This window comes from Arvicola amphibius, chromosome 10 (assembly GCF_903992535.2).
Source record: "Arvicola amphibius chromosome 10, mArvAmp1.2, whole genome shotgun sequence".
NCBI lineage: Eukaryota > Metazoa > Chordata > Mammalia > Rodentia > Cricetidae > Arvicola > Arvicola amphibius.
The window spans coordinates 81959717-82217176 of NC_052056.1; the positions used below are offsets into that span (position 1 = coordinate 81959717).

The following is a 257460-nucleotide window of genomic DNA, read 5'->3' on the forward strand; positions in this document are numbered from 1 at the left end:
CTGAGCCATCTCTCCAGCCCCATGCCCAGCTTTTTAGGTGAACCAAACTTGGGTCCTCATACTTGCTAGCCTGGCAAGCGTTTTACCAACCATCCCTTCTTTGTCCCAAGTTCATTAAGCAATATGTAACAACAAAGCCCTTCATTCTCCAGGAAGGTTTTCTCTGGGCTCTTGACCCCATGCCTAGACGCTCACGGGTGAATGGGTCTGGGCTGGCACAGTGCACCTTGCTCCTGGAGGTTGGGGGATGTGATTGGTAGAAACAGTCTGTAGCATAGCTGACGCAGCAGGATTTTTACAGCAGATTGCGATGGGCTTGGCTGAAAGCCCAGCCGTGAGGGAGAACTGGAGCATTCCCTTTATTAACCTGACCAGAGGAACACCAGCAGAGAGCATGTCCGTGTATGAACTAGTCGTAAAATGCCATTCGTGCTGTGGCTGAAATCAAGATGGCCTGGAGACGCTTCACTCTCCTAAGAATGCTGGGCCAGTGGGTCAAAGCAGATGGTGTCCTTTAGTATCTGGGGCCTCTCTACTATTCTGGCACCACGCAGCCTCTAAACTAGGGATCCTCAGGTGCCACCCACCAGGCCCACCCACCACTGCCAGTACCCCTTCCAGATTATAGAACCTTTTCCTGCATGACCAGCACCTGTCACGACCCTCAGGACTCCGACTTGGAATAGCCAAAGCTGTGACTCCCTCTGCTGGCAGGGTGGAGGTGTCTCCCCTATAGTACCTGACGAAAATGTAAAACTCAGAACCAGGAATGTACAGTGGTAGAACCCTTGCCTTGCACTCCTGACCCACTAGGCTGGATCTCCTGAACAACAATAAATAAGCATACAAGCAAAAATGCACATGTGCACACCACACACACACACACACACACACACACATGCGTGCGCGCGCATGCACACACACGCACACCTCTGCACGGGCAGCGCTGTTGTCTTTGTAAATTTTTTCTTTTAGCTTTTAAAGTAATTATTGTTTTGTATGCTGTGAGTGTGCATGTGGGTGTGTGAGTGTGATAAAACACTTTTATGCACAAGAACAGCTTAGGGAGACAGTTCTCTCCTTCCGCCAAAGTTGAAGAAGTCTCTCTCTTGTTTCTAATATGCTTCTTGCTCCAGGCTAGCTGGCCCATGAGCTCCCCTGCCTCCCATTTCTTTGCAGGAGTGTTGCTACTGCAGATGCACACCACCATAGCCAGCTCTTTCTTGGGGCTCCGGGGGAGCGCTGGCCATCAGGCTGGCACAACAAGTCTTTTTACCCGCTGAACCATCTCACCGGCCCCTTCACACTGTTTCCTAGACAGTGATTTGGAATCAATGGTTTCTCCTATGTGAAAATTTGATGACTATTATGGCTAAGAGTTAGGTGAAGCATCCTGTCCTGGCCCAGAGCTGCCCAAATCTAGATCATATTTCTTTATTTTTATTTTATGGGCATCGGTGCTTTACCGTGAGTGTCAGGTCCCCTGGAACTGGATCAGACAGGTGTGAGCTGCCACGAGGGTGCTGGGAATTGAACTCGAGACCTTCGGAAGAGTAGTCAGTGCTCTCAACCTCTGAGCCATCTATCTGTCCAGGCCCTAGTTTATATTTCTTTAACTGGAGACTCGCCGTGTGGTCCTAAGCACACTGCAGTCCAGGCAGACCTGGCACTCACGACCCTTCCAAGTGCTGGAGCTGCAGACGCCTGCTCCCCATCCTGCCTGGTTTATTTTCTGTTTCCTCTCAAGTGTCCTTCCTCCCTGCTCTTAATCTCTTGGGCAACCTAATCTCAAGTTGCATTAATTTCCTGACACTGTATAAAGAAATGTCTGCTTACCTTAGATAAAGCACTTTGGGCCTACAGCCAAACGCTTCTGATTCTGCTCAAGTCCAGTTCGGTGAAGCAGTGAGATCACTGAGATCACAAAGGCAGCTGCCTTCCTGTAAAGCCCACCTCAGCATGGGTGACAACTCACAAAAATTCTTTGGAGCGCCAACCACACCTTGCAGGCAGTTCCACTGAAGAGTCAGTCGCCCCTCCCCAGCAAGTATTTACTGTTTATATATAGACCCCCAGAGAAGGTCGTTTTCTTGTGAGTCCCATGAGCGCCCCCAATCCCTCTCAAGGTAACGCTTCAAACTGGAGGACACAGCTGCACAGCAGGAATATGTTGCAGTTATTGGTAGCATATGATTAAATTATTATAACAAACACTACTTTCCTATTACTGTAAGAAGAAATAAATGTAATTTCTTCTCAGGAAGTCTGGCTGTCTAACACGAACAGCTCCAGACTCAGTCACCAAAGAATTTTACAAAAAAAAAAAAAGAGTCTAAACTGGGTAGTGATGGCGCACACCTTTAATCCCAGCACTCAGGAGGCAGAAGCAGGTGGATCTCTGTGAATGGTCTTTAGAGAGAGTTCCAGGACATCCAGGGCTACACAGAGAAAGCAAACAAAAAACAAAAACACCACCACCACCAACAACAACAAAAGTTTGTTCTCTGTTCCAGGGCAGCAGGGCTAGCTCAGGCAGGGGTAAGGACACTTACTGCCCAGTCCAATGATCTGTGTTTGATCCCTGGGCCCCACATGGTGTAAGGGGAGAACCAACTCTTTCGAGTTGTCCTCTGACCTGTACGTGTGCATCAGGGCACACACACACACACACACACACACACACACTAAAATATATAAGCATAAACTTGTGAACTGTCTGTTCTAATTTGTAGGGGCTTTTATGGCTGTGTGTGTGTTTGCACAGATGTGCGCACGTGTGGGTGCATGTTAGGCCAGGGGTGGATGGAAGGTGCGCTTCCTCAACAGCCTTCTTATTTTTTTTTTTTTTTTTTGGTTTTTCGAGACAGGGTTTCTCTGTAGCTTTGGAGCCTGTCCTGGAACTAGCTCTTGTAGACCAGGCTGGCCTCGAACTCAGAGATCCGCCTGCCTCTGCCTCCCGAGTGCTGGGATTAAAGGCGTGTACCACTACCGCCCGGCCCTTCTTATTTTTTTTAATAGTTTGTTTGTTTGTTTGTTTATTTATTATGTATGCAATATTCTGTGTGTATGCCTGCAGGCCAGAAGAGGGCACCAGACCCCATTACAGATGGTTGTGAGCCACCGTGTGGTTGCTGGGAATTGAACTCAGGACCTTTGGAAGAGCGGGAAGTGCTCTTAACCTCTGAGCCATCTCTCCAGGCCCCCAGCCTTCTTATTTTTGATACAAAATCTGTCACTGAACTGGGAGCCCTCGGCTCTGCTTGGCCAGGTGGCCAGTGAGCTCTAGTGACCCCATGTTTCTGCTGTCCCTGCCTAGGATTATAAATGTGTGCTGCTGGGCCTGGCTTTTGGTTCATTTGTTTTTAGTTTTATTTGGTTTGGTTTGATTTGAGTTTTTTGTTTTGCTTTGTTTTGTTTTTTGAGGTAGGGTCTCACTGCGAGCAGTGTTGGCTGCCCTGGAACTCACCACGTAGACCAGGCTGGCCTCGGAGTCCTAGAGATTCACCTGCCTCTGCCCCCCAATTGCTGACAGTAAAGATGTGCACCGCCAACCCTAGCTCTCAGGCATCTTACCAACTGAGCCATTTTCCCAGCCACCTTGTTTGATTTGTTTTTCTGTTTGTTTTGATACAAGGTCTTCCTGTATTGATCAAATTGACCCTGATCCACAGGCTCAAGACCTCCTCCTAGCTCCGCCTCCCAAGCACACCTCAGGCCTACTTTACAGGTAAAGCCTGTTCCAATGTGAAGACATCATCAACCAAAAGCTGGGCATGCCGGAGACGACCCAGATCCCTTGCTGCTGGTAAGTGGTACAGTTTGAGACTTCGCCAAACACTTTCGCTGTCTGAGGCACCTGAAAGAACTGTTTCCTTAGCTAAATCACAGACTACAGAAGCACAGTCAAGGGCAGGGGATGAGGCCAGAGGCCTCTGGACAGGTCCTGTGTGTGGACAGCTGAGGCTTGTCAACAGTGAAGCCAGCACGGCCCCGGACCACACCCAGGAAGTGTTTTGAATATTAAACTGAGCCACAGTTGAGGGCCAGGGTGTGTTGCCATTAGAATACTGGACACTGTCCAGAGTCCCACACACTGCATAAGGTTCCAGAGCGGGGTTGGGGGTAACTTGTCTAATTAATCTGGAAGGGAGGAGAGTTCCTGACATCAGAAATGGGCATGGTCTTGAACCCCTGGTTTCTGGTTCTAGATTTAGGGGGTGATCTGTCCATGTTTGGAAGAGGTTATTGGGGACAGCTAAAAGGAAGTCCCTTTTTACAAAGTTCAGAGTATTTGGAATGTGTAGTCCCTAGAACCGCCACACCCCCAAACTCAAGAAAGCAGCTGTAAGATAGATTTAGAGGGCATAAAGAAAATACATGCACAAGTTATTGTTTCCGAAGTAACCAGGGACCAGTGGGGTGGTTCAGAGGAGGACTTGACTGCAAACTGAGCTGGGCTTGATTCCCAGAACCCGAACGAAGATAGAAGGGGAGAGCTGGCTCCACAGAGTTATCCTCTGACCTCTGTGTGTGAACATTGGCACAGTACACACATCATATACACAACAACAGCAGTAATACATAAAAACCTAAAGTTCAAAGAAATTATTATAACTGCCTTTCCAGTTGGCACCTACTTGAACATACATTCATACACTGGGTTCCAGGACACTCAGGGTGCCAAAATGCAAGGATTCTCAAATCCCTTGCATAAAGTAGCACCATGTTTGTACCCATGGCCTCAGTGGGCAAAGTGCTTATCTAGCATATAGGAAGCCCTGGATTTGATCCCCAGCACCACACGGTAGAACATAACATGCCTGTAATCACAGCAGGCAGGGATTAGAGTATTGTTTCTGCAAGCCAAATAACAGAAGAATTGCTGGCAACTGCAGAGTGAGGCATGGAGCTGATCCTCCTGCAGAGCTGATGCAAGGAGCCAAACCCGGCCAACATCTTGATTTTGGATTTCTGTCCTCCCAAAAAGGACAGATTAAATTTGTATTGTTTTAAGCCACTCAGTTTGTGGTTCTAACTCACACCAGTCAGATTCACGGTCACCTCAGGACCTTTGCACGCACTTACTCACCCCACTGCCTGAGCCCATACTTTTTCGTAGTTTGCTCCATCTTGTTAACCTGGCTCAGCTCAATGTCACTTCCTCCAGGAGGCCTTCCCAGCCACCCCACCCCAGTCATTTCCACCGTGCCCACTGCCAGGCTTGTTAACACCAATAGCTTTGCGGTCGTGCCTTTCCTTCCTTCCTCCCTGCCTTGACTCTGAGTCCAACGAGAAGAGGAGACCACCTATCTACCTTGCTACTGGCTGTATTGCCACCACCTAGAGAGTGTCTGGTGCACAGTTATTGTTTAGTACAGGAAAACCAGAGGAAAGAATGTTGGCTGTTGACTTCAGCCGCTGAAGGACTGGGCGTTTCACCCCGGGGTTCCCTGTGAGTCACGTATCTGAACGGGGGAAATCCCTGCTCAGCTCTGCGCTCCTGTCTGCCATCTTTCCGAAGAAGGCAATCCCTGCTTTTAAATTCCTACCCATGGGAGCTGAAGGGAATAGAGACAATAAACTTTAAGCAAGCCCATGAACTCAAGACTGTCCATCTGTCCCTTGTCTCTTGCCATCAGCCCTAGGGCTGGGAAATCTGAATATTCAAATTCTTATCTGCATCCAGCTCAGGAGGAAAAAGTTAAGCCTCATCTTGACAAAGGATCAAGGAGGGACAGAAACTGGAAATGAAAGTACAGCAGAAACTTGGACCCATGGCAGGCTCAAACCAGTACATCTCCTTTCCATCTCTGAACTGGGAACCGAAACCATTCCATAGGAAGCTCTCCCTTCCTCTTCCTGGGGGCAGAAAAAAATCCCACTGTGGTCTGATTCTTTTTTTAATGTACAGCTATTAATAGCAACGCTCGCCAAACTGTAAAGGGGGAAACTGCAATGCAAACTTTACTATACAGCCTTCCCAAATGCAACAGCCTTACGTCCTTCCCACCCACCCCTTAGCTGTCTCATGACAGAGCTCTGCGCCCTTCTGTGCTTTGCAACACACTGGACCTTTCTGCTAGGATACAGGTCATAACCCACACGGGCCTGAAGTAGGGAGCCCATCTCTGTGAACTCTTACCCAAACAGATGGCACAGCAGACTGTGTCTCCTGTTGGAATTTATTGAAATGGCAGAAGGAAGTACAGAAACACAAGCGTATGACCCAGGAGGATTCCACCCACCCCGTTTAACCATGGACACACGTAAACCCCTTTTACAAAGAAAGGTAGACAGAAGAGGGGGCAGCTGTCTTCCCTGAAGCCTTTTAACTCCTCTGCTGAATTTCTTGCTGATGGTTTTATTCCCTCCAACAGATAGTTCAGTCTCTCCTGGAGTTAGCCCCTTCTTATCACCATCGGACACTCCCGGAACAATTAAAGCTTTGGAATCTCCTCCCGCTTCTCCATTTCTGCTAAAGTTTGGCTGAAAAGCGAATTGGTTCCACAGAACCCAAGTGACCTGCTGGCTCGTTCAATGATACCTGGGCAGAGATCCTCTCCCGCTCCTTGGCTCTCTTTGTCCCCCACTGGGGCCCACAGACAGGCTAGGTAGGACCATCCGAGGCTTTGAGATGGCTGAGGAAAGAAGCCAAGAAGCCATAGGTACAAATGGGTGTGTCTGGAGCTCAAACTGCAGGATGCTGTCCTGCAGCCCCGCAGGCTTGGGAGACTAAGAAGTTTCAACCTTCTGGAAACTGTGCTTGCCGATCCTCTGAGACGGCTACGGCAGCACCTTGACGCCAAGCCACAGCCGACTCCACCATGGTGTTTCTCCAAATCAGATTCTCTGAATCTAGAAGTTCCGAGAAACTGTGAGCCAAGTCTCATGATGTTACTCTGTGCAACGGCCAGATTGTTTCTCCAGAGAGCTCTGGCTGAGTGGCAACCTTCCTTCTTGGCACAGAGGCTTAACGAGATGTTGTGGCCAGATAAGAGGGTTTGCCTGGCTCACTGGGGTCAGCCATTAATGCCTCTGGAATACCTCTGACTGTGCTGAGGTCCCCTGTGAGCTCCACGCTTGTGCTCCGGTTATTATCTGTCTCACCCAGTGAGTTCCGCCGAAGGCAGCGGTTGATACACGTAGAGAAGAAGTTGGGGAAGGATGGGCTGGAGAAATAGTAGACCACTGGGTCCAGCATGCTGTTCATGTAGGTGAAGCTGAGGGTGGTGAAGAAGGCCAGGTCCGCAGAGGAGTAGATCTCACAGTTCCACACGTTGTTTCTGTAGAGGAGCCAGAAGATGCGGATCCGCACAGCCACGCTGGGCAGGAAGCAGATTACGAACACGATGGTCACCACCATGATGAAGTTGATGGCCCTCTTGATCTTGGCGTGTCTGTCCATTTGTCTCTGCCTCAGGCTCCAGATGATCCTGGCTGAGCAGAACAGGATGATGCTCAGCGGCAGGAAGAACTCCAGGAGGAACATGGCGTCATGCCACCTGAAGGCGTAACAGATGCTGAAGCTGCTGCACAGCTTCGCGTCGCCGTTGCGGGTCATCATGTTCGTGTAGAGGAGATGGACCGTCAGACCGATGGTGACACCCCACAAGAAGCAAGAGATGATGGTCGCCGTCCGGTTGGACATCTTGTTCAGGAAATGGTGGGGATGAACCACCCGGAAGTACCGGTCCACAGCCACCACCGTGAGGAAGATGATGCTGCCTTGCCGGTTCATGGCCAGCATGAAGAGCATCAGACGGCAGGGGATGTCTCCAAACCTCCAGTCCCACTTTTTGACATAGTTGTCCATCAGGAAGGGCAAGCAGATGATCAGGAGAAAGTCGGCCACGGCCAAGTTGAACAGGAAAATCCGGCTGGATTTCCAGGACTTGAGATGGAAACAGAAAATCCACAGGGCAAGGCCATTGCCCAGAAGCCCGAACACAAACTCCAGCCCCAACACCGGTGGCAAGACTCTGGCAATGTTTTCATCTCGGAACACACAGCAGTTCTTGCCATTTATCACCAGAAAATGGTTCTGTTTGATCATGAGTAGATCTGGTCAGTCCACCCCAGAGCGCCTCACCTAGCAAAGGCTCAAGGCAAGTGTGTGTCTGTGTGGTGAACGTGTGGTCCAGCCCTCAGCTTTATGTCATGTCAGGGTGTTGTAAGAGATGACTGAATGGTTACCAGGAAACTACGAAATCGTTTAAAAAAAAAAAGCTAGCAAGGCTCTTATGCAATTTGCTGTTTGCATAAACAAGTAATGAAAAATCCCTTAGGCAGGCGGCGGGAACCACAACTTTTTCTAAATGTAAAGGATAAGTTTGGGCAAGCAGACTGTGAATGAGTGAAATCTGGGGGCATTCCTTCTGAAGGCTGCATGCATGCACACTGGTGCGTTAACTGGCAGGAGAATTCATTCACTGCCGTTTGCTTGGTTCACATAATTAACAAATTAACAATGTCATTGTGCTAAATGAACAGCAAGGCTTTCAGAAACAATAAGAATTCATGTGAAATTTTGCCGTGCATTAGTAATGTGTATACAGTTTCTTCTCTCTCTCTCTCTCTCTCTCTCTCTCTCTCTCTCTCTCTCTCTTCTTCTTCTTCTTCTTCTTCTCTGTCTCTCTCCCTTTTCTTCTTTTTAGGATTGACTTTTATTTTTAATTATATATATGCATGCATGTGCGTCTGTGTGGGTAGGAGCCCCCAGAGGCTGCTGGGCACCGTGGAGCTGGAGTTAGAGGCAGTTAGGGCACTGAACTCAGGTTCTCCGCAGGAGCAGTGTGTTGTTGACAGCTGAGTCAGCCCCTTAACACCCCTTTCTTTGCCTTCTTGCTTGTTATGTCGCCCCAGGGGGCTTTAAATTCTCCATCCTCCTGCTTCTGTTCCCCAAGTTCTGGGATTTGCAGGCATGTAGCGCCGTGCCTGGCTGTGTGGTATTTGTAAAGTTAGATTTGAATTCCAAGTCTCAAGAGGATGTGGAGCTCTGCCTTGCAGAAAGACAGCATTTCCTTTCCTCCCACCCCCTTTGTGGGGAGCATGATTGCCATCCTATAGAGTATTTACCACTGAGTATTTTGACATATATACATGCCTATATATATATATGTGTGTGTGTGTGTGTGTGTGTAAGGTTTATAAATTTTTTTGTTCTACTTTGAATTAGAAATTGGAAATTTACCCCTTTAGTTGCATACCAAGACCCATTAATGGCATTTGATAGACCTTTGTAGACTAGACTCAGGGTGGCCTAACCTTGGACTCGTATGGAATTATCGATGCTATGGAAACGGTGACAATGAAGACGGGATGGACGGTGCTTGCATTGCAGCCTCCAGTGTGCCAGACTCCAGGCCGTAAAGAACCACTTGTTCTCTAAAGTGTAGAGTGTCTGTGTCAGATGTTATGCACACCACAGTATGTGGTGTGGCCAACGAGATCATAAAGGCATCAGATCCTCTGGAACGAGGGCCACAGACAGTTGTGGGACACCATGTGGGTGCTGGGAACAGAACCTGGGTCCTCTGCAAAAGCAGCCAGTGCTTTTAGCAGCTGGGCCGTTGTTTCTCCAGCCCATACTTTAAATCTGTCATCTTGTTATATCCTCCGTAGCCCATGGACCAAAAACTCTTGTTAATTATGACTTCCAAATGAGGCAAGGGGAGTTCAAAGAGGCAACGTGCCCAGGATTACCCAGCGGGACTTGGATTTGAATCTGGAAGGTCTCCTAACCTCTGCTGCCATCATTGTGGTATACCTCTTTTTATTTATTTATTATTCATTAGATTTTTTTAAATTGCTTTCATTTATTTGGAAAGGGAGGAGATAAATGCTATGACACAGGCATAGAGGTCAGAGGAGAACCTAAAATGATCAGTTTCCTCCTACCTGGGTGTCTAACTCAGGTGTCACACCTGGCAGCAGCACCTTTCCTCAACAGACCATCTTGCCAAATGATAATGTATTTTTAAAAAGATTTTTTGAAACATTTACTTAAAAAATGTGTGTGTGTGTGTGTGTGTGTGTGTGTGTGTGTGTGTAGGTATGTACATGTGAGTGCCCTCAGAGACCAGAAGAAGGTCAGGTTCCCTGAAGCAGTGAACACGAGTCACCTGATGTGGGTACTGGGAATTGAACTCAAATCCTCTGCAAGAGCGGGTGCTCTTAACTGAGCCATCTCACCAGCCCCTTAAACAGGTTTTGAGACAGCATCTCCCTGTGTAGCCCAGACTGGTCTCAAGCACCACGCCTGACCACTGCCTCTTCTGCGATCGCCTTGAGCGGTAGCTGGCATTAACGCTTGCTTGCCTTGCGGCCTGTGTATGCTGGTAGCGCTCCCTCCCTGAATAAATGTGGACTTATTGATGGCGTGTGTTGTGGTTTGAATGTAAAGGGTCTCTCTGCACTTGGTCCCCAGCTGCTGGTGCTGTTTCGGGAGACTGGAGATCTTTGGCAATGGTAGCTGGTAGACAGATCGCTAGGGACAGGGCCTGGAAGGTTATATTGACTTTTGGGTGAGTCCTCCTGGCCCAGCCACCATGTGAGGATCTCCACCACACATTCCTGAGCTGCTCCTGACATCACGCTCCTCTATGTCACAATGGACTGTGACACTTAAGCCAAAACAGACCTCTCTGCTCTAAGTCGTTTCTGCCCGATGTTTGGTCTCAACATCGTGAAAGTAGCTCACACAATACCCATGACCTAATCCTATGGGGCTGTGGACTAAGTATCAGAGAAACTACTGGCACTAATTATTTCTGGCATCCAGAATCTGCACAGGAGTCTCCTTCCTAAGTTTTTGAGTTTTATTAATGTGTGTGCGCATACATGTTCGTGCAGGGGCGCTTGCCTATATGTGTGAGTGCCGTGACTGAACGCAACTTTGAATGGCATCTTGAGCTGCCACCAGGGTCTCTCACTAACCCCAGAACCCACTGTCTAGCCCACAAACCCCTCGGAGGCACGTATTTTGACCACACTGGGGTTACAGGCGTGTGCCACATGTATGTGCTATCTTCACAAGTGGGTGCTGTGGATCTGAACTCAGAGCCTTGTGTGTGCACCACAAGCTCTTTACCCAATGAGCCATCTGGACAGCCATCCTATAATCCCAGTATTTCAAAGAAAGAGGTGGAAAGAGCAGGAATTCAAGGCCATTCTCAGCTCCAGAGGAGATCAAGGCAAGCCTGAGATGGGAAGAGCCAGGACTTTGCCTCAAGACAGGAAAGACAAATCAACAGAGGAGGAGGAGGAGGAGGAGGAGGAGGAGGAGGAGGAGGAGGAGGAGGAGGAGGAGGAGGAGGAGGAGGAGGAGGAGGAGGAGGAGAGGGAACAGGAGCAGTCATTATAATGGTTGTCTTTAACTTTTAACCTAGAATCATTTGGAAGGAGCGTTTCAGTGAGGGGTTGTCTCACTGGGTTTGCCTGAGGGTCTCTCTGTGGGGGATTGCTCTAATTAAGTTCACTGATAGGGAAGAGCCCGTCCACTGTGGGTGGCACCATTCCCTGAACTGGGGGTCCTCAACTGTATTCGGGTGGAGAAGCTGAACTGAGGGTAGCACAGGCTAGTGAGCCTGCAAACATTCCTCCATCTGTGCTCTTGAGTGTGGACATAATGTAACCAGCTACCTCAACTTCCTGCCTTCACTTCCCCACAAAAGGGGACTGGAATGAAAAACTGAAATAAACCTTTTTCTTCCTCACACTGCTTTATGCCAGGGTATTTTCTCACAGCAAACAGAAATGAAACCAGACAGGCAAGAATAAATCTTTCTTTTTTGAGGGGGAGGGTTCTTTTTAGAGACAGGGTTTCTCTGTATAGCTCTGGCTGTCCTGGAACCCACTCTGTAAATTAGGCTGGCATCGAACTCAGAGGTCAACCTGGCTCTGCTGGGTTTAAAGGCATGTGCCACCATCCCCCAACCTATCACAGCCAAAATAAGAAAAACAACAAATAGTTAAGTTTGGAAAAGGAGAAAAGCTGGTAGCTGATTCTGAGTCCATCCTTAGTGGGCGGTGAAGCCCCTCAATTCCCCCTCAGCTTCCTCTGGTGGAAACTGAGGAACTAGGAGACACCTCTCCTCCCCCCCCCCCCCCCCCCACTTTCCTACAAAGCTCACATTCAAGGCTTCTAAACAGGAAGTTTAGGGAATGTAAATTGAGGCCTCTGGGTGCCAGGGCCTGGTACGGAATTTCCAGTCTTCCCACCTCGGGAGGGCACGCCTTGTCTTGTGCTGGTCTTTCTTTTCTGTGTTTTTTTTTTTTTTTCTTACTGAGGCATGAGCTGTACAGAAACCTGTTAGAACGAATCATTTAGAGAGGCAGGCAATGAGTCTTCTGTCTGGTGGAAAGGAAATGACCCTCACAGGTATGACTCTCAAAACCAACGTGAGCCCCTGCACTGGGTGGGACAACTGAAGGCGTGCCGCGGTACACAGAGGCGTTATCATTAATCAGTTAATTAATCAACCATTGGGGGAGGGTCTCAATTTGTTGCCCAAGCTGACCTCAAGCTCCGGGGTCAAGGGACTCTCCTTCTTCAGCCCTCTGGGTAATTGAGACTACAGATGTTAACCGCTGCACCCAGCAAGCAGTTTTTAGAAGTTTGACACAGTGTGGTGGTATATGCCTGTGAGCCCAGGAAGAAAGCAGAGGCAGGAGGATCACTACAAGTTCATGGTCAGCCTGGTCTACATGGTAAGTTCCAGGCCAGCCAGGAGGACTACACAGACCCTGTCTCAAAAAACAACAACAAAATTTAACTAACTAAAAATAACTAAATAAAGCTGAGGGTTGGTAGCACAGGCTTTTAATCCCAGCATTGGGAAGACAGAGGCAGGCAGATCTCTTTGAGTTTGAGGCCAGCCTGGTCTACATATTGAGTTCTGGGTCAGTCATAGCTATATATGGAGACCTTGTCTCAAAACAAATGAAACAAAATAAAAAAAATTAAGTAAATAAATGTAATAGGGCCGGGGCTATCGCTCAGTGATAAACTATTAGCTAGCTAGCATGCCTCACCCCCTGAGTTTGGTCCCCAACTCTACAAAAGCAAAATAAGAATACCAGCTATCCTCTGTAGACTGCTTGCTGTACATCAGGCCTTGTATTGAGAGATTTCTGAAGGAAACCTCCGAACAATGGGAGCTTTCTCCTGAACCCCAGATTAGGCACAAACCACACCCAAACACCAGAGATCCTTTATTAATCGGGGAAGAAATGTTAAAGTGGCTGCTCTCTCATTCAGGCAGAAAAACAGCAGCAAGAGACCTTGCGGGTGTCATTTTAAGGGGAGGTCTGTGTTAGATGGGGCTACGGTGTAGTAGCTCCAAAAGCTATAAAAACCCTGTCTCAAACAAACAAACAAACAAACAAACAGGTAAAGGGGGAACCCCGTGTTAGGATGAAGTGTTTAATTTTAATTGGGCATGTTGAGTAGGTAAACCAAAGGGGGCTTTTGATAGCTGGGCCTTGGTAGTCAGCCTCAGGAAGAGGAAGTGGTCAAATAAGGGAACTTTGGTGGTCAGTTTCAGGACTGTAATCTAATGATTTTTAGTAAGGTAGAGGGAATGGGGAGAAGGGCAAGGTGTGCCAGAGCCACACGCCTGAATAGGTTAGTGGCCATCAGTTTTCCATGTGTGACCTCGCTTTATCGTCACACAAGGCCAGGGAGGGAGGTGTCGTTATTATCTCTGTCTCAAGACTGGAAAAACAGTGCTTAGAGCAGTGGTCCTCAACTTTCAGCCTTCTTAACGCTGTGACCCCTTTTTTGTTTTGTTTTATTTTGTTTTGTTTTGTTTTGCTTTTCGAGACAGGGTTTCTCTGTGGCTTTGGATCCTGTCCTGACACTAGCTCTTGTAGACCAGGCTGGCCTCGAACTCACAGAGATCCGCCTGCCTCTGCTTCCCGAGTGCTGGAATTAAAGGTGTGTGCCACCACCACGGGCTGCTGTGACCCTTTAATATAGTTCCTCATGCTGTGGTGACCCCCAATCATAAAATTATTTTTGTTTGTACTTCATAACTGTAATTCTGCTACTGTTATGAATCGTAAATATCTGATAAACAGGATATCTGGTATGTGACCCAGGCAAAAACATCATTTGATGCCCATAAAGGGGCACAACCCACTCACTGGCTTAAAAACTTTAAGTAGGGCCGGGCGGTGGTGGCGCACGCCTTTAATCCCAGCACTCGGGAGGCAGAGGCAGGCGGATCTCTGTGAGTTCGAGACCAGCCTGGTCTACAAGAGCTAGTTCCAGGACAGGCTCCAAAGCCACAGAGAAACCCTGTCTCGAAAAACCAAAAAAAAAAAAAAAAACTTTAAGTAGGAAGCTGTCTCATGTCTGCTCCTAACCTGGGTTTCTGTTTTAGGTATCTGCTAACGAGTCACCACCAAACCCCGAAAACATTTGCTGCTCCCATTTTCCTTCCCTGGTCTTTGGATTGACTGGACTCAGCCAGACTGGTCCCCTGCGGGCTTTCAGCTAGGGCCTAGGCTAGACTTACACACAAGAGGTGTGGGTTCCATTTCTTCTTGCTGCGCCAAAACACATGACAAAAGCATTTTAAGGCTTCGGTTTGGTTTTGGCTCACAGTGTTGGGGCTGGTAGTCACCACCGGCCTGTGGTCGGGAAGCAGAGCCAGATGAATTTGAGAAGACCCACACTTCGGGTGGGTCTTCTCTTCTCACTTACCCTCCCTAGGACCTTCCCCGACACACCCAGAAGTGTGTCCCCAGTAGACACGAGGACAAATCCTGACAGATGGTCAAGGACGAGCTGAGACACTTGGGTTCCTTGCCCTATTTATATGGCTGTCTGCTTCTTGGGGTGGCTTCTTCATGTGGCCCTGTCATGTGTTTTCTGTACGTGGTGTAGGCTGGGCTGTGCTTCGCTGGGTTTCCAGAAGTCCACAAGCCAACCTTCTTAAAACTGGGCTTGGGAATCTCCGGATACCACTCTTACCACATCACAGCAAGGCTTCACGTTCCACGGAGACAGCAGACACTCATAGTGTCAAGCGGCAGGAAGCCCAGATTCTTGGAGGACATTTTGGAAGATCTCCCACTGCAGACAGTAAATGACTCTGAAGGCTCTTGTGGTTGGTAGGAGACACAACAGCCCTGGGGCTCTAATAAAGGAGATCTAGCAGGGGAAATAAAGTGGGGGAAATAAAGTGGCAAAGAGGGCATTAGTTGCACTGACCGGTGTGTGTATGAACATATCTATGGTATAAATCCATGTATAAGCATATACGTATTCATGAATATGAATAATAAATACAGTGAGGAAGGGAAGTGAGAAAAAAGAATTATTTCTGTCTTCATTTTCTGAGATAGGCTCTCGACCTTGAACTTCTTATATAGCTAAGAATGACTTTGAACTTCTAATCCTCCTGCCTCCACCTCCTGAGTGATGGAAATCCGACACAAGTTTCCACTCCCAGTTTATGCCAGGGTGGGGATCTAATCCAGAGTTTGGTGCAGACTTCTGCTCTCCAATCTGGGGGTTGTAAGCGTGTACCCTATGCCTAGTGCTGTCTTCAGACTCTTCAATGCTTTTTAAAAGGGGGGGAGCTAAAATTTCCATTTTGCATTAGATCCTGCAGACTGCAGAGCCAGCTCTGCAGCCTTGGATGTGCCCATTGTGAGAGCGGGGTCTTGCATCACTCCATGCGGAGCTGGAGCTGAAGGCACAGAGGCCAGCAAGGCCAGACTTTGCAACACAGCCCTGCTTCACTTACAAAAGCTTTAACAACTGGTTTAACTCTTCATGCGCCAGATGTCTAATCCCTCCAGGCACTATGCATGCATTACTTCAAACCTCGTCACAACCATTTTTCATTTAATAAAAGGGTAAGGCATGGTGGTGAAGATTTTTCAAAAAAAAAATATAGCCGGGCGGTGGTGGCGCACGCCTTTAATCCCAGCACTCAGGAGGCAGAGGCAGACAGATCTCTGTGAGTTCGAGACCAGCCTGGTCTACAAGAGCTAGTTCCAGGACAGGCTCCAAAGCCACAGAGAAACTCTGTCTCGAAAAACCAAAATATATATATATATATATATATATATATATATATATATATATATATGTTTATTTTAAATTCACCTGTTTGTTGTATATTGGTGTTTTGCTTTTATTTAAAGGTATCATGTTCATGTAGTACCTGTGGGGGCATGGGGTGGATGTTGGATCCCTCAGAACTAGAGTTATAAGTTGTTCTGAGTGGTGGGTGCTCGGAATTGAACCTAGATTTTAGACAGAAGTTTCTGTCCCGCAGCCATTCAGTCCCAAAGAAAAACACAGAGTCTTATATTAATTATAAACTGTTTGGCCTATTAGCTCAGGCCTATTATTAACTAGCTCTTACAACTTAAATTAACCCACCAGTCTTGTCTATGTTTAGCCACGTGGATTGGTACCTTTTATCAGTGAGACAGTCTCATCTTGCTTCCTCTGTGCCAGAATTCTCTTAGTCTGGTCACCCCGCCTATACTTCCTGCCAGGCTACTGGCTATCAGCATTTTATTAAACCAGTATGAGTGACAAATCTTTACAGTGTACAAAAGCATTATCCCCCCAGCACTAGAACCTCTACAAGTATAGATAGGTTTTTTTTAAAGATTTATTTATTTATTTATTTATTTATTTATTTATTATGTATACAGTGTTCTGCCTGTAGGCTGGAAGAGGGCACCAGATCTCATTACAGAGGATTGTGAGCCACCCTGTGGTTGCTGGGAATTGAACACAGGACTTCTGGAAGAACACTCAGTGCTCTTAAACTCTGAGCCATCTCTCCAGCCCCAAAGTCAATGTTTTTAACCACAGAGCTCATCTCACAGCCCTAGCAAACACCTTTAATCCCAACCTTCAAGAGGCAAAGGTGCTGAGCACTTGGGAGGCAGAGGCAGGCAGATCTCTGTGAGTTCGAGGTCAGCCTGGTCTATAAGAGCTACTTCCAGGACAGGCTCCAAAGCTACAGAGAAACTCTATCTTGTGGGGAAAAAAAAGAGGCAAAGGCAAGTGGATCTCCGAGTCCAAGGCTAGCCTAGTCAGTATAAAGAGTTTTCACCCAGTCAGGGCTACATAGTGGCACCCTGTTTCAAAAATAAAATAAAATAAATTAAGAACATCTATTCTAAAGGTGTTCCAGAACCCATATATTTTCCATTGTCAAGGTCAATTAAAGACAACTGTCATTTTCTTTTTATATATTATCCGTATAGGTTTTTGCTTTCCTGGGGAGGGGAATCATTTCCTCTAAACCCATTGTTTTCCTGTTTCAGACAGCACCCCCCCACCTTCTGCCCCCGCCCCAGTTCTCAAGAGCACTTTCTGGTAAGACAGACTTTGTGTCACACTTGCCAGCTTCAAAGAGGAAGTGCATGGAGAGTCAAGGATATCCTTGAGGTCTTGTTTCATTTTCCTGGCTTCCAGTTTGCTCTGGCTGTTTTGCGGTGAGAACCTCTGTCCACAGGCCTGCCGTGGGCTTCTGGGGATTGGGCCTTTAGTTCCTTCCCTTGGAAGGCCACTTCAGAGAAGTTTCTGAGCGAGAGTCACAGTTAAGAGACACACTTTCTTTAAAACTCCATTTTTATTAGGATCAAGCAACAAAGGAGCGGAACATTGCGCCAAGGATAGAGTTAAGAGCGGGGTTTTCACAGGTTTCTGCTTATCTTTGCATGTAGGATAAGCGTGTATACTCACTCTCATGCGAGTGGATGTGGAGTCCAGAGACCAACCTCTGGGGTCATTCCTCAGGAGGGACGTTAAAAAAATGTTTGTTTAGTGTGCTTGTATGTGTATGCTCTTGTGCTCACACGCACGGTAGGGGTCAGCTCTCTCCTTCCACTGCCCAAGTTCCTGGCTAGCTAAAGCTCAGGCAGTTGGCCTTGGTGGTGAGGGCCTTCACCCATTGAACGATCACGTCAGCCCCTACCATGTTTGCCTGTTTGTTTTTGTTGTTGTTTTATTTTGGAGACAGTCTTTCACTGAGTTCTTGGGCTTACCCATGCAGCTAGGCTGGCCAGTGAGCCTCTCCTGTCTTCCGTCTCTGCCTCCCCAGCTCTGGGATTATAAGCTTGTGCTGCCCTATGAGTTCTATGACTGAACTCAGGTCCTCAGGACTGTGTGGTAGGCTTTTCACTTACTGAAATAGCTCCCTAGCCAGTTTCCACAGATTTCTATCATGTGGCAGAGGCCAGCAGATCTCAAGTTCAAGACCAGCAAGTTAGCTGGGTGGTGGCGGCGCACACCTTTAATTCTAGCATTCAGAAGGCCGAGGCAGGCAGATCTCTGAGTTCAAGCATAGCCTGGTCTACATAGTGAGTTCCAGGATAGTCAGGGTTACACAGAGAAACTCTGTCTCAAAAATAAAACAAAACCCCCCAAAAGACCAGCAAGTTCCAGGCTAGAGCTATTCAGTGAACTCTTGTTTCAAAAACAAAATAATAATAATAATATTAATAATAATAATAATAATGTGAAGAAAATAAAAGAAAAGACAAAGAGGATATGTGGTCCTTGATTTGATGCTGGCAGGACTTCCTGGCTTGACTCCTTCTTAGGAAGCAGAAGTCAGGCAGTAACAACGGAGTAGCTGCTTAGGGACACTTGACGCTCGTGTGTCTGCTTCTTCCTACGGACTCTGTGTGCTGTGTGCTGATGTGTCAGGCACTGCAGGGTCACCATGAGGTTCTGAGTCCCATCTTACACAAAGTTCCCTTTTCTTTTCCTGTCTCGTTCTTTCGACCTCTCTAGAGCCCAAGCATCCTGTCGCTGGCACACCGGGCTTTTCCATTCTTTATCTGAAACCCTCCTCCCCACTGTGGGCCGCTCATGCTCTCTGTGACTACTGAGAAAAGCCAACGGCTTTCTCTCTTCCCCCTCTCTGTCTCCCTTCTCCATCTGCTGAGATTTACAGCTTGCCTGCCCTGGAGTTTTTCTTTTAAACTTGAATTAAAAACTACCCTCCGAGCTTAAAAACAACCACAAACCACATGTGATGTCGTTAAGTCATCTTTGAAAACTCGTAGCCAGATGTAGGGTCTCATACTTTATGTGCACGTAGTCATTCAACAAGCATTTATTTACGTCTGCTATAAGCAGGTAGTCTCCTTCTAGGCACTTGGGACGAAAGAGTAAAACAAAGTCCTTATGCGTCAAGATTATATACTCATTGACTTTACCCTAACCCTTTGGAGGCAGTATTACTTCTCTTGGACAATGGAGAAACCAAAACTGAATGTGGTTACATAAACTCTTCCCTAAGAGCTCATGTCTAGTAAGTGTTTGAGCTAGAAATCAAACTGAGACCCACTTCACTGTGCAGCCAACACAATTGTTATCACATTAATTAATTAGTTAGCTAATTAATTAATTGTGTGTGTGTGTGTGGCGTAGGCCAGAGAACAACCTTTGGGAGTCTTTCTTCTTTCACCAATGGGTCCCAGGGATACTCAGGTTGGCATCTTGGCAGCAGGCTCCTTAACCCGTTGAGCCATCTTGCCAGTCCTGTAGCCAGACCATGGTTTTGGCTACCAGGCTGTACACCGCTTCTGGCAAGGGAAACTGTGTGGAGAGCCTAGAGGAGTGTCTCAGGCTAAAGACATAAAAGTTGTCAAGGTCCCTGCCTGGGGGAGAATGCTCTGGGGATCTGAGAAAGTGCAAACAGAAGGAAGATTGATGACTGTCGCCCCTTTGGAAGAGGAGCTGAGCTCCACTCGGGATCTGTTTCCTTCCTCTGGGACAGGAGCAGCCTGCACTTCACAGAATCGTCTAGTGGTGAGAGTTCCGGGGGACACGTGAGAAGAGGGAAGCCACAACAGGAGGAGAACCTGATGACTGGCTAGACACTGTTCACCAAAAGGGAACCGAGATGAAATGTCTCTGGCCGCCCCCTACAACTTTACAGTCTCCCAAGAATTGGCAAACAAGGCTCCAGCTAAAAGGGGAGCAAGGGGTTGAGAATGGAGTTCAGTGGTGAGTGCTCGCCTAGGCCTTGGAAGGTCCCAAGTTCAACGCCCAGCACCAAAGACAAAACAGATGAGAATGCAGGATAGTGCTGGGCTGCACAATACGAATTCAACAAGGACTTGAGAATGGATGAATGAAGAATGAATGAACAAAGTGGAAGCTGGAGAAACTAGACTGGTTTGTCGAGTCCCCCAGCATCTTCTTTGAAAAGCAAACAAACAGGCAAAACCAAACCACCTAAAATGAGCAAACATGAAGCTGGAAGGTTAGGGTGGATTCTCTTTGCTGTCTTCCTGGGCTACCTGGAAGTTCAAACACTGGAAAGGAAACATACAGAGGCTCCCCAGGGAAGAGGAAGCACAGCCAGGACCCAGCATCCCTGTGTACAGGGTCTCACTCAGCTGGACGGAAGTGTATCCACCCAGTCCAGGTTCAATTTTTTTTCAGCCCAGGAAATACTGACAAGTTATCAAGTTCATTAACTTTCTCAGAGCAAGAACAAGATGTAAAGTGACAGAGGCTCTGAGCAGTTGCTAACCCAACACATGCTTTCCTTCACACATACACACACGTGCACACACGCACACACACGCACACATACACACACGCACACACGCATGTGCCATCCTCTTACCATAGCAATCAGAATATTTAAACACAACTAACTCACTTCAAGCAACTGGACCCTTCTAGAAAAGGTAGAATGATGTGGATTTCATTTCCACCTGAGTGAGAGAAAGATACAGCTGAGAAACAGTGGTGGCATTTTTTAAGTCCCCACCCATTTAACTCACAGTTGCCCATCCCTCTGCCTTGTGTTTGGGCTGTTTGCCTTAATGCCATTCAACACACTTGGAGATCCCACTGCCCCTCTGACGGCCTTTGGGAGCTATTTGCCCCATCGACGGAGCTCTTACGACAGAGGGTGGAAATTGGCATCTCTTCTGACCTCCGTGTCTTCAAGTGTCCTGGGCGTTTGGCTCTCAAACTGCAGATTTTGAGACTGGTATAGAACTTGGGGAACGAGGGGCTTGAGAAATAATAGATGAGAGGGTCCAGCGTGCTGTTGAGGTAGGTGAGACTGAGGGTGACGTGGAGGGCTGTGTGGACAGAGGGGTCACAGGCACTGGAGGGCACTGTCCAGAGGAAATAGAGCCTGGCCAACACGCTGGGCAGGTAACACGTGATGAACACAGCAGCCACCACCATGATGAAGCGGGTGGCCCTCTTCATCCGAGTCTGTCTGGCCAGCTGCTGCCTCTGTCTGAGGCTCCAGACAACTTTGAAGGAACAAAACACAATGATGGCTAGAGGCAGGAAGAACTCCAGCTGGAACATGAGATCATGCCACCCGTTGGCTGACTCCATGATGAAGCTCTCACAAGACGACCCTGTCTCCTGCACACACAGGTGACTCTCCATGAGAAGGTACATAGTCCCCAGGATGACCAAGGTCCAGAGCACACAGGCGGCGGCAGCTGCTGTCCGGTTGGATATGGCATTCACCGTGTGGTGGGGGTGGACCACTTTGAAGTACCTGTCGGCAGCCACCACGGTGAGGAAGACAATGCTCCCCGCCCTATTCATGCCCAGCATGAAGAGCACCAGGCGACAGGGAATATCCCCAAAGGCCCAGTGCCTCCGTCTGAGGTAGTAGTCTGTCCGCAAGGGTAGGGAGATCATGAGGAGAAAATCAGCCACGGCCAAGTTGAAAAGGTAAATAGTACTCGGTTTCCAGGTCTTCGTGTGAAAGCAGAAACCACACAGCGCTATCCCGTTGCCCAGGACGCCAAGCACGAAGGCCAGGATGAGTAGCGGTGGCATCACCTTGGAGATGGGGTCTCCCTCGATGAGACAGCACGACCCGTTGTCCATGGCAGTCGGAGAGAGGATGAATGTCCTCGGGTGACCGGAACAAGGGCTATCGGAATACTACCGCTTCCACCGCCACTGAGCCCTTAACCTCATCACCCTGGGATGCAGACACTGCACCCACAAGAGAAACTTCAGCCAGGAAACGAAAGCCTGGGAGCAGGCCCTTTCTCTTCCTCAGCCTGGATCACAAGTTCCATGTCCCCGGCAGGGTTGAAGCTTGTGGCTGGGCCAGGCTCTGAAGTGCAAGCAGTTTTCCACACACGAACATTTCTGGGATACAGCTCTGGGGTCCGATGGGATGTGTGCTGACCCGGAATTGCTGGATCCAGCCCTGAGAGGCTTTTTCTTTTCTGCTTCTTCCTCACAGTCTGTGCCGCAGAGTGCTCAGAGCTGCCCAGAAGGCTTGGGGGGAAAAAGTTTGTTTGCCCTCCCTCCTGGTGGAGAAATCTAAACATTTCCTGCAGTCATTCTGGGTCTCTGCCTAGTTCCTTTCCTCCCTAACCTTTGCCTGACTGCCCCGTCCTCCCCAATCCCCTGGGACACTCCCATGCAGTGCCAGAGAGGGGAGACTGTGTTTTGTAGCCTCTCAGGGCTACTTCCTGTGCCCACACCCAGAATTACAACCTTCAACACTAGGGAGGGTCTACAGAGAAACGAGCTTCTAAACATGACATTTGTCAGGTATCAGGAAAATCTGTGTGGTGTGAGGGTGTGGCTCAGAGATGACATGTGCTAAACTCTGGGCTCTATTTCTATTGCCAGTTCCTTCTAAAAGGGGTGGGTATATGAAGGTCCCACCTTCCCCTCCTGTCTCCATGAGGCAGCCTCTTCCAGAGAAGCCGGGTCACTGAACCTTGTTCTGCTGGGAAGCAGAACCTAGTTAGTTACTTTTGCAAAACTTTGACTCTGCTCCCCAACAGTGGCTCAGAAGAAGCAAACCCCAGGGTGAAGTGTACTAGTGAGGGTGTGTGAGGAAGCAAGTGGCTCCGTAAAGAGTTAATTTCTAACATAATTATGGGCAGAACAAGACTGCTTTAAAAAGCTGGAGTTTTTGCTAAAATGTCCTGTCCTTTGGCTTGAGAGAGTGTCCATCTGCCCTGTGCCTTTTCCCATTTAGGAAGGGAGGGGAGGGGGTGCACTGAAAGAACTTCCCAGGTTCATTCTTCTGCTTGCTGATTAAAGCCAGACTTGAGCTGGATGTGGTGGTGTAGGCCTGGAACACCACACACTTTTAAATAAAGATTTATTTGATTATTTTACTTCTGTGTAAGTGCCCATGGAGGCCAGACGAGGATGTTGGGTCCTCAGCTGGGCTTCTGGTGGTCGTGATGAACTGGGTCCTCTGGAAGGCAGGAGGAGCGCTCAACCGCTAAGCCACGTCCAGGCCACTGCTCGTTCTCTTTTTCTTTTTAAGAACCAATCTCAAGGGGCCCTGGTTGGTTTTGAACTTTGCTCCTTAGCTGAAGATGACCTTGAATTTCTCGTCCTCTACCCCCCAAATGCTAAGATTAAAGGGTGGGGTCACTAACCTGTGGGAATCCCCTTATCTCTACCACCTCTTTTTCGTCCCACTTTCCCCCACTCCCTCTTTCCCTGGCTTGTCCCCCCTCTCTCCCTCTTTCCTGCCCTCCCTCCATCCTGACTGTCAAATCAGGATCTCTCTGTATACCCCAGCTTCCCTTGAACTCTTCACCCTTGAGTGTCACCTTGCCAGGTGCTTACATTTCTCCAACTCCAAATCAGCATCATGGATCCCCCCACTGCCCTCATCACAGACACAGTGACCTTCCATGGATTCCCCCACTGCAGCTCCATCACAGCCAACAGTGTGACCTTCCATGACATCTCCCTTTGTCCCCCATCACTGTACACTGTTACCTTCCATGTGGCTGTAGAGACCATGTCTTACATGGTTTCCCTTCCTCTCTTCTGTCTTTGAAATTCAACTACCATGGAAAAATTAACATCGTTCTGCCCTGTGGATGGACTCAGGGCTTTATGTAGTCTAGTGCAGTGCTCCGGTTGAGCTGCAGAGAAGGGGGCACCCCATGCCTTTTTCTTCCCCTTTTCTCTTCACCGCCTCTTTCCCCTCTGTTTTTCTGTCTCAGCTGTTAGAATCTTTTTCTTTTTTCACCTAACTCCATCTAACCTCTGAAAATGCCAGAGTATGGGGCACACATGGTTAAAAAAAATCTGTTTAGTTTGATCCACTGTCCATTATATTGTGTTGGGGACTCAAACCCAACACCTTGCTCATGCTAGTAAGTAATCCATCCCAAGGGACATCCCCAGGCTAGATATCCTCTAGCTCAGGCTAGCCCCAGCCTCCTGAGTACTGGTATTGCAAACATGAGTCACCATACCTGGCTGTCCCACAGGTTTTAACGGCTTTGAATTGTCTTTAGAAATCACGTTTCTATCTTTTTGTATTTTATCTATTTGCTTCTTTATGTGGATTGTTTCGGTTTTTGAACCGTTTATTTAGTTATTCTTTATCAATAAAACTCGAGAGTCAGATATCGGAGTAAGAACCTGAATGATCAGAGAGGCAGTAGAGAAGTGACCAGTGACCACTTCTCGCTCATTTTCCTTGCTCCAAAAGTGCCAAGAATCTTTCTAAGCCCCACCCTCCTACTTCCTGTCTCTCTCTATGTCTTCAGTCCTCCAAAACCTCAATAGCTAATTTAGTAGCAAGCTCTGCCCTCTGATTCAAAATAAACTTTATTGTCAGTCACAGGAGTGTCAGAGTGCAAACAAAATATCCCACATTCCCCCTTTGTCTAAATAAAAAGGGAAGGTTTTAACTCCAACATGGTAAAACTATGTAGAATAAGAACAGTAAGATTACTTTCACAATGTTCAGTCCATTTGCATTTAGCCAATTCAGAGAAAGTACTCCATTTTCTATCCTATCTTGGTGAATCCAAAGTTTTATATCTAATTCACTTTCTATCATGACTTGTATTACTAACCTAAAAGTATCTTTTTAGACCTCAAAACATTTTCTTAGATAAACAATTTAAGCTTTGATGCCTCTCATCCTCATATACTTTACACCCTTTTGTGAGTTTTCTGAATTTGGTAACAAGAAACACTAACTCGACTATCTGGTCTAACTATCAGAGACCCGAGAAGGATATACTATTACCTGAGTAAACAGGAAGTACAGAGCAGACAAATTCTAAAACTATAGAAACAACAGAGACATTTGTCTGCTTGGGCAGTCACTATGCTTCCTCTGCGATGTTGGAGCATCCATCTTTGACCTACAGGCCTGGAATATCTGGCACACTTTGCTGTGAAGCAGGAATTTGAAGGACTGTCCTACCTTGTCTTGGCAAAGTTCAGCAGTCACTTTCTTTTGTGTCCTGCTCGGCTAGTTTAGACAGCACACTGTCAGCAGTTGAGGCAGTTGCTTAGTGGCTAACTTTGCCACAATGAAAGAAAACTCCATACAAAGATTCTTTGATGCCCATCATTCATTTTTAAAGTAAATCAGTGATGCCAGGAGCAGACATATCCAACTGTCATGAAAAACATATGTTATTAAAACATCTTAAATGCAATATTCTTTAGGTCTCTGAAGTGTTTGAAGACCTCCTGTTTATCTAAACTATATCTCTGTCTGACCTCGAAAATATACCTAACATGGCTGCAAATTAATTATTATACATGACTAACTACTGAACTACATTTCTTAATTATCATAAACAGCTTGTAATAATAACCTTTAAGGATTAGAACTTTACATTTTAAAATTAGCTACATAGGTCCAGTACCTTAAACAAGAGTAGAAACATATACATACATATATACAAGTTAAAACAAAAATAATCTTAAATTTGTATCAATATACAAAAATCTATATCAATGTAAAATATATAAGACTAGTAGTTGTTTTTTTAGTTTAAAAGTAGATTCAGTAATCTACCCTTTTACCTATCTTTCCTATATCCCCCTTTTGCTTTTCAGAACAAAATCCCTGAATCTAATCTCCTTTGCTCAGTTTCCTCCCTTGCTGTGACCAATAACAACTTGCAACTAAACCCCCTGAACAATGATAAACATTTATAATCCACTGAATTACCAAAACCCACCTGTCCCACATCTGGGAATATGGGTATCATGTTCTTAAAATTACTTCCTGTTGTCTGGGGGTAATATTATCTTTATGGGGCCCTGAGAAAATTGAGATAATGGTCCAGTCTTGAGGGAAAAATTGATGAACTTGCTTTTGGAGAAGATTAAAAGAAATTATTGAAAGGAAAAACTCATAATGTTTTCTTTTTTTTCTTTTTCTTTTTCCTTTCCTTTTTCAAGAAAAGACAGGGTTTCTCTGTAGCTTTGGAGCCTGTCCTGGAACTAGCCCTTGTAGACCAGGCTGGCCTCAAACTCACCTGTCTTTGCCTCCCGAGTGATGGGACTAAAGGCGTGCACCACTACCACCTGGATACTCACAATGCTTTCTAAAAACTGTTAATGGGTGATCAAAGAGGTGACACAGCAGATGGGCATTGTTTAGAATCACTCCCAACCTGCCCACTGAAGACATAAATAGCTGTTGTCCAGTCTCAGTGCGATGGGAAAGTGCAGGGCTTATTGTAGTCCTGACTGGAGAGTCTGTGAGGCTGGGCCATCTCAGCTAACCATCTTAATCTTGTTCTGAACAGTTTGTAGTCCAAAGCTGATCTTTCGGCAGTGTTTGTTGGCTTAATGGCTTTGCCACAATCCAGGCGGAATCATCATACTTTTGGAGACTTCACAGGACATTGTTTGGAATGGTCACAGTTCACTGCAAAAAACAAACATTTTCAATGTCATATGCTCAGATCTTGGGGAGGTTAAAGGGCCAAAATCTATTAAATACATCTGGGGTATACAAGTTTAGTCCCTAGTTACCTGATTCAGACTTAAGCCCAAAATCATGTACAGGAAGCTAGATGAAACCTATTTCTAGAATTAGTTAGTACTCTACATAACCATTAATGTCACAACAAAAAGTACAAACACACACATATATACTATATGTATTAATCTTATATATATTTTTTTGGTTTTTCGAGACAGGGTTTCCCTGTAGTTTCTAGAGCCTGTCCTGGAACTAGCTCTTGTAGACCAGGATGGCCTCGAACTCAGAGATCCGCCTGCCTCTGCCTCCCGAGTGCTGGGATTAAAGGCGTGCGTCACCACCGCCCAGCTAATCTTATAAATTTTGAGGTAATATTTATGCCTTAATAAAAATTTTAAAGAATCAAAATAAAGCCAAAGGATTATAAGATTAGTGGCAGTAAAAAATCCCTTAATTTTGGTTTTTCTTCTGTTCCATACTAGATGGTTCTTCTGACATGAGACAGAGATGTTGGATTTTCCTTTAATAAGCATGCCTTAGTTTAGAGAAGGAGAGAGCCATGCATGCTCCAATTCCAAAGCCAGCTTTAATTTTTAATTGAATTGGGACCCCCCCCAAAAGGTCATTTGCCTTATATGTCTGTAGAGAACAGTGGAAACAAACATTCTGGAAGATTTTTGTAATTATATCCTGTTGGAAATATGCTATACCATTAGATTAATTTACTCTTTTTCTTGGGACATTTTCTTTTTTTTTTTTTTTTTTGAAGATCTTCACTTTTTTTTATTCTTATGTACAAAGACTGGCATTGATCTTTTCCACTGGGTTGAGTCTTGAAGAATCCATTCAAGGTCGCTTAGTCCAACTTAATGAAGCCGATGTCCTTCGCGTACTGCCGGAAACACTGGCGGCACATGTTCAGCCCGTATTTGCGGATCAGACCGTGGCGGTTTGAGCAGACTCGGCAGGAGCGGGATCCCTGGCCGAACTTCCGCGGGTGACTCCAGTAGAGCTGCTGGTGACCCATGTTGCCTCACTGACGGCCGACGAGCCAAAAGGCTCTTGGGACATTTTCTATGGATGATTTGTTCTTCCACTTCCAATGTCTCAAATTGTCCAGTGGTCTTCAGATTACTTAGTTGGATGCTTCTATTCTCCTGGAAAGACAAAAACAAATCCCTGCCCTAAACCTAACTCTGGGGACTTTCCCTTTTTGGCAGGTTATATATGATCAAATGAAAGGTCTTTGTTAGTCTTATAAGTTAATTTAGATTGAATGGTCACACTGGTGAACTATCACCTCTCCTAATCAAGAGATCTCTCCTATTCAAATCTAATCTTTATCAATTTTGATGATATTGATAACTTTTCTTCTCCTGTGGAAGCAAAAGCAAAACCTCTTTCCCAATGTAGCACATATTCTGGTTTCCATTCTGTAGCCAATGCATCTTTTTTTTTTTTTTTTTTTTTTTTTTTTTTTTTTTTTTTTTTTTTTGGTTTTTCGAGACAGAGTTTCTCTGTGGCTTTGGAGCCTGAGCCAATGCATCTTTAAAGTATACAGGCTGATTTAGATTAGCAGATTTTCCTACTATATAATGTCTCTCTATAGCTCTCATTCCTTTCTCATTAACATTTAAAAATTTAAAGTTAATAAAGCATTGTGTAATCTATCTCTGGGGGTCTTTATTACCCCTTTATGTTTATTACACATATCTTTTTAAAGTGTGGTTATATCTTTCTATAACTGCTTGTCCTGTAGAAGTGTATGGTATATCAGTAATATGCTTTATGCTGTAATATGCAGAAAACGCCTCACTTTACTAGACATATATCGAAGCACTGTCAGTCCTAACTTGTACAGGTATCCCCATGATGACCGTAACTTCTAATAAATGTGTAATTACAGAATTAGCTTTTCAGAACTCAAGCAGTTTCCCATTGAAATCCTGAATCAGTATCAATGGTATGGTGCACATACTTTAATTTTCCAAACTCTGCAAAGTGAAACATATCCATTTGTCAATTTTGTTTATTTGAATACTCTTTGGGTTACTTCCTGCACATAATGGAGTTTGTTTATACTAAGAACAAGTAGGACATTTCCTTGGTTTGTTGCCAAATGATAGAAAAATCTTCCTTCAATCCTGTAAATGGAGACTGTTGATTCATTTCCCAGCCACCCAGACTCGAATAATCACACAAAACTATATTAATTCCAACACTGGCTTATTAGCTCAGGCTTCTTATTAACTAACTCTTACATCTTAAATTAACCCATTTCTATTAATGTGTGTATTGCCATGAGGTTGTGGACTATGAGTAAGATTCTGGCGTGTCTTTCTCCTTTGGCAGCTACATTGCATCTCCTTGACTCCACCTACTCTCTCTATATATCTCCTCCAGCCTGGCTATAATCTGCCCTGCTATAGGCCAAAGCACTTTTATTCATTAACTAGTAAAAGCAACACATATGCATTCCACATCACAAACCTTTGCTGTTAATATGATGTTTCTTATGAAATTATGAGGCTTCTAGCACATTTCCTACCAATAGATGATCAATTTCATTATTAGCTCATGCTAGAGGGCCTGGTAGGCCCATATGGGAGTGGAAATGTGTTATATATAAGAGATGATTTCTATATCTTAGATATAGGTATACTTATTCTATTATTATATAATATACAATCATATATTATATAATAATTATATAATATTATTAATAATAATAATCGATATATTTATTCTTGTAATTGAATAAGTAACAAAGTTAATTCTCAATCACCTGGAATATGTTCAATGGTTTCAATATGTAAAACAATTCTTTCTGCATATTGAGAGTCAGCAACTATATTAAGTGGTCCAGGAAAATCTAATAATACCATGAGAATAGCATATAATTCTGACTTTTGACAGAATCAGAAGGGCTCTGAGTATTTTACTTAAATTTCCTGACTTATACCCTGCCTTTCCTGCTGGGGGAAATTATTTTAGGGTGTGTGACTTTTGTTTGTGTTGCATTTGTTTAACTCTGTGAAGCTGTGTTACTATGCCTGTCTAAAACACCTATGGTCTAATGAAGAGCTGAAAGGCCATTAGCGAGGTAGGAGCAAGGATAAGCAGGGCTGGGAGGCAAAGGCTATAAATAGAAGGACAAATGAGGAAGGGGTGAGAAACAAAAGGACAGGAGAGGAGGACATCAGGGGCCGCCACTCAGCCTGCCAGGGACTAAGAGTGAAAGTAAGACATACAGAAGTAAGAAAAGGGAAAAGCCCAGAAGCAAAAGGTAGTCGGGATAAGTTAAGAAAAGCTGATAAGAAATAAGCCAATCTAAGGCCAGTGTCCTAACTAAGAATAAGCCTCCATGTGTGGTTTACTTGGGAGGTGGGTAGGAGGCCCCCCCAAAAGCCGAAAGATTAAAGAACAAAAACATGGTACAATACTTTCCTGACTTATTTTCATCGGTATAAAATGTAGAGGCTCCAGATTTGGTGTTTTCCCTACAATGTGAGGAATGATCCAATTAGGTTTTTTTTTTTTTTTGGTTTTTTCGAGACAGGGTTTCTCTGCAGCTTTTTTTTAGAGCCTGTCCTGGAACTAGCTCTTGTAGACCAGGCTGGCCTCGAACTCACAGAGATTCGCCTGCCTCTGCCTCCCGAGTGCTGGGATTAAAGGCGTGCGCCACCACCGCCCGGCCAATTAGTTCTTTTTATAAACTGAAGTCTCTTGCTTTGGGATATTTGTTGCTAATCTCTCCCAAGAAATTACTGCAAACTCTTTGCTAATCTTCATTCTGCCCATAATGAGGCAGTTTCAGCATTAGTAAAAGGTACCGCAGTTTCTGTTGGGTCCTATTCCTGTAAGTTGGTGAAGTATCAGTTTTCCTTTCAGAATCTATTCGGAAATCTTTCATATATAGGTCTTTAATTTTTATTCTGTTTGTGTGTTAAAAATATTCATTCTAGCCGGGCGGTGGTGGCGCACACCTTTAATCCCAGCACTCGGGAGGCAGAGGCAGGCAGATCTCTGTGAGTTCGAGGCCAGCCTGGTCTACAAGAGCTAGTTCCAGGACAGGCTCTAAAAAAGCTGCAGAGAAACCCTGTCTCAAAAAAAAAAAAAAAAAAAAAAAAAAAAAGAAAGAAAATATTCATTCTACTCCAAAGCTACAAAGAAACCCTGTCTCAAAAAACCACACAAAAAAAATTCATTCTGGGTTGGAGAGATGGCTAAGAGGTTAAGAGCACTGGCTCTTACAGAGGTCCTGAATTCAATTCCCAGCAACTACATGGTGGCTCACAACCATCTACAGTAAGAGCTGGGGCCCCCTTCTGGTGTGCAGGTATACATGCAGGCAGAACACTGTATACATAATAAATAAATAAATAAATAAATAAATAAATAAGTATCTTTAAAAAATATCCACGGGCAGTGGTGGTGCACACCTTTAATCCCAGCGCTTGGGAGGGAGAGGCAGGCAGAGCTCTGTGAGTTTGAGGCCAGGCTGGTCTACAGGCGCTAGTTCCAGGACAGACTCCAAAGCTACACAGAGAAATCCTGTCTTGAAAAACCAAAAAATAAAATAAGATAGAAAATATCCATTCTTATATATTACATTTTCTCTGCTTAAGAGTTCCTGCAGGAGAATGCACAGAAGGTGGTGCGACTAGGATACAACCCAGCTCCGAGCCCAAGCGATTCCACGTGTGTGTCCTGCCATTTCCTTTCTACCAAAGCCGCTTCTCTTTCAGCATCAGCTGATGCTTTTCTTGGGCTGTTTAGACCACATCACCTGGTAAGACTTGAAGTAAATTACTTATTCTTGAGTTGCCAACCAAATTGTGGACTGTAGTAAGTTAATAACTCTCAGAAAATCTGAACATCATCATTAAGAGTTCATAATTGATCTCTTCTGATTTGTCCTTTCTGTGTTTGATTTTTTACACCTATCTTTTACCCTAGGTAATTAATAGAATCTCTTTGTATTTTTTTTAGGCACAACAAGGTAAAATTTTCTTTACCTCTTCAAATATTTTTTTTCTAAGGTATCTGAGTTTGAATCAGCTAGTAAGATCTCATCCATAGAGTGGTAAATTATAGATTGAGGAAACTGTTTATGAATTATTTTCAATGGCTATTGTGCAAAATATTGACACAAGGTGGGTCTGTTTAACATCCCTTGTGGAAGAATTTTCCACTGATTCCTTTTAAGAGGCTGAAAAGGCATATTTTTCTCTATCCTGTTCTTGTAAAGATATAGTAAGAAAGCAGTTTTCAAAATCAATCATTATAATAGACCATCCTTTAAGTAATAAAGAAGCCAAAGGAATTCCAGGCTGTAAATAGCCCATTGGCTGGATAATCTCATTAATAACTATTAGATCTATTACTATTTTCCTTTTTCCAGATTTTTTTTTTTTTTGGTTTTTTTCGAGACAGGGTTTCCCTGTAGCTTTAGAGCCTGTCCTGGAACTAGCTCTTGTAGACCAGGCTGGCCTTGAACTCAGAGATCTGCCTGCCTCTGCCTCCTGAGTGCTGGGATTAAAGGTGTGAGCCACCACCGCCCGGCCCAGATTTCTTTTTAATTACAAATATAGGAGAATTCCAAAGAATGATCAATTCTTCAATGTGTTGGACATTTAGCTGCTCCTGCATCAACTGTTTTAATGCCTGTAATTTTTCTGATGTCAAAGACCATTGTTCCACCCAGACAGGTTTGTAAGTTAACCATTTTGAAGGTAGGGCTGTTGGTACCCTTCAAAGATCAGCAGCTGTTGTGCCTGCTTGTGTATAACCTGAACAGCCAGTGACTATTCTTGATAATACCGTTAATATTTCTCTTGGAAAGAAGCATATATTAGGTTATGGTTTGTTTCTGAGATTGGAGGAATGTTAATCTGGACTTTCCAATGTTGTAACAAACCACGTACTCATAAATTCATTGCTATGTTAGCCACATATGGCTTTAATTTTCCTATCTGTCCTTCTGGCTTTATACACTTAACCCATCTTGTCCTTTGTTTTACCCGAGATTAGGTTCCAACCCCTAGAAGCTGAATACTTACCTCCTGAAGAGGCCAATCTGGATGTCAAGATTTTGGTGAAAGCACTGTTACATATATGCCCACGTCTAGTAAACCTTCAATCACAATGACATTTATTTGTAATTTTAACTGTGGTCTTTGATCATTTATAGAAGCTTGCCAGAATTACTGGGGTTTTTTGATCTCTCCTGAGAACTTTGTTTTATCTTTTGAAGCTGTCCTGACATCCAGAGCAGTATGGTTTTTCACAACAGGCATTAACTCTTGTACTGGCTCTGTGGAGAAATTTTCTTAAGTTTTATTTATTTTATAAGTATGAGTACATGCCTGAGTGTATGTACACATGCCACATTTGTGCAGGAGCCAACAGAGTTCAGAAAAAAAGTATTGGAGTTAGTACTTATTGCTCGCACAGAGGGTCCAGGTTCAGTTCCCAGCTCACACACTTGGGTGGCTTCATGACCTCGTCTAACTCCAGCTTCGGGGGTTCCAACTCCTCTTGCCTCCTCAGGCACCTGCAGTCACACCCACACACAGACACAGACACACACAGTTGAAAATAGATTTTAAAATGAATATTTAGAACAGGGCGTTGTGGCACACTCCTTTAATCTCAGTATTCAGGAGGCAGACACATGTGGATCCCCGGGAATTCCAGGTCAGCCTCAGCTACATAATGAGACGGTGTCAAACCTTTTTCTTTTTTAGCATTTTGAATTATGTGTATGCGTGTCTGTGGGTGTGTGTACACAAATGCAGTGCCTACGGAAGCCAGAAGAGGGCGTCACATTCCCTGGAGCTGGATCTCGGAACCACCTTCCAGTCTTCAGCTTCCTTTGTTAGGAAAGAATTCCAGTGCTAATGCAAAATAGAAGCTTCAAAACTGCTTAGTGCGTGAGCTTGGCTCGGTCACATGCCCCTGTAAGCCCAGGGTTCAGGAAGCACAGCCGGAGAATCGCTGTGAGTTCAAGGCCAGCCAGGTTTACTGAGTTCTAGGCCAGCCAGGGCTCCACAGCAAGACCCTGCTCTTCCAGAGGTCCTGAGTTCAGTTCCCAGCAACCACATGGTGCCTTTCAGCCATCTGCAGTGAGATCTGGAGCCCTCTTCTGGAGGCAGAACATTGTATACATAATACATTTTTAAATATATATTTTGAGACAGGGTTTCTCTGTGTAGCTTTTCAAGCCTGTCCTGGAACTCGCTCTGTAGACCAGGCTGGCCTCAAACTCACAGAGATCTGCCTGCCTCTGCCTCCCAAGTGCTGGGATTAAAGGCGTGTGCCACCACTGCCCGGCAAATAAATATTTTTTAAAAACTGTTTAGTGAATGTATTCCTGAGGTATTTTTCTTGGCGCTTCAGGATATTTCAACAGTCAGAAGACGACTGGAGTAGAATATAGCTGGGGAAATAGTGCAGTGCTCACCTAAAGGTAATCAATAGTGCACGTGCTCACCTAAAGGTAATCAATAGTGCACGTGCTCACCTAAAGGTAATCAATAGTGCACGTGCTCACCTAAAGGTAATCAATAGTGCACGTGCTCACCTAAAGGTAATCAATAGTGCACGTGCTCACCTAAAGGTAATCAATAGTGCACGTGCTCACCTAAAGGTAATCAATAGTGCACGTGCTCACCTAAAGGTAATCAATAGTGCATGTGCTCACCTAAAGGTAATCAATAGTGCACATGCTCATCTAAAGGTAATCAATAGTGCGTGCGCTCACCTAAAGGAAATCAATAATGCACATGCTCATCTAAAGGTAATCAATAGTGCATGCGCTCACCTAAAGGTAATCAATAGTGCATGCGTTTACCTAAAGTAATAAAAAGCCAACAGGCACTGTGCATGGCGGCTCGCGCCTCTAATCCCAGCACGTGGAAGGCTGGGGTGGAGGATTGCTGTAAATTCAAGTCCAATTTAGGCTTTTCAGTGGGCTGAGTAGGAAGTTGTCTTAGCTACAGTTCTATTGCTATGAAAAGACACCATGACCAAGGCTACTTATGGAAGAAATCATTTAATTGAGGGCGTACCTACAGTACATTTAATTGAGGATGAGTCTGTGATCATCATGGCAGGGAGGGTGGCAGCAGGCAGGTGAGCATGGCGAAGGAGAAGCAGTTGAGAGCTCACATCTGACCTGCAAGTGACAGGCAGAGAGTCACTGGGCCTGGTGTGCGCTTTTGAAACCTCAAAGCCTCACCCAGAGTGACACATCTCCAGCAAGGCCACCCTCCTAATCCTTCCCAAACAGTTTAACCAGCTAGCAACCAAGCGTTTAATTTATTAGACTATGGAGGTTGTTCTTGTTCAAACCAGCGCCACAGTATCTAAGACAATATTTCCTAAATGGGATAGATACACCAGAGATAACAGGGAGAAAATGAGGCAAGGGGTCACAGAACAGCGGATACGTGTTTTCATTTTATTAGGTATGAATTTAATGGACATTAGGAAAATGAGGTTGGTACCTTGGGCCTCTGGGCCCTGGGTTACATGAAGAGTTTGGGGAGATGGAGAACTGTTAGAATCTCTGGGGGAAGAAAAGAGGGAACTAGTTTTTGTTTGTTTGTTTGTTTGTTTCTGAGACAGGGTCTCACTATGCAGCCCTGGCCTGACTTGAACTCACAGAGACTGCCCACCTCAGCCTCCCAAGTACTGGTAATAAAAGCATGTGCCACCATGTCTGGCTAAGAAAAGCCTAAGAAGCCTTCCTGTACAGGAAGCTAGTAGGTATCACTTCCCTCAACGCCAGAGTCTGCTGCGAATGGCCTTTAGGTTGGGCCTCTTCATGAACCTTTATACTACCCACATGCACACTCGCATGTGCACACCCCACAGGAATCGCATGTCCACACGTGTGTGCACACCCCGCAGGAATCGCACGTCCACACACGTGTGCATACCCCGCAGGAATTGCACGTCCACATGTGTGGCACACCCCGCAGGAATCGCACGTCCACATGTGTGCACACCCCGCAGGAATCGCACGTCCACATGTGTGCACATCCCGCAGGAATCGCACATCCACACATGTGTGCACACCCCTCAGGAATCGCACGTCCACACGTGTGTGCACACCCTGAAGGAATGTAATGAGCCTTGGCGCCCAGCACATGGGATGGAGAAAACACACAGCCAGTACATCCTCCGTGACTGAGAGCCACTGATTGCAGACCCAGCCGTCCACTTGTTGCCCTAGCTGAGAGGAGACCTGATGGTGGAGCAGGAAGAAAGCATGGAAAGGTCTTGAAACCTGCCAGGCTGGTCTGGCATCAGCTCGGGGCTCTCATGTCCTTGGTGCCGCCTACTCTGGTGCTTCTATAGGTTGGCCTTCCATTTTATTCATGACAAGGACAGGAAGTGTGATTCCCAGTGGGGTTACCTGGTAACAGGTGGTGGAAGGGGATGTATGAATTCAAGGAACCTACTTCCCTAAATCTTCTTCCCCGGCTATGGGTGGAGTGTGTGCTGTCTGAGCGTCCCGATTCTGGTGTAACAACGTGTCACATCTTGGCGACTGAAGCTAGGCTCTCACAGCGCTGGAGGCCAGAAGACTGAAATCGAGGTGTCAGCCACAGCTACACCGGCTCAAAGACAGGTTCTGGGGTTTGCCTCTTCCAACTTCCTTGGCTTGTAGCTCCATCTCTCTGCCCCCTGGCTTTCTCTCCCATATCCCTGTCTCTCTCTTTCTCTCTCTGTATGTGTGTGTGTGTGTGTGTGTGTGTATGTGTGTGTATGTGTATGTGTGTATGTGTGTGTGTATGTGTGTGTATGTGTGTGTATGTGTGTGTATGTGTGTGTGTATGTGTGTGTATGTGTATGTGTGTATGTGTGTGTGTATGTGTGTGTATGTGTATGTGTGTATGTGTGTGTATGTGTATGTGTGTGTATGTGTGTGTGTATGTGTGTGTATGTGTGTGTGTATGTGTGTGTATGTGTATGTGTGTATGTGTGTGTGTATGTGTGTGTATGTGTATGTGTGTATGTGTGTGTATGTGTGTGTGTGTGTATGTGTGTGTGTGTGTGTGTGTGTGTATATGTGTGTGTGTTGGAGACTAAACCTAGGGTCTCATACAAGCTACGCAATTGCCCCATCACTGAGCTATGACCTAGTCTCCATGTGTCTTTTGTAAGGATATTCACCATTGGATGTTAAGACCTAGTTAGTCCAAAAATATCTTATTTTAACATTTTGTTTTCATCTGTGTGTGTATTTGTGTGCCTGAGTGCCAACATCCTCCCTTTTCTGTACATGAAACAAGAGCTTTGTACACCAAGTTAGCTGGCCCGAGAGCTTCCTGGAATTCTCTTGTCTCCGCGTCTCATCTCGCCGGATGGAGGAGGCTGTGCTGGATATCCTGTGGGTGCTGGGGGTCTGACCTCAGTCCTCACACCGGGACAGAAGAGCCCTCTCTCAGCCTTTGTTTATCATTTTTAAAGATTTCTTTTTAAATCTTGTATATATTGTTGTTGGTGGTGATGGTGGTGGTGTGTGTGCGTGTGTGCATGCGCACATGAGTGCATATACTGTTGGAAACTAGAACGGGGTGTTGGATTCCCTGACATTTGTGAGTCCCCTGATCTGTGTGCTGGGAATCAAATTCAGCTTGGGTTCTCAAAGAGCAGTTTATATTCTTAACTGCTGAGCCATCTGTTCAGCCAAATGTTTCTTGCATACATATACACATACACATACACATACATATACATACTGAGTTTCTCTTTGTAGATAAGGCTGGCTCAACCCCCCATGTGCTGGGCAATTCTTTCCTTTTTTTTTTTTTTTTTTTGTTGTTGTTGTTGTTTTTCAAGACAGGGTTTCTCTGCAGCTTTTTTAGAGCCTGTCCTGGAAATAGCTCTTGTAGACCAGGCTGGCCTCGAACTCACAGAGATCTGCCTGCCTCTGCCTCCCGAGTGCTGGGATTAAAGGTGTGCCACCACCGCCTGGCTATGGGCAATTCTTAAGTAAAGCTAAAGCCATATTCACCAGAAATCAGGTTTTTAGAAATTAGGACAGGAAGCTGGAGAGATGGCTCAGTGGTTAAGAGCACTGGCTGTTCTTCCAAAGGACCCAGGTTCAATTCCCAGCACCCTCATGGCTGCTCATCACTGTCTGTAACTCCAGTTCCTGGGGACCCTACGCCTTTATCTGGCCTCCACCCAGAACCAGGAATACGCATTATATACTGACATACATTCAGACAAAACTCCCACCAAAATGTAAAAACAATCAGGGCATGGATGTATATTTTAAGAGATTATTATAGTGTAGTGGCTTTGCAACATCAGGATTTGAGTCCTAGGGCTCCTTTATACCAAAGTATTTCAAAATACCTCTCTGGAAGGGAAGAAGAATTACTGACCAAAATGAAGGTTTAAGCGTTTCATCATGTTTTTATTTGCTGGTTTCTTGCACAGGTGGCTTTGGCCCAGGGTGGAAAGCTGGAGAAAGCTCTCCTAAGGTGGAGAGCTAAGTGTGGCCATGTGTCACCTGACCTGTCACAGGTCCTGAAGGAAGTTCCCTGCCATTTCAAAATAAACTCTGAAAACTACAGAAACAAAACCCAAAAAACCCAAAACCCTACAACTGATGGATTTCTTTTTTTTTTCTTTCTTTCTTTTTTTTTTTTTTTTTTTTTTTTTGGTTTTTCGAGACAGGGTTTCTCTGTAGCTTTTTTTTTAGAGCCTGTCCTGGAACTAGCTCTTGTAGACCAGGCTGGCCTCGAACTCACAGAGATTCGCCTGCCTCTGCCTCCCGAGTGCTGGGATTAAAGGAGTGCACCACCACCGCCCGGCCTGATGGATTTCTTGAACATATGAAATGTAAAAAAATTTTACAGAAAGAGAGAAACCCTGGCTTTAAGGAGATTTAGAAAACAAATTGATTGAAATCTGATTCAAAGTCCCAAGTTGTTAAAAGTCAAAGACATTGGGCTGGAGAGATGGCTCAGCGGTTAAGAGCACTGACTGCTCTTCCAGAGGACCTGGGTTCAATGCCCAGCACCCACATGGCAGCTCACAACTGTCTGTAACTCCAGTTCCAGGAGATCTAACACCCTCACACCAATGCCCATAAAATAAAATTAAATAAATTGTTCTTTAAAAAAAGGTCAAAGACTTTGAGGGAAGTATCACTATTGATTGACAAATTGAGAATATCAAGGAATTATTACTAGTTTGGGTAATAATGATACTTTGGTTACTCTTAAAGAAAGAATCCTTGGCTGGACGGTGGTGGTGCACGCCTTTAATCCCAGCACTCGGGAGGCAGAGGCAGGCGGATCTCTGAGTTCGAGGCCATCCTGGTCTACAAGAGCTAGTTCCAGGACAGGCTCTAGAAACTACAGGGAAACCCTGTCTCGAAAAACAAAAACAAAAAAAAAAAAAAAAAGAAAAGAAAGAAAGAAAGAAAGAAAAGAATCCTTATTTTTTATTTTTATTTTTATTTTTTTTTTTTGGTTTTTCGAGACAGGGTTTCTCTGTAGCTTTGAAGCCTATCCTGGAACTAGCTCTTGTAGACCAGGCTGGTCTCGAACTCACAGAAATCCACCTGCCTCTGCCTCCCGAGTGCTGGGATTAAAGGCGTGCGCCACCACCGCCCGGCCTTATTTTTTATTTTTAACTTGTTATTTTTTGTGGAGGAGATGTGCATCATCGCTTGACACACTGTGGGGGTCAGAGGACAACGCGAGGGAGCCATTCTCTCCTTCTACCACGTGGGTCCCAAAGGCTGCGCTTGGGTCATCTATGAGGTTTGGCAGCATTACCACTGAACTGTCTTGCCAGACTAATACTTTACGAGTAAATGCTGGGATTGAGCAGGATGGGCCAAGCCTGCAGTTCTAGCTCAGCCGTAGAGAACTTGCTCGGCTCCAGTCTCAGCAGTGCAGTGATGGTAGAAATCAGGGAAGAAATGCTCCCCATGGTGGCTCAGAGGGCAAAGCCTGGAGGCATGGGCTTCATCTTCCTGGGACCCAAATGGTAGAAAGGGAGATCTGACTCCCGTGGGTTGTTCTTTGTTCTCTATACCCGGCTGGTGTACTGCTTCATGGGCATGGGCACAAGTGTGCACACGTGCACACACACAGTCATACTATCTCTCTCACACACACTACTTTCTTTCAAAAAGCCAATATTCACTTTATTCCTTGTACTAAGGGTTTTACCTAGGGCCTTGAGCCTGCCAGGCAAGTGTTCTAACTCTGAATTACATCTCTTTACCTTTTGAGATGAGGCATCTTTTGAAAAGTCAGTGTTCTCTTGCTGTGAAGAGACACCATGACCACGGTAACTCACAAAGTAAAGCATTTAAGTAAGGCTTGCTTAGAGCTTCATAGATTTAGTCCATCATTATCATGATGAGGGCTTGGCGGTATGCAGGCAGACATGGTGCTGGAAAAGCAGCTGAGAGTTCTATATCCTGACCTGCAGGCAGCAGGAAGAGAGAGCAACACTGGGCCTGGCTTGGTTGAAACCTCAAAGCCCTCTGGCAGTGACATACTTCCCCTAACAAGGCCATGCCTCCTAATCCTTCTCAAGTAGTGCCACTCGCTGCTGCCTGACTAAACATTCAAATATATGAGCCTATGGGGCCATTCTCATACAAACCACCACACAGGGTCTCCTTAAGTTGTCCAGACTGTTTGAACTCACTCTCTATAGCCCAAGTAGACCCTGAATTTGCAATCCTGTTACCTCGACCCCAGGCGGATAATACCAGATTACCCAAATGCTCATTTTTTTAAAAATTGCACGTTTGTTTCTAGACAGGGTCTCGCTATTTGTCATGGTTGGCCTAGAACTTGCTATATAGACCAGGCTGTCCTCAAACTTGTGATGAAACTCTGCCTTTGCCTCCCAGTCATGGGCCATCATGCTTGGCTCAGTACTCACTGCAAATGAACAATTTTACTTTATATAAATTTCAACTCCATGTTAAAAAATATGGATTTAGTGTCTAGGGCTGTATTACAGTTGTCTAGCACCCACAAAGCCCTGGGTTCAGTCTCTAATACTACATAAGCCACATGTGACAGTGTATGTTTGTGATTCTAGCACGTGGGAGGTAGAGGCAGGATGATCAGGTAGTTCAAGGTCATCCTAGCCTACGTAGCGAGTTTGAGGTCAGTCTCTGAAACATGAGATCTTGCCTCAAAAATGATGTATATGGGACTGGAGAGAAGGCCAGAGATTAAGAGCGCTTATCGCTTTTGCAGCAGACCTGGGTTCAGTTCCCAGCACCTGCATAGCTCACAACCGTCCATCATTCTAGCCCCAGAGGATTTTCTATCCTGACCTACACGCGCATAAGGTGCACACACATATAAGACAAATAAATCTGACTTTTAAAAGTAATATATGTTTCATATATGCAACTTAAAATATGAGATACCAGAATATGAATTCTGGGCCTGAGGTTTAGAGCTCAGGGGTAAAGGACTCGCCCATCACCAGGTGGGGGGTGGAGCAGGGAGCAGGGAAGACATTCTGAACTCTGACACATGGGTTTAAGGTTAATTGTCTCACAGGCTGTGAGATCTTTCTGTTGTTTTGTTTTGTATTTTGAGTTCTGTTTTTATTTTTCTTGAGACAGAGTCTTGATGTGTAGCCCAGGCTGGCCTTGAACTTTTAAACTTGAAGCTCTGGCTCAGCCTATTCAGGACTGAGAGTACAGGCACGTACCAACACGTACCAACACGTCCGGCTGTGAGTCCTAAACAAGCCAGGTCACCTCTTTCAGGTCCTCAACAAGAGCAGCCAGTGCTCATTCCAGTCCCACTCCGTTATCTTAAAAATTGTTGTCTATGTAGCCAAGGCTCAAACTCAAGATAGCCCTCTTGCCTCAGACTCTCAAATGCAGAAATTATAGTAATTTAACACCTTATTATTTATTTCTTTATTGCCGTGTTGTGGATTAAACCTAAGGCGATGACAGGTGCTTTGCCCCTCAGCTATACCACCAGCCTTCACTTAAATCATTTGGTTATTGGTGTATGTGTGTGTGTGCACATGAGCACGTGCGTGTACACCACTGTGTTTCTATGGAGGTCGGAGGCCTCTTTGGTCCTTGCCTGTGGATCTGGGGATTCAACTCTGGTCATTAGACTTGTAGGTGGACTTAACCTCCTGAAGCACCTCACTGACCCTTCAGCCTTCAACCTTTTAAAAAAAAAAATAAAACAAAAACAAAACAAAAAAAAAACCAAGTAGCTTGTGACATTTTTATAAGATTTTTTTTTTTTTTTTTGGTTTTTTTTGAGACAGGGTTTCTCTGCAGCTTTAGAGCCAGCCTGTCCTGGAGCTAGCTCTTGTAGGCCAGGCTGGTCTCGAACTCACAGAGATCCGCCTGCCTCTGCCTCCCGAGTGCTGGGATTAAAGGCGTGCGCCACCACCGCCCGGCATTTTTATAAGATTGTTATAGGAGGCTTTTATAAATTTTAGAAGGAATCTCAATAAAGACACCTGGGCTGACTAGGCAGAACTGGTTTCCTGGCCTGGCTTGCCGTCTCCTGATAACAGGGTATTATCTTCCTAAATTAATCTGCATTGAATACGCATGAGCCTCCCGTGGCGGAACTGGTTGAGTCCCTTGTCAGTCCCGTCCGGCGAGAATGGCAGATGACCTTATTAGATGTCTAATTTTGGGAGGAGCCAAACAGGTTGGTTGCCAGTAATCTCTGCGGAGCCTACTCCTTGCTCCCAGCCAGTGTTCTAATCCTGCTCCCTTGGCACAGGGTTCTGGGATCAGGAGCCGGGGAGATGTATGTTGTGTATGTTGTGTGTGCTCTGTATGTTGTGATTGCTCTGTATGTTGTATGTGCTCTGTAGTGTTTGCCACCTCAGCGTCCTACACCCTTCTTTTGGGATTTACATCCTAATGTTTTTTTGGCGACCTGTCTCTCCTCCCTCTTTATCTGTTTAAAAGTTTTCAAAGATGGGTCTCCATGAGTTGAGGATAGCCTGGTCTACATATTGAATTCCAGACCAGCCAGAGCTAGAGTGAGACCCTGTCTCAAAACAAACACAAACAAACAGACAAACTGCTCAAGTAAACGGACCTATTGAGAGGGGAATGGTGGGAGAGAGGTCAAAAGGCAACCAGCATACAGCCAGGCCCAGCAAATGGCTCCACAGGTAAAAGGAGCCTGCCACCAACCCTGATACCCTGAGCTTGGTCCCTGGAACCCAGGAAGGAGAGAAGTGACTTCTGCAAAATTGACCTCTGACCTCCATACCTGTGCCCTGACATGTATACCCACACCTGTCCCACCCGACACAAACAAAAAAGAAATGTAACAAAAACATTTTCAGCCGGGCGGTGGTGGCGCACGCCTTTAATCCCAGCACTCGGGAGGCAGAGGCAGGCGGATCTCTGTGAGTTCGAGACCAGCCTGGTCTACAAGAGCTAGTTCCAGGACAGGCTCTAAAAGCTGCAGAGAAACCCTGTCTCAAAAAACCAAAAAAAAAAAAAAAATTTCAAACGACATTTCCACTTCAGTATAGTCGGTCAGCCTGAAAATCTTGAGAGAGACTTCAGGGAAAGGAGATGTATGACTCAATGCTGGTAGAGCCCCAAGCGGGGAGAGTAAAGCCTACGATTTCTGGAGAATCTGGACCCTGTGATAAGAGCATCACATGTCAGCTACAAAGCCCAGAGCAAATGGTCTGGGTCTCATCAGTGGGCCGCTTCTCAGAAAGAGATGACATTGCCCCTTCCTGCCGGCTTCGGCTTAATGGCTGGACTTGCAACATCGCTTCCCCTTGTTCTGCACTGGGCCTTGATCTCCCGACTTTGGACATGCTTAGTAAGACCACAGATTCCTCCCCAACCTCATTTCTGAGTCAGGGTTTCTCTGTGTAGCCCTGGCTGTCCTGGAACTCCCTCTGTAGACCAGGCTGGCCTTGAACTCAGATCTGCCTGCCTCTGTCTCCTGAGTGCTAGGACTAAAGGCATACACCACCACCCGGCTCAGATTCCCCTCTTGTGGTAAAGGAAATGTCTGGTTTCCTGGTGGTATCACTCAAGTATGTATTCTAGTGTGAGAGAAAACCCTACTGTGATGGTTTGAACACATGAGGGGCTAGGGTTTTTCTTTGTGCCTGTGTAGAGGACAACCTTAGGGCCATCCCTCAGCTCTCAGCTGACACCCACCTTTTTTTTTTTTCTTAGACGGGGTTTGGCATTGTCCTGAAATCATCAAGTTGGCTGGGCTCCAGGACTGTGAGCCCGAGGAATCTGCCTGTTTCTGCCTCCATCCCTGGTGTTCCCAGTGTGCACGGACCCAGCTTAGTTCTGGGTGACAAACTCGGGCTCTCAGGCTTGTCCTGCAAGTACTTTACTGAGATGTCTCCCAGCCTCTGAGGGTGTGTCTGTCCAAATAAGAACCCAGACAGAGAAAGGTGAGAGTCCATAAGGCTGTCATTAGCATAATGGTCAGCATAAAATCATAATCATAAGTATAAAAACCTCTATTCTTAGACTTGGTCCTGTGGTTACAAGGTGGCACACACACACACACACACACACACACACACACACACACAAATATATATGATCCAGTAAAAAAGGGAGCAGCAGGGCGGTGGCAGCCACGCCTTTAATCCCATTACTTGGGAGGCAGAGGCAGGTAGATATCTGTGAGTTCAAGGCCAGCTTGGTCTCCAGAGAGAGTTCCAGGACAGCCAGGGCGATTACACAGAGAAAGCCTGCCTCGAAAAAAAAAACCAAAAGAAGCCGAGCGGTGGTGGCGCACGCCTTTAATCCCAGCACTCGGGAGGCAGAGGCAGGCAGATCTCTGTGAGTTCGAGGCCAGCCTGGTCTACAAGAGCTAGTTCCAGGACAGGCTCTAAAAAAAAGCTGCAGAGAAACCCTGTCTCGAAAAACAAAAAAAAGAAAAAAAAAAAAGAAAAATACCAAAAGAAGGGGCTGGAGAGATGGCTCAGAGGTTAAGAGCACTGACTACTCTTCCAGAGGACCGGGGTTCAATTCCCAGTACCCACATGGCAGCTCACAACTGTCTGTAACTCCAGTTCCAGGGGATCTGAGACCTTTACACCATTGTACCAATGTACATAAAATAAAGTTAAACAAATTTTCAAAAAATTGAGGGGTAGAGAGATCGCTTAGTGGGTAAAGGCCCTTACCACCAAGCCTGAGGACCTTCTTTCAATCCTCAGTACCCACAGAGTAAGGGAGTCCCAACTGCTGCAAGCTATACTCTGACCTCCATAGATGCCCTGTGGTATGAAGGTGTGTTTGCAGGCAAACACACACATACACATACATAAATTTAACTTTAACTTGTTTTTTGTCTTTTGAGTTTTGAGCCAAGGTTTCTCTGTGTAACAGCCCTGGTTGTTCTAGAACTTGCTCTGTAGACCAGGCTGGCTTTAAACTCAGAGATCTGCCTGCCTCTGCCCCTAGAGTGCTGAGATTAAAGGTGTGTGTCACCATTGTCCAGACGAAAATTATGCACTTTTTAAAAAGATAAAAACATGATTCTGGGGGCTGGAGAGATGGCTCAGTGGTTAAGAGCACTGGCTGCTCTTCCAGAGATCCTGAATTCAATTCCCAGCAACCACATGGTGGCTCACAACCATCTGGGATGAGATCTGGTGCCCTCTTCTGGCCTTCAGGCATACATTCAGGAGGAATACTGTATACATAATAATAAAATAAATAAATAAATAAGCAAATAAATAAATAAATCTTTTAAAAAAATTCATCCAAGTATAAAGTGTATATGACAAAAATTTTATTTCTCTTTTGTTTTAAACAAAGGAAGACGCTAAGGAGCAGTTCATATAGCTACAGAGCTGGGTGTAGCTCAGTGGACTAGGACCCAGTACTTGCCTGGAACTCCTAGCTTCTTAACCTCCAGCACGTAAAAACCATTAGATAAGATTAGATAAGACCACCAGTCCCTGAGCCCAGGACTCACCTATTCCCCTTTTACCAAGACCCCTAGACAAATGTCAGCCATCAGAGTCCTTGGCGTTAGGATTAAAGATATGCAACATGAACTGCGTGGACGATATATTTATTTATTTGTTTATTATTTATTTATTTATTTAAAAAACATTATTAGGGAAGAATCGGCTATAACTTGGCGGCAGACCACTTCCCTAACATTCACAAAGCCTTGGGTTCGATTCCCAGGACCAAAAGAACGTTGTGGGACGTCACGCTGGATTAGTCTCTGTTTTAGACAACTTAGTCCATGCAAAGTAAGCTGTAAACAGAAGAGCAAAGGGATGGTGGCACTGGAGGTGATGTAGAAGAGTAACTTCCTATCCAGCCCTTTCTTTCTGAGCTCTGAAAGTGCCCGGTATCACAAGTGGAACTTGGGCTGAGTATGCAGATGAAGGGGTTTCCCCAAAATAAAAACAAGGAAGCAAAACTAAAGCAAGGCTGTGTGTGGTTAAAACCAGAAACCGAGATGGGATCCATAAATTCCAGCGTAGGACATGTATAAGACGAGATATGGAAATAGCTGTCAGCCTGGTGAAGTAAACTAAAACAGTAATTAATACGATCTTTGCAAGAATAATTCCAGTTTAGGGAAGAGCAGTGGAAGGAAACCCAATGTCTCACCCAGCCGCCATCTCTGAGCAGAGAAACGACTTATCCATCAGGGACTTATCCATCATTAGTTGGGACTCTAGGATGCAGCCCAGACACTGGGGCTAGGTTGCCCACATCATTCATGGCGAGTCAACTGTGACTCAAGAGCCCCTCCTCCAGTCCAGTCCACGCCCCATGCGCAGGATCCTCCAAGCGCTGGCTCATCCTCGCCATAGGTAGCGAGCGCCTCCTACTGGCCGTCTGCCTCCACGCCACTCGATCCGACTTCCCTCCAGCCCAGCTCAGGGCGCATGTGCCTCCCTCTTCGCCCCGCCCACCCGCGGCCGTCAGGCTTCTCGCGACATCCGCCTAGCGGCTGCCGGGATCTCGCGATAAAGGCCTATTGTCTCGCGCGAGCGTGTCTCCAGACGGCTTTGGGGCTGCTGTGGCCGGGCAAGAGGACTTGCATGTGTCGCTTCAGCTGGCGGGAGCGGAGGCGGCGGGGGCTGTGCGACCGGCTGGGTAACGAGCGCTCGCGCCTCTGCGGCTTCCGAGAAGCTGGTCGAGCGTGTGGGGGCAGCCGCGGCGCTGCCTGGAGGAAGGGGGCCGGGCCGAGCGTCTCCACGCCCGCCCACATGGGGGCCTCCTGTGGCGTCCCCGGGCTCTCCCCTTAGCAGCCCTAAGGGCTGCCTGCTCTTTTCCTGGTTTTTCTGCCCCAGTTTTGTCTCCCCAGGCCGTGGCACTCCCATCCTCGTCCCTGGCTCGGTCTCTCTCCTTTGGTATTTTGCTGTCGCCGCACCTTGCATTCTGGTCACCTCGAGTGACTCGCCCTCCTCGTGCAGATGCTCTGGAGCCTTTCTTGCAGTTTGCATCCCTCCCGTTTGACTCTCAGACCTGCCCCGTCCCTGTTGAAGTCACCCACCCCATCTATTTCCTCAGCTGCTTCCTCTTTTCCTCTGGTGTCCCCTTTGCCCTCGCCCCAACCCTCAGCCTTCATGGCCCAATTATTCTTGCTTCCCTATAGATCCGTGGAGCAGGTGGATAAGTCATACTTTGTGACTCCAGTGAAACTTGTGTCCTTTTTAATAGAATCGAAACAGCTTCCCAGGGCAGGGATACATAGTGCAAGCCAAGACTGCACCCAAATGCTGCTTTTCAGGGGTCCAGCTCCAAAATAGTGAAGTTGTGTTATTTTGCTTACAGGTTTGTGAGATGGCTACTGACATTTCTGAATCCAGTGGGGCTGATTGCAAAGGCGATACGAGGAACAGTGCCAAGTTAGATTCGGATTACCCTCTTCGAGTCCTTTATTGCGGAGGCAAGTGTTGGAAGGGAAGAAATGGCTCTTGCTCACCGTCTTTATGCTTAACGTTGATAGTTTCACATTTGGTCTTGTTAACTCCTGCATCTGTCTTTGTGGTTTGGACGATTCTTAATTGAGGAGGGAACCTAGGGAGGACACATAACACATACTCCTTTTCCTGTGCCATTTGGGTCTTGCTTCCTGGCCTGGAGAAGTGACAGCCCGGTTGGAATCGAGATGTGCAATGGAGTATCCCAGCCAGATGTTGGATATATATGCTTTGTAGTGGAGAGCTTTTAGGACGATATGAAGTCTTAAAGGATGGGGAAGTATGGAAGAGGCAAGAAGGGCATCCTGAAGGAAGCGAACTGTCGGGAAGAAAAGGCAGGACCTGGAGATGTTGCTTAGCAGCAGAGCACTGATCCAGAGAGTTCCCAGCCTCTGGGTTCAGTCCCAGTACTGGGCTGAGTAGGGGCTGGGGGAGCTTGATGGCTGGCTGGACTCTTGAGCTTTTTTTTTTTTTTAATTTATTTTACTTTCATATGTGTGTGTGTGCGTCTGTGTCATGACCCATGTGTGGGTGTTGAGGACCATTTGTGAACCTTAGTTTCATCTACTTTGTGGATCCTGGGAATTGAACTCAGGCCCTCCGGCTGGCATCAGATGCCTTTACCCATGAACTTCCTGAGCAGCAACTTTGAATTATAGTAGTACAGGGAGGTGAGTAGAGGAGGTGAGGTCAGAGTGGTGTGTGGTAGGACAGACTTGGGAAAGTCTGGTTTGGATAATTACATTTTTTTTGTATGTGGATGTGTGATGTCAGAGGTCAGTGGGTGACTTCCTCAATCACAGTCCGCCATGTTTCTTTGAAAAGGGTCTCCCAGTGAATCTGACACTCATGAGCTAGACTGGGTGGCTAACAAGCACTAGGGATCCTCTGTCTCCCCATAATGGGATTGTAGTTCTCTGCTTTGCTGGCTTTAACATGGATGCTGGGTTGCTGGGGATCCTGACTCAGCCTTTAGGTTTATGTCGCAAGTACTTTATTGAATAAGGCTAAGGCATCTCCACAGCTTTAGACTTTGTTTTAAAGACAGGTCTCTCTGTGTGGCCCTGACTGGCCTGGAACTCACTCTGTAGACCAGGCTGGCCTCGATCTCAGAGCTCTGCCTGCCTCTCATTTCCTAGTGCTGGGATTAAAGGTGTGCACTATCATGCCCAGCTTTGCCTAGACTTTTTAATACAACAAAGTTGGAGTTGAGTAAGAAGCAGGTTTGTTTTATGTTGTTTGCCCCCCCCCCCATCACCAAGGAAAGCCTAAGCCCATTTTCCTCCAGTCTTCATCCGCTTGTTCTTCAGATTGTTTGTCTCTGAGGCAGTCTCACTTGGTAGCCTCGGCTAGCCTGGACCTTAGAGCTCCTCCTGCCTCTGTTCAGAGTGCTGGGATTAAAAGCGTATGCCACATGCATAACTACTTTTTTGTTTTAGATGGGTTTTGTATGTGCCCGAGTGTATATATGTGCACCACATGTATGCAGGAGCCCATGGAGGTCAGAAGAGAGCATTGGATATCTTGGAACTAGAGTTACAGGTAGTTCTGAGCAACCAGGTGGGTGCTGGGAATCAAATCTGGGTCTTCTGTAGGAACAGTCAGCTCTCTTAACCACTGAACTGTCTCTTCAACCCCCAACCTTTGGTTCTTTTTCTCTTTTTTATTATTATTACTATTTTTTTAAAGATAAGCTTCATTGACTTTTTGTAGAGAAGCTATATAGTAGCCATGGTTGAATCCTGGGTCATGTGCATGGGGGTTCTGGTCTGAGTTCTCACAAGATAGTTTTTAAGTTCCTGATAAGAAGACTTTAATGGACACAGTCTCTTTCCAGAGGGTCAGGTAGCTGTAGGTATTGGAGAGGGTATCAGAGGTGGCCTTGGTAGAAGTTGCCCAGGTGGCCATGCTGTCCCTGACTGAAATGCAGTGGTCTTCATCAATACTGGCCAGTGGTACCAGCTTCTTGTACCCAGAAGCCAACGGTGCCAATGTCTGCCAGTGGAGATGGGTTAGCCAGTACACGGCTACAGCAGCCTGTCACTCTGTGTGTTGTGTGCAGTTCTGCTCTCTGTAACCTCTCCCACAGGGGTGGTGGAAAGCTTGGCTCCTTGAATGGCAGTGACTACGTCCTTGGAGCACTTAGCCTGCAGATTAGTGCGGCTGTTGTAGTCCCCAGAGGCAGTAAATGCCTCGGATCTGGTCTGCAAACCAGTGTGAATTTGCTTCTGCCTCAGTACCTATATCCTTAAGGGATGTCCCCAGGAGAAAGTCAGTGTTCTGATTTCTGAAGGGGCTGGGAGAATGATCTTTTCTAGACACTTGGTCATGTGGCTCAACTTGGTGATAGGGATCCACTGTTGCCTTTGGTCTTTACCCTGTGGGCTTAGTCCTGGCTCCCATCGTGACCCTAGCGGATGTTCCTGTGGCCTCCCAGGCCGGGGCCTCCACTGCAGCAATGCCATTTTCCCAAGGAAGATGGTGAGAAGCAAGAAACAGTTTTAGTGTAAATCCTAAGCATAGGCTTTAAGGGAGGTAGGGGGAGGTACTTAGGAAAAGGACAGTACACAACCAAGACATGTTTGCAGGCTTCCTCAGAGGGGCCATCAGTGGGTAGTGTGCTTGCTGAGAGTCCTGACCTCTAAATTTGATGTGAAGGAATCCCCAAACTCAGCAGAGGTAGTCAGGGAGATTGCAGAATTCCAGCCAGTCTGGGCTGTGTTGAACCTGTCTTGAAACTTGAAAGGAAGGAAGGGACGTAGGAAAAAGCGGAAAAAATTATATAGAGTTGATTGTATTTTGTCTTGATATTGGTAATGAGAGTAATGGGCCAGAGTGTGCTTTCTGACTTAAATACTTCCTAGGTATGTGGCCCTGGGCAAGTTATCTCATTTCTGTGAGGTCGAGAGATTTGTGTCTTAACGTGTAAAGTGAGAAAAAGACGACATTGAGACAAATGAGCGCACGTCTAATCCCAGCACTCAGGATACAAGCAGGCAGATCTCCAGGATAGCCAGGGCTACACAGAAACCCTGTCTCAAAAAGAGAAAGACAGACAGACAGACAACAAAAAAGAAGACGCAAAACAATCATAGCATCTATGCTAATCCCAGCACTCAAGAGGCAGAGGCAGGCGGATCCCTTAGTTTGTGGCCAGCCTGGTCTACAAGAGCTAGGAGAGGGCATTGGATCCTTTGGGGTTATGGATGGTTGTGAGCCATCATAATCAGTTCTGAGACTAGAAACCCTGCCCTGGAAGAAGAGTCAGTTTTCTTAACCATGGAGCCATCTCTCTGGCCTGTGGGTTTTATTTTTGTTTATGTGTCTACGTTTGTGTCTATGTGGGTGCTATCCATACCCCTACACGATACTACCTTTCAAGCCTATTTGTATCAACTTAAAAGTGTTAGCCGGGCAGTGGTGGTACACGCCTTTGATCCCAGCACTGGGGAGGCAGAAACAGAAGGATTTCCAAGTTTGAGGACAGCCAGGGCTACACAGAGAAACCCTGTCTTGAAACAACAAAAAATTCAAAACAAGCAAAAAAAGGTGTTCTGTTGTTTTTGTTATTGTTGTTTGAGACGGGGTTTACTATGTAAACTTGTCTGGCCAGGAATGCACAATGCATGTAGGCTGGCCTCTGCACCCACCACTCCCTACTAGGTCTAAAACAAAACAAAACTGGGTTGCCTGTATCCCAGGCTGGCTTTGAACTTACTATGTAGACGAAGGTAATCATCCTCTTCTGCCTACTGAGTGCTAGTTTCGGCTGTGTACCACCATGCCCATTTTATGGGGATCTTAGGGATTGAGTTAGAGAAGCAATAAATTAATCTACAATCCTCGATCCCCATGTATGTCACTTCTGAGGTGGCTTTTGAAAGGGTGACAGTATTCAGTCTTTCCCATTGGTAAACAGTTACTAATCTTTTGTTTTTGTTTTAATTTTATTATATTGTGTATGCGTGAGAATAGAGCTCAGATCAGAGAACAGCTTTTGAGATTCTCCCTCTATCCAGGGTTCCAGTGATGGAACCCAGGTAATCAGGCTTAGACTGAACTGATGGCAAGTGTCTATCTGCCAGATCATTCTGTTCTGAGAACAGTTAACTTTCTCCAGTTCCCTCCTTGCTTTTGTACTGGGCATTGCAAATACTAGGGAAGAGGTGCTTCTAAGCCCCAAGGAGTTTAAGATGTATAAGAAACACTTGGGAGTCGGTGGATTCAATTGTAAAGGAGCTTGCTGCCATGCTTGATGGCCTGAGTTCAGTCCTTGAAATCCACATGGTAGGAGAGACTCACTTGGGGAATAGAAAGCACTGAAATAGCTATGAATTAGGAGGGTGTCTTTGTGAGGAATGAAGTAAGGACGCTGACAAGGAAATGTGCCCTTTGGGGACAGCTATTACAGGATGGCTCCTGGGAAACAGCTTTTGTGTTGATTGCTTGTGTGAGTCAAAGATAAGTTGTGTTTTCCGTTGCCTCAGGCTTCGTAAACCAGATGTGTAAGGCAGAGGCTACCAAAAGGTGCATTTAGAGTCCAACCTTAGCGTGTCATGATGATGATGGGCTTGGTGAGCAAGTGTGGCGACTGACCGAGTGCGTCTGGATAGGTGCTGGGCTAGATTGTGGGGGCTGTAAGACAGCAAGGCTCTGCCTGCTCTCTGCATGCAACTTAGACTGGGTAGCTGTTGTTGAGTGTTGGATGGGGAGAGGTGTAGCAGAGAGACAAGAAATATACTTCGGGAGCAGTCACGGTGGTGTGGAAAGGGAGAGGTTCTCCCAGTTGTAGAGCCTGGGGGAGACTGCATAGAGGCGAGCACAGTTGGTATTTGAAAGGCAGGTAGTGTTGCAGGCAGCTATGCCAGGCCAAAGAACAGGAAGAGAGGTAAGAAATGAGGGGAATGTAAATTTGCAGGTATTGCAGTGTGCTTGTTAATGGGGATTTTGGAAGTAGAAGCGGAAAATTGAAAGACAATTGAGTCTGGACCAGATTTTGGGGTCCTGTTTTGTAACTGCTTGTAGGTCACTGAAGGTTTTTTGAGCAAAGAAGCTATGTGAGAATGTATGTGGCACAGGACTAAAAGTTGGAGGAAGCAAGCATAGTGACCAGCCTATGGTATGATTTAGCGAAAGTTAAAGAGCGTTTGGAACAGTGGTTTTGTTTTCCAATGGTCTTAGGTGACCCATTTAGGGTCGTGACCCATAGTTGAGACCCACTGGTTTAGAATAGCATAGTGAGATTCAGTGTTATTTACCTTTAGTCCCAACTGTTCTTGGGGACTTTGAGGCAGGATCCTCTGAATCCAGGAGTCCCAGCCTAGCCTGGGCAATAGTGTTGTGTGACCCTGTCTCTGTCCATCTCTTTGTCTCTCTATTTTTATTTATGAGCCTGTGTATGTTTATGCCACATTGTGGGTGCCCACAGATGCCAGAAGAGTCAAATCCAGAGCTAAGGTTACAGATGGTTGTGAACCACTGATGTAGGTGCTGGGAGCCAAATTGCCATCTTTACAAGAGCAGCAGGTTTGCTAAACTGCTGAGCCACCTCTCCAGCCCCTAAACTCGAGAGGACTGGGCTCATCGCTTGGCTATAGACTTAGCAGGGATTCAGAGAACAACTTGAATTTATTTAGAAAACATGTTTTAGGCTCTGTTCTATGCCACATTGTGTTTCACTCAGAGAATGAGTAAGATATAATTGTCTTGAGGAATCTCAAGAAAGACAGACACTATAGATGAGTTATAAAATATGAAAGGTTTGTTGTTATATCAACTGACTATTGCCTTTAGATCAAAATGTCAGAGTACTGTCATCTGAAGTAATCATGCACCTTTGACCTCAGAAATCTCTGCAGAGTAGGATTTGATACTGGGTGCCACAGGAACATGTGAAGGCAGACAAGCTGGGGCATGACTAACCTCAGCACCCAAGAGGCTGAGGCAGCAAGACCATGAAGTTTGAAGCCAGTGTGTGCTTCCTGGTGGTTACTTAGTATTCTTGGGGTGTTAAGAGAGGGAAAACTCTCAAGTAGAATATCCGATTGAAAAGTAGTAGTGATGGCAGGTAAGGAGAAAGAAATGAAAAGCCAGAGGGGAAGTATCCATCGGATAGAGAGTGAGGCTACTGTGTTGTCATGGTTCTAACACTGCACATCTTTTTTTCTCTCCATTTCTCTAGTTTGTTCATTACCAACAGAGGTAAGTCCTACTTGTTAGTTTTTTTTTTTTTTTTCTGTTCTCTTTCTGTATGTGAGATCACTCTTGATTTTAGAGTTAATCTGAGAACTTCTATCTTTCATTTCCTATCAGCTGGTAGTATTTCAACCTTTTATTTAGAACTTTGGATCAGAATACTTACTTTTTAAATGTGTTTATGTGTGTGTGCAGTATGTTCCACGGTACACTTGTGGAGGCCAGAGGACAACTTGCAGAGGAGCAGGGGTCAGTTCTCTCCTACCATGTGGGTTCCTAGAATTGAGTTGAAGTTGTCAGGCTTGGTGACAGCACATGGACTCACCAAACCATCTTGTTGGCCCTGGATCAAAATACTTTTTTATCTTAGAAATTAGACATTTGAATTGTACATGTACTCTCTTACCTTACTGGCCTTTTTTTTTAAAAGTAGGGTTTTAGCCAGGTGTAGTGGTGGCCCACCCCTTTAATCCCAGCATTTAGGAGGCAAAGGCAGGCAGAACTCTGAATTCGAGACCAGCTTGGTCTACAGAGTGATTTCCAGGACAGCCAGGGCTACACAGAGAAACCCTGTTCAAAAAACCAAAAATGAGCCAGGCAGTGTTTATGCACGCCTTTAATTCCAGTAGTCGGAAGGCAGAGACAGACGGATCTCTGTGAGTTCAAGGCCAGCCTGTCTACAAATCGATTTCCAGGACAGCAAAGAGTACACAGAGAAACCCTGTCTGAAAAAAATATAATGAATGAATGAATGTAGGGTCTTACCACAGATTAGTCTTGGATTCAGTTGTGCTTCCTGAGTAGCTGTGATTATAAATGCTTTTTTTTTTTTCTTAAAAACGTTTGTTTATGTGTTTTTACTTATATTCCTACTTAAGTTGTATGCTCCACATACATACAGTGCCCTCCGGTCAGCGAAGGATTGGATCCCCTGGACCTGCAGTTGCAGGTGGTTGTGAGCCAACATGTGTATGCTTGGACCTGAATCTGGATTATCTGCAAGAGCAATAAACGCTCATAACTAATGCACATGTCTCCAGCCCCACCATCTCCCAGCCCCATGTGTACATCTTTTTTTGTACTTGGCTGTATGTTTTAGATTTTTGTATGAAATTTATGAGTAGTCAGATGGTGGAAGCAAAAGTAACCTGAAAGCCAAGACTGACATACCTGAGCAGAGGAAGAATGAGGAGTAGAAATTGTATATAAGACTTTTCTTCAGTCAAGCTACTAATAAAGACCCTTTGTGGCCAAAGCAAAAAATGTGTTTTTGGCCAGGTGGTGGTGGCACCTTTAATCCCAGCATTCGGGAGGCAGAGGCAGGGGGATCTCTGAGTGCCAGACCAGCCTGGTCTACAAGAGCTAGTTCCAAGATAGGCTCAGAAAAAAAGAAACATATTTTTGCTTGTGACTCCCTCCCTCATTTTTCTCAGACTAGGTGGTCTCTCCCTGTTTATGACCTTGACCTCAGTCTCTGGTCTGATCCTCTTGAGTGAGTGAGTGCTGGGATTTTTACAGGCATGTTCCTCTGTGCCTGGTTGTTACTCTATTTTTGGTTTGGTTTGGTTTTTTGAGACGGGGTTTCTCTGTGTAGCTTTAGAGCCTGTACTGGAACTCACGCTGTAGAACAGACAGGCCTCGAACTCACAGAGATCCGCCTGCCTCTGCCTCCCGAGTTCTGGAATTAAAGGTGTGCGCCACCACTGCCTGGCTGCTACACTCTTTCTAATGACTCTTTTGCTTTATGGAGAAATAAATAGCTGCGCTGAGGAGGCCCCGGGTTTTCATTTCCCCTCCCCTCAGGGTTTCTCTATGTAGCCCTAGCTGTCCAGGCAGGTCTCAGACTCACAGAGATCCACCTGCCTCTGTCTCCCCAGTGCTGGGGTTAAAGCCATGCACCGCCTGGTGAGTTTTCATTTCTTAAGGGACATTTCGTACTTGAATTACAGATTTCCTTTGGATGGTCAGGCGAGGCTGAGCATGGTGACCTGTAATTCTAGTACTCTGATTTAGATTTAAGAGACTTCCCTGACTACATAGTGAGATAGAAAGTGTGTGTGTGTGTAATTTATCATTCTTTATCAAGTATATGGGGATGTTTTAATTACATTGTTTGAAATGCATGATTTCTCACTCAATTGTTCTTTTCCTTCCCTTCTAGTACTGTGAATATATGCCTGATGTTGCTAAATGTAGACAATGGCTAGAGAAAAATTTTCCAAACGAATTTGCAAAACTGACTGTAGGTATGGACTTTTTCCTTTTTTTGAACATAGGTTTTTATTTTTATTAAAACTGTATTCACGAAACAAATACACACATGGCATTTTAAACAGGAAAGTTTGGCTGGACCTGGTGGCGAAGGCCTGTCCCGGCTGTGTGGCTGTCTGAGGTTGGATAGTGATGTCAAGGCCAGCCTGGGCAGCTGAGGAGACTCTGTCTCTTAGAGTTGTGGGTGTAGCCCAGTGGTAGGGTGCTTGCTTAGCATGCGCGGGGCCCTGGATCAGTTCCTAGTGCTAATAGAAAAGGATAGGAAAGTCCTTTCACCCATCTTGGTTAACTTTAAATTACTTAAGTTCAGAGGCAAGAGTGAGTTGAAGAGTAGCAGGGTAATCCAGTGAGACCTTGTCTCGAGGACGGCTACAGCAGCTTGGTTGAGATGGCAGTAGTGGGCGGAGGGCGGTGAGAGCTGCTTAGAGGGTGAGGCTGTGTTGAACAGAATGGTGAGTGTGAGGTATGAGGAAGAGGGGCATCTAGGGCTCAGAGAGTGGGATTGGTGGTGCTGGGGTGTCACAGACAGGGAACAGATCCCTTAGCTCTTGTTGATGGCTTCTCTTGCAAGGTTTGTAGAAAAAAGGCAGCAGGAACAAGGAAAAGATGACTTGAAACAGGCCTATTCCATCCCAGTACATCCCATGTTGTCCCTCTCTTTGCTGCTCCATTTTTATATTATTTACATGAGGCAGTACTCTTGTCTTTGGAGATAGTAACTACTTAGTTGCTCTTTGTTGGGAAAAGAACACTTAACGGCTGGCCTTGGAATCAGCGCTTCCATTTTGTTCCTGAACATGACCCACCTAGACACGATTGACTTGAGAGGGAGAGGAGAAGCGGGTCTCCTCCCGTGGAGTAAGTAGGGTTGGCCGGTTCTGGGAGCGCCTTCTCGTCTGATGAGTAAAAGTAAGGACATTGTGCAGAGCGGTCTCCTCCAGGGAGTAGGAAGATGCTGCTGGGGCGAGGGGACGGCTGAGCCTTCCCCAGCTGCATATTAATAACAAGTTGTTTGTGTTTTCTTTGGTTTCTGTCCTAAAGATACAGGTTCTTTTTGTTTAGTTTTTGAGACAATCACACCATTTAACTCTAGCTGACCAGAACTTGGTAAATTTCAAAAAACAAAAAACAAAAAAAAAAAAAAAGAAAAGAAAAGAAAACCAGATTTACATAAAGTTTCTTTTTTTCCTTTTATCATTTTTTTTTTCAGATTCGGTTTATTTTTACTTTATGTGTATGGGTGTTTTGCCTGCATGTATGTCTGTGCACCACATGCATGTCTGGTGGAGGTAGGATCCCCTGTAGCTGGAGTTACAGATCATTGTAAGCTGCCATGTGGATGGTGGGAATTGAACCCAGGTCCTCTGCAAGAGTAGCAAGTGCCCTTGCCTGCTAAGCCATCTCTACAGCCCCATAAGAAATTTTCTTGATCTGAGTGTTTTGCTCACATGGTAAAAACTCATAGTTTGTGAGCTGGGCATAGTGATGCATGGCTGAGGCAGGGGCTTGTGGGGTGTTTGTTTCATGTTTTGGTTTTGGTTTTTGAGACAAGGTCTCAGCATATAGCTCTGGCTGTTCTGGAACTCAAGAGATCTATCTGCCTGCCTCTGAGTGTTGGGATTAAAGGTTTGAACTGTTACACCTGGCTTCCCCTTTTGTTTTTTTGTTGTTGTTGTTGTTTTTGTTTTTAGCTATTATTTTTAAATTAGGTGTATGTACACTTGTGTGCAGGTGTCTGAGGAAGCCAGAGGTGTCATATCCCCTTGGAACTGAAATTAACAGTTAGGAGCCACTTCATGTGGGTGTTGGGAACCACACTCAGTTACTTTGCAAAAGCGGCAAATGCTGTTAATCTGAGCCATCTTTCTAGTCCCTGTTTTGTTATGAGACAGGGTTTCACTAGGTAGCCCAGGCTGGCCTGATCCTCCTACCAAAGTGCTGTTTTAAAAAACAAAATCCTTGCCGGGGTGGTGGCTCACACCTTTAATCCCAACACTCGGGAAGCAGAGGCAGATGGGTCTCTGTGAGTTCGAGGCCAGCCTGGTCTATAGAGTAAGTTCCAGTACAGCCAGAGCTATACACAGAGAAACCCTATCTGGGGGTGGGGTGGGGATCCTCAACCATGTGAAGTGGCACTCACCTTTAATTCTAGCACTTGGAGCCAAATGGATCTCTGTGATTGAAGCATAAATAAATTGGATGGATGGATGGAAAGATGGAAAGACAGACAGATAGATAGATGATAGATAGATAGATGATAGATAGATAGATAGATAGATAGATAGATAGATAGATAGAATAAAATCCTAAACATTTTGTTCTCTATTACCATCACTATAGCAGATACCTAAAATAATAAACTTAGAAAAGGCTAATTTGGCCCATAATTCTTTTTCAGCCCACTGAGCAGTGGTAGTGTATGCTTTTAAGGCTGGCACTCAGGAGGCAGAGGCAGATGGATCTCTGTGAGTTCAAACAGATCTTAGTCTATCACTGTGACTCTCTTGCTCTAGGCCTGTACTGACTGGGAAGTGAAAAAGAGGAAGGGTCTAGGTCCCATTGTCTCCAAATTGAGACCTCTAATGACTGTCTCCTTCTAGACCATGGCAACTCCTCACTTTAAGCCCTCCTCCTGTGCCTATCCTTTAAAACAGTGACACCTTCTTGGGGACTAAGTCTTTAACTCCTGAGTCTTTGGAGGATACATAGCCAGACTACAGACTTACTGTGGTACATTTAGAGTTCGATTTCATTAGAGTGCAGTATAGTTATTTGCTTTATAGATACTATATTCAGCTAGTATAGGTTGCTTTATTTACTTGCAAAATTGTGTGTGTTTCAGAGGACAACTTGTGGGAGCTGTGCTCACCACCGTTCCACAAACTCAGGTGGTTAAGCTTTGGAGCAATGCCTTACCCATTGAGTCACCTCAGCAGCCCTGGTTGTTTTGTTTGAGACAAATCTCAGGTGGCCCAGGCCAGCCTCAAACACTGTGCTAACTGAGGATGACCTTGAACCCCACCCTACCCCTTTGTTTTAAACAGTTGAAGAAAGGGGTTATGGGGAGGGAGGGAGGCCGTGAGGAAACCTACAAAATCAGTAGACACACAGGGAAAGAAAAAGACCTCAGCAAAGCAGAGGGGAACTCTTTCTGGTTTTAAAGCCTTTGAAGAATTTTCTTCCCCTAATTTAGGGTTAGTCAATTTGAAGAAAGCACGGATGGTTGGTTGGCCCAGAACTGCTGTATGACTCACCTTGAGCAGATCTGGAACTTGTCTGCTAGTCCATCCGCAGAGGCCTGCTGGTGGGAGACCAGGGCCTACAAAGCCTTGTTTTAAGCTTCTGGGCTTTTGTCTCAAGTGTGGAGGGTGAGGAGGAAACTGGCCATCTTAGGAATTCGCCACCTTTATTACCCAGCCATGGCCTCTCCTTTATCTGTCTGTCTACCATGAGTCTGCCTAACTCCTAATTTCTCATCCCTTCCTCTCAAAGGTCACCTAACTACTCTTAGGGGACTCAGGGAGGACGGTGGGGGCAGCAGCCAGAGGCCCTCATAGGGAAATCTGTCTGAGGAGCCACAAAACTTAACCAGTGGCAGTGATCTAGAGCATAAGACAGCCGTTTGTTGATGGTGTGTATCTTTGAGGCTTGGTATACTAATCAGGTAGCATCTGTAACAAAATGTGAGGCTGTTAGTGTTGTAATTCCCACAGAGAGTGTAGTTGGAAAAATAGCTGGGGCTTCTTAATAAAGGAAGAGAGCAGATAAAACCATGTAAGGAGCCCTTGACAGGCTCTGTTATAGGTGTTGATGAGACTGATGATTTCTCTGCCACCATTATCTACTGGTGTAGATGTGCACGGTCGAGGAGGCCTTATATCAGGGTTACGAGTTCAAGGAGTAAAAAAAGTAAATAAATAAAAATAGAAGCTAGGTGGTGGTGATGCAGGCCTTTAATCCCATCTCTATGAGTTCGAGGCCAGCCTGGCCTACAGAGTGAGTTCTAGGACAGCCAGGACTACACAGAGAAACCCTGCCTTAGAAAATAATAAACAAACAAATGGTTACAAAAGGAGTAAACTGGGCATGGTGGTGACACCTGTCATCCTACCTCTCGGGAGGTAGAAGTCCTGCCTCCAAAAGGCAAAACAAACAAAAGCCAGTTTTTAAGCTTATAAGTCAGTCTTTGAGTTTCTTTTCTGTACCTCACAGGGAACATTAAGACACAAGGTTAATGAGTAACAGGTTTTGGCATTGTGGTTAACATAAGTTTGTTTTTTTGGTTTTGTTTGTTTTGTTTTTTGAGGCAGGGTTTCTCTGTGTAGCTCTGGCTGTCTTAGATTTCACTTTGTAGACCTGGCTGGCCTTCAACACACAGAGATCCTCCTGCCTCTGTCTCTTGAGTGCTGGGATTAAAGGTGTGTGCCACCACTGCCTGGCAACATAAATTTTGTTTAATAAGACAAGGCATAGTTTTGTAGCTGGCTGGACTATGTACCAGAAACATTAAAATATTGTAGCAGGCTTATTGGCAGTGTCTTACCAGTAAGAAATACCACTGTCAGTGGTTCTCAAAATAAATATGAGACAAGCCCCCTCCCCCAAATGATAGTCTAGGGGGTTTTGATCAGGTATCTTTCTGTAGGTTAAATAATTAAAAGACAGGAAAAATCAGGTAGCAGCAGAGAAATCTTAAGCACCTCAGACAATCGGCAGTTGAAGAACAGTGTTTATTGGGGGTGAGGAAACACATCAGTGGACACACAGAGAAAGAAACCCTCTGCAAAGCTGAAAAATCCTGACCTTCCACTTCTGATCCCCCTGCCTTTACCTCACTACTGGAATTAAAGTGGAAACAACCCAGGGCTCTGTGCACTCAGGTAACACTCTTTAGCCTGAGCCACATCCTCAGCAGATGATTTCTCTTTACAATATTAATATAAAATGCTGTTCATGCTCTTGCATTTTATTTTTCTATTCAGAAAATTCACCCAAACAAGAAGCTGGCATTAGTGAAGGTCAAGGGACAGTAGGGGAAGAGGAGGAGAAGAAAAAACAAAAGAGAGGTAAGACCTAATCCACGTTTGATTTATATAGACACACCTTCCTTCCTGTGGAGGATAACTGGAGTGATGAGACTTCCGCCTGTTGATGTTTGCAATCTTAGTATTGAGAGATTAAAGCCAGGGAACTGCTGGGAATTCAAGGCCAGCCTGAGGTACATAATGAGGATCTTGTCTGAAACAGTCAAATCCAGCTGGTCGTGGTGGTGAGCACCTTTATTCCCAGCACTTGGGAGGCAGAAGCAGATGGATCTCTGTGAGTTCAGGATAGCCAGTGTACATAGAGAGACCCTGTCTCAAAAGGAAAAACAAACAAACGAAAAGGATTGAAAATATATGTGTGTTTATCTTATGTGCCTTTGAGACACAACCAGCCTGCTGAACATTCCTTTCTGTTGAAGTGGAGAATGAGCTGTTGCTTGCACTTAGTTCTTTCCTCTCTAAAACAGATTTTTTTTTTTAATGTTTTTGTTTTTGTTGTTTTGTTTTTTGAGACAGGTTTTCTCTGTGTAACAGCTCTGGCTGTCCTAGAACTCGCCTTGTAGACCAGACTGGCTTTGAACTCACAGAAATCTACTTGCCTCTGCCTCCTTGAGTGCTGGGATTACAGGCGTGCTCCATGACTGCCTGGCCAAAACAGATTCTTTATGCTATGGCATCTATCCCCTACCCATCTCTTCCTCATTGATTGTTTTGTTACTAAAATTATCTTATAATTTATTTTGATTATCTATGTATGGGTGTTTTGCCTGTATATATGCACTGTGTGCATTCATTGCCCATGGAAGATAGATGACAGGGGTTAGATCTCTGGAGCTGGAGTTATAGGTAGTTATTAGTAGGCATGTGGGTGCTGGGAATCAAACCCATGTCATCTTTAAAGACTGCAAATGTGCTTAACTGCTGAGCCATTTTTTCAGCTCCAGCTTTAAAGATTTTTGCCATGACCCCCAGTCCCACCACCGTTTTCCCCCAGTGGTGGACATTGAACCCAAGGCCTTACACAAGCTACTTAAGAGAGGTCTCTGCTGAGAGTCTGCTGCTGTCTTTTACTTATTTTTCTCACCAGTTCTTATCCAGATGCCTTTACTAAAGTGGACTCACCTCCCACCCTCCCATCTGTTACTGCTCACTCCAGCCTGTCTTAACCTGACTCTAACTTTACTGAAACTGTTCTAATAAAAGTCACCAGTTTTTTGGTATCTGCTAAGTGGAAAGAACATGTAAAAGTTGGGCGGTGGTGGCACACGCTTTTAATCCTAGCACTCAGGACGCAGAGGTCGACAGAGTCAGTTCCAGGACAGCCAGGGCTACAAGGAATAAACCCTGTCCTGAAAAACCAAAAGAAAAAAAACACCTGAACCTTTCTGAAGTGTGAATTTCCTTGATTTTCCTGTTTGTATAGACCCCTCTTCTTTCTGGTGTCCCTTTGAAGTAACTTCCCAGGCTCTGTTCATTCTCCTGGGATGTTTCTGTTGTATCTCTGCTACACTATTATATATCTGTAATTCCTAAATCTGTATGTCTATTCCTGGCCCATGGCAGGCTGAAAATGTGCATGGTCCCCACAGATACCACAAATGAAGCGCTTCCAAAGTTGAATTGACTGAGTCCTGAATCATCTTTCATTTCTCCCATTTTGGCAGAAGTTGCACAATTATCCTGTCACCTCAGCTGGAAACCTGAGAACTGTGTCAGGTTCTGCTCCCGTTAATAGTCCTAAAATCTGTCCTTTCTCTAACCCTGCACTTCTGTCTTCAGCTGGTTGCTGTTATCGATGCTACATTTTGGTTTATATTTTGACTAGTATTTGTTGGAGTAAACACAGGAACTTCATTTGCCTCTCTTTCCATCTTACTCTTCATAAATCCACCCTTCACCCTAGAGCTGACCCGAGCTTCGTAACCATGAATCTGTTCTTTCATTCTTTCTGTCTTTGGTGACTTCTCTTTGTCCAGTGTAGTCACACCTGAACTTGGATCTAGTTCTTACTGACTTCTGACTTCCTGTACTGCATATCCATTCTTATGCATATCTTATTCTTCAATAAGACAAGTGTGCTTCCCAGATTCAGTATATTTTCTCTTGAACTGAAGCCATTTGTCTTCCCCTGAATACTCTTCTGTTCTTTAAACTCACCCTAGAGATCACTTCATTTAGGAAACATTTTCTGTCATTCATTCATTCATTCATTCATTCATTCACTGTGCTAGGCAGTGGTGGCACACTTCTAATCTTAGCACTCAGAACGCAGAAGCAGGTAGATCTCTGAGTTCCAGAACAGGCTACACAGAGAAACCCTGTCTTGAAAAAAAAAATACTTGTTGCATATGGAAAGTAGTATACACATGTGTGGAGGTCAGAGGACAGTTTGCAGGAGCCAGTTCTTTCCTTGCATCATGTGGGTTCTGGGGATTGAATTCAGGTCGTCAGGCTTGGCAGCAAGCACCTGTCCTTGATGACACATCCCGGGCCCCTCAGACTTAGTCTTACTAAGTAGGCCAGGCTGGACTTTACCTCAAGATCTCGCACTGTGGGCCTGCACCCCCACATCTGCTTCAACACCTCTTCCACCACTCATCTTAGTGGGCTGTGAGTTCCTGGAGGGCGGGAACTGTGTCCTGCTGTCTTTGCACCTCAGGCCTTGTGCAGTCCGGGCACATAGTAATACTAATTGATAAGTGTTGCTGAGTAAATCGCCTCTGTGATTTTGTATTTAAAAAAGGAACTTGAACACAAAGTAAAAGACTCAGTATTGTATGATTTACGATTATGGAAAAGGAAGCAATTGATGTGAGCTCTTTCTTAATGAAGGGGGAAGAGGTCAGATAAAACAGAAGAAGAAGACAGCGCCACAGAAGGTCACGATAGCCAAAATTCCCAGAGCGAAGAAGAAGTACGTGACGAGAGTGTGTGGCCTTGCAACATTTGGTGAGCTGAGGTTTTAGTCTGTTTCTTTGTTTACAAAGAAAATGCATAAACCAGAGTCTGTTTATTTGTATCATGAAGTTCTGTTCGGGTGTTTTTATAAGGTGTTGGGGAACTTGCATCCCTGCTTCCATATATTTGTTTCTGCCAAGAATATACTAAAAGAGGTTTTTGCCTTTCTGTTTGTACTTATTTTTTTGAGGATTTATTTATTTACTATGTATACAGCATTCTGCCTGCATGTATCATGCAGGCTAGAAGAGGGAGCCAGTTCCCATTACAGATGAGTGTGAAACCACCATGTGGTTGCTGGAAATTGAACTCAGGACCTCTGGAAGACCAGCCAGTACTTACTTACTTACTTTGTTTGTTTTTAATTTTATGTGTATTGGGTGTTTTACCTGCATGTATGTCTATGTGCCATGTGTCTTCCTGGTTCCCACAGAAGAGAATGCTGGATTTCCTGGGGCTAGAGTCACCAGTTGTGAGCCATCATATGTGAGTGCTGGGAGTGAGGGGTAGAGGCACACTACAAGGTAATGCTCTCTAGCCTACGCTAGGCTGGAACTTCCTTTGTAGTTCAGGCCGTCCACCCACCTTATTTTTTAGATGTTGAGGTTACAGACATGTTCCATGTTCAACACACGATTCTTCCTTCCTTCTTTCTTTTTTCTTGCTGTTTTCCTTAAAGGCAAGGTTGCTTGCCAGATGGGATGGTATACCCTTTAATTCCAGCACTCAGGAGGCAGAAACAGGCATATGCCAGTCTGGTTTACATAGGTAGTTCTAGGTCAGCCAGGGGTACATAGGTTTTGAATTTCTAACTATAGTTTCAGAATTACCATCTAAAAGTCTTCTATAGAATAAACTAGCAGGGGCTGGAGAGATGGCTTAGAGGTTAAGAGCACTGGCTGCTCTTCCAGAGGTCCTGAGTTCAATTCCCAGCAACCACATGGTGGCTCACAACCATCTGTACTGAGATCTGGCGCCCTCCTCTGGCGTGCGGGCATACATCGAGGCAGAATGTTGTATACATAATAAATAAATCTTTTTAAAAAAAAGAATAAACTAGCACACTTTTTTTCCCTATCTGGTAATTTTGCTTGGTTTTGTTTGCTTGCTTTTTGTTTTTGGGAATGCTATCTTGCTGTGTAACCTTGGCTCTTCACAAACTACTGCTTCGCCTCCTAAGTAACTGGGGTTGCAGGTCTGTACCACTGCCAGCTCTTGAGGAATTGCTGTTGAATATATTTGTATAGAATGAAGAGGACTAGGTAGGACTTAAAAGTGGCTAAGGCTGCTCCTGTGTCTCCAAAATTCTGTTAAGATTTAACCTGTTAAGGTGGCACATATCTATAATCCTATAATATAAACATATAATATATACCTATAATCCTGACACTTGTGAAATGTCTTAGGTTTCTATTGTTATGAAGAGACACTATGACCACAGCAACTCTTATAAAAGGAAGCCTTTAATTGGGACTGGCTTACTTTTTTAGAGGTTCAGTCCATTATCATGATGAGGAGCATGGCAGTGTGCAGGCAGACATGGTACTAGAGAGGTAGCTGAGAGTTCTACATCTTGATCTGCAGGCAGCCAGAGACACTGTGTATCATCCGGCGTATAGCCTGAGCATATAAGACCTCCAGGCCCGCCTCCACAGTGACACATTTCCTCCAACAAGGTCATACATACTAACTGCAACTCCCTGTGGGCCAAACATTCAAACACATGAGTCTGTGGGTGCCATTCCTACTCAAACCACCACAGAAACTAAGACTAGAGGAATGCAAGTTCAAGGCCCTTGGGGCTCTGTAGCAACTCCCTGTCTCAATAAGCAAAAAAAAAAAAAAAAACCAAAACACAAAAAAGACTTAGGTATAAAGGTTTGGTTCTCTGTTCTGTTTTCTATTATATAGAGCTTAAGCATGGATAACTGATGCTTGGAAGTAATATGTTCCTGGATTCATTTTGGATTTTTTTGTTTTGTTCTGTTTTGTTAGACAGGGTCTCTGTTCGCCTTGCTGTCCTGGAACTCATGTTGTAGACCAGGCTGGCCTTGAACTAACAGATCTACCTGCCTCTGCCTTCTGAGTGCTGGGATTAAAAATTTGTGTTATCGCTCCAGCCATTTTAGTCTTACTGTGTGATGGAGTAGTGTGGAGGGTGCTGTTTTCTATATTGAGACTATATGACCTTGAAAATACATGATAAGAGCTCTGCCTATAATAGTTTTAGTCATTGTTCTGGAAAAAAAATTAATACCACTTGTTAAATGATTTTAAAATGCAGATGAAATTTCAAAATGAAGGAGTGTCTTTGTTATATAATTCCAATTATGGTCTTGCCTCCCCCCCCCTTTTTTTTTCTCCAAAAACAAACCAAAACAGAAATTGATCTCAAAGAAGCACAAAGATTTTTTGCTCAAAAATTCTCCTGCGGTGCCTCAGTAACAGGGGAGGATGAGATCATCATTCAGGGAGACTTCACAGATGACATAATTGATGTCATTCAGGAAAAGTGGCCAGAGGTAAGTGCACAGGATGCATACACCTGTAGAAACAAGTTTTTAAAGCAAATCACTTTCTTAATTTTTGCCACAATTCATAAACTTATCTGTGTCTTACAGGTGGATGATGACAGCATCGAAGACCTTGGAGAAGTGAAGAAGTGATTCTGGAGTCATGTGTGTCTGAGCTGACCTGAGAGTTGACACGGCCTTTCAGAAATATATACATATGTGTATATGTGTACATACGTGTCCTACAGTAAAACTGTAGACTCCTCATCTTTGGCGTTCTCATTGTTCTGTACAAGGCTGCTTGGTTTGTTTATGGTTTTTGTTTTTTGGGGTTTTTTGTTTTGTTTTTTAATTGCCAAAGTGATAAAAGAGAGAGAGAGACTGTCATGCTTATGCATGAATCTGAATTTAGTCAAATAAAACATTTGGTTATTTGGTACTGATTTTTCTTTTTTTAATTTTTTTATTTTAGAAAAACACTGTACACTGTAGCCTCTTCCCTTCTTCTTGGTGCTGTCAATGCCCCGGGCCTTGTGCATGCTGGGAAAGCATTACCATTGAACAGACTCTTGGCACCAAAACCTCTTTTTTTTCAGGAAGTGTTTCTGTTGGTTATCTTACTGGGAGAAAGCTGAGTGACTTTTCAAAAGAATCTGTTTTTCATTTACTTACTAGAAGTGTGCCCTTGGTTGGTGAGAATCCAATGGGGCTTTGGTTGGCTTAGTTCCTTCATTAACGACAAAGTCCACTGTGTTGATATAATGAGCAACAGAGTGGGTAGGTTTGCTCAAGTCATTCAGGAGATTACTTGCTAAAGTACATTAAAAGCCTTAAAACCATGTGCACTGTGACCCAGTAAGCCCCTTCGGCTCTGTCTTAAGGGACAAGTCTTGTATGCAACTCATGGATGAGGGTGCCATTCATAATGTTACTGATGACGTTAGAGAATACAGAACTGTTAAAGAAATGCTGGTGTATCTTGTGGTAGAATACTGGATATTTAAAAACGCTTTTCCCAGGAATATTAGAAATCTGCTCGGTAATGTTGAGTAGGGTCAGACCACAAATTTGTTGTAGACATTCGTTCTTGTTACGAGTGGAAGGATGCTCAGAGAGGATGGGAATTCTTGTTCTAGCTATATGCCACATGAGTAAAATTCTAACCAATTAAAAACGGAATGTATCTGTTCTCAGTCTACAGTTTTAGAAGTAGCAATTAAACTAACTTATGGAGAAACTGATGGTTTTAATGAATGCACTGGGTGAAATTAAACATTGGAAATCAGGTGTTACATGTGAAAAGGCTACAGGTGTGAGAATATATATGGCTGGGCGGTGCAAGTGCTTGCCCAGCATGCACAAGGCCCTTACATTCAACCCGTAGTGTCACAAACAAAAATTGTATAGATACTTTAAGAATTTAGAATTCATGAAATTGTCAATTATACAAATATATTCTTGAATGAAAGGGTGTTTTTTTTATTTTTCTTTATGTGCATTGGTGTTTTGCCTGCATGTATACCTGTATAAAGGTGTTGAGTACTCCAGAACTGGAGTTAGAGACAGTTGTTAGCTGCCATGTGGTTGCTGGAATTGAACCCAGATCCTTTGGAAGAACAGCCAGTGATTTTAACTGCTGAGCCATATCTTCAGTTCTGAAAAGGTATCTAGAAAAAAAGTTTTAGAAACAAATGCATAATTAAGATGTTAGCTTAAAAGCAAAATTCTTTACTAACTGAATTTTGCCAAGTACTCTTACTTGGCCAAGCGAATGTTACTGGTCATGGCTGTTTGGTGGATGTTCTGTTGGTGTTTTTCTTGGTGCTCTAAGATCCTCATGTATGTACACATAAAGTTCATGGAAAAGGCACTTTAATGTCCACAGTTCTAATTTTAAAAAGGGGGGAGATATGCCCCCCCCAAGGGTACAGTGCCCAAGAGGCCAGAAGAACCTGTAGGGGGTTCCTGGAATTGGAGTTATAGGTGGCTGTGAGCTGCTCATTTGCATGCTTGGAATGGAACTTGAGGCCTCTGCTAGATGAGCAAGCACTCTTAACCACTTGGGCCATCTTTCCAGCTCCCAAACGGTTTCTGAAAAATGCATTTTCGGTCCTTATATAGCTATCAGCAGATGTTACTGCCAGAAAATGAAGAATTAAAATGCCCTTACTGATAAAATGAATGTTTTCCTGTGACTTGAAATTCACTGTACCTCACCAGTTCAAAGATTGACTTTGTCACTTTTTTTTAATGTTACATTTTTATTTGGTGTGTATGTATGTAATAAAGTGTTTGCTTTACAATGATGAGGACAGGAATTTGATCCCCAGCACGCAGGTAATTTTTAACCTATTATTTGGATGCGTGAGTGTTCCAGTGTGCCAGAGAGATAAAAGGAACAACTATGGCCGGGTGAGGGTAGTGTGCGCCTTTAATCCCAGCACTCGGGAGACAGAGGCAGGCGGATCTCCGTGAGTTCGAGACCAGCCTGGTCTACAAGAGCTAGTTCCAGGACAGGCTCCAAAGCTACAGAGAGACCCAGTCTCAAAAAAAAAAACAAAAAATAAATAGAACAACTATGAATTCTCTTCTTTCACTGTGAGCTTCTAAGATGACACTCAGGTGGTCAGGCCTGCGTGGAAATCGCTTTTAGGGTCCAGGGCCATTCTGTTTTTCTTTCCTCCCATCCCCCACACTCTTAAAACGGGGGTGGGGGGTATCTGTTATGTGAATTTTTAATGCTGGGAGGCAGGCAGGAGGATGTGTCTGGTGAAATTAGTGGAGCTGCCTCAAAGGTTTGTTGAAGGCCTTCTGGAGGAGACTGACTAGAACTGTCCTCACCTCCGCACAGGTGCAGGGTGCACACACGTAAAATCCCAGGGTCTTCCTAGGTCTCCGATCTTTTTGCCTCAGACTCAGGACCCAGCAATAATGTGGGAAATGTTGACATAAAATGTCAGGGTTCTCATCAAGAGCAGATAATTGACAGATGCTTCTGTCCTGAGTGATCTTTCGTCCTGTTGCCGGAGGGATTATCTCTCTAGTTAAGCCAGAAACCGAGGGAACCAGGGCCACTGAGTTCACGACCTTTGGAGCCGGAACACTTCTCTGGGGCGCTTCGTGTGGCGCCGGAGCCTTCCAGTGTGGGAAAGCAGGTTCGCGTTCTCGCGAGACTTGAGGCGTCCACCTGCGCGACGCCTCAGGGCGAGCTGGCGGGGTTTGTGTGCGCATGCGTGGTCGCGAGGGCACAGCGTCCGGGGATGCGGGCTTGCCCGCGCCGGTGCGACCCGGCGCCTATGGCGTTTCCGAGGTGACGCGCTGCTGGCACCGACTCTCTCTGGGGGCGGGGGCATCGCCCATGAACCCTTCGGCGACCTTCTTCGTCCGGCGCCAGGTGAGCGCCGCTGCCCCTGGAGACGGTGCAAAGAGGGAACGGAGCGACAGTTTGCTCAGCTCGACAAAAGCTAGGACCGAGCGACGAAGCGCGAGCACCAGGCATTGCTGTTGAACGTTGACAGGGACGTTGCCCTCCCTCGTTTAACAATATCCTCCACTGAGCTCCATGCCCCTGGCCTACCATTCTTACAGACTGGAATTCAAGTATTGTGACCTGGAATTCCAAGTTCTTTTTTTTGTGTGTGTGTGTTTAGTCAGTAACTGTCAATGATTGTTATTTATAAGCCTTTTAACATGCTGTAATCGTATACGCGAGTCTCCGATGAACTTGCACTGCCCTTCACCCGGTGTAGGCCATGCTGGCATCACTCTTCCCGCCTCTGCCCCCCGAGTCCCAAGAATGTAGCTGTGAGCCACCGTATCCCAGCTTTAGCTCTTAGAACTCTTGGGGCGAGGCTCAGCTTTAGTGGTAGAATCCGTTTCCACTTTCCATACACAAAACCAGAACATAATTAAGCACCATATGGTTTACAGAACAACTTAGTGGGTAAAGGGTCAATAAACCAAGCTTTATGATTTGTGTTTGATCCCTAGAACTCATATGGTAGAAGGAGAGAACCAACTTCTGAAAGTTATCCTCTGACACCCCCCCCCACACACACACACACATGAATTAAGTCAGGTGTGGTGGGTGCACAACTTTAATCCCAGAAAGTACTTGGGAAGTAAAGGCATACTGATTCCTGTGAGTTCAAGGCCAGCCAGGTCTGCATAACAAGGCCCTGTCTAATCGTAATCAATAGTAATAACAGTGTTGAAGGATTGCTATATTCGAGGCACCTATAAAACCACAGGCCTGTAATCCCAACTACTTTGGAAGCTGGAAAGTTCAAAGCCATGGAGTGGGCCTAAGGGGAGGACAGTTTAGTGAGACTATATCTCAAAAAATAATTAAAAAAAAAAGCTGTGGGAACTGGAGAGATGGTTCAGCAGTTGGTTAAGAGCACTGGCTGTTCTTCCAAAAGACCTAGTTTTGATTCCCAGCACCTAAATGGTGGCTCACAGTGTCCGTCATTTCATTCCCAGCAGATCTGATATACACTTCTAACCTTCACAGGTACCAAGCGTGGAAGTGGTACATAGATATACATGCAGCAAAACACTCATACACAAAATTAATAAAAAATACTGTGGGTATTGCTCAGTGATAGAATACTTGCATGTGCAAGTCCCTTAGAAAGTACAGCTGTTACCAGTTTACAGGTAAAGAGGCTAAGGCTGAGAGATTAAGATTATATAACCACTAAGTGCCCAACTCTAGATTCAGATTGATAGGACCTGTCATATACTGGACTTTAAAACTGGGCTGGAGCCAGGCGTTAGTGGTGCACGCCTTTAATCCCAGCACTTGGGAGGCAGAGGCAGGCGGATCTTTGTGAGTTCGAGGCCAGCCTGGTCTACAGAGCTAGTTCCAGGACAGTCTCCAAAGCTACAGAGAAACCCTGTCTCGAAAAAACAAAACAAAACAAAAAAACACAAACAAAAAAAACTGGGCTGGAGAAAGAGATGGTGCAACAGTTAAGAGCACCGACTGCTTTTCCAGAGGTCCTGGGTTCAGTTCCCAGCACCCACATGGTGGCTCACAACCATCTGTAGTGGGATCTGGTGCCCTCTTCTGGCATAAAGTTGCATATGCAGACAGAACACTCATACATAAAATAAATAATAAATCTTAAAAAAAACCCAGCTATAGCCTGGTGGTGGCACACACTTTTAATCCCAGCACTCAGGAGGCAGAGGCAGGTGGATCTCTGAGTTCAAAGTCAGCCTGGTTGGCCCTGAATCAAGGCCATCAGTTTGCTGAAGCTGTTGGTTTCAAGCAGGTGCCTAAAAAAAATGTCTTTCTATGGTCTGTTGGCCATTTCAGAAATTTTAAAATGTTATGGTTGATTCATTAAAAAGAAACATCTGCCTGCATATGATACCCAGCTCTAAAATTGTAGCACTTGGCTTGCTACAGAGGCCAGTTAGGACAGAAGATTTGGAATTTGCAGCCACCCTGGGCCACAGCAAAATCCTGACTGGGGTGGGTGAAGTGGGGAGAGGAGAGCTGAAGAAAGGACTGAGTCCTTGGTAACAGATGTGGGTAGCTGCTAGTCTTAATGACATTCCAAGATTTTTCTATGGGCTGGAGAGATTGCTCAGCGGTTAAGAGTACTGCCTGCTGTTCCAGAGGTTCTGAGTTCAATTCCAGAAACCACATGATGGCTGACAAACCATCTGTAGTAAGATCTGGTGCCCTCTTCTGGCCTTCAGAACACTGTATATATAATGAATAAATAAATCCTTTTTTTAAAAAAAGATTTTTCTATACTCCTACATTATTAATTTAGCTTTTGTTCTTTTAAGTTATATATATGTTGCTGGGCAGTGGTGGCACGCCTTTAACCCCAGCACTCAGGAGGCAGAGGCAGGTGGATCTCTGTGAGTTCGAGGCCAGCCTAGTCTACAAGAGCTAATTCCAGGACAGGCTCTAAAACTACAGTAAAACCTGTCTCGAAAAAAAAAAAGTTATATGTTAAATCTAGGGGCTGGAGAGATGGCTCAGAGGTTAAGAGCACTGACTACTCTTCCTGAGGTCCTGAGTTCAATTCCCAGCAACCACATGGTGGATCTCAACCATCTGTAACGAGATCTGGTGCCCTCTCTGGCATGGAAATACACAGGCAGTAGGAACGTTGTATACACAATAAATCAATCTTAAAAAAAAAAATCTATTACCAAGAAAAAAAATTGCTGTGGGTTTTCTGCCCAGAACATTGTTCTGTACTGTGAACTCCTGTGCAATAATGTCCTGTGTGGTTAGTGCCCTGATGTATGTTTTTAAAGATTGTATTTATTTACTTATTTTATTTATTTATTATGTATACAGTATCTGACTGCATATATGCCTGCAGGCCCGAAGAGGGTACTAGATCTCATTACACATGGATGTGAGCCACCATGTGGTTGCTGGGAATTGAACTCAGAACTTTTGAAAGAGCAGCCAGTGCTCTTACCTTCTGAACATCTCTCCAGCTCCACTTGTGTGTTTTTAACTTACTCAAATTAGAAACTTTTTAAAAAATGGATTATTTCCCCTATTCTTTCTAATTTGTAAATATAAACTGTTATACAATGTGAAAAAAAAGAAAAAAAATGAGTCAGCCTGGACTATTGAGTGAGTTCCAAGATAGCGAAGGCTATACAAAGTGTAGATGGAACGGTGGAGGGCCGCTTCCTGCCACCAGGCTAGCTTTACCCAAAACAATTACACGGAAACTGTATTATTTTAAACACTGCCTGGCCCATTAGTTTCAGCCTCTTATTGGCTAATTCTCACATCTTGCTTTAACCCATATTTAGTAATCTGGTGTCTTACCAGGAGAGATCTTAGCCTGCGCCCGACTCAGGAGAGGCATGGCGACTGCCTGAAGTGTCTGCCTGACTCTGCTTTCTTTCTCCCACAATTCTGTTCTGTCTACTCCGCCTACCTAATTTTCTGTCCTATTAAAGGACCAAGGCAGTTTCTTTATTAACCAATGAAAGTAACACATAGAAAGATGACCCTCCTCCATCAACAAAGAAACCCTGTCTTGAAAAAAAAAAGCATTAGAAAAGGTAGTTATGCATTTTTTTAAAAATATAGGAGTTACTGGAGATAATATTGTTAGGAATGGGAATGGCATATGGCTGACAAGTGGGGAAAGTAGCTCAGTATTTTTTAAAATCAGTGCTATAGAAAGGAAACTTGAAGGAGCTGCAGCAAGAGCTTGATAACAGGAACCTCAGTTCTGGAGACACGAGACGTCACTGTACTTTTGTCTTTGGTGTACGAATGCAAATTTTCTCTTCAAAATTTTGTTTTTAAGATTTTTTTTCCATAATGAGATCTAGCTCTGTAGTCCAGGCTGGCCTCAAACTCAGAGATCTGCTTGCCTCTGCCTCCCAAGTGCTGAGATTAAAGGAGTGTACCACCACAACTCAACTAGCCTACTTTTTTTTCTTGGTTTTTTGAGACAGGGTCTCTCTGTAGCTTTGGAGCCTGTCCTGAAACTCACTCTATAGACCAGCTTGGCCTCGAACTCACAGAGATCCTCCTGCTTCTGCCTCTGAATGCTGGAGTTAAAGGTGTGTGCTACAGCCTGGCTATTTTCTTCCAGATTAAAATTCCCATTCTTTGATAAGAATTGTTTATAATATTGTTAAAAACAATTTCACATTTACCTTTTTTCTTTTTTTCTCTTTCTTTCTTTCTTTTTTTGAGACAGGGTTTTTCTCTGTAGCTTTGGAGCCTGTCCTGGAATTTGTTCTGTAGCTTGGCCTCGAACTCACAGAGATCTGCCTACTTCTGCCTCCGAATGCTGGGATTAAAGGTGCCAGTCTGATTTCTCCAAAATTTCTAGCCAAGGATTAGGACTGTAACTCAGATCATATGCTAATTAATGCTCTGGGTTTGAGCTCCAGCACCACACATACAGAAAGATGGCGGCAGGTGTGTGTGTCTCTCTCTCTCTCTCTCTCTCTCTCTCTCTCTCTCTCTCTCTCTCTCTCTCTGTGTGTGTGTGTGTGTGTGTGTGTGTGTGTGTGGGTGTGTGCTAGAGAGCACAGAAGGGCAGAGTAAGGAATAGCATTGGTGGCTAGAACAGGAAGATTGACAGCAAAGCGGGTGGGTGGGGGGAGCAGAAGCGGAGTGTATTGTGGCTAGCCAGAGGTTTTAGAGTGGTCCTACTCTCTAAGAACTGTGTGGTCCGATGAAGATGACAGAGGCAGACCGTGGGGTGTAACTTGCTGTATTGCTCTTAAAAGAGGATAAAACTCAATTTCACAATTTTAGTTGGCAGCAAAATAGTATAAGTATTTGGAAGACATATGTTGTGGCTGATGTGTGGTTTGGGTTTATCTTGATTTAAAACCACCCTCCATGTTTAGAACATCGGGTCAGAAGTTGAGAATTCCACCATTGAGAAACAGCGGAAGGAGCTGCAGCTGCTCATTGGAGAACTGAAAGATCGCGATAAAGAGCTCAATGACATGGTTGCGGTGCACCAGAGACAGCTGCTCTCATGGGAGGAGGATCGGCAGAAAGTGTTGACTTTGGAGGAACGTTGCAGCAAATTAGAAGGTCAGAAACACACGCAGCTCCATCTGCTGTGTACATCTGTGTGCTGACACACTGAAAGAATTCAGTCCTGTTGAAGATGGGCGGATTTTAAAAACATCAACGTAGGAAAAGTGCTGGCCAGAGCTAGAGTTAACATGGCGTGAAGGCTGTGGGTTAGCTCAGTGGTAGGGAATGCTCAAAGCCCTCGGTCACTGCGGTCGTCTTTTTTAAAACATAGAGAAACGGGTGACAAGATGGCTCAGCAGGTAAGGTACTCGCTGCTAAGGCTGAAGACCCTGAGTTCAGTCTCTAGGACCTAAACAGTGGAGAGAGTTGACTCCCTCAAGTTCTCCTTTGAATTTTACAACACACAAGCCTTGGCACACGTGTGTTCTTGTAAATATAAGTAACTAATTTTTTTAAAAAATTATGTATATGAGTGTATGTACGCCTTAACTACATGCATGCAGTACCAGAGGAAGTCAGAAAAGGGTGATGAATCTCCTGGGATTGGAGTTATAAGTGCTTATAAACCATTATGTGGGTGCTGGTAATCGAACCTGGATCCTCTAGAGCAGCAAGTGTTCTTAACTTGAGCCATTTCTCCATCCCCTAAATACAATTTCAAAAAACTCAAAATAGTGCTGGGAATTTAGTGTTAATCCCACCGGATGAGAATAAAGACCATTACTCACATTCTTTGGTCAAATATGCAAGCTTCCTTTTCTGTCGGACACGGCTATCTTCCTAAAGTGAGGTTTGAATAAATAACATCAAACATAGGAGACAGTGGGGTTATATAGTCCCCAAAATGGCAAGACCAGGAGTTTTTCAAGGGCTTGGGGATTTCCAGAGGATTTTGATTTGCATAGGAACTTGGCTTGGCAGAACATCTTACCAGGGTAGAGGTTAGGTATAAGGTATAAAACAGGTCAAATTATAGAAAATGGGTCAAGACTTGGTCATATCTGAGTTTTACAGAAAACAGGAATGAACTTAATTTGACCTTGTAACAAGATGACTTTTAATTTTAAGATAGAGTCAGGAAGGTCCATCAATATAGCTCAGTTGGTAGAGTGTTTGCTTATCATGAACAAAGCATTGTGCTCTGTCCCTAACATCATGTACATTGTGCTCTGTCCCTAACATCATGTACATTGTGCTCTGTCCCTAACATCATGTACATTGTGCTCTGTCCCTAACATCATGCACAGCCAGCATGGTCAGTCGAGTCAGATGCCCAGAAGCTCAACATGATCTTTGGCTACAGTAATTTTGAAGCCAGCCTGGGATTCATAAGACCTTGTCTCAAAAATTCCAAAAAGAAAAAGAAAAGAAGAAAAAAAGAAAAATATAAATATAAAAGATTGCTAATTGAAAGTAAAATAAATAAAGGCACTTGCTGCCAGACCTGGGGACCTTAGTTCAGTCCCCAAGAGCCTCATGGTGGAAGAAGAGAACCAACTCTCACAAGTTGATCTCTGATCTCTACACCCATTGTGACATATGTGAGTAAGCTTGTGCACACACAATAAATGTAAATTTAGAAAGAATTTAGGTGTATAAACAGTCAGGTGTGGTGGGTATACACCTTTAATCCTAGCACTAGAGAGGTAGAGGTAGGCAGATCTATATGAGTTCGAGGCCAGCCTGGTCTACATAGTTCTAGGACAGCCAGTGCTACAAAGAGACCCAGTCTCAAAAAAAAAAAGTGGTGTAGAATATCTCTTTAAGACTGATTTATTTATTGATTGATTGATTTATTGTATCTATAGTGTTCTGCTTGCATGTATGCCTGCTTGTCAGAAGAGGGCACCAGATCTCATTACAGATGGTTGTGAGCCACCATGTAGTTGCTGGGAATTGAACTCAAGACTTCTGGAAGAGCAGCCAGTGTTGTGCTCTTAATCTCTAAACCATCTCTCCGGCCTGTAAAAGTATTTGTTAATAACACATTTTGTATATAGTCACCAGCACCTAGATTTTGAAGTAATCAAGATTTGGGTTTAGATTTGCAGATTAATGGAGGTGCTTGCCTAAGATCCAAAGTACTCTGTTAATCTTCAGTACCACATACAAGAGCAAGATTTAATACGTTCTTCATGGAAAGAGGAAAATTTATTGACCAATAAACATATTAGTATGTTCTCATTAGTAATTAGGGACCATTTTATGTTTGTTAGGCTGGCTAAAGCTATCAGGCCTTGTTAGCCCATATATAGGAAGATAGAGAGCCACAGGAAGGTTGCACAGGGCTGATGGGAGTAAGCTGGCACAATTGCTTTGGGAAATCATTTCATAGTGCCTGGTAAAGGTGAGGACATATGAATCCTTTATATAAGGAAGGGTCTAAAGGCTGCGGTCCAGCCATTCCACCTCCAGGAATTTTCACTTCAGTTGCCTAGCGAACTTACTAATGCAGACTGTGGGCTGAGGAATATAACTCACTGGGAAAGTACTTGAGGCCCTGGGTTCCATGCCTAGCAACCTCCAGCCTCACCCCCAAAATAGTAGATTCTGATATAATAGGTTTGGGATTAAGAGTCTGCATTCTTTGTTTTTGGCTTCTTTTTTTTTTTAATGAAAAAAAAACTTTTTAAAAGTTTAATGTATATGGGTGTTTTTGCTTCCATGTTTGCCTGTGTACCACATGCATGCAGTGTGTTCAGAGGTCAAAAGAGGGTGTTGGATCCTCTGGGAGTGAAGTTAAAGTTATAAACTACCATATAGGTAATGGGAATTGAACCTGGGTCCTCTGAAGAACAACCAGTATTGTTAACCACTGAGCCGTCTTTTCTCTAACCTCTTCTTTTTTAATTTTTTGGGGGGGGGGAGATTTCAAGACAGGATTTTTCTGTGTAACAGTCCTAGCTGTCCTGGAACTCGCTCTGTAGACCAGACTGGCCTCAAACTCACAGAGATCCTCCTGCCTCTGCCTCCCAAGTGCTGGGATTAAAGGCATGTACCACCACCACCTAACAATCTCTTATTTATTAATAGATTCATTTATTTTTATTTTTTAAAGATTTATTTATTATGTATACAGTGTTCTGACTGCATGTATGCCTACATGCTAGAAGAGGGTACCAGACCCCATTACAGATGGTTGTGAGCTGCCATGTGGTTGCTGGGAATGGAACTCAAGGCCTCTGGAAGATCATCTGTGCTCTTAACCTCTGGGCCATCTCTCCAGCCCCTCATTTATTATTTTTATTTTATGTGTTTGGGTACTTTGTCTGGATGTATGTATGTGCATCATATATGTGCCTGGTGCCCTCCAAGACCAGGAGAAGGTGTTGGATCATCTGGAACTGGAAATAAGGGTAGTTGTGAGCTGCCGAGTGGGTAATGGGAACCAAATCCAGGTCTTCAAAAGCAACACCGAACCATCTCTCCAGCCTTTATTTATTCTTTATCATGCGGGATGTGTGTGTGGATACGTACACACAGGTAAGTGCTTTTGCCTGAGGTGCTAGTGAGAGTCTTATCCTCTAGAGCTGGCGTTACAGGCAGTAGTGAGCCACCCAGTATGGGGGCCAGGAGCCAAAACTGAGTCCTCAGCAAGAGCAGTTTTAGTACTTAACTTATACTCTGAGTCAGTCATCTCTTCAGCACATTGTTTTCCTTCCCTTCCTTCCTTCCTTCCTTCCTTCCTTCCTTCTTTCTTTCTTTCTTTCTTTCTTTTGTTCTTCCTTCCTTCCTTCCTTCCTTTTTTTTTTTTTTAATTTTGGAAAGGGTAGTTATTTGGAAAGGGTAGTTTAATTCTGTAGTTCAGGCTGGTTTTGAACTTGCTTTGTAGCAAAGGATGGTCTTGAACTCCTAATCTTACTGTCTTAACACTTGCCTGGTGCTCAGCTGCTGGGATTACGGATGCTGTGCCTGCTTTAGCAGTCTTCATTTCTAGCCATTTCCCTGATGATGCTGGCGCTCCAGGGTCAAGGACCACATTTTGAGTAGCAAAGCAAATATGCCCCAAGACACGTGTAGATGCACATTCAGAGCAACACCACTTGACAGCTGCAGAGTGGACACAACCTCGATAATCACCAGTGGTAGAGTAGATAAATACATGTTGGCATTATAATTTAATAGACTTTCATGTTGCAGTGTTAGCGATAAACACGTTACAGCATAGGTGGCTCTGAGGATCTTAATCTGCCGCAAACCACGTGAAGAGACAAACTCCTGAGTATAATTCTATCTGCATGTGGCTCACACTGTGCTCTGGGGTGCATACAGAGATAGATAGGAGAGCAGTAACAGTAAAAGGCAAGGTGTTGGGCTCAGCGGTGGGCAGATAGGTGCCTGGCATACTGTCCTCAGCATGAGGAGTGGGTGGCAGCAAGGAAGGGGACTCTTCTGAGATCAGGTCAGTGTCTCGGAAAGTGGGAATTAACAGTGATTATGTGTAGGAAGTGACTTCTTGGTTGCTGCCAATGTTTACTTTTGGGGTACAAGTTAGGTCTTGTGCATTTCAGAATAAGATGTCTTTAAAACGCATAACACACCCTTACTCTGTGATCTGATTTTGAAAACGCTGCCTGTTACATCTCGACACAGACACAGTGACTGAAATTTCCCTCAGGTGAGCTGCATAAAAGAACCGACATAATCAAGTCTCTCATGAAGAAGGTCAAAGTCCTTGAGTCCAATCAAGCGGAATGTCAGACAGCTCTTCAGAAGACTCAACAACAGCTCCAGGAAATGGCTCAAAAGGCTACACATTCTGCCCTCCTCTCGGAAGACCTTGAGGTTAGTTTTAATTTTAACAAACTTCATTAGTCCAAATTCTGGGTTTTAGTTACAGAAAAATTAATCTTAAATGTCACCATAAATGGATATGTGCAGCCGGGCAGCAGTAGCGCACACCTTTAATCCCAGCACTCGGGAGGCAGAGGCAGGCAGATCTCTGTGAGTTTGAGACCAGCGTGGTCTACAAGAGCTAGTTCCAGGACAGGCTCCAAAGCTACAGAGAAAACAAGCAAACAAAAAAGGATATATATGTGTGTATGGAAGTGTGGGTTTCTGTGATTTCTGGCTAGCTGCACAGTAGTGCTCTGACCTGTAGGCGAAGTTTCATCACAGCCCATAAAGGGTTTTGCTGTTTGGTTTAGAAGAATTGTACATTTTACCAACAACGGGTTATTTCAGAAAGCCTTTCTCGAAGTCTGAAATAAGTACCTTCAAGTTTTGGTAGCTTTGAATTTGGCTTTCTAAATTCTGATTCCCTCCCCTCCCTACTTCCCTTTTCCTCTCTCTCTTTTTCTTTCTCTCCTTCTCTTCTTTTCCTGTAGTGGAGATTAAACCCAGGGCCTTGAAGATGCCAGTATCCAAGTCCTTTTTTCATGTCTCCTTTATCTCTTCTAGCTAGTGTTGAGCCGCAGCCCTCCAGTCTCAGCCTCTCAAGTACTGAGGTTAACCTAAGGTCTCTCTGCTACGATAAATACACAAAACAAAACTAGTTACATATTTGCTATAAAATTGGAAAGATTAAGTCCTCAGTATTTTCTTTCTTCTTCCTTCCTTCCTTCCTTCCTTCCTTCCTTTCTTTCTTCCTTTCTTTCTTTCTTCTTATCATTATCATTATTATTATTATTATTATTTGGTTTTTAAGACAGGATTTCTCTGTGTAGCTTTGGAAACTGTCCTGGCACTTGGTCTGTACACCAGGCTATCCTTGAACTCACATAGATCTGCCTGCCTATGCCTCCCAAGTGCTTCGTTTAAAGGCATGCGCCACCACCGCCCAACTTTGTTTTTTTGAGTTAGTCTCACTATGAAGCCCAGCCTGATCTCAAACTTGTAGTCTACTACCTCAGCCTCTTGAATGCTGTAATTACAGTTTGTGCCAGCTCAGCTAAATTGTATATGTTAGAACAGTTTGAGGGGCACAGCTAAATCGTATGGCAAGGACAGAGTTCCCATGTCTGCTTGTATCCACACACGCAGCTTCCCTCACTTCTAAGGCCTGGCATCACAGTGGTCTTTTTGTTGTAACTGATGAATGTGGGTGGGTACATCATTATCACCTCAAATCCAGTTTAGGTAACAGCTTACTTTTTGTGTTTTGCTTTCTCTGGATTTTTGAAAATGTATATTGGCATATTGAACCAAACCCAGTGTAAAGTTCTTTTAGCCTGGATATAAAAAAAAGATGTGCAGAATTCACAAAGGCTACTTTTTTTTTTTTATGGAAATCCAATTCTCATTTGTTTATTTTCTTCTTTCCCAACAACCTAAAATTATTTTTAAAAACTAGGAAAAGGACATGAGTCATGAAAAAAGATACAGTTTATATATTTTTTAAAGATTTATTTATTTAATTATTATGTAAGCAACATTCTGCCTCCATGTGTGCCCGCATGCCAGAAGAGGGCACCAGATCTCATCACAGATGGTTGTGAGCCACCATGTGGTTGCTGGGAATTGAACTCAGGACCTCTGGAAGAGCAGCTCTTAACCACTGAGCCATCTCTCCAGCCCCCAGTTTATATATTTTGTAGTTTCAACTATCATAGTTTTTTTTCATTCTGGATAGTGAATAAGAACTGTAATCGTGACAGTATGAGCTCATAAACAAAGCTCCATGGCTTCAGAACAGTCACCTGTGTTTGTGGAGAGACACTGAATTTGGGACTAGGCAAGGTTCTGAGTGGCTTCCTTAAACGAGCTGTGTGGTTTTTCATTTGTGAGTTAATTAAAATGATTTTACTTAAAAATAAAAACGAATGTTTATAAACTTAACCTGTATAAATCAATTTAAGTTAGAACAATTGTTAAGTATTGGTAAAAGCTAGAGTTAATAGAAGAATAGGTATTTGCATTTTTTGATAATTGCTTACTTAGCCCACTTTGTTCCTTAAAAATGTTAAATTTGAAAAATAGAGAAATGAGTATTGATTGTGGTTAGTAACATAATGAAAGCATTAGCAGACTCAGTATTTTCTGTGTTGTTCCCTTGTAGGCTAGAAATGAAAATCTCAGCAGCATGCTAGTGGAACTTTCTGCTCAGGTAGGACAGTTGCAAGCTAGAGAGCAGGCTCTCACCACCATGATAAAGCTAAAGGTAATTGAAACGCCACACCTCCGCTCCAGAGCACTCTGTAGCTAGAGAGCTCACCACACACTCCATCTCTCCCCAAGTCCTCAGCAGCCCAGAAACAGAGCCTCTAACATTGCTAATTTCATCTTCTCCTTTCAAAAATGAAAGAAAGGTTTACACGGTGCTCCCAGAGCTTCTGCACTTCATCTCAGTGAATCTGTTCCCTTCCGGGGTACCTGCTATAGGTCTCCTGAAGATACTGACCACTAGATGCTTATTAGTCTTTTATGAAACAGAGGAAAACTGGTAGCCGCCAAACACTGGTGTTATGTGAAACTACGTGAGTCTGTTAAAGGGTCTCAAGTATTTATTTAGGTATAGGGTAGGGACAGACACTCACTGATACAGAACCTTCTAGGCGCCATGGCTGATCCAGCTGCCCCTGTCCAGTCATTTTGCCCCGGTGAAGAGTACCAACCACACAAGCTGTCTCTTCGTTACTTGCTGTGTTCTGACCACCCAAGAGAGTGTGAGAGCAAGAGGCAAGCAACCCTCTCCCACAGCCTTTACACTGTGCTGTAGGCAGATAAGACCACGTCCTAGGGCTTGCTGCCCCAAAAGTCATTCACTAAACAGATCAAAATCCCAGCACACACTGGTAGAGTGTGACACACAAGCTCCTCAGAGAGAGCGAGCACCCCTCTGCCTCATGCGTCTTTGGCAGTTACTAAGCAAAAGGAGATGTTGGTGTAGTGGGACATTTGTATGCATTCATCTGTAATTTCCCCCAACATTAATGCTGGAATGTGATCATAAGCAAACTTTCTGAAAATTAAAGAAAAAAAATTAAAATGTGTAGAATTAGCTTTAGTTAAAATAATAACCAACATCGTGTCCATCACAGCAGTGGCAGAGGTTATGAAATAATGAAGATGTCTCCAGGTGTTTTCCCATGGTAGAACAGTGTGTTCACAAAGAAGCAGCACACCCACAATCAAAGTCCTGATTGAGGAAAATAGTCTTTACTAGAAGCACAGACTTGTTGGGACATACTTGGAAAGACAGAAGCAGGAGCTCCAAGCTCCTTGTTTAAGGCTGACAAGGATTGAAGGAATTCTCTTTCTTGTCATTGGCTTAACTGCTTATTACTTTAAAACTGGTCTTGACATAAAGTTGGCTTTTTGCTTGTTTGTTTGTTTGTTTTTGAGACAGGCTTTCTCTGTGTAATAGCCCTGGTTGTCCTGGAGCTTGCTCTGTAGACCAGGCTGGCCTCAAAGTCACAGAGATCTGCCTGCCTCTGCCTCCTGAATGCTGGGATTAAAGGTGTGAACCACTACCACCCAGCTTGTGTTATTGTTTTAATAATTTTTTTTAAAATTTATGGTGGTGGGGGCTGAACCCAGGTTCTTTTACATGCTCGGCAAGCATTCTACCACTGAGCTACATCCTTAGCCCTTCCACTGTTTCTGATTTTGTTTTGTTTTTTCTACTGGCCTGAAACTTGTAATATAGCCCAGGCTGGCCTAGGACTCATTGGTCCTCCTCCCTTAGCCTCCAGAATGCTGAGATTCCACCATGCCCAGTCTTCTACTAGCTATTAAATGGTTCACCCCAATCCTTTATCTCTCCATAAAGCCCTATGAACTTGTGAGGTTTGTTTTGTTTTTTAATCAGAGTGCCAGAGCTGTGGGTGTGCTCAGGAAGGTATACCTGTTAATCATGTGTTTCAGCAAGTGTCCCTGAGTCTGAGGATTGAACCTGGGACCTCACACATGGTAGGCATGCTCTACCACTAAGCTACTTAAACCATTTACTGTTGTACATTAATTATGGTTAGAATTGCTTTTCAACCATAAAAGCTTCTAATGCAGCATGTTGGCTGGATGTCGTAAGAGTTTGTTCTTTTTAACAAACTAAATGTAGGTCGGAAATGTTGGTCCCACGGGACTTAACTGTCATCCAGAGAATAACAACACCGTTGAAGAACAGCCAACATATCACTTGCTGAAGTTTAGCCTGGCCATCAGATTGTCTGATTCTTGCTGGATATGGTGGCACATGCCTTTAATCCCCAGCACTTGGAGGCAGAGGCAGGCAGATCTCTGAATTTGAAGCCAGCCTGGTCTACAGAGCAAGTTACAGGACAGCCAGGCCTATGTAAAGAGACTCCACCTAAAAAAAATGTCTGACTTTCAGCCGGGCAGTGGTGGTGCATGCCTTTAATCCCAGCACTCGGGAAGCAGAGGCAGGCAGATCTCTGTGAGTTCGAGGCCAGTCTGGTCTACAGAGAGAGTTCCAGGACAGGCTCCAAAAAGCTACAGCGAAACCCTGTCTCGAAAAACCAAAAAAAGTCTGACTTTCAACTTTTCAAGAGAAAGTAAGGTGTCGTGACAGCACACGGTTTCCCAAGCCAGCCAACTACACTGAAATGGCTGCTTCAGCGCCATGGTCAGATAAGAATTTTTTTTGTGTCTGCTGATTGATTCTTTTGCCACTTGGTGCTAGCATAGGGTTACAGCAACTGAGTAAACCTGAAAGGTGTGTAGACAGGAACTCACTGCACAGTCCAGTCTAAGTAAGAACAACCTTACTGATTATTTAGAATCTAAAAATCTAGACTATCAGTTTTCTTTTTTTTTTAGGACAAAGATATTATTGAGGCAGTCAATCACATTTCAGACTGTTCTGGTAAATTTAAGTTGTTAGAACATGCTTTACGTGATGCTAAGATGGCAGAGACTTGTATTGTGAAAGAAAAGCAAGATTACAAGCAGAAATTGAAGGCACTTAGGATTGAAGTCAATAAGCTGAAAGGTAAGAAAATAATTTAATAGTAGTATTGTTGGGAATTTATTTCTTTATCTGAATTTCCTTAATTGTATACTTGAGAGTGGGTTTATTCTGGCTGTGAATCCTAACATGCAATGTCTGTCTCATTTATATAGAATTATGCTACAAGTTTTGTGATACAAAATAATAAAATTGTGGTTAAACTTCATCTTTTTTTTTTCTTTTAGAGCTGAGAACTGAACCCAGGACCTTGTACTTGCTTAATCCCCAACCCTGAATCATATTTTTAAAAGATATTTTTAAAAAACAATCTTATTTTACATACCAATCCCAGTTCTCTCTCTCTCCTGTGCACCCTCTCCCCCGACCTTTTCCCCATCCCACCCCCCTTCCATTCCTCAGGACCAGGCAGGACCAGGGCCTCCCCCTGTATAAAGAGCCAGTTCATGCAGTAGGGATAAATACTGCTTCCCCTGCTAGTGGCCCCACAAACTGCCCAAGCCACACAACTGTCACCCACATGCAGAGGGCCTAGTTCTGTCTTGTACAGGTTCCCCAGGTGTATGTCCAGAGTCAGTGAGCTCCTACTTGCTCAGGTCAGCTGATTCTGTGGGTTGCCCCATCATATCCCTCCTCCCTCTCTATGACTGGACTCCAAGATTTCGTCCCAGTGCTTAGCTGTGAATATCTGCATCTGCTTCCATCAGTTACTGACTGAAGGTTTTGTGATGACAATTAAGGCAGTCATCAGTCTGATTACAGGGGACCCAAATCTTATTTTTAAGGAATTCTGCTTCAGTTTGCTTGGCTGTATCGGTTAGCCATTGCTGACACCTCCTGTAACACACAGTGCAGCGCAGGGGCAGCAGTTGTGAGTTGGTCCCAGTGAGTGGACCCAGCTAGGCTTCTCAGAGACCGGTTCTGCTTCAGCCGTCTCTTCTCCTCACCTACAGGCTAGCCAGAGCATCTCTTCCCACAGCGAGGGCAGAAACTTCAAAAACAACCCAGAAACGATTGGAGATGTTTAAGGTTTAGGCCTGGATCTGCCACAGTGTCACTCTGCCTCATAACCCAAAGTCAGTCAGGGGGAACGAGAAATACGTGAGATCCTGTCAGGGGAATTGAGGGATGGGCACCAGTGTAGTCTCACCCTGGCTTTTGGGTGGTTTTCTAGTTTTGTTCTAGGTACCTCTGTGATTCACTTCTTTCTGATTCTTGGTGTTTTCTAGTGAAAGATAGAACAAATGTTGTAGCAGTGGTGTGTGTGTGTGTGTGTGTGTGTGTGTGTGTGTGTCGTGTGCACATGAGCGTGTGTGTGTGTGTGTGTGTGTGTTTGAATAAGAATACCTGTGATGGTGTCAATTTACATTGATCTGGGAAGGCCTAGAAGCAGGTCCACTCCTTTCTGGTCTCCCCCCAGGGTTAGGTTGACCAGTGCTTGGGTGCTGAGTTGACTGTGGACCTGAGGAGCTGTTGTTTCAGCCTCACATCTGCCACTGTTTTATAAATGGTGATTGTGGGGACCAGCCATGATACACTAAGTATGGGCAGGTCCCAAAGGAAGTTCTTTACTTCCAACCATTATCACCTGCCAGAGTAGAACTCAGCTATCGATAAATTTAATAAGAGGCCTGTTTGCAGAAAGAACCACAAACTGAGATTACCTAGCACCACCCCAGAATAGACCATTCAAAGGAAATGCCTAGCATTCTAACTGCTGTAGATGTGACCTCCTCTCAGTACACACTCACCAGGACACCCCTAGACAAATGTCAGCCAATCAAGTGTAGCGATGAGGTGAGCAGGCCTGCTTTTAATCCCGCCCAGCTCCCGCATGGCTAGCTTAACGCCCGAAATAACAACACACAAATTGTATTCATTTAAACACTGCCTGGCCCATTATCTCCAGTCCCTTATTGGCTAACTATCACATATTGATCTAACCCATTTCTAATATCTGTATTGCCACTTGACTGTGGCTTACCGGCATGAGTCTAACCACTGTCCGTCTTGGGTAGGAAAAGCACTGCGTCTGCCTCAGTGCCTTCTTCCTCCCAGCATTCTGTTCTGTCTTCCCCGCCTACCTATGTTCTGACCTATCAGGCCAGAAGTTTTTTTTTTTATTAATTAACCAATGAAAGAAACAGGTAGATAGAAGACACACCTATATCATATCAAGGGTCCTAAATCTCAGAAACCCTCACCCCCACCTTTACTACTATAAAAACCCAATTCTAATTGAGCTCGGGGCTCTTCGGTTATTCCAATATGTTGGACATGCAGAGAGACCGAGTTTGCAAACTTGATTAAAATAAAGGCTCTTTGTTTTCACATATAGGACTCAGTTTCCTTGTTGGCTTTTGCGGGAACTTCGTGGATTTGGGCACAGCAGTGACAGGCTCAGGTTAGAGGACTGACTGCTCAGTTAGCCTCTGAGGGCTGCTGCAGAGCCACACTTGAGGAAGTTATTCTCATCCCTGCCCAGGGCAAAATGCCTCAGAAGACAGTGCCAGGGCTGGAGAGATGGCTCAGTGGTTAAGAGCACTGGCTGCTCCTCCAGAGGACCTGGATTCAATTCCCGGCCACTACATGACAGCTCACAATTGTCTATAACTCCAATTCCAGGAGATCCAACACCCTCACACAGATATACAGGCCATATATGCAGTCAAAATACTAAAGTACATAAAATAAAAAATAAATAAATAAATCATAGAGACAATGGCTTAGTCTTACTGGACTCAGTCAAGCATGAGCATAATGTCATAATGAGCATAATGAGCATAAGAAGAGGATAGCTGCCTATTCTCAAACTAAATTGTTAACTAAGAGATTCTAAAATTAGCCAGGCATAGTAGTACAGGTACCAGCTCTTAAGAGGTAGAAGCAGGGAGGTGATTAATTCAAGGTTATTCTTCACTACATAGGGATTTCAAAGGTCGGCCTAGGCTACATATGACCCTGTCCTAACCCTGCCTCCTAAATTTGAAACTTTTTCTTGACCAATTTAATGTAATAGTCTTGGACTTACCATGCTTTCACCAATGGTTATAAGTGCTGTCTCTGTTTATAACATCAGTTAAATCCCCATGGCAGTAGTGGGGACAGGCTGTATCTCTTTGTTTTTGGGTCAGCACAACACCAAGGATATACACTGTGGGTCACCAGTGTTTACTGAGTATGTGTGTGTGTGCCAAGTAGGATATTCAAGAAGTCTGCCATGACAATATTTATGTATTATGAATATTTGATTGACCCAATATTTATTTAAAACATTTTTTAAAGTAGGGTAATGGGAAATAGAACAGAGAGCAAGGGAGAGAAACTCATTTAGTCCAGGTTGACTGAGAAAGTATATTTGAAGAGTTAGCATTTGAACTATAATTGGACTGTAGACAGAACTGTAGCCAGACCCCACGGGAACCTTCTAGGCAGAAAACAAGAAGGCCTAGAGTGGATCTTAAGTGGGGCCATTCCTGATTTGTTTATTTCCTTGTTGGAAAAAGAAACCCTGTGTTCCTCCTTTACCAGTTTTGCACAGACATTCAATTCAGTTTTATGCTTATGAAGCTACGTGCCTGGTGTTAGTGACCATCCCTCAGGTTCATGTCCACAAGACTGTTCCCACTTAGACACCAGTCCCAAATCCCAGGGGAGCCTCACACCAACTGACCAACCACCTGGCAGTAAAGCAAGAGCTCCTACAACGACCTGAGCAGCCTCCATCATGGACAAAGGCTCAGGGAAGCACTTTGCCCCATTGCTGGCTGAAACTCTGGAGCTGTAGATGGAAGTGGCTTTATGTGCAGAGCTCCAAGGTCCTCTCCTAAAGCAAACCTGATACAACCCCCCCCCGCGCGCCCCACACATGCGTGTATATATCTGGGACTCTCCATCTCAAGTCCTCTGGAGCCTTAATAGAGCTCTGTCTTCAGCCCTCCCTTGGTTTGGAGGCCGCTGAGTAGGGCTGAAAGTTCCAGCCCTTGATGGCCTAGAACTTTCTGGTGAACAGTGGGTTCCAGATGCTAACTAGGGTGGGATCTGGAACGGTCCCTTTTTTTTTTGTTTCATTTGGCTTTATTTTGTCTTTTGAGAAAGGGTCTTGTCATATAGCATAACCTAGGGTACCCTCCTGCTTCAGCTTCCTGAGTGCTATCATCATCAATACTTAGGAAATTCCAAGAGATCCAGAAGCTGTTCACCAAGACTGAAGAACAAAACCCAAATTATTTCTTTTTTTAATCCCATAGGCAGTCAAAGAACTGAGAGAAAGAAAGAGAAAGAGGTTGGGAACAAGGAAGGCCATGTCACTGTTGGCTTTGCCGTTTACAGTGATGGATTTGGGTTTTATCCGAGCGCAGCATGAAGGGCTAAGAATTACCAAAAATGACACAAGGAGTTTTTATTTTTAAAGATTGGTCTGTATCCCCTGGGTGTAGCGAGAGAAGCCAGGCAGAGATAGTGAATGGCCCAGCTGTAGACCCAGCAGGGTCCTCAGAGGCTGCTGAGCATGTGGAGCTTTTGTGTAGTGTCTGTGTTTCCCAGAGGCTGGCCTTTACCTGAGGATTTTTCTCCCTTCTGTTTATGAAGAGGACCTAAATGAGAAGACAACAGAAAACAATGAACAACGAGAAGAGATCATTCGCCTCAAGCAAGAGAAAAGTTGCCTGCATGACGAATTAACATTTACTGGTAAAGAACTGGATGAAGTATTTGAATAGTTGCATGTTTGTAACCGCAGCTTTTTGTCACAGGCTAAAAGATGTACACTTCCCTAAAAAATAAGCTTTTGTGTGTTTCCCAGACTTCTGAGAGATTGATAAGGGGCTGTGCTTGAGTTTTAACAGTTTTTTATATCTATTTATCTGTTTATTTCTTTATGGTTTTTGAGACAGAGTTTAACTCTGTAGCCCTGAGTTTTAACATATTTATTTTTGTTTTTTTTCGAGACAGAGTTTAACTGGGTAGCCCTGTCTTAGAACTCACTCTGTAGACCAGGCTGGCCTCGAACTCACAGAGATCCACCTTCCTCTGCCTCCTGAGTGCTGAGATCAAAGGTGTGCGTCATCACCTCTGGGCAAAGTTTCAACATTTTTATTCCCCTCCAGGTAGTTGTTTTCCTCCCCATAAAGTGGAGCTACAGTTTGTCCAACTTGAATGGGTCTTTGTGATCCTCAAGAAAAAGAAAACACTCCTGCTGGAAAGTTCCTTTTAGGGTAGGAGTGTAGCTCAGTTGGTGGAGTGTCCACCCAGCACGCAGTAGCTGGGCCTGATGGCATATAACTTGTAATCACAGAACTTGGAAGGTGGAGGCAGAAGGATCAGAAGTAACATTATCTAAAAAGAATCATATGGGTTGTTGAGGGGAGGGTTTGTATAATTTCACAAATGCTAAGTAAACTATCAGGAGTCCAAAGGGCTGGGGTGTAACCTACCACTAGACTTGGCCTCCAGCACTAAAAAACTCTTTAGGAATTCAGCATTGAGTTTTTTTGTTTTGGGTTTTTTTTTTCCCCTGGTTTTTCGAGACAGGGCTTCTCTGTAGTTTTGGGATCTGTCCTGGAACTAGCTCTAGTAGACCAGGCTGGCCTTGAACTCACTGATATCCGCCTGCCTCTGCCTCCCAAATGCTGGGATTAAAGGTGTGTGTCACCATTGCCTGGCTCAGCATTGAGTTTTGCAAATTAATTACCTTCAGTTAGTATGTTAGGGAAAAAGCTCATGTGTATTGTTGCATTGGTACAACTCAAATCTTCATTAGTTGGTGTCATGTATAATCATCCCAGGCCTTCCCACCACACACCCCTTCCCCAGCATGGCCCCTGCCCATCCTACCTGAAATATCCACCATTGAAGTCCTCTCTCTCCTCACTGTGGACATTGAGCTTATTGATACCCTGCCCACCAAGGTTTCCCTAGGCTTTTGCAGGAGTATTAAGAAAATCATAGTTTTGGAGGGAAAATTTCAAAGAGAAAACTAAATGAACATTTTGGTCTAGCCATTCTTTTCCTCAATCTCCCTCTTTTTAAGAGGAGAGTAAATTCTTACAGTTTAAAGAGAAACACCTTTAGAATTTTCAAGTACAATGAATCCTTCATTCATTTTAATTCTCCTCTTAAGGATTAGGGTAAGGCAGTGCCAGTTTCACCACTAGAGGTCACTGTGTTGATTATTTCTAGGATTTCTGTCTTAGTTATGCCTTGTATGTAACTAATGATACACCCCATGGTTAAAATCAGACAGTCTGGGTCAGCCTGTATGTGATTCCACTAAAGCCAAGACACTCACAGGCCACAGAGACTTAGAACTCAGCAAATGCTGCAGAGACACTGCTTGACTTCCTCTAGTGCACTCCGAGGTGCATTGCCAAAGGCAAGTGTCATACAAGTCTTAGTTGTGTTAAGATATACACATACGGGGCTGGAGAGATGGCTCAGCGGTTAAGAGCATTGCCTGCTCTTCCAAAGGTCCTGAGTTCAAGTCCCAGCAACCACGTGGTGGCTCACAACCATCTGTAATGGGGTCTGGTGCCCTCTTCTGGCCTGCAGGCATACACGCAGACAGAATATTGTATACATAATAAAATATTAAAAAAATATTTTAAAAAAAAAAGATACACACATACGTGTACATATGACACTGCCTGGGAAGGTCTGAAGATGAAGTCTAGATTACAGTCCATTTTGCACCACCAGCCCCCAATTTGGTCCTGAATTGAGACTTTTAGGTGTGTGCCATCACACCTAGCCCACCCCTGATTCATAAATATAAAAGTCTTCTTGATTTGTAAAATGTATGAGACTTGTTAAATACAACTATAATACATTTTGGGAAATAACTTTTAAAAAATGTTTCTTCAGCTGATTGCCTTTCTACAGAAGACAGTTAAACATCATTGTTTCAAAAACAGTTTTTCTATGCTTTAATTATAAAAGTAAATCGAGGGCGCTAAGGATGTAGTTCACTTGGTAGAGTGCTTGCTTGTTATACTTTGAGTTTATTCCCCAGTGATATAAAAACCAAAGTATAGCAGGGTGTAGTGGCGCATGCCTTAATCCCAGTAGACCAAGGCAAGTGGATCTCTGTGCCGTTGGGGGTGGGCTTTGATGTTTCAAAAGCTCTCTTTGCCTCTTATTTTTTTTTAAAGACTTTAATTTTTATTTTAAATTGTGTGTGTGTGTGTGTGTGTGTGTGTGTGTGTGTGTGCGCGTGCGCGCACATGTGATTGCAGTGCTCTGAAGACCAGAAGAGGGTATCCCTGGGGTTGGTGTTACAGGCAGGTGTGAGCTGCCTGAGATGGATGCTGGGGACTGAACTCTGGTTCTCTGGAAGAGCAGTAAGCACCCCTAACCACTGAATCATCTATCCAGCCCTTTCTCTACCTCTGATCTGTGGATAGAGATCTAAATTCTCAGCTGTTGCTATGCTCCCTGACGTGATAGTCATGGATTCTAACCCTGGAATTGTAAGCCCCCAATAAATTCTTCTATAAGTTGTTTTGGTCATGGTGTCTCTTCAGAACAATAGAAAGTAATTAACTAACTAATTAAAGTACTAAGTATAAAATAAAGTAACTAAGACAAATACCAGATAAGAATAATTTAATTTCTAGCCGGGCGGTGGTGGCGCACGCCTTTAATCCCAGCACTCGGGAGGCAGAGGCAGACGGATCTCTGAGTTCGAGGCCAGCCTGGTCTACAAGAGCTAGTTCCAGGACAGGCTCTAGAAACTACAGGAAAACCCTGTCTCGAAAAACCAAAATAAAAGAATAATTTAATTTCTATCTCTTGGATTTTTTTATGTGAAGCATTTATTGCTGATGTGACTGTGTAAATCAAATCAGTTCTTCTCCCTGCCATGAGACAGGGTTTCTCTGTATAGCCCTGACTGTCCTGGAACTTGCTCTGTAGACCAGGTTGGTCCCGAACTCACAGAGATCCACCTGCCTGTCTCCTAAGTGCTGGGATTAAAGGCATGCGCCACTATCACTTGGCTCAAATCAATTCTATTTTTGTTGTTTTTGTTGGCTCATTCTGGGCCCTCCTTGGCTTCCTTTCTTTTTTTCCTTTTTTTATTGATATTTATTGAGCTCTACATTTTTTTTCTGCTCCCCTCCCTGCCTCTCCCCTCCCTGCCTCTCCCCTCCCTGCTTCAATCCTCCCACAAGGTACCCATGCTCCCAATTTACTCAGGAGATCTTGTCTTTTTCTACTTTCTACTTCCCATGTAGATTAGATCTATGTAAGTCTCTCTTAGTGTCCTCGTTGTTGTCTAAGTTCTCTGGGATTGTGGTTTGTAGGCTGGCTTCCTTTGCTTTATGTTTAAAAACCACCTATGAGTGAGTACATGTGATAATTGTCTTTCTGTGTCTGGGTTACTTAACTCAAAATAATGTTTTCTAGCTCCGTCCATTTTCTTGCAAAATTCAAGCTGTTATTTTTTTTCTGCCGTGTAGTACTCCATTGTGTAAATGTACCACATTTTTCTTATCCATTCTTTGATCAAAGGGCATTTAGGTTGTTTCCAGGTTCTGGCTATGACAAACAAAGCTGCTATGAACATAGTTGAGCACATGTCCTTGTGGCATGATTGAGCATCCTTTGGATATATATCCAAAAGTGGTATTACTGGATCTTGAGGAAGGTTGTTTCCTAATTTTCTGAGAAATCACCACACTGACATCCAAAGAGGTTGTACCAGTTTGCATTCCCACCAGCAATGCAGAAGTGTTCCCTTTTCCCCACAATCTCTCCAGCATAAGTTGTCATCAGTGTTTTTGATCTTGGCCATTCTTACAGGTGTAAGATGGAATCTCAGAGTTGTTTTGATTTGCATTTCTCTGATGACCAAGGATGTTGAACATTTCAGCCATTTTAGATTCCTCTGTTGAGAGTTCTCTGTTTAGGTCTGTACTCCATTTTTTATTGGATTATGTGATATTTTGGTGTCCAATTTCTTGAGCTCTTTGTATATATTTTTAAAATGTATTTATTATGTATACAGTGTTCTGCCTGCATGTATCCCTGCAGGCCAGAAGAGGGCACCAAATCTCATTACAGATGGTTGTGAGCCACCATGTGGTTGCTAGGAATTGAACTCAGGACCTTTGGAAGATCAGTCAGTGCTCTTAACCTTGAGCCATCTCTCCAGCCCCTCTTTGTATATTTTGGAGATCAGACCTCTGTCTGATGTGGGGTTAGTGAAGATCTTTTCCCATTCTGTAGGCTGTTGTTTTGCCTTGTTGACCATGTCCTTTGCTTTACAGAAGCTTCTGAGTTTCAGGAAGTCCCATTTATTGTTTCTCTGTGTCTGTGCTGCTAGGGTTCTATTTAGGAAGTGGTTCCCTGTGCCAGTATGTTCAAGTGTACTTCTCACTTTCTCTTCTATAAGGGTCAATGTGGCTGGCCTTATGTTGAGGTCTTTAATCCATTTGGACTCAAGTTTTGTGCATGGTGATAGATATGGGTCTATTTTCATTTTTCTACATGTTGATATCCAGTTATGCCAGCACCACTTGTTAAATATGCTTTCTTTTTTCCATTTGATATTTTTTGCTTCTTTTTCAAAGATCAGGTGTTCGAAGATGTGTGGTTTGATATCTGGGTCTTCTATTCGGTTCCATTGGTCCTCCTGTCTGTTCTTATGCCAATACCAGGCTGTTTGCAGTACTGTAGCTCTGTAGTAGAGTTTGAAGTCAGGGATTATGATGCCTCCAGAAGTTCTTTTATTGCCCAGGATTGTTTTGGCTATCCTGGGTTTTTTGCTTTTCCAAATGAAGTTGAGTACTGTTCTTTCGAGGTCTTTGAAGAATTTTGCTGGGATTTTGATGGGCATTGCATTGAATCTGCAGATTGCTTTTGGTAAGGTTGCCATTTTTCCTATGTTAATTCTGCCTATCCAAGAGCATAGGAGATCTTTCCACTTTCTGGTGTCTTCTTCAATTCCTTTCTTCAAAGATTTAAAGTTCTTGTCATACAAGTCTTCCACTTGTTTGGTTAGAGTTACTCCGAGATATTTTATGCTATTTGTGACTATTGTGAAGGGTGTTGATTCTCTGATTTCTTCCCCAGCCCTTTTATCATCTGTGTACAGGAGGGCTACTGATTTTTTTTTTTGAGTTAATCTTGTATCCTGCTATGTTGCTGAAAGTGTTTATGAGTTGTAGAAGTTCCTTGGTAGAATTTTTGGGATCACTTAACTATCATATCATCAACAAACAGTGACAGTTTGACTTCTTCTTTTCCAATTTATATCCCCTTTATCTCCCTTTGGTGTCTTACTGCCCTAGCTAGGACCTCAAGAACTATATTGAATAGATATGGAGAGAGTGGACAACCTTGTCTTGTTCCTGATTTCAGTGGAATTGTTGGGAGTTTCTCTCCATTTAGTTTGATGTTGGCTGTTGGCTTGCTGTATATTGCCTTAATTATGTTTAGGTATGTTCCTTGTATCCCTGCTCTCTCCAAGACCTTTATCATGAAGGGATGCTGTATTTTGTCAAAAACTTTCTCTGCATCTAATGAGATGATCATGTGGTTTTTATTTTTTAACTTTTTTATATGGTGGATTACGTTGACAGATTTTCATATGTTGAACCATCCTTGCATCTCTGGGATGAAGCCAACTTGGTCATGGTGGATGATGTTCTGATGTGTTCTTGGATTCGATTTGCTAGTATTTATTTAGTATTTTTGCATCAATGTTCATGAGTGAGATTGGTCTGTAATTCTCTTTCTTAGTAATGTCTTTCTGTGGTTTGGGTATCAGGATAAACTGATGAGTTTATTTCCTCTCAAATCATTCTTATGTACACTGTTAATGTATGCTTTGGGATAGTATCTGGTTTCTATACCTTTATAGTACCTTCCTTGTATATATATCCTTTTTTGTAATGCTGGTGGTAGGAATCAAACCTAAATAAGCACTCTACCTCTAAGCCATATCCCCATCTCCTAAAAATAACTTCTTCATATGTTTTTGTTTCTGTGTTGCCAAGACTGTTCTCTAACTTTTGGCCTCAAGTGATTTTCATGTGTCGAATCTGGAGTATCTGGGAACACAGGTGCACATCACCAAGCCCTACTTGTTAAAAATAAGTTCCTAGAGCCGGGCGGTGGTGGCGCACGTCTTTAATCCCAGCACTTGGGAGGCAGAGGCAGGCGGATCTCTGTGAGTTCGAGACCAGCCTGGTCTACAAGAGCTAGTTCCAGGACAGGCTCTAAAGCTGCAGAGAAACCCTGTCTCGAAAAACCAAAAAAAAAAAAAAAAAATAAGTTCCTAGGACTGGAGAGATGGCTCAGCAGTTACAAGAAATGACTGTTATTCCAGAGGACCCAGATTGAATTACCAGCACTTGCATGACAGCTAACAGCTCACAATTTTCTGTAGCTGTGATTCCAAGGGATTTGGTACCCTCTGCTGCTCTGAAGGCATGCATGTGGTGTACATACATACAATTAAAAAGTTAAATTTTTAAAAATAAAAATAAGTGCTTAGCTGGAGGTGGTAGGATACCCTAATCCCTTGGAGTGTAGAGGCTCCAAGAGGAGCCCGAATTTAAGTCCAGCCTGGATTTATAGAGGGATCCTATCTCAGTGAATAAAGATAGCAACCACTTCTCAATATCTGCCTTTAATCTTTGGTGTTCGTTATTTGGTTTTCTGTTTTGAGTCAGGGTCTCACATAACCCAGGCTAGCCTTGAATTCCTGAGTTTCTCACCTCCAACTTCCAAGTGATAGAATTACAGGTGTGTACTCATGGGCCTCGCTTATTTTCAGGCTTTTTTTCCACATATTTCCATTTATTTATTTGTTTGTTTGTTTGTTTGTTTTGGTTTTTCGAGACAGGGTTTCTCTGTGGTTTTGGAGCCTATCCTGGAACTAGTTCTTGTAGATCAGGCTGGTCTCGAACTCACAGAGATCTGCCTGCCTCTGCTTCCCGGGTGCTGGGATTAAAGGTGTGTGCCACCACTGCCTGACTATTTTTGCATATACTTTAAATCCTTTTATGACTTAACATCAATTATGTTGTGCACTTTCCTATTTCATGGTGAATTCAGTCAAAATCACACATGAAAACTCTTCTCAGTTAGTCATTCTGCAGTTTTTAAGTTTAAGAGCCACAACAGAAGTGTTAGTTGTTAAATCTTTAGAACCTGAGTGATGTATATTGATATTGCTGATGAAAAATATCCAATTATTTTTGTCCTTATACAGTTGAGAGAGAAAAGAGGAAAGATGAGTTACTTGATATTGCAAAGTCAAAGCAAGATCGTACAAACTCAGAGCTGCACAACCTGAGACAGGTATGTCCCAGCTGTCTTCTGTGACCATAGATGAGAAATGTGGGGGAATTAGGAAGCTGTCTGCCTGTTGATTTTTTGTTGGGGGAGTTTCTCTGTGTGTGTGTGTGAGTGTGTGTGTGTGTGTGTGTGTATGTGTCTGTGTTTTGTTTGTTTGGGGGCTTTTTTTTTTTTACACAGGGCCATCCTGGAACTTGTTTTGTAGACCAGGCTGGCCTTAAACTCTGCCTCCTGTTCACCTGTCTCTGCCTCCTGAATGCTAGGATTAAAGGCGTGCACCGCCGCCCAGAACCTGCTGATTTTGTTAATGGTGCCTCCTGGATCTTCACTACATCAGACACACATCACCTTTAGTGTAGCAGTCTTGGCTGTGGGACTTAGAGGTTAGGAGAGGAGATGTATGGAAATATCCTCTTGCAACCATCTGGTCTGTTTTAGGATTTCAAAGTGCCAAGCTGTTGATTCAGTTTGGATTTGTTTTTATTGTATTGATTTGTTGACATCTCTGGCAGATTTACGTAAAACAACAGAGTGACCTGCAGTTTCTTAATTTCAATGTAGAAAATTCTCAGGAATTAATACAGATATATGACTCAAAGATGGAGGAGCTAAAGGCCCTGGAATGCAGGTAACTGATGGTGTTGATCTTGATTTTTACTTCCTCATTAAGTCAGGTTTACTCTGGCTTGCTGTGAGCCAGTACTTGCTGCTGTGTCTGGTATGGTAGGAAATAAATCTTTGTACACTAATAATTACAATAATCCTAGTGCTATGGGGGACCTGATGTAAGAATTTTAGGTGTAATCTGTAGGTTTCAACTAGTCATCTAACAAAAATAAATCATAGACTAGGTTTGTGTGTCCGTGAGTAAAAGGTTCTGAGCTGGAGTAGACGCTGCAGAGCTAGCCAGGCCTTCATTAATGCAGCACTTCCATTGTATAGGCAGTGGGATTACTATCGGGAATAAGATCCATGGGACTTGGTACCAGCCTCAAAGAATAATGCAAAGAATAACATCATTAGCTGCAATAGGAGCTCAGATGTTCCTGTCTTGCCAGTTCGTATGTGGCATCCTTCCCTCAATTGTGACAAGAATTGTGGGGATGATTGTAAATTTGAAACAGTTGAATAATGGCTTGATAATGCAGATAAACTACCAGAGTGAAGTCCATTTTCTTCTTCTTTTTTATGTTTTTGAGATACATTCTTACTGAGTCGTCCTGCTTGGTCTTAAACTGATGGCAGCCTTCCTCTTTACTGGGACTACAGACCTGTGTTGGCATGCCCAACTAAAGCCATTGTGCTTAAAAAGAAGAGGAATTGGGGCATCCCAGTCTGCAGGGGACTGCAAAGTCTGGACTAGATTGTCAGTGACTGGTGACTCCAGCTCCTCTCCCTGGGAGAACTGCTGCTGGCAGCAGCATTCACTGTGCTGGGCTGCATTTCTGTCCTCATACCTTCTTCAAGGTTGCCACTCTGTTGCTCTACATCCCATCTATTGCTGCCACCCGCAGACCCCAGGCCCACACAGTGTTCTCTTTCAAGCAGAAGCCTTTGACATGCCTTTTCCCTCTTTGAAATTCATTGCCACTGTGAGGCACTGGATGAGTTGAGGTTGCTTCTTAGAAGTGGTTCATGGGGGCTGGAGAGATGGCTCAGCAGTTAACAGCACTGACTGCTGTTCTGGAGGACATTTCCCAGCACCACATGGCAACTCACAGCTGTCTGTGACTCCAGTTCCAGGGGCCCTAACATCCTCACATAGACATACACTCAGGCAAAACATATAAAGTAAAAAATAAATAAATTATTGAAAAAAAAGAAGTGGTTCATGCCATGGCTGGTAATAGCACTTACCACTGAGCCTGAAGGCCTGAGTTCAATCCCAGCCCCCATATGATGGAAGGAGAGAAGCAACTGCCATTGTCCTTTGACCTCCATGTTCTCTCTCTCTCTCTCTCTCTCTCTCTCTCTCTCTCTCTCTCACTCTCTCTCTCTCTCTCTGTCTGTCTGTCTGTCTCTCTCTCTCTCTCTCTCTCTCACACACACACACACACACACAACCAATCAAAGGAAGTGGTTCATACCATCATGGAAAGAAAGAATACAAACCCGGTATGGTATGCACACCTGTATTCCTAGTACTCAGGAAGATCACAATTTCTAGGCCAGCCTGGGCTACAAAGTGAAAACCTGTCTTAAGTCAAACAGATGGGATCCCTGATAGGAAAAAGCCTTAGAGAAGGCTGGTAAAGGTCCTGTTACATTTCTGTAGTAGTCTTGATTTTGTTGCTGTTGTTTTGATGGTAAACACAATGAGTGAGGGATAGAAAGGGGAGGGAATGTAGGCTTGGCGGTCAGAAAGGCTTCCTGTAGGAGGTGGACTTGGGCTCTGAAAGTCAGACTAATGGGTTTATTGGGATCTAGGTCTACTAATGGGGCTTGGGGGAAGTAATACTAGTATATGATAGTATCAAGTCAATCTTATAACTCCTTTTTTTTGTAATGCCATTGTAGCAGAGACATGTGTTTATCAGACCTTGACAATAACTACCCAAAAATCGATACTAAGAGAGAGAGAAATCAGAAGTCATTGGTTAAGGATCAAAAGTTTGAGGTCGCGTTGGCTCAGCACAATAGGTCAGACAAGAGCTCTTGTGATGCATGCAGAGAGAAGAAGCTGCAGGTTAATACTGCGTTTGGGGAAAAGAGTGTAATTGCTCTCTCATCTCTATTTACCAAAGACTTACTGGAGAAACAAAAATCTTGGTCTCTGGGTGGAAAAATCCAGACTGAACCCGAAAACAAAGTTACACTATGCAAGATTCATGCAAACCCACCAAAAAGCAATGCAATGGAGTTTCAGATCGAAGAGAAGCAGCTCTCGGAAACATCCGTCTCGCTGCCTGATGAGAAGCAGTGGCATGACATCAATGTTTACCTGGGCCTTTCTAACTGCTCTGCCTCAAAGCATCTGGAAAAGCCTGATGGGGACTTCCGTAACCTCGCAGATACAGCTGAAATCTCATGCTGCGTCCAAAATGAAATCTGTGTGGGTGACAAGGACCTGGGGGAGTCCAAGTGCTGCCACCCGAGTAACATCATTGTCGAAGCCCCAGGACACATGACTGACGTGGAGTGGATGAACATTTTCAAGCCTTCCAAAATGCAAAGAATTGTTCGCCACAAAACTGTGTGCACTTGTTCAGGAGGTGTCGGTGGCACGAAATCTTCAGCAAGGTCAGTGACGTTCATATCTGTAAACACAGGGTGTAGGCGACAGCAGGCACAGAAAGGGCTGCAGTAGACGCTTATGCCTATGGCTAGTGAGAAAGCACTGTTTGCAAACTGCGGTCGTATCTAAGACAAACTTAAAACAAAATTTGGCTCTTTTCCTCATGGCATAGACACTGGAGTCTTTGTGCAAGGGGACTCCAATGGAGAACCTGCACTGAGGTCTACTTCTGAGGCAGAGGTTTTACTTAAAAATAAAACCAATTATGAGCTGGACAAAGATGTTTTATTAGAAAACAAACAAGTAGGTCACTGTGCAGAGTGGAATGCTGTCCTGGAGCATTCCTCACCCCAAGGGTCCCTTCCAGTTGACATGCTGACCCTTTGAGCCCAGACTGCAGGGCAGACCCTGCATCACAGTTTCTGTCTGACCTTACCTAGGATCACGCCACATGTTACATACCCACTACACCTCACTTTCGTCCAGCTCATGCCTGTTTTCAACTTTCCATTCCCCAGGCTTTCTTATTTTCTAAATAAGTGAAAGACAGAACAGTGGTGTTTAACAAGCTGATACAAGTAACTGGCTTTCTTTTTTATAAGATAATTAGTATATGCTAAATTATTCAAGCTTGTCTTATTGTTAGAGTTGCTGAATCTTGTGGCTGAGTGGCACTGTAATAAAGCCTGCTATTTTTAAGTAAAGCATAGGTCTTCAGAGCACAGAAAGGATGAGGTTTCTGTCTTGAGAGCCTTATTTTAGTCACTGCATTGACTTCACAGGACTCATGATTCAGATTTCCAGTACTTACACATGTAGAGCAGCCTCTGGGCCTTTTAAAGAAGCTCGAGACGTTAAAACATGCGGATATTCTGCCAAGTACAAAATTAAAAATCGTTTGCTATACTAAATGTCATTAAGTCATTTAGTTTTTAAAGATCTTTGGAAAACTGAAAGTATCAGGAAGGCATAGGTGTCTGTTTCTCCCTACTAAGCAAGACCTTGTGTGTGTGTTGTACTAGGAATTCAAATGGGGGCTTTGATCATGCTGTGAAGTTGCTCTACCACCACTAAGCTACAGCCTTGAGCACCACCCCCTAAAAACCTTTTATCTATCTTTCTTTCTTTCTTTCTTTTTTTTTTTTTTTTTTTTTTTTGATTTTTCAAGACAAGGTTTCTCTGTGTAACAGCCCCAGCTGTCTTGGAACTCGCTCTTATTGACCAGGCTGCCCTCAAACTCACAGAGACCCGCCTGTCTCTGCCTCACTACTGTCTGCCTAACACATTCTTTATTTATAAGGGTGAAGCCGGCATTGGGTAGTTTTGAGAGCTGTGTGTGTGTGTATTAAATTAAATTTAATGTATGAATAAATTCAAATTTACATTCAGGGTTTTCCTTCAATGCCCCTTTGACCTCACTAACATTTAAATACCAACTTGTTCTGCCAGCCGAGCCACAGGCACGGGACAAGTATGTGATTAAGTAGAAAAGATAGTGGTGTTTTCCTGTTTCCTCAGGTTACGAGAACCTGTGTATCCACTTTATTATCTGGGTAAATGTTCACTTTTGTGCCTCTTTCCACTTAACAAGTAAGGTCTCTTTGTGAGGGGAACCACAGGCACCTGCTCTTCTGTGTTTCCTGGGCTCTAGTACCTGCAGGCAGTGGTCACCTGCCCAATGCCTCTCCACTTTCACCAAGTCACGGGCCCATGTCAGTTCCACAAGCCAAAAGCCTACGTTTTGACGCTTTAACCTTACACTGTTAGTAATGCTTACCCCTGCCTTCTGTAGGATCTTGTCCCTAGCACCTTATTTATTGATTGATTGATTGATTGATTTTACTAAAATTGTGTTTCTGTTGTTTCAGGGTTTGAACCCAGGGCTGAGAATATTAAGCTAGTGAGCTTGTACCCCAGCCTCCATACTTAAAAAAAAGTTAACTACATCTATTTATTAGTGTGTGTGCTACAACACCAGTGTGGAGTTGAGAAGATGACTTGTGGGAATTGGTTCTCTTCTACAATACGGGTTCTAGAGATTAAATTCAGGTCCCCATACTTGGTGGCAAGCAGCTTTACCCACTAAACAATCTTAGTGGCCCTTCTGTACTTCTAAAATGTCATTTATTGGGTTTTTTTGAAACAGGGTTTCACTGAATTGATCTGGTTGGCCTTGAAATCACAGAGATCCATTTGTCTCTGTCTCCTGAGTTCTAGGACCAATGGTATGCTCTACCAAGCTGAACCTTTGCGTTTTTTTTATAATAGGAGTTTCAATTCGAGAGAAACTTCCCTTCTTTTTTAAAAAAATATTTATTTATTCATTATGTATACAATATTCTGTCTGTGTGTATGACTGCACGCCAGAAGAGGGCACCAGACCCCATTACAGATGGTTGTGAGCCACCATGTGGTTGCTGGGAATTGAACTCAGGACCTTTGGAAGAACAGGCAATGCTCTTAACCTCTGAGCCATCTCCCCAGCCTGTTTTTTTTTTTTTAAAGACTTTTTGAGACAGGGCTTCTCTGTGTACCCCTGACTGTCCTGGTACTCACTCTGTAGCCCAGGCTGGCCTCGAACCCAGAGATCTATCTGCCCCTGCCTCCCGAGTGCTGGGATAGGTGTGTACCATCACCACCGGGCTAGAAGTTTAAAAATATATTTTTAATAATTTCAATTTATGTATATGGGTGTTGTCCAGAAGAGGACATTGGATTCCTTGATAATAGAATTACAACTAATGTGAACTTCTGTGTAGGTGCTGGGATTGAACCGCGGTACTCTTCAGAAGCGGTGTACAGTCGTGTGTCTGTGTGCGCACATACACACACACACATGCACATGCATGCAGTTGTCTGCGGAGGCGAGAAGAAGGTGTCAGATCTCTGGGAAGTGGAGTTGTAGGCGGTTGTAAGCAACCATGTGGGTGCTAGAAATAAACTTGGATCCTCTGTAAGAACAGCACATGCACCAGGCAGTGGTGGCTCACGCCTTTAATCCCAGCACTCGGGAGGCAGAGGCAGGCAGATCTCTGTGAGTTCGAGGCCAGCCTGGTCTACAAGAGCTAGTTCCAGGACAGGCTCCAAAGCCACAGAGAAACCCTGTCTCGAAAAGCCAAAACAAACAAACAACCAACAACAACAACAAAAGAGCAGCAGATGCTCTTAATTAGTGAGTCATTTCTCTAGCCCTACTTCTGTACTTTTTGAGGGAGGGAAATTCCTTGTTCTTGTGGTTACCCTGAACTACAGATTTTAATTTTTACTTGCAAAAGCATGCATTAATGTGTAATACTCTGGTCAAATCACCTTGACTTCCTTTCAGACAGCATGTTTGAGCTGGAGGTGCTAATGTGTGCTTGTTAGCCCGGCTCTCAAGAGGCTGTGCTGGAGGAGTGTGAGCTCCAGGCCAGCATGGGTTGCATAGCAGGACCCTGTCACATTCTTCTCCCCACCTCTTTCTCTACTTTTCCTGCAGACAGCGTTTCACTCTGTCCCTAGCCTAGCATGGGACTCATTGTGTAGCTCAGACTGGCCTAAGCTGTGGTCTATCTTCCTGCTTTAGCTTCCTTACCGAGCGCTGAGATTATAAGTATGGGCAACATGCCTGGCACTTTTTGTCCTCTTAGCATACTTTTAAATGTATGAGTGACATGCGTGTGATAGTATTTCTCTTTGGTCTTTTTGTTTGCAGTGAACTCATTGCCATCCAGCCTCCCCAGTGTTTGGGTTCCTCAAAGTCTGCAGAGAGAGAAGATGAGCCAGAGCCCCCTCCAGACAAAAGAACCTCACCCAAGAGTGTGTTCATCAGCAAAGATGCAGCGTCGCCCCATGAAAAGGTTTATGTTTTACATGAGAGCTCCCAATGCAGTCAAGCAGAGTTTCTCCTCAGCAGGCTTTTATTCTTCTTCTTTTTTTTTCCAGAATGGCCTTCTCATAGAACTTTTATTCTTCTTATTGCTTAATTTTGGCCATTTGTAGGTTTTTACAATCGCAGGTTTGTGTGACTGAACCATCTCACACACTGGACAGATGGTTCAGCAGTTTGTAGTGCTTGCTGCTGTTGGCTAAGACCCAGGTTTGATGGCTCACAACCATCCATAAATCCATTTTCAGGAATCCTCTTCTGAACTTCATGAATATGAGACACACATGTGCATATACATACAGGCAAAACATTCATACATACAAAATAAAATGCATCTAAATAGTCTCAAGAAACCAAAAAAAACTGCTGAGATGGCCACACCCCCTTTACATTTATGTATTTGATTGCAGGGTGGCTTTGGTTTGGGGTAAAGACAATCACAGCCAAGCCTGATGAATTGAATCAAACACCTGAATCCACTGGGTAGAAGTAGAAAACTGACTTTGCAAAGTTTTCCTCTTAACTTCATGTCATGGAACATATCATCTACACACAAAATAAATAAATGTTTTGTTTTTACATTAAAGGCCAGCCGGGCGGTGGTGGCGCACGCCTTTAATCCCAACACTCGGGAGGCAGAGGCAGGCGGATCTCTGTGAGTTCGAGGCCAGCCTGGTCTACAAGAGCTAGTTCCAGGCCAGGCTCTAAAAAAGCTGCAGAGAAACCCTGTCTCGAAAAACCAAAACAAAAAAATTTTTAAAAAAATTAAATTAAAGGCCATCTAGATGACTCAGAGAGAGGGTAAAGGTGCTTGCCACCAAGCCTGACAACCTGAGTTTGGTTCCTAGAACTTACACGTTGAAAAGAGAACTGATTTTTTTGACTTGTCCTCTGATTTTTGCCCTGAAAAAAAGAAACCAATAAAAATAAAATAGCAAGATTAAACTAAAGCACATTTCCACATACCTTTAGTCTAAGGTTCTATTTTGAAGTTGTTTTGACCTGCTAATTATGACTTGAGTTTTTAAAAGATTTATTTATTTTATGTAGATGAGTACTCTATCTGCGTGTATACCTTTGTGCCAGAAAAGAGCATCAGATCCCACTCTAGATGGTTGTGAGTCACCATGTGGGTGCTGGGAATTGAACTCATGGCCTCTGAAAAACAGCCAGTGCTTTTAATCACTGAGCCATCTCTCCAGCCCTCCCCATTTTTAAAAAATATTTATTTATTTATTTATTTATTTATTTATTATGTATACAATATTCTGTCTGTGTGTATGCCTGCAGGCCAGAAGAGGGCACCAGACCCCCTTACAGATGGTTGTGAGCCACCATGTGGTTGCTGGGAATTGAACTCAGGACCTTTGGAAGAGCAGGCAATGCTCTTAACCTCTGAGCCATCTCTCCAGCCCCTTGGGGTTTTTTTGTCTATTTTTTTTTCTTAAAGACAAGGTATCACTCTGTAGCCCTGGCTAGCCTAGAACTCATTACGTAGATAAGGCTGGCCTTGAACTCACAGAGATCCATTTGCCTCTGCCTCCTGAGTGCTGCAATTAAAGGTAAGTGCCACCACACCCATCCCGGCCTGAAGTTTTTATTTAAGAAATGTTTAGGAACCTTTTCTTATAATTAACTATAATAGGTTCTGTTTGTCTTTCTTCATTTCATTGAGTAGGTTATAAGAAATAAAAGGAACTGGTTATTTTTGTAATACTGATATCTACCGTTGACAGTAAGTATTTGTGTCTATAAGCTGTGATTGCGCAAAAATACTTAGAAATGCACCTCAGCTCACAGTGCTGAACTGCGCTGTTGTTTCAGGATGACTTTTCTCCTACTAGTAAGCTCCAGCGCTTGCTGGCCGAGTCTCGGCAGATGGTCACGGATCTGGAGCTGAGCACGCTGCTGCCCATCAGCTGTGAGAATCTCAACAGAAGTGTGCGTTCCCCTTTCTTTGTCTTAAAAAAAAATGTGTGTAGGTGTATGTGCAGGGTGGGACGTGCCTCTCTCTCTCTCTCTCTCTCTCTCTCTCTCTCTCTCTCTCTCTCTCTCTCTCTCTCTCTGTGTGTGTGTGTGTGTGTGTGTGTGTGTGTGGCATATGTAGGCCAGAAGACAGCCTCCTCAGTGCTCAGTGCTGTTGCTCAGGAGCTGTCTGCTTTGTTGTTTGAGACAAGGTCTCTCAAGGACCTTGAGCTTCATGATTAGGCTAGACCTGGCTGGGATCCACCTCCTCCACCAGCACTGGGTTTAGAAGAGCATGTGCCACATCTGGCTTTTTATGCAGGTGTTGGGGATCAAACTCAGATCCTCATGCTTGCATGGCTGACACTTACTGACTGTTCTATGTCCCCAGCCCAGATTCTCTTAAGATGTACATCTATCCATAGGGTCTCAGTATGCTAAGCAGTGAGGCTCAGGGAATCCTGGGAGGTGGCTATTCTATAGAAGGAAGGTTTGAAGAAGAAAGGCACCGTGCTGAGGAGAAAAGCCATACTGTGGGACTAGAGGGTAAGACAAAGCCAAAAGCTGTCAGTGTCAAAACTGCCCCTGTTTCTTTCTAATTTGTGGGACATCTGAACGTATGCATTTAGTGTTTGTTGTTTTTGTGCTGCTGTGATGGAGCCTAGGGTCTTCTGTAGCAAGTACCTTACTCTTCACCTAGATTCTTTGAGATGTTTTACAATACATAAAGTTTCAAATTTCTTTCTTTCTTTCTTTCTTTCTTTCTTTCTTTCTTTCTTTCTTCCTTCCTTCCTTCCTTTCTTTCTTTCTTTCTTTCTTTCTCTTTCTTTTTTTATTTTTTATTTTTGTTGTTGTTATTTTGTTTTTCCAGACAATGTTTCTCTGTAGCTTTGGAGCCTGTCCTGGAACTAGCTCTTATAGACCAGGCTGGCCTCGAACTCACAAAGATCTGCCTGCCTCTGCCTCCCAAGTGCTGGGATTAAAGGCATGCGCCACCACCATGCAGCCTGTTTATTTTTTTTAAAGACAGGCTCTTCCTATGTAGCACTGACTGTCCTGGAACTACATAGAACCAGACTAGCTTCAAATTCACAAATATATTTTTTTTTGCCTCTGCCTCCTGAGTGTTGGGATTAAAACTGTATGCTTCCATCTTCAGCTCCAAAACTTCAAATTTAAAGTGTACACAGGATTTTAAGAACACACAGAGGTAGAAAAAAATAGGGCTGCAGAGATGGCTCAGCAGTTAAGAGCAGCACATGGTGACTCATAGCCATCTATAGTCTAATGCCCTCTTCTGGCATGCAGATAGAATACTCATACATAAAATAAATAAATAAATAAATATTTATTGTTAAAAAGTAGAAAAAATAATTTTAAATTTTATCTTCCTCCTCTGTATACTTTAAATTTTACATTTGTTTATTTTTTAATGTTTATTTATTTATTGTATATACATTATTCTGCTTACATGTCTGCCTTCATGCCAGAAGAGGGCACCAGATCTCACTATGGATGGTTGTGAGCCACCATGTGGTTGCTGGGAATTGAACTTAGGACCTCTGGAAGAGTAGTTAGAGCTCTTAACCTCTGAGCCATCTCTCCAGTCACCACATTTGTTTATTTTTGTCTGTGTGTTTTAGGGTCTTATCCTTAACCCTCACTAGCCTGGGATTAATAATGTTAGATCAGGCTGGCCTCTCACCTCAGTCATGGAGACCTGCCTGCCTCTGCTTCCTTAGTGGCTGGGATTAAACGAATATGCCAATATGTCTGGCATTTCTGTGTGTTTTCCTGGGTGGGGGAAGGCATGGATAATAAAAACCCAGATACAGATATTGGGGTTTAACCTGATGATCAGAAAAGCAAAGCAGCCAAGCCACTAGAGAGCTCTTACCTCTAAGTAATCCTCAGACTGAAAGAGAGTGAGTTCCTGTCTCATCCGGTTTATTGTTCCTCTCTAGTGCTGGGACTCCCTAGTATGGGGATTAAAGATGTGAGCCACCACCACCTGGATCTGTTTCTGCATTGGTCTTGTGTAGCCCAGGGTGGCTACGAACTCACAAGAGATCTGTCTGCTTCTGTCTCCCAAATCCTGGGATTAAAGGTGTGTGCCACCACTGCCTGGCCTCTAGTGGCTTAGTTTTACCTTCTGGTCTTCAGGAAAGCTTTATTTATAAAACACAAATAAAATATCACTGTGTGTGTGTGCATGCACACACAAGCACATGTGAGAGAAAGAGAAAATGTGCTTAGGTATATGTGGGGGTCATTTCCTTCCTTCCACCACTGCTGTGAGGATGAAACTCAGGACGTCAGGCACAGCAGCAAGTGCCTTTGCCTGCTGAGCCATCTCAGTGGCTTTCATGCTTTCCAAAAGCATTTTAGAGCAAATTTAAGACATAGTCTTTCACTTACAGATACTTCAAGATGCATCTCTTTCAGGTGTGTAATTTCTTTGGAGGGATGAGGCAGGTCTTACTATGTAACTAGTCTAGAACTCACCATCTTCCTGCCTCTACCTCCTAAAGTACAAAGTTATGTACATGTGGCACCATACCCAGTAGATGAGGATGTTTAAAAGCACAACTGTAATAACATTGCCACGCTCAAGACAAGCAGCTGTAAACCCCGAGTGTCCTCTAATGACTGACTGCGCTAGCTCTCTCCCACTTACTTGACACCTCTGCTTCCTCTCTGTTCAGGTCAATACCCTGCCAAGGTCTGTCCTTTGCATTTCTTCCCCTAAAGTCCCTCTAATCATAGTTCATGGATTCTTTTCTCCTTCTCCCCTTTCCTCCTGGCTTTGAACTCGCAGATCCACCTGCCTGTGCCTCCCCAGTGCTAGTCCCACAGTTGTCTTGTTTGTGCTTTGTTTGGAGGCTGGGCTAGAACTGCCTCTCACAGCTCTTCCCTCGCTGTTCCCTCTCCCTTAGCGTCTTTAACTGGTGTTTGGATCTGGGGACTGACTTCACTCAGCTACTGAGCTTCTCCCTAGTTGGAAACTGTCATTTTTTTTTTCAGGATTTTAAGCATTGATATCAGCTGTTTCTTCTGAGCATAATAAGACTTCAGCGGCAGTTGTATAAGCCACCTTGTAGATTTTATTGCATCCATGTAAACAGTGTACAGATCAATAGACTTGAAGTCTATTCCCTAATTGTGAAGTAGAACTCGGAACTTACATTTCCCATTTCAGACTCAGGGAACATTCCTTGGACATGCTGTCTTTGTAGTTAAAGATATTTGAAAGCCGTTTAAGTTAAGCTGTTTTTGTGTCTCTGTTCAAAACCCCAAATAATAATAATTTTTAAAAAGGTCTATAAAAATACTGTACAGGGATGGAGAGATGGCTCAGTGGCTCTTCCAGAGGTTCTGAGTTCAGTTCCCAGCAACCACATGATGGCTCACAACCATCTGTAGTGGGATCCGTTGCCCTCTCCTGGCATAAAGGCACACATGCTGATAGAGCATTTAATAAATACTCTATTTATTTAATAAATCTAAAAAAGAAAAAATTACAATACAAAACTATAAAATATAATTTTTCCCCTTTAAATTTGACGTTTAAATATTGACCAACTGATTGTGTGTGTGTATGAGTGTGCACATGCATAGAGGCCAGAGGCCAGTTGCAGGAGGTAGTTCCTTCTGTCTACCATGTGTGTTCTGGTGATTGAACTCGGGTTCTTTATTCCCTGAGCCATCTCACTGACCCCTGAATTGCTTTCCTGTTAAAATCAACATTGCTGGGGTGTAGCTCAGTTGTATGGTGTGTGTTGGGCATATGCAAGGCTCTTGATTTCATCTCCATGGCTAAGAACCCTACCCCCAAACCCAAACAAACAAACAAAAAATACCAAATCTTAATGAAGTATAATTTACATACAACAAAATGAAGACATCTCATTAAAAACAACTTTAATGTGGGGCTAGGGAGGTGGCCGAGTGGTAAGAACCTTGTTGCATAAACGTGAGGACCTGCGTTCACACCGCAGCACCCACATAAAGCCACACGTGGACGTGTGCGCTACACTCTGGTACTGTGGGAGTTCTGAGGCCTGTCGGCTGCCAGTCTAGCTCTAGATCCAGAGAGACTTGATCTCAAAGGATTACATGGCGTAGTGAGCAGGACACCCATGTCCTCCTCTGGCCTTTACTCACATGTGTTGACACTCGAACCTGCACACATAAGCACACAACACAAGATGTCTTCAATGTCTGTCCTCCTGCTTTAATGAAAATCCTGCTGATTCAGTAGCCCTGGTCGTGTGTGTACCCATTGTAGTAGCCAGTGAGAAGAGAATTTCTATTGCAGGAAGCTCCTTGAGAGCCCTTTGAAGTGAGGCCTCTGGACTCACCCCACATCCCTGCAGACTAGTTATGCCTGATGCAGAGCTTTGTAGAAATGCAGCCACATAGCATATACTTTTTTCTATTCGGTGCTGGGAACCAACATGAGACCTCCCCTCCAGCCTGTGTTTACTCTTCACCTTTTTCTTGGTGTTTTAAGAGTCATCTATATTGTTGGTGCATTGGTACTGTGTCCTTCATTGCCAATTGATACCCTATTGTGTGACTGTGTGTGCATGTGGGGTGCACTTGTATGTGCAAATACACATACATATGTGTGCAAATGCTGATGGAGGTCAGAGGACAGTGTTGGGTAGTGTTCCTCGGGTGCCTCTCACCAAGTAAGCTAGTCTGGCTGCTCACCTCTCTGCTTCCCCGCCTCTGAGATTTCCAGCATATTCTAACACACTTGCATTCTTTTTTTTTTTAATAATAAAATTTAATCCTGCCCTTGCTTCCTTCAGCAAATCCTACTGGCATGCGCCACCACAACCGGCCACACTTGCATTCTTTAAAAGATTATTTTTACGTGTGTGAATGTTTTGCCTGCCTTGTGTTGTGCACCATGTCTGTTCAGTGCTCGGGAAGGCCGGAAGAGGGCGTTGGGTTTGTGTGAGATCCGATCTGCTCCCTCAGCTTAACGCAGAGCTCTCTCATTTTGGTCTCCATGGTGTGGATCTGCATGTTTGTGAATTGTCTCCATGACAGCCTCCATCACGGCACACGGTGGTTGATCACCGGCTACCCGAGCTGCACAGTAATGACCTGGAACGGGGGTTAGGAGTGAAGCACAGGGAAAGGACAAAGCTGTGGCCTCAGGTCTGGATTGAAAAGATATGGAAGCCGTGCAAGGCTGCTGGAAACTTGATTTGAGAGAATTTTGAGTTGGGAAGACCCAGAAGAAATATCTAATCCTAATACTTCACTTTTTTCTTTTTTTAAAAAAGAAAAACAAACTTTTTTTTATTTTACATACCAATCCAAGTTCCCACTCCCTCCCCCAAACCTTCACTTTATAGATGAGGGAAGGTGATTAAATCCTTTACTCAGCATTCCACAGCCACGATCAGAAAATCAGTTAACTGAAGAAAACAAAAACCAAAAACACTGGCTCCAAACAGAATATTTTCATATGGATTAACTGGTTCTGGAGATGTCAAGAAACAGAACTTAAACAGCAGAAATGTACTTGGTAACAAGTTTCACACACTCTTTCCCCCATTCCTTTGAACTTGCTAACGCAAGAAATAGGAAAAGCAAACAGTTTTATAAAAAAAAAAAAAATGCTTGTTTTTGCAACAAGGAAGCAGGGCAATGTTCTGAGCAGCCACTCCCCCTCTCTGAGGCATCGCCATCCACAGCTAAAGACAAGGGGAGCGACTCTGTGGACAGACGCTCCCCTGCCACACTGGGGGGCTCCAACTGCAAGGCTCCTGTCCTTTGACAAGCACTGTCACTTTGTGACTCTCCCAGGGACTTCTGCAAGACTACAAAATGGCACAACTCTAGGTTTTCCTTTCAGCTTTGCATAATAGCCGAGAGCCTGTTTACATGGGACAGGGACTGAGCCCAGCAGGACACAGAGGTACAGAGCACAGTCCTTCATGTATGCTCTCTTATGGTGTTATTTAGTGAACAGTTGATATGTGCGACAGCTCACGGGCGGGCTCAGAAGACAGCTCTCCTTCCACCATGTGGATCCTTGGGGTCCAACTCAGGTTGTCAGGCTTGCTGGTGGGAACCTTTAGCTGTTAAAGACACCTCACTGACCCCATTTTTAGATATTATTTGGTTTTTCAACCACTGTGAATGTATGAACTATTCAATAACAACAATAACAGCAGAACCCCAGTAAGTAGACAGAAAAAAAGGAAAGAGTAAATTGCAGTACTGCTGGCCACACCCAGGGCAACCCCTCACTATAATTGAGAACGGGGCAACTCAACCCTAGGCCAAGCGTGGCATTGTGATTAATACACAGGACTGGACATTCTATTTATAAGCTTAAGATTTATGCCTGTAATTCCAAAATTTGGGAGGCTGAGGTTAGAGGATCATGAGTTTAAGGCCAGCCTGGGCTACATAGTAAGACCTTATCTCAAAAAACCAAAAAAGTGGTCAGGCGTGGTGACATATACCTTTATCCCAGAGCTCACCAAGTAGGCTAGTCTGCCTGGTCAATGATCAACCTCTCTCCATCCTGCAGCTCTGGGATTACCTGCCCATGCTAACACTTTTGGTTTAGTTTTGAGAAAGGGTTTCTCTGTGTAGCCCTGGCTGTCCTGGAACTTGCTCTCTAGACCAGGCTGTCCTTGAACTCATAGAGATCCACCTGCCTCTGCCTCCCGAGTGCTGGGATTACACCACCACTGCCCAGCCACATTTGTACTTTTTAAAAGATATATTTATTGCTATTTTATGTGTATGAGTGATTTTGTTCGTATGTACTCTATACCATATCTGTACAACCTGGTCTACGTAGCAAGCGAGTTCCAGGATAGCAGGACTGCAAGACCTTGTTCCAAAACAAACATGCAAACAAGCAATAAAATAAAGAAAAATTAAGCCAGAAATATGGTGCACACTTGAATCCCAGCACTCTGGAGGCAGAATCAGGAGGATCTTTGTCTCTATCTCAAAAAAAAAAAAAAAAAGGCAGCCTTTAAGATGGCTCTGTGGGTCTATGGGGAAACTGACATCCTAAATTCAATCCATGGGACACATATGGTGGAAGCTGAGAACTGATTCCGGCACGTTGTCTTTACCCCCCAAACATGCCATGCCATAGACAAACACAAATAGGTATAATTTTAAAGAATCTTTAAAAATGGCAACAACATCTTGGAAGTGGTTTCGAATGCCTTTAATCCCAGCACTCAGGAGGCAGAGGCAGGTGGATCTCTGAGTTTATGACCAAATAGCCAGGGCTACAAAAAACAAAAACAAAGCAAAGCAATAAAAAATGGCAACAATAACAAAACAAAAACGATGAGCTGGTGAGATGGCTCACCAGTAAAGGCTCTTGCCAGCAGGGGTGACCACCTAAGTTCTATCCCTAGATCTACCAGGCAGAGGAGAACCACCATACACATGCCAAGCCATGTGCTTAAACACATGCACACACACATACACATTACCATACAAATAGGTAGAGAAAGAAAAAAAGACTTTGTAAGCCAAGTACAGTGGGAAAAGTCCCTATAGTCCCAGATACATGGAGACAAAGATGAGAGAATCTGAATTTAGCCCCTCTGAAAACTGAAAACAGCACATTGTCTGTCAACGTTCTTAGTGGTGTGTGTGTGAGAGAGAGAGGGGGGGGAAGAGAAAGAGGGGGGAGAGAGAGAGAGAGAGAGAGAGAGAGAGAGAGAGAGAGCGCTGTGGCATCCGTGAGTAGCGGTTAGGAGCTGGTCTCTCCTTCCACTGAGTCTCAGGCACCCTATTCTGTCATCAGGCTTGCTCACTAGTGCTGCTTTCTACACCATCTCTCCAGTCCCTCTAAGGCCTTTGAAAGGCATTCCTGCTATATGTGTGTCTGGTTGTCTAAAGTGTTTTTTAAATTTCTATAACCTGGATACTAATTCTGGAGTTGTTTTCTAGAAATCTCTAGAAGTCTCAGAAGAGCCAGATGACAAAAACACCCTTGTCAGTCATTGAAGGAAACAAAGTCAACTTGGACATTCACCGTGGCTATGTGTAGGTCACCTTTGCTTGTCTCACCTTATATCAAAATTTATATTAATAAGCAACTGGGAACGTTGATAATGTAGAGTCAAGGCTACACACTCATCTGACCAGTAATCTTCCTCTTTTGCCTGATCTACTTTTACTACAATTAACTTGAGTAGAATGCCAATTACTTGTAAGAGAAATACAGACCAAAAAATTTTTTGTTCTCAATACTGATAATTTTATATCTAAGGGAGTTGGCATATAAATCCAACTTTAAAAATTGGGATTTTAGCCGGGTAATAGTGGCGCACGCCTTTAATCCCAGCACTCAGGAGGCAGAGGCAGATGGATCTCTGTGAGTTCAAGGCCAGCCTGGTCTACAAAGCAAGATCCAAGACAGCCAGGACTACACACACACACAAAAAAAAGCCCCTGTCTTGAAAAACAACAAAAAGCTGGTTAGTTGGGCCTGCAGGCCCAGTCTGCAGTCCCTATGGGGAAGCTGATGCAGGCAGGATGACATGTTCAAGGCATTAGATAAACCTAGTGAGACCCTGACTCAAAAGGAAAAAAATGGGGTGGGGCGAACTCGAGGTCAGACATGGTAGAATACGCTGTGGTGATTCTAGCACTCCGGAAGTTAGGAAGACAAGCAGAAAGGAAGATGAGGCGCTGGAGGTCAGCCTGGGCTTCACTTAGTGAGACCCTGACCCAGAAAATACAAATTTCAAAAGGCATCTAAGTTTACGTTTGAGGATTGCTTCTGTATGTCTGTCTAGAAAGAATCCTGTGACTTGGACCTTTGTGAGCCCAGGAGGCACGTTCTTGGGTTCCGTTTGCTTCCGTCAGACCTGCATTCCAAGTGCGGTTCCCACGGACAGGGCGTAGGTGCCACCGGTGTCTCCCCCGCGGACAGGGCATAGGTGCCACCGGTGTCTCTCCAGTAGGAAAGCAAGACATCTGCCTGCCTCCCCCTCGCCCTTCTTCTCCCCCCCTCCCCCCCCCCCCCCCCCCCCCCCCCCCCCCCCCCCCGTCTCATTGCTGGGAGTTTTCACATATGTAGTACAGCGTGAGGCCTTGCTGAGTACAGCAGGATGTGCAGTCGGGGTCTCAGAGGCCAGGAACTCCTGGGCACTGTGCAGTGCTGTTCCCTTCTCATTTTGTTGACTGCTTTTGTTCTCTCCCAGAAGCAGGCTTCTCACTGGAAGGCAGAAAGCGGATACCATACTTCACCTGAAGACAAAGAGGATTGTGATTCCCACAGAAGCAGCCTTTAATACAAAGGCAGCAGAATCTCAAAGTTTACTTCTTAAAGCGACTATATTTTGTTTTTGATGAACCATTTTTGTGTAAAAAATATTTTCATGCTAAAGAAATGAGGTCTTACTCTACACACGTGTTTGAAACTATGCTGAAAGAAAAAAAAAGCGAAAACCTCTGTCAAGATGCAGACATGGTTTAATACCAGAGAAGCTCTTTAAACCTGGTGCTGAGAACCCCCTGCATGTGAAGTGCCGCTTGAGCTGTCTGCCTCCTTAAAACCCAGGTATATTCACTTTACAACTTAACTTCTCAGAGTCAGCTCCCTATGTGTGACGTGGTCTTTTCTTCTCTTATGGTTTTAGCGCTGGACTTTGTTGTGTTGATGGGCGTGAGATAAGAGGGTGTAAAATGTTTGTAATGGGACACTAGCACCTTGCTGGCAGTTAAGGCCAGTCTGTCCTCAGGCGACAGCTGCGTCTTGTCTGGCTCTGTAGTAGGCAGTTCACTTACACAAGACAGCACTTGCTGGAAGATCAAGTTTTATATAGATTTTTAAAAATATATTGAAGACTAAAAATTCTATTTTAACTTTAAAAAATATTTTTTAAAAAATTACACTATTTGCCTTTCTCCCTTCTAACCAGAACTGACCCATTTCACTCAATAAAAGTATTTTTAATAATAAAAATAAGTTTTTGGTTTCCTTTTACTATACAGGACTAAAACGAGGAACTTTATTATGTATTTTTTGGTTTTTTTGAAACAAGGTTTCTTTATATAGCCTTGGTTATCCTGGAACTAGCTCTGTAGACCAGGCTGGCCTTGAATTCACAGAGATCTGACTGCTTTTGCCTCCCAAATGCTGGGATCAAAGGTGTGCGCCACCACTGCCCAGCTAACAAGGAACTTTAAATGCATCTTGGCAAGTTAATTTCTCAGGAAAGTATTCTTTTCAGGTTGTATTGTGCTGGGTCAGTGTTCCTTTGTTAGAGACTTCAGGCTTCCTTGAGAGATGATTTTCACGAGAAGAAAAGCTGTTCAGCTCACCTTTGTGGTGAGGGTGCTGGCAAGAAACCGAATGCAGAGCTGATTCTGAACCAGCACTTGCCAAATGGGAAACCCACAATGCCTTTGGAGAGGCCCCAGGTTCCAAGCTGTTCCATGTGATAGGCTCATGGCTGCTTCTCCACTTGCCTACTGACAGGGAATATCAATTAGATGCTCCATAGAAAACTTAGGGTAGAACAGGTTTTGAAATTCTACATTATTTTATAGTTAAATGTAAGTTTAGTTTATAGGCTTGAAATATCTATGATACCTATGTACTCAAACTTGTAATCTTCCTGCCTCAATTTCTCAAGTGCTGGGATGACAGGCGTATACCACCATGCCTAGCTTTACAACACCTGCTCTTACGCAACAAAAGTATTATGAATTAATTAGCAAAATTCAGAATGGCAGGTTTTAATATGATCAACTCCTCTGTCTTGGTATGTTCTATTTATATAGGAACAGTTTCTCGAGTTGCAAGATGAACTAGTCTTTAGGATTTGCATTTTGTCTCTATCACTCTAAGGCCAGCATATCAAGAGGCAACTGCATCACGCTATAATGTCTGCCAGAAATGATCTCAGCATCAGAAAAGACTGATACAGGGTATTTTTAGAACTTCTAATCAGGCCTTTTAAACAGAAATAGAAACGCCCCCTCCAAAAGAAATTCTGAATCAAGATTATATGTAAATACTTAAAGCAGTTTTATCCAAAAGGTGCCAAGAGAATGCTTAGAACTGAGACTATGTAGTATGAGGCCAAGGATGGAAGCCCTGTCATTCTGGATAGTGACCCATAGTTTCTTCTGTGTCCCTGGTTTGTAAGCCTTTGCTAGGTCATGCCTCTAGCTTTCTTTCCTTGAAGACAGTGGATGTGATTTTGGTAGTGCACATTGCAGGAAGGTTCATCACTTAAGCCTCCAGAAGGATGATCCTAGCTAGTAACTGATGGTCTGAAGAAAGAGTGAATAAAGTCAACTAAGATGCCAGACACATGCATCAGGGTTAAATGGATGGTCTTCCAGAAGAGTCTATCAGACGCACAGTGAGACCTCTGGGTTCTCAGCCAAGTGCTGCTTAAAACAAACAGGGATCTGTAACCCCATCCGCTGGGGAGGTTGGCAGGAGGATGGCAAGCTGAAGGCCTGCTTAGACTACAGGGTGTGTTCAAATCCAACACGGGCAACTTCAGTGGGACCCCATCTCAAAACATAAAGTAAAAAGGGGGCTGGAGCTGGAGCTTAGTGATAGAGCACTTTCCCCGCATGGTCCTCACACACTCTTTGTGTGCAGCTTTGCCAGTCGGGGAGAGAACAGTCAGCCCTGCTCATGTCCTAGTAGTAGACCTTGAGTAATCCCAGGGAGGACTGGTACTGTGACGTAGAATGCTGAGCTACTGGGACAGACGTCAGGGTGGAAGCATCAGGGAGGCTTCCTAGAGAACTAGCATCTACCCCAAGAGCTGCCAGATGAGTAGACACCCATCAGGCAAACAGGAAGAGAATTCCAGGTATAGTAACAGCATGTGCAAGGTCCCCGAGGCTCCGGAAGGAGTGTGATACCTGTACAGACGTGACAGTCCAGGATGGCGCAAGATGAAACCAGAGAGGGGCGAGGTGGATCCTGCCTGTGTGTCAGGCAGGCAGTGGCTATTACAGTGTAGTAAAACTGTGCTGTCTTCCTAAGTTCTCCCACATGGGGTCTAGTTTGTATCCCCCTGGAGGACGATTAAACAGCTGTCACGATTTACCAAAAGGACAGCCCTACTATAATGAGAGGATCACAGCCTGTTAGTGACAGCCAGCCATGGACCAGGTCCCTTTGCTGAAGTTGTCTAACTAACTAATCAAAGGGGTGGAGTTTGCATCTTTGTACTCCCAGGAATGCCCATTTATGACATAAGCCATAGAATAAAGTTTTCACTCTGTCTCACCTCTGGGGCTGGTTTATTCTTTCAAACCTTCATTTTATGCTCCACCACTTTCTTTTAGTTAACTGTGTAGACCAGATTGGCCTCATAATCATAGAAGCCAGCTGCCTCTGGCTCCCAAGTGCTCAATTAAAGGTGTGTGCTACCATGCTTGCCTTCACACTCACTTTTTAGAGTTAAATTTTATTTATATGTTTACTTTGTATATGTGTACATGTGCATACCACAGCTTGAAAATAAATGTCAGAGGACAACACTCAGGAGTTATCTCTCTCCTTCCATCATGTGGGTCCTGGGCATTGAACTCAGGTCATCAAGTTTGGCAGCAAGCACCCAAATTGCTGGCTCTCATACCGATTTAAAAACAAAACAAAACCAAAAACATGGCCACGTACCAGGTGCTCTGCTCAGTGTGGAGAGCAGAATGCTGGTGACACAAGGCAACCTTGACCTCCAGAAACTCGAGCATCTCTCGAGTAAAAGCTAGAGAGACTCCAGTATCACGTTATTGGTGTGCTTGTCAAAGTGCGCCGGCTCGAAACCAGCAGATCGGAGACCACATCCTGAAAACATCATTTTGCAGTTGTATGAACCCGGGCTGAACTTCGGAGCTGTCCTAACCTCTTTAAACCTTTTTCTTAGTCTGTACAAATACCTCTAAAACTTGATTAAATGGGATCCTGTAATCCTGATGACTTCATGGCGAGCACCACGCCTAGCACACTAATGCCTCTGTTTACCAAAAAGAATGGGCGTGTCTGATGTCAAGCCACTGTGGTAGATGTGCTATACACAGTGGGGACTGTGGTCTTGTGTATGCATGAAAATTACAGGAGAATAGGTTTGGTCCCGTGTGAGAAGAAGTCGGAGAAACGGCTGGCACAGAGGAAGACATTTGTTTGTTTTTATTAAACCATGGTCGTTTAGCGAATACTCAGTGTACTGCTGAGGATTAGGGATAAGATAATGCATATAAAGGGTTTAGTCCCATACCTGGCAAATAAATGTATAGTAAATATTGGCTGTTGTTACTCTATTGTTATTCTAGCAAAAAAGCTTTTCAATGATTGGTATTAGATAAAGCATGGCTAATATTGTAGTATCGAAGAGAGCCTTGTCCAACTCAGCGGATGTCAGCACAGTGAGGAATTAGCAATGACAAAGAAACAGTCCCTTTGTGTCTTTAGAGAGCTTCATCTAACCTGGGAAGCGATGGTCAGGTATCTGATTCAATGTAGCATTTCCTGTAACAGGTTCATCTCAGACAAGGGGCTGGAGAGATGGCTGGGCTCAACCAAAAAGACAAAGAAGCCTGGCCGTGGGGCTACTGCCTGAACCCAAGGAGACCCAATTTGCTCCAGTTCCCCCCTCCCCCGCGATTGTAAAGGGAGACCCGGGGAGGGGGGCGGGCAACTAATTTTTCCTCAGGTTTGGCAGAAGGTACAAAGCAAAGAGTAGGTATTTGGTCCTTTCATTTGGTCTGTCAGGGAGCGGGGTGTGTTGGGGAGGTCTGGGGAGCTAGAGGTGTGCAAGGAGGTGGGGACAGATATGCAAAGGGCATTCCCAGTGAGTCCCGGGGGACAACACAGGTGCAGGGTCTTGGGGTTCAGGGAGTCCTGGGGGACCAGAGGGGTGCTGGGTAGGGCGTCCCGGGGGACCAGAGAGCAGCAGGGCAGAACGTCCTGGATGACAGAGGGGTACAGGGAAGGGTGTCCCGGGAGTCCTAAGGGACCAAGGTGGGTGCAGGAGTCCTAGGGTTGATCTGGGGATGCGGGGGGCGGGGCACGCCAGGAGTCCTGGGGGGCCGGAGGGGGCGGGGGCGGAGCGTGCAGAGCCGGGGAGGGCGGGGCGCCGGTTGGACTGCCGAGTGGCTGGCGGGAGGGGCGGCGGCTCCTCCCCGCGTGGCGCGGCGCGCGGCCTCCCGGTGCCTAGGCTCGGGCCGGGCGGTGACGCCTCATTCGCGCGGAGCCGGGCCGGGATACGGTCGGCGGCAACATGAACAGCATCAAGAACGTGCCGGCGCGGGTGCTGAGCCGGAGGCCGGGCCACAGCCTGGAGGCCGAGCGCGAGCAGTTCGACAAGACGCAGGCGAGCGCGGACGCGGGCAGGGCGGGCGGCGGCGGTGCGGGGGCCCTCGGTGCGCTCGGCCCTACGCGGACGGTTGCGGGTTCCGCGGCGCGGGCGGCGCAGGTGACCGGAAGCCGCGCAGCAGCCGGGGCCGGGCTTCGGGGATGCGGACGCGGCCCAGGTGCGCACGGCCGCGCGGGGCCCGGGGCGCCCTGAGCGCCCCGCCGCCTTCCCGGGGAAGCTCCCGGCTCTCAATGCTCTCGAGCTGTTTCCACGGTCGCACAGTACCTTATTATCTGCTGGGTGAAAAGTTTCACGTATGTCGCCAGACTTGTTTGCCCGCGCGGGGGCCCACTTATAAATAGGCTGCCACCCCCTCGTTAAACATAGGCGCCTGACAGACGGAAACTTCCCAGGCTCCTTCCTGCGCTCCCACGCGCCGCTCCTCTCCCAGGAGAGGGCCCGACCTGAGAAGGTGGCGTGGAAAATTAAATAATGCCCTGGTACGCATTCATTCATGCATGGGATTTGGGTTCTAGGACCCACGGGTGCAGGTTGCTTTGTCTATTTTTTTTAAGTCAGGGTCTCATGTGGCCTTGAACTCCTGATCACCCTGCTTCCACCTCCCAAATGCTGCTATTGTAGACATATACCACCATGTTTGGTCCCCTCCTTTTTGATTTACAAACTCTACCCTGTTCTTAAGTCTTGGGTGGACGCGCAAGGGGGCGCGGAGGGAGGGGTCACTACTTGATTATTTGCTAGACTAAGTCAGCCAAGATCGAAATGGCTGCATTTTCTATTTAAACTTTAGCACTTAAGGAAGCCGAAGACTCCTCCCACCTGTGTCTAAAGCAGGTTGGTGATATTTGCATTTGTGGGTGCCACTGGCGAGTTCCTTCCCCCTTGGCCAGAGCAGAGAGCAAGGACTCCTGTGGTTGCTTTCAAAACAAGTTAGCACAAGCGGTTTCGTTTTGAAATAGGAGAAAACGTGAGATCTAACCTTTGTGCCTCTGATAGACAATGATAGTAATAAACTTCAGGGAGTGCTCCGTGCATGCCAAGTGCTGGTACCAAACTGGCTGCAAATGATTAATTTATCCATGTGATCCCCATCTGGTCCAGCCTGGATCACCCACCATAAAAACAAACATGGCGTTTGATGTGAAGTCATTAATACATAATTAATTGTGCTAGTAAAGTTGCAGAGCCTAGGGAGATGGACTGTTGGCACAGAGAATCTGGGTGTTGTCAGGAGCTTGATCTGTTCAATGAGTTTTAGAATTCCTCTCCCGCTTTTGAGCAGGTGCAGAGAAAGCTCTGATGGCTACAGGAAGAGATGGGGGAGGAGATGGGATTTTAAAGGTCAAGTTGATTGATCTTCCGCTGAAATGATTATGTCAAGGGTAACCTTCCTGAATGTCAGAGGGACAGTCTCTGATAGAGGACCACATGAGTTTGGTGGCTGGTTTGTAAGTCAGGTGGTTCTTTTTACTTCCTTGGTTCATTTTTAAAACTCTTAACTGCATTTTTCTCTTGTGTGCATGCAGGACAGCCTGTGAGTGGAAGTCAGGGAACGCGTTCAGGCATTCTCTCCTTTCATCCTGTGTGTTTAGACCCAGGTTGTCTGCTTTATCCGCAAGCGCCTTTACCTGCTGAGCCGTCTTGTGTGCCCTCCTTGAGTTTTTGAGGAATTGAAAGGGTTGCTCATGAATAACTTTGTACTAAGGAGTCTCACAGGGCTCACCCACTCCAGAGCAACTTTTTCATAGACGAGAGGGAGCCCCGGGCCTGGCTTCACAGTGGCTTAGCAAGGGATGTAAGAATGAGGTTTCGTAAGTAGTTAATATTTAATTAGATCATTCCCAGAAATATCCAGCAAGCTGCCGGCCAGGCCTTTTGCAGGAAAGGCCTAGAGAGCCCTGGTTACTGCTTCCGTGTCTCCTTTGGGATAGAAAACAGCACACCCAGTACTGGGACCCGCTTCCCTTTGGAGCACACGGCCTGTCTCGACATTGCCAGTGGCGGCTGGCGGCCATGGAGCAGCTGGTTTAGCATTGAAATTCCCAGCAGTCTGTCAGTCTCTCCTCTTGGGCTCCTGGGGCCAGGAGGAAGAGGAATGCTTACATGTTTGCTCTGTGGACAGGACACGCCCTGTTTTGCACAGAGCTCTGTGGTTTACCTCTCAGGAGCGTGGAGGGAGGCAGTCATCCTTCCTTTTGGCAGCTGGTGCTTGAATTATGAGCTTCTGGCCTCAGTGGTGTGTCACAGAGACAGCTCGCTCAACCCTATTACTTTAATCCCTTTGTCCATAAGACCCCTTTTCAAAATGTCATGTTTTGAATATAAAATGCTACGCAACTCATTGTACCTGTATTCTGGATACCAGACTTTTAAAAAGACCGTGTGACATCATAGAACACACTTGTAGACAGGGTAGACCTGGTCTCTTGGCTGTGATCCTGGGGGCGGGGACCAAATTGCCTGACTACAGAGCCTGCTTTTTCCCTTTTCCGCAGAAGACAGGGCTGGTTCTGCGTTTCTGGAAGGGTATACTGTGAGATACTGTGTGGTAGGTTGAGTCATGCCCCTGCATAGATGACCACAGTCTAACTAAATGTGTTATTTGCGTAACTCAGATTGTTGTCGGAGCCAAGTTGCTCAGCCACTGATCTTGAGATAGGAGGTTGTTGTGAGTCACTAGGTGGGCCCTATGTAGCAAGGGTCTCTAAATGCAGATGAGGGAAGCAGGAGAGGCAGGTGGTCACAGTGACACAAGATTAATCTCTGCTGGCTGCGTGTGGCTTTGAAAGAGCCAACGGCTAGGGAATAATACCATCCTTTATAAACTGGAGAAGGCAAGGAACAGATTCTGCCCTAGAACCTCCAGAAAGAAACACAACCCTTTTAACCCTGCGATACCCATTCCAGGAGTTGGGAATGTGGTTCAAGGCATATACTGCTTGCCCAGCATGCACGAACCCCTGAATTTTAGCCTCAGCACCACATAGCTGTATCATGGTGGTCCATGCCTGTCACCCCAGGATTTGGGGGTCGGGAACAGAGCAAGAGGATTAAAAGTTCAAAGCTATCCTTTCCTAGAAGGCCCGTGCATGGGCTATGGGAACATCTCAGACTTGTGGACTGCAGAGCTGTGAGCTGTGCCACTGCTGTTCACTAAAAGTGTAGCGATTTGTCACAGCAGCCAGGAGGGACCAGCACACACTGCACAGTGAACACGGACTAGTAGAGTCGCGGCAAATAGTTGGCTGACCATTCTCCACTCCCTCCACCCCCCAAAGTTCACAATCTGGGACCTCCGAGAAAGAAGCCATCTTTGAAGCACACCGTGGCCCACACTGCAGCTAGAAGCTGTGAACATGATTTTGTTTTACTCTCTGTGGGACACACAGTTGCCCTTTGGTTTGCTTCTCTGAGCCATGGATTTACCCACAGCACACAGAAGCCGAGGCCAAGGGAGTGGCCTCTTCTCAGGTCAGGGTGAGAGAAACCCTTTAATCATAGTTCATGGTTAAGTCCGGGGAAACTCTGGTTCCAGAGGTGAAAGGGTGAGGGTTGAGGCGTTCCCACAGGGGAGCCAGGTGCTGAGGCAGCAGCAGATGGAAATAGTTCATACCTTCGGTTTTCCAGGTCAGCGACATACCTCAGCAGCCCCCGAGGGACCAAAATCTTGTAAAGATTGACATTTAATTGACAAGTCCTGACTTCCGGGTGCAGCTGCAGTACAGCGGCACTGCTGAGTTAGACACAAGAAAGGTCAGGCGAATGCTACATTTCAGCTCACCCACCGGCCTCTAGACAAGTTAACAGGCAGGTGAAGTGAATTTAGGTTGTATCTTTGACTTCACCCAGCACATCCCGAATAAATCCCTCTCACACTGGCACACTGTTAAGTGTGAATGGGGTGTTTCTCGTCCTGCTCATCCATGGAGCCAGCCCTTCCTGCATTCAGCAGCTGCCTGGGGACATTGTAGGTGTGAGGAGCAGCCAGGCCTCCGTGATGGCAGATGGGGGTGATTTGGTCAGGGGGCAGAGCCCCCAGGCCTTGGTATCGTGAGGAATTTTCCTCAGCCAGGTGAGTCTCAGAACCTAATTACAGGCAGATCACAGGAGTGAGCAGGTGTTTGGAACGTGCTCTAAGTTTCTATTGGTTGAAAGCAGTTCTGGGATCCGTTCAGATCCCATGCCACATTCAGGGCTGTCACTCAGCCCTGGTCTGCTCATAGCTCAAGGCGTGGCTCCTCGAAGCTCAGCGGCAGAGCACTTGCCTATGTAAGATTGATTCCAAGCACTGCAGAAGTAGGGAGGCATGTGACTATAACATGTTACTACATGCTTGCACACTCGGAATATTTACAATAGTAGAAAAAAAACCAGCCCCGGAGTTGAAGGAGATCCCTAACCACATGGTGGATAGCCGAAACTTGCAGCTTTGTCTGGCTGTTATAATTGGTGCTGGCTGAAGCCTTGAGGCCTAAAGTGGGCTGTGTCCCCAGGAGAAGGTGTATGTCTATATCACAACAGCTGGCCAAGCGAGAGGAGACAAAAGTCAAGACTCCTGTCCTACAGGGAAGAATAGACTGGGCTCACAGACACTTTACATCCTTAAAGAGCCTGGCTGCAGCCAGGTGGGCCAGGCTGACTCCCAGGCTGCCGTAAGGGACACTTGTGAGGCTGGGGTGGAACGGGGCTGCCCGTTCCTCACCTTCTTGCCTTTGCTTCTGTGCTCTGGGACACACTGATAAGAGCACACCGACTACATTTCTTGACCTTGTCCTGCAGAATTGGGATATACAGTAGGAGGGGCAAAAATCACCTTAGTACATTCCTGGAATAGAGGGGTGTTAGCTATGGAAGTGTGCCGAGAAGTTAAGAACCTGGGTCGGGGGCTGGAGAGATGGATCAGTGGTTAACAGCACTGCTGCTCCTGCAGAGGACCCAGGTTCAATTCCCAGCACCCACACGGAAGCTCACAACTGTCTAACTCCAGTTGTAGGGGATTCAACACCCACATACAGCTATGCATGTAGACAAAACAATGCATATTAGATAGATAGGTAGGCAGATAGACAGACAGATAGATCCCATATGTACATTAGACAGACAGACAGACAGATAAAAAAGAACCTGGGTCAGGCCTGGCTCTGTCACACCACTGCTCTGTGCCTTAGTTTCCCCATTTTCAAGACAGTAATAATAACACAGCCCTGCCCCAGTGGAGTAGCTGTGGTATGTGCAGGGTGTAGCAAAGGTGTTAGCAGTTAGAGTGTATGCAGGACAGCTGGCAGAATTGAAGGAAATATAGTGTCCTTGTGTTTTGAGTTTAGCCAGCTGAAGGGGACAACTGAGTCGGACTTCTGGACAAAGGGACAGAGCTGGGTAGCGTGTCTGGAGCGTGTGCACTAGACACATCCTTCAAGAAGGAGTGTCAGGTGTGCTATCCTTCAAGTGATGTGCCCAGCCATCCTTCCAGTGATGTGGAGACCATAGGGACTCCAGGGAGTTTGGGGTAGAGGCAGCTCAGGACTCCCTGCAAACCTGCCCCCTTCTGAATGAGGAGGAGACTCCTCTTTGACCCAGCTCTGAGGCCAATGTCCAGCCTCGGGTGTACAGGAGCCCGTGAATGAAACCCAGCCGGCCACTTGATCCTAGCAGCTGGGCCCCTGCTGCTGTGAGTGGAAGCCCTGTGGGGTTTAGACCTGATTGGCAAGGGACAGGGAAACTCCGCTGGCTAACCTGAGCTGCCTGGCCAGCCTGGCCCTCCCCCTCCCCCTCCTCCACCCGGGAGCCCTACCCATTCCAGCACTCACCTGAGCATCACTTTGTCTATGACAGCGTCTGTCTTCCTCTGCCCAGGCTTTGCTTTCCTGTGTCCTCCTGGTTCTGATGGCACAATGCACGGTGTCGTCTAGCTCTCCCGTGTGCGTGCCCTGGCAGAAATGGAGATATTCTAGACCAGTGCTTCTCCACCCTCCCGATGCTGTGGCCTTTAACACTGTTTCTCATGCTGTGCTGACACAACCAGAAAATTATTTCTTTCTTTCCTTCTTTCCTTCCTTCCTTCTTTCTTTCCTTCCTTCCCTCCCTCCCTCCCTCCCTCCCTCCCTCCCTCTCTCTCTCTCTCTCTCTCTTTTTTTTGTTTTGTTTTTTGAGGCAGGGTTTCTCTGTAGCTTTGGAGCTTGTCCTGGAACTGGGATTAAAGGCATGCGCCACCACCGCTTGGCTCTTTCTTTCTTTCTTTCTTTCTTTCTTTCTTTCTTTCTTTCTTTCTTTCTTTTTTAAATAAAGATTTATTTATTTATACAGTGTTCTGCCTACATGTAGGCCTGTAGGCCAGAGGAGGGGACCAGACCTCATTACAGATGGTTGTGAGTCACCATGTCGTTGCTGGGAATTGAACTCAGGACCTTTGGAAGAGCAGCCAGTGTTCTTAACTGCTGAGCCATCTCTCCAGCCCCAGAAAATTGTTTTTGTTGTTACTTCATAACAATTTTGCTACTATGAATCGTTATGTAAATATCTGATATGCAGCCCCAAAGGGGTCACAACTGACATGTTAAGAAACGCTGTTCTAGAGAGACACACCTCTCAGCTTGGACTGGGAACAATGGACCTCCGAGAAATTGGAATTTCCCCAGGAATCTCATGCTGGAAGAAGGAAAAGGCTGGGAGCAGGAAGGGGAACTTATTTCCTGAGGAGATTTTCAGTTCTAAGGGCTTGTCAGATCACCTTGCAAGATGAGAGTGGAGCCCAGAGAGTGGGGGGTCAGTGGTGGGCATCCTGACCTGGCCCTCTATTTAAACTTCAATCCGACTGAAAGTGGTCTTGAGGGGGTCACTGGATCCTTCCCAATGTGGCCACATTAACTATGTCTTCCTTTCCTGCTCTGTACTATAGATTTGGCTGTTTTCATTGGCTTGTGGAGGTTGGGTGACTGAGCAAATTCAGTGACGTGGACACGCGACAGTTAACCTGCAGAGCGGGAAGAAGTGGGTAGTTGTAGGGCTGGGTGTGTGTCCATCTAGGGTCAGCTACCGTTCAGATACACCCACCGCTATACCCAATATCCACAAGTGAGGGCCATGTGTCCTCCATAGGGCTACACCATGCTTCAAGAAGGGCAGCCTTGGGAGCAGGCAAGCCTGAGAGGTCCTGCTCGGCATGGCCCACAGCACCATACTGGATTGAATGAGCCCACGGAGGAAGACATTAGTCCCAGTGGGAATTTTTTTCTCTTCTTGCTAAGTAAACATAAGACTCAAACTGCAATAGGTTCATCTGCCTGGGCGTGAGTCAGTCCTCTGGCTTGTTGGACAGTCAGGTTTGCGATGACATCACCAGTGCCGCGGAAACCAAGCCACCCGGCTGCCTCCCTCGATGTCCTGCCCATCTAGATGCTGGCCCAGCAGAGGTGTGACTCAGGGCCATGCCTTTCTGCCCTGTATTCCACCCACAAAGTCTGGAGCTGGGGTGGCAGTGGGTTGGGCCATGAATTTGTCAATAGTGACCAAAGGGCAGATTCTTTCCCGGGGCTTTCATGCCATCCTTTGAGGTGTGGACGGTCATAGACTAATGTTTGCATTTCTTGAATGGTGGAGCAGTGGAGGCCAGGACCAAAGGGCCAGGAGACTGGAATGGAGCGAGATGCAGTTGAATGAACCAGGGCCAGTCGCTGCTGACTTCCTGTCTGCTGAAATGATCCGGCTTCGGCCTCTCCGCTACTTTGCATGTGGCCCCAGCTTAGCTTCCCCAGCTACAGAACTCCTGTGTTTATGGTCATCAATGGCCTTTGAGGTAGCAGAAATGTTTGAATGAGAGCACTCTGTCCTCCAAGCCAGGCTTTGGACTCACAGAGCAAAGTAACTCTCCGCCCTGCCAACAGCCCCGAGCCTGGGCTCTTGGAGGAACCTGCCTGTCCCTGCCAACTGCTGCTGGTAAGCCTCGTGATAACTGCACAAGGAGGCTTAAGTTGATTCATTTCAGGGATGATTTTAAAAATAGAAATTGTTTAATAGCTGTCTTAATAATTAACTCTAGCGGCTCAGTTATTATGAAGAAAGACGCTGCCTTAAAGTAGGCGTGCTTAGGTCTGAAAGCACTCTTGTGCCGTAAGTGCTCCCATTCACATGTGTCCGGTAGAGACTTATTGACTGCCCTGGAGATGCTGGAGTGGAAGACGCGTGCTCATCCTCAGTGTCTAGAGCGTGGTTCTCAGCCTTCCTAACGCTGCAACCCTTTAATACAGTTCCTCACGTTGTGCTGCCCCCCCACCGTAAAATTGTTTTCATTGCTACTTCATAACTGTAATTTTGCTACTGTAATGGATTGTAATGCAAATATCTGATATGCAGGATATCTGATATGCGACCCCTGTGAAGGGGTTGTTTGAACCCCTCAAAGGGGTTGCGACCTATAGGTTGAGAACCACTGGTCTAGGGAATTAGGTCCTGGACCTCTGAAAATACCAGGATCTGAGGGACCTGGTGACACACATCTTTAATCCCAGCATTCAGGAGGCAGATCTCTGTGAGTTCCAGGCCAGCCTGGTCTACATAGTGAGTTCTAGGCTAGCCAGGGCTACACTGTGAGACCTTGTGTCAAAACAGACAAACCAGAATCCACGGATGTTCAAGTCCCTTGTATAAATGTGCAGTTTTCACATGTGGTTTATATACATGCACTCACATAATTTAAATCATGTACCTGATACAGTATCAGTTACATATACATGACCTGTTATCCTCTATTGCTCAGGGATTTATGAGGACAAAACCTCTGTGTGGGCAGTCCAAATGCAGATTTTTCTCCTTCAATATTTTAGTTGGCATTTGGTCGAATCTTTGAGTATGAAACTCATGGATGGGAGTGGGGTACCTGTGTGTCCATGGAGTTGGAGACAGGATGTAAGTGATCATCTAAGCAGACAATTTCAGTGGACAGTGCTCTTAATGAAAGTAACCCGGGCACAGCCAGGCATGGGGATGCACACCTTTAACCCCAGGTAGAGGCAGGTGGATCTCTGAGTTCCAGGCCAGTCATGAACTGTCTCAAAACCAAAAACAAACAAACGAACAAAATCTAGGATGTCTTACAGCTACAGGTAGCTGCTCTAGTCAGGGTAGCTGTGGACAGGCTGCCGAGAGGCTCAGCACTGTGATGGGAAATCTGGTTCCCTGAGGAGCAGGACGCAGTGTGGGCACGATTGTAGAGATGGTTTGTCAGGTGCTGTGTGGTGATTGGGTTTTCCTTCTGTTTGCTGGGGTTGGAGCTCTTGTCCAAAGCTGACATGTCTTCGCTTCTGCCTCACAGCTGGGGGAGCTAAAGTCAGGAAGTCTAAAGCGGTGTCTGCTAGTGTGTTGGAGCACCCGCTGAGGCACTGCAGCTCACAGTGGAGGAACTGGGTGGAAAGGGCCTCCTGCCTTGGGTGTGTGGGCTCCCGGAAAAGAAAGCGGTAGATCAAGTCCACGCTGATTCTGTGCCCCCTAGGCTGTGGGGCTGTGGGTTGCAGAACACGGTGCTGACACTGAGCATTGTGTGAGCCCCATGGCCCCCTTGCCAGCCCAACCATGGTTCTTCCATGTGCTGGATGTCCACAACGTCCTGGGCCCCCTTTTGTTGGGCCTCAGGTGGTGGTGTGGTCTGCATGAGGCCTTAGAGCTGATGGGACGTCCCTGAACACACAGCCCACCTCTCACCCATGTGCTTGTGTAGGAAGTGTCTCCTGTCTCACGCAGTTCCCTCTGCTGAAACAGGACCCTCTAGGATGCCTGCTGGGACCCTTGTAGGTCCTGGTCCAGGGCTGTTGGCAGGCAGCTCTGGTCTTCTCAGGAGTCAGTGGGCTTCATTTGACCTGGTCCAGTCATCCTTCCTAAGGTTTGGTTTTTTGTTGTCTGAGACAGAAGAATGGAGTTGTAGTGGATAAGCAGGACAGGTGCACCCTGAGGACATGGACTTGGGCTCCCCTAGGCTTTGGTTAAGCCTTTTTGGAGGTCCAGCCTGGATGAATGTAAGATTGAAGCTGCTATGGGGATCCAAGGTAGGGAGGTGAAGGCCAGGTTCAGTGTCAGGAGTCCAGCACCAAGGCATGAGACTGGGGACGGGACCCAGCCTAGCCCTTATCACCCATGACCTCCAGCACTTCCACGGTCCAGAATCCATGTCCTGATCTGTCGTCAGGCCAGGTCCTCTGTGTTTGGGGGCCCTGGTAAGTTTGATTTTCATGTAGGGTAAAAGGACACCTACATGGACACTTCTTCCTGAACTGTCCCTTCAGAGAGCCAGAGAGGCTGCCTAGGTCGCTCTCCAGAACCAGGACCCTGGGAGTGAGTCCCGCCAACTGCTTGTAGCTGAGGGGCAGTGGGCAGACATGCTGCTCTTCCGTGCTGCTCTTCCCGTGAGATCACAGTGCACAGTCACGTGAGGGTCCTGTTGCGATGGTCTAGGCCTGGAGAGGTGACACAGTGTGCTTTGTCTCTCTATGACCTGGGGGAGTGGCTTTCTCACAAAGCCTCAGTGTCCTTAGCTGCCCACTTTTGGGGTTTCTCCTGAAAACCCGGTGAGGAACCCTGGCCAAGCACTTGGCACAAGGATAAACTCAGTAAATGGGTGGAATCATTATGTTACTGAGTCCTGGTTGCTGGCCCCACGGCACACGTTGTGGGTTCTCGAGCGTGGCTGTGCTGGCGAGGCTGTCTTCTAGTTGTGAGATGTTTGTCCTTCCATGGCCCTGGGTGGCAGCCCTGCACTTCCTCCTGGCCTCTGCCTCTCTGAGGTCAGTCCTTCCTGGTGCTGGCACTGGGTGGAATCAGATGCAAAACCTGTCAGCAGCTGGTGGCTGCTGGGGCATTGATGTGGACTCGCTGCGTTTCTTAGAGGTCCGACCCGGCCGACCCTCTGTCCTGTCCCCTAGCAGTTTCTCAGCATCTCACAGTTGCCATGGAGTTTGTAATTGCCCTGTTTCCTCGCTGACTGAGAGGACCTCGTCTGCCTAGTGCAGAAGTAGGGAGAAGGGGCCAAGCCTGGTCGTCCACTTGAGAGGCAGAGATGGGTTAATCTGTGAATTCAAAGCTAGTTTGGTCTACACAGAGACCAGCCAGGGCTACATGTGAGACCCTGTCTTAAAAAAAAAAAAAAAAAAGAGGGCTGTAGAGATGGCTCAGAGGTTAAGAGCACTGGCTGCTCTTCCAGAGGTCCTGAGTTCAATTCCCAGCAACCACATGGTGGCTCACAACCATCTGTACTGAGATCTGGCGCCCTCCTCTGGCATACGGGCATACATGGAGGCAGAATGTTGTATACATAATAAATAAATCTTTTTAAAAAAAAGATAGGGAGAGACCCTGTATCTCTGGGATCCTCTGATGCACACTTCCTCTTCACTCAGCTGGATGGAAATGGTTCTTCTTGGCTTTCTGAGGAGTCAGACAGGACTCGGGGTGTGATAAGCATCCAGATACCCTATCCAGGTTTTCATCCTGATCTTGGGGTTGTCCTTCCCTGAGGTATCTCCAGGATGGTAGACCCTGAGAGCCAGAAGGGATCACCTTTGCCTGAGAGGAGCTGCTCCCACCCCTGATGTACCAGGGTGATAGAAGAATGTTCTCTGGCCAGGATTCCCTCCTCTCCCTCCCTCCCCTGCCCCGTCACTCTGGTTTTCCACCTGCTACATGGGGTGACATGGTTCCAGGACCCCAAGTTTCACTGAGGTCAGACCATACCACACTTTAGCCTCAGAGCAGAGCTATGTTACATATTAGGGTCGGTCAGATATTCCACACACAGTGAGATTCTGAAGTGCTCTTAACTCCACTTTTGCTCAGATGTGACCCATAGCCACCTCCCTGAGGAAGATCCATGCAGGAAGCCCAGGGGAGGTGGGAGGTGCCACCCCTGTCTGCCTGCTGCTGCCTGGGAGGATGAGTGAGGGCCAGGAGTCCCTACAGACTCCCACTGTGTGAGCACTGGGCCTCCTTGTGTGGCACTGGCCACCCACACATCTGCCCACCCTGCACACAACGGGCCTGTGTTCCCAGGAGCCAGCCTGCGCCTGCACAGGATGGCTAGCTGACACAGTCCTATCCCTTGTGGCCAGCTCAGGGATGGGTGGCACCCAGGCCCTCCACAGAAGACCCTGCCACGTTCCCTCCAGGGTCGCATTCTTCAGTACCTCATGACCTCCTTACTGTAGGCGTGGGGGCAGCCGCACACACAGGCAGGCCTGCTGCCACATGCCACTGACATACCATAGGTGACTTGAGAGAGTAACACTATCAGATGGGATTTAGAGAACCATAAATCAGATTTAAAGAGGGCCAAGGGCAGCCCCTTGTAGTGGCTCACACCTTTAATCCCAGCACTTGGGAGGCAGAGGCCAGAAAAGCTCTGTTTTGCAAGACAATCCGGTCTACATAGTAAATTTCAGGATAGACAGAACTACACAAGAGACCCTATCTAAACACAACAGCAAAGGGGCTGAGGGGTCCAGTGGAGAGAGGGGCTAGGTGTGTTACATGGGGGCTCAAGAAAGCAGAGGCTCATCGGGCGGTGGTGGCACATGCCTTTAATCTTAGCACACTTGGGTCAGGAGTTCAAGCCCCTCAGCTCCATAGTGCGTTTGAACTAAGCTACACAATAACCCTATTTAAAAAGGGGGTAGGGTATTGAGATGGCACAGCTGGTAAGGGTGATGCCACTAAGCCTGAAAACCGGACTTTGGATCCTGGGATTTACATGGTAGAAGGAGAGAGTCCTTTGAGTTGTCCTCTGACTTCTACACTCATGCCATGTCACATATGTGCTTACACAAACACACGCATGCACATGCATGCACACATTAATGTGGAGAGAGATGTTTAGGAGTCAGTCTCAAAGTTTGAACAGCACTGGCTACGGAGTCTGTAGAACTGAGCTGCCTTCTTTGTCCGCTTCAGATTGTTCCTCTGCTAGCCAAGGTGGGCGCAGAGATCTCCCGCGGTTTTTAACTGTGTGTGTCTGCAGGTGAGTGCAGGTGCCCTGAGAGGCCAGTGGTCTGATCCTGGAGTCACAAGTGGTTGTGAGCTCCTGATGTAGATGCTGGGAACTGGACTTGGGACCTTTCGAAGAGCTTAACACATGGGCCATCTCTCTAGCCCCTGGCAAAGAAAAGCAGAGACTCCGCTGCTGGCTGGGGAGGCCTGGGGTCTGGAAGGTTTTGTCATGACCCCTTGGTGGTCTTTTTCCTCAGAAGAAAAAGATTCCCTGCTTGTCCGTCCCCAGGCTGTACTCGCCAATTCTAAGTATCTTACCCCACCCAGGTCATTTGTCATCTGGGCCACCAGGGCAGCTCCATCTCCTCCCTCCTTGCCAGGAATCTTCCAGGACAGGTGGCATTCATCATTAGAGCCAGCTCCCAGCTCGGTGTCAAGGCACTGAAGGTTGTGGTTCCATAGCCCAGGGAGGGACACTTCTTGCTGGGGCCACAGCTGCTTGCTTAATGCTCTGGGTGGCCCAGCCCACTTAGCACGTGACTCCTGCCAGGGGAGAGCTCTACCTGGAAGCTGTGTCACAATCACGCCGAGGACACAGCACGGAGCCCAGCAGATCAGTGGGCCCTCTGCGCTTCAGTTTCCTCTAAGGAAACAGCATAGTCACCATCTCCCAGGTGGCTTCCCAGAGGCGTGTGCAGTGCTGGTCTTCCCCGGGTCTCTCTGATTGTCCCCATGGCTGCCATTGTGCCCACCTTCCCTCAGTAGAGGTGAGGTACCCATGCAGAGCATCAGCCTCACCTCAGCTGCTGGGTGACCACCCTGTGTTTGTGAGGAATAAGAGACCTGGGGGCTGTGGATGCAGGCTCAGCACCCATGAGAACAGGTGGTTGGCTGGCTGAGGCTTTGTGTACTTGGGAAAGCAGACCCTGCTTGTGTTCCTTCAGAACCCTAGTTCAGTGAGGTGGGAGGGCTCGGCTGCAGTCCCAGGTCCCCAAATTCCAACGAGTCTCTCATAATAGGCCCTGTGTGTGAAAGGACGTCAGTGTACCTTGCTGGACTGTGGGGTGCAGGGTCCAGCTAAGGAGCAGCCCTGCCCAGCCCTGGCAGGCCCCAGACACATGCCTCCGAGCAGAAAGGGACACTTGGCCCCACCAGGCCAGCTACTTTTATAGGAAAATTGAGTCAGCCTGCTCAGCAAGGGCTGGGGCATCCACTTAGATTGAGACATCAACCAGGGTGTTGTGTGATGTGTTTGCTCCTTTGGCTTTTTTGAGGGGCCCACCACCCAGCTCCCAAATAAATCATACATGGAGGCTTATTCTTAGCTATGACTGCCTGGCCTTGGCTTGTTTCTTGCCAGCTTTTCTTCACTTAAATTATCCCATCTACCTTTTGCCTCTGGGCTTTTTCCTTTTCTTACTTCCATACTTCTTACTCCTTGGCTGGCTGGGTGCCTGGCCCTACTGCTCCCCTCTTCTTTCTTGTTTCTCCTCCTGTTTATAGTCTCTACCTGCCAACCCTGCCTATCCTTGCTCCTGCTTTGCTATTGGCCATTCAGCTGTTTATTAGACCTGTTTAGACAGGCAAAGAATCACAGCTTCACAGAGTTGAATAAAATGCAGCATGAACTGGGGAGCTTTTCTCAGTTCATAAACACTGACTCCCAGTGGAGTCTGGAGGACCGGGTGAGGGATGCTGTGTGCTGTGTGCCCTGCTGCTGAAAGGAAGCCTTCCTGGACGGTGTTGAGCTGGGGAAATAAGATGTGGCCAGCAGAGGGTAGAACCACCTTCAGGACTGTGGCTGTGGTTTTGGTCAAGTGTGAGGCTTCTTCCTTCTCAGGTGACAACAGCCTGGTGCGAAGCAGATTCTCCGCTGGCTTCCCCCTCCCCCAGGAGGCCACAGTTGTCCTTCTCAGTGGCATGAGTGGGCACCTGTGGTGTGGCAGCAGTGACAGAGCCTGGCTTCTGCGTGCATCTGGCTGGCTGTCAGCTGACAGCCTTGCTGTGGGCCCTGCTGTACAGGAAAGGGAGTAACGTGTACTTTTATAGAAGGAGACTGTGAGGACCAGGGGCTCAACTGGGCTGGGGCCAAGTCTCTGCTGCTTTTCCTGGTGGGGAACTTGGGTAGAGGATGCTCTGTTGGCCATGCCCTTAGTCACTCCTGGAGTCTGGGGACCTCTTCAGGGAGAGCAATGTGAGGTAGATCAGACATGTCTTTCTGAGCCACGGCCCAGCTTTCCTCCCGCCTGAGCCTGGAGCTCTTGGTTGCTGTGGTGTTGACATCAGCTACAGGTCATGTAGAGGTTCCTGGGAGCATGGCTCAGACAAACATGTTCGTTCTCCTCACACCTCCTCCACCAGAGTAGGTGACCCATCCGTTTGGGTGGTGCTGGCCAGACAGCTGCAGACGGGTGTCTAATTCTGCTTCTGTGTTTCTCGTAGGCCATCAGCATCAGCAAAGCCATCAACAGCCAGGAGGCCCCTGTGAAGGAGAAGCATGCCCGGCGTATCCTTGTGCTCCTTGGGCCTTGTGGGGGTGTGAGGAGGCTGTGGGATGGGCATGCTCCTGACCCAGGCTGTGCTGGGCTGGGAGAGCTTGACCCAAGACCTCTAGTTGTTGTGACCGGGGAACTGCAGAGGGTGCCAGGGCCCAGTGACAGGGGCTTTCTGCACAGTAACTGCCCACACTTCTGTCTGTCCCTCACTTGGCCTTGACCCTCTAAGGCATCATTCTGGGCACTCACCATGAGAAGGGGGCCTTTACCTTCTGGTCCTATGCCATTGGCCTGCCACTGCCCAGCAGCTCCATCCTCAGCTGGAAGTTCTGCCATGTCCTTCACAAAGTCCTCCGAGATGGACACCCCAATGTGAGTAGTGACTGTAGCCCTTTGGTCTCACAGGCTCAGTAGGCCTGCATTTCACCAGCTGACAGTACCCCTTTGAAGTGTTGAAGGAGACTTTTCTGTCCTTGTGTCTGTCCCCCGCGCTCGGGACTGGCCCTGCCTCTCCACTGTCCACCCTGTCCTCTCACCTTCCTTCTGCCCCAGGTGCTGCATGACTGCCAGCGGTACCGGAGCAACATACGTGAGACCGGTGACCTGTGGGTAGGTGTGAGGACAGCGCCCGGCAGTGCGGCTGAGCTGAGGGCACCATCTGGGCTTGTTCTTTCCTCCCCCTCTGCAGCAGCTAGAACTGTCCTTGGGGCTACCGTATAGGCTGAGCATCTATAAGGCTCCACCTCTATAAGGCAAGCCCGTTAGTAGCAACCCCATGCCTGTGTGGAGAGCAGGGACTCCCAGGCTCCCCTAGACTGTGGCTTCAGAAGCCCTGTTACAGACTGGAATTTTCCCTGCACTTGCCAGGCCATTCTCAGACCCATAGTCAGATCCCAGGGGTGGGGGCTGTGTCTGGATCCACTCTGATATCCTCAGAAGTCATGGCCTCAGGAGGGAAGGGCCTCAGACTTCACTCTCTGAGCTCTCCTGGGCCACATAGCTGAGTGGATCTCAGGAGGCTGTTGTCTGTCCAGAGCCGCTACACTCATTGATTCATCACAGTGCCTGCCACAGGCCCAGGCCCAAGCTGGTGTGGCCCACCATGACATTTTGCAAGAGGAGCCGGATTCTACATACAGGCAGAATTCCCCTGTCTGCCAGCAGCACTTTAATGAAGTGGCCCAGCTCAGAATTGGCCTGTCGCCCTGGACAAAGGGCTCGCTTTGCCTCTCACAAGGCTTTCTCTGGCAAGAATGACCAAGGAGTAAAATTAGGAGGGGAGGAAGCTGGAGAGAGTTATGAGACTGGTGAAGGCTGGCGGGAAAAGTGACTGACGTGAGGAATGGCCCTCGATCTGCCCTCGCCACCTAGTTTCTCCCCTGCCTTGAGGGGTGCTCAGGCCTTAGGGTTCCGGGCTTGCTCTTGACAATGCCTCACACTGGGCTCCACTCTTACAGGGGCACCTTCGAGACCAGTATGGACACCTGGTGAATGTCTATACCAAACTGTTGCTGACCAAAATCTCCTTCCACCTCAAGGTAGTAGAACTGTGGGGCTGAGGGATTGGGGAGCCCTTCCCTCTGGGACATCTGGGGACATAGAGGAGGGTTGGAATCTGTCCTGTCCATGGTCTGTCCACTTCCCATAGAGGCTAGGATGACTGACGGAGATTGCCAACTCACCTCCGTGTCTACATAGATCCAATGTGGATGCCTGCTGTGGTCCGGTGGCCATATCTTTCAGTTCTGGCCAGGTTGCCCCTGTCCTCTCCCCAGGCTTTCTGTTGTCCCCAAATTCTCAGCCCCTTCAGCATAACCAGAGCGGCTGGGGGCCCTGGACACAGGATTGGGGAACCTCCCTGGCCACTCTCCTCGTGGCGCTGTCGGGAGCAGGGATGGGGCCTGGCATGTGGCTGCTCAGCAAGGCTGCAGCTGAGTGGGGGGCTGTCTTTGCAGCACCCTCAGTTTCCTGGAGGCCTGGAGGTAACAGACGAGGTGCTGGAGAAGGCAGCCGGAACTGATGTGAATAACATGTGAGTCTGTGTGCCTCAGTTTCTCCCATACCCCTGAGTGTTTGAGATCAGGTGCCCACCAGGGGCCTTGATGTCAAATGAGGCTGCACCTCTCGGGTTGAAGGTCATGGTCTCACATGGGCCAGGGATGGGGTCTGTTTGGTTCAGTGTGTACCTGATGGGGCGTGTGCTTCCTGTCCCAAAGCAGTCTTGGGGGTTAGATGGGTGTGCCCTGCACCCCGTGCATCCTTCCTCTCTCCTAGTTTCCAGCTGACCGTGGAGATGTTTGACTACATGGACTGTGAGCTGAAGCTTTCTGAGTCAGGTGGGCACATCACTCATGCCAGGCTGCGGCCAGACTGACATTCTCACTGCTGCTTCTCCTGGTGCCGGGCATGCTCTGGGGAGTGCTGCTGCAGCCCGGTGCTGTTAGGTGCACCTGCTCCCCGGCACTGCCTTGGGACCCTGTGTGTTCGTCCAGGACACAGCATCTGAACATTATTCTGTGGGTCCCGGATGTGGAGGCGGTGTGGTGTGGGCTGTGCAGGAGCTCTCTAGGCTCCTGCGTGGCCTCAGCAGCTGCAGTCCCCTCCGGGAGAGAGAATGTGGGCAACATTTCCTGCTGTGTTCTGAAATGCCTCTGGGTTCTGTTAGACTGTTCAGCCGAAGAACTGGCAGCCGTTGGACAGGAAATCTCGGAGGGCTCTCCCTCCCAGCCTGGGAGGTGATTGTTCTGGGCTGCACCTTCAAAACAGCTGCTGGTGACCCAGTGTTGTCCACGGCAGAGCCCAAGATGCCGGGCCTGTGGCTCTGGTGGGTGAGAGGTCAGCTTGCAGCCTGCCCAGGGCTCAACATGGGAGCAGAGGCCAGGTTACCAGGGTGTGGCCCAGCAGAGCAGCTGGACAAGGAATTGTGTCTTGGCAAAAGAGTGAAGCCCAAGCTTCCCAGAGCACACAGGCCATCAGATTCGCCGTACACCCCACGTCCCCGTCCCCACCCTGGCTGCTCCTGGCTGGGAGGAGGCCCAGGTAGGCAGGCTGTGGTCCCTACCAGGGAAGTGGGAAGAGCCAGCAGGCCCCATCCTTGGTGACATAGATGTTTCAGTGAAGTACAAAGACCTCGCTGTCTACTGAGCTTCTGAAGACACACCTGGGTGCACAGGTGAGAGGTGCAGGGGCCTCCTCACTTCAGCCCACAGCACAGAAAGCAGAAACCCTCACATGGCAGAGGAAAGCCAGCCACAACACACTGCCTTCAAAGGGAGTGCAAGGCTCTTAGAGACACGTTCTACTCAGAAGGCTGAGGCAGGAAAATTAGGAGCTAGAGTGAGTTCAAGGTCAACCTGGGGAACTTTGTGAGACCTAGTCTGAAAAGTGACAAGAGGGGAACTGGAGGGGCCCTCAGTGGAGAGGAGCACTGGCTGCTCTGCAGGCCCTGCAAGGGGTTCCGAGAGTCCTCACGGTGGCTCCCAACTAACTCCAGTCCTAGGAGATCTGATGCCCTCTTCTGGCTTCTGAGGGCACTGCATGCTGGTGGTGCACACGCAGAACACTTAGATAAATAAAATAAAAATAAAGGAAAACACTTTAAGTAAAAAGAAGTCTGGGCATGGTGGCCCATGCCTTTAATCTATATGCTGGAGAGGCCTGTGTAAGCGGATTTGAGTTTGAGGCCAACCTGGTCTACATTAGGCAGGGCTGTAGCTCAGTAGTGGAGTGCTTACCTAGAATGCAGGGGACCCTGAGAAGGAGGGAGAGAAGACACAGAAAGGGGTGGGAGGACATTTTTACCTTGGCCAGAAAGAACTAGAGTGTTCTGCCTGAAGTAAGGCAGGTCACAAAACACATTTTAGTCACACAAGTCACACATTTGATACCTAAAGTGTACCTAGTGCGACCTCCAGTTGGGACTGGAGTAAGGGCGAGGGAGGCCATCTTCCATCCCGCTTCTCCCTCTGCTGCTGAAGCTCGCAAATAACCCCGTCCCATTAGGGCAGAGCAAGGCTCCAGGAACTGAGTGCCCAGTGTGGGCCCTGGCTGCTCTCCCACCCTGGCTCATTGCCCTGCTCGTTGTCATTCCTCTCTCTGCCCCAGAGAAGATGCAGGCCAAGGGAGGAGGCAGCTTCGTGTTTGTCCTTTATCCCTCCTTCTCTGGAGTTCTGATACAAGGCCTGATTCTCAGGGTCTCCAGGGCAAGTGAGAGATTGGCTCACTGGGGGCTTGTAAAGCCTGTGTCCGAGGCCATGCATGGCCCGGAACAAACCCTAGCCTGTTTCCACATCTATAGGATGAGGTATTGGAATGGCAGTCTCTCTCTCTCTCTCTCTCTCTCTCTCTCTCTCTCTCTCTTCACATGTATGGATGTTTTGCCTGCATGTACATCTATCTGCACCATGGGCAGTGCCTGGTGCCTGCAGAAGCCAGAAGAGGGTGTCAGATCCCCTGGAGCCAGCGTTACAGGTGGCTGAGGCCCCATATGTGTTCTAGGAATGGAACTCAGGTCCTCTGGAAGGGCAGCCAGTGCTGTTGAGCTCCTCAGCCATCTGTGCAGCCCTTGCTGCTGGTTTTAGACAGGCTTTGCTTTATAGTCCAATTTGGCCTTGAGCTCAATTCCCCTGTCTCAGCTTCCTGAGTGCTTCTAGGTTTGCTCAACGTGCCTTGCTGGAGTGGCAGTCTTTCAAAACACATTTACTACATTTTATTTGTGTGCATGTGTGCATGTGTGCATGCGTGTGGACATACCTATGCTGTGGCACATGTGTGGAGGTTAGAGAACCACTTGAAGGAGACAGTTCTCTCCTGCCATGGAAGTCATCAGGTGACGTGGCCAGCACTTGTGCCCACTGAGCCATCTCTCTGGCCTTTGGTAACAATCTTCGTTCTCTGAGGTTCAGGGCCTTGGGTGTGGAACAGTCACTTCTGTCTCGGGCCCACCCTGGTGGGAGGTTCTGGAAAACCCTTCCTGATCTGCAGCGTATCGAGAGGACTGCTCATCCTTGCTGTCCTGCTTGTCCTCATTCCTGGGGGTGTGTCCTTGGCCCAAGATAGCCACCAGCATAGGGGCTGCAGTCCAGGCCCAGATTAGAGTCCCAACCATCTTCAAACCTTCACTGTGGTTTTGACAGCATGGTGTAAGGCCACTCATTGATTCCAGAGCCACCACAGTGTGAGCTCAAAGTGTGAGCTGTGGTGGGGCTAGCCTGTGCCCACCTCTAGCCGCATCCGCTCACACTTGCTTCCACCTGCTCCTCTTCCTCAGTTTTCCGGCAGCTCAACACAGCCATCGCAGTGTCCCAGATGTCCTCTGGCCAGTGCCGCTTGGCCCCCCTCATCCAGGTCATCCAGGACTGCAGCCACCTCTACCACTACACCGTGAAGCTCATGTTCAAGCTGCACGCCTGTGAGTTGCACGGTCCTGGGTGGGTATATGGGGTCTTATGCTCCTCGTGTTACTGAAAGGAAGGGTGAGAGGTGAGCCACCAGTAGAAAGGTCACCTGTAAACCATCCCGAGGCCAGCAATAGTAATGTGCTTTATGAAAACTACCATCTTCCAGAGCAGAGAGACAATACATAGAGTTTTTGTTTTCCTGGCTTTTGCACACCTGGTATAGGCGAGGACAGTGGCCCCTCCCCGTGTCTCTGGGGAGCAGTAGTGGAAGGGCTATCGTTGTAGTGTTAGCAGAGGTCCTCAGCGCGACTTCACTTTTCACTTTGGTTGGAGACCGCCCCAAAGCCATGGCCCTGGTGGCATGTCCACCTCCCCAGTGCCACCCTCTGATTCAGTGTCAGAGCTGAATGACCCATGAAGTCTCTTTCCCAGTTAGAGTGGACTGGCCAGGCCACAGTGACCCTCTCCTCTCCCGCGGGTCTAGAATCTCGGGGCAGGGGAGGAATGCACACCTTGGAGCAGTGTGCAGAGGGGTCCTGTCCACTTGTGTCCCTCAGGTCTCCCAGCAGACACCCTGCAAGGCCACAGGGACCGGTTCCACGAACAGTTTCACAGGTACCAGCCCATGGTGGGGGGAGCAGAGCATGGTTGGAGAGGGCCTGATGGCTCCCCTGTGACCTGTCTCCCTGTTCCATTGCAGCCTCAAAAACTTCTTCCGCCGAGCCTCAGACATGCTGTACTTTAAGAGGCTCATCCAGATCCCGAGACTACCCGAGGTGCCCATCCCCCTCCCCACAGTCAACAGCCCCTGACTCCTTCCTGGCTCTGGCTGAGTCCACAGAAGGCTTCTGGAGGTGGCTGAGCATCTCCCCCCTGCTGTCCCTACAGGGACCCCCCAATTTCCTGCGGGCTTCAGCCCTGGCCGAGCACATCAAGCCTGTGGTGGTGATCCCAGAGGAGGCCCCGGAAGATGAGGAGCCTGAGAACCTCATTGAGATCAGCAGTGGGCCCCCTGCTGGGGAGCCGGCGGTAAGCTCTCCACCTGCTAGTCTCCCCATGTCGCATCGTCTGGTCCCCTGAAGAAGGGCCTCTGACACAAGGCTGGGCACAACGTAGGGTTTGCCCCTCCACTGGGCCTCCCCACCATGGAGGGCATAAGAATGTGGGGCCGAGGTCTATGTTCTCTGCTATGGCAGGTGGTGGCTGACCTCTTTGATCAGACTTTTGGACCTCCCAATGGCTCCATGAAGGATGACAGGTGAGTCCCCAGGGCACACCTGGGATAGAAGGTAGAAAGAGCCTTCCTGACTGGAAAGGTCGTAGGTGGGAACTACAGAGTAATGGAAATCCTGAGGGGCCACTGGTGAGGAACCAGACCCTGTCTGTGTTGGGCAGTCTGTGACCTTCCAGCTATGAACTTGAGCCCCACGACCTCTGACCCCAGGGACATGCAGATTGAGAACTTGAAGAGAGAGGTGGGAGTCCTGCGTGCCGAGTTGGAGAAGATCAAGATGGAGGTGAGGGCGTGGCCAAAGGCGTGGCCAAGGGCGGTCCCCACCTGGGCGGGCCTGGGCTCCATGCGCTCCTTCCTGCCCTGCAGGCCCAGCGGTACATCTCACAGCTGAAGGGTCAGGTAAATGCTCTGGAGGCAGAGCTGGAGGAACAGCGGAAACAGAAGCAGAAGGCCCTGGTGGACAACGAGCAGCTGCGGCACGAGCTGGCCCAGCTGAAGGCCATGCAGCTGGAAGGCGCCCGGAACCAGAGCCTGCGAGAGGAGGCAGAGAGTGTGCACCTCTGTGGTGGTACCCAGCAGCCGGATGAGGGTGGATTCCATCCTGCCTGCTCATCTCACTCAGCCTTGCCTCTCTGCAGGGAAAGCCAGTGCCACGGAGGCGCGCTACAGCAAGCTGAAGGAGAAGCACAACGAACTCATTAACACGCATGCCGAGCTGCTCAGGAAGGTGGGTACCAGCCCCAGGAAGGGCAGTGTGGCCAGGGGTCCAGAATCAGAACCCGTCCCCTGCCTTCCAGAATGCAGACACAGCCAAGCAGCTGACGGTGACGCAGCAGAGTCAGGAAGAGGTGGCGCGGGTGAAGGAGCAGCTAGCCTTCCAGATGGAACAAGTGAAGCGTGAGTCCGAGATGAAGGTGTGTTGAGTTGTGTGTGGCCCCGCCCCATGCCATCCCAGCCCTGCTGCCCTACTGACCTGCTGTCCCTTCCTAGATGGAGGAACAGAGTGACCAGTTGGAGAAACTCAAAAGGGAGCTGGCAGCCAAGGCAGGAGAGCTGGCCCATGCACAGGAGGCCCTGAGCCGCACAGAGCAGGTGCGTGCAGCTGGCACAAGTTGGGTCCTCTTTCCTGTAAACTGGGCCATACTTACATGGCAGTGGGCCCCCAAGCAGGCCAGGTACCTCCTTGACCGCAGGAAACTCTCAGTGTCTTAGGAATGGTGTGATAATAAGACACGGGCTGTAAACACAGGGGTAAGGCCAGGCAGGGTTGGCATGGCTGTTGGGCTTCTTCATGTTCACAGAGTGGGTCAGAGCTGAGTGCACGGCTAGACACCTTGAATGCAGAGAAGGATGCACTGAGTGGAGCCATGCAGCAGCGGGAAGCAGAGCTGCTGGCTGCCCAGAGCTTGGTGCGGAAGAAGGAGGAAGCACTCAGCCAAGAGCAGCAGCGCAGCTCCCAGGAGAAGGGCGAGCTGCAGGGGCGGCTGGCAGAAAAGGTATGGCCTCCTTCTGCCTTGCCACATTGTGAGGCGCACCCTTGGTGTGAGTGAGTCAGCATTCTCACTGCTCGGAGCCTGGCTTCCCTTCCACGGCTGAGACATTCTCACCTCTCGCAAAAGCAGCCTGGGCCCAAGAAATGGGTTCCAAGTTCTCCACATCCTTGCCATCTTTTTGACTGTCTTCTTGTTTCAGCCAGTTACGTGGGTACAAAGCCCTTGCTGATTTATATTCTCTCTCTCTCTCTCTCTCTCTCTCTCTATATATATATATATATATATATATATATATATATATATATATATTCCAGGCTAGCCTCAAGGCCAGGGTAGTCTCCTGTCTCGGCCTTCAGAGTCCTGGGTGTGCCCCACCACTCAGCGTTGTTTATTGTGATTGAGATTTTGATTTGCATTTTCTCGTTGTCTTATGATACAGAATGCCCTTTCTTTCTTTCTTTCTTTCTTTCTTTCTTTCTTTCTTTCTTTCTTTCTTTCTTTCTTTCTTTTTTAGAAAACAGTTTCTTTTGTTGAGGTGGAGCTCACGGTGGAGGTCAGAGGAGCTCGCAGGAGTCAGTTCTTTCCTTCCGCCTTCTGGGTTCTGGGCACTGAACCCGGGATGTCAGATTGCCATGCTTGGTGGCAGACGCCTTTACCCACTAAGCCATTTTGCCAGCTATTGAACAGCTTACTGTATGCCCAGTGGCCCTTTGAGATAAGCCTGTCTAGGTCCTGGGCTGTTTCTCACTGAGCTGTTTGCCCCCCACTCCCACCCCATCTCACCCCATGAGTCTTCCAAGCCCTGGGAGGTAGGGAGATAGAGCTCTACCCCAGCTCGGCTAGGACATCCTTCTGTGGAGGGAGTCAGCTGGCCTTGACCAGCCTCCCACTGTCAGTTCCTGGAGCTAAACCTTGAAGGTGTCTGAAGGTTTCGTCCTTGCCCTCAGGAGTCACAAGAGCAGGGGCTGCGGCAGAAGCTGCTGGACGACCAGTTTGTAGTGTTGTGCAGCGCTGCTGCCGAGGCGGAGGCCATTCTGCAGGATGCAGTGAGCAAGCTGGATGACCCCCTGCATCTGCGCTGTACCAGCTCCCCAGGTGTGTGCACAAGGGCTCCAGGAGGCGGCTCACCCAGCAGGCAGGCTTGCTCCTGTCACCCACTCATGAGAAGCAGGTGGCAGCGGGCTAGGCCTTACACTTGTGCCCCATACTTGCAGACTACTTGGTGAGCCGGGCCCAGGCAGCCCTGGACACGGTGAGTGCCCTGGAGAAGGGCCACAGCCAGTACCTGACCTGCTCTGAAGGTAAGGACAGGTGGAAGGTAGAATGGACCTGTAGTTTCTGTAGGGCTCCCGAAGCTAGGGCTGCCGGGTCGGGGGTTCTTAGAGTGATAGGCGCCTCTCCAGGAAGCCTGTTGCCACTCAGAGCCTTGTGCCCGTAGGAAGTAGAGGGAGCACGGGGCCTGAGGTCACGCTGGCTCTGCTTGGTAAATGACCTCTCAGCCGCTTCAGCGTGCCCTCTGTTCTCATCCATGCTGGGGTTCTGGGGCCTTGGCCCAGGCTTTCTGAGAAAACTATGCAGTTGCTTTGGTGTTTCCCCACACCAAGAATCTCATTGCTCCCTCCCGACGACCTTGGCCTTATCCACCTGCAGATGCTTCTGCCCTGGTGGCAGCACTGACCCGCTTCTCCCATCTGGCTGCGGACACCATCATCAATGGTGGCGCCACCTCCCACCTGGCCCCCACTGACCCTGCTGACCGTAAGTTGATCCTGGTGGCAGGGCCTGGCTGTGTCACCCTGTCTCACACAGGGGTCTTCACAGTGCACAGGGGACAAGGTTTTGCATTAGTTCGTAGGCCAGGGTGTGTGGGGACTTTTCTCAGGCAAAGGGACTCCTCACAAACCTTCCTTAACCCCCACAGGCCTGATTGACACTTGCAGGGAATGTGGAGCCCGGGCTCTGGAGCTCACAGGCCAGCTGCAGGACCGGACAGTGCTACCAAGGGCACAGCCCAGCCTAATGCGGGCCCCCCTGCAGGGTCTTCTTCAGTTGGGCCAGGTGAGGTGTGCATCCCAGGCACAGTGCGGGCCGAAGCGGGCTGACTTCTCTGTCCGTGAGCTAGGTGTGCAGGTGTGCAGGCCGTGAGCACACAGCATCAGGACACAGGGCTGCACCTGCACACGCCGCCCCCAGCCTGCTACTCCCTGCACAGCTCCACTGGGCCTTGGTGAGGGTCAACTCCCTGTCTGACTTGTGCCATCCCAGGACCTGAAGCCCAAGAGCCTGGATGTGCGGCAAGAGGAGCTCGGGGCCATGGTTGACAAGGAGATGGCAGCCACCTCTGCGGCCATTGAGGATGCTGTGCGGAGCATTGAGGTAAGGACCGAACATCAGGACTCCCAGTCCCTGCAGGAAAGGAACTAGGGCTGGAGGCTGTCTCTGAGAGCGGTAGGTAGTTTCTTGTGATCTGCTGGCTCATTCTCTGTCACGGAACAGGACATGATGAACCAGGCCCGCCATGAGAGCTCAGGGGTGAAACTGGAGGTGAATGAGAGGTGGGTACGGCTTCCAGCCCCAGAGCCCAGCCCAGAGCAACTTCCTGACTGCTGAGCTGTCCAGAATGGGGATTGGGCACGAGGCTGCACATGTCCCCTGCCCTGCTGTGGCTGAGCCTTGCATGATGTCACAAGGCCACATTGCAGAGCTGTCTTCTCTTTCTTCCCTGCTCCTCCCCAGGATCCTCAACTCCTGCACAGACCTCATGAAGGTGAGTGCGGTGGGTGACTGACCCCAGGGCGGCCTCTGCGTTGGGACCACCTGGAAAATGAATCAGACATATCTTGGTCTTGGCAGGCCATCCGGCTCCTCGTGATGACCTCCACCAGCCTGCAGAAGGAAATCGTGGAGATCGGCAGGGTGAGCAGGCAGGGCCGTGGTCTGGCAGCCTCCCTTGCTGGGTCAGAAAGGTCACCTCAGAGCCCTGACCCCTTTGTGCATGACGCCCCCAACCCCACCCCACCATACAGGGTCCATTGCCACATCTAAAAATCCCCACACCTCAGGGAGGCTTCAGGGATATGCCCTGTGGGCACCCATTCCTCCCTGAAATGTCCTTCATCCTGTCTTGTCCTTTCATCACCACTAGGGGGCAGCCACGCAGCAGGAATTTTATGCCAAGAACTCTCGGTGGACTGAAGGCCTCATCTCCGCCTCTAAGGCAGTGGGCTGGGGAGCCACACAGTTGGTGTATGTCACCCTAGGTGGGGGTGGGCCCGGACAGGCGCTTAGGTCTGGAGTGTGGGTTGACCTTCTTGTTGATGGTGCAGAGCCCCAGACCCTGACTGGTCCCCATCCCTAGGGAGTCGGCTGACAAGGTGGTGCTTCACACGGGTAAATATGAGGAGCTCATCGTCTGCTCACACGAGATTGCAGCCAGCACAGCCCAGCTGGTGGCAGCCTCCAAGGTGAGAGGCTGTGCCCATGTTTGTGTCCGGCCTGGACTTGGGGCCCTCACTGGCTGCCTGTGGCCAGCAGATGGTGCCCACTGTGCTCCCTACAGGTAAAAGCTGACAAACACAGCCCCCACCTGAGCCGCCTGCAGGAGTGCTCCCGCTCTGTCAACGAGAGGGCCGCTAACGTGGTGGCCTCCACCAAATCCGGCCAGGAACAGATCGAGGACAGAGGCAAGTGCTGCGTACTCGGGTTTCCCAGAGCTGGTGGGAGAGCTTGCTCAGCTTCCTCCTTCCTCCTGATCACAGACACCATGGATTTCTCCGGCCTGTCCCTCATCAAGCTGAAGAAACAGGAGATGGAGACACAAGTGAGCGCCCTCATGCACCCAGCTGCCAGGCTCCCTCTTGAGACTGGTACCTGGGAAAGTCCCTGGGACTCATGGGCAGCGCTGAGTGCTGAATTGGCTCTGTGGCCTGCAGGTGCGAGTCCTGGAGCTGGAGAAGACACTGGAGGCAGAGCGTGTACGGCTCGGGGAACTGCGCAGACAGCACTATGTCCTGGCCGGGGTGATGGGGACACCTGGAGAGGAAGAACCCAGCAGACCCAGCCCAGCTCCCCGGAGTTCGGCCACCAAGAAGCCACCCTTGGCTCAGAAACCCAGTATAGCCCCCAGGCCAGACAATCAGGTGCCAGGCATCAGTGCTGGGTTAGGGAGGAGAGTGAGCGTGTGTGTGTATGTGTGTGTGTGTGTGTGTGTGTGTGTGTGTGTGTGTACGTGTGCGTGCATGAGTGTGCAAAGGTTAGTGTCTGTACCTGGATGGTACATGTGCTTCTGGCCTCACCTACTGAGCCCCTCATTTTGACTCCTGCAGCTCAGCACAAAGGACGGCGTCTACCCAGCCCAGCTTGTGAACTACTAGGCCTCCAGGTGTCCAGCGGGACGGCTGCTGGTCACGCTGGGCCTTACGTAGCTGTCTGGCGATGGTCAAGGAGCCTCTGAGAGGCTTGAACTCCTGCACCTGGAGCCCAAAGCAGCCTTCACCAGCCCAAGGGGTCTTGGCTCCGTAGGGTAGTTGATCTGGATTTGAGTCTATTTATCTTAGTAGGAACTGCCCAGAGCAGCCGGGACCGGCAGGCCTGAGCCACAGCCGCGGCTAACATCTGGGACGGTGTGAATATTGTCAGTCCACACACGGGGGCAGGTCACGCCAGGAGCTGTCCTGCTCTGAGCTTCAGTCAGGCTGCAAGTGGACAGAAAGAGAGGGTTCCCTGCTGGCTTTTGGGGATGAGGGGGTGACCTGTGGCCCTTGAGGGAGAGCAGGTGGGCTAGGCTGTATCATCCTCTGGGGCCTGGTGCTAGGGCATCCATGCTCAGAGTCCCAGGAAACCAGGCTTAGTGTGGGGACCTGGCAACAGGATGTCCAGGGCTGCTGCTGGGCTGTGCCTGGGGCAGCCCTGGCTCAGGTGCTGCCTCTGTGCTTGAGTTTCCATTCCCAGCCGGACTCTGAGCCACCCTCCCATTTCCTGTTTTCCCTTCTCCTGGCCTGGCTGCCTTCACTAGTATGGCTGCTTATCACCCACCTTCGTGGGGAGATTTCAGTCCTCCTGAAGCTGGGGACTTTCAGCTCAGTAAGAAGCTAAAACAAACAGAAGCCACAGCCTACCTTTTTGGGAGCTCCTGTGGGGCCCCCAGGTGGAGCAGCCCAGACTTGGAGGCCTAGCCTTGCCTGCCTCTGACAGTTGGAATAAATTTGTGTTTCTTGAGCCTGTGAGAGGGAGTAGTTGCGGGTGGGGAGATCCAGGCCACCGATAGAGACAGCAGCAGAGCTGGATAGGTGCCCAGCTTCCCTCCCTGCCCTGTGCCCTGGGAAAGCTACCAACCGTGGGCCAAGGTCCGGGACTGTGGGAGGAAGCCAGTTCCTTTGCTCTGTGTCTAGTATTCCCTGTGTTTGAATTCCATTGGCAATAAAACACTGTTGTTACCAGTGCCCTAGTGAGGGCCTGTGCCAGGTTTTTCATTTTTCCAGAGATGCACACTTCTCTGGCCCTGTGCAGGTGCCCGCAGTTGACATTAGAACCTGAGGACACGAAGACTCTTGCTAGTCCAGTTGTCACCAGGCACCAGTCAGCCTTCCTCTAGGTTGCTGTAGCATGGGCCATCTTTTCCTACAGGCTAGCCATCATGGCCCTCCCATCCTCCCAAGGCCTCCCTGAGACCACTGCTATTCCAGCCTGGAAGCTGCTAGGGCCTCACCAGTGGTTAACACCAGGGCACTAATCTGAGACCATTTGGTTACAGTTGGCGGTTTCCAGACTTCTAGTGTCTGAGCTGGTGGGCGAGGACCTTGACCTCCAAGCTCCAGAGATCACCACTCAACCTGCAGCCCAGCAGAGGTGGCTGGGGGCCCCCATCCCCACACTCAGCATTTATATAAGATTTATAGAAGAGTGTATGCTACTGGGGCAGGCAAGCCTCCTGGGCAGCAGGGTAAAAGCCTGTGTGTTCCAGTGCTTTGCAACTTGATCTCCAGTGTGAGGCTAATGGAGCTGGCTGCCAGGTCTGAATTATGTTTTTATAGAATTTCAAATGCTTCTTAAGAGTATTCATATGTACAAACCAGAGAAAATTGGTCCAAACTAGCTAGTGATCCAAAGGGTCCATCTGACCTCGCATTCTGTGGCTCCAACCTGGAACTGGAGACCAGTTACCACAGGTGACTACACCAATCAATCCCTACCTCTCCACATCATTCCCCAGCCTCTGGTCACACTCCTAAGTAAACAGGGTCCAAGGGGGAAGAAAAAGACTCGATAAATCTAAGTTTATAAAGACTCATATCACCAGGCGGTAGTGGCATGCCTGTCTTTAATCCCAGCACTTGGGAGGCAGAGGCAGGCGGATCTCTGTGAGTTCGAGGCCAGCCTGGTCTACAGATCGAGTTCCAGGACAGAGAAACTGTCTTGGGGGAAAAAAAAAGACTCAAATTACTGTGAAGTTCAACATACTTACCATGGAAAGGGCTACAGATTTGACTGTAAGCTTTTGTGAAAGAAACTATCAAATTCTTTTTCAAGGGGAATTGATTTTTCAGGACAAACTTCCTTCTTCCTAATATGACCACAGGCATGTCCTGTGCATAATCGTAGGGCCATATATGTGAGCATCTTCCTCAGAAGAAGTCATGGGATGCTTCTGGGTCACAATCCCTTATAGGGGTCTTGTAGTCCAGACACACAGCTCAGCAAATCAGCAGAGCGCAGATGACAAGGAACAAGCTCAACCAGGTCACAGGAGGCAGCACACAGTGGGGCTTGGTGTGGGAGGGGACACTTATTTTTAAATATTCATTATGTATACAATATTCTGTCTGTGTGTATGTCTGCATGCCAGGAGAGGGCACCAGACCTCATTACAGATGGTTGTGAGCCACCATGTGGTTGCTGGGAATTGAACTCAGGACCTTTGGAAGAGCAGGCAATGCTCTTAACCACTGAGCCATCTCTCCAGCACACTTTCTTGAAACAAAGTGTTAGCCCCTAAAACCAAGCACCTGAAACCGCCGGTGTCCTAGCTATTTCATCTGTGGCGCAGAGACCAAGGATGGCTGGTGCTTGAAGTCACCCTCAGTGCTATGGCTGCAATCCCAAACACACAGTCCTATGTCAGAAACATTTTTCTGTTACTGCTATCTGACTTATACAAGCCTTACCTGGAGAGGATGGTGGTGTCGCACGCCTTTAATCCCAGCACTCAGGAGGCAAAGGCAGGCGGATCTCTGTGAGTTTGAGACCAGCCTGATCTACAAAATGAGTTCCGGGACAGTCAGAAAAAAACAAAACACAACAACAAAACAAAAAACCCTGAACCAACCAACCCATGGCTAGTGCCAGGGATCCAGAATAAACAGCTTTGTTTTTTTTTTTTTTTTTTTTTTTTTTTTTTTTGTTTTTTTTGGTTTTTTTTTTTTTTTTTTTTTTTTTGTTTTTTTTGTTTTTTGAGACCTGGAACTTATTCTGTAGAACAGGCTGGCCTTGAACTCCTAGCACTCCTCCTGCCTGTCCAGCCATCAGCCTTTTGTTAAGACATTCTAGAACCATGTAAAGCAGTGGCAGGCAAAAATAAATAAATAAATAAATAAATAAATAAGAGAAATGCAACAAACTGAAATTAATAATTCTCAATTTATTAAGAGTTCTACAGCTTTACAACCCCGGTGCCAGATATGGCCCTGGGCAGCGATGGCAAGGTCAGCCTGGCGGCCCCTTCACCACATCCACCTGGAGCTCCCGTGGCTGCAGCCCGTGACTGGGGCAGTGGGCGTTCCCGGGGGCAGCTGGTGGCAGAGGTATCGAGGTGGTACATACAGCTTTGTCTCTTTACAGAACAGCTCCATTGGGGTCCAAACCCAGGAACAGGAGGACAGGACTTGGGGACACAGGCTGGCGCTACCGCCAGGGACAGGCTCTCTAATCAGTTCTGCCCTGTCACCTCGGGTTGCAGCCAGCTGGCAGGGCACGGGAAGGGCTCTAACTTCTACCAACAGGCACACAGCCCTCTTCTGGGAACAGGTGTGGTGGCTGCCCCCCCACCTGGGCCCTGGGAACTCTGCACACGTGGCACCTGCAGATGAGAGCCCAGAGAGGAAGGAGCCACCGCTGTCATTCCCGCGAGGTGGGCTTTTCCCGAACCCCTTCTGTGCTCTTGGCCAACGCTTGCAGCACTGTCAGCGATGGCAGAGAACACTCCCAAGAGTATCCTGGTTGAAGGTGGACGGGCCTTCTCTGACCTATCACAAAGCAATGAGGCCCACCGAGGCAGCCATGACCGGCGCACTGCAGGCATCTGAGTCCCGGCACCAAGTGAAGCTAAGGCACAGCATGGGCACTGACGGATGTGACCATGCACTGCTCGCCTGACAGGAAGCGGCACTCAATAAATCTGCATTTTTAACCAGCTCGAAACAGTCTCTGCATTTTTAAAAAAGTTTCCCTGAATGGTCTTGAGAGTGTCAAAAAAGTTTCCTTTCCAAATATAAAACAGGAAAATTACAAGTGTAGTAAAAACACTGAGTATTTTCTTTTTCACAGAAACCATCATGAGACTTGAGGTGTGAGTGAGGGCTGAGGACTATGCTGTGCAAAGTCCAGCTCACACTGGCCTCACACCCAGAGCCACAGCTCTCCTGGCCTCTGTACACGGCAGCCAAGTGCAAACTATGCTCACGGTTTTGAGCCGAGAGCATCCAGTCTGGTGGGAGGAGAGGTGACTGATGCACCTGCCTGGCACAGACTGAGGGGACAGCACAGGTGCCCAGCAAGGCCTGGCTGTGGGCACACGTTCCAGGCTGGCCAGTGTAAACCAGCCTTTACTGGCACCATAGCAGCTGGTAGACCAAGACTTGAAAATAAAACAGATATAATTAACCATGCTTATTAAATAAAGCTGCAACAGGAGGGCCATGACTCTAAATTGGAGGGGAGGTTTCTCTTCCAGATGCTCAAGTCCATCAACACTAGATACTTAGAAATCACACCTAGAGCACAGACCGATGTCAGGACCCGCGTGCCAGACTGGCCTGGCACAAAGAGCTCCCTTGGTCCACAAAACTCGCTCTCCGTTGCTTACCATGGACCTACAGTTCTAAAGTCGGATGGACGCGCTGACCCAGGGCACCCAAGCCATTGGCCCAGAGGCTGGACTCCGCAGCCTCCATTTGAAGAGCTTGGCATGGCAGGCAGAGGGTGTCTTGCAGGAAGAACAGACGCCAGAGCTCACTGGAGGATGAAGCCGGGCTGGTGTGGAGCCAGCCGTGGAGGGGGTCTCTGGGGCAGGGCTGGTGGGTATGGCGACACCAATTGTGCAGAGAATCCTTGCTGAGAGGGGAGGCCCACTCTGGGGGGCAGAGGTGGGCACTGTAATCCTGGGTATGGAGAAGCCTGTCCTGAGCCCATGGCAGCAGTGAATGGGGTGGCTATGTGTCCTGCGGGCACGGGGGGTGGAGGTGGTGGGATGCGCCGAGGCACGACAGAAGGGAGCCCAGTGGCCTCCAGAGATGGGTAGAGCAGGGAGGTGGCAGTTGATGGCTCAGGCACCCTAGGTGGTACTGGGGCCCCAGCCTGTGGGAGTCTCTGTCCCTTCAGCACCAGCTCCTGGAGCTTCTCCACTTTCACACGCCGCATGTGTGCCAGCTTCCGCTTGCTCTGGTAGACATCAATGAAGGCATCCAGAGGAAGCTCTCCATCCAGAAACTTCTCTGCCATGTTCTACAAGAAGCAGGAGAAACGATTACAAGACAGGCCCACTGTTAGGAAGAATGCTCCCTTCACAGTCCAGGCCAGGGAAGGAGGCTCTAGTTCCCTGTGGCACCCTCCTCCTGGGAATAGGCCTCGGTGACAGTCTTCGGCAGGCTCAGAGCTGCAGACTGCAGGTGTGCCCGGGTCTGCTCGCCCAGGAAGATGGGGTGGATGGCCCTGCTGTTGGCCCCAGCTTCCAGAATCACAACAGATGGCAGGCCTGGCAAGGTCTTGCCTTCCAACGACACCATCCTGAGCTGCCAGCTCTCTACTCCAGAGATGGTTATTGCCCGGGCCCTGCCTTCTGATTTCTACCTGGCTGCACCCTGACCAATGACTCACCCTGGTCAGGGGCAGCAGCAGAGAAACCTGCTTGTGGCTATCGGGGCCAGCCAAAGCCTAACAGTTAATCAGACTAGTGTGGCCTGACCTGGGCAACATGTGCCTGCCCTGACTCATTTCCTCCCCTGACAAGACTCTGGCTAGCCATGTCTGGAAGGCTCTGCAGTGACCAGCTGACTCACTAACCACAGGAGATGCCGCTTAGCCACTGGCACCAAGAGGCTGGCAGAGCAGCGCGCACACCCTCCTCGTCTGGGTCAGCACTGGACCGCCCCTGCCTGCTGGACCCCTGCCTAGCACATTCTGCCCACTTGTACTCAGACCCGTGTGCTTGGGAAGTGTCCCCCGTTGGCAGTGGAGGTATGGGGCTCCCATGTCCTGGAGGAAACAGGTCCACTGACTGAGCAAGGTGACTTGCTGAGGTATTCCCATAAGGTCGTCTAGCCTTACCTCAGTGTCTTCCTCAATCTTGGCCCCTTCTGCTTGAAGAAGTGCTAACAGAGTCTCCAAGGAAGCGCTGTTTGACTGCTTATCTGGGAAAAGCAAAAAATACAATGCCATGAGGCAGGGCATCCCACAGGTCACCTTCCAGTTTCCTTGCTGGAGAAAGGTTGGCCTCGAACTCAGAGACCCGCCTGCCTTCCTCCCCCCCGCCCCCCCATGCTGGGATTAAAGGTGTGTGTCACCAAAACAGGAGCGGATTTTCCAGGATCTGACAGTAAAACCTCAAATCCACCAAAAGGGACGCAGGGACGGGTTCCAGGAGGCAGAGCAGGCCAGCTCCTGTCTGGATGGAGCAGGACATCATCTGTCCATGGAGCTGGCTGCTTCCCATGTGTGACCACAACACTGTAATCACATAGGCTTCCCCAGTACTAAGGGGTAAACCAGGACTGCACACGTATGAGGCCAGCAGTCTGCCGCTGAGCTCTGCCTGCAGCCCACCCACTCCCATTGTAAAATACAATCTCACCACACTCCTCCAGCTGCGGGCCACTGTCACCATTCAAAGGACCTTTTCCTACCTTCTCTCTTACCAGGTTCCATTTCTGAGTGCTAACTTAATCTAGCACATACTCAAGCCTTAGGGTCTTCGATTTTAAAGACATGAGGGTTGGAGAGAAGGCTCAGAGGCTAAGGGCAGCACTCCCTGCTCCTCCAGAGGGCCTGGGTTCCGTTCCCAGCACCCATGTCAGGTAACACACATTCACACAGACACTTACGTAAAAATCAATCTTAAAAACAAACACCATCCGAATAAAACCCGAGGACTACCAGGTCAGGCCAGAAAGACACCCCCAAAGGCTCCATCATGTCCACTCTCCCTGCAGGCAGAGTGTGCTCCGTCTACCCGACTCTCACTCAGCATCATCCCCCTGCCCACAGACTAAATTCTAGATTTTATCTGAGACTCATTTTTCAAACCCGCCATTGCACTGTGTAATCACGCCCCAGCCCTCACTCTGCAGAGAGACACTTAGATGATTCTTCAACTTGATGACTGGACAAACAAACACGGAAACAGCATCTGTCCTTATCTCCTCAGGGACAGAGCACCCCTCGCTGAGTCACAGAATGCACTGTGTGCAGCAGGGGCCTGGCAAAGAAGCCTCCCGAGGAGCAGCCCACACCAGGAACTGGTGTGTCTGGTCTTTTAATCTGTTCTTAGGTTCTGGTTGAGGGGCTGTCGGTAGCTTCACTGAAGTCAGAGACAGGGACTAGAGCAAACAGCAACTACAGTCACTACATTTCACAAAAGGGGGTGATTTTGGGTTTTTTTTTGGTTTCTTTAACTTTTGAGACAGGGTCTCACTATGTAGCCCTGGCTGTCCTGGAACCCGCTCTGTAGACCAGGCAGGCCTAAAACTCAGAGATCCACCTAAAACTCAGAGATCCACCTGCCTCTGTCTTCTGAGTGCTGGGATTAAAGGTGTGCACCACCACAGCAGGTGTTTTAACATTTGTGTGTGTCTGCATGCATGTTTACCTATGTGTGTGTCTGCATGTATATGCTGGTACCAGAAGACACCGAATCCCTTGGAGCTGGGGTTACGGGAAGTGGTGAGCTGCCAGCTGTGGGTGCTGGGAACAAACTCAGGACCTCTAGAAGAGCAGCAAATATTCTTAACCCCTGAGCCACCTCTCCAGTCCAGACAATGTTTCCCTTTTTTGTTTTTTGAGACAGTGTTTCTCTGTGTCTTCTTCTGTGATTTCTGTCCTAGAAATCACTCTGTAGACCAGGCTGGCCTTGAACTTACAGATAATTGTCTGCTTCTGCCTCCCCATGCTGAGATTAAAGGTTCACACAATGCCCAGCCTTCCTTCAACTCTTTAGTCTCAAAACATTGCCTGAGCAGTTACCTAGCTTGGTCTTCTTTATCTGATAGGCCTCAAAGAGAACCTGGAGTTCCTGGTATTTCTGGGTCAGGCGAGCTTTCTGCGCATCCAGTTGGGGCTGGTACAAAAGGTTTTCCTCTGCCAGGCTCCGGTTGCTAGCCAGTGTCATCTCTTTGTTAAGCTGAACCGTTTGCGTCTGCAAGAAACACACATGCTGGTGAGACGCAGGGTGCTCAGTTCACGGACAAGTCCTACATGGCACCTCCCGGATGCCACGCCCCCCACAAGTTCCACCCTGCTCTCCCAGATGGCGCCAAGTGCTGGGCAGACACTTTTGCCCCTCCGCCTTCTTGTGGGCGCTCTCCCATTCACAAAAGGCAAGGCCGCTCCCCCCCCCATGGGCTTTAGCATCAACGGCTGTACTGTGATAGGAATTCTTACAGCTGCTGCTGTGCTCGACTGTCCAGGGCAAGCTCAGCCGCTGCAGAGGAAACAGGGGCCGCTTTTATCAGAGGGGTCTAAGTTGGCAGGATGTCAACATCTGCTTCATCATCAGCCTCAGATCAAAGGAGCCCAGCTGGGCCGAGAGAATTATGTTTGCAGTGACTGCTTCTCCCATCTTTCCCACGCCCACAACAGCCCCTGGGTCATCCCCCATTAGCAAAGCCAACCCAAGGGAAAGGGGCAGGCTGTGCGCATCAAGGGCTCCTCCCACGGACTCCAGGCTCTCTGGCCGGCAGATACTGAGAGCTGCCTGTGTAGGCCTTGGGGAGGTCTATGAAAGGACAAGGGCAAAGCTTGGCCACAGTCTGTTCAGAGAAAAGCAAGAAACAAACACACCTGCTTTCTAGTTCCCTAGCTGCTCACTTGTGACACGTGATGCGCTCCCTCTACACGGCCTGCCCACTGCTACCCGCACCCAGGTGACAAGTCTGCATCTCCCCCAGCAGCTCTGCAACCCCACCCAGGCATTTATTTTCCCTTTACTATTTTCTGCCACCACACCCAGGCTATTTTTGCTAGGACTTCCTTCCTCTTGTGTTCTTATCTAGTCCTCGGCTCCCCACCTCCCACCAGGTACAAGGCGGTGGTACCTCTACAACTCCCAGCGCCCTCACGTTGGACACTGGTACCTCTATGACTCCCAGCGCCCTCACGTGGGACACTGGTACCTCTACAACTCCCCACGGGACACGCACAGTAACGGCACACAAGGCGCTCCCAGAACCAAGGAAAAGCCCTTGACTATTGGGCACCTGATCACCAGGCAGAGGGCATTTGCTCAGCAGACACAGAGGCAGCTGAGCTAGATCCTCCCACAGGCCCTAAAGACCACCTCCAAAATCAGAGAGACCAAGTCACAAAGTCATTGACCCCCACCCCAACTTAGCACTGTAAAACAAGCAGCATCCCCAAGGATGGTGGCACGGGGACACTCAATCTCTGCTACAGTGGAAGGCGGTACTTTACAGAGGCCCCAGGAAGCAGGTAGGGCTCCTGAGCCTCATCTGTCTCAGAGGCACCCGGAGCTCTCTGTGATCTTCATGTACTATGGCCACCTGAGTCTCCTTTCCATTGTTAAGCTGTTGGGAAGAACAAACACAAATAAACCATGAACATTCACTCTGGCATTTCTTAGGAAACTAAACATGGAAAGATCATTTGACCCAGAAACTCTATTCCTGGGCATTTGTCCAGGGAAACAAAAAGCTCACACACACACACACACACACACACACACACACACACACACACACACACACCTACCTCTGCACTCAATTTCCCAGTAGATTTGTTCAAAATAATCTAAAACCTGAAGCACGGAAGCAGCCAGCTGTGCCACGTCCATGCCACGGAATGTAAACAGCAGTGAAGGGGAGGGCGCGCTCACACGCGGACAACTCAAGTAATACCCCGGGAGTCACAAGGAGTGAAAAAAGCCAACCCTAAAGGGTCATGTATCCCATGATTCCACGTGTGCAGCAGTCTCAAATATCAAAATGAAGAGATGTGGGGTTTGTGACGGGGCAGGAGGGCTGTGAGCTGACAACCTCTGACTGGTGACAGAAATCTCTATTCTCTATCCTGCCTGGCTGTGAGAATGTATGTGAAGAACCTTGCCAGAGTCTACCACTGGGGGATGAGATGAAGGACACAGCGGCTGTGTCTCATGTCTGACATTTGAATCTTTGCTTATCCCCAAATCAGGCTTGGTCACAAGCAAACAAACTGCTATGGGCTGGACAGGATCTCTCTATGTAGGCCAGGCTGGTCACAAACTGACGGCTATCCTGCCTCAGTTTCCCAAGTATGAAGATGGAGACACTGTGGCCCTACAGTCATGTGGCTTATGTGTCAACACTGAACTGTAATTCTTCATCCCACAGCATTTGCTGAAAAAGCCAGCACCTCAGGCCTAAGGTAGGCAGAGAAAGCTCACACCGGGAACACTCCTCAGGAAAGTGTCTTCCACCTCTCTGCAAGGCCACTCCCACCCCTCTCCCAGCAGCTGAGCACTCAGGCTGGAGTGGGGCCTGTTCTTCATGCTCTTACTCCGAGGCTACCCCGACCACCCTGAACTCAGCACCACGGTCACGGCCCTCGCTCTTTCGCTGTCGGTCGCATCCCATCAAAATCCAAGCTACTGGATGGTGCAGCACAGGGACCACACAGTGAAATCGGTTGATCCAGCAGTGTGCATCCTCCCCCTTACAAAACAGACCAGAAATCATCTGAGCCCAATTCTCAATCCCAGAACAAGGCTGGGATCCAGTGTGCTTGCTGCTTAATCGTGCGCAAGGCCCTGGTTTCACCTCTACCATCGAACAGTGTGAAGGGTAACAGAATATGGAGCAGGGAAAAGTGAGCTGTTGTCAAGGGGCGTAGAGCAGTGTGCGCCTGCCGAGCTCTCTAAGAATGTCACTTGAGTCTAAGCCTATCTGGGGGCACGTAGGGTCACACACTGTGGGTAGTTTCCAAAGCAGAATGTCCCTAGAAGTTCTTAGCAGAAGCAACACAGTAAGCCTGGGGTCATGAGGTGGGCATGGGAAAGGTGACATTCAAGCACTTGCCTCCGCCATTAAATGCACAGCTCAGCATTAAATGCACTGCCTATCATGCGTTGAGCTCTAGGCGCACACACCCTAACCCAGACCAACCACTGACTGTCTGGAGGCCCAGGCAGACACCCTCTCAAACTCTCAGGGGACCATACGGCTGAACTGAGAGGCACCATTTCCGTTCCTCTATAAAATGCAAATACAAAGCCTCCTGTTCCCACAGGGTACCTTCGGGACCACTTGCCCTACACAGCAAAGTCTCAGAAAACACAAGGAAGCCTGAACTAAAAACAAGACAATCTGACAGGACTCAGGCCAAAGCCACCCACCAATAAAAGCAGTCAAACTCCACGACAACAGCTGTTGAACTGGCTGTATGTCTTACACCCTTGGGCCAGCAGATGCTTTTATGTGAACAAGTGACAGCAAACCCTAAATGGCCACCCAGACAAGGTCCCAGCCTCCAGGAGGGCGATGGCAACAAGGACAGGGGTCGGGAACGCTGTGGGCTGGCCAACCATTTCTTAGCTTTTATAACTTCGGCAGAGACAGGACAGGATGGAAGGACCAGGGAAGATGAGCAGGGACACCTTGGCCCAGCCAGAGATCTGCGACTACAGAGGGACGTCCACTTTAATAAATGCCAGGCTTAAAGAGAATCCAAGCTGTTCACACCCTTGTCTTGGGGACAGCAGCAGCATGACACACGCACACAGGCCAGCAGTGGCAGGGCCCCTTGATCTTTCCCACGGTCCGTCCTTTTCCTTAACCCTAAGATAACCCTAAGAAATCTTTTCAGGAAACCATTTCTGTAAATGCTCTCGGTTTCACTTCAGCTTCCTCCTCCAGCAAAGCGAACTGTGCGGTGTGTGGCAGGGCCCCATTTGCATGGCTACTTCTGCCCATGAGCTTGAGGAAGGCTGTCTAGGGCAATTGCCCCGAGTCAGTTAACACAGCCACCCTGGCCAGGTGTGTGTGTGTGTGTGTGTGTGTGTGTGTGTGTGTGTGTGTGTGTGTGTGTGTGTGTGTGTGAAATCATTCACTTTCAAACCCTTTCTACTCTGAACTACCACTTGGTTTTTTTAATCACCTGACTCATTTTAGCAGTGATACAACCCCACAAAGAAAAAGCCACCCCCTTACAATAAACACACACAAACAAAACTCCACCTTCCTGATGTCAGTGCAAACAGAAGGCAGACATCCTGGGAAAATAAAGTGTCTTCCTTTCAAAATGGGGGGTGGCAGCTGGAGAGATAGTCCATCAGGTACGAGCTTGAGGACTGGGTTCAGATCCCTTGTGCCCATGTAGAAGCCAGGTGTGTCTCCAGTGCTAGGGGGAAAGGGGGGGCGCAGGCTAACCCTGGAGCTCACTGGCCAGCTAGGCCAGCCAATAGGTGAGCTCCACATTCAATGAGAGACCTTGTCTCAAAAGATAAGAGGGAGAGACCACTGATTGTTGGCTTCCACCAGTGCACATGCAAACACAGACACACAAACACACGACACACCAAAAAAAAAAAACCAAAAAACGCTTTCCTTTCGCTGCTGCGTCCGCAGCCATGAGTATGCTGAGGCTACAGAAGAGGCTTGCCTCTAGCGTCCTGCGCTGTGGTAAAAAGAAGGTCTGGTTGGACCCCAACGAGACCAATGAAATCGCCAATGCCAACTCCCGTCAGCAGATCCGGAAGCTGATCAAAGATGGGCTGATCATCCGGAAGCCAGTGACTGTCCATTCCAGGGCTCGATGCCGGAAAAATACTTTGGCTCGACGGAAGGGCAGGCATATGGGCATAGGAAAGCGGAAGGGTACTGCCAATGCCCAGATGCCCGAGAAGGGGACCTGGATGAGAAGGATGCAGATCCTGCGCCGCCTGCTCAGGAGATACCGCGAATCCAAGAAGATTGACCGCCACATGTATCACAGCCTTTACCTGAAGGTCAAAGGGAATGTCTTCAAAAACAAGCGGATTCTCATGGAGCACATCCACAAGCTGAAGGCAGACAAGGCCCGCAAGAATCTCCTGGCTGACCAGGCTGAGGCTCGCAGGTCTAAGACCAAGGAAGCAAGAAAGCGCCGGGAGGAGCGCCTCCAGGCCAAGAAGGAGGAGATCATCAAGACTCTGTCTAAGGAGGAAGAGACAAAGAAATAGAGCTTCCCTCGAGTCTGTACATAGTGGGTTGCCTGTGGCCTCAGGTGGATCAGCCTTAAAAAAAAAAAAAAAAAAAAAAAAAAAAAAAACCTGTCTGAGATGAGGAGACCCAGATCCACAAGAAGAAAACAGATATAAGCTCCCTCTGCCCATGCAAGGCTTACAGAGATGCGAGACATCCTGAAGCCCTGCTGGCTAGGGCCAGGTCAGAAGCTTGAGTTTCCAGTGATATTTGTCAGGCCAAAGATGGATGCCCCAACATTGCAGAGGAACTCTGGGTGACTGTCCAGGCAGCCAGCTGTTTCTGTCGTTTCTCACAGTTTTTGGAAGTCACTTGCTCACACTTCCTGCTTACTCAGTTAATATTATTTCCTTCTCGGGTCTCTGAGGGAGTTGAAGACTAGAGAGTTATAGTTTTTCTTGTTTACCAGAAGCAGAAAGCAAGTTATGATAGAAAGTAAATTAGGTACAAGACTTTGGACTCACAAGATAGGATAGAGATGGAGTGTTTTTTCTGAATTTGTCAAATGCAAATGGACTAGACATTATTGATGCATTTATTGCCTATGTATTATATTTATTGCATATAGTTTTTCTTATATTAGTTACAGCCTTTTTTATTTTAGACAAAAGGGGTAAATGTAGTGATATTTCATTTGTATTTTAATAAAGTTTGTCTGAAGATTAGAGAGTAAAACAGCTGCACTGGTCAGCCTTACAGACCAGGCAGTGCTGACACACTCCTTTAATCCAGTAGCCATACTAGTTTGCCACAGAAACTGGGTGGTATGGTGCATGTCAGGAGGAGGCAGGTTTAAGCCAACCAGGTCTGGCCCCCTTGTTTATAGTTATAACTGTGTCTCCCTAAGGCAGATGAGTCTGTCCCCATTTCCTAACTTTTCTTGGGGGGGGGGGGGCAGATTTTGAGACAGGGTTTCTCTGTGTAACTTTGGAGCCTGTCCTGGAACTCGCTCTGAAGACCAGGCTGGCCTCGAACTCACAGAGAACTGCCTGCTTCTTAACTGTGCTAGGATTAAAGGCGTGTGCCTCTACCACCCAAACTGTCTTTTTCATGGAAACCAGTCCTGGCAGTCTCTGACTCCCTCTTTACATACAAGATGACCTCGACATGACAAACCAAATGGCACTGCTGAACTACATGAGCAAATATGAACAAATGAATGGAAATTCTCTCTTTATTTGGTTTTTGGAGACAGGGTTTCTCTGTGTAGCTCTGGCTGTCCTGGAACTCACTCTGCAGACCAGGCTGGTCTTGAACTCAGTGATCCGTCAGCCTCTGCCTCCAGAGTGCTGGGATTAAAGGTGTGTGCTGCCACCATTCGGCTTGAAAATTCCTAACAGTACTGGAAGTCTGTCAGCAGATGCAAGTCCAGTGACGTAAAGGTCACAACCTGAGTGGCCTCTGACCACTTTCTACAGGCCTAGTGTATGTACAAGGTGCGCAATCTTGCTGTATTTAACACGCAAACACGTTACTGGGCAGTAAGCAGAAATCTGACAGACACGACACTTTCCACCAGATTTGTTCATGTGACTCCTAGGTCCCCACTGTCCTGCCCACCCCCTACCAACCTTGGTGGTGGCTGCCTTTATCTAAACTGTGTAGCCCACCCGAACCAACCCTCACCCTCAGTGCTCTTTTCTACTGACATAACTGTGACCACCATCCACCACGGCGGAGGGAGCGGCTCAGCAAGAAGTGAAAGTCAAGATGGATGATGTGTTCCTGGATTCTTCCAGGGACACAGGCACGGCATGCCAGGCTTCTGGCCCTGGACTGTGCCACGGGCGTTCCTGCTGTGAGACTACAGTGCTGTGGTGTGGTGACCTGCCTCAGCAGCCACAGGGCACTAGCCCAGTGCTGGCGTCTTCTGCTGTCCACGAGGTGTGCCTTCACGCCTGCTCTGTTCCTCGAAGTCACCAAAGATGGAAGGAGTCACAGCAGGTCAACCAGGCCCTTTCTCTCATGCTGTCCTTCCTCCCAAACTTGTCCAAACTTGTTCCCAGTACTCCCCTTTCCCATGAGGATCCCTCCACCCATGGGCCTGTGTTTGGCCAGAAGCCTGCTTTCCCTATGCAGTCACCCATCTGATGAGGACACTCAGCCCCTTCTGAACAGAACTATAAGCCCCATGTGGTGCGTCCTGTATGATCCTGACATTCCAGATACAGGAGGATAGCTGCAAGTTCAAAGCCAGCCAAAGCTACAAAGCTAGACCCTGTCTTAAATTAGCAAAACTAAAAAGCACAGAAGCACACTTGTGCAACACAGCAACACACATACACACATGCATGCTGCACACACATACACACATGGGTGGAGTCTCTAACTGTCTACATAGTTTTGCTGGCATTACACACTACCGGTAGCTTGTTATCGCAGCATTTGGAGACGACCTGTCGTCCTGCTCTGCACAGCGACCAGCACAGCTAGAAATATAGGGAAAGGGTGAGATCATGACAACTGCCAAGACAGAGCCCAGCGCGCCAGACACTTCAGACACGAGGGGGGGTGGGGGGGGCTTGATGAGCCCTTGCCAGCTGAGAGACCACCCTCCCCACTTACAAGGCTCACTGGGCATGTGAAAGCCAAGGTACCATGACTGCCCTGAGTCCACTGTAATTTACCCATTTATTTGAAAACCAGAAGTTCACAGGGTCCCAGCCATGAGCAAAGAAGGCAAATGATGACACTGAGAGGAGAACCAGCCTCCTGCAGGGTGACAGCCTCCTGCAGGGTGACAGCCTTACTGGTGTCTTTGGAGCTGTCAATATGAGAAGGGGGAACATCGGAAGGATTGGAGGGAGGATGGAGGGGAGGGGAAAGTGTATTTTAAAAAACACAAGCAGCTGCTCATCCTGGTCAGTTACAGCATGCTCTAACACAGTAATTGGTCATTCATTCATTAGTTCGTTCTCTCGTTTGTTCCAGAGACACAGAGGATGCACATCTTAGAGCCAACGATGATCCAGGAGCAGCCCAGACCTCCAGGGTCTCGTGATCAAGATCATCCGTGTGCATAAGGATGCCCAGATCCAGGCATGCATCCTGCCACTAGCAGCATGGGCCTTCCTTTGTACGAGAGCGCAGTGAAAGCCTTGGAATATGTGACCACGGAGATTTAGGTGTTAACTGAAAACTTCACTGTGCCTGCATCTCAGCACGCGCTAACACCTGGGTTCTGGACCCTGCTGTGATGCTGGTGGAGGTTTTGGCTAGTTGTGTTTTCTGCACGGCTCTGCCAGGAAAAATGTAGACGTACATTCACTACCATCCACTTCCACGTTCTAACAGCACCTAATATCCACCCCCACTGCAGTCTGTTTTACGTCCATGCACAAAGCAGCCACAGGATGGCGCAGGCGCGTGTAAGCCTATTTCAGGTCCTACCAACATTTCAGCCCTTTTCGTTCATATAAAGGGCTGGACACTGAACCATACTTGCCCATACTGGAGGACCCATCTACACTGGGTCACCCACAGCTTTTATCTTTAAGGTATTTTAAAGCAGCACCCTGTCATTTATCCTTAAAAATGTGGTGGGTGCTGGGTGTGGTGGCACTCGGGAAACACGGTGAGCAAGAACTCTGGAGCCCTGACTACAACGCCACGATCACTCTCGAAAACCGATGATTCACATCATTCGTCACCTACAAGTCTTGGCCGAATTCTGTAGAATTTTTTGCCTTACTTGATCACGTGAAACACAACTTACATAGGAACAACATGGTATTTTCCTCCCCTTTCACCTTTTGAAAACCAACTTTTGAACTAGACGTAGTGGCTTATACCTGTTATCCCAGCACTCGGAGCCTGAGACAGGAGGATGGCTGAAAGTCTGTTGCTGGATTACAGAGCAAAGCTTTTTTGTTTCGAGACAGGCTCTCTGTGTAGTCCTGGCTGCCCTGGAACTCACTCTGTAGACCAGGCTGGCCTTGAGCTCAGAGATCCGCCTACCTCTGCCTCCCAAGTGCTGTGATTAAAGGTGTGCGCCTCCATGGCCGCCAGGCCAGTGCAAGGCTCTTGTCTTAAAAGACTAGAAGAAACAAAACCAAATGAAACCAACTTCTGGGAGGGAGTTAGCCTCTGTATAACACCCTAAAACTGTCCAATTAATTAGCAAGGTCATCGTCAGAGGACACTGACTCATCTGACCTTGGCCACTCTCAAGGAATGTAAAGCTCTCCGTACCAGGATGACAAGAGCGAAGCCTTTGCTCGTCGCAGGCCTGCAGACCTGTGTCGAGTGCATGTGCTCTGCAGGTTAGCTGTAATTCCTTCACCAGGCTCCTCTGACCTACCTCAGCCATTCATCTGAATGCCAATCACCATGCCAATCACCCAGTCGCGGGCCTGACGCCGTGGGTTTCTCAACTGTGCGTATTCATGTGTGTCCATGTGCGGGTACGAGTGAGAGCTGATGCTGGAGCAGGAGTTGCAGCTGGGCCAAACTCAGGCCTTTTACAGGAGCTGTGTGCCAGTGCCCTCGTTCTGGCAGGACGACGTACCAGGGCTTGGCATTTCCTGGAAGGCTCATTTCCTAATATTCAGATAAAAATAAGCAAGCTCTCGAGACTTGGAATTACGTGGGTACTGTGTAAGGAAAAGTGCAAAGTCATCTTTCCAGCCACATGAGGCTATATTTCTATATTATATATGTGTGTGTGCACACGCGTGTGCATATGAGTGAAGTCAGAAGACCACTAATGAGAGTTGGTTCTCTGCTTCTATATCAAACACAGGGGGTCATAATACTTGGAAACAGTCATTTTACCCTCGGAGAGACCTTGCTGGTCCTGTAGAAAGCTCGAATTCATCTCCCGTTCAGAGGGAGTTAAGCCACCCAATGACAGATGCCAGCCTGCACTGACTTTGGGTTTTGAGGAGGCTGTGATCTGACCTGGTCCCCACTGCTGCGGCAGTCTGAGGAGAGCCATGTCAACATACATTCCCTTTCTTCACTCAGAAGGCCCAAGCAGAGTCAGGCTGCTCAGCACAGTGACAAAGGAAGCTCTGACGTCACAGAAACACAGCGGAAGAGCTGCAGAACACGGTGAAACTGTCCTAAAATATGACTGTCTAGGGGCTCTGTGAAACCAGCTCCAAGACACAGCCCACTCAGGAAGTCACTCACCAGCTGCTTATCAAAAGCTCCACCAACTTGGCTGAGAACCAAGGGTTTCTGGGTAGTGGTGGCGCACGCCTTTAATTCCAGTACTCAGGAGGCAGAGGCAGACAGATCTCTGTGAGTTCGAGGCCAGCCTAGTCCACATAGTGAATTCCAATACAGTCAGAGCTACACAGTAAAACCCTGTCTCAAAAAAGAAAAAACCACATTAAAGAACCAGAGATTTCCAATCACATTTTTTTTCTTTTGGTTTTGGTTTTTCGAGACAGGGTTTCTCTGTGTAGCTTTGGAGCCTGTCCTGGAACTTGTTCTGTAGACCAGGCTGGCCTTGAACTCACAAAGATCCACCTGCCTCTGCCTCCCGAGTGCTGGGATTAAAGGTGTACACCATCACTGCCGGGCTCCACTTTTCTTTTCTTTTCTTTTTTTTTTTTTTAAAAAAAAAGACATCAAATACCTTCTTGCTGGGATGGAAGCTGCTTTCTCAGAAAGGAACAGCCAATGACCACTAACTAAACTCAGTCTCCTGTCTATCCGCATGGAGCTGGCATTGTGGCTAAAGTTAGGAAGCCACTGACTTGAAGAACAAGAGCTCACAGAAATGCAAATGTCGAGGCTTGGAAGTAATCGGGCCAGTCCCAGAGAAGAAATAAAGTCGACTCTGGGCCACATTTTGCCAGTGCCCTCGTTCTGGCAGGACGACATACCAGGGCTTGGCATTTCCTGGAAGGCTCATTTCCTAATATTCAGATAAAAATAAGCAAGCCCTCGAGACTTGGAATTACGTGGGTACTGTGTGAGGAACAATGAAACGTGACAGGCCTGAGTGGCTGATGGTGGCTCCGCTTTGAGATGTGACCTGACTGGAGCCACCTTCTTTATGGTAACTCCGACCCTGTGCGGAGGCAGGAAGGAAGGAATGACAACAGAGGACAGGAAGGCAGGATGGAACACCCACACTGATCATGATGCTACCTCCCCTTGTCCCTGGCGTCCCCTAAAATCTGTGTGTGTGTGTGCATGCGCGCGCACTTTCCCAAACCACTAAATCCCAACTTCTGCTGCTAAACCTAGGAATTCTGTACATAATCAGAACCAGTTAGTTGTTAGTTAACTAGGCATCATGGTTAGAGCACTGTCATAAACATCTCAGCTGTTTCCTTTGAGACAGCTCTCACTAGGTAGTCCAGTGGTCTCATACCCCTAACCCTCCCTCCTTCCGCCTCAGGAGCACTTTAAAGGCAGGAATGCGCCCTTTCTCCCCGCCCCTCATCCCCACCACTTAGGACAAAGGTCTTTCTTTGTATGTGTGCAGATGCACCTGTGTATGCACAAGTGTGTGGAAGCCAGAGGACATGGTAGGAGTTAATTCTTCAAGTGCCATCTACTTTATTGACTTACTTTTAGACAAGGTTTCTCATGGGATACCCAGTGCCCTGCCAGCATACTACACGCCACACTTTTAGGAGTTTGGGTTTTACACATGGCTTCTGGGGACAGAACGCAGCTCTTCAAACACTACCCAGAGCTGCCTCCCTAGCTCTGTTTCTTTCATGAAACAAAGGTTCCATTTCCTTTTTTAAAAAAAAAAAATCTTATTTTTTATTGATTTTTATTGAGCTCTACATTTTTCTCTGCTCCCCTCCCTCCCTCTCCCCCTCCTTCAACCCTTCCCCAAGGTCCCCATGCTCCCAATTTACTCAGGAGATCTTGTCTTTTTCTACTTTCTACTTCCCATGTAGATTAGATCTATGTAAGTCTCTCTTAGTGTCCCCATTGTTGTCTAAGTTCTCTGGGATTGCGGTTTGTAGGCTGGGGTTCCACTTTCAAAGATTTATTTATTTGATATGTCTGTGTACCACATGCATGCCTAGTGCCCAGAGAGGCCAGGAGAGGGCACTGGGTCCCCTGGAACTCGAGTTACAGATGGTTTGTGAGCTGTCATGTGGGTGCTTTGAACTGAACCCAGGTCCTCTACGAGAGAAGTGAGTGTTCCGGCCACAGAGCAAAGCATCTCTCCTGCTTCCACTTCCTTTTTACATGGTCTCATCCTTCCATGGAGCAAACTCAGGCACCGGACAAGCACCACGAGAGCGGAATCCTGGAATTCTTTGATTTGCTCTTGGCGTAATACACACCTCAATCAACAGTAAGGTTCCGGATTTTTTGTTTTGTTTTGTTTTCCTGGTAAAATACTTTGTATCCGCACTTTCTAAAGCACACTGTTTGGTCTTCATGGAAGCTGCTCTTCCTCCTTCCACTCACAGTTCATCAGCGGGAGAGTTCAGCAGAATTACTAAGCAAATAAACCCGGAACAGAGAGGTCTGGCAGCAAACACAGTTGGCCCTTGGTTAGCATGTGGCTGCTCTGAGAGCGGCAGAAACACCAGGCTCACCATGAGGAGCAAAGGCTGTCACTTTTTTAAAAAGCATAACAGAACATTTAATTCCACATTTAATTCGCCTTAACCATCAGACGCTGTGATATTGGCCACTTCTGCTGGTTGGCAGGAGGCTCTCCCACCAGAGGCTCCCACGGCTTCCACTGTAGCACCTTCCTTGCCAGACTTAGTTCATTTTCAGCCTGAAGAATCACTCTTCTACATGAAGAATCACCCTGAAGCTGGGCAGTGGCAGTGCACGCCTTTAATCCTGTAATCCCAGCACTCGGGAGGCAGAGGCAGGCAGATCTCTGTGAGTCTGAGGCCAGCCTGGTCTACAAGAGCTAGTTCCAGGACATGCTCCAAAGCTACAGAGAAACCCTGTCTCAAAAAAAAAACCAAAACAAAACAAAAAAAAGAATCACCCTGAAGCAAGTTTTTTCATTTTTTAACATCTGGCTCCGCCTTGACCATATCCAGCTTCTCACTGGTGATCTGCTCTATAGGCTGCATGTTTAGGGAACTGCTTCAGAACATCAAGAATCTTTGTATACAGTATTGTTAGCCTCTCATCTGGAGTGTCGCACAAAGCCAAACCCACGAGGCCAGTGGTCTTCTTCAGCACACCCGCCATCACAGCACCCCAAGGCTGTCACTTTTTAATTTATGTAGGTTTTTTGAGACAGGGTCTCTTTACATAACTCTGGCTGTCCTGGAACTCACTATGTAGACCAGGATGGCCTCAAACTCACAGAGATCCTCCTGCCTCTGCCTCTCAAGTACTGGGCTTAAAGGCATGTGCCACCACATCTGCTTCTATTTATTTATTTTTCTAAATGAGGTGTCACTGCACTGATGTCTTAACTTCTGAGCTGAAATGATCCTCCTGATCAGCTTCCTATATAGTTAGGGTGGCAAAGAGATGTGGAATTGCTGGAGCAGTCAGTGAAGTGGACAGATCTCAGCCTGTAGCTTCTGTGGTGGTTTGTTTGTTTTGCTGGTTTTCGAGACAGGGTCTCTCTGTGTAGCCCTGGCTGTCCTGAAACTCACTATGTAGACCAGGCTGGCCTTAAACTCAGAGATTCCCCTTGTTATTCTTTTGGTCCCCGCCCCTTTCCACGCCCACTCCCAGCGACCTCTGGTCTCTTGGAGTCATCCCGAATCTTTTCTCTTCCCTCTCTCTCTTCTCACTGCCTTTTTGCGTGTGCACACGCGCCTGTCTCTCTCCCTTCTCTGTCCCCCCACATCTCTCCCTCTCCCCTTTAATAAAGCTTTATGTCTATTTTCTGGGTCTGTGCCGTTAACCCGCCGCCCTGATCACACGTGTTCCGCGAGTCTCTGTGCAGCTACACCAGCCCACTGGGCTGACAGCTGCATCAGCTACTAACATCTTTAAGAACAAAACCCCTGCCTCTGCCTCCTGAGTACTGGGATTAAATGAAAACTCTCCTCTCCCCAGTCTACCCTCTAAAAAAATTCAGCTTATTAAACATTCCTAAACCCCAACTTTTTCATTTTTTTCCTCTTTGTGGGGGTAGATCTCCCCATGTTGTCCAAAGTGGTCTTAAATTCATAGGCTCAAGTGACCTCCAGTAGCTGGAACTGAGGGCATGTCACGGCTCACCCTGGAACCTGAGTCTTCTTAGTGGTTTCTGTTCAGGACCAACCCAGGTCTTGGTTTTCTATTTCCTCTTATCCACAACTTCAAGAGATTCATGTGGGGACCTTTTTCGCTTAGTCTCTGTTTGGATGAAGGCTTCATTCTAGACCCTGGCATCCCAAACAGTCTGGAATGTTCAGTTGGAGACACTACTCCAAGCCCCCCCACCCTGGAGCTGCCTCAATCCAGACTCTGCCCCTGAGAAAGCCCCTCAACGGCTGAAGCCTCCCCAGCGAAGCTCAAGACCACTCCTACAGGGTATTTAAACTGCCCCCGCCCTGCAGAACAAACACGTGTTCTCCTCAACTTCCCCTGGGGCCACCCAGGAATGCTGTGCTCGGAATAAACCTGGATTTATTATTACACCAGCAGCGACACATTCCCATTAACCAGGAACTAAACTTAACAGTCTCTATAAAGCGCAAATAAGAGCGCTGCCTCCCTCAGGCTATGCTGATTGAGACTGTGGATGACTTTGCTCTTGGTCTCCTGAACTCTATTGAATGAGCTTCACTCTCATCACCTGGATCACCCCCTCTCACTTCAGTGTAAATGAGAAAATCCCATTCTAATCAAGAGTTGGGGGTTTCCCTTTTTGTAGGTGGTTTAAAGAAGAGTCAAAAGAGAAACTATTGCTCTCTAGATTATTCTACATAAGTTTCTTAACAAAAATCTAGTTATTTCATATAGAGAACCAGATGCCTAAGGCTGTCCTGACTTTCCATCGCTATAACAGAACACTCGAGTTAATCAGCTTATAGAGAGTGCTTTATTTTAGCTGTTCACACTTGCGTGTTTCTAGGCCCTAACAGGGCCTACCCACTGCCTCCATGGTGGAGGACCAGATGGCAATGGCAGGGAGCAGGGGCGGGGTGAGGGTGGGGAAACAACACACAGACACACACACACACACACACACACACACACACAAAAAACTACCTCGAGGTCAGGAAACAGGGACCCAGCAGTCCCTGTCACACCCTCAATGACTTAAAGACAATAAAATAAGTGTTCTTAACAACTGAGCCATCACCTAAGTCCCAAGACTAACCCATTGTAAAGAAAAAGAAAAAAAAGCTAAATGCCACTTAACAGAATTCAAAGATGTGTTAATTACAAAATTTATGACAGGGGAGGGGGCCATCTGAATATCCAGCAATACATAAATTAGTAAGAGATGTAGGCATTTAAAATTATGCTGTGGGGACTGGTGGTAACAAGCCTGGGCCTGACTGGCAATCCCTGGACCCCCCAACAGACAGGACAGAAAGTTCGTGAAGGTGTGCCCTAGCCTGTCTGTCATTGAGCCATTTGATGGGCTGGATCAGAAAGAACAAACACAAGCTACTTCCCTCCTGAAACAGAGCACAAACTCACATGGCCTTCCTGCCAGCCACAGAACTCATCAGTGACACCCTGCCATCTACTGTGCTCCACTGATATCCCAGGGCCCTTGGGACAGCAGCAGATGGCATCTGTCCCACAGGAGGCTCCAGGAATCTACTACAATCAGGAAATCAGAATACTGCACACAGGCGCAGAGCCTCCAGATCTCCTCCTAACCTCCCAATATGCCCCCCCACTCCCACCCTCCCACCCCACCCCACCCCACCCCTGCCAAAATGAACAAAGCAGCCCCTCCCCAGACCATTAACCACCATTTCCCCAACTCTATTTGCTGAGAGCTTAATCCAAGAATTAAGATTCCAGGAATCAATGCCCGAGGGGAAGTGTTTGTCTGCGCCTGCGGCCCCACACTGCTGTGTTGACTACAGCCACCTTTTCGGTTCACTTATCGTCAGGTACTGGAAAGCTCAGACAGTCTCTATCTCATCCTCAGAATAACTAAATAATAGGATTCCCTTTTTCCTTTTCTTTCTCAGGCTGGAAGCAATCTCCCTATATAGCTGAGGATTGTCTTGAATGCCTGATCCTCCTGCCCCCGAGCTCCTAAGTGCCAGCACCACACAGACCCTCCACACTCTATCTGGTGCTGGGGATTAAATGCACACATCTGAACTACAGCTCCCTTTCTTTTGTTAAATAAAGGTCTCAACTATGTAACCCTGTCTAGCCTTAATCCATGCCCCTACCTGAGCTTCCCAGATGGCCCCGATTTAGGGTGCTATTGTTGAGACTACCACCATGACAGTGGGGAAGCTAGCATTTGGGAAACTTGCCCCAAAGTTTTCTTGCACCCCAAATCTTGTCTTAGTCTACCCCTTCCTACAGCGCATGGCAGCTACACCTGCAGTCCTAAGACTCCTGAAGTTGAGGCAGGAAGGGCACCTGTTTGAGGCCAGCCTGGGCTACATAGCAAGATGCTGTCATCTTCCCCATTGCCACCAGAAAGCAAATACATACATATATACATATGATTGACTTTCCACTTTTTGTAGTTTTTATAACTTATGCTGCTTTTTATTCCTGTCATTTTCTCGCTGAACACATACAATCTATTAGCTTTCTACTATATCCCTCTATAATGTGTGACTGACAGACACACAATACTGGTTCACTATTATTCCATCTGGGGAAAACAAGCCCCAGCTGGCTCTGCCGGGAATGCAGTCTCCGGCCCCAGAGTCCACTACTTTGGCAGCTCAAGGTTCCATTTTATCTTTCAGCCTCCTAACTGATCTCCAAGCTCCCTAACCTTACCCTCCAGTTCATCCCCCCCACACTCCCACGTGCACACCAGGATCATCTCTACATAAAAGTCAAGGGCAGCCAACTGTAACACTCCCTGGCTTAAACCCTGCAGTGGCTCTCTGGAGGATCAGGCCAAGCTCCTTACCCTAGCGGCCTAAGGCCATCTGCTGCTGCCTGCCTCTCTAGCCAGTTAGTGCCTCACTGGGCTTGCCTCTCCCGCAGTCTTTGCTCCCGCTGTCCACCCTCAGGCCCTGGAGCCTGCTCCCTTATTACCAGGTTAACTCTGCCTCAACCTCTGAATTACAGCTCCTGAGTCAGTTCCTCCAGGAAGCACTCTCTGTTGACCTTCCCCCATGCCCCAAAGGCTTCCTGGGTTTCCCCTGGCCAGGGTGTGTGGATTTAGCTTCCTGTATAGCAGTAGGATACCAGAAGATGAAAACCTTGGGCTGAGGGTCCAGTTTGATGGGGGATCACCTGGCTCCCACGTGGAAGGCGCTGGGCTCTATCCCTGGCCCCACAAAATAGAAAAAGGAAGAAAGAGAAAACTGTGGCTTTTCTAGTTTCACATCCCCAGCCAGCACACAACAAGCTCCCCACAAAGGCTGAGTAAATGAATAAACCTCCTTGAACCCAGCTATGTCCACACGAATAAAACTGGCTGTTTGTAGGCAAACATTAATTGGCACCCACTGTGTCCCTCCACCATGCTGGTCACTGGGCTATGAACATGAATAAAATCTCAATAGGCCATTCGTTAATCCTTGCAGATAACAAAAGCTTTGATCTAAAAGAATTATGTGGCCAGCCAGATGGCTTAGCATGTAGACGTAACAGCAACCTGACGTCTGTCCTCTGACCTCCACACAGGCACACATATAAATGAAATGCACAGTGTTTTAAGAAAGAAAGAAGTATCAGAGATGGTGGTGCACGCTTTTAGTCTCAGCACTCCGGAGGCAGAGGCAGGAATGGGAGTTTGGGACCAGACTGTCTATGGGTGGTGGAGGCTCACACCTTTAACCCCAGCACTCGGGAGGCAGAGGCAGGCAGATCTCTGTGAGTTTGAGGCCAGCCTGGTCTACAAGAGCTAGTTCCAGGACAGGCTCCAAAGCTACAGAGAAACCCTGTCTCAAAAAACAAAACAAAACAAAAAATAAAAGAAAAAAAAAAAGGACCTCAAAGTCGGGTCAAGACACCCCAAGACCAAGTTCTTAGCATAAAGGAGATCTATTTGCCCAGAGGGACAAAGAGCATGAGATAAGAGACAAAGACACAGAGAGGGGTTAAGAGAGGATGGAAATAAGAACAAGAAGAGGGGAGAAAAGGGGGTGTGGGAGAAGGGAAGGTATATTTGCCAGAGGGACAAAGGACTCTGAACAGAGGAAACTTGGCAGTTTATAAAGGAAAAAGGGGAACACCCCTGCTAGGATGAGGTGTTTAAGTTAATTAGGGTATGTTAAGTTAAATAGGCATATTAATTAGGATAGCCAAAGGAGGTCTGTCTTTTGTTTTTGTTTGTTTTTTTGTTTTGTTTTGTTTTTTGAGACAGGGTTTCTCTGTATAGCTTTGGAGTCTGTCCTCAAACTAGCTCTTGTAGACCAGGCTGGCCTCAAACTCACAGAGATCCATCTGCCTGTCTCCCAAGTGCTGGGATTAAAGGTGTGAGCCCACCATCACCAGACTCAAAGGGGGTTTTTCACTGCTGGACTTCAACACTACAGAGTGAGTTCCTAGACAGCCAGGGGTACACAGGGAAACCCTGTCTCAAAAAACAAACAAAAAAACTCAACCAACCAGCCAACCAAACAAACAAAAGAACTTAATCTAACGATTTAGCAAGGAAGAGGGAAGGGGAGAGAACAGTAAAAGGCAAAGTCTATCTGCGATGTATTTGCTATATATTCAGGCCTTCTAGAGCCCTTCACTCTACAGTGTTCAGGCCAACTGAGGTTGCTTAGTGAGAGCTAGTCGTGTAACCCAGAGACGACAAAGCCATCTGGATTTTCATTCTTCCTCCTGAAGAAGTCCTGCAGGGAGCTTTGTCTCCGCCTTTGTCCTGGTGGTAAAGACAGTTCTCCCAGGAGATGGCCAAGAGGAAAATGACCAAATACAACTCTAGTCTCAGCATGTTCTGGGTGCCAGTGGCTGCCGAGTCTTTGTGGATAACCTTGCACTGTGCACTTGGCGTGAGTCCCCATGACAACGTCCACTACAAATACTGCATTATGGTGTATTGTTATCATTATGGTCCTTATGGACCTCAAGAACAACAAGTTGGCCTTCCTTGGCTCCGGACACAGCCACTACAGGTCGAGTTCCCCTTCAGATCTGTCTGACAAAAGCACAGCAAGAGGATGTTGTCAAAAGGGGGCCACTGAATTCTGGGTTCTTCTGTCAGTTATCCGATGGCACCTCCTTGCTCTGACGACACACTAAGTACCTAGTAGTCATTCAAACCTTCCAGCTCCTTTGATGTCCAAGCGCTCAAGGTAGAAATTAGAACCTCAAGGAGATGGTTCTGGGGAACTGCAGAGCCACATACACACACAACACCTATCCTAGAGGAGCCCTGCAGGAGCCCCACATTTCAACAAGATTTCCTCTCCCTTTCCACCTACAGGAGCCCCTCTCCAGCTCAGTCTGGGCCATTCTGCTTATCCTTTCGAGGCCAGGCCATTGCTCATGGTGGCACTGATGTGGACACCCTTCTTGTTAGGCATTATGTTGATGCCAGTACAGAACGGGGTCACAGGGAGGTGACCAGCTTATAAGATGGACATCAGACGCCACAGACGACAAATGAAGAGACCAAGGGACAAGAAACACATCTGTGACTGAGGAGCAGGGAGACCTCTGCGGAGAACGGGGTGCCAGCAAGGCTGGCAATGCTCAGACCCTGGTCTCTCTCTCTCAGGGACAGTCTCCTGACACTGGAGCCCCATCTGGTCTCAATTTGTGAAAATCCACCTGCTTCAATCTACCTTTCTTAGAGCTTTTCAGAAAAGCTCTAAGAAAGGGGGTGCCTCTAGGGAACACTCGCTCTGGGTCACACAAAATCCTAAAAGGCAGGCACCACCACTCTCCCTAAAAGGTGTCACCCAGTCACATGACTCCTACCTACCATCTTCCCATACAACTACACTGCTATTTAAAACAGAAAAGTCAGACATGGTGGCTCACATCTTTAATCCCAGCCACCAGGAAGCAGAGGCAGGAGGATCTCTGTGAGTTTGAGGCCAGCTGGGCCTACATAGTCAGTCCCAGAACAGCTAAGACTCAGAGTGAAACTCACTACAGACCCTCAGCAAGTTCGGTTCTAAAAAGCCAGGCCCACCATCAATGACTCAGCCAGGGGTAAGCGTTCCATTTCAAGGAGCCACTGTGACTGGGGCAGGAGCTGCTGTCACACGCAGAGCACAGGCCTCAAGGAGGCTGCTTCTTCCAGACAGAGCTCTTTACTTTCTGCAGAACAGTCTTTTCAGGCGCCCAGCACTTCTGTCTGCTGGCACTTCCATTCCCACAGGAACAAGGCTGAGGAATCTGAATCCTCTGTGAGGGAGGCCCTCTCTGGCGAGCAGGCAGCATTTCCATTTCCTTAGAGGACACAAGAAGTGACCCAAGGGTGTGCTTGCCTAATCCCCAAGCAACTGCTCCTTTTATGGGAGTGCCTGCCAGTCAACAGGGTTCATGTGGACAGATAAAGGCACAGTCCACAGGCCTGTAGAAATAAGTTCAAGAAAGGAGGCCGCTAAGGCAGTTTAGGGCAGTGGCCCTCCACTTTCCTAACCCTGTGACCTTTAATACGGTTCCTCAAGTTGTGGTGACCCCCAAACCATAAAACTGTTTTCACTACTGCTCTATAACTGTAATTTTGCTACTGTTAAGAATTACAGTGTAAACATCTGTGTTTTCCCATGGTCTTAGGCCACCCTTGTAAAAAGGTCATTCAATCTCCAGAGGGGTCATGACCCACAGGTTGAGAACCACTGGTTTAGGTGGCAAAGGTTCTTATTGTGCAAGTCTGAGTTCAATCCCTCCTTCCCACAGAGGAAGAGAAGAACTTACTCCTCAAGTTGTTCTCTGACCCCTACTTGTACACCAACACCCATCTGCACCCGAAAAAAAGTCAGCCAGGCGTGGGGGTACACACCTTTAGTCCCAACACTTGGGAGGCAGAAGCAGGCGGATCTGTGGGCCAGCATGGACTCTGTGGGCCAGAGTAAGTACCAGGACAGCCAGGACACAAACATGGTGTCCCCCCCCCAAAATGAAAAGGCCACTAATGGTGTCTGCATTTAGGGAGTAGCAGAACGGACAAGAGAGCCGGGAAAAGAGAAAACACGTGGGCCCAGAGCCTACAGCACCGACATCATTTTAATGTCCTGAGCTGTGCTAAAACTCGCAGGCTGCAATTAAAATAGTGTAAGCGGACACATGCCCACTGCAGTTAAGCCCAAGTGAGTCCTCCAACAAGACACACTTTATGGCAGCCACAAAACATCCCCTCAGGCTGGGAGAAGCCTACTCTACAATTTAAAACACTTCCTCCTGCCAGCAGAGAGAGAGAGAGAGAGAGAGAGAGAGAGAGAGAGAGAGAGAGATCAAGTGCAAGCCCGATCAGATTATGAAACTCTGTGCTGAGAGTCACTCCCCATGTTTCCTAGAGCCACCAAGTCACACGACCCTTGACCCTTCCGACTGTACAAAGGTATGATGTTTACTAGGCTAAAGGCAAGTCTGAATTTAAAGTTTTCTAAATGAGACCCTATTCATCTGTTGGGATGACATCAATTACTCTTTCAAAAAGAGATCCCCAGGTGTTAAGGAGCTCTCTCTGTGTACTCAGACACGTATGTGCATAGGCACACAGGGCAGCACGGACACAAGAGTGTGGAGGCCAGAGGGAAAACTCGGTGCCCCCGCCTCAGGTGCCCCCCCGCCCCGCCACAGGTGCCCCCTGCCTCAGGTGCAGTCCACCTTGTTCTATGAGACACTGCCTCTCACAGGCCTGCAGTTTGCTGGTGTGCTCCAGGGATCCTCCTGTCTCCCCTGTCCTGGGGGAGCCAAATGGATGACAATGGTATTGTCAGCAATCCTGGCTTTTTACATGGGTTCTGGGGACCGAATGCAGGTCTTCCTACCGCTCCGGTTCCAGCCACTACTCGCTACTGAATGTTGAACACTAACCAAAAGCTGTGTTAGGGTTTAAAGTCACCACTCACCTGACCATTATCATCATACAGTCCTTCCCAAGAGCTGTTCAGAGAGGTGCAGTGACCTGCCTACAATCACACAGCACGAAAACAGCCAAGTCCAGCCCACAGTCTACAATTCCAAAGCCCAATGTTCTTTAACCCTTTATCACAGACACGCCATTTCCTCAGGAGTTCACAGAATAGTCTCTTGAAACCATGCCCAAATAAATACATGGAATCAAAGGGGTGTGCACCCCCCTCCCCAGCTGAAACCTGGAGATTGTAATAGGAGAAAGTCAAATGAATCTAGCAGGATTTTAAATTTAATTTTTGTGTGCAAGTGTCCTTCCTACCACAGAACTGTATGGAAATGCTGAGGACTGACAGACCCCGTCCGAGCAGACCACGAGTGATTGAAGTTACTCAGCAATAGTTGGTTTCTGAAGGCGTCATGCTTTTCAAACAAGGAAACCAGGGAGGGAGAGGCAGGCGGATCTCTGAGTTCGTGGTCAGCCTGCTCTACAGAGCGAGTTCCAGGATGACAAACAGGGATGTTACACAGAGAAGCCCTGCCCCCCCAAAAAAAACAATAAAAACACGCTCCAGGTTTTTAGAGAGGCTAGAATCACCCACCAGCAGGCTGTTTGACTCACTCCCCACCAATCCCTCCGCTAAACAGCCGTCTATTAACTGTTCCACCTACAGAGTTCCAGTAGCTGTTCTGGCTGAGACAGAATAGTCACATATAGCAGAGTTGCAGCTTGCAGGCGGGCAGGGTCGCGTGCTGAAAAGCACACCTATCGTACCTATCGTGTTATTACTAAAGTGGAGAGCCACTCTGCCCACAGCACGAAACATCTCCCAGAAACGGCAGAGAAGCAAAACAAGGGTTGCCATTTCTTGTGCAGACACGGAATTCTCAATTTAGCCACGAAAGACGGATTTTGTCTCTTATTCTCCAAAATGGAAATTGCCACCAGGGATACCACAAACTGGGTAAATTACATCTCGGAGCAATGTTCTATGTGCCAAGCTGCAAAGCCCATGAATACAAGGGGTGTATTAATGGAAAGACTGATACCATCTTACTACAGTGGCCTCTCTGTGGAGGCAGACAATGAACTGTTGAGGGGTTTCCAGGGATTCTGAATTCTGAATGTACAAGACCCCTTGGAAGAGGGCTGGCTGGGTGCTGAACAATCCTTCTTCGGAAAGCCTGCCAAAAACCCCTTACACCAGCTTCTGGCAGGAGAAGCTAGGCACTGCGGGCCTAGGGAAGCTCAGACTTCCCAGACAAAGGAGGTAGGTGGGCCAGAGATAGCTAGATCAGTCAACCCCAGACTCGGCGCTTCAGACTCAGGACCAGTTGGAAGAGAAGCGAAAAGGGAAGTCAGTCACTCAGAGCAAACCACAGGCGAGGTGTGGAGGACGATAACGTGGGCGGGCACATGCCTTCCAGAGGCTGGGCAGGCCCTGGACTATAGCGAGGGGGGGTCAGCAGTCAGCTCCCAGCCCCCATTTACTCTGTGGCCAGAAGCAATTTCAGGAACCCAAAGACAACCGTGAGGCGCAGCTAGCCATGCTAGAACTCCCTCCATCCCTTCTCTCCATGAAGGCCGGGATGCCTGGGGAAATGGAGCCTCTTGCTATCCACGGACCGTGCACAGAACAAGCAAAGGAAGGAACTCTTGAGCCAACTCTGCTAGGGCCTTTGACGGGAAGGCGCACTTGGGGAGCCGGCAGCCACGGGACCCCTTCCCACCTCAACCCTGGCTGTCTGTGGCCTGGAGCCTCTGAACTTCGAGGACCCCTCTCGGAATCTCATCCCAGACTCAGCTACAGACCTCTGCTCCCCACACGCCCATCTAGGAACCGTCCGTCAGCTCCGGCTAGTCTCCCGATCCGAGCCGCATGGACTGGCTCCAGTGCCCAGACGACTTTCCAAGCTTTCCCCTCGAAGCGTTTCCAAATCCGAGCCTAATCTACCTGCCTTGGTGCCCTAGAGTCCTCGAGTCCTCGGGAGACTCAGCCGCAGTCCCCTCCACAGCTACCAACCCAATCTCAGAGCCCTCGCTCCCTCTCGCGGCCCCCACACACCGCAATGTTCCAGGCTCCAATCGCCGTCTCGAGCCGGCCTGGGGCCCTCCGAGACCCCAATCCTCGCCCCAGGGCCCCGCTCCGGCTGCCAGCGCGCCGTCCGAGCGCCCCCCTCGCCCCGTCCCAAGGAGCTCACCTCCTCCATCCCCCGGACCATGTCGCCGAGCTGCGCGTCGTCCTCCAGCAGCTCGTGCAGCTGCATCAGCGACAGCCCCGCGAAGCGCGACTCGTTCGCGGCGCCCGCCATCCCGCCACTCGGCCGCCGCCGCCGCTGCCGCCACTCTGGCCGCCAGGCTCCGCCGACCGGAAGCGCCGCCCTCAGGCCCCACCCCCCGCGGGGGGGCACGTGACGCCAGCGCTGGGTGTGACGTCATTGGCGCGCGAGGGCGGCGCGCGAGGGCGCCGCCCGGGTCCGAGGCTTCTGAGAAGGGACATTGAGGGCATTGTGACTGTACCCACACGATCGTGATGTCACTGCGGTGAGCGTGAGTATGTTGTGAGGCCGTAAGATTCTTCTTTTTCACCCCCTCGAGAAAGAAAAGAAAAAAGGACTCAAAGGGCAGGCAAGCTGGTCTTGGTGACTCTCGCCTTCATTCCCTGCTCTTGTGAGTTCGAGGCCAGCAAGGTCTATTTGAGAGCGTTCCCAAGCCGGCCAGGTCTACACAGTGAGACCCTGACTCAAAAACAAAATAAAAACAAAAAGCAAACAGAAGAAACGCCTGAAGCTCTGAGTCAAGACTGATCCCAGAGCCCTGAAGGAGACGGAGTGGGAAACACATCCAGGTGCCATGGACTCCCCTGGAATGTGGTACAGTATTAGGCATTGAGTATAGAATTTAAAAAGCAAAGCTTTTTCTATATGCGCGGGTGTCTGTCATGTGGGTAAAGTGCCCTCTGAGGCCTGAAGATGGTGTTCATCCCCTGATGACCCACCCCTACTGTCCCATAATTTATCTCTTTAACTTTTTGAAGCAGAATCTCAGTGTAGCCCAGGCTGACCTCAAACTCACAGCAATCCGCCTATGGCACCATCTGAAATGCTAGTATTGCAGACATGAGCCACCATGCCTGCTGAGTGTACAGTTCTGAATAAAACAGGACACCCCTCCTACATATAGCTGACAGGGGGGCCCCAAACAGAAATAATGATTACACACCCTAGGAAATCAAAGAAACATGATGCCAAAATAGCATAGAACTTTATAGAGAACTATAAGAGATGACCTTCTAGAAGAAGGTAGCAACTGAGATCTGAAGAAGGGATGAACCCACTGCCATTCCTGTAGGACGCTCAAGCATCAAGTCCAGCGTGTGTGAAGGCCCGGAGGCAGGACAAGCTGGGGACATTTCATGAATGAGAGAAATATGTGGGAGAAGGACACACGTGGGTGGCCCCTTTGAGCATGCCAGGGGGGAAGATGCCCACACCTCCAGGTGAACCAAGCTGGGCCTTGCAGAGACCTCACAATTTAGAGTACTGCTCAGTCTCTCTAGCTGTCTGGAGATGGAGGGATGAGGGGATTCATGACCCTGCTTTAGACTTCGTCACAGTTCTAGTTAGAAGAAACCTAAGACCCAGGGTAATCTCTACATATCCATTTGGAAACTGAGGCCCTGGAACAAGGAAGCTGGGCTCCCCACCCACAAATCCTCATGGGCAGGACTCCTCCTCACAGCCTGGCACCCATCACACCTACGTACCGAGCCGATTGCGTCATCATGTGTAACTGGCCCTGAGCACAGTCAGGCATTCAGGAGATACTTATTGGCTGACTGGTGGCCTTCGTGTGTGAAGATGAGATTTCTGTGACTCCTTAGTAGAATATGTGGTCTGAGTTGTCTACCTGTGCCTTTGGCTGGTCTCCACTGACTCAGTCCTCCTGCCCTCTGTGCTTGGGAGAGACACACAAAGTTAGAGGAGGTGTTTCCTTTAAACTCCAAGCAGAAGGTTTCACAGACATCAGGAAGGGGACTTTTCGTTTTCTTCAAGAAATATGATCCTGAGGGAAAAGAACCTGATGGAGATGGAAAAGGATGGAAGTAGCGAGTTTACGGTATTCTAGCTTTCTCTCCTGGAAAAGATCACACCTGCCTCAGAGGTATGGCTTCACTCTCAGGAAGTATTGCCTGAGTTTTAAGAACGAACGTCTTCACAGTGCCCGTGGATGATGAGAGTAGGGTAAAGGGCATGGGCGCAGAGGAAGGAGCCCGTTTCACTAAGCTCCCAGATTATGACATGGAGACTTACTATTAGTTTTGATACTATTAGACCTAGCTTTGGCTAGCTCTTTTATTAACCTATTTCTCTTTATCTACCTTTTGCCTTGGGGGTTTTTAGTTTTTTGTTTGCTTGCTTGCTTTGTTTTTTGGTTTTGTTTTGCTTTTTCTTCTGTATATCCTACTTTCACTGCTTCTCCTGTTTACTGGCTGAGCATCTCCCTTGTTCTCTCCTCTCTTCTCTCATTCTTCTCTCTCATTGTAGATCTCCTCTCCTATTTATTCTCTTTGCCCACCAGCCTCCCCTATCCCTCTCCTGCCTAGCTATTGGCCATTCAGCTCTTTATTAGACCAATCAGGTACCTTAGGCAGGCAAGGTGAAACAAATGTAACACACCTTTATATAATTAAACACATATCCTTACATGGATAAACAAATGCAACATAAACGAATGTAACACATCTTTGTCCAGTTAAAACCACATTCCACAGCAGCAAGGCAGTTTCTGAATGGTTCTCCTGCACACAGCGACAACTCAAGGGTACCACATCCCAACATTCCAGCTTTGCACATCCTCAGAGCTCCTCACCCCTGCTCCTTTGCCACTGACCTATCCAAGTCAGATACCACTTTCTTTGTCAAAGAAAACCACAAAATCATCTTGTTTCTGCCACTCCAAAAATGTCCAGTGGCTCTCAAAGGGGCTAAGAGAAATAGAGGAAGCCATTGTCAAGGTTCTGGGTGCTGTCTGTGGAGGGCTCTGCCAGAGCTGGACTTTCTCTTCTTTGTTTTGGATGTGTGGTGTTTGTTTCTCTCTGCACCTACATCTCCTGAAAGACTTGTGGGTTAACAGCACTTTGCTCTGAGGAATCAAGGGCCACCTATGTACATGACTGCCAGTGCGCTTTCTCAAAGGGAACATTGTTGCTGGGTAAACCAGGTATCTCCTGTTACACAGTATCAGGAATTGTCAGGAAAGCAAGCAGAACTTGCAAAAAAGAAAAAAATCCTTCCTATAATTTGATTTTGTTTGTTTTATTGGATATTTTTGTTTTTGGAAACAGAGTTTATGTAGCCCTTAGCTGTCTTGAAACTTGCTCTGCAGACCAGGCTGGCCTTGGAAACCTTCTACAGAGATTTGTTTGCCTCTGCCTCCCAAGTACTAGGATTAAAAGCATATATCACCATGCCTGGCTTATACTTTTAATGGTAAAATCTTTTAACTTTAGGTAGAATTCCTTCTCTTCAGTGGTCACTGATAGAATTATTCATAAATGGTGTCCAGTTTAAAGCCAGGTATGGTAGCTCATGCCTGTAATCTCAGCATTTCGGAAGCTGAAGCAAGAGGATTGCTGTTGGATGCCTGGGGTATATATACAGTATATTCCAGACCAGTCTTGGCTGTAGTATAAGACTTCATCTCAAAAGTAAAGTGAGGAGGTTTCTGCTTGGAGAAGGTGGGGAGAGTAAGGTGTACCCGGCTCAGGCTGTGCAGCTGTGTGTGGGTGCTAGAGGAATGATTCCCCAAGGCATCAGGTGTGAGCCGCACCCCTTTGAAGACTCACAGCCTGATGCGCTGCCATACTCTCACACCTAGATACCCGGAGTTACCTACACACTAGTCATCCTCAAGGGTAAGTGGAGATACTGAGCTGGGCTTTGGGGAGTAAGAGAAGATATTATTGCATGTGCTGTGAAAACAGGATGTGAGCTTATCAAGAGGGTTGTGTGTAGGGGTTTGGGTTTTTGAGGCAGGATCTCACGATGCAACCCAAACTGGCCTGAAACTCGGTGGTTCTCCTGCATTCGCATCGCAAATGCTGGGATGACTAAATATGTGCCGCCACATTTATCTCATAGTTGGTTATTTTGTTAAAGATTTATAATTAATGATGCGTGGGTTGTGTGTATGTGAGTGTACAAGAATGTAGACCAGAAGAGGGTGTTAGGTCCCCTAGAGCTGGAATTACAGGTAGATGTGAGCTGCCCGATGTGGGTGCTGGGAACCGAACTCCGGTCCTCCTGGAGCAGTATATACTCTTAACTGCTGAGCGTCTCTATAGCCCTGAAGTTGATTATTTTGATATGAGGTTTAAGTCTTGGCTTTTTTTTTTTTTTTTTTTTTTTTTTTTTTTTTTTTTTTGGTTTTTCAAGACAGGGTTTCTCTGTGGCTTTGGAGCCTGTCCTGGACCTAGCTCTTGTAGACCAGGCTGGTCTCGAACTCACAGAGATCCGCCTGCCTCTGCCTCCCGAGTGCTGGGATTAAAGGCGTGCGCCACCACCGCCCGGCTAAGTCTTGGCTTTTAAGTATGCTTACTAGGTTAAGAAAGAAACATCACAGAGTGACCTGAAGGAAGCCTTCTATCCTTTCTCCTCAATTCCATTTCCTTTCTTCCTGTTCAGAGAATAGTCAATATCTGCTCTCTGTCTCTGTCTCTCTCTATTGCTCTTCCAGCTACAGCGTTATATGATCCAGACCAGCTATCCTGCAGGATTCTAGAGGCGGCTCTGGTTTCCACCAGCCATCTTGCCTTGGTCTGCTGGGGTTGCCGGAGGGTCCACCGCATTTCAGGTGTTTGTTAATGTGGTTTCTAGTAAATCACAGCCAGGGTGTCAGTCTTGCTGGGCAAGTGTTTTATCCACTAAGCCATCGGGCCATTTCACTCGCCCCTGTTCCCTCTTCCTCCTTCCTTCCCCCTTTCTTCCTTCCTTTACAGATTTCCCTGTGCAGCCATGGCTAACCTGGACTTTATTATGTAAACCAGGTTGGCCTTAAACGTGTCTGTATTCTGTCTCCACTCGCAAGTGCTGGTGTTAGAGGCCTGTGCCATGTGCCACTTTAGCCATGCTAACTATTACTAAGTGCTTAGTTGTGTGTCACTGCGGACATTTACACAGCAGGCCGCCATCACCACCTTAGAGCTCCTTTGTGACTGCCCCACTCCTTTGTCTCCACTCCGCCCCCTCCCAGCCTGGTGACCACATCCTGAGCTCTGTCTGTGTGCTTGGCAGATTCAGGGCCTCCTGGAAGCGAGATCAAACAGACTCTTTCTACAGTTGCCTCCTCTCACTCACCAAGCCTTCAACGTCAACTGTGTTATAGACCAGATCAGAATTTCACTCGTTTGACCAGCCTGGTCTACAAGAGCTAGTTCCAGGACAGGCTCCAAAGCCACAGAGAAACCCTGTCTCGAAAAACCAAAAAAAAAAGAATTTCACTCGTTTTAAGTCTGTGTTTTATGTGTACATGCATGTACACATAACGTGTGTACCATGGCATGCTTGTGGAGGCCCAAGAACAGCTTTCATGGGTGAGTTCTCTGCTTTCACCTCATTGAAGCAGGGTGTCTGCTGTGATTTCTCTGCACCGCATGTTCCAGACTAACTGGTCCGTGAGTTCCTGTCCTGTTTGTCTCTGCCTCCTCTCTCTGTGTGGGAGAGCTTGGATTAGAGATGCTTGTAACCATACCCAGCTCCTTATTGGGTTCCAGTGCAAATGTGTGTCATCGGACTTACAGAACTAGCATTTTCACCTGCTTATCCACCTCCCTGCTCCCTCTACCTTGTTTTATTTTGTTTTTGAGATGGGGTCTCATAGTCCAAATGGCCTTGAACTTGATATGTTGCCAAGAGTGACCTTGAACTGCTGGTCCTTGTGCCTCCATTTTCCAGGAGATAGGATTACAGGCATGTACCACTGTACCTGGTTTTATGCAGCGCTGCGGATGGAATCTGGAGCTTTGTGCATGTCAGGAAAGTATCCTGATACCTAAGCTCTGTCTCCTACCTTCTGCTCCGGTCCACCTTACAGATAAACCACGTATTATTATATATTCATCTACTAATGGATGTTTGGACAGTAATTTTGTTTTATTTATTTATTTATTGACTTTTTTGAGACAGGGTTTCTCTGTAGCTTTGGAGCCTATCCTGGAACTAGCTCTTGTAGACCAGACTGGCCTTGATCTCACAGAGATCTGCCTGTCTCTGCCTCTGAGTGCTGGGATTAAAGGCATGCCTGGCGCTTTGCTTTTTTAAAGAGAGAGCGCGCTTTGTCCTTTGGGACAGGGTCTTACTCTGCAGCTCAGGCTAGAACTCACTCACCAGGTAGCCCAGGGTGCCCTTGAAATCCTAACTCCTGAGTGCTGGGATTACAGGTATGAGCGACTAGCTAGTTTCCACTTCCTGTGAGTAATTCTGCTGTGAACATGGACAGCCACTGGTCTCGTTCATGCTTCTGCTTCCAGTTTCCTTGTGTACATGTGAGCTTGCTGTGAGTATTTGAACTTCCTGAGTGATTAGCATACTGCTCGCTACAGCAGTTGCAACAGAAATGCATAGGACATACAAAGAGCAGGCTGGGCATAGGTTCGGTGGTGGAGTATATGCTTGGCAAGCACAGGATCCTGGCTTCCATCCCTGATAACAATAAAATGCTCCTCTGGGTGCTGGGGACAGGGTGGTGCTGGGAGTTACTTGTGCTGGAACAGAACTTTGAAAGGTGTGTGTTCTTTCCTTTTGCTCTCACTACAGGTCAGAGCTGGCATTGCAGGTGACTCACACCAGTAGACCCAGGACGCTGGAGGCAGGGCCAGGAGGACTGGGAGTTTAAAATCATCCTCAACTGGTTAGGGAGTTTGAAGATAGCCTGGGCTTCATGAGACCCTGTTTCAGAACAACAGAAAATACAGGCCGGGTGGTGGTGGCGCACACCTTTAATCCCAGCACTTGGGAGGCAGAGGCAGGTGGATCTCTGAGTTCGAGGCCAGCCTTGTCTACAAGAGCTAGTTCCAGGACAGGCTCTAGAAACTACAGGGAAACCCTGTCTCGAAAAACCAAAAAAAAAAAAAAAATACAAATCTGTTAGATAATATGCCATGAATTGGAATAGATTTTGATTGCGTTTTTTTTTTTTTTTTTTTTTTTTTTTTTTTTTTTTTTTTTTTTTGAGACAGGGCTCCTCTGTTTAACAGCCCTGACTGTCCTAGAACTTGATGTGTGGACCAGGCTAGCCTTGAACTCCAGAGATCCACCTGTCTCTGCCTCCCCAATGCCCAGCTTTGGAATAGATTTTTTTTAAATTATAAACTGTCTGGCCTATTAGTTCAGGGTTATTTTTTTCTTTTCTTTTTTTAAAAATTGATTTTATTTAGCTATACATTTTTCTCCAATCCCTTCCTTTCCTCTCCCCTCCCCTTCTGCCCTCTCCCATGGTCCCCATGCTCTCAATTTACTCAGGATATCTTGTTTTTCTACTTCCCGTGTAGATTAGATCCATGTATGTCTCTCTTAGGGTCCTCTTTGTTGTCTAGGTTCTCTGAGATTGTGAATTGTACGCTGGTTTTTCTTTGCCTTATGTCTAAAAACCACTTATGAGTGAGTACATATGATAATTGTCTTTCTGATTCTGGGTTACCTCACTCAATATGATGTTTTCTAGCTCCATCCATTTGCCCACAAATTTCAAGATGTCGTGATTTTTTCTCCTGTGTAGTACTCCATTGTGTAAATATATCACAATTTCTTATCCATTCTTTGGTCGAGGGGCATTTAGGTTGTTTCCAGGTTCTGGCTGTGACAAACAAAGCTGCTGTGAACATAGTTGAGCACATGTCCTTGTGGCACGATTGAGCATCCTTTGGATATATACCCAAAAGTGGTATTACTGGGTCTTGAGGTAGGTTATTTCTTAATTTTCTGAGAAATCGCCATACTGATTTCTGAAGCAGCTGTACCAGTTTGCACTCCCCCTAGCAATGTAAGAGTGTTCCCTTTACCCCACATCCTCTCCAGCATAAATTGTCATTAGTGTTTTTGATCTTGGTCATTCTTACAGGTGTAAGATAGACTCCCAGAGTTGTTTTGATTTGTATTTCTCTGATAGCTGAGGATGTTGAGCATTTCTTTAAGTATATTTCAGCCATTTTAGATTCATCTGTTGAGAGTTCTCTGTTTAGGTGTGTAATTTTTTTTATTCTTTTTTTAAAAGATTTATTTATTTAAGCCGGGTAGTGGTGGTGCACACCTTTAATCCCAACACTTGGGAGGCAGAGGCAGGCAGATCTCTGTAAGTTTGAGGCCAACCTGGTCTACAAGAGCTAGTTCCAGGACAGCCTCTAAAGCTACAGAGAAACCCTGTCTTGAAAAAACAAAAAAAAAAAATGTATTTACTATGTATACAGTGTTCTTCCCGCACATCAGAAAAAGGCACCAGATCTCATTATGGATGGTTGTGAATTGAACTCAGGACCTCTGGAAGAACAGCTAGAGCTCTTAACCTCTGAGCCATATCTCCAGCCTCTTTACAGGTGTACGTCACCACTCCCATCTTCAAATAAAAAATAGAAATAGTAAAGATGTTTGCAGCCAGGCAGTGGTGGCACATGCCTTTAATCTCAGCACTCAGGAGGCAGAAGCAGGCGGATCTCAGTGAGTTCGAGCCTAGCCTGGTCTACAAGGCGAGTTCCAGGACAGCCAGGGCTGTTACACAGGGAAACCCTAACTCAAAAAAAAAAAAAAAACCTAACCTAAATAAGTAAATAAGTTTGTGTCTTCTGGTGACCAGCCAGTGCCATCCACAGAGGTATCTGCAAGAGCACCTGGCCTCTGCTTCTCTCACCAACAACTGCTGTAGCCTACCAGAAGAACCCCAACTGCCTTCTAGTTACAGTTCCAGGGTACATGATTCCACTCTGCCTTCCATGGGCACCAGGTATGCACATGGAGCGCACTCAAACACATAAAGTCAGTAAGATCTCAAATTTAAAAAAAAAGAAACTTTAGATCCTTTGTTAAAGTCTTTGGCATACTTCCTTTCATTCATTTGTTTGTTTGTGAGATGGGGTTTTTCTGAGTAGCCCTGGAACTTCCTGGCTGTCCTGGAACTGGCTCTGCAGACCAGGCTGGCCTCGTACTCACAGAGATCCACCTGCCTCTACCTCCAAAGTGCTGGGATTAAAGGTATGCACCACCACTGCTGCAGCCCATATTTCATTTCTTGACTGGGTGATGGGCTTATTACATTCTCTACTCCTTTGGGGAAATGTGAAATATTCATAGAAAAGTACACAAATTAACTGGTGTGTTTGTTCATACCTATAACTCCAGTCCCTATGATGCTGAGATAGGATTGCCATGAGTTTGAGACCAGCTTGAGCTAAATAATGAAATTCTATCTCAAAACACAATCATGTCTAAGAAGTAGGAAAAATGGAAGAGGAGAAGGAAGAAGAGATAAAATTACCCAACTAACACATGAGAAGACAACAGACATCCTCACCACCAGAGAGAATTAGGAGAACCATACCAAGGAGGACAGTGGTGGCACACACCCACAACCCACAGCCCTGAGACCTGGCTCAGAAAGGGCAGCAAAACAAAGCAGACATAGAAGTTCCGTCACACCGTAGTCGGAATGGCTATCATCAAGAAGACAGTAGCCACCAGGCTTGGCTGCACTCCTGTGATAGCAACACTGGGAGATAGAGGCAGAAGGATCAGGAGGTCAAGGCCAGGCTCCACTGCATAGGGAGTCTAAATCAGCCTGGGCTACACGAGACCCTGTCCCAACCCTACCCCCTAAGGAAGAAAAAAGACAACCTCCAGGTGGTGGTGGAGCAGCACTGGGGAGACAGAGGCAGGCAGACCTCTGTGAGTTCGAGGCCCGCCTGGTCTGTAGAGCTAGTTCCAGGACAGCTAAGGCTTTTTCAAGACAGAAACCCTTCGTCAAAAAAAAAAAAAAATTGAAAAGAAAAAGAAAAACCAGCAACAACAGAAAAGGAAGATAATACAATGATGGTTACCAATGTGGGTGGGAGAAAGGAATATTTATACACTACCAGTGGGAATTAAATCAATGCAGCCTTTATAGAAATCAGCACAATAGCTAGAGCTACTATGTGACCAAGCCATACCACCTCTGGTCCCTGAAACAGTCATGTTGTTTATAGCACTATTCACCAAGGCCAAGATATGGAATTAATCTAAAGTGCTCATCAACAGATGCGTGGACAGAGAATATGCCATATATAGACCAATTAGTAAAGTGTTTGCCTAGCATGTATGAAGTCCTGGATTCAGTTCCCAATACTGCATAAACCAGTTGTGCACATCTGTATTCTAGGATGCAGGAGATAGAGGCAGAAATACCAGAAGTTCAAGGTCATCCTCAGCTATGTGTCAGATTTGAAGCTGGGCTAGGCTCCATGAGACTGTGTCAAGAGGGAGAAGAGAGAGGAAAAAGGAAAGAAAATAGGATATACATCCTATTTTCCTATATAGTAAAGCCATGGGTTTTGCCATTAAAAATTAGCAAAGCCAGTTGTGGCGATTCATACAATCACAGCACTTGGGAGGCTAAGACAAGAGGATTGGTGTGAGTTCAAGGCCAGCCTGGGCTACAGAATGAGCTATAACATAAGATCTTGCCTCAAAACAAAACCCAATGTATATCACATGGAAGTGGAGAGAGAGTGTGTGTGTTGGAGAAGGAGGAGCAGGAAGGAACTGGGGGATGAGGCAGGTAATGGGGTGACTGCGGGCAAAGAACATGAAACAGACATCTGAAAATCTCACCGGAAGCCCACTGTTTGCATGCTAACTTAAAAACAAATAGAAACTTTGGAAGTTTCTGCTGTCCTGCATCCCCGAGGTAACTAGAACGAACACATTGTTTCTCATTCTAGAATTTTGTTCATTTGAGACAAGGCAGCATGTTGTATCCCAGGCTGTCTTTGATCTTGCAGCAATCCTCCTGCCTTAGCCTCTTCACAGTGGGGAGCACAGGTGCACCCCACTGCGCCCAGCTTCACGCCTTTTCTGATTATTAGCATGTGGTTTTTCACTTAGCAGAAGTGAGATGTCGGTGCACTGCAGTTGCCATTGTAGTGGTTTTTGAAACATATAATTCATTTTTATTTTATATGCATTGGTGTTTTGCCTGCATATATGTCTGTGTGAAGGTGCCGGATCCCCTGGAACTGGAGTTACAGACAGTTGTGAGTTGCCACGTGGATTCTGGGAACGAACCCAGGACTTCTAGAAGAGCAGAGAGTGCTAACTGATGAACCATCTCTTCAGGCCCCATTGTACTGTTTTTTGTTTTGCTTTGGTTTGGTTTGGTTTTTCAAGACAGGGCTTCTCTGTGTAGCTTTGGAATCTATCCTGGAATTAACTCTTGTAGACCAGGCTGGCCTCGAACTCACAGAGATCCGCCTGCGTCTGCCTCCCGAGTGCTGGGATTAAAGGCATGCGCCACCACCACCTGACTCCTATTGTAACGCTTTTAGCTATCTTAAATTCCTTTTAAAATTTATCATTATTATTATTTAACTACATATAAATATGTGCACATCCCCATAGAGTCTCTGGCCTGGAGTGAGAGTTACAGACACCTGACTTTGTTGCTGAGAATTGAACTCAGGTTCTCCTGGGGAGTAGTGCATACTCTTAACTGCTAAACCTCCTCTCCAGCCCCCATATTCTTTTTTAGTGCTATATAGTATCCCTCCAATCCAATGGCAACATTTTGGTTTCCTTTCTCCTTTCCTCGTGTTGCTGTGAACACTAAACATCTAAGAGCAGGGGCTGGAGAGATGGCTCAGAGGTTAAGAGCATTGCCTGTTCTTCCAAAGGTTCTGAGTTCAGTTCCCAGCGACCACATGGTGGCTCACAACCATCTGTAATGAGGTCTGGTGCCCTCTTCTGGCCTATAGGCATACACATAGGCAGAATATTGTATACATAATAAATAAATAAATTAAAAAAAAAAAATCTAAGAGCATGTATGTAGCCTACTAATTCCTAGGAATTTAATTTAATAAAAAAAATTTTTTTTGCTTTTTGGTTACATTTAATTATGTTGTGGAGTGGTGGGTTTTACATGATTGCATACATGGATGTCGAAGGAATGAATTTTCTTCGTGGGGCTCCCAAGGATGGAGCTCAGGTCATCAAGCTTGGCAGCTGCCTTTACTGACTGTCTCACTGGCTTGTTTTTGGCTTTTTTGAGGTAATGTCTTGCTATGTAGCCCAGGCTGACTTTGAACTTTCAATTTTCCTGACTCAGCCTCCCTTGAGCTGGAATTATAGGCATGAGATACCATACCTGGCAAATAGAGTATATTGTTTTTTTTTTTTTTTTTTTTTTAATGAGGCCATGCTGTGTAGACTATAATTTGAACTGATCCGCCTGCCTATGCCTCCTGAGCACTGGGATTAAAGGTGTGTGCCACCACTGCCGGGCTCAGCCTCCTGAGTGACTGGAGTATAGACGGACACCGCTGGGCCCGGCTTCCATTTCTTGTAGCCAGACAGCAGGTTGTTCTCTTCCACTGCTGGCGTTTCAATCCCATGATGTTTCTTTTCCCCTAAGTGAAGATTCTTCTCACCAGAAGGTGTTAATTCAGGCCCTAAATCTGGAACTCTAATCACTGTGAGATTTTGCATGTCTCAGGCAGAAAAAGTGTGAGGGTGGGAGTTGTTTTCACACACCTCAAAGCTCTTCTGGAAGCGGCTCTGCCAGCTTCGATCCTCCTAGGCCGGATCCTGCTTCAGCTGCCCACACCCCTCACCCTTCCATCCTGTCCTTGGTGTTCCAGAAGCCGCCAGCTATGATGAGATGGGCATTCTGCCACATTTTTTCCTGTCACACCCTTTCCCTGTAGTTCAACATTATGAAACCATGTATGGGAAGCAGTAGGAGCCCAATGCCACAACAAAGGCCCGTAATCCCACCACTGAGGGCTGGGACAAGAAGACTGTGACTTTGAAGGTATCCTGGGCTACGTAGTGGGGTCACTGACTCAAAAACAAAACGAAGGCTGACGAGACGGCTCGGCTAGGAAAAGTGCTTCTGTGCATGCTCAACAACCCGAGTGTGATCTGCACTCCATGGTGGAAAAAGAGAACCTCCACATCCATGCTGTGGTGTAGGCACATCACACGCGCACACACACTAAATTAAAACGAACACGCCACACTCTGAAGGAAAGCAGGGCCAGAGTAGGTGTGAAAAGACTGCCCCTCCTGAAAGAAGAGAGAGCGATGGATTGAAATGCATCCGTGCTGTTTCAGAGACTCCCACAAAGCAACACAGCATTTTCACCATTGGAGGGTGTGTGTCGTGAAGAGGTGTCTGACACCTGCTCCGTGCTTCCTTCCACATCCCACCCTCCCCCGTGTGCTTTCGCTTGCCCATCATCTCATAAATCATCACTGAGCAGCTTCCAAATCTGGGGACTGAGACTGAGAACCATGCCATGAACCAAACAGGCCCAGCCTTCACCCAGAGCTTTCCATCCCAGGGAGAGGAGATGTGCAGAGATGACTCAGCTGCAGAGAGCCCTGACCGCTGTGCCAAAGGACCGGGTTCAGTTCCCAGCACCCGAGTCTGGCAGCTGTGACTCCAGTTCCCGGGAATCTGACACATCTGGCTCCTGAAGAGACCTGTGCTTGTGCACACACCCACACGTGCACACACACACTTATGCATACTTAATAACAAAACTCTCAAGGAAAGAAAGAAATGTGTGATGATAAGGAGACAAGATGAAGAACTAAGAATTTCTGCGGTCAGTGAGAATGGCGTGGTGTACACATCCACACACAGGAGGCAGGGTGGGCACAGGCTGGGCATGGTGGCACAGACTTTTAATCCCAGCATCTAGGAAGCAGAGATAGTTAGGTCTCTGGCTGTCCTGGTCTACATGGTGAGTTCTAGGACAGCCAGGGCTATGTAGAGAATATATATAGCTCTGATTGGCCTGGAACTCACTATGTAAACCATGCTGGTCTTGAACTCATAGAGACCCAACTACCTCTGCTCCCGAGTTCTGGGTTAAAGGTGTGCACCACCACACCCAGCCTCTGTGTGTGCGTGTGTGGTAGTGGGTAGATGGGTGTATGGTGGCTTTGCTTTGTCATTTTCAGTTTGGGGTTTGAGACAGGGTCCCACACTGTATCTCAGCCTGGCCTGAAACTCACTATGTAAATCAGGCTGGCCTCAAACTCATGGCAGTCCTCCTGCCTCAGGTTCCAGAGTGCTGAGCTTACATTCATGAGTCTTCTTCATTTCGCTTCTTGGACTCAGTGTTCCCATCTGGGAAGTGAGACAGTGTCTTGGCTCTTTTACTGTAAAAATAAAACATTCTTACAGAAAAGGGTATGAGGGCCAGTTGGTCTCTAGCAGCCTGGTGTGGCGTGTGTCCTTGACACTTAGTGAGGATGCAGTATGTAGACTGAAAACACCACCAGCCATTTCTAACCTGCTTTTTTAGACCTCTCAGATACAATGAAGTTTTGACTGCTTTTTCTAAATTCAAAGTGTTTCTTTCGATTCAGTAGAGAACGCTCCAACCCAGGTTGAGCGGTTCCTCTTGCTGCAGGGGAAGGATTTGGAAGATCTGAGGCTGCAAGCAGGGCTGTAGCAGCTGAGTAGCTGGGCAGCATTCCTCCCTTGCCTGTCTATTTTAAACCCACAGATAAGCAGGGAGGCGGAGGCAGGACAACAAAGGCTGAACAGTGGGTGAGGGACATCTGGCAGGGGAAGCTGGCAGCAGGCTGACAGGCCTCTGTGATGGGGACTGGTTCCCACTGTGTGTAGCCTGGGGGAGAGAAGGGGCTTTGTGCCCTGGATACCCACACTGGAGGGGGAGGGCAGAGGCAGGACCCACAGTCAAAGACCCTTCCAGCACTCGGCCAGTCTCATTCAGCAAGACCCTGGTCACTGGGATCTGGAGGCTGCCTTTCTGGGCTGAGCTCTGGATCACCAGCTTTCTTCTGCCCCACGCTACCTCTTCCATTTGTCTGTCTGTCTGTCTGGAACTTGCAACAAATACAGAACAAAGTTTCTCATGTCATCGCCAGCTCATTCCTCACCCCTGGGTTTTCTGTATTTTGTTTTATGTGTATGGATGTTTTGTCTGCATGTATACATGTCCGTGTGAGAACAGGTGCCCACAGAGGCCAGAAGGCGGCATTAGATCCCCCTGGAAATGAACCTGACAGTTATGAGCCACCATGGAGGTGCTGGGAACTAAACCAGGGTCATCTCAAGGGCAGGTAGCACTCTTATGGGCTAAGCTGTCTCTCCAGCACCCCCTCTCCCCCCGCCAGCAGTATGTTAATTGTTATTAGGCTTATAAGGGTTGGCGCTGGAGCTCAGTTGGTAGAGTGCTTGCCTAACGTGCAGAGCTCGGGATTCCAACCCCAGCACCACATAAAGCCGGGCACGATAGCTGTGATCCCAGCATTCAGTGGGGGAAGCAGGAGTAGCAGCATCAGCTGCATGCAGAGTTTGAGGACTGGGTGGTCTTTATACAACTCTGTCTCAAAAAGCAAGCAGAAGCCAAGCCGGGTACTCATAGCTTTAAACAAAATGCATAATCATCCTAGAGACGCACTGGAAATTTTCAGTCTTGGGCTTTGTGCGGCCTGTCTCTGTTCGTGCCACTTGTTCCCTTATGTGGGCACCCAGCATCTTGTCTATTTTCCATTAATATCACCGAGTCCCTGAGGCAGAGTCCGTGTGGTGAGAGGCAGTGCAGATCCAGTCTGAACGCAGCTGAGACATCTGGCAGCCCTGGTGTGAGTGCGGCTCTAGGGTTTCCTGACCGAGGGTGCAGTCCCACTGAGAGACAGCGTGGATGGGGAGCTAACCAGCCATGGCGGCAGATGTCAGGCCTATGGAAAGGCCATGAAAGTGGAATTCCCATGATCGAATCCGGATGAGACGGGCTCCCAGGTAGCCTCAGACTGGCCTTATGTGGACGATGAGGCAAAAGCCAGCTCTAAAATTCTGACCCCTGCCTTCATCTTGCAAAGGTGGGGTTCCAGATGTGCGTCTCCGTGCCCATCTTGTATTTTGGCTGGCTTGGTACTAGCTGTGGACTCCAGGTGACTTCAGATTCAAAGCAATCCTCCTTCCTCCTGCCTTAAATCTCAGATGTGTGACTCCCCCCGCCCTGTATGTGTATTGTTGAGGATCAAGCCCAATGCTAGGCAAGTGCTGTGCATCCGCAGTTTTCATGGATGTGGTTGTGGTTATGTTTCTGTCTGTCTTTTTTTTTTTTTTTTTTTTTGGTTAAGACAGAGTCTCACTCTGTGCCTTTGGCTGACCTAGAACTCCTATATAACTCAACTGGCATGGAACTCAGTGCTTCCTGAGTGCTGGGATTAAAGGTGTGCACCACCACATCCAGTCCTCTCTTTGTCCTTTCAGAGAGGAGTCTGGGAGGCAGCCCCACAGCCCTCTGGTGGGGCCATAACCGTGCATGCCTGGTTGTGTTCAAAGCGTCTTTGCTGTGCTCTCCACAAGGCTTAGCAGCGGGGGCTGAGTGGGTGGAATGGCAATGCCTTATGGACAAACTGGCTGTGGCCCAGGAGCTGTGAGTTCTCTGGCAGTCTCCAGCAGAGATGCCCACCCTGTAACCTGAGTGATCATACACGGAAACTTACCCAAGTGGACTGAGCAGGAGGCGGAAGTGGTTCTGGGCAGAGGGAGAGGCTGGGTAGACCCAGAAGCAAGACCGTGTGGAGGGACAAGGAAGGCTGTGCTGGGGTAGTGACTAACAGGGAAGTAGTGGATGAGGTCTCGCGGGGTCACCATGCCAGGCATAGGAGGCTAGCCAAGCTCAGAAGGGTGCGGATCAGAACTGGGAGGACCTGATTTTCAGCCCTGCGAATAGCATGACTCACAGTCGTAGGTGTGGGCTGTGCAGACTTTCTTCCAAGAGCAAGGTTTGAGGTGAGGAGAATAACCTCACCAGGAAAAGGCTAAAAAGTGCTTTTTTTTTCCTTTTTTATTCTTCCTTTTTTTTTTTTTTTTTTTTTGAGACAGGATTTTGTGCACCCTCAGTTGATCTCAAACTCACTGTGTTCTTAGGATGATTTTTGAATTAATGATCCTCCTGCCTTCGAGTGCTGGCATTTGTACAAACCTTTAATAAGACAGATGGCTCTTCCTTCTGAAACCTGACATCCCAGGTGAATCCAGAGAAAAACATCAGCCAGGTCACAGGGAAGGACGTCTTCCAAAGCCCTGATGGGTACACCTCAAAACTCAGGGTATCTGAAACAGTAAGTCTGATGCCAGGTGTGGAGGCACCTGGCCACATTCACAGCGCCAAGGAAGGAGGAGTGGCAGGAGTTCAAAGCCAGCCAGGACTAGAATAAGACCCCGTCTCAGTTCAAACAGAGACAAGCCTTCAGGACGTAGCTCGGTGGGTACAGTGCTTGACCAGTAGACACAAAGTCCTAGCCTAGGTCCCAGAACTACAGACAACCAGGCGGGGCTGTGCAGTGGTGGTCTCAGTGTTTAGGAGGGTCAGGAGTTCAAGGTCATCCTTAGTTGCCTTTAATCACACTGTGAGTTCAGTGCTAACCTGGGCTACCTTGGACCCTCCCCACTTGGCAAGAATGTAAGGAGATATAAGGACTAAATGTAGCACGGTATCCTGGTGCTAGAACAACAGACAAAAATGGGGAAACTGAGGAAATCTAAATTCCAAACTCTAGCCTTTACTTGATGTCTCATTAATTGTAACATACCAAAAAAAAAAAAAAAAAAAAAGTTGTGAAGAATAGGGAAGTTGGAGGAGCAGCTCAGAGGGGGCACTGGGTTCGTGCCAGGGCTGTCAAGGGGAAATGGGCGCATAGGAACTCTCTGAGTTAGATTCCTTCTCTTCCATAAATCTAACACTGCTTATTTCTGAGAAACGGTCTAGAGGCTGAGAAGATGGTTCAGGTGGTGAAAAGCTGACTGTAAACATGACTGGTTCTGGTCCCTAAAACTCACAAACCAGGGGTGATCCCTGGAGCTTGCTGACCGGCTGGCAGAGGAACTGGTAAACTCTAGCTCGGTGGAGCGCAAGCAAGAAAGAGTGCTGGTTTACAACCTGGATTTGGTCCCCAGATTTCACTGTGGAAAAAGAGGATTCCACAGAACTGTCCTCAAACAGGCATGGGTGGGAGTGTGCGCGCACACACACAAAATAAATCTAAAAGATAACAAAGTGGAGGAAATCAGGGGAGACGTCCTAAGTTCATCTCTGACATATCCCATGCACACAAGCCCACGCGTACATGTGAACACATACTAACAGGTGTGTATACAACACACACATACACAGTGAATGAGCAATAAAGTCTCGGGTGGAAAAACCTGAGAGCAAGGCCCCAGGGTGAGATGGCCGGTCCTTAGGTGAGCTGGTGAGTCAGGCCTAGGTAGGGCAGAGGCCCTGATGAAACAGGATCTTCTCGGGAAGTGGGAATGATTGACGCAGTCATCCCCTGCCTGAGATGAATTCTGCGGCCTGAAGAAAGGGAGGAGTCCGATCAGATGCCGAGATTATTTTCGTCCTGAGCAACTGCCACACGACTCCATTACCTCAGACGCACTTGTGTAGGAGGAAAACAGGTTTAGGACAGACTCTGAAGAGGCTTCCTTTCCTCTGCAGCGAGTGAGGAGGTGTGGACGTGCCTGGAGGAGCAGCCAGGAGGAAAGGAAAGGGTTAGGGTCTGAGTGCCTGGGAGCAAGGGGGACCCCTCCTCTGGAGAGACTCAGCCTTGGCCTTGAGAAAGGGAAGGGAGCCTGCAGGAGGGTGCCGCATGCCCTCTGGGTGTTCCAGATCAGCCGTCTTCCTGCTCTGCAAGGACACAAGTCAGTGTGCTGTTGTCACCAGGGAAGCCAGGCTCCTGCTTAGAGAAATCTTTCCCTTGTTCTAGGCCTTGTCTGAAAAAAAAAAAAAACCTGAGAGCTGAGTGTCAGAGGTCAGGGGAGCCAGGCAGCTCTGCCGACAAGCCCTCAAGCAGGGCGTACCTAACAGAATCTCGTCACTTTGGGGTGTGTCCACTCCTGAAGGGTCTCTGCATGTTTCTGTGTAGCTGCTGGTGCTGCCCAGGTCCCTGGCTGCCACTTTGCACAATCACTTAAAATGTTTCAAAGCAATTTCAACTGACAAGGTCCCTTCAGTTATAAATAACAGCAGGACTTCCTGAGTGCGCGCTGTGGACAATTGCTGTTTCTGTCCCTCGCCTCGGGCCACGTTTCCTCGTAGACTGACGAGGGTAAGCCCTGGTCCAGCCCAGCGGAAGAGAGGCCTCCCTCAGCTCCTGCCCACTGCGTTCTCCACACTGAGCCAGAAGGTGTGACTGTGACACCCTGTGCAAAGCCCTCCAATGCCCTCAGTCTTCCTGTATTAAGAGCCACCTCTGGGGGGGCCACAGGTCCCTGTCCCATCCTCCCTCACACCCTCCACCTTCTGTCTACTGCCCATTGCCTGCCCCACAGACATCCCAGCTTCCTCCTGCCGCAAGACCTTTGACCTCAGTGTTCTGGGCAAGACAGATATCCCCCCCCCCACACACACACACTTTTCTTTCCTTTCCTTTTTTCTTTTTGAGACAGTCTCACCATGTAGCCCCAACTGGGCTCCTTCCTCTGCTTCCTAAGTTCTGGGGTGAGAGGTGCATACCACTAGGACAGTGTCATCTTTTTTTTTTTTTTTTTTAAAAAAAAAAAAAAAACAGTTGGTTTTTTATGTGCATTGGTGTTTTGCCTGCATATATGTCTGTACGAGGGCCTTGGATCCCCTGGAACTGGAGTTAGAGACAGCTGTGAGCTGCCTTGTGCGTGCTGTGTCCCTAACTAGACTGAAACGGAGTCGCGAGAAATAATCAGACACAACTTACACGGTCCTCCTTGTTTTTTTTTTTTTTTTGTTTTTTTTTGTTTTTTTTTTTTTTTTTTTTTTTTTTTCGAGACAGGGTTTCTCTGTGGCTTTGGAGCCTGTCCTTCCTCCTTGAAGGGCAAGATCTCTCCCGTTTATTCTCCAGTTTATATCTCATCATATCAATTGAGCGGGGGAAAATACATTAGGCTGTCTCCTAGGTAACCAGGTAAATGGCTTTTTGTCACGTTCACGTCTACCTGTTTGTGAGTGTGCTAGCTGTCAAATAGGCCTAAATTAGCATCTCTATAAGACATCCTCCAAATTATAAAAGAAAGGAGCACCAAACATCCTGATCAGCTTCAGCCAACACCTCTCCTCAGGCGATCTACATTAATAACAAAAGTGGAAGGAGCAGCACATCCTGATCTTTGTTAGGCAGACAGCTTGTCTGCAGAGCCTCGTGGGGCCTATGGCTTTTGTGCCTGGTAGCCACACCATACAGAAATATGGGCCTACAATGCTGGGATTTGAACCCTGGTCCTCCTGAAAAGCAGCCACTTCTCTTAACTGCTGAGCCATCTCTCCAGCACCCCTTTCCTTTTTAACTTTTTCCCTCTTAATGACATGAAAACCTCATGCTATTTTTTTTCCTTTTTTTTTGGTTTTTCGAGACAGGGTTTCTCTGCAGCTTTTTTAGAGCCTGTCCTGGAACTAGCTCTTGTAGACCAGGCTGGCCTCGAACTCACAGAGATCCGCCTGCCTCTGCCTCCCGAGTGCTGGGATTAAAGGCGTGCGCCACCACCGTCCGGCTCACCTCATGCTATTTTAAAACTCAAAATTCCTTGGTGTAAGGGCGACCACACGTCACACGTCCTGCAGCCACAGGTCTCTGGTTAGAAAACTCACCATCCAGTAAACCCTCTTGTCTCCATTAAACACTCATTCCCGCTTTTTCCCTGGCAGCCACAGTTTTGTTCTCTGCCCCTGTAAGATTTTAAGATTCTGAATAGATGGGCGGTGGTGGCGCACGCCTTTAATCCCAGCACTCAGGAGGCAGAGGCAGATAGATCTCTGAGTTTGAGGTCAGCCTGGTCTATGAACAGGTTCCATCCAGCACAGGCTCCAAAGCTACAGCGAAACCCTGTCTCCAAAAACAAAAGAGATTCTGAAGAGAACAAGTCCATATCATATGTAAAGCTGGATGGTGTGGCTCACACCTGGAATCCCAGTGTTCAGACGGCTAGCCCCGTCTGTATAATGAGACCCTCTCTCAAACAAAACAAAACTTGCTTAGCATGGTCAAGGCCCCGGGTCCTGTCCTCTGCCTTTGGGGTGGGAGAGACTGGCAAAGGAAATCCTAGGATATGTGACTTACTGTGCTTAGCGTGTCCGGTGTCTTTCTCCCTCATCCACACTATGGCGTGAACTTTCCACAGTGTACAAAGAACACAGTTTGTGAGTTCTCACCCTGTAGCTCTCAGGACAGACATCAGGAATGTTTGTGTGTGTCTCTGCAGAGGTTTCCGTTCCCTTTGGAGAAATATCTAGGTTTGAATTTGCTAGGTCACATGGTGATGCTGAGCTCTCTGGAGGATGCTAGGAGCACAGCATTGACCTGTGCATCGCCGCCGAGCTGCACCCTAGCTGTTCTGCTTTTCCAGGAATTACCAAACTTCTATTCAGGTCGGAACTCACATGTCACCTCCTCAGACAAGCCCAGCTCAGTAGAGCTGCTCTCCTGCATCCCTTTGGTCTCGGCTCCTCTTGTCACCCTTTGGAGCTCATTGTCCTCATGCTGGAGACATCCCGAGCCACGTGTTTGGTCCGCAGAGGTGACTCAGTAAAGGCTTGCTGGCTGATCTCAGTCTCTCCGAAGTCAGGTGCTACAGAGACATGAGGACTGCCGCGGTGGCTGTTAGGACCGCCCTGGAGGACGCGCTGTTTGAGAGGCCAGCTTCCTCGCTCCTCTTACCAACCAAAGCACCCGGAGCCCAGGGCGGGAGGTGTTCCGCCTCTGCTTCCTGACTAGTGACTCAGCACAGCTATCTCTGGCCCTCAGTGTGGAGCGGCTGACCCACAGTGACTGTTGTATTATCATCGTTAATATCTCCCTGCTAGCGTGGAGCTCAGGGCTTGCACAGCCTAGGCTGATTCTCCACCACTTCACTCACTCAGGCATCGCGCTGGCCCCAATTTGATTTTTTTTTCCAAGACAGGGTTTCTTGTTCTGTGTAGCCCTGGCTGTCCTGGAACTTGCTCTGTAGACCAGGCTGGCCTCGAACTCACAGAGATCCACCTTCCTGTGCTCCTGAGCGCTGGGATTAAAGGCGTGCGCCACCACTGCCCGGTTTATCTCCGAAATTTTTTTGTTGTTACTATTTGTTTTTTGAGATAGTGCTTCTATGTAGTCCAGGCTATGTGGGCCTCCAACTCATGATACTCCAAATGTTGGGATTATAGGTGTGAACACCCTGGCACGCATCCCTGGAATGGCCTAGAAACCCAGGCTCACGTTTGAGATTGTGGAGGAAACCAGGACTTCCTGGTGGCAACGTGACGGACAGCAGCTTCCTGTGGGGCAGGCCCGCTCCCATGGGCTCAGTGATGGCTGTTCCGTCAGCAGAGACGGGGACAGATTTCCATCTCTTCCAGGAAGTCTTCCCGAGGTGGGTTGGTACAGGCTCTTAGCACTCTGGCCCCCATGTCCAGAGGTCATTTGGATAGTCGAACCTCTCCCGAGAACATTACAGCAAATGTGTGCCAGCATCAGGACAGCTGTCAGGAATGGTTTCATCAAGGTTTGGCTCTGTAGCCCAGGCTGGCCTACTGAGCCTCCTGCCTCAGCCTCCCAGGTATTGGAGGTCTTTGATTGTTTTTAACATCTGTTGGTCTGTTTATTTCTTTTTTTAAAATATTTATTTATTTATTATGTATACAACATTCTGTCTGTGTGTATGTCTGCAGGCCAGAAGAGGGCACCAGATCTCATTACACATGGTTGTGAGCCACCATGTGGTTGCTGGGAATTGAACTAAGGACCTTTGGAAGAGCAGGCAATGCTCTTAACCGCTGAGCCATCTCTCCAGCCCCCTGTTTGTTTATTTCTGTGTATGTGCGGCAGCGCCATGTGGCGGTCAGAGGACCACTGGCAGGGGGTCATTTCTTTCCTGTCACCATGCACAAGATCCTGGGGACAAACTTAGGTCACTAGCATTTTGGGGTCGGCTTTTACTCACTGAGCAATCTGGCCACCTCTTATTTTAATATAAAATGTATTTATTTTATGTTATGTGTATAAGTGTTTTTCATGTGTGTATGTGTATGCATTACTACATGAATACCTAGAGCCCACAGAGGCCAGAATGGGGCACCAGATCCTCAAGAACTGGAGTTACAGAAGGTTGTGGGCTGTCCTGTGGGTGTGCGGAACCAACCCTGGGTCCTCTGCAAGATCCACTAGCACCCTTAAATGCTGATCCATCTCTCCAGCCCTCTCCTCTTTTAAATTAGGTGTATATGTATGTCTCTGTGGGTTTGAGCACGCATGTCTTCCTTTGGAGCTGGAGCTATCAGTGGTTATAAGCCTGTAAATCACCCAATACGGGTGCTGGGATCTCGGATCCTCTGCAAGAGCAATCTGTGCTCTTCCACCAAATCATCTCTCCAGTCCCTTATTTTCACTCTTAGTGAAATATGTAATTGATTGTATGACACCTTCATGCTCTGTCTGCAAACCTCAGAGACACAGCCCACTATGGATGTGCACTCCCTACGCTACTGTTGTTCAGTATTTGAGATAGGATCTCAGCCCGCGCTGGTCTCAAATTCACTACATAGCCAAGCATGACCTTGAACTATTGATCCTCCTGTCTCCACCTCCCAAGTGCTGCAGGAGTTCAGGCAGGCACCTTCACACCTGGCACACATCACACAGACCAGGTTAGTTTATCATGAACTGAAATGTATTTATATGTTGTGGTTCCAGAGACTGAGGCACAGGCCTCTTGCTTAATAGAAAATGCCACGTGGCAAGAGCAAGAGAGTGCCAGAGTTGCTTTGACAGATGCCCATGGGCCCTCTGATGGCCTGATCACCTCCCTCTGTGTCCCTGGTGTTGGGGATCAGGTTTCTCAGAGGAACACGTGCCAATCACAGCATCTCCCCAGATAACATTCTAGGGCACATCCTGTACTGTGCCTTTCTTTTGGATTCAGTGCCTGGCTTCATGCATAACCAGGAAGTTAAGTATTCAAGTGGCTGATGCTCCCACTGAGAAAGATAATGCCAGTTCCCAGAAGACTGACCTGCACTTTCTCAAACCCAGACTGAGAGACACACAATGGGTTCCCAGGCTTTGCAGTGCAGTCATCCTTAGGCAGGGGAAGGGCTGAACCCCGGCACTCTGAAGACTGAGGCAGAAGGATTGTGAGTTTGAGGCTAGTCTGGACTACATAGCAAGACCCTGTCTTAAAAAATAACCCCATCATCTACATCACCATCATCATCTTCAAGGTCTTAACACGCCTTTCTCTGCGGTGCTGGGGTCCAGCCAGAGAACCACCGAGTCAAATTCACCTCCTCACTCTGTTACTTTAACCGTCACGTGCTGTCCTGACACTGATCCACAAGGCTTTGGGGGCCAGCTCGACTTTTCCTCGGGGTGTCCCAGGTATCTTGCAGGGCATCTGAGACAGGACATTCTAACCCACGAGGACACCTGGCATTTAGTGACCCAGCAGTTCCGATGCCATCCTGCATCCTCAAACCTGACCCAGTGGTTTCTGGATGAAGGCCAGCCTGTGCCCCGCCTTCCAAGCCCTACGCATGGAGCAGCCTGGTGGGACTCACAGCAGCTTCTTATGTACATGTGTGTGCACCAAAAGGATACAGTGCTACCAGAGACCAGAAGAGGCTTGGGCTCCCCTGGAACTGAAGTTACAGGTGGTTTCGAGTTACCACGTGGGAGCTGGGATTCAAACCTAGGTCTTCGGGAAGAGTGGCCAGTGCTTTTAACCACCTTGTCTCTCTAGTCCCTAACAGAGACTACATTGTGTGTGTGCGCGCGCGCACGTATGTATGTACGTGTGTATATGTGTGTGTATGTGTGTATGCGTCATAGCATCCATATGGAAATCAGAAGACAATTTTCAGGAGTTGGTTCTCCCCTTTCAAGTGGACTCCAGATATCAAACTCAGGTCATCAGTTTGGCAGCAAGTGCCTTTACCTGCTGAGCCATCTCACCAGCCCTTACAAAAAGCTAACTTTTGCCAAGTGTGGTGGCTTTAGTAATTCTAGCACTCTGGAGGCTGAGTTAGCAGGAGGGTCTGTGAATTCAATGTCAGCCTGGGCTACAGAGTAAGATTTAGTCTCTAGAGCTGGGTGTAGTGGTACACCCCTTTAATCTCAGAACTCAGGAGGCAGAGGCAGGTGGATTTCTGTGAGTCCAAGGCCAGCCTGATCTACATTGTAAGTTACAGGACAGCCAGGGCTACGTAGACAGGGCTACCCTGTCTCCAAACAAACAAATCTATCTAAATAAACAGGCTGGGGAAATGGCTCAGAGGTTACAGTGCTTCAGCATGAGGAGCCTCAGAACCCACATCAGCACCAGGAGGCTGGCGGCTTTCTTGTCTTTCCAGCCTATATAACTAAAAAAACAAGTAATAGAAAATATCAAACACTAAGGGGACAGGGAGAAACTGGAACCCTTGGGCATTGCTGTTTGCCTTTGTTTGTTTATTTTAAAATTTTGAGACATTCTCACACTGCAATGCAGGCTGTCCTTGAACTCAGAATAATCCTGCTGTATCAGCTTCTTGACCGCTAAGATCTCAAGTGTGAGCCACTGCACCCTACTTGTTACTGGGTGTGTAAACTGGTGCAGCTGCTGTGGAGAACAGTTGGGTGGGACCTCAAGCAGTTAAGCAGGGTCGTGCTTTGACCCCATCACACCCAAGAGAACTGTAAATAGATTGTACAAAAACAGAAATGTTCACAACAGCACGGTTCAAAACAGTCAAAGGGTGGAGACAGCCAGACGTCCATCAGCGGTGAATAGACACACAGAATGTGGTCTGCCCATACAATGGGCTGTTATTCAGCCATAAGGAGGATACAGTTCTGACCCAGGCACCAATATGGATGAACATTGGAAACACGATGCTGAGGGAGTGAGCAGCCAGGCACACAGGGTTCCTTGTTGTAGGATTTGTGTGAAATGTCTGCCGCCTGCAGCTTGAGAGCAGTAGATTAGTGGCTAGAGGGGCCGGAGAGGAGGGAGTGTGGGTTCATGGGTAGATAGTTTCTTTTGGGTAATGAAAATATCCCAGAATTAGATCGTGGTGGCTAAGCTACCGCCGTGATGAATTTTATACAGTTTTATACCATTTTATTCCCTTAAACTGAGAAATATCACTAGATGTATCTTAGCACCCTGGTCTGAACCCAGGAACAGAAAGACATTGGTGGAAAAATTGATAAAGCACAAAAAAGCTTGGAATTTCAGTGACCGAGAGAATGTGTGTTGTTTCTAGTGGGATAGACGAACCTGTCACGTGTGGGGGACCACGGAGCTGTGTAAAGATTCTGGACTGTTGCTGTGGCATTTCTGTGAGTTTAAACTGCATCCAAAATCAAACATTTATTTCTAAATTCATAGCTATCCCCAAAAGAGGAGCTAGCTCCGACTCTAGAAAGTTCTTTCACTGACAAAGGCCTCACTTTCAGGCTTGGTTTTATAAACTGGGGTGTTGGAGCTGACCACCTGGCCTAGAAGAGGTTAGCGTCCTGGACCCACAGCTGCTGGGAGGGGGGCAGAGGTGCCTGCCCACACCAGAGCCCTCTGGCAGCTGCTCACTCCTTCATCTGGAAGCTGCAGGGACTCAGGGGAGTAGGGGGTCTAATACTGAGGCTGCAATTCCTGAGCCATGGCTAAAGACCCCTCAGGTGTGGGTCATGGCGCCTGCTAACGGGAGACAGCTGGAGCCAATGTGTGGTGAAGCAGCTGACCGTGTCCTCGGGAAAAACTACTCCAGGAGGCAGAGCTGCCCCTTTCTCTTCCTTCAGGTTAGCCAGAGATGAAGCGTGCTTCTCTTGGTACGCTGGGCTTACCTTTCTCTGAAGTGGCTGTTCTCCAAAAGGCTGGTTTATCTTTTCCTTTATCATCCACCAGGCAGCTTTGAGATTTATAACTTGCCTATCCTGAGGAGGTTTTCTTTTCAACCCTGATACATTATTCTCAGTCGGCGCGGGGTTGGGGAGGACAGAGGCCCTGGCCTCCACTCTACAGTTGGTTTTTCCAGCTTAATCTGGAATCATCCGAAGACCAACCCACTACAAACCTGTAATTCTACAAACCAGATGTGTTCTGAGGTTGACGTGACCCAGGCTACAGGTTTCCCTTTGTGGTGAGCTGTGTGGATACCCCAAAAGATATCCATGCCAAGTACCTGGGACCTGAGAATGGACCCTGGTTGGAGGAAAGCTCTGGCAGACATGACTATGCCAAGGCCCTCAAGATAAGCTCACCCTGAATTACCCAGGCCACCTCAGCACGATGTCAGGTTCTGATAAAAGCACAGGGAGACCCCAGATACCAAGGACTTTCAAAGGCTGGAGATGAAGACAGAGGTTGAGTCTGGAGTGATGGGGCCACTAGCTGAAGAACACAGGCATCACCAGAATTTGGAAGGGCCCCAAGAAGCCCTGCTTTAGATTTGTGGTCTCCCACACCATGAGACTGTACATTTCTTCTGCATTTGTCACAGCAACGAGAGGAAGCAAATGACCTACGTCCACCCCAGAGCCCCCATCTAGGTAAGAGCAGAGAAGCAGGAAGTTCTTGCAAGCATCCCCCTTTTATAGATGGGGAAACTGAGGCCCAGAAAGGGGACACTGCGTGGAAGGGCACCTCAGCAATCCTAGCTTTCCTCTGGGCTAGTCTGGCTCATCTATGTATCTTGTTGGGGCTTTACAATATTAGTATCTACAAAATATAGTCACCATAGATAAACATAGGCAAAGCAAGGCTCCGGACAGCACCTGTGCTGGCTAGTCTTCGTCAACATGACATAGCCTAGACACACCTGAGAAGAGGGGTCTCAGCTGAAGAATTGCCTCCCTCAGATTAGCCTCATGAGCATAGCAATACTCAGAGGTCATGAGTTCAAGGTCGGCTCACCATAAAGAGACCCTGTCTTAAAGTCAGAGCTGAATTAGTCACAGGCCCTTCTTAGGCCCAGGCCTTTCTTCCCACAGTGCAGTGTTGAGGAACTAGAAATTAGATTCCCTGGGGGCAGACAGATGGGTTAGGGGCCGTGACTATGGGTACTAAAGATGGCAAAATGCTAGGACGGCTGGCCTCTCCCCCTTCACCTGATACAAAAGGGCAGGCTTCCTCTCCTGCGCATGGGCCCCCGCCAGTGGACCAGCCTGTTCAGCTCAAGATGGGGTTTTCCTCCCCTAATTTAGGGTTGGTCAGTCTGAACAAAGACAGGGAGGCTGACTGGTCCACAAATTTGGGGTAAACAGGTCCTACCTTTTAATTCTTTAACTGGATCAAGATCCCTAGACAGTGCGTGTTCTCTACCTCAGATTGGGTGGGTGTGGGAGGCCCTCACCTTGATGGACAGAAACCGGACGGTGTCGGCTGGCTTTGGCTGTCATGGAAGCACGGGGGTCCCTGGCATTTGGGGACTATCAACTTGACTGCCCCGGCCCTATGGAGGAAGCTGACACACATCTGCTCCATTCCTAGGGCTGTGACGAGCACAGACTGGGGCTTCAAGACGCACCCTGAATTGCTCCTGCATGTCTGCACTGCGCAGGGCCCAGAGAAAGCCAGATCCATGGGAAGCCTCCTGGGGTAGAGGTCAGAGGTAGTGTACACTTTATTGACCCAGTTCTCCCAAAACCTCAAAACCAGGACAAGGCCAGACCCTGGGCATTACCTCGGTCCCTCTCCCTCTACCAATCAGAGAACTTATCTCACAAACAGGGGTCCTCTGCAGAATAGCAGGGTGGACATGAGGGGAGGGTGCCAGCCAGGGGCAAGGATGAAGGGCTCAAGTGCTGGGGATGGGGCTGGGGGCACCCCAAGGCCCGCCAGGCCTGACCAGCCCCTCCTCTGAGGTTCCTGGTGGTTCACAGTGAGACTGGCTTTTATTGGCAGGGGTTAGTGGGCAGTCAGTCCCCTCCCACTCTTCTGCCCACCCCTGGCCTGACTCAGAGCAGGGAGGCTGGAAGGACAGAGGCCAACCTGTGAGTCCCCCTAGGGGACAGGGGCAGAGGAGGCTGCTTAGTTCTCTCCCAGCTGGCCTCCAGGTGTTAGGAAGGGCCGTGCACTCCTGGCTCAGAAGTCATGAGGACAGCTTAGTGAGCTTCCTCACTGCCAGTCCCAAAAAGAAAAGTGTTTTTGAAATCTAGTTGACTGGAGCGCGTTGAATGGAGCAGTAAACACCCTGGTGACTTGGTTTAAAAAGGCTGCTCTACCTTGGCAGGCCTGGAGGGGCCAAGAAGGGAGACGGTAGAAGAGGGTTGCCCATGGCAGCCAGTGGGGGCCTGGGGAGCAGGTGGAAGGAGGCAAGATGCAGGAAGCAAGAGTGGGGCTTGGCAGGTTGCCTCCAGTGCTGCAGCTGGGGCCTAGTGTCCAGCCAGCCTGGCTGTCAGGCCTTGTGCTCGCCGTTGCTGGGCGGCTCATTGTGGCCAGCTGTGTAGTCCGAGTGGTGCTCAAGTCCCAGCATCTGGCGTTGCACCAGCTTGGCATAGAGGCCGCCCTGTGCCAGCAGCTGCTGGTGTGTGCCCTGCTGCACCACACGGCCCTTGTCTAGCACCACGATGAGGTGCGCTCGCTCCACGGTACTCAGCCGGTGTGCAATGATCAGCACCGTGTGTCTCTGCAGGTTGCCATGGATGGCCTGCTGGATCTGGAGGGAACAGGACAGAGAGGTTCAGGGGCTGCACAGCATCGCACACGCTGCTCTGCCCACTGCTGCCACCTGACATTCAGTTCTTGGGTTGTAAAACGAGTCCCTAGTTCAGACAGCCCAAGTGCTAAATAAGGGGCGCCTGGAGGACCAGAGATAGCACCCGTCAGCCCCAAGGCCCGAGCCTAAATAAGGGGGCGCCTGGATGACCAGATACCCGTCAGCCCCAAGGCCTGAGCCAGGAAGAGCAGGTCCTGAGCAGCCCTGAGCAGCAGCATCTGTTCATTTCTTCCCCTCACTTCCCGCTGTAGGACTCCAGCTTTCCTGTTGGTGCTACCCACTCCCCTTACACACATGGAGGCACACTGTCTGTGTGCACATGAACACAGAAACGTGTGGAATCAGAGGACAACCTGTGGGCATTGGTTGATAAGCTTCATAGTGAGTCCTGCCTCGTCATCACCTCCTGCCTTTTCCCTATCCTCCCCCCTCCACTGACCCGGGGCTTTGAACACCCTGCTGCCCTTGCCCCTCAGAACTCCCCAGGGTGGCTCCTTAGCTCTCAGGTCTTAGCTAAGAGGTGACTTACAGCCTGGTCCTCACAGTGAGTGCCAGAGAGTACATGATGACTCCATGTAACCCCCATGGTGCCACTGTGCTGCAGAGGGGCTCCTAGAAGCACAATGACCCTTGGGTGCCTTCCTGAGAATGCCCAGCATTGGTGTATGCATTTCCTATCTGAGTCAGTACCTGCCACAGGCCCTGCCCGCACTTCCCTCCACATTTACTAACTAGGACTCAACACGTGTGCCCTCTGTTGCTCTGCGATATGCATTTAGCTCCTACTACCTACTGTCTCTCAAGGACCCGAGAGCCACTGGTCTAGAACAAGATCACAGAGATGGAGCGAGTCCTGTCCTCTGAGGGAAGTCACAATCACAACCTCCATCACTACCACTGGACACAGGACATGCTGTATGCCCATACTGACAGCCTCTGCCATGCTGTACAAGTTCTGTCCCTTCCTCCCTCCCTTGCTGTCCCTTTAAGTGCCTGTTACCTCTGCACCAGGCAAAGGGAGCTCAGCTGCTTCAAGGCTTCACTGAAAGCCCAGATGTGTGTATGCTGGACAGCAGCTGCCCATCCCTTTACTGGCATAGATGATTGACAGTTCTCTGGAGCACAGGCTACAGGGACTTGTGACCTGTCTGTCCCACAAGACTGGAATGCCATGAGGACAGAGGTCTTGTCTATCTCTGTAGCTCCAGTGTCTAAAGCAGGGCATGGTGCCTGGGACCAGGCCAGCCACCATCTGTGTGAAGGGCTGACTGGCCCTTGGCAGGATGGGCATGGGCAACTAACCAGCACCAAGGACATGGCCACTGACTGCGGAGAGGCTGTCTGTCTGGACAGAGCTGCAATGCTGGGGGTGGGCAGCCCAGAGCAGATTACAGCTTGTCTTGGGCTAGCTGTAGCCTCCTAAATTGTTATCCCTTGCCCACCTCTGTGTCAGATCTAACATCCTTTGACGATCAGAGAAGCTGAGATCTCTCCTCTTGGCTATAATCTGTCTCTCTGATGTTTCCGCTGATGCGTTTGAAAGTGTTTGGACTAATGACTCTCTTTGTTCTGTTACTATAAAAACTTCATGAAACGGCTTCTATGTTGGAACATGAAATTTGGGATAATCTACGTGCCCAGGCTGAGGTCCCTCATATTGGCTCCAGGATACAGTAACTCCCTGTGAGGTGAGAGTCATGTGTATGCTACCCAGTGTGGGATTCAAGAACCATCCACTTTTCACTAGAGGAGCTGGAAGCGAGGTACTGGTAGGGACCCACTGAGTCTAAGCCATCTGGCATTTTATCTCGAGTGTATGGCTGCGGTCCTTCTGGGGTGCTCTCAGGCTTCCCTTGCTTGGGCCCATGGCATTTGTTGGGTGTGAGACAGCGCTGGTTTTATTTGCTGTGGGGCATTTGGGTCTAGGCACTGGTCTGGTTCACTGGAGTTTTTGGTTAGTCCCACTTGTTTTCAGTTTTTGTTCACATTCAGGCATCTGAGGGCTTTATTTTCTTTGTAACACTTTGACTCATTGCCATTTGACTTTGCCCCCTGACTCTCCTCAAGCACCCAGTTCTGTTCTGTGGCTTCTGCTTCCCGCAGCCTTGCTGCCCTTAGCTGAGGTCTTTTCTCACGCCCTGGTAGTAAAGGAAAGAGACGCTTGTTCCCTCCAGCTCAGTAGCCATACCCCATGTCTGGGTCAGGAGGGTCATGGCTGGCCCAGTTGGGGAGACACATTTCATCACCCAGGGTCTCGACTCTCACATTTATGGACATGTTCAGGGTTAACTCCAGAGCCAGTAAAAAGGAAGGTCTCAGGTGAGAGTGGGCAGTCTGTCCCCAAAGTGGCACATACTCTGGCTCAAACAACACTGCTCTTCCTAGCTAGCTGAGAGGGGCTTGCAAATACTTCTTGTTTTTTGAAACAGGGTTTCTCTGTGTAGCCTGGCTGTCCTGGAACTCACTCTGTAGACCAGGTTGGCCTTGAACTCAGAGATCCACCTGCCTCTGCCTCCCGAGTGCTGGGATTAAAGGTGTGCGCCACCGCTCTGTGTCTTGCAATTTTTCAGAGGAAAGAAAAACTGGGAAAAGCTTCCCCCAAAGGAGTCACGTGTGGAGTGATGCTCTATGTGGCAGATGTGGACTTGAAAGTGTTGAAAACACGGGCGGTCGAGCCCCTAACTCAGCTCCTGACTCCCAGGGGGAGCAGCTGACATTCCAAACTTGGTAATCCTGAAGGGGCAGCCTGCTTTACTTGGAACACAAAATCATTTAATAAAGGAAAAGAAATTATAAAAGTGGTAACTTACAAAAATTAGTAATTTTACAAGTGAGTTAAAAGGATACATTAAAAATCAATTGTAAGGGGCTGGAGAGATGGCTTAGTGATTAAGAGCATTTGTTGCTTCTTCAGGGACCAGTGTTTGATTCCTAGCACCCACATGGTGGTTCACAACCATCTATGACTTTAGTTCCTAAGGATGCGATGCCCTCTTCTGACCTCTGTGAGTACTAGGCATGCACATGGTACACAGACATACATGAAGGCCAAACACTCACATAAAAATAAAGTTAGTAATTTGAGTAAACCTTTTTAAAATATTGACGTTATAAGAGAACTAAAGCTAAATCCTGAGGCTAACCTCCACTCTTTAACAGAGCGAAGTCCTTTATCAAAGGAAAACATGGCCTGTTTTAAAGATAAAAGCTAGAGAGAGAGGAGAATACGTGTTATATTAAAATTCCTACTTGTGAAGGCCACTTTATCCTGGTTCAGATACTGGGGTGTGTCTTTCAGTTTCTCCTTGGGCAGCTTTCCTTAGCCTCTGTGTTTATGCCTACGTTAAAATATATTATTCTACCAGCCCATGCTAAGGTTCCTTTTGGTTGAAGCCAAAGACCTTTTTGGTCTGAGCTGAGGTCCCTAAGGCTCAGGGGACTCCTTGGGCCACAGGGGTTTTGCTCTGCCTTCGCTGCTGAGCTCCACCTTGAAGCACTGCTGAGTGCCCCTGCCTGTGGCTGCTGGCCGCCCTGCCTTGCCCTTACCTTGGGCTCCTTCGCTGCATTTTTCTGGTCAGAGACCCAATTTAGTATTTCCTAAGTCCCCTAAGTGCAAGGGAGAAACAAAGCCCCAGCTGCTGTCTGTGTTTAAACTTTACACTTACAGAAGGATCCAAGGGAGAAACAGATACCTGAGCAGTGGGGAGCAACGCTTGGTAACCAGCTGTAGCCAGGCCTGTGTGGCCGCAGCCGGTCCCAGGCATGGACTGTGTTCCAGACGGCCACAGGCCAGAGCCTGATCCCAAAACTATTTTTGCTTTCTCTTAGATATACACACTTTCATCAGTGAGGCAGCTCTTCCCCTCAGCTACTGAAGCTCTTAAAAGAGGAAGGAATCATATTCTGTGTCCATGGCCGACCTGCTCATCTTTATGCGCTAAGTCTTTCTCACACCTCACTATTTTATTTATTTTGGCAGGGGGAAGGGCAGGGTTTCCCTGTATAGCTGTGGCTGTTCTGGAACTCAGGCTGTTGAGCAGGCTGGCCTTGAACCCAGAGATCTGCCTATCTCCTGGGGTTAATTAAAGGCATGCCCCACCATAACCCAGTTTTTAAGTTTTGTTTATTTATTTTTGTTTGGTTTTTTTCGAGGCAGGGTTTCTCTGTGTAGCTTTAGTGCCTGTTATTGAATTCGCTCTGTACACCAGGCTGTCCTCGAACTCACAGAGATCTGCCTGTGCCACCTCACCTGGTAAAGTTTTTTTTAAGTCATATATATGGAGTCCAGAGGAAAGCAGAGGATCTGTCCCCTGGAGCTGGAGTTACAGGTGGTTGTGAGCTCTGATGTGGGTGCTGGAAATCAAGCTCTGATCCTCTGTAAGAGCAACACATTCTTAACCACTGAGCCATCCCAACCTTTTTAAAGTGGGTGCACATACTTTTGTGTAATTGTGTGATTTTCATCTAACTATGTTATGTATGTGTGTGTGAATTTTTTCATATGTTTGTGTAAAACAAAATTTTTATTGTGTGCTAATTTATTTTTGGCATGCATAATTAAGAGACAAATGTACAGATTCCTAAAAGCAGGTATTTTGGTGACAGACACATAAGTCCTCACGTAAACTGAAGATGTGACACTGCACCAGCTTCATTTTTTAAATTTAAAAATGTATGTGTATGAATGTTTTGACTGCATGTATGTATTTGTACCACATGTGTACCTGGTACCCTCAGAGACCAGAAGGGAGTGTTGGATCCCCGGAACTGGAGTTACAGGAGGTTGTGAACCTCCATGTGGGCGCTGGGAATTGAACATGGTCCTCTTGGCAAGGGTGGCCAGGCTTTCATCTCTCCACCCACAGCTTCCTTTTGGTTCATGTAATACTAAAATTTTAAGGGGAAAAAATAACGAACCCAACTCTGACTGGCTAAGAAAACCTGACTGCATGTTCAGAATTCCAATTAAATGACAAAGGATAAAGAGACATTTAATCAATGCAACTCCAGGAAAACAAATGGAGGCAGCTGATGGCTCTAGAGTTTTTGAGCTTTAAAATTAAAATTAAATTAAAAAAGCAAGGTCTACATGATTATACAGTTCTGGTCATCTCCTTGGGCCTGTTTCAGTTCTGGCATAAATTCATTTTCAGAGACAGCTGTCCTGCTCCAGAGTGCAGCTTCCCTTGGGGCTAACTGCCAGAGACTGGGAAGATGGCTCATCTGCACTTTGTACTGTGCAGCACTGGGCAGCACTGGGCCACTCCTCCTCTAAACAAGTGAGCAGGGTTTCAAGGTCCTTATCTTGACCAAGTGTTAGACATTTGAAGGGGAAAAAAAGGTAATTAAAAAAAGAACCTGTACTGGGCAGTGGTTGCTCACGCCTTTAATTCCAGCACTCGGGAGGCAGAGTCAGATGGGTCTCTGTGAGTTTGAAGCCAGCCTGGTCTACAAGAGCTAGTTCCAGGGCAGCCAGAGCTACACAGGCAGACCTGTCTCGACTCCCCCCTCACTCCACCCCCCAAAAAAAGAACCTATAAGGCTTACAAAGACATCTAGGAGTTTATAGTGGACATTATTCATGTTTTTATTTTCAAAGACAAAATATTAACATACTTACAATGAGGGAAAAGCAGACTATTTTTTTTTCCTTTTTAGAAGAAAAATTTATCTATTATCTACATGGTGTTCTGCCTGCACGGCAGAAGAGGGCACCAGATCTCATTATGGATGGTTTGAGTCAACATGTGGTTGCTGGGAATTGAACTCAGGGCCTCTAGAAGAGCAACCAGTGTTCTTAACTTCTGAGCCATCTTCCAGCCCCCCAAAAGCAGACTATTTATAACTGTTAGATACACTACATATTTTTCTGTTTTATATACAGCCTCCAGGTTTTCATTAAAATTTTCTCATGAAAAAATGTTTTCTAGGGGCTGGAGAGATGGCTCAGAGGTTAAGAGCATTGCCTGCTCTTCCAAAGATCCTGAGTTTGATTCCCAGCAACCACATGGTGGCTCACAACCATCTGTAATGGGGTCTGGTGCCTTCTTCTGGTGTGCAGGCATACACACAGACAGAATATTGTATACATAATAAATAAATAAAAAATAAATAATAAATAAATAAAATGTTTTTCTATGGGCTGTAGAGATGGGTTAGAGGTTGAGAGCACTGGCTGCTCTTCCAGAGACCTGGTTCAATTCCCAGCAACCACATGGCAACTCACAACTGTCTGTGACTCCTCACACAGACATATATGAAAGGAAAACACCAATGCACATAAAATAAAAAAATGTTTTCTATTCAGGGGTGGTGGCACACACCTTTAATCCCAGCACTCAGGAGGCAAAGGCAGGCGGTCTATGAGTCAAAGGCCAGCCTGGTCTATATAGTGAAAATCAGTACCCAACAATTTTGTTTAAGAAACAATGTGAAAATAAAACTATCAAAGATTTTTTAAGTGATAAAAGCCATGGGCATGAGATTTATTTTTTTAGTCAAAGGGAGGGTAAAGAAAAATGATTTTGAAGGCAAAAGTACTTTATAAGGTAATATAAAGATGGGTTCAAAATGGATAAAAATAATGATTGGAGATGAATGTATGCTGAAGACTAAAAATTAGATACAGCTATAACTAAGTTGATTGTAATATAAATGTTAAAATTTTAATGTCAAAATTCAATACCCTGAGACAGAATTAATGCTTCTGTTTATAAAGTTAAGATTTTCCTTTTTAAAAAGCACATGAGCTGGGTGTGGTGGTACAAACCTTTAATCCCAGCACTCAGACAGGAGGGAGGATCTCCGAATTGGAGGCCAGCCTGGTCTACATAGTGACCTCCAGGAGAGCCAGGGCCACATAGAGAGAACCTATCTTAAAACAAAACACAGTCTGAGTGTTTGCCTGAGTGTGTGTCTGTGTACAGAGTGCAGTGCCCGTGGAGACAGAAGCAGGAGACTGACTGACCTGACACCCCTGGAACTGGTATTGCAGATGGTTGTGAGGCCACCACGTGGGTGCTGGGAATGAAATCCACACCCTCTGAAGAGCGGTCAGTGCTCTTAACCACTGAGCCGTCTCTCCAGCCCCAAGTAAGGTTTTCTTAAATATTGATCTACTCTTAATAATGTTTACATGGAAGAAAAGAAAAAGAAAGGCGTGTAAAACAAGAACTCCGTATTTCCCTTTGATTAAGGATGAGAACAAACTCCAATCGCAGGCTTTGCCTTAGGTTCCCACTGGAAAAGCCTGTGTTTACTGGATAGTTACTGCCTTCACAAAGCAGAAATTCTATTGAGACTCATTCCTGCTCAATTCCATGATGACTGTGGAACTCATCTATATGGACAAATATTTCAGTCTGTTTAAAATTTTAACCTAGTAGGTAAACAACTAATCATCGAAATTAACTGAAGCTGTCTCTCTTGGCAGGCTTGCCCTTTGGGAACACACCCATCAACGCCTCATAAAAAGTCTATGTGCCATTTCTACTAAAGAAAACACGCATTATAAAAATTCAAATGATTAAAACAGCCACCCAGAAGATCCGGCAACTGAAAGTAAGGACATTTCCCCCAAAGACTCATTCTCCCGGAGGAGGGAGACTGTCCGGGCCTTACTCCATTACAGAACCCGTGGTGAACGGCTCTCACGATGCTGATGACACTCATCTCAGCTCTGCTAACGGTCAGTGCCCCAGGTAACTGAACATTTCTCTATTTTTATGTTTCTTAAATCCTCTTATAATTAGACATTTTTGGTTTTTGAGACAGGGTTTCTCTGTATAACTGGCTGGCCATGAACTCACAGAGATCCGCCTGCCTCTGCCTTCCGAGGGCTGGGATTAAAGGCAAGGGCCACCAGCACCCAGCTGTAATTAGACTTTTTAAATCATTCATGATATTTATTTATTTATTTATTTATTTATTTATTTATTTGGTTTTTCGAGACAGGGTTTCTCTGCAGCTTTTTTTAGAGCCTGTCCTGGAACTAGCTCTTGTAGACCAGGCTGGCCTCGAACTCACAGAGATCCGCCTGCCTCTGCCTCCCGAGTGCTGGGATTAAAGGCGTGCACCACCACCGCCCGGCTATTCATGATATTTATTATTTCACTTGGTTTATTCCTAAATGATAAAATACTAATCTTGGTTTTAATGAAGTCACTCATGAGGGAATTGTCCTGTTTCTGCAGCTGGTTGCTTACCTAGAACCCCTCCATACCTTGTTTAAAACTAGTTTTTATATCTAAAAGATTTGAGTGTGTTCACTGTCTTTGTGACAGATACTTTTATCATTCAGTGTAATTTGGCTTTAAAAAAACCCTTGTTTTTAAATCAACAAAAATTTATCTTAAATCTCCTTTTAAAAAAGCCCCTCCAGCCGGGCGGTGGTGGCGCACGCCTTTAATCCCAGCACTCGGGAGGCAGAGGCAGGCGGATCTCTGTGAGTTCGAGACCAGCCTGGTCTACAAGAGCTAGATCCAGGACAGGCTCCAAAGCCGCAGAGAAACCCTGTCTCAAAAAACCAAAAAAAAAAAAAAAAAACCCTCCAATGTGGGAACATCAATTTTTTATATCAGAATTCTTTTTTAAAAAATATTTTTATGGGCTGGAGAGATGGCTCAGAGGGTAAGAGCACTGGCTGCTCTTCCAGAGGTCCCGAGTTCAATTCCCAGCAACCACATGGTGGCTCACAACCATCTGTAATGAGACCTGGTGTCTTTCTTGTCAGCAGTACATTTATGCTTAATAAATAAATAAATCTTAAAAAATATTTTTATGGTTTATTTAACTTTATTTTAAGTGCATTAGTGTGAAAGTGTCAGATCCCCTGCAACTGGATCTTGTGAGCTGCCATGTGGGTGCTGGGAATTGAACCCGGGTCCTCTGGAAGAACAGTCAGTGCTCTTAACCACAGAGCCATCTCTTCAGCCCTATCAGAATTCTTACAGTCAAAGTAAACAAACATTTTCCTTTTAAGAAAAAAATGTAGCTGGGCGGGGGTTGTGTGTGTGTGGGGTGTTGCCTAGTGGCTTTCCAGAAGTTTGAGGGTAGTCAGGGCTACACGTCTCAAAGTTCAATCATTTAACATCCATAGAAACAGTGATCTAAACACTGTAAAGGCCCTATCACACACTCAAATGTTTACAAAGTACCTTGAACTACATTATCTCCAGCTAGAGACACCCAAAGATTTAACTCTTTATAACACACACACACACACACACACACCATGTCTCCAACAAAATCAGCTTTCACCAAGTATACCCCGTAAGTGCCAATGTTTCTTGACTAAATCAGTGTCTAAACTGTCCCACAGTACAGGTTAGCTGGGACTAATTTAAACAATATTCGTATTTTGCTAATGAAAAGGAAATGAATGCTCCCCAGATTCCCACTTCTGTTTCTGCCATTAAAGTAAAAAATCCTATTGGGTCTGTGAAGACTGGATCCCTCAGTGCTACAGGCCTGAGCTCCTGCTCCCCTCACTGCCAGTCCCACACGCTGAGGAGATCAAGGGGACCAGTTTAGCCAAGCTGAGCGTCCACAGGCCAGAGCTACAGTGTGGACTGCAGATCTGTCTTTCCTAGTTAGCTGCCCCATCATGCAAGGCTAGAGCTATGCCATCCAGCTGGCCAAAGGAAAAGCTTAAGCTAAAAGATCTAAGACGACAGTTCAGAATACCAATAACTATAAATACAGAGACATGGCCGATCTGTTTTTTTTTTAAACAATAGGTAAAATTTTGGTTGTTTAAAATGTTTCCTTCATTGCTGGTATTCTTATTTTAATATAAATCCTACTGCATGCCACATGTGAACGCTATCAGATCTGGAGTACAGCCAGCATGCTCACTGACAGAGAACTGTCTTCCTTTTTTTGTTTGTTTGTTTGTATTTTGAGATAGGGTTTCACTGTTTAGCTCTGGCTGTCCTGAAACTTACTCCATCAACCAGGCTGGCCTCAAACTCACAGAGATCCACCTGCCTCTGCCTCCGAGTGCTGGGATTAAAGGTGTGCGCCACCACTGCCTGGCTGAGGACTGTCTTCCTTCATGGCCTCTCTCAAGACTGCCCTGACTATCACCTTGCCTCATCTACATCAGATCCTGGGAATGAGTTCCTGTGAGGGATGTTATATAAGTTGATAATGTGTGGACCCCATGCATAAAATGCCATGCTAGCCAACAGGAGCTGTGAGTGAGAATTTCTGGAAACGAGTGTGTCTCGTCAGAACCATGGCGACACCGCAGGCTGGTTTCAAACCCCAAGGTCAGTCTTTGCCCACCTGCGTTAGACTTAACAAACTGTGACTGACAGGTAAAACCCTCTTGGAATGGGTTAACTTAGCAGACCCTGGCTACAGCAACCCAAAAGCTAAGTGTGTCATTAGACAGAAAACGAGGCCCATGACAGAGCCTCCCAGCTTTGCTGGAACTGCCTCTGATGTTTCCACCAATGTATTTGAAGTGTCTCGATTTGGACTCTCTCTGTTCTGCCACTGTCAAAATGTCATGAACCTGGAACCTGCTTCCATATTGGACATGGGGCTGAGGATAACCTGATCTGTGTTCCTGGGCCATAGCCACTTATTTGGCTCCAGAACAAACTCTATATTGTCCCCGTGAGGTGACAGCTGTGTCCTATCACTGAAAGCTAGGCTTAGAAGGGAGGGCGTGAGTACTGTGCCCAGAACAAAAGCAGTGAATGAGAGGGGAGGAGGAGGGAACACGGAAACACGCAGGATGGGCTTCCTATCGGGTCCTCTGGCAGGACACTGTTTCCATGGCACTTGACTGTGGCTCTGCTTAGAGCCGGGGCCCAGGCCCCAAAGTGCCTATGCCCAGAACTCCCTGCTTCCCTCTCAGGACCTGAGAGAGCCTGTAGCCAGCTCTCAGGGAGCCTAACCACTCCCTCCCTCCAGCAGCCGCGCTCCCTCCACTCACCAGGTATTCACTCTCTGCATCCAGAGCACTAGTGGCTTCGTCCAGGATGAGCACAGGTGGGTTCCGCACCAGGGCCCTTGCCATGGCCACCCGCTGCTTCTGGCCCCCTGACAGCTGGGCTCCTTTCTCCCCGGTCTCTGAATGGAGGAGGCACAGAGTTATTAGGGGGCTTCTTCCTCCCTGTCACCTGGGCACCAGCTATGCAGACATTTCTGGGGGTCCCCAGTTGGGACCACCCACAGAAGGTAGCTCAGGAAGAGATACCACAGTGCGTGAGGATCTCCCCCACATGCACCAGAGAGATGCCTAAAAGTATGACAGTGCACTGTGGTGCTTGGTGTGGTCGGCGGGGATAGTCTTCCTGGACCCAGCACACTAGGTAACTCCACTGTGATGCTCTGCCCTGACACATTGTTGAACACAGTATGCAAGCCTGCCTCAAGGAATGTTCCTACAGGTCAAGTCTCCCCCACAGAGGACCAGAGGCAGGTGTTGGGTGTGATTACAGCATTGTCATTACCAAGACAAATATTAATAAGAACAACTCAAATGTCTGTCAATAGGAAACCAAGTCAATGAGTCACCATGAAAACCGAAACACTTAATGCAGATAAGAGGAAAGGGGGGCAGGACAGGTCCTTGCACCAATAGGAAAGGTCATTAAGATGCACTAAGGACAAAAGCTGCCAAGTACACAATTAAAGGGCTGACCTTTGTCTATAAAAGGGCAGAATAAAGACATAAAAGACCGGGTGTTATAGTGTGGTGTACAACTGTGATTGCTACGCTCTGGGAAGCTGGGGTGATTCAGGCTCAAGGTCAGCCTGGGTTACACAGTAAGACTGTCAGAAAACCCAAGGAAGGTCTGGAAGATGTCATAGCAGGTGAAGGCACTTGCTGCACAGACCCGACAATGAGCTCAGACCTGGGTCCATGGTGGAGAGAGCTGACTCCTGAAAGCCGGCCTCACACAAATAAATCTTTAGGTGGCCCAGTAACACTATACACACATGCATACATGCCCATGTACATGTGTGCATGCACACATACACAGACACACACACATACACACTGTTTGTTGAGCCAGGGTCTCCTCACAGAGCCCTGGCTAGCTGAGAATTTATAGCAATCTCCCTGCACCACCATACCCAGTTAATGGACATTTTGTTTCTTTTTTTTTTTTTAAATTGAGCCAGGTGGTGGTGCACACCTTTAATCCCAGGAGGCAGAGGCAGGCAGATCTCTGTGAGTTTGAGACCAGCCTGGTCTACAGAGTTCCAGGATAGTCAGGGATACACAGAGAAACCCTGTCTCTAAACATACATACACAGAAAAAATCTTAAGCAAAAACAAATTGTTACTTTATGTGTGGGTGTTAGCCTGCATGTATGCCTGTGCACCACATGCCTGGTGTCCCAGAGGCTACAAGGCACTGGAGCCTCTGGGACAGGAGTTGCAGCCAGTTGTGAGCTGCTTTGTGGGTACTGGGAATTGAACCCTGGTCCTCTGAAAGGGCAGCGACATGCTTAAGTCACCTCCCCAGCTCCCTGTTTGTTCATTTTTTAAAAAATATTTATTTATTTAATATGTATATAATATTCTGTCTGTGTGTATGCCTGCAGGCCAGAAGAGGGCACCAGACCCTATTACAGATGGTTGTGAGCCACCATGTGGTTGCTGGGAGTTGAACTCAGGACCTTTGGAAGAGCAGGCAATGCTCTTAACCTCTGAGCCATCTCTCCAGCCCCCCTGTTTGTTCATTTTTGAGCCAGGGTCTCACCATGTGGCCCTGACTGGTTTGGAACTTGCTATGTAGACCAGGCTTGAACTCAGAGATCTATGTTCCACCGTCCCTGATGGTATACATGACCTTTTTCAAAGATCACATGCCACTGGGACTAACTGACGTATCCATGTTTGTGTGACTGATGGGAAGAAAATGAGATGGTGGGGCATGGGTGCACTGGCAGCCCTAACTCAGAAGTGCATCTTGGTACCTGTGCTGTACCCGTCCTGCAGCTCCATGATGAAGCCATGGGCGTTGGCCTTCTGTGCGGCCTCTACCACCATCTCGAAGGGCACGGTTGGTAGGCCGTAGGAAATGTTGTCTGTGATGGAGCGGGCGAACAGCACAGGCTCCTGGCTTACCAGAGAGATCTGTGGGGAGTGGAGAGCAAGTTGGCTAAGAGAGGCTGCCATGAAGCCTCCACCAGCTGTCACTGGCAGCCCCGCCCCCAGCCCCCGCCTGGCAGACGCCAGGAGTCTCAGGTTGGTAACTTAATCTGCATGCTGGCTGCACTCAACTGGCTCCTCACTTCCTAGCTGGGGCCCTTGGTACCCAGACCCTCCTATACCTCAGGCCCCCCAGAATGACAATCTGGAGCTAGCAAATCTTGTTGCTCTGAGTTAAGCCAAGTTCCCCCGACTAGAGAGAAAGAGAAAAGGAAGAAGCTGGGGAGGAATGTAGCTTTGTGACTTTGCCAAGTGAGTGTCCATGAGGCCACCTGGCAGCTGCCCTAATTCTACTCACCCTCCCCCACTTTTTTTTTAATATTTATTTATTATGTATACAATATTCTGTCTGCATGTATTCCTGCAGGCCAGAAGAGGGCACCAGACCTAATTACAGATGGTTGTGAGCCACCATGTGGTTGCTGGGAATTGAACTCAGGACCTTTGGAAGAGCAGGCAGTGCTCTTAACCTCTGAGCCATCTCTCCAGCCCATCCCCCACTTTTTTTTGAGACAAGGTCTTACTCTGGCATCTAGGCTACCCCAAACTCAGTATGCTGCACAGACTGGAGGACCCAAGTTCAGATCCTCAAGCCTATACTGGTGCCGGGTGGGCATGAAAGCCTGCCTGTAGCTCCAGCGTCAGAAGACGGAGGCCAGCTCTCTAGCTGCTCAGTGAAACCAGCAGCATTGCTGAGCTCTGGGTTTGACTGAGAGACCCTGCCTCAAATTATGAGGTAAAAGATTGATCTAGGGTAATTCTAGGAATCCACATATGTACTCTCACACATGTTCATGCACACCTACACACATGTATGTCACACATGCAAACATGCATACACACAAACATACACACAAAAATGAAAAAAGGAAAGAAATCACTAAAATATGACAAAAATCATTAAATCAATGGCTATAGTGTGGCACTTGACAGTTTTGTGCTTTCGACAACTTAAAAGTAAGGAGAGCCGGGCGGTGGTGGTGCACGCCTTTAATCCCAGCACTCGGGAGGCAGAGGCAGGCAGATCTCTGAGTTCGAGGCCAGCCTGGTCTACAAGAGCTAGTTCCAGGACAGGCTCTAGAAACTACAGGGAAACCTTGTCTTGAAAATCCAAAAAAAAATAAAAAAATAAAAAAAATAAGGAGACAATGTTGGCCAGAGGAAAACCAAATGATTAATTAATAAGCATATAAATGGGGCTTGGTGTCGTTAGGCATCAGGAGGGGAGGAAGCCCACAGAATTCCCCACTTAGCAGAGCTGTCTGTAATCTGAGCCACGCACTACTGCAGCCCAGTGTGCCACACATGGGGATGGGGACAGCCCTCACCTTTCACCCGTCTCTGCTTATGTATGTTTAATGCAGGAGACTTCCCAGCCTCTGCCACATAGAGACCAGAGCCTGGCTAGCTCAGTGACAGATGACTTATCTAACACGAGGCTCTGGTTTCCAGCCCTGTTAATGCACACATGTACATCCCAGCACACTGGCTCATGTATGTGCACGCACACACACACACCCCTGCTGTGGAGGCTCTCCTGGACAGATGGTGCTGTCTAGCACACAGTCTGAATACCTGTTTATACGTCAGCACAGGAGCAACTTTTACCTTATTTTAAAGAAAATCTTAAGTTACATTTGTTTTGCGGATGTGTGTGTGCATGTGCACACGTGTGAGAAGAGCCAGAGACTGATGACAGGAGTTATTCTTTATTGCTGTCCACCTCGTTCACTGAGGTAGCAGCTTTCCATTGAACGCTGAGCCTGCCCATGTGGCTAGTCTCAGTAGCTGGCCTGCTCTGGGATCCTCTGCCATCTGAGGCTGGAATTACAGGCAGGTCGCCACACCCACTCGACATTTACATAGGTTCTGGGGATCCAAACTCTGCTCCTAACACTTGTACAATAAGAACTTTTCGTTGTTATTGAGATCAGGTTTCTCTGTGTAGCTCTGGCTGTCCTGGAACTCACTCTGTAGACCAGGCTGGCCTCGAACTCATAAAGCTTCACCTGCCTCTGCCTTCCAAGTGCTGGGATTAAAGGTGTATGCCACCACTTCTGGCTTCCTTGTCCCTTTTATATGGAAAACGAAACAGTGATCCATATTATTTATCATGGCATGAGGGCAGAGCCACCCCCATCCCACCCTGCTCCTGTGACTCTTGTGATGCTTAAAAAAATAAAGCAGAGGAGCTGGAGAGATGGCTCAGTGGTTGAGAGCACCGGCTGTTCTTCCAGAGGTCCTGAGTTCAATTCCCAGCACCCACCCACATGATGGCTCACAGCCATCTGTAATGGGATCTGGAGCCCTCTTCTGATCTGTAGGTATATATGCAGACAGAATACTGTATACATAATAAATAAATAAATCGTTTTTTTTTTTTTTTAAAGCGAAATGACTCAAAGTCCCACCAGAGTGGAAGGTGTGGACAGATGGACAGACAGCGGTTTTAACAGTGACCATCCTTCAGCACTGGAAAATGCAGCACACAAGGCTGCTTGGTGACTCTCAGGTGGAGGGGCAGACACAAGACAGACCCTCTGCAGCCTCCGGATGGGACTGGGACGCACTCAGATTCCAGATCTCTCCTCTGAACACAGAGCCCACACACTGTGTTCTCAGTCCCCTCTTATGACTCAGTCCCCGTTATGACTCTGCACAATGTCCGCACAAGGGAAACAGTTGCTGTGCTACGCTGTTTAGTGAATAAAAAGTAGCAAGAAAAATCCTCAACCTGGGTCTGGTGACACACATAATCCCAGCACTCAGGAGCCTGAGGCAGGAGGACTGCCAAGAGTTTGAAGCTATCCTGGGGTACAGAAAAAGACCCTTTCTCAAAAAGCCAAAAGAAGGGCTGGCAATGGCTCAGCAAGTAAAGGTGCTTGCTGCCAAGTCTGATGCCCTGAGTTCTATCTCCAGAACCTGCAGGGTGGAGGGAGAGAGTCGACTCCTGAAAGTTGTCTAACCTCTGCATGAACACACACATGTTAAAAACACACAAATAAAAACCAAAGCCATTATACACAGGGAAGACAGGCCATGGTCCTGAAAGCAACTATGATAAAATTCATTATGTCATTTAAAAGAAATGTGAGTAGTATCAGGAGCCAGAGAGGGTGAGGAGGGTGAGTATCACCAAGACACTCCACACGAATGACCATCAGAACACGCCCATGATTGCACAGTGAGTGCTGACGAGAACACAGAACCAGAGGCCTGGCCAGGCCTGGGATCCAGTGCATGGCTGTCTGTGCCTGCAGGCGAGGAGCCCATGGGAACGGGAGCGACCTTGTGCACTCTGACTCTGCCTGGAGAAGCTCAGGCTGGCTGGGGCAGAGCCATGCAGTCTGGGTATGTCCAGAGGGAGTAAAATTAATGCCAATCAAGGAAATGGCTGTCACAGGGGTCAGGTGAAGCTTTACCCCTGGGGGAAGAGAAGGGGTAAGGCAGCTTGTGGAGTGCCAGAACATTCTATGTGGTGAGGTCACATCAGTGACGTTTTTTAAATTAAACATCCCTGCATTTGTGTCACAGCTCACAAGGAAGGGAAGAGAAGGAGGACAGGGTGTGTGGCACTCACCACGCGGTGCAGGTACTTGTGGTCATAGGCGCCGATGGGCTTGCCATCCAGCAGCACACGGCCGCCCTGCAGCGGGTAGAAGTTCTCTAGGATGTTCACACAGGAGCTCTTCCCGCTGCCCGAGGGCCCCACCAGGGCTGTCACCTTGCCTGGGGACAGGCTGAAGGAGACATTCTGCAGGGACACAAGATGTCCAGGTCTCACAGGCAGGAGGGTATCCCCCAGTCTACCCCCTGCCCTCTGCCTCAGCTGGTGCTGCTGGCTAGCACCTGAGTGGTCTTTCTAGGACACGAGGCCTGGGGGGAGGGTTGTTTTTTCTTTGAGGTACTGGGGATTGAACCCAGAGCCTTATGTGTGCTAACCAAAATCTCAACCACTGAGCTACATCCCCATACTGGGGCCCTGGGAAGTCTAGAACTTCCTACACAGCCCAGGCCAGCCTTGAACTAGTGGCAATCCTCCTGCTGCAGACTCCCAAAAGGTAGGATTATAGTCCAGCTCTCCTTTCACTGACAGGCCTGGCACTCATTGCTCTGCAGCCCAGGGAGCCCTTAACTTGTGGTCCTCCTGCCCTGGGTCTCCTCAGTAGCTGGGATGACAAGCCGGAGCACCAGGACTGGCTCAGTGGCTCCTTTGCTGGAATGTGTTCTGCAGAGGGCCACCTGCTCAGCTCCTGCTTCCTGGACACGTCTTACTCAAAGGTCACCTCTGAGGAGAAGTCCTGCTTGGCTGTCATATCTCTCTTCTCAGCAGAACCCAGATCCACTACCTCGCTGAGCTTCTGATTGTGTTTCCATGACTGCAGCACGCCTCTGGTCCCACCAATCTGCTTCTGATTAGTGACTGAAGAACCCCCTCTCCCCCAATACACACAATCCTTTTTTTGGCACTAGGGATGGAAGCCCGCTAGGCAGACCCTCTACTTGAGCATTGCCTAGCCCTCTCTAACAGGTCTTCCTGGAGTTCAGTTAAGGGCAGGTTTCCTCAATGCAGCCCAGGGCCTAGCCTTACTTGCTCCTGGCCACACAACCAAGATGTGGGAAGGATGGTCCTGGCAGGCCCTGAGTCACTCTTACCTGCAGGACCTGTGTGTGGGGCCGAGTGCGGTAAGTGAAGGTGACATTCTCAAAGTCCACCCGGCCCTCTAGGTGGTCAGGAGCCAAGCTCCCGTCATGCATCATGGTTGGCTGCCGGTCGATGAACTCGAACACCTTCTCAGCGGCCCCCACTCCCTGCATCAGGCCACTGTAGACGGAGCCCACAGACTGCAAGAAAGACATACACCCTGGTCCCACTGACAGTCCGTTCCTGATACCCATCAGTGACAGTGTGTGGGGAGTCCCAGGACAGAACTGCAGCTTTGGAGGAGATGCAGGGGACCCCTATCTGCCATCTGCCAGTGCAGCAGACAGTGATCATGAAAAAATGAAGGTGGTACAAAAAAGTGATGCCCCTGTGACTGAGCATTAGGACCCAGGACCCAGGGTTGGTCTTGTTGACTCTACTACCACCATGCTGGATGCTGCATGTCATGCAGAGGGTGTGTGTGGTAAGCGTGGCAGAGTGAAAATCAAGTCCTTTCTTTCTCTTTTCTTTCTTTCTTTCTTTCTTTCTTTCTTTCTTTCTTTCTTTCTTTCTTTCTTTCTTTCTTTCAGTCAAGGTTTATGTATGCCTGACTGTTCTGGAACTTGCTATGTAGCCCAGGCTGACCTCGAACTCCCAGAGATCTTCCAGTCTCTGCCTCCCAAATGTTAGGATTAAAGGCGTGCACCAGTCTGGCAATTGTTTTTCCAGGGCCTCACGTAGCCCAGGCTGGTCTCAAATAACTCAATATGTGGTTGAAGAGGATCCTTTCAGACAGGATTTTACAATTTGGACAGGCTGTCCTGAGGCTCACAGAGACCCATCTGTCTCTGCTGTCAGTATTAAAGGTATGCCCACCATGTCAAGGCGTTGGGGAGGGGAAGAAAGTCTATAAAAAGGGATAGTCATGGTGGCCAGCCTGGGCTCCCCACCTCTGGTGATAGCAAAGAGTCTCAGAGATATCCCAGCTGCATTGCTGGGGACTCTGAGTTGATGCCCAAGCTGCCAACTGTTAGTTCCCCACTTTGCCTCCCACTCAAGTCAAAGGCCCCAGACCTAACATGCTTCTACCCCTCCAGGGCTGTAGTGAGGCTCACACCAGCAAGCCTCCTTGATTCAGGGCTGGGGATAGAACCTAGAATTACCCATGCTCAGCAAGTGCTCTATCAAGGGAGCCATAGCCTTGGCCCTAATTTGACTTTTACATGGTTCTAATGATACTCTGCATACATCTCTCTGGCTCCAAACACCGTTATAAGCGCAGCTGTAACAGCAGCGCTCTTCTCTGAGCACCTGTTGGCAATGAGGTAGCTTCTCTCAGAAGAACAGAGAATGTCTACCTCACACAGTAAGAAGTGGTGGCATAGTCTGAGCGGAGGATGCCTGCCTGGTCTTGTGCTCAGTCCCTTAGGTGCTGTAACAGTGTCCACCTTGGGGACATAAGTTCACACCAACAGAGCACACGATTGCTATGAAGACAGTGTGAGCACATGGTACATACTATGCCCGTGTGTTTACACAGTGATGTCATTACACAGTACACACTCGCTATGCCTATGTGTTCCAACAGCGACATCACGTGTCCAGTACATACTATGCCCGTGTGTTCAAACAGTGATGCCATTACACAGTACACACTCATGTGTTCCAACAGTGACATCACGTGTCCAGGTTCAGAGCTTGTTTCTCTGGCATTGTTATCTCATAAGCACCTTGTTTGAGATGGGTCTGAATGCAATCTTGCATGCACTCACTCCATTGGCTAGAAACACACCCACCCGATATAATCCAAACCTGTCCCCTCCCCCGGCCGCCCCTCACCTCCATGCAGTCTCCCAGGACAAACTCGTAGATGATGAAGGCGATGAGGTTGCCGCTGCTCATCTGCCCCGAGATGACAAGGTGGCCCCCGTAGTAGAGGATACTGACCTGGACCACCAGGAGTGTGAGCTGCACAGAGGGGAGAGGCCCTAGGTTATATTCCCAGGCCTTAGCTGCCCAGGGCCCTGCCCTCTACTTTGTCCCCAACCTTGTGAGTGGGAGCAGGAGAGTAGCTTATTTTGGAACTCAAGTCACTGGACTTGGTGACAAGTGTCTTTTCCCACTAAGCCATCTCACTGGGTGCTGGAAGGCAGCCTTAAGGGCTCTGTAGACTCTGCCACAAATGGAAAACTTCATTGTCCCATCTGTCACTCATAACCCCACCCCCACCCCCTGCCAGCAACCCCTACAAAGGCCCCTAACTGGAGCAGGCTGTGGGCTTGGCAGCAGAACAAGGCTTTCTTTGTAAGGCCCTGGCTGGCACATGCCACCCTCAAGTTCCTCTACTGGGCCAGGCAGTCTTCATTGCAAAGAGAATGGATCAGAGAAGTTGGTGCACCAATTAAGGTCACACAGCAGTCAGGCAGAGGCTGGACAGTGAGAACTTTTTGTTCCCTTATCTAGGCTGCTGAAGGGCAATGTTTTGGGGACCCCCTGCTATATCTTTGAGGAAGGGAGGTCTGGGAGATGAGACAACCCACAACCTACCCAGGATCCCTAGCAACCCTTCCCCACCCCAAGAGCCCTACTGTGCAAGAATTGGCAGAGAGACTCGGCAGCTGGCTGAGCTTATCCCTTTTCTTTTGCTTGACTTGCATTTTTAGGGGGTGTCTCAGGTAGTGGCGTTTGAATAGTCCCTGCCTCCTGGCTCCCCTGTACCCTTCTAGCTCCTTCCTTCCATGAAACTGCACCTCCCTGCCCCCACCACTCCTGGGCTGGCCCAGTTCCCACCTCCCAGGCTACTGAGACAGGGACAAACCAGCTGAAACCTAGGTTGGGCCATAGCTAGACTGGGGAAGCAAGGTCTCCCTGCCTGCCACTTCACACAGATACGGGCAGAGGCCTCTGAAGGCCACTGTGGTCTTTCCAGGAAAGACTCTCAGATGGTTTGACACCCACGTGTGGGGACCCAGACTATTGCCCAAGCAAGGGTTCCCTATCTGGATACCCATCCCCTCACCCCTGGCATCTGACCACACGTACCCCGCTGCCCCAGACATAGGACATGTAGGCCGCCGCCTCCTTCCTGTTTAGCTTGTACACCTGCTGCAGCTTGCGAAGGAACACCTCCGCCTCCTCCTCCTCATTGGCAAAGCTGCGCACGGTCTTCATGGCGCTGATGGTTTCCTCGGCCGTGGTGCTGGCTCTGGCCAGGGCACTCTGGACCTCCTTGGAGAGCCTCTGTGGATAGGAATGGGCAGGACAGTCTCACTACCCTCCTGGACCCACCTCCATCCCATACTGCCTGCCCTAGCCCCAGCCCCACTTCCTTCTGATAGGGCAGACTCCGAGAGCAGACCTCAGTGGAGCTCTTGGGGTGCCCTTTCTGAGGGCTGGGTCATTTTTTTTTAGATGGCAGACCCTAAAGGAATTTCTTCAAGGCTCCACCCACTTGGAGGTGGTGCCTGGTGTGGGCAGAGATTAAGGCAGCAATATAGCAGCAAAGTGAGGGCAGGGACAGGGAAAAGGGAACAGGCTCCATCCCAACCTTTTACTTTTCCCCCTCAGTGAGAAACTAGTGGGGAATCCATGACCAGAGCTGAGGACAGGTGGCCTTTTCCAAGGCTGGAGGTTGAAGGAAATGTGTTTGCACAGTGGAGAGTCCCAGCGCTGGGAACAGAGACCCACTAGCTGGCCTGGAGCTCCTGCTCTTGAGTCCCCTCCCCCGCGGCGCCTGAGCCTGTCTAGGGGCCTAGACTTGCATGTCTGAACTCAGCTCTGGAGCTCCCACAAATTCCAGGAGCCAGGGAGAGTGAGCCCAGTTAACAGGCAGTGGCGGAGCAGACTGCAGAGGCCTCATACTAGATTACAAGCAAGGCCCAAGTCACCATCCCCCTTGAAACCCAGAGCCAACCTCTGTGCTCATCACTTGTCACTTTCCTGCATCCCATCACCTACCCAACAGCCACCTGGTGGCTTCTCAGACAGCCACACCCTACCACAGAGCCTGAGACAGCCCGCTCTCCTCAGGTCCCGGCAACCACCTGCCTCACTCTGCTTTGGAGGCTTTGGAGTGGCGGTCCTCAAGCCCAAGTGCTGGGATTGCAGGTGGGAGCCACCAGGCCTGACTGCTTCGATTACCATGACCTGATGCCAGCTGTCACTTGACTTGATGTGCGCTCTGAAGGCGGGGCCTACTTCACTGCTTCCCAGTGCTGGACACAGTTGGGGCTCAGGAAATGCCCGATGACCAAATGAAGACACGAATGAACGCATACTACTTCTGCACAGCCTTGCCTAGCCCCTAAGGCTCTTGAAGCAGACACAGGTACTGCCTGGGGATCGGGTGGCGCCTACCTTGTAGTACTTGCCGTAGATGTTGGACACCATCATGATGATGGGGAAGCCCATGAAGGTGACCAGGGAAAGCTGCCAGGACAGGCTGAACATGAAGACCACCACGCCCGTGACCTTGACCGTGTTCCTCAGGAAGATGTTGATGTTCTGGGAGACCAAGTCGCTGACCATGGTGGTGTCGGAGGTCAGGCGGGAGATGAGGTCCCCTGGAACACAGGCTGCTCAGCCCTCTGCGGCAAGGATGCCCAGAGCTGCCAGGGTGGGCACAGCACAGGCGATGCTAAGGGACTTCTGAGATGGGCAGTGTGAATCACATATTTCCCACCATGCTTTCTGGGAATGATAGAGGACACTTCTGGAAGGCTAGGGAGCCAGGCCCAGCCCCTAGTACCATTTTTTTCTTTGTTTTGTTTGATGCCAGGTCTCAAGTAGCCCAGGCTGGCCTTGACAGAATCACAGGTATAGGCCACAACACACAGTTGCAACATCTTGCCTCCCCTCTGAGTGGGAACAGCAGCTGAATGTCAGCTAAGAAGGGCCAGCTTGGTACCACACACTCATCACAGAGAGATTTCAAACTTATTTCTGCCAGCAGTCACTGGCAAGAATGGGTAAACACCCTCCACGCCCGCCTTAGAAATAGCCACCTGAGCTTGGAGAGGAACACATAGCAGGTGTCTCACACAATGTGGGGTACTGGGCCAGGGGCCTTGCAACAGCTGACAGGGTGGGGAACAGGCCCCAAGGGACAGGACTGGGCTGGTCTCTTGTTCCTTGCCCCGTCTGGGCTCCTCCCATGACTCAGTTCACAGGAACTAGGCTTCTGCAGGCCACTCTCAGACTGAACTGGCCCCATTGAGAGGCCCTGTCATTGCAGAGACCTTAAGTGGCCTGGTCAGAGTCCTGTGGTAACCACAGCTCACCCCAAAACTTCCCCAGGTGGTTTAACACCCCAGGGCTCCACCCTGAATTGGACCATAGGAAGGGCTAGCAGGGCAAGCCATGCTGCTGTTGGGTCCCACAAAAAGCTAGCTCTCCCTGGACACCCAAAGTCCCCAGGAGGGACCAACCTGTGCGGTTCTCATCAAAGAAGCTTGTCTCCTGTGACACCAGGGAGCGGAAAAGGCAGTTCCGGAGGCGAATGTTCAGTCTGGCAAATACGAGGGTGAAAATTCCGCCCCGAATACCTGCGGCCAATGAGCTGATTGCAGATGAGAGACGGTATAGCCGGTGTCCTTCCGGCAGGCGGCAGCCACCACCCACTGACCCTTCCCCACCCAAGGAGAGAGGACAGGCTATTCTGTAGGGGATGGCGTTGGGGTCTAGACCCCCTCACTCTCCAGTAAGTCCCTCAGCAAGGGTGAGGGACTCAACACTGTCAGCAGATCCTTCTAGAACAGCATAGGAAACTAGTCCTTTGGCCTGCGTATGCACATACCAGCCAGGGAGGGGAAAGCATATCTTCAGGGACTGGTGCCATCTTCAGAGACAAGAATGTGGCTTTAAGTTGTGGCCCAACAAAAGGGTTCAAAGCTACTCTGGGACGTTGCCATAGTGCTAAGCTGCTCCTGCACCCTGCTGCCCTCCCTCCTGGGTTGGGTGGCTACCTGCCAATGGCCAGCAGGCAAACGACGACGACAGCCGTGCTGAACTGGTCCATGCTCTTCTGGATCACAATGCTGTCAATGGCCCGGCCTGTGTAGTAGGGCAGGAAGGTCTCACCTGGGGGAGACAGGGCAGGCTCAGGGGAAGCACACAGGTTGCTCATCCAACTCATGGTCTATTCTGCCAGTGCCTGCTTGCCCCTACAGTGGTTAATCTGTCAACTAGATGGGATTTAATTATCATGGGCATGGCTGTGAAGGAGTTTCTAGACAGGATTAGCTGTGGTAGAAAGACACACCATAAATGTGGGCTCCAGTATTCTGTGAGTTGGAGTCCCTGTCTGAATAAAACAGAGAGAAGCTGAGCACCAGCAATCATCTCTGCTTACAGACTGTGGATGCCATGTGACCAACCGCCTCATGTGCCTTCGCCATGACTTCCCCCATGATGGCCTGTACTCTCAATGGTGAGCCAAGTTCAACCCAGAGAAGAAAACTAACAGCTCCCCCTTCATAGAAAACACTGACCCATCTACATGGCCCCAGCTGACGTTGACGACCTGGGCATCGAGCACATGAAGCCACCTCACTCCTCCAGAGTAGGGCCTGTCACAGGTCCTGCCATCACCCATTCCACACAGCTTACCATCAGCTGAGAGGAGGCCAAAGGTGACTTCATTCGTCTGGGTGGAGAGTCTACCTTCTAGAACCAGGAAGACCTTGCTATTCTGGCTCCGGACCGAGCTGGTCCCTCCCCTCTGAGGGGTGGAGCTCTGCAGCTGGCAGGGTGATTTCTTACCCACAGGCTTCCTGATCTTCAACCAGCTGACTCAGTTGGTCCCAGAGCAAGGAAGGAGAATGGCTGAGATTCAACCCAAGTTCATTCATGTTATAGATCACATATGTAAGAGGTGGGGCTTTGGGGGCTGGAGAGAGACGGCTCAGTGGTTAAGAGCATTGCCTGCTCTTCCAAAGGTCCTGAGTTCAATTCCCAGCAACCACATGGTGGCTCACAACCATCTGTAATGGGGTCTGGTGCCCTCTTCTGGCCTGCAGGCATACATGCAGACAGAATATTGTACACATAATAAATAAATAAATAAAAATAATAATAAACAGACAAACAAATAAATAAAAGAGGTGGGGCTTTGAGGTATGTTTAGGAAGCAGGGATGAGCGTCTCAAAGCCCTGCCCTTCCTTTCCTGCAGCTGCTGGGGGACACAGTGCCTCTCTTCAAGGGCACAGCCTTGCTCACCTTGGATGCATATAGCAACCCTCATCAGACACCAAACCTGGCAGCACCTTTTATTTTTAGCACTGGGAATGCCCTGCTCTTGGCTACTCCAGCCCTGACAAGCTCCAAGGCTGTCAGATTAATGCTGTGCTAAAATGCCTGCTTCCCAAGAATGCGGAATGTCCACTCTCACAAAAATGTTTGGTGCAGAAGCATGGACCCTCAAGGTTGGATGCCTGGTTCCTCTGGGTGTCTTCCCTGAAGCTCTGCACAGGCTGAGCCAGGCTTGAGGCTGGACACAAGGTAGGTTCTTACAGAACTGCACCTTGCCCTTCCATGCGGCTCTGGCGCCCTCTGCTGGACATAAAGCAGGAGCCTCGAGCAGGCTATCTGGCTCTAGCTAGATGGCATCTCCAGCCACAGCTGGATTTTAACAGCTGCAGCTCCGCCTCAGTTTACTCCTAGGGAAGAAACCATGAGTGAGCTCCGATGATGATGGGCTTGTGTGGTATTGGGTGCTGGGTATACTGCAAACCCTTCTGAGGAAATCTGTAAGCATCATGGACAATCTAAACTGGACTTAATTTCTCAAATCTGACTGCTGTTGCTGCCTAGGTAGGTCCCATTCTGCTCTGAGTTGCCCATCTTGCCTGGTGTCCCAGGGATTGCTCCCCACTATAAAATTCACTCAGATCTTGTCCCTCTCAACACGGTCCATTTATTCCCAACTCACCTAGAGCAAGAAAGAGCCAAGGTCCTTGCAATGGCTCATGGCTTCTGTCCCAGCTCTCTCTGCTCCAGCCTCGCAGCCTTGGCTGCCATGTTAACAACCAGGTACCTTCTGTTTCAGGACCTGTGCACACTAACCCTCTGCCTAGAACACATCTTACCTCAGACATCTGCTCCCTCATCTTCTCCAAGTCCCAAATGTCACCCGGTGTTCTTATGGCTTTGGTATTTTTGTTCTTGCTATTTGTGGAAATGACTTCTTTCTACAGAGGCGGTGACTGGAGCGCCCAGCGGTTACATCCTTATTGCGTGCCCACATTCTATACAGTTAGTTGAGATGCCAAGAAACTCAATGGAAGAATCCTGGTTTACAGTGTTTGGGAGCTGAGGCAGGAGGATTAGAAGTTGAGGGTCAGCCTCAGTGACATAAGACCCTGTCTCAAATAGCAAAAGTAAGCAGGTATGGTATAGCACATGCCTATAGTCTCCACTTGGGAAGTGGAGGCAGATCAGGAGTTCAAGGCCAGCCTGGGACACATGAGGTCCTGTCGGAAAACAACAAATAAACAGAGCTAATGAGTGGGTGGAGTGCTTATCATGCAAGCGCAAGAATCTGAGGTCCGACCCTGGCACCCACATAAACAGTTGAGCTTGGTGGCAGATGCCTGTGACTCCAGCGCCAGGGAGCGCTGGGAAGGCAGAGGCAGGCTAATCCCAGTGAACTCCAGGTTCAACAAGGGCCCCTGCCTCAAGAGATAATGTGAAGGGCGATTGAGGAAGACAGCTAACGCTGACTTCTGGCCTCCACATGTACCCACACAGGTGCCACACACACACACACACACACACACACAAACCTCGAAAACAAACAGAAAAGAATCCTGGGCTGGTGAGATGGATCAGTAGGTAAAGCTCTTGCCACCAAGCCTGACAGTCTGAGTTTGATCCCAGGACCTACACGGTGGAAGGAGAGAACTGACTCTCTTAAGTGGTCCTCTGAGCTCCACTCACAGGGCACAGCATGCGCTCAACCAGCCCCTCCCCAAATGAATAAATAAAAATGTGATAAAAAAAGCCAGGTGGTGGTAGCGGCACATGCCTTTAATCTCAGCACTTGAGAGGCAGAGGCAGGCAGATCTCTATTTCAGTGAGTTCAAAACCAACCTGGTCTACAGAGTTCTAGGACAGCCAGGGTATACAGTGAGAACCTATCTCAGACCGATAAAACAGAGAGGCGGGGTGCATTGAACACTTCCCCACTTGGTGGCTGGGGGCTTTTCTTTTTGTGTGTAGGCCATGAGAGTACAGAAAGGGTCAGCGTAGACAAGCACTGTGGACTGAAGACTCGTGTTCACAGTGCCTCACGCCTACTCCGCACCTGGCCAGGTGCTCTGCTTGTCTCCGCATCCCACTGCAGGGATGAGCTGAGAAACAGGCTCAGCTCATCAGAATCGGTCCTGCTGGAGCCTGACTCGGACTGAGCCCTTGGCCTGATGGAACCCTGAAGGCTGCCAGAACTCAGTGGCACTGTAGGACAGCTGTACCCTGGGGCATGTCACAGCAAGCCACAGGTCCACCATGGGCACAGGGACAAGGTAATGGAGTGACATCTGGTGCCAGGGATCAGGACCTGGAGTGAGTCAGAGCTGGCAATATCACCAACACAGTGACCGAAGGGCACACAAAGGCCAGTCTGTCCAAGAGAAGCCCAGGGTTGTGATGCAAGTGCAGAAGAAAGGTTAATGGGAAAGGGTCAGCCTGATGCTCAGTCACTCAAGGTCTTCCCGTGTGCGTGGATCTGTCTGGGGCGTTTTATCTTCTTAGCTCATTGACTCACTCTCTGTCCCCCAACGTCATGGGGATGTATGGTTTGAATTTTACAGTTCCTCAAAAGCTTGTATGATCGCCCCCACCTGGGACACAGTGCAACCTTGTAATACCCCCTTCCTGCCCACGCTGGAGCAGAGTGCCAGACCTACAGCACCAGACAGTTCACTTTCAAATCAAGACACACTTCACCCTTCAGTTCCATCTAGGCACATGAGACAAGTACATACAACAGGAGGCAGATGGGGAAAAAAATCTATGCATGCTACAGCCTCCACACTGTAGAATTCTATGCAGCTGAAGAAAATAATGAGGTCCCGTTGTAGGAAATGTCTAGAAGCCATTAAGTGGGGGAGAAAACAAAACCCCAAGCAAACATCATGCAGGGGTGGGGAGGCAGTACAGCATGCATGCTGGGAACTATGCTGGGAAACACCAAAAGCATCAGAGGGGACTAGGACTAGGGGAGATGCTCCCCATGTGCAAAAGCTGGCCAAGGCAGCATGTAGTGATAACAATAATCCCGCTACTGGGGAAGTAGAGACAGGAGGATCCCTGGGGTAACACCAGCTCCTCTAGCCAATCAGTGAACTACAGGTTCAGTGAGAGACCCTGTCTCAAAAATCAGATGGCGGCTGCTGAGGCCAATACTCAGGTTGACCTCTGACCTCTGCATCCACACAAGAGCACATATGCATGTACAAATGGGTGAGGGAATAAATGGGTCTCCTGTCGGCATGGAAGTCTCTAATAACCTCTGTGGTTAACCATGGGCAGGACAATAGGACAATCGGGTAGAATTAGGGAAGCACACGGACAGTTTCTGCCTTCCCATATCTTTGTTTTGTTGTTGTTTGTTTGTTTTGTTTTTTGAGACAGGGTTTCTCTGTGCAGCTCTGGCTGTCCCAGAACTTGCTTTGTAGACCAGGCTGAAATTGAACTCAGAGATCCACTTGCCTCTGCCTCCCAAGTGGTGGGATCAATGGTGTGTACCACCACTGCCCAGCTAGGTTTTTAGGTGGGAGGTGGTGAAGGGTGGTGGGGAGTGGTAGGGGGACGGGCTTGGTTATTGTTGTTTTCTTATTTTCTTTGTATTTTTGAAACAGGATCCTACTATTTGCCCAGGCTGGCCACAAACTCTCAACAATCCTCCTGCCTCAACCTCTCAAGTGCTGAGATGACGAGGTAAGATCCCATACCCATTGTTTCTGGATCTCTGGGAGATGTGAACCACCTAAGTAATAACATGTTTGTGGGGGGGAAAGAGGTTGCTGAGCAGCCTGAGGTGCTGCTCAGGGTGGGCCAGATCCAAGACCCCACTTACCCAGAGCTGCTACGATGAGGAAGAAGGAGGCGGCAACTAGGAAGGCCACATCAGGCTTGGTGTACGACAGCAGCTTCTGTAGTGTGGCCCCGGATGCTTGCTCAGCAGGGGCCCCACCCTCTCCATGGAAGCCCTCAGTCCCGGGCTCCAGGGCCTCAGCGTCCGGCCGCACTGTAGAGAGCAGCCCCCATAGCAGAAAGGAGGCGGCCAGCGAGATATAGGTCCACACGAAGAGCGCCCAGAACCATGGGTCCCGAATGGGCCTGCGCACCTCTGAGAAGAGTAGCAGTTTGGCCATGGCATAGATGCCCACGAAGAGGCACACGAGGGTGATGACGAGCCACGAGGCCCGCAGGCGCCGTGGCCCCAGAGCGCTGTTCTTGGCCACACCGATGGTCGCCCCCAGCAGCAGGCAGCTGCGATACAGGCAGGCAGCCCAGAGGTCCAGCACCGAGTCGAAGATGTTAAAGTGTCGGATGTCTTCCAGCAGGCTGCGATCCAGGTGGCTGAAGGCATAGATGGCCGTGGTCACACCGACGTCCATGCTCACGAAGGCCAGCGTCACTACCACGGCCTTCCACAGTCGCATCCTGCTGGCTGGTGGGTGATGGGGGCAGGCTGTAGCTCACCGGGGCAAGGCCATCATCGTCTGCTAGGCAACACGAAGATCAGGGCAAGAGGTGTGAGTGTGTTCCCAGGCTGCAGGACCCCAAGCCAGTCTGGTGAGCAGAGATTTCCTGGGGTGCTGGAAGTTCTTCTCCTACAAGGAATGTCTATTTAGCGTCTGTTGTAGGCCTGTCCTTTGTGTTTGGGATTTAGAATGAGCAAAAATTTAGCCAGGTTGCTGGGCGGTGGTGGCACACGCCTTTAGTCCCAGCACTCGGGAGGCAGAGGCAGGTGATCTCTGTGAGTTTGAGGTCAGCCTGGTCTACAGAGTGAATTCCAGGGCAGGCTCCAAAGCTACAGAGAAACCCTGTCTCGAAAAAAAAAAGAAAGAAAAAAGAATTGAGTCAGGTATGGTGGCTCAGGCCCATAATTCCCACACTCCACTTCAGAAACCGAGGCAGGGGACTGCACTGAGATTGAGTTTAAGGCTATCCTTGATTACAGAGACATACACACCCTCATTTAAAAAGCAAAACAGAAAAATGGCATCTAGGGGGAAGTCTCAGTGGGCAAAGCAATTGTGTGAGTGTGGGAATCTGAGTTAAATGCAGGGCCCACACAAGCCAGACACAGAGGGACATACTCTTCTGTAGTCCCCAGGGTGGGGTGGGAAGGTGTGCTAGAGACAGTGGGTCCCTGGAGCTTACTGACCAGGCAGAATCGATGAGTTCCTATCCCTCAACACAAGGTGGAGGGCTAGAGAGATGGCCCACTGTTAAGAGCAGTTGTTAATGGTGCTCTTGCCGAGGACCCAGCACCCACATCAGGTAGTTCACAACCACTTGTGTCTCCAGCTCCAAGGGATCTTCTCCCTTCTAGACTCCACAGGCTCCTGCATGTATGTAGTGCACAATAAACTCATACAGACATAAATATATTTTTTAAAATGTGGAGAGCAATGGAGGAAGACACATCAACCTTGGAAGCACACATGCACGTGCACACACATGCATACACACACATATACCATCACTACTACCACAAAGAGAAACAAAAACCAAGACCATCCACAAGGATCCCTGCCCCTATGAAAACAACCTGCCAGTATAGGAGGGAGATTAAAAAGGGATTGAGGGGCTGGAGAGATGGCTCAGAGGTTGGGTGCACTGGCTGCTCTTCCAGAGGATCTAGCTTTGATTCCTACCACCCACATGGTTAACTCAAAACTGTCTATAATTCAAGTTCCAGAGGCTCCAACATCCTCCTGTGGCCTCCGTGGACACTGAATGACATGGTACACCCATACATATAGGCAAAATAGCCATACACATAAAATAAAAGTAAATAAAATGAAGACATGACTGGTGCTGAATGATAATAAAGGTGTGTGACAGAGAGAGAGGTGTAAACAGGGGAGGTGACATTTGAGCAAGACTCAGAAGAGGTGAAGAAGCCAGGCTTGGTAGCATAGGCCTGTAATTCTAGCTACTAGGGAAGCTGAGGCAGGAGAATCGCAAGTTCAGGACATAGCCTGGGCAACTCAGTGAGACCTAGTGTCAAAATATAAAAGAGAAAAGAGAGTTTAGATCAACTCAGAGATAGAGTGCTTGCCTATGTATGAGGCCCTGGTAATGTCCAGTGTGCGTGCATGCATGCGTGCGCATGTGCGCGCACACACACATAGAAACAGAGAGACAGAGACAGAGAGAGACAGAGGGAGAGAGGAACTGCCCCGAGGGTATATGGGGGAAGGCACGTTGGACAGGTGGAACAGAAGGCCAGAGCCCCTTGTAGTTGAAGGTAAGAACTCGGGCAGTGAAGGTGGGTGGGGATGAGGATCCCCTGGAGGACTTTGTCACCACTGAGATTAGCAGAGCTCAACAGATGGCCAGTCTTGACCGTTGCGTTTGTACAAGGTGGTGGTGAAGTTTAGTGCGTGGGTATCAGGCCTGGCATGGCTGGCATACACTAACCACTGCTGATAGCTGTGCATGCTGTATCTCGACTCACCTTTCCCTTCTCAGGTTCCATGGCAACCCAGAGGCCTTTGTGTCTGCTTGGAGTTTCCAGAGTCCTCACATCCAGCCTAGGTTGGCCCTCACTCCTCGCCTAGACCCCCTTGTCTTTCTCTGGATTTTGCTGTTCACGCCACTCGAGTTCCTCCCTCAGAGCCCCTGAGGACTCACAGAGGCTGTAGGGCCTGAAGCTTCAGGGACTCTGGGGTGTGGGTCTTGTGGCCTCGGGTGTTTGTTTAAGGTAGGTTTAGAACAGACTGGGGGTGACCCCAAGTACTACCTCCTGATCAGATCTTCCTAAGAAGGGGCCGCTACGAGTGACAGGAGATCCGACCTGAGCCATACCTCTCCTCCATAGTTCTGGTGGCCACACCATGGGGACTGACTTTGAGCTGGAGTGTGATCTAACCTTATACATGAGGTCAGTCCATTTACAGCTGGGGAAACTGAGGCATGGGGAGACAAAGTCACCTGTTCAAGGCACTCAGTCAACATGGGCCCAAAACAAAGCAGGACAGGAGCCCCTGTGTGAAGGACCCCAGCACCAGGGTCCTCGCCTGTGTGCACTGCATGCCTGACATGCAGCAGGCATCTAATAATTGCATCGTGTGCTTATGGAATGAGCCAAGTCTCCACACCTGCTCTGCATGCGTTAGAGTATCCTCGAGATGACTCTGTGAGATTTGCAAATCATCTTCTCTGTGCAGCACATTGAGAAAATGAAGCCCAGAGAAGTTGAGAATTTGCCCAAGATCACACAGCAGGTGAACAGCAAAGCAGTAACTTCTGAACGCAACTGACACAAACAGGATGCTATTTTCCTTTAAGGAAAATAGTGGGCATCACTGGAGGGCTCAGTCAAGAAGCAGAGGTGGCAGTCATGAGCTGGCATCCTCTGATAGGAACATGAGCAAGGCACTGCTCTAAGTGATTTCCATACATTGATGCAAGATTCCATGAAATGTATTCTAATTTTAGTTTAGATACCTGAGGCAGAGAGGTCAAGTGACCTGTCTCAGGTCACACAGCTAGGCAGAACTCCAAAATCTGGGCTCCACACCTCTATACTTGATGGCAGTCTCTCCCAGGTGGATGTGCCCCCGATGCTGCTAAGAGGGGTGTGTGTCTGGCATGCAGAGAGGGCAGTGAGGGTGATGGCCTCAGAAGTGCCAGGCAGATTTGAGTATGTGTCAGAGGTATGGCTTGATTAGTCAGCATCTGCCTTTCCAAAGGGAGCCAGGGCCAAGTGGGGTTAGTGCGGAGAGAAGGGATGAGACAGGCAGGCACCCGTGCCCAGGCCTTCCTCCATCCCTGCCGGGTCTGAGCTGCCAACACAGCTCTTGGGCTCAGTCTGCTGCAATGCAGACGCCTCAGGGAGCATGAGTGGGTGAGCTCCACTCGGAGCCCAAGGAGGGAAGCTCCTGGCCCAGTGCCACCCAGGCCTTCTGCCAGGCCAGGGCTGATCTCACAGGGCCTGCCAGGTATCCAGCTGCTATCTTCCTGCAGTGGGCACCAGGGGTCCGCGGCCCCTAGGAAGGGGCCAGGAGTGAGACAGAGGACCAGACGGAGAAGGGCAGCTAGCCTGAAGCCCAAAAGCCAGCTAGCTAACCTCTGTCAGTCCGTGGAGATTCTTTCCTGACAATCCGACAGCCCAGGTAGCCAGTTGCTCACCTGGGAGCCACATGTGCCCATGTCCACTGGAGAGAACACTCCAGATGTCAGCACCACAGGCTAGCTGAAGCCCTTCAGCAGGAGGCAAAAACAAAGCCTGGGAAGGAGGAAGGGGAAGTGTCTGGGGTACTCCGGGCAGAGCACCACAGAACCTAGGGTACCCTCCCTCCCGGGAGCTGCATCCATCTACTCTAAAGCCCCCAGGGAGCAGAGTCCAAATCAGGGCAGAGCAGGTTATAGACCTGGGGCGGGGGCGGGGGCAGGGTGGCAGGTTACTCTGCCGTTAAATAATCCACAGTGCAGAATGGAGAGGAGAAGGACCACAGCACTTAAGGCTGGAAGCTGGGAGGATAGGGAGGCTGCTGGGAACCACATGCCTATCCTCCATCTGTCCGAGGACGCACAGCTAGGTGGAACTGGAGGGCAAACTGTGGACACACAGGTGATGTGCATGGCCCAAGAGACAAGGGCAAGATGGTGGTCAGAGGCAGAGCAGGCCTTGCTCAGGGACCAGTAGGGGCCAGGAAGACAGGGCACATTGCCTTGACCCAAATGCTAAGGCATGGCACAGGACTGGCAAGTGACCCCAGCGCCCCCAGATGGTGCTTTGCTTTGGTGCTGGGTGTAGAACTCAAGGCCTGGCTTGCTAGGCAAGCACTCTCCCACTAAGCGCCATGCCAAGCACAGGCAGTCTTGTAGAAAGGCCTTTTCTTCCCAGTAGAGATTGCCTCCAGCTGTCAGTGTGGGCAAGGGTTGTCAGAACAGCCAGGAGAGAAGTAGCTACCATCACCGTTACAACAGTTACCAGTCTTGGGTCTTCCCTGGTACCTATACCTCCCAGTTCCGTGACCCGGTGCCCTGGGAGGCTCACAGCCACCAAGCCCATTAGAGCTCGAGGGAAGCACAGACTTTACCCTCTGTTGGAGGAGGAGGAAAGGCGCTCCCAGCATAATTAGGAACTGCAGGGAAAAGGTCCTGTCAAGTGGCTCCCATTCACCCCGCACTCTGCTGGCCCGGGGAGGCGGGTCGCTGCTCTCGGCTGGTACCGACTGCCCTAGTTGCTCTGGGGTCTCTGGAGAACAGGACACACCCAGGCTGGGTCCACATGGCTCCATCCCGACTCCCGCCCTTGCTGGGCCCCACCACATCCCACTGCTGGGACTGGCACTCCGTCGGGCGATGCCAGGTGGCCTCAGGGAACCTGGTGGCAAACCAAGCAGGTTCTGACACCTGTCCCCACGCATCTGCAGCAGGGGCATGGAGGCCACCCATCTCCAGGGGGTGGGGTGGAGGGCAGGGAGGCGTCAGCCGCGCTCGCAGCTATCTCAGTTAAAGCAGGCCGGCGAGGAGGCGCCCCTGGGACCTCACAGGCCCGCTTGCCGGCAGGGAAGGCTCGGCCTAGGCTAGGCCTGGCGTTCACAGCCCTTCGGAGGTCGCCGCCAGTACCGTGCCGAACCCCGGGCCTCTAGGGGCTCCTCTAAACGCTCCTCACAGGGTACCTACAGACAGCGTCGCAGAAGGGTCAAAAACAGCCGGCTTCCCAATGCGGAGCGCCGCAGGGCTGGGGGCGGCCCTTACCTGCCACCAGGTGAGACGTGGGAGGGGGACACGCCGTGGCCGGCCGGGACGCAGAAGCCCGCCTCTCACCGTGTCCTCACCGCGCACCCGTCCTCACCGCACGCCGAAAGCGCTGCGCCGCTACAAGGTCGGAGCCCAGCCCCGCCGCCCGCTGACGGGCGGGCAGCGCCGGGGGTGGGGCCTCAGGCAACTGGGCTGGAACCTCCTGGGTGAGGCGGGGCCTCTGAGGCAGGCGCCCGCAAGGCCTCCGGGCTGGGCGGAGCCTCAAGGGAAAGTAGGCGGGGCATCATGCGTAGGGCGGGGCCTCGGGAAAGTGGAGGGGGGGAAAACACCTCAGAAGATAGGGGCGGAGTCTCCAGAACAGGGCGGGACCTCCGAAGAAATGGGCGGGAAGAGACCACAACTAGGGGCGGAGTTTCAGGGGAAGGGGGCGGGATATCCTGAGGACAGGGACCGAGCCTCCGGGATGGGACGGAGCTCTCGGGGTAAGAAGCTGGAGGACCGCCTATGAGGTGGAGCCTCAGGAGAAGTAGGCGGGACATCCAGGGTGGGTGGATCACCTTGTGAGGCTAGAGTAGGCGGATCCTCTGTAATGGGGCGGGGCTTCTGTGGGACTGGACTGTAGGTGTCTCCTGGGCCGAACCTCCCGGGTTGGACCTGAGCTCACAGCTTCAGCACCTGCTGCAAACCTCCTGACTTTAGGAAGTTTAAGGTCCTGAGGGCTCGATGCTCTGCGCTTGGACCAGGCCTCAGCGCATACTCAAGGAACAGAAATACTCTTTAATGGCTTCTTTTCCTTGAAGGCACAGCCTGCCAGCCCTGGACGATATGGTGGGGTTATGATCCTCATTCTTTCGCTTAGCTATCTATCCAAAAGTCTTTGTCGAGCTCCTACTGCACACCGTTTGCCATTCTAAGCATTTGAGATCTGGGCATAGCTTTATGTATCTATAGTCACCCATACTGGGGATGCTGAGGAAGAAGTCATTTCCGCTGAGGTGCTCAGGGCCAACTTGGGCAACACAGACCCTGTCTCTTAAGAGGACCCAGTCAAGATCTCTGCACAGTCTAGAGATGGAACCAGACAGTATACATAGGAAGCAGATTGTACCTATTAGAAGGGAGCATATTCTATGGGAAATAATAAAGTCGTTTATGGGCAGGGCTGGGTAGTTTAATCAATTTGAACTTCAACTGAGGAATTGCCTCCATCAGACTGGTCTCCCGATGTGGGTGGTCAGCCCACTATGGGCAGTGCCACGTGATCCTAGGTGCTCTGAAAAAGCAGGCTGAGCCGGGTGCTGGTAGCACATGCCTTTAATCCCAGCACTTGGAAGGCAGAGGCAGGCGGATCTCTGTGAGTTTGAGGCCAGCCTGGTCTACAGAGTGACAGGCTCCAAAGCCACAATGAAGCCCTGTCTTGGAAAAAGAAAAAAAAAGCAGACTAAAAATACCACAAAGAGCAAGCCAGCAAGCAGGGTTCCTCTATGGCCTCTGCATTGGTTCCTGTCCTAACTTTCCTTCAAGCCAGGCAGCAGTGTGGTGCACACCTTTAATCCCAGTACTCGGAGGCAAAGACAGGTGCTTCTGTGAGTTCAAGACCAGCCTGGTCTACAAGAGCTAGTTCCAGGACAGGCTCCAAAGCTACAGAGAAATCCTGTCTCAAGAACACACACACACACACACACACACACACACACACACACACCCAAAAAAAACCAAAAAACAAAAAAAAAACCCTCCCTTCCCAAGTAGCTTTTGGTCATGGTGTTTTATCACAGCAATAGAAACCTTAACTAGAACACGACCTATGCTCTAAGTGATTCTGGGTGCAGTGGGCAAAACAGACAGAGCAGAGGAGACAGAAGACCCACCAAGAAACATGGAAGAGATGCTAGGCAGCATTAAGTGCAATAAATAAACCAGGGCTGGGGATGTAGTTCGGTGGCAGGGCACTTGCTTAGTTAATGTGAGTGAGGCCCCAGGTTCCTGCACCAGTATTGCAAAAACAAAATAAACTAAACCCTAGTGATGGAGCTGAAATGGCTTGGGGAAACCTTAACTGGGAAGGCCGCTAGGAAAAGGGAAAGAGAAAGAGTAAGCCACGAGAGAACAGGGTGCATGAGGGTCAGGGGATCTGGGTAGGAAACAGTCTGGCCATTCCAGGAATAGAAGGGGTCCGTGGGGTTTGATCTGTGCCATCAAGTGGGCAGTGAGCTTAGGGTCCAGAGAGATCTTCCCACATCCACCCACTCTCGAGCACAGAATTGAAAATGGCCTCTGCTAGCTATTCTAATGGGATAGTCTCCTGGTAGGGAAATTTGGAATACAGATTTCAAAGTTGCTTTTGTTTTGCTCTGTTTTTTGTTTGGTCCGGTAGGAATTTCTTCTCTTGGTGGATTCATGGGAAGGAGCTAAGATCTGGTTGACAAAAAGCAACAATTGCAAGGGATTGGAAATACCCTAAATGCCTGTCCACAGGGAACTGGACTGATAATTAGACAGTCATCTATCAGAGAATATCAGGGAGCAGGGAGGAAACACACAGGGGCAGAATTTTTGGTTACACAGAGGTATTAGGGCCACCACCTACATCCTGTGAGCAGAGTTTAACAATTGTCTGCTTGTGTTAAAAGCAAAGGCGAGTGGATACTTGTACTTGAAGAGAGTGTTTTGCATGGGTGGTTCTAAATGCTTGAGTGACCCAGCCAGGCCCACATCCCATTCATTGTGTGGCCCTGGGTAAGAGACTCTGAGCCTGTTTTCCTATTGGAGAGAAAGTGGGATAGGCACTGCAGTTCTGTGCAGGAAGTTCTGAGCACTGTGTAACCGACTGGCAGTGCAGAACGGTGAGGGTCCAATGTAGCAAGGCCTGCCAGGACAGCTCCCCTCCCACTCCCCCACCCCCTCACCCCCTCACCCCCCCCCGTTGTAGAGCAGTTTTCTCCAGTTCAAAGTTTCCCATCAACTGGAGAAACAAGACACAACTGTGTTTTTTTTTTTTTTTTTTTTTTTTTTTTTTTTTTTTCCGAGACAGGGCTTCACTGGAGCCTGTCCTGGCACTAGCTCTTGTAGAACAGGCTGGCCTCGAACTCACAGAGATCCACCTGCCTCTGCCTCCCGGGTGCTGGGATTAAAAGCGTGCGCCACCACCACCCGGCTCACAACCAGTTGTTCTAAGGGGAGCTGAAACAGTCCATCCTGCAGGGAAGCTGGTTAAGCTCAGGAACTCGTCAGGAATACTAAGTCTTGCCCTCCCAGAGAGAACGTAAGCTGTAAAGACTGCAGAGTCGCACTCAGATACCCAGAAGGGGCTGACAGCATCAGAGCTGCCTGGAGGATGCAGAGACCAGCTGAGCTACCTGCGAAGGACGCTCCAACCCACAAAAAAAAGCTGAGCGCAAGCTTTTGTGAGCGAGACTGTCACCCATGCTTGGGTGGGCTTAAGAGATGCATCTGTCATGGAGTTGTTTCTGCTCCTGTAAGGAAGCCCAGTAAAACTCACTGGCTCACCACGCTGGATCTGGACAGTTTCTGTACTTCGGTTCCCTACCTGGACTGAGCAAACCTATAAACGTCTCCCCAGGAACAGTGACACACAGTAAACAATAACGGGAGCAGGGCCCAGGCACCTTCAGGAACCGTGGGATGGCTCTGAACCTTGATGCACCTAATTGCACGGAAAAAATGCAAGCAAGAACTGTCAGGGCTGCGGAGGTGACACAGAGGATGCTTTCTGAGCCTGAGGCTGAGTTCAGCCCTTGGAACTCAGGGTGGTGGGAGAGAACTGCCTGTAGCTGGTTGTCATCTGACCTCTGCCTTCACATACGCGTACGCTCACACACACACACACACACACACACACACACGAACACACACACACATACATACATACACACACACACATGAAAACACATATGTACACACACACGAAAACATACACACACATATAAGAAAACACACACACACGAAAACACACATACGCACACACACAAAAACACACACGAAAACACACACACGTACACACACAAAATAAACAAGTAAAAATGCAATAAAAAGAATTTGTAAAAGTGATCAGGAAGTCAGACATGGTGGATCCCAGCACTCGGGAGGCAGAGGCAAGCGGATCCCTGTGAGTTTGAGGCCAGCCTGGTCTACAGGCTGGGACAGGCTCCAAAGCTACACAGAAAAACCCTGTCTCGAAAAACAAACAAATAAACAAACAAACAAGTGACGGCAGGAGAGCACGTGAGCTTTGCTGTGTGCTCATCTACACGGGGCTCTGCTGCTGCACCTCAAGTTTGCAACTTCTCCTGATTCCTACAGGCCGTGTCTCTGCATAGCTTACTCCCACTGCCAAGGACAGGTTTCCAAAACCTGTGCCCTTTCCCATGAGCTCTAGTCTACTTTGCTGCTGCAGTGAAATACTGTCTTGTTATGCAGCCCAGGCTGGATTTGAACTCATGAGCTTCCTTTTCAGTATCCTTTCTGCTCAGCACCCAGGACATAAAGCCACTTCCAAAGCAATTACAGAAACGGTCTCGGGGAATGCAAGCTGGTACAACCCCTTTGGATGTCAGTGTGGCGATTTCTCAGAAAATTAGAAAACAACCTTCCTCAAGACCCAGTAATACCACTTTTGGGTATATATCCAAAGGATGCTCAATTGTGCCACAAGGACATGTGCTCAGCTATGTTCATAGCAGTTTTGTTTGTCATAGACAGAATATGGAGATAACATAAATGCCCCTATTGAAGAATGGATAAGAAAAATGTGGTACATTTACACAATGGAGTACTACACAGCAGAAAAAAATAACAGCTTGAATTTTGCAGGAAAATGGATGGAGCTAGAAAACATTATTTTAAGTGAGGTAACCCAGACACAGAAAGACAATTATCACATGTACTCACTCATAGGTGGTTTCTAAACATAAAGCAAAGAAAGCCAGCCTTCAAACCACAATCCCAGAGAACTCAGACAACAATTTGGACACTAAGACTTACATAGATATAATCTACATAGGAAGTAGAAAGCAGAAAAAGACAAGATCTGCTGAGTAAATTGGGAACATGAGGACCTTGGGGGAGGGTTGAAGGGGGGAGGGGAGAGGCAGGGAGGGAAGCAGAGAAAAATGTAGAGCATAATAATAATAATAGGCCGGGCGGTGGTGGCGCACGCCTTTAATCCCAGCACTCGGGAGGCAGAGGCAGGTGGATCTCTGTGAGTTCGAGACCAGCCTGGTCTACAAGAGCTAGTTCCAGGACAGGCTCTAAAGCCACAGAGAAACCCTGTCTCGAAAAACCAAAAAAAAAAAAATAATAATAATAGCCGGGCGGTGGTGGCACATGCCTTTAATCCCAGCACTTGGAAGGCAGAGGCAGGCGGATCTCTGTGAGTTCGAGGCCAGCCTGGTCTACAGAGCGAGTTCCAGGACAGCTATGACTGTTACACAGAGAAACCCTGTCTCAAAAACCAACCAACCAACCAAACAAACAAACATCTTTTTAAAAAGGGGACCAGGGTAGAAGCATTGTGGTTGCTTCCCAACACAGGAATAGGTTCAGGGAAGTAAAATCTAGTACTTTCATTGAGAATTCTAGGACACAATTTCTCCCAGACACAGATGAAAAATAGGTAGCTCCAAAGACTTGACAGTAACATATGGGACCTGGGCTGGAATGAAAGGGACTCATTCCCACAGAGAAAAGAGAGTGGGAGAGGGAAAAGGCCTGGTGGCACACACCTGTGCTCCCAGCACACAGGAGGCAGAAACAGGGCCATCCTTGTCTATACTCACCTATACCCACCCTGGGCTACATGAGCTCCTGTCTCAAAATAACAAAACAAAACAAATACTAAAAAGTCACCAAGCCAGGCTGGGCAGTGGTGGTGCACACCTTTAATCCCAGCACTTGGGAAGCAGAGGCAGGAGGATCTCTGTGAGTTCAAAACCAGCTTGGTCTACAGAGTAAGTTCCAGAATATCCAGGACTCTTCTACAGAGAAACCCTGTTTCAAAAAGAAAAACAGCCACCAAGCCAACAGCAAAAAGTTAATGTAATTAGTTATAAATTTTTAACCTGTGGCCCTCACAGTCACAGGACTTGGCAGAACCCTACTGTGGATGGCAGGAGTCCCACAGAACTAAGAAAGGACTTAGGATCCCCCCACTTTTTTTCTTCCTCCCCCCTCCTCTCTTTCACACACACACCACACCACACCAGAATCCAGAGGCCGGGGACTCCCCCTTTGCCACAGAGTGCCACGTGTCACCTACGAGAGCTGGGGGCTTGAAGTGCCCCCTTTCGGGTCACACACGTGCCACAAGTCATGCCATGCGTCTCTGCTGGGCCGCTTTGCTTGGGTCTCCACTTCTGTACAGATGTCTCCAGCTATTTTGTTTGTTTGTTTGCAGTTGTTTTTTGAGACAGGGTTTCTCTACGTAGCCTTGGCTGCCTTGGAACTCACTCTGTAGACCAGGCTGGCCTCGAACTCAGAGAGCCACCTCCCTCTGTCTCCTGAGTGCTGGGATCAAAGGTGTGCGCCACCATGCCTGGCCCTGTCTTCTCTTGCTCTTAAAAAATTGTGTGTGTGTGTGTGTGTGTGTTTGTGTGTGTGTGTGTGTGTGTGTGTGTGTGTGTGTGTGAGAGAGAGAGAGAGAGAGAGAGAGAGAGAGAGAGAGAGAGAGAGAGAGAGAGGTGTACCAAGTGCAGTGCCCAAGGAGGCCAGAAGAGAGCATGAGATCTGCTGGAGCCGGAGTTACAGGTGGTTGCCCAATGTGGGTGGTGGCAACAGAACTTGGGTCTTCTGTAAGAGCCATCTCTCCAGCTTCATCTCTTTACTTTTTAACGTTATGTGTACTGCTGTCTTGCCCATGTGTATGTCTATGCACCATGTATGCAGAGGCCAGAAGAGGGCATTGGATCCCCTGGAAGTGAGTTGCCATGTGGGTGCTAGGAACCAAACCTGGGTCCCGTAGAAGAGCACCCATTGCTCCTAACTGTTGGCCCATCTCTCCGGTCTCATTGTTTCACTACTGAATTCTAACCTTACATAACCACAGCCATCTCTAGAACCTGGGGCCCATTACAGGACCCAACATTACCCTTGTAGCTACTTTACCGCCTCGGTTCCTTTCTTTTCAAAGTCCACTTAACACTTAATCTATACTATCATCTACCCTGGTTATCCTCCCAACTCCCGATCTTATTAATTAAAATCAGAGAGCACTCCACACTGTCTTTGGTTGTTTATCCTCCAATAGCTATTGAAGTCAAAGAGGCCTCTGTGATTAATTTGGCTACTGTGACATTTACTTAGTGGGAAACCAAAGAGTGGTGTTTGTTCTCTGAGTTAATATCCTACTCAGGGAATAAAACAGAGCGTACACCCAGCACCCCGAGATCCTGCAGTGAGCAATTATTTTCTGAACCGCATACTCAACACTGCCACATCCAAGTCCCACTTGAACACTGCACACACTTCAACAGAATGGTAAAGTAAGAAACCAAAAAATATATACAAAACTAAAATAAAGCAATCAGTGAAATAATACTGCTCATGTAAATCCTAACACAGTAACACAGAAACAAGAAATGGAGTTGGAGAGATGGCTCAGAGGTTAAGAGTACTGGCTGCTCTTCCAGAAGTCTTGAGTTAAATTCTCAGCAACCACATGGTGGCTCACAACCATTTGTAATGAGATCTTGTGCCCTCTTCTAGCATGAAGGCAGAACACTATATATACATAAAATATAAATTTAAAAAAGAAAGAAACAGGAAACACCAAGACAATATAACTCTTCAAAAAAATTAATCCTAGAAAAATGACATCTAGGGAGAGTGAGTAAGATGAAATCCCAAACCGGGCAGTGGTGGCGCACGCCTTTAATCCCAGCACTCGGGAGGCAGAGGCAGGCGGATCTCTGTGAGTTCGAAGCCAGCCTGGTCTACAAGAGCTAGTGCCAGGACAGGCTCCAAAGCTACAGAGAAACCTTGTCTCGAAAAAACCAACCAACCAAACAAACAAACAAAAAACTACAAACAAAAAACAAAAACAAAGAAAATATATTGAAGGCATAAAGTGAGAAATAGGTCACACTGTAAAGGCAGGCTATCAGATTTGTTCCTCTGAAACTTCAAAAGCCTGAAGGACTTGGAATGATACATTTCAATTTGTTTTGTTTTGGTTTTGTTTTTTTCCAAGACAGGGTTTCTCTGTAGTTTTGGAGCCTGTCTCTGCCTCCTAAGTGCTGGGATTAAAGGAGTGTGCCACCACCACCTGGCTTGATAAAACTGTGTACCATTGTGAGAAACTTTTCATGATAAAAATAAACTAAAGAAATCTTTTTTAAAAAACAATTTATTTATTATGTACACAGTGTTCTGTGTCCATGTATGCCCACATGCCAGAAGAGGGCACCAGATATCGTTACAGATGGTTGTGAGCCACCATGTGGTGGCTGGGAATTGAACTCAGGACCTTTGGAAGAGCAGTCAGTGCTCTTAACCTCTGAGCCATCTCTCCAGCCCCTAAACTAAAGAAATCTTATACCACTAAGCCAGTTCTGCAAATGATACTTGAAGGAATCTTCAGAACACAAAAAAATCATTCAAATCTATCCATGAGGCCCCAGGAAGGAATAAACCATGAAAGCACAATACTAAGCAAAAGAGATAAAGAGCCCCACCAGATACACACAACAAAATCAACCGACACACCAGGCCATGGGGGCACATGCCTTTAATCCCAGCACTGCACTCAGGAGACAGAGGCAGGTGGATCTCTGTGAGTTTGAGGCCAGCCTGGTTTACAGAGCGAGTTCCCGGACAGGATCCAAAGCTACACAGAGGAACCCTGTGTAGGAAAACAAAAGCAAATCAATCAACACACTTTCCAATAATACCTCTGAATATGAATGGTCTCAATCCCCCAGTTAAGAGACACAGACTAGTAGACTGGATGAGAATGCAGGAGCCATCCATACCTCACCAGGACGTGGGGCACTCCTTTCCGGTGAGGGGATGGAAAAGGCACTTCAAGCCTTGGTCCTAGGAAGCAAGCAGGCGTTAACTAGCGCTAACTAAACTATGTTGAGATTGCCTGTCACCCCGTCAGAACGGCGGAGAAAACCAATGACAACAGATTCAGGCAGGGATGTGGGGACAGGGAACACCAGTGTAGCTGCTACGGAAGTCGGAGTGGGGGTTTCTCAAAAATCTAAAAATAGATACCGTATGAGCCACCTACACCACTCCTAGGCACATGCACAAAGGGTCCATGTCCTACCGCAGCAGACACCTGCACGTGCATGTCCCCTGTGCTCTGGTCACCGTAGCAAGGACATGAAATCAGTCTAGATGTCCGTCAACTGCTGATAATGACAATGTGGTACATATCGCATAGTGGCATTTTAGCCAGCTCTAAGAGTAAAATTATGAAACTCTCAGGAAAATGAATAGAACTGGGATGTATTCTAGGGAGTGACATCACCTAGGCCCAGAGAGACACGTGTTGCATGCTCTCTCTCACACGGGGATCCTGGGTTTGAATACGTGGATTTGTGTGTTGGATTTGGAGTGTTTACAGAGATCAGGAAGCTAGAAAGGGCCCATGGGGTGGGGCAGAGGTCTTAAGGGGTGAGGGGACAGCAGATAAAGCAGAGTGCTGGGGGTTAAAAGTTCGAGTGGGAATGGGGGTACAATGAGAGGAGGAACTTAATGAGCAGAGCTGAGGCTGTATGGAGAACTCTATGGAAACCAATGACTTCACAAGTTATCTTTGGGGGTCAGGGAGGCAAGGGTTTATTTCAGCTAACAGATCCCAGGTCACAGTCCATTCATTAGCTAATTTAAAGAGAGGGAATCTGAACTCAGGTACCCTGTGAGAGTAAACAGTGCTTCCGCAAAGAACTGCTTGTTTCCTTTTTCCTTCCTTCCTTCCTTCCTTCCTTCCTTCCTTCCTTCCTTTCTTTCTTTTTTTTTCTTTTGGTTTTTGGAGACAGTATTTTTCTATGCCTGTCCTGGAACTCGCTCTGTAGACCACGCTGGCTTCAAACTCACAGAGATCAGCTTGCCTCTGCTTCCTGAGTGCTAGGATTAAAGGCGTGCACCACCACCACCTGGCTATTGTTTGTTTTTTTAATGAAAACCTCAGTGTCAGGTTGTGGCTTCTCCCTCTGAGTTATTGGTCAGGAAGTCCCAGAGGCCCCTAAATTAACAGAGGCTATTCCACTGATCTTGGTTGTACACCAGAACTAAGTGGCAAAACCCTAATGCTAAAAACACAAGACACTTTGGTTGCAGGACAGAGGCATCAAATTGGTGCTGACCTGCAAACTTCCTCCTCAGGATGGGTTTCACAGGGTGGGAAGGTGCTAGGTGGGCTACGGTGGGGAGAAAAGCCATCGATGCTCTTGTATAGTGAGCCCTGACGGTGACAATAACAACCTGCCAGGTGAGATGCACTCACGGGTGCTGTAGTGGCAAGACTGTTGTGAGAATAACCAACTACTTTCTAATTGAGTCTGAGGCCTGGTGCACAGGATGGAACTCATGGCTGGTTGTGTGTCTTAGTTTGGGTTCCTATTGCTGTAATGAAACACCACGACCAAAAGCAGTCCAGGGAACAGACCATCACTAAGGGAAGTCGGGGCAGGAACTCAAGAAGGGCAGGAACCCGGTGGCAGGAACTGATGCAGAGGCCATGGGGGGAGCTGTTTAGTGGCTTGTACCTTGTGGGTGCAACCAGGACTACCTGCCCTGGGGTCCCCTCACCCTCAATGTATTATTCCCTACCACATCAGTCATTAATTAAGGAAAGACCCTATAAGTCTGACTACAAACCAGTCTTATTTTCTTTTCTCAATTTCTCATCCCTCCTCTCAGATGACTCTAGCTTGGGTCAAGTTGCTAGAAAAGCTAGCCAGAACATACTGTAAACCTGCCCCAAAGTCCACAGCTCAGGAAGTATGTTTTGCTAAGTGACATACTCAACTGCCTTCTAAATACGTGCACTCACAGATGAGTGTTGCTCTTAGCCTTGCCCAGAGCAGCTCTTCTCAGCAGAGACTCAGAACTGGTCCAAACGCTGAGAGTAAGTGACAACTGGATGCTCAGCCCTGCATGGCACAGCCCCGCGCGGCACAGCCCTGCGCGGCACAACCCCACACATCACAACCCTGTACATCACAGCCCCGAACATCACAGCCCTGCACGGCACAACCCTACACATCACAGCCCCGAACATCACAGCCCCGCGCGGCACAGCCCTGCGCGGCACAACCCCACACATCACAACCCTGTACATCACAGCCCCTAACATCACAGCCCCGCGCGGCACAGCCCTGCGCGGCACAACCTCACACATCACAGCCCTGTACATCACAGCCCCGCGCGGCACAGCCCTGTGCGGCACAGCCCTGTGCGGCACAGCCCCGTACATCACAACCCTGTACACCACAGCCCCGAACATCACAGCCCCGCGCGGCACAGCCCTGAACATCACAGCCCTGCACGGCACAACCCCACACATCACAGCCCCGAATATCACAGCCCCGCATGGCACAGCCTGTCAACCTCCTCACCAAAGCTTCGTGGAAGGCGGTGAGAGGAATGAACACCTAGCACCGGTGGGGAGGAGCGCAGTGAGATGCTGTCTCCTTGAAATGTCCTGGCCATTGCTCTTCTGAGCCTATGGTAGCTATGG

At 47.8% G+C, this 257460-nt stretch overlaps 9 protein-coding genes, 1 non-coding gene and 1 pseudogene across 12 annotated transcripts; 5 read left to right on the forward strand and 6 right to left on the reverse strand.

Moving 5' to 3' along the window:
* Nucleotides 1-6340: 6340 nt before the first annotated feature.
* Hcar2 (hydroxycarboxylic acid receptor 2) lies at nucleotides 6341-8053 on the reverse strand. Its single transcript, XM_038346366.1, has one exon. It carries the CDS (start codon nucleotides 8051-8053, stop codon nucleotides 6971-6973), a length of 1083 nt encoding a protein of 360 aa, XP_038202294.1. The 3' UTR covers nucleotides 6341-6970.
* Nucleotides 8054-20833: 12780 nt separating this feature from the next.
* Hcar1 (hydroxycarboxylic acid receptor 1) lies at nucleotides 20834-21874 on the reverse strand. The gene has a single exon (XM_038346803.1). It carries the CDS (start codon nucleotides 21863-21865, stop codon nucleotides 20834-20836), a length of 1032 nt encoding a protein of 343 aa, XP_038202731.1. The 5' UTR covers nucleotides 21866-21874.
* Nucleotides 21875-27482: 5608 nt separating this feature from the next.
* On the reverse strand, nucleotides 27483-27758 carry LOC119825514 (40S ribosomal protein S29). The gene has a single exon (XM_038346424.1). It carries the CDS (start codon nucleotides 27739-27741, stop codon nucleotides 27571-27573), a length of 171 nt encoding a protein of 56 aa, XP_038202352.1. The 5' UTR covers nucleotides 27742-27758; the 3' UTR covers nucleotides 27483-27570.
* An 18929-nt stretch (nucleotides 27759-46687) lies between these two features.
* On the forward strand, nucleotides 46688-67093 carry Denr (density regulated re-initiation and release factor). The gene is made up of 8 exons (XM_038345700.2): nucleotides 46688-46842; nucleotides 47524-47638; nucleotides 53854-53873; nucleotides 56029-56113; nucleotides 61121-61204; nucleotides 64016-64132; nucleotides 66524-66663; nucleotides 66763-67093. The coding sequence occupies exons 2-8, from the start codon at nucleotides 47533-47535 to the stop codon at nucleotides 66805-66807; spliced, it is 597 nt and encodes a 198-aa protein (XP_038201628.1). The 5' UTR covers nucleotides 46688-46842; nucleotides 47524-47532; the 3' UTR covers nucleotides 66808-67093.
* Nucleotides 67094-69883: 2790 nt separating this feature from the next.
* On the forward strand, nucleotides 69884-116329 carry Ccdc62 (coiled-coil domain containing 62). The gene is made up of 13 exons (XM_038345769.1): nucleotides 69884-70048; nucleotides 75022-75214; nucleotides 79779-79945; nucleotides 82158-82259; nucleotides 84878-85049; nucleotides 89616-89717; nucleotides 97243-97331; nucleotides 97841-97956; nucleotides 99846-100568; nucleotides 104258-104402; nucleotides 106256-106372; nucleotides 114350-114445; nucleotides 115609-116329. The coding sequence occupies exons 1-12, from the start codon at nucleotides 69884-69886 to the stop codon at nucleotides 114404-114406; spliced, it is 2148 nt and encodes a 715-aa protein (XP_038201697.1). The 3' UTR covers nucleotides 114407-114445; nucleotides 115609-116329.
* Nucleotides 71883-72020, forward strand: LOC119825825. The gene has a single exon (XR_005287292.1). It is a non-coding gene; the product is annotated as a small nucleolar RNA SNORA2/SNORA34 family (small nucleolar RNA).
* A 4247-nt stretch (nucleotides 116330-120576) lies between the features above and the next one.
* Hip1r (huntingtin interacting protein 1 related) lies at nucleotides 120577-149466 on the forward strand. The gene is made up of 32 exons (XM_038345537.1): nucleotides 120577-120753; nucleotides 136162-136225; nucleotides 136444-136586; nucleotides 136767-136823; nucleotides 137672-137752; nucleotides 138170-138246; nucleotides 138489-138550; nucleotides 141484-141624; nucleotides 142171-142228; nucleotides 142314-142389; nucleotides 142502-142642; nucleotides 142810-142871; nucleotides 143058-143130; nucleotides 143214-143397; nucleotides 143486-143574; nucleotides 143645-143761; nucleotides 143838-143939; nucleotides 144149-144343; nucleotides 145288-145435; nucleotides 145555-145641; nucleotides 145991-146098; nucleotides 146262-146398; nucleotides 146606-146716; nucleotides 146837-146895; nucleotides 147077-147107; nucleotides 147194-147256; nucleotides 147486-147586; nucleotides 147699-147804; nucleotides 147900-148023; nucleotides 148099-148160; nucleotides 148273-148479; nucleotides 148666-149466. The coding sequence occupies exons 1-32, from the start codon at nucleotides 120661-120663 to the stop codon at nucleotides 148711-148713; spliced, it is 3207 nt and encodes a 1068-aa protein (XP_038201465.1). The 5' UTR covers nucleotides 120577-120660; the 3' UTR covers nucleotides 148714-149466.
* Nucleotides 149467-151956: 2490 nt separating this feature from the next.
* Vps37b (VPS37B subunit of ESCRT-I) lies at nucleotides 151957-181411 on the reverse strand. The gene is made up of 4 exons (XM_038346254.1): nucleotides 181249-181411; nucleotides 156791-156962; nucleotides 154880-154962; nucleotides 151957-154057 (listed from the first exon to the last, which is right to left on the reverse strand). Exons 1-4 carry the CDS (start codon nucleotides 181357-181359, stop codon nucleotides 153566-153568), a joined length of 858 nt encoding a protein of 285 aa, XP_038202182.1. The 5' UTR covers nucleotides 181360-181411; the 3' UTR covers nucleotides 151957-153565.
* LOC119825410 (60S ribosomal protein L19-like) lies at nucleotides 161364-162027 on the forward strand. Its single transcript, XM_038346255.1, has one exon. It carries the CDS (start codon nucleotides 161388-161390, stop codon nucleotides 161976-161978), a length of 591 nt encoding a protein of 196 aa, XP_038202183.1. The 5' UTR covers nucleotides 161364-161387; the 3' UTR covers nucleotides 161979-162027.
* On the reverse strand, nucleotides 169583-170142 carry LOC119824960 (annotated as a pseudogene).
* A 28453-nt stretch (nucleotides 181412-209864) lies between the features above and the next one.
* On the reverse strand, nucleotides 209865-245917 carry Abcb9 (ATP binding cassette subfamily B member 9). Of its 3 annotated transcripts, none has more exons than XM_038346406.2 (12): nucleotides 245751-245917; nucleotides 239881-240529; nucleotides 234769-234883; nucleotides 234232-234362; nucleotides 233162-233367; nucleotides 231848-232045; nucleotides 230645-230773; nucleotides 228817-229005; nucleotides 227741-227914; nucleotides 223926-224085; nucleotides 221929-222065; nucleotides 209865-210923 (listed from the first exon to the last, which is right to left on the reverse strand). In XM_038346406.2, the coding sequence occupies exons 2-12, from the start codon at nucleotides 240467-240469 to the stop codon at nucleotides 210663-210665; spliced, it is 2289 nt and encodes a 762-aa protein (XP_038202334.1). In that variant the 5' UTR covers nucleotides 240470-240529; nucleotides 245751-245917; the 3' UTR covers nucleotides 209865-210662. The 3 variants fall into 3 exon arrangements, with proteins under 3 accessions (XP_038202334.1, XP_038202333.1, XP_038202332.1); XM_038346405.2 differs by having other exon boundaries at nucleotides 239881-240532; XM_038346404.2 differs by having other exon boundaries at nucleotides 239881-240640.
* Between the last annotated feature and the right edge of the window lie 11543 nt (nucleotides 245918-257460).

What these genes read in the sequence shown, in the direction of transcription:
- Hip1r (XM_038345537.1), top strand. Translation starts at nt 120,661, where the DNA reads ATGAACAGCATCAAGAACGTGCCGGCGCGGGTGCTGAGCCGGAGGCCG. An exon ending in GTGAGACCGGTGACCTGTGG is followed by an intron (nt 136,824 to 137,671) that starts GTAGGTGTGAGG and finishes CCACTCTTACAG; the next exon opens with GGGCACCTTCGAGACCAGTA. An exon ending in CCTGCACAGACCTCATGAAG is followed by an intron (nt 147,108 to 147,193) that starts GTGAGTGCGGTG and finishes TGGTCTTGGCAG; the next exon opens with GCCATCCGGCTCCTCGTGAT.
- Hcar2 (XM_038346366.1), bottom strand. Translation starts at nt 8,053, where the DNA reads ATGATCAAACAGAACCATTTTCTGGTGATAAATGGCAAGAACTGCTGT.
- Denr (XM_038345700.2), top strand. Translation starts at nt 47,533, where the DNA reads ATGGCTACTGACATTTCTGAATCCAGTGGGGCTGATTGCAAAGGCGAT. An exon ending in TTTGTTCATTACCAACAGAG is followed by an intron (nt 53,874 to 56,028) that starts GTAAGTCCTACT and finishes CTTCCCTTCTAG; the next exon opens with TACTGTGAATATATGCCTGA. An exon ending in GAAGAAAAAACAAAAGAGAG is followed by an intron (nt 61,205 to 64,015) that starts GTAAGACCTAAT and finishes TTCTTAATGAAG; the next exon opens with GGGGAAGAGGTCAGATAAAA.
- Vps37b (XM_038346254.1), bottom strand. Translation starts at nt 181,359, where the DNA reads ATGGCGGGCGCCGCGAACGAGTCGCGCTTCGCGGGGCTGTCGCTGATG. An exon ending in TGGTCCGGGGGATGGAGGAG is followed by an intron (nt 156,963 to 181,248) that starts GTGAGCTCCTTG and finishes TGTTTCTTGCAG; the next exon opens with ACGCAAACGGTTCAGCTTAA. An exon ending in GATAAAGAAGACCAAGCTAG is followed by an intron (nt 154,963 to 156,790) that starts GTAACTGCTCAG and finishes TGCTTTTCCCAG; the next exon opens with ATAAGCAGTCAAACAGCGCT.
- LOC119825410 (XM_038346255.1), top strand. Translation starts at nt 161,388, where the DNA reads ATGAGTATGCTGAGGCTACAGAAGAGGCTTGCCTCTAGCGTCCTGCGC.
- Abcb9 (XM_038346406.2), bottom strand. Translation starts at nt 240,469, where the DNA reads ATGCGACTGTGGAAGGCCGTGGTAGTGACGCTGGCCTTCGTGAGCATG. An exon ending in CTTTGATGAGAACCGCACAG is followed by an intron (nt 233,368 to 234,231) that starts GTTGGTCCCTCC and finishes CCTGTGTTCCAG; the next exon opens with GGGACCTCATCTCCCGCCTG. An exon ending in CCCACACACAGGTCCTGCAG is followed by an intron (nt 227,915 to 228,816) that starts GTAAGAGTGACT and finishes GTGTCCCTGCAG; the next exon opens with AATGTCTCCTTCAGCCTGTC.
- Ccdc62 (XM_038345769.1), top strand. Translation starts at nt 69,884, where the DNA reads ATGCGTGGTCGCGAGGGCACAGCGTCCGGGGATGCGGGCTTGCCCGCG. An exon ending in CCTTCTTCGTCCGGCGCCAG is followed by an intron (nt 70,049 to 75,021) that starts GTGAGCGCCGCT and finishes CTCCATGTTTAG; the next exon opens with AACATCGGGTCAGAAGTTGA. An exon ending in GTGAGAATCTCAACAGAAGT is followed by an intron (nt 106,373 to 114,349) that starts GTGCGTTCCCCT and finishes GTTGTTTTCTAG; the next exon opens with AAATCTCTAGAAGTCTCAGA.
- LOC119825514 (XM_038346424.1), bottom strand. Translation starts at nt 27,741, where the DNA reads ATGGGTCACCAGCAGCTCTACTGGAGTCACCCGCGGAAGTTCGGCCAG.
- Hcar1 (XM_038346803.1), bottom strand. Translation starts at nt 21,865, where the DNA reads ATGGACAACGGGTCGTGCTGTCTCATCGAGGGAGACCCCATCTCCAAG.